The sequence below is a fragment of the Dromiciops gliroides genome, chromosome 4 (assembly GCF_019393635.1).
Source record: "Dromiciops gliroides isolate mDroGli1 chromosome 4, mDroGli1.pri, whole genome shotgun sequence".
Classification (NCBI taxonomy): Eukaryota; Metazoa; Chordata; class Mammalia; order Microbiotheria; family Microbiotheriidae; genus Dromiciops; species Dromiciops gliroides.
Window position 1 is genome coordinate 356,027,862 of NC_057864.1, and position 288,358 is coordinate 356,316,219.

The 288,358-nt window shown below is 37.7% G+C and overlaps 3 protein-coding genes and 1 non-coding gene across 6 annotated transcripts; all 4 read left to right on the forward strand.

Moving 5' to 3' along the window:
- Positions 1–28,568: 28,568 nt before the first annotated feature.
- Positions 28,569–151,704, forward strand: PKIB (cAMP-dependent protein kinase inhibitor beta). 3 transcript variants are annotated; one of them, XM_044001961.1, is made up of 4 exons: positions 28,569–28,773; positions 99,517–99,578; positions 142,534–142,708; positions 150,127–151,704. In XM_044001961.1, the coding sequence occupies exons 3-4, from the start codon at positions 142,561–142,563 to the stop codon at positions 150,198–150,200; spliced, it is 222 nt and encodes a 73-aa protein (XP_043857896.1). In that variant the 5' UTR covers positions 28,569–28,773; positions 99,517–99,578; positions 142,534–142,560; the 3' UTR covers positions 150,201–151,704. The 3 variants fall into 3 exon arrangements, with proteins under 3 accessions (XP_043857896.1, XP_043857897.1, XP_043857898.1); XM_044001962.1 differs by lacking the exon at positions 28,569–28,773 and adding an exon at positions 28,847–29,192; XM_044001963.1 differs by lacking the exons at positions 28,569–28,773; positions 99,517–99,578 and adding an exon at positions 142,272–142,423.
- On the forward strand, positions 29,843–29,935 carry TRNAI-UAU. The gene is given in 2 exon segments: positions 29,843–29,880; positions 29,900–29,935. It is a non-coding gene; the product is annotated as a tRNA-Ile (tRNA).
- Positions 151,705–190,272: 38,568 nt separating the features above from the next.
- FABP7 (fatty acid binding protein 7) lies at positions 190,273–194,990 on the forward strand. The gene is made up of 4 exons (XM_044001959.1): positions 190,273–190,588; positions 191,100–191,272; positions 192,328–192,429; positions 194,642–194,990. Exons 1-4 carry the CDS (start codon positions 190,516–190,518, stop codon positions 194,690–194,692), a joined length of 399 nt encoding a protein of 132 aa, XP_043857894.1. The 5' UTR covers positions 190,273–190,515; the 3' UTR covers positions 194,693–194,990.
- Positions 194,991–200,321: 5,331 nt separating this feature from the next.
- Positions 200,322–226,299, forward strand: SMPDL3A (sphingomyelin phosphodiesterase acid like 3A). Its single transcript, XM_044001958.1, has 8 exons — positions 200,322–200,525; positions 209,470–209,683; positions 211,270–211,414; positions 215,580–215,676; positions 219,223–219,401; positions 221,097–221,277; positions 223,063–223,187; positions 225,948–226,299. The coding sequence occupies exons 1-8, from the start codon at positions 200,402–200,404 to the stop codon at positions 226,263–226,265; spliced, it is 1,383 nt and encodes a 460-aa protein (XP_043857893.1). The 5' UTR covers positions 200,322–200,401; the 3' UTR covers positions 226,266–226,299.
- The last annotated feature ends 62,059 nt before the right edge of the window (positions 226,300–288,358 follow it).

Consider the following 288,358-nt stretch of genomic DNA (forward strand, 5'->3'; position numbering starts at 1 on the left):
GTTCACATTACACCTTCTGACAGCTCCCTCTTAGGATTTTTAGAGGCAGTTAGAGCACTGGATCTTGAGTCATGAAGTTGTTGTTGTTTACCCATTTTTAAATCGTGTCTCACTCTCCATGAACCCATTTGGGATTTTCTTGGCAAAGATGCTATAGTAGTCTTCCATTTCTTTCTCCAGCTCATTTTATAGATGAGGAACTGAGGCACACAGGGTTAAGTGACTTGTCCAGGGTCACACAGTTAGTAAGTATCTGAGGCCAGATATAAACTCAGGAAAATGAATCTTTCTGACTCCAAGCCTGGCACTCTATCCACTTTACCACCTAGCTATACAGGAAGATGAGTTCATATTTGGCTTCATATACTTTATAGCTATGTGACACTAGGCAAGTCTGCCTCAGTTTCTTCTTCTATAAAATTGATGTGATGTGAGGATAAAATGAAACCTTAAGCACTATTTAAATGCTGGCAATAATAATAATAATAACTACTACTACAATAACAATAACAGCAACAACAACAACAACAACAACAACAATAACAACAACAATTTTGTGCCCACTAGCTGTGGGTGTCACCAAGGTTCTGTTTTGTATTTCTTTTCTTCCCCCTATATCCTATTTCACTTGGGGATCCCATCAACTCCCATGGATTCTGTTACACAGTTTTCAGATCTACTTATCTAACCTTAACCTTTCTGCTGACCTACAGTTTCAGATCTCTAGCTGCCTATTAGACATATTGAACTGGATGACCTATAGACATCTTAAAATAAACATGTTCAAAACTATACTCATTATCTTTCCCCCAAAAGCCTCTCCTCTTGGCAATATCTCTATTCCTATTGACATCCTTTCATAGGAGGAGGTATATTCTTAGTCACCTAGACTCACCTACTTGGTGTCATTTTGACTATTTACTTTCTCTAACACCCCATATCCAATCTGTCAATTCTATCCTAATAACATCTCTCAAACATACCCTCATTTCTCCTCTAATACTGCCAGTTACCTCTGTGCAGGCCAAAAAAGTTAAAGAGAAGATAGATCCATAATTCCATACTTCCTTCAACATCATAAAAGTTGAACAATTTAGACAGTCACGATTTCATTCATCCTCTAAGGAAACAAACTTTCTCAAACAAACTTTATAGGTAAACTAAGCGAGGTTATACATTATAATGAATTTAAAGGATTTACAATAAGCTGATTGAGGAATATTTACATGTCTCCAAGGAGTTAAGGACCATTGAGATTCTTCCTTTGGTTTGTCATCCAAGTTATACTCCTAGAAGGGAGTGAGTCCTACACAAAGCAATTCAGGGCAGTAAAGTCATTTACAACTCCACCTGTCTATAGCCTATCAGGGTTAAACTTATGTGTATACAAGTTCTCTCCCATTTTAGAATGAAAGCTCACTGAGGGCTGGACAGTTTCATTTGTATCTATATCCTTAGGGTCTAACATAATTACCTGGAACATAATCAGTACATAGTAAATGTTTATTGACTAAATGCGTGGTTGATATATCTGGAAAACTTTCGGATTATAAATGCCTTCTACTGAAATGCAAATGTTCCTGAGAATTAAAAACTAAAAAACATTGTGGGGCCCAAATACACCCATCCCTTTGGTTCACAGTTTTGCCTAGGGCTCTCTCTGAACCTATGGCAGACATTGCAGGAAAAGCCCTTGGTGAGTTTTGCAAACTATATCCCTGATGATCCTATAGTACTGAAGAGGTTCCCTGGGCAGTATGTAGTTAAAGTGGGGATTGTATGTAAATAAAATATTTTGAGCCATAGAAATGCCTAACGACTTTATATGAAGCTATTGAATTTATTTGAGCAGAACTCATTGTATAAGCAATAATAACTCAATTTGTCTCTTCCAGGAAACCCAGAACTGTTCTTAAATGCCTTAATGAGATTAGAAAATCATCTAAGTTGCTAGTTGAGGTTTAAGGAGAAAGAATAAATGTGAGAGAAAGAAAAACAATTATTTTAACTGCTCCCTTTTCTTCTCTCAACTTCTTAAGCAGACCTTATTTTATATAAGGTATGGATATATACTTGTTTAACTACTAGAGATAGGTAAGATAATCCTTTCTGACATTTTTTTCTACTAGACATGTATGATCATAATTAAACCTTATGCCTAATGGAGAACTTATTTTGGAATTGCTTAAGTTTTAGTACTATTCCTTTACATCACCCTTAAATCACTTTTCTTCCTCAGACACACACACTGTTCTTTGGAAGAGCAAAGTGCCAAGATTTCCAGGAAATGTTGATCTTTTATCCTACTGAGAAAATTGAACAGGAACTGAAATAATCTCTTAGCTAGGTGTGTGCAAAAGGATGCCTGATCAATTTGAAAGTGACAAACCTGATGCTCCTGCTCCTTTGCTAAAAACACATGCTGGAGTGAATGGAGTTGTCGACCTGAATTGAAGAGAAGACTGCCAATATAGCAAAAGTTATTATGATCATTAATCAAGGAAAGCAGGTTAGTTGTGCCTCAGGTAGCTCAAAATAGCAAGTGCTGGGGTACCCAAGGAGGGGATTAAGTGCTGGGTTCTTATAGAGTATCAGGGCAGAGGGAGAGGAGTACAATTCTTGGAACAGCCCAGCTGCAGGTGCAAAGGGGTTGGGACATCCTATGGTTTTATGAAGTAAGTTGTTTTGCATATCAAAGGAAAGTCACTAGAGAAAGTTTTGGAATCCCAGTAAGGGAGAGTTAAGGTTTTTTGTTGTTTTTTTTTACAAACTAGTCAGAGAATAATGGGGTAATAGCATCTGATTAGCCTCAGGCTAATATGATGCATCAGGCAAGGGGGCTGACTTTTTTCAAGTGATGTGCCACAACAGACATATTTAACACTTGAACAACTTACTGAAAGATATAGAGAATTCAAGATCCCATTGAACTTATAATATGTTGGCTACTAAAAACCCACACACATTTAATTTGATAGAGCAAAACACCTCTTTTTTGACATTTTGTCTCCCATGCATGTCAAAAATCTTTAAAAGATATAACAGAGGGGCAGCTAGATGGCGCAGTGGATAGAGCACCGGCCCTGGAGTCAGGAGTACCTGAGTTCAAATCCGGCCTCAGACACTTAACACTTACTAGCTGTGTGACCCTGGGCAAGTCACTTAACCCCAATTGCCTCACTAAAAAAAAAAAAAAAAAAAGATATAACAGAGGTAACTTCATTTGATGACCCTCTGATCATTAATGTCAACTGAGGCTTAAAATAATTAGGCCAAAGGTGTCCAGCAGAGTCATAGAAGAGGTCTAAATCAGAGTACAAGTCAAAGAGGCATTCTTTATAAATGGAGAAGCCTTCTGGATATTCCTGTTTACAGATGACCTTGCACCGATTGTATAGAAACCTAGAATATTTCAGTTTCTCAAATGGGATCATAAAGAATCCACAAGATTTTGCCTAATCATCTGGGAAATCATAGGAAAAAACAAGTGTATGAAGAATGCCTATTATCCATACATCTGTGTGGACAAGCTATGGAATTCATCCATCAATATATAGCAAATATATTCTATTTTATTATGTAAAACATTACCATATTAGGCATTTTATATAAGAAAACTCAAAAGAAAAAAATCTTTTAAAAGAAAGTGATAAACAGCATGCTTCAGTCTGTATTCAATTAATATCAGTTCTTTCTTTGGAGGTGGATAGTATGCTTCATTATAAGTCTTTTGGGATTGTCATGGATCAGTGTATTTCTGGGAATAGTTGTCACTCATAGTTTTTCATAGAACAATATTGCTGTCACTGTGCACAACATTCTCCTGGTTCTGCTCACTTTACTATACATAAGTTCTTATGATTCTTTCTAGGCCTTTCTGAAATTGTCCTACTCATCATTTCTTATAGGACAATAATATTCCATCACATCATATACCACAGTTTGTTTAGCCATTCCCCGATTGATGGGCATTCCTTTGATTTCCTATTCTTAGCCACCACAAAAAGCTGCTATAAATATTTTTGTACAAATAGGTCTTTTACTCTTTTTTGGGATGTTGTAAATATCTTTTAGAAACTGCAAATGGCAGTGAGTTGTGTCCAGAAGGGACAGAGGAAAGATTCCCCGAACCTTGTACATAGTGAACACTTAATAACAGTTTGGTTGAATTGAATTAAATATCTAAATACCATCCTTAGTTTTCATTTGGTCATTGGTCTAGGACAGAGATTCTTTGGTGTTGTTACATTTTAAGTTCCAAACTGTCTCCCTACTTCCCCACTCCACACTAGAGAAAGCCACCTTTTCACATAATCACACACACATCAAATCTCTCTCTCTATATATATGTGTGTGTGTATATACATATATATGTGTGTATATATACATATATTGACAGAGAAATATAAAGATATATGTAAAACAATACTATGTATGCTTCTATTTATCAGTTCTTTTTTTGGAGGTGGATAGCATTTTCCCTCATAGGAAATACATAGTATTTGTAATACTCAGAATAATTTAACTATTCACAGTTATTAAGACAGGGGTTCTTAGGGGCAGCTAGGTGGTGCAGTGAATAAAACACTGGCCTTGGATTCAGGAGGACCTGAGTTCAAATCTGGCCTCAGACACTTTATACTTACTAGCTGTGTGACCCTGGGCAAGTCACTTAACCCTCATTGCCCTGGGGTGGGGGAGGGGAGACAGGGGTTCTTAACCTGGGGTTTGTGAGCTCATTTTTCTAAAGTATTTTGATAGCTATATTTCAACATAATTGATTTTTTTGTAATCCTGTATATTTTATTTTAAGCATTTAAAAGATTATTCTGTTAAGTTGTCCATCTGTTTCACTAGAATGCCAAAGGTGTCAAGGCACAAAAAAAAGTTTAAGAATCCCTGGTTAAGGTTCCTGTTTTTGCCTAGCCCAACCATATAGACATAGAGACTGGGTAGAATGGGGCAGGGTAGGGTTTAAGAGTTGATAATGCATCAATTGCTGAATCACAAAATTTTAAGATTGGAACAAACCTCAGAGGTCACTAGTCTAACACATCTGAACAAGAATTCTCCTTTATAATTGCTGACTAGTGGTCATTCAGTCTCCACTTGAAGGCCTCCAGTCATAGTGAGGTAATTCAAAGCACTTTTATACAGCTCTAGTTGTTAGTAAATTGTTCTTTATATCAAATCTAAGTTTGCTTCTCTGCTACTTCTATCCACTCCTATTTCTATCCTCTAGGACCAAAACAACTGGCTTTCACTTGATAGCCCTTGCAATACCAGAGAACAGGTATCATGTCCTCCTCAATGTCTTCTCTTCTTAGGGTCACATCCACAGTTCCTTCAACTGCCCATTGAATGGTATAGTCTCCTTTTAATAACTTCTGGGCATATTTCTAGCTTGTTTATGTCTTTCTTAAAATGATGCTGTGCTTCAGATGTGGTCTGTTCAGGACAGAATACCGCTGAATTATCAATTCCTTTGATTTGGATATTTATATCCTCTTAAAATAGCTCAGGATAGTATGAGTTCTTTTGTCTGCCATATCATAGTGTTGACTCATATTGAGCTTGTAGTACACTCAAACTTTAGCTCTTCTTCTCAGGAAATATTATCTAGACACATTTCCCTATCCTGTACTTAGAAAGTTTGTTTAAACCGAATAGAGAACTTAATACTTACCCCTTTGAAATTTCAACTTATTCAGTTTTGCCCATCCCAATCTATCAAGATTTGGGGAATCATGATTCTCTCATCCTACATGTTGATTGTGTTGTTCAGTTTCTTGTCATGTGCAAATTTGACAAGTATGTCTCCTTTGGCTTCATCTAAGTCTAAAAATTTTAACAGCATAGAACCAAGTAAAAATCAGTAGGACACTTCTTCTACATTAACTTTGGCCCATGTGTAACCAATGTAGTAAGTAATAATAATTAATATATGATAACCAGTATAATAATAATAATAACTAATATTGGGGTACAGGCACTGAACAAATCCCAGATACACATAACTATATAATTATCTATCTGATATCTCTCTACCTTACTAAAGAGGATAACAAAATAATCTTTAGATTTTTATTCTTGAGAAATTTTTCTAAGGAAATATTAGGTGGCTGATTCTGTCTACACTTTCACTGAACCTTTTGTTCTAAACAATAGATTACACCCAGCTTTCCTCTCCTTCCTTAACATACACTCTATGATAGAGTAGTCATTTGCTCCAAGGTTTCCATCATTTCTGTTTCCTTCTTTTTTCGTAAGAACCTGGTCCAGAACAGTAATTCCCCTGTCTCTTCCTCACCTTTTGAAGGATGAATGTTACTAAGACAAGTTACAAATTTATCAATTGCTCTTCTTTTGGCAAAGAGAGTTCCAGGAGACTGCAAAAAGCAGTTGTAAGTTAAGTTACTGAATTTTATTTTAAATCTTTCTGTCAACATATTTTATTTTTTTTTACTTTTACTTTTTTTTTTTTTTTTTAGTGAGGCAATTGGGGTTAAGTGACTTGCCCAGGGTCACACAGCTAGTAAGTGTTAAGTGTCTGAGGCCGGATTTGAACCCAGGTACTCCTGACTCCAGGGCCGGTGCTCTATCCACTGCGCCACCTAGCTGCCCCTTTGTGACTTTTAAAAAATAATTTCTTTTATGTGTAGGAAATTAAAACTGACCCCATAATTGATTTATATCATACATTGAGTACCTTTTTACTCTCTTTTTGGGGGAGACCTAGACATGAACCACAACCTAAATTTCCAATAATTTGTCATGGAGAAGAAGAATAATGGCAGAAACTGTCCCACTAAAGGAACTTCAGAATAACCAGAGGGGAGGTTAGTGGTACACAGCTAGCTTGATGAATACAGGATACTCCATGGACCTACAGGGCCAATGGGTAAATTGAGACAACCCTGTAACTCTGGTACCTTAGGTATTATCATCCCTTTTGTTTGTTTTGTTTTGTTTTTTGCAGGGCAGTGAGAGTTAAATGACTTGCCCAGGGTCACACAGGTAGTAAGTGTCAAGTGTCTGAGGTTGGATTTGAGCTCAGGTCCTCCTGAATTCAGGACTAGTGCTTTATCCACTGCACCACCTAGCTGCACCCTATCATCCCCTTTTTACAGAGGAGGAAACCGAGGATGTGAGAGGCTAAATAACTCATTCATAGTAACACAACTAATAAGTGTCTAAAACAGAATTTAAACTCAGGCCACTTTTGACTCCAAAGTCACGATCTCTGTCCACTGAACTGCATTAAGAATAGATAGCATGGGGCAGCTAGATGGCGCAGTGGATAAAGCACAGACCCTGGATTCAGGAGTACCTGAGTTCAAATCCAGCCTCAGACACTTAACACTTACTAGCTGTGTGACCCTGGGCAAGTCACTTAACCCCAATTGCTTCACCAAAAAAAAAAAAAAAGAATAGATAGCATGTACATAGTACCTTGAGATTTGTGAAGCATTTTACTCATGCTATCTTGTGTGGTCCTTACAACCAACCACCCAATGAAGTTACTATCCCCATTTTACAAATGAGAAAACTAAAACTCAGAAGTTATTGAATTGCCCAGGGTCACACAAGCAATATTACACACCTAGTAAATTCCATCTGAAGCAGGATTCAAACTCAGGTCTTCTTGATTCCCAGCCCAGTGCTGTATGACCTGTAACACCTAGTTTCCTCACTACACTAAAAAATGAAAACAATGAAGATAAGGAGCAGTGCTCTGCAAAAATGGTGAACAACAGTGATATTAAAGCTATCAAAAGAGTCAATGCAAGTTATAAATAAGTACATAAAATTTATCATTTCCAAATATAGCACTCTTCAAATCCTGGATGTATTGTGTTGTTGGGAAAGTATCTTTTGCATAGAATTTGGTAGCCCTTTATTGCTTTACCTTTAAAAAAAATTATCTCAGGGGCAGCTAGATGGCGCAGTGGTTAAAGCACTGGCCCTGAATTCAGGAGAACCTGAGTTCAAATCCGGCCTCAGACACTTGACACTTGCTGGCTGTGTGACCCTGGGCAAGTCACTTAACCCCCATTGCCTGCAAAAAACAAAAAACAAAACAAAACAAAATTCTCTCATTAGTCAATATGTATATTTTGGCATTTCAAAGGAGAATCACAAGAAATCAAATAAAATGAATGTCTGGAACAAAGGAGAAAACATAAACAGGTGTTCAATGGGAAATGGCAAAGTTTATAAAAATGCAAAACTGTTGTTAGGGAAGGGGAGAAACTGGTTAAAATAATTCTGTCGCTGAGCTATCTGGCTGCTGCTAGCAAACATGATGTCATCTTATATTAAAAATCACATTCAGGAAGAGTTCCATGAATAGCTATTTTAAATAGTCTTATTCACAGCCATTCTTTCTGAGAAATATTTCATCTTATGAATTTTCAAGATGTTGTGACAGGGGGATATATTACATGGTTTTGAAGTTCTTGAGAATCACTCTCCCCTCACTCTAATAGCAACCTTCCCCTCCCCCCCCCCACTTCCCCGTCTTATCACAGACTGTGGAAGAGGTTAGAAAGCTAAGAAAAAACAATCGAAGCCTAGCTTGCACCTGTACAATACAGAATTCAGTGATGATTATGCATCTTATTTAATGAAGTTAGAAAACTGAGGATATAATGATGTCTTCAGCTTGTACTTTTCAAAACTCAATCCTAGAATTTTCGTTTTTAGACCAGGAGAACCTCAGGGACCATCTAGCTCAACCCTCTCCTTTTGCAGATGAAGTGAAGCCTAGAGAGGGGGAAAAAGCTTACCTTGAGATCGCTTAGCTTTCAGCTACCAAATAAGTAGCAGAGCTAAAATAAGAACCCAGGTTTTCTGATACCAGACACAGTATATTTAGAAACTGTTGCTATTCATAATGGTATAATCCATCAAAATTGTAGATTAGACAATTATCTGGTTAATTTGATGAAGCTAAAAAGCCAAAGATATGATCATTCTATCCTCAGTATTTGGAGAAGAGAACAATCCTAACATTTTCCTTTCAAAACTCAGTTTCCTCCTCCTACATAAGACCTTTCTTGATGTGTCCAAGTGCTCATGCTTCCCAGTCTTGAAATTACCTTGTGTTTAACTTTGTATCTGTTTTGTTTTTATTTATGTGAACATGTTGTCTTCCTTAATAGAGAGTAAACTCCTTGAAGGCAGGGACTGCATAGTATATGGCACATGATAGCTATTTGTTTGTTTTTGTTTTTGTTTTTGTTTTTTGTGTTTTGTGTTTTTTGCAGGGCAATGAGGGTTAAGTTGACTTGCCCAGGGTCACACAGCTAGTAAGTGTCAAGTGTCTGAGGCTGGATTTGAACTGAGGTCCTCCTGAATCCAAGACCGGTGCTTTATCCACTGAGCCACCTAGCTGCCCACATGATAGCTATTTAATAAATGCTTTTTGACTAATTCATTATGGGGAAATAATTGCTGGTATTGCTACTATTTAGTATGCAGAGGATGCCAATTTTTAAAATAAAAGATTAACTGACTTTGAAAGAGGTAAGGGTTTATTGGTGGAGAAGAAGGGATAGGCAGGAAAAGAGAAAAGCTATGGAGATTATTTTTAAATTTTTATTTATTTATTTTTATTCTGAACTTAAATCAAACAAGCATTTCCATAACAGTAGAACAGAAAAAAAAGATGATTGTACATGAAACTGCAAATCAATTATTTACAACTTGCTATTCCTTTTAAATATATAATAAAGTAATCATATAACTTTCTCTTTTTTTTCCTTTTTTTCTTCCCTTCCCACCTCCTTCATGCCCCCAAGAGATGACTACAATTAGACATAAATATTATCTGGAAGGATAAGCATATTTATTGTCATCTCCAAATAGCTATTCCATGGTTGTAGGTTATCCTTACAACTTCTTCCTGACCATTAAGAAGTGTGGGGGGCAGCTAGGTGGAACAGTGCATAGAGTGCTGGGCCTAGAGTCAGGAAGACTTGAGTTCATATCTGGCCTCAGATATTTACTATCCATGTGACCCTGGACAAGTTACTTACCCTTGTTTGCACTGGTTTTCTCATCTGGAGAAGGAAATGGCAAACCATTTCAGTATCTTTTCCAAGAAAACCCCAAATGGGGTGATGAAGAGTTGGACATGACTGAAATGACTGAACAAACAAAAACAACAAAAACAACAACTAAGAGAAGATATTGATGTACGTTGGTAGAAGTTCCCTATACTGATGTAGACATAGTTCCAGCAAAAACAAAACAAACAAAATGGGATCTTTGATTCCAAATCATTCTTGCCAATAAATAGCTTCTCCTCCTTCTGATCCTACTTCCTTTAGAAAACAGAAGTCATTTGATTTAAAGAACTTAAGTCATGATGATTTCATTTATTTACAACCTTGGTGTTTCTTAAAGAGATAATAGATTATCAAAAAATCAATTTGCTTAAATTCCACATGCCTTTACTAGGTGTCCACAATATGCCAGTCACTTTTAGAGGCAATGGAGATTCAAAGGCAAAAAAGAGAGTTTCTGCAACTCTTCTCCTTGGGAACAGGAGAAGATAACATATACACAGGTAAGTAAAATAAAAATATGAAATCATTTCAGGGGTAGGAGGGTAAGGAAGAGCCAACAACTGGGAGGATCAGAGAATTCTTGTATGAGATGGTGCTGGACCTTAGTATGTAAAAGGACTAGGGAATCCAAATAGAAGTGAAGAAGGAAAGGATTTTGCACATAAGGGGCAGTGTGCTCAAAAGCTGAGAGATGAGGATATGCCATTTATAGTGAACATCAAGTTGGCTTTTTTATCTCTGACCTAATATAAAACAGATCTCTTCCAGTTCATTCATTAAAGGTGGAAACAATCTGGTCACTATCCTCTTTCCTCACCTTTCAGGGGCATGAATTTATTTTTAGGATCAATGGTTGAATTATGAAATATAGGACTCTAAGTAGGGAAACCAACACTCCTTTTCTGGGCTCATTGCCACTCCTGCTGGATGTTAATCCTATGTGATGCTTTAAAAAGTCCTTACCAAGGTACATGAGAAATTGGTCTAAAAGTCTTTTCACTGTAGGAAGGCTAGAAAATGAGAACTGAGTTAAAAACACAGGTACTCCATAAAATGAGTATTGTTCACAGGAAGCCCATCCACAGATGTCTGACTACCTAGCTAGTTCTAAAAACTCCAAATAATGGTATGAATCAAGACTATCCCCCAAAGTATATCTTCCTCCTAAACTAGTAAACTGGTTTAAGTCATTGCTCCTCTTATTTCATTGGATTTGGATTTGTATGAGAGACTTTGTTATGATCAGTTCATTATAAGCACTCTATGGAAGTTATCAATTATTAGCTATACCATGAGCTAAACTTATCATTTGCTGTAGAAGCAACACATTTCTGATAGAAACTTGGCTAAAATTCAATGTGTACAAAACAATTGCTGTGAAAGGAACAATGGCCACAAATGATTACTTCTTAATTAAAAAATATAATAGGTTAGGTGTTAGCAAAAGGGTTCTCATTCCAGTCCTGCCAAAAAAATAGCTGTAGGCCTTTGGGTAAATTAACTGATTTCCTTGTTCTTTTCTTTCTTTTTTAGAAGTTTTATTTATGTTACAAATATTTACCCCGTCCCCCCATGCCTACTCCTTGAGAGATCTCTAACAAAGTAAAACAATTAAGCAAAAAAAAAAATATCATCTGAGAATGTTTGCAATATAACCCATCTGTAGCACCCTACTCCTACCTCTCTGATTAAAAAAAAATTAATTAGTAGAATGCTATTTTCTTTCCCTCCCAACCTCCCATTAGAAGAGAGAGAGAGAGAAAGAGAGAGAGAAATTCCTTGTAATAAACATGCATAGTCAAGTAAAACAAACTCCCCCATTGATAGTATACAAAAATATGTATGTCTTATTCTACACCCTAAATCTGTAACCTCTCTGTTAGAGGTGGATGGTGTGTTTCATCATTGGTCCTCTAGAATTGTGGATAGTTATTATATTGATCATAGTTAGTGCAGCATCTGAAATTTGTCTTTATAGTGTTATTGTTATTGTATTTCTCCCCTAGTTCTGCTTTTCATTCTTCATCAATTTATAAAAGCTTTCAAAATTGTTGCTTCCCCCCACAATATGGATGTTACAGTAAAACATTATTCTGATTTTGCTTACTTCACCCTGCATCAGTTTATACATTTTTCTACGTCTCTGAAATCATCTATTTCCTCATTTCTTATAGCATAATTATATTCTATCATATCCATATGCCACAACTTATTTAGCCACTCCTCATCTATAAAATGAAGCGATCGGACTGAATCAGTGGATCTCAAACTTATCACATTGAAGGAACTCGACATAAAAGAAGACTCCTTAGGCACTCTTGAAATTAAATATTTTAAAAACTAATTTAGGGCCTAATACCAGAGGTGAAAGGTAGCGTAGAATATAGTGAACACAAAACTGGCATTTGGGATCAGTAAGACCTGCCTTTAAGTCTTGCCTTCAGCATACTTCCAACACATTTCTCACCTTTCCCCACCCTTGCTATTTCTGAGAAAATCATTTAACCTTTCAGAGTCCAAGGATATTACCCTAAGACTATATGCTGCAGAGTAGTTTTTGCTCCAAATAGGCAAAGGGAATTTCTTCATCTGGGAGTTTTCTATATTAATGAAATCACAATCTAAAATCCCATTAGAGGAAACAAATAATGTAAGACAATTTGTAACTGACTTAGAGCTCCAGTGACAAACTCCAAGAGTGAAAGCCATTCATTCTCTTTTAAACCTGCCTTTGTTCTTCAAACTCACTAAGAAAACCATACACAGGAAGTGGAATAGGGAGAGCAAGAGGGAGATGGAGAGGCAGAGGGAGAGGGAGAAGTATAAGAATCATAATTCTAGGTAGACTCTCCCCGTGGGACAAGTAGAAGAGTATGGGGGTATAGAGTTGGACTTCAAGGGAGGAAATTGAACAATCAACTTTCCTCTATCAATCAATATGAAATTGAAGGGAGAAAATTGAATAGTCTAGTTTCCTCTGGGGCAGAGATTCTTAACCAGAGGTGTCTACAGATCCTCAAGATATCCATCAGGGGCAGATTTCAGGGTGGGGTCCATGAATTTGATGGGAAGAAAATTACATTGTAATTTTTACTAACATCTAACTGAAATCTAGCATTTCCTTCAGTTTATAGGCTTCACCAGACTGACCAAAAGGATTGTAAACCAAAAAATGTTTATTCTTAGTATCTTAACTCTTATTCTAGCATTGGTTACAGGAAGAGAAAGACAATGTCCAAGAGTTCTCTTTTCCTCCAGATTGCACCCCTAGCTTTCAAAAGGTAGGCATGGTTATCACTGAGGCATAGAGTTGGAAAGAACCTAAGATGTGGTTCTAGTTTAAGTCTCATCTGCAGAAGAGCAGCCCCCTCTTCAACTTCATTTAGGTGTGACCATCTGGTCTCATTTTGAAGATCTCAAGTGATGAAGAATTCATTTTGTCCTGAGGCAGCCCTTCCATTTCAGGACAACTTTCACTACAAGAAGATTTTTAATTAAGATTTTAAAATGTTTCTCTATAACTTCTATCCATTGCTACAAGTTTTGCCCACCTGGGCTAAACTGAACAGCTCCTCATATGGTCACTTTGATCATGAGATAATCCCATGCCCAGTGAGCCATCCCTTAGAACAAAAAATTTTAAAAGAGAGAAAAATGAGCAGTTCAGCAAAAACAAGCAACACGATCAATCATGTCTGATAGATGTGCAATATTCTATACTCATATCTTCCCACCTCTATAAGAAAGGAAACTCACTTCACTATGCTTTTGCTGTTTTGCCTGGTTTCAACTCCACAGAATAAGATAACCCCTGGTGTTCATCGCCTCTCCCCCCCTCTACCTCCCATTTCCTCCATGCTCTTGCCTTCTTTGTTATGTCTTCTTTTCCTTTAGACTCTAAGCTCCTGGAGGGCAGAGACTGGCTTTCTTTTTATTAATTGCATCCCCAGCACTTACACAATGCCTGCCACATTATAGGTGCTTAATAAATTTAGTTCATTGGATTTTCTCAGCTTTTTTTCAGGGTCAAAATTTTTCATTGTAATCACACAGCATTGACTTTTATTCATCTTTCTGTTTTCATTGTTTTAATAATTATGTATACTTTATCTTTGGTTCTTTTTATTTAATCTCATATCAGTTTGTAGACGTCTTCAGATGCATGGTCATCACTTCCAGTCTTGTGCTATCCAAAAATTTGAGAAGAATGTCATCTATTTATTTATTAAAGTAAACTAAGGAAATGTTTAACAATGTAGGACCAAGGACAAAACTCTAAGGTACTCCACTAAATAACTCCCTCTAAGTTTACATAAACTAAATAACATATCCAATAAATGCTTATTTCCTTCCTTTTTCCTTTTTTCTTTCCTTCCTATAAAATTCTGAATCTAAGATTGTGAGGATAAGGGGCAGCTAGGTGGCACAGTGGATAGAGAATTGGCCCTGGAGTTAGGAGTACCTGAGTTCAAATCCGGCCTCAGACCCTTACTAGCTGTGTGACCCTGGGCAAATCACTTAACCCCAATTGCCTCACCAAAAAAAAAAAAAAGATTGTGAGGGTATGAATAAGATACATTCAGTCATTATATTAACTAAAAAGAAAATTATATTTTAAAATAGGAAATTGAATAATTCTGGGAAAGAAATCTATGATTTCAATAATGAATAAATAATTAAATTTTCTAAAGTCAAATGGCACAGCTTCTGGGTCTTAGAATTTGGATTATTTTTTTCTAGAGAAGAATGATAATTGCCTTAGGAACTGCTGAATATGAATGTTTTGCTTCTGTGGTACTGCAAATTGGAACTCTGCAAAATGTTGCATTTGTCAATGTGGACACTGGATTAAATAAACACTAGTTAGAGCCATAGTACAGTGACAGTAGGCATCCTTTAGAGTGAAAGATATGCACTTACATAAAGAAAACTCCATTATTTAACCATTGAATCACAAATTTTTAATAAGTTGCATAAGTTAGCAGTTAAGATCAGGTAAAATTCTTCCTGATTTGGAATTCCATGGAGCTGGTATGGCATTTTCTATGAAGCTGGGCATGTCTTAGAGTTGACTTTCCCTACTAATCTATTCTAGCTACTATTTGATGACCTCAATGGTGCACTGTGCTAGGTCTTTTTTCAAATATGATTTAGCCTGTTTAGTGTGGTAATTGATCCAGTTGAATGAAACTTCTCTTCCTATCACAGTGACACAATGTCTTTAAAGCTATCATGATCCTATGCCAATATAAGGATGTACATTTTCTGGTGAGCTATAGACTTTTCCAATGATCTGTTGTCTAAACACAGTTGTAGCAATCTGCACTATCTCTTATTTTGGTCCCAAGTAATTTCCTCAACATGTCACCAAACAGTTTTGAGCCAATGGATTTATCTTACAAACAAAATGAATCAACCTTTTAGGAAGTCTGATTTTATCTCAATAGAGGATTATACTCAGAAGTACAATGCAATGAAAAGTGACTCTTGGGTTAGAGGATTTGGGTCCAAATTCAGTCTCTGATGCTAACTCTATGACAGATAAGTCATTTCTTCCCTGTGCCTGAGTTTCTTCCTCTGTTAATGATAGGCTTGGTCATGATGGTTTCTAAGGTTCCTTTTAGATCCAGATCCACAATCCTCTGGACAGCTAGGTGGTGCAGTGGATTGAGGGCCAGGCCTAAAGTCAGGAAGTATCATCTTCATGAGTTCAAATCTGATCTCAGACACTACAGCCCTGGTCAAATCACTTAATCCTGTTTATCTCAGTTTCCTCAATTGTTAAACGAACTGGAGAAGGAAATGGCAACCCAAATGGGATCATGAAGAGTTGGATATGACTGAAGAACAACAACCATGATCTTCTGGCCAGAAACATACCTTTTTCCCCCTTTTTTTGGTTTATCTCTTTCAGGCACAGTTTCCGTATTTTCAAAGTAGGTATTGTCACTACCAGCTGTTTTTAGGAGCTCACTCAGCTGACTAGACTCCCTTATTGGCAATGAATAATTCGTAACAGCTTAGAATTTGTGATGTTTAAAATCTAATTGTGTGGTTGCCTTAAATTAGAAGCTTTAGCACCAGTCTTTTGGCATTAAGCATTTATTAAAGCATACTAAGTATTAGTAAAAGAGAACATATGGAGTTCAGAAAGTTAAGAAAAGGCCTATCCAACCTAGAGTTCCAGCCTGGTCTGGTTCCTCCTCAAGTCCTCCACCACAAGCCTGCTTCAGCCATGAACTGCTCCCACAAACTGAGTATGGAAGCTTTTGATAGGTCCGGAGCAGAGGCGGTCCTTACACACTGCTTCAAGCTGATTGGTAGGCATCATCCAAATCCATTGGTTCACTGGACTTGAAGTTGGTCTTCAAAGTTGAGTTCAAAGTCCTTAGCTTCTGAGAACAATACCTTCTTAAGGGAAAGCCAGGTGTGGTTACAATCTAATTAACTTGAAGTAGGCTAATCAGCAAAGTTAATGACTCTCACTTAATTCAATCAGTTTAGATTAAGCTCTAGGTGGGCCTTTGATTATCTGCCAAATCCCACTATTTTCTCACAAATTCATGAAGACTGAATTGTTTCAAAGGCAATATATGGAGATGGTCGGGATAATCCTACTTAAAAATGTAAACATTTTGGGGCAGCTAGGTGGCTCAGTGGATAGAGCACTGGCCCTGGATTCAGGAGGTCCTGAGTTCAAATTTGGCCTCAGACACTTGACACTTACTAGCTGTGTTATCCTAGGCAAGTCACTTAACCCCAATTGCCTCACCAAAACAAAAAAAAGAATGTAAACATTTTGTTTAAAGAAAGGAATGTCTTTTTTATACTTTATTGAAAAAAATCTCATTTTAGTTTGAAATAGAGTTAACAAGATCCTTTTATCTCTTCTCTTTACCCAGTGATCTGGTATGTACCTAGCTACCTCACTAGGGCATTCACTTGTTTGATTATTCCTTGTTGGATAAAACTCTGGGTTTTTCATGTATTGTTATTATTGTTATTGTTATTATTATTATTATTATTATTATTATTATTATTATTATTATTATTATTTTGGTGAGGCATTTGGGGTTAAGTAACTTGCCCAAGGTCACATAGCTACTATGTGTCAAGTGTTTGAGGTCGGATTTGAACTCAGGTCCTCCTGACTCCAGGGCCGGTGCTTTACCTACTGCACCACCTAGCTGCCCCTAATGTATTATATTTTTAACTAAGTAGCATAGATATGATGATTTACAAAGCAAAAGACAACTTCCGCAAATAAACATTTCAAGAAAATGTGAATAAATATCTCAAAACATATTCTTTACACATTTTAAGAACTATATTTGGACTAAGAATTTAATAGATTTACAAATATATCTTTGATAGCTTTGCCATAGAATTTTATTAAATTTTAAAAATTAAACACAATTAGATTTAGCACAATTTTTAAAAAGAGATGAAAGGTAAACAAAACTAGATTCAATATACAGGCATATCTTCAGAGATATTGCCCTTTTGGTACCAGACCACAATGAAAGTGTTGTAATGAAATGAATCACATGATTTTTTTTGTTTCCCAGCACATAAAAAGTTATGTTTATATTATACTATCATGTATTATATATATAAAATAATGTTATGTCTAAAAATGCACATACCTGAATTAAAATATTTTATTACAAAAAAATTGTTAATCATCATCTGAGCCTTCAGTGAGTCATAATCTTTTTTGCAGTGGCAGGGTCTTACCTTGATGTTGAAGGCTGGTGACTGATCAAGGCTGTGGTTGATGAAGGTTGGGGTAATGGTGGCAATTTCTTAAAGTTAAGACATCAATGAAGTTTGCCCCATGCATTGACTCTTCCTTTTACTTGAACACTTGGAGGCCATCACAGGGTTATCAATTGGCCTAATTTCAATATTGTTGTGTCTTAGGGAATAGGGAGGCTGGAAGAGAGGGAGAGAGATGGAGAATGGTCAGTTGGTAGAGCAGCCAATCAGAATACACACATTTATCAATTAAGTTGCTATCATAAATGGACACAGTTCATGGTGTCCCAAAATAATAACAATAGTAACATTAAAGATCATTGATCACAGATCACCATAACATATATAATAATAATGAAAGTTTTTGAAATGTTTTAAATTGGCAAAATATGAAACAGAGACATGATGCTGTTGGAAAAATGTTGCCAATAGACTTGCTTGATTGAGGTTTGCCACAAATGCAGTATCTGCAAAACACAATAAAACAAGGCATGCCTGTGTTAAAGAGGAAAATTTAAACCACTGTTTGTAGCAATATCTCTTTAGTACAGAGATTACTTTCTATGTATTTTTAAAATTTTAATTATGTATTTTGTTTTTATATGTTATTTTCTTTTGAAGAACATTCTCTCCATTGAACTCCTTTGTAACAATGAATAGTTAAAATCTCAAACAGAAACCTAATCTGATAGTGTGTGCTGCACTCTTCATTCTTGGTTCCCATCTTCTTTACTGAAAGGAAGAAGGAATATTTCATCATTTCTTCTGTAGGACTGAAATTGGTTGTTACAGTAACTCAGGTGATACAGTGCATAAAGTGCTGAACTGGAAGTCAGAAGACTCCCAGCTTCCAACATTTCTTCAAATCCAGCTTCAAACATTTACTATCTATTTGACCCTGGGTAAGTCAGCTGGGTGGGGCAGTGAACAGATTTCCAGGTCTGCAATCAGGAAGACTTACCTTCAGGAGTTCAAATCTATCCTCAGGCACTTAGTAGCTATGTTACCCTGGGCAAGTCACTTAACCCTGTTTGCCTCAGTTTCATTATCTGTAAAATGAGCTGGAGAAGGAAATGGCAAACCACTCTGATATCTGCCAAGAAAACCCTAAATGGGGTCAGGAAGAGTCAGACACAACTGAACAACAAATCTTTTAACCTCTCTATGCCTGTTTCCTAGCACATACTGCCCCACCAGAGTTGTTGTGAGGACAAAATGAGATAACATCTGTCAAGTGTTTTGTAAAACCAAGTGCTATAAATGCTAGCTATCAAATTTTCAAATCTGTTTATTGCACTCATTGTGTACAATGATCTTCTCGATTCTTTTTACTTTATTATGCATCCATTCATATGAATCTTCCCATGAATCACTCTTATTTTTTTAATGTTTGTTTTTTATAGTGCAATGATATAGTCTATTGATTTATATACAATTTGGTCATCCAGTCCCCAGTTAATGGGTACTTTTTTTTTCTTCAAAGAGCTTCTTTGAATATATTTGAGGACATATGGTGTCTTTCTGTCTTTACATTTCTTGGGGTAAATCCCCAGTAACAGGACTGGTGGGTCAGATAAAGGGTAGGAATAGTACAGGCACACTTCTTGCATAATTGCAAATTATTTTTCAAAAAAATTGAATCAATAATAATTCTATCAACAATGTATTAGTATGAATGTCTTGCCACTGCCCTATCAACTGTAAGTCCTTCCTAATCTTGTCATCAGTGTTACTTTGATGGATATGAGGTAAAGTCTCAGTTTAATTTTTTTTTAATATTGCTATTATTACTAGGTATTTGGAGCAACCTTTCATATGATTGTGGACAGTTTACAGTTTGTCTTTTGAAAACTTCTTCATCCCTTTTATGATTATTGAGGAATGAGTTTTGTCTTTGTCTATAAATTTTTTTTTGAAAGCAGAAAAAAATAATTTATTCCACAGGGAGATAGAAATTTAATTTTAAACTCTTTGGAAAATACAGCTCAATGCAGCTCCAACACCTTTAGGGTACATTTTCCCTCTGAACATGATCTCCTGGTGATTAACAAAACCATAGCCATTCATCTTGCTGTAGGGAGTCTTAAACACATAATTTATTTTTAATGTGGTTAATGGTAGAGGGAGGAGTTCTTCAAGTTTGTGGATGTGAACAGGAAAAAAAAAACCATCTCGCTAAAATCACATTCTGCATCATCAAAGTCCATATACCTTTGGTGTATTTGGCATGTACTTTTAGATAAAGTAGGCACACAGTTTGACATAAAGTAATTTAAAAGTATGTAATAGGAAAAAAAAAACCAACCCTGAACTTTAGAATAAGACAAAAATTCAAGTACAGTGTAAATATTTAAGACAGCTGGTCTCTAAACAGATGAGTTAAGGCAGTCTTTGGATTAAGAAGTGCTTTAATATGTAGAGGATTTATCTTCTTTACCTAGATGAAAAGAGAATCATACAGATCATCCTCTTCCTCAAGGTTAAGTGATACTTGAGATACCAGATGGTTTGATTTGTTAACTGTGGCCCAAAGAGAGGGTTGAGCTGAGCTAGAATAGCAATCAGCCAAAAGAGATAACAGCAAACTGCACAGGTTATTAGCATGGTGATGATAACCCATCGATTGGGTCCTTTGGGGATAAAGCACTGGAAGAAGAAACTGATGACCCCCCAGAACACGATCATCACAATGATGGGCACCATGAGGCCTGGGTACGCCAAGGCTGCCACGGACCTTCCAGCCAAATTCCCCTCACCATACTCGCTCCATACCCAACCCTATCTAAAAATTTTTGAGGGAAACTTGGGAGAGCTCAGGCAACTTCCTGGCTTCTTTCTGCCATCTTGGCTCTGCCTCTCCATCTTGTCCATAATTTTTTTTTTTTTTGGTGAGGCAGTTGGTGTCAAGTGACTTGCCCAGGGTCACACAGCTAGTAAGTGTCAAGTGTCTGAGGCTGGATTTGAACTCAGGTCCTCCTGAATCCAGGGCCAGTGCTCTATCCACCGAGCCATCTAGCTGCCCCTTGTCTATAAATTTTTAAAGGAATTTTGTTAGTAGTCTGATTTCTCTTACAATACTTATTATTTTAACCTGCTAAGAATAATTATTTTGGCTTAGTAACAGCTAATACTTCTGGTTGTTGACCAATCCAAATGAGATCTCCATTTCTATTTATCTATTGTTCTTTGAATTTTAAAATACTGATTTTCATCAAATTTAGCCAAAACTAAAATGGACTACAATGTACTTGAGGTTAAATTTATAATTTAGTCCATCATTTTGACACAAAAAGGAGGCAGATAGCAGTTTTTAAATATGTATATTTAATTTTTAATCCATTTTAATGAGATTTGGTGCTGTGTAAAGGTTATAGAGATAATGATTGAAATAAATGAAGTATGGAGTTGTCAGAAATGGTAGTAATAATACATTATTATATAGCAAGTTTCTTCTTAATAGCTTCAATTCAATATAATTCAGCAAGTATTTGGTAAGTACCTACTATGTGCCATGTACTGAGAACACAAAGATAAAAACAAAGTAGTGCAATTAAGCAACTTTTTTTTTCTACTGGGGGAAACAGACAAAAGTAAATACAAAACACTGAAAATTATTTTGGGGGGTAGGGTTTATTAGCAACTGGGAAGATCAGTATAAGCTTCCTATAAGAAATAGCATTTGATTTGTGCTTTGGGTAGCTAGAGATTCTGTGGAGTTGAGGTGAGGAGAGAGTGTACGGAGGGTATAGGAGACAGCCTGTTCAATAGCAATGAGATGACATGTTGGGCTAACTGCAAAGCAAGCAGACCAGTTTGACTGTAGCTTGGGGTGAGTGAAGAAGGGTAGCAATGAGGATGGAAAGGTAGGCTGAAGTCAGACTGTGAAGAGCTTTAAAGGTCAAGCAAAGAAGTTTTTATTTTGTCCTAGAAGAAGAGGGAAACATTAGAGCATTTGAGCAGGTGAATGGCATGTCTAGACCTGTCCTCCAGAAATATCAATTTCCCAACTGTGTCGAAGACAGATTAGACAGAGGAAAGACTGGAAGCAGGGAGACCTATTAGAAGGTCATTTTAGACCTATTAGAAGGTCCAGGCTAGAGATAATGAAGGCCTGAATTAGGGTGGTTTGAGTGGAGTGAAGAAGACAAGATTTGAAATGTAATTCAAAAATAGACTAGACAAGACTTGGCAATTAGATGTGAGTGGTGAATGAAAGTGAAAAGTTGAGGATTACTCCCAGGTAGCAAACTGGATGAGTAGAGGAAAATGACATCCTCTATAGAATAAAAAGAACATCAGAAAAGGTAAAGGTTTTGGGGAAAAGTAATCAATTTTGCTTAAGACATCAATCAAACTATCATTGAGAAAGATAAGAGAGGCAGCTAGGTGGCACAGTGGATTAAGCACCAGCCCTTGATTCAGGAGTACCTGAGTTCAAATCCAGCCTCAGACACTTGACACTTACTAGCTGTGTGACCCTGGGGCAAGTCACTTAACCCCCATTTCCCCACCAAAAAAAAAAAAAAAGAAAGATAAGGATCTGGGCAGCTAGGTGGTGAAGTGGATAAAGCAAGGGCCCTGGTTTCAGGAGTACCTGAGTTCAAATCCAGCCTCAGACACTTGATACTTACTAGCTGTGTGACCCTGGGCAAGTCACTTAACCCTCACTGCCCCAAAAAAACAAAAACAAAAACCACAAAAAAACCCACAAAACAAACAAAAACCAAAAACAAATAAGAAACAAGAAAGATAAGGATGGAGAAAAGCCATTAGGTTTAGCAATTGAAAAGTGATGAGAATAGAAGTCAGAGGGGGGCAGCTAGGTGGCACAGTGGATAAAGCACCAACCCTGGATTCAGGAGGACCTGAGTTCAAATTTGGCCTCAGACACTCGACACTTACTAGCTGTGTGACCCTGGGCAAGTCACTTAACCCTCATTGCCCCCCCCACCCTCACACAAAAAAAATCAGAGCAAAGGAAATGAAGGCAATGAATATAGACATTCTGTTGGAGATGTTTACCAGATCTCCAGATGGAACTATCCAATAGGTACTTGGTGATTTGGGATCAGAGGAAACAGTGGGCTAGTTATATAGAGATTGAAGTCTCTGTTTAGAGGTGATAGATGCATGAGAGCTCTCAAGAAAAGCCAGAAAGTACAAAGAGAGAAGAGAAAAGGGCTTAGGACAGACTTCTGAGGTGGTGGTGAGCTAAGTATAATACAAAAGAGACTGGGAAGAAGCAGTCAAATGGGTCAGAGAACAAAGAGTCCACTATCCTTAAAACTATGGAAAAGATGTGTTCTCTAAGTGTGTAGGGCAAAGGTCAGGTCAATCATGTGGAACAGATAAATGTGGAATGAGAAAAGTTCATGGGATTTGGCAATTAAGAGATCATAGGAGGGGGCAGCTAGGTGGCACAGTGGATAAAGCACTGGCCATGGATTCAGAAAGACCTGAGTTTTCATATGACATCAGACATTTGACACTTACTAGCTGTGTGACCCTGGGCAAGTCACTTAACCCTCATTGCCCCACAAAAACAAACAAACAAACAAAAAACAAAAACAAAAACAAGAGATCATAGGTAACTTTGGAAAGAAAAGCTTCAATTAAAAGATGAGGTTGGGGGGCAGCTAGGTGGCACAATGGATAAAGCAGTGGCCCTGGATTCAGGAGTACCTGAGTTCAAATGCTGCCTCAGACACTTGACACTTACTAGCTGTGTGACCCTGGACAAGTCACTTAACCCCCATTGCCCCGCCCCCCCCCCCCCCCAAAAAAAGATGAGGTTGGAAGTCAGATTACAAGGGGTACAAAAGTAACCAAAAGACTGGAAAATGGAAGAAATCACTTTAGACAGATTTTTCTAATAGTTTAGCTGTGAAAGGGAGTAGAAATATAGGACAGCAGATTTGAAGAGATGATAGGATCAAGTATAGTAACATACCTCTAGGAGTGTTTTTCTGCAATTCAGTATTCATTGGTTATAAACCGGGTTAGCAGGGTGCAACCTCTATCCCAGGTTCAAAAGTACTCTGTGGGTCTAAATTCCTAAATTCCTAAACTACAGTTCATGAACTCCTTCTGGTGTACTTACTTTTAATACTTACTAGAAATCACTTGAAGACATTTACTAAGATGGCCTAATAAAAACAGTAGTTACAAAAAAGCATTCCCCTTATAAAATATGGGACTCCTCACACAAATACATGACCAGTGATAAACACGAGTATGTAGGGGTCACCAGTAATAAAAGAAATATTTAGGGAACATATGGTGACCAAAGCAACTCTTGTCACTGGCACTGCAAAGTCCTGATGTACTTTATCTTCTTCTGGTGGCTCTTCTTTGCACTTTGACTTTCAGCTGCTGGGATAAAATTATTTCTTGAATTCATAATTGGCACTCTCTCTCCCCTCTCCTTTCAGGGCTAACACTCCTTCAAGATATTTCCATTGATTTTTTTTCTGCTCCCTGCAATGTGCAGTGTCTCCTCCTTCGAGAGTAACTCCACACCATAATTGATGAGGGGATAAGGAGGAGAAAGAAATTCCTTCCTTCATCCTCCTGACACTGCCCTTTGATTAAGGCTTAAGGAGAAACAAGAATTTTTTTTTGTTGTTGTTGTTATTTGGTTTTTTGTTTGTTTGTTTTGCAGGGCAATGGGGGTTAAGTGACTTGCTCAGGGTCACACAGCTAGTTAGTGTCAAGTGTCTGAGGCCAGATTTGAACTCAGGTCCTCCTGAATCCAGGGTCGGTGCTTTATCCACTGTGCCACCTAGCTGCCCCCACCCCTGAAACAAGAATTTTTTAAATAATATTTTTACCAATTACATGTAAAGATAACTTTTAACATTCATTTTACAAAATTGAGTTCCAAATTTTCTCCCTCCCCCTCCCTGAGACAGTAAGCACTTTGATATGTTACATATGTGCAATCATGCAAAATATATTTCCATATTAATTATGTTGTGAAAGAAGACAGAACAAAAGAAAAAAACACATACAAAAGTGAAAAATAGTATGTTTTGATCTGTATTCAGGCTCCATCAGTTCTTTTTTCTGAATGTGGATAGCATTTTTCATCAAGAGTCCTTATGGGGAAACACAAAGAGCACATACCTCTCAAGATCTGGGCTCACCATCCATAAAATGACTCTCTTTTCTGCTGCCAGGGATCCACTCCTTGAAGCTGCTTCTTGCCTAAACTGTCCCTCCCTAGTCAGTGTCCCCACCTTTTTTTAAGAGATCAGGAGAAGTGTGGCTTATCCTTTGCCAGCCAAGAGGTAACTATTTCTAACTCCATAAAAACAATTTCTTTTCACCTTGTAAACGGCTGGACACCTTTCTTTACATTTTCGTTGGGTCATAAATGTTTTATTGTCCCCGGTCCCTGTCCCTTCATGTGATTTCATCAAATGGGCTAGGGATAGAGTAGGAGTGGGGGATAAATTGTGATGGCCAAATCCCCACCTGCTGCTCAAAGACCAGCCAATCTTGCCACTTGCCATTTCCCTTTCTTCCCTGGTATCATTGTAGATCTATTACTCTGCTGATTGGTGTTCATAGTAAGTTTGTTTTTAATATGTAGAGTGAGTGTGGAGACCCAGGTTGGAATCAGAGCTGGTCAGAGTTCCTGGCAGATCAGAGCTCCACCAGCCTGGGTGTAGCCCATACATTTCCAGCCTGGTAGAGATAGCCTTTAAAAAATAATACTCAGGGGGAAGCTAGGTGGCGTAGTGGATAGAGCACCGGCCCTGGATTCAGGAGGACCTGAGTTCAAATCTGGCCTCAGACACTTAACACTTACTAGCTGTGTGACCCTGGGCAAGTCACTTAACCCCAATGGCCTCACCAAAAAAAAAAAATCTCAGCCTCTTCCTTACCTCTCTCTCCCACTCAAGGAAGGGAGTGAATCTTCTATTTTAAAGCATTTAGTTCATGCATCTCTCTAGTATCTAGCAGTGCTTTGCCCATAATACATATCAATTCAATTAACTTGGATTAACACACAAGGAACAACTGGAGAGACAGGTCATGTTCTTCAAAAACAAAATGCCTTTTGAGCCTTTAAGAAAGGGAAGAATTTGTGAAAGGCACAGTCTTTAGCAGCTATTGTTACCAAAAGTACTTGCTTGGCAACATTTTTAGCTTTCACACTTCAACTTTGACCCTCAAAAGGAATGATAGCTCCCATTTAGAGGAAGATTATAGTTTACAAAGTCCTTCTTCACAGCACTCTTGTAAGAGAGAGAAGGCAAGAATTATGATCAAATGGAGGTACAGAAAGTTAAAACACCTTATGCAAGACCTCACGGATCTGGAACATAACGTTGGAACTCAGACTAGGCTTCTGACTCCAAACCCAGTGCTCTTCCAACTACTTCATATATATGTTTTTGATCGCCTAGTTTATTGTTACATTGGTTCTGGAAAATTAATTCATACATTTGAAATACAAAAGGTGAGTTTACTATCCTGTAGTAAAATACTTCTACAAGTAGATGGCTAACTCAAATTGGATCTATTTACCCATGAATTTCTAGATGGATAGATGAAACGCTTTGGGTCCAACCAAGCTACTCCTGCTTTCACATTATGCCTGTAACCCTGCCAGATAAGTGAGTCTTCCTTGAGTGTGACCCTTGATACTTGCCAGAGACAACACAGGCTGTTCGTTCTCTTTATTTCCTCTTTACCTCACCTCCCTCTACCATCCTCCATCCCAGCCCTAAACCATGGAGAAAGCAACAGATGGCAATCTATTTTCCATAAAATTTGCACAGGAGCATAAGGCTTGAATTACTGACATACCTGGAAATACAGGAAAAAATCTGTTACTTTCATCATTCCTGCTTGGCACTACTATTAACAAACTCTTTAAACCTGGATTGTCAACAATGGATCTTTCTAAAGAAAAACTTTTTTTTTTAACAATTGATGTGAAGAAAAACTCCTAACAAATGGGATCCCTAAGGAAATACTGGGTTCCCTCATCCGGGAAGATCTTCAAGCAAAGGCTGCATCACATAGTTTTGTTCAGATGTGGTTTGAATTAGATAGCCTCTGAGGTCTCTTTCCTCTCTGAGATTACTTAATACTGTGAGGGCTGAGGCAGGAGTAGGGAGTAGAAGAGCACATAATTAAGGGACACCTTATTTCTCTATTATTTTATGGTTTATGCAACTTCTCTCATAACCATATGAGGTAGGAAACACAAGTATTTTAGGAATCAGGAAACAGACTCAGAACAGTTAAATGACTTATTCACAATCACATATAAATGTCTGTAGCAGGAACTGAAATTCAGGATCTTCTGATTTTAAGTCCAGAGCTCCCAGAGGCTATCTCCTGAAAAGGCTTGTGCTGAGAAGGAACTTAAGCCTTGACAATGTCTGTTCAGTGGAATTACTTGGAATCTCTAGGGAAAAAAAGAACAAGCATTTATTAAGCTGCCTACTATGTGCAGCTGGGTGGCACAGTAGATAAGAGTGCTGAGCCCCGAGTCAGGAAGACTCCTCTTCCTGAGTTCAAATTTGGCCTTAGACATTTACTAGCTGTGTGACCCTGTCACTTAACCCTGTTTACCTCAGTTTTCTTATCTGTAAAATGAACTGGAGAATGAAATGGCAAACCACTCTAGTATCTTTGCCAAGAAAACCCCAAAAGGTGTCAGGAAGAGTCTACAGGACTGAAAAACAACTAAACAATAGCAAAACTATGTGCCAAGTGCTTTACAAATATTATCTTATTTGAATATCTATCATGTCAGGGAGGAATGGACAGTCATACACTGTCCCTCTATGAGCAGCAAAAGTCAAATTTCCTCCCCACTTCTAACCCAGTTAAGGATAACCTTACCTATACAGATAGGATGGGTAGGTGGGGGCATCTTTCTCAAGAGGATTAAAGTTATATTGACCTCTTGGTCCAATGGACAAAACCTGTAGTCAAACTGTTATCTGTTCAATAAACATAATTTGCAAATAAAACAAGACCACCCTGATTGCTTGTATAGATGAGAGAGCTGCCCTGTAATGTAGCTTCCAGAGGGCTGGGTTAGACTGAAATAGAGCTCTTTTGATTCCTCAGCTTCCCCAAGCAACTGGATGCATGTTATTGCCAAATATTCTACATGTGCATACAGCTCTTTCTATCTATGTATCATCTATGTATCATCTATTTATTATACACCCACATATACATTACACACAGAGACTCAGGACACCTGATTCTCTCAGTGTCTCTGTGTCACTCTGTGTCTCTGTCTGTCTCTGTCTGTCTGTGTGTCTCTGTTTCTCTGTCTCTGTCTGTCTCTCTGTATGTATGTCTCTTTGTGTCTCTGTGTGTGTCTCTCTCTGTCTGTCTCTCTGTCTGTCTCTGTCTCTGTCTCTGTCTCTCTCTGTCTCTCTCTCTGTCTCAGTATCATAAGCCAGCATGAGGGGGAAAGACCTTCAAGCTGTCAAGTCACGTAGATAGGAATGAAAAACAGCGGGGTCTGGGCACCACACAGGTCTTTCGATGACCACCTGTAATTCAAGACGGTTTCTAATGTATTAAGCTGCAACGCTCTTCCCTGGAAGTTAGATCAAGCTGCTCCCTTCCATTTGGAACTCCACCTGGGGTGGCCGGGGTAGTAGTTGGATAAACGTGTTGGTGCTCTCCAAGGAAGCGTAGGCAGAAGAGGGAGGGGGAGTGGTCCAGCTCCTTCCCTCCCTCTCTTCCTCCTCCCCTTCTCCATCTTCCCTCCCTCCCGCTCTCCACCTCTCCTCCTTCTCTCGCCATTGCCGCCCTCCCGCCCAGCCTCTTCGCTGACAGCTAGCTGCATCCCTCCAGCTTGTGCGGAAGGGGACGAGCTGGAGAGTAGAGTGAGCAGCGCGAGGGCCACCGACGGACCCAGAGGCAGGAGAGCCAGAGCCAGCCGTGGGAGCTTCAGCTGGTAAGCATTTGGGTTGGATGGAGGGTACAAGGAACAGGTGCCTCCGGGGCAGAAACGTCCTCTGAGACAGGACTGGAGGAGATTGGAGAAGCGAAGATGTGCTAAAGAAAACTTTCTCATTTTCTGGTCTGGCAGTTTAAAACTTGCTTCTGGAGGAGAGAGCAAATCTCGTGACTTTTATTTTTCGTCTCTCTCCCTTCCCTTCCCCCGCTCCATAATTGACGTTTCTCTCCCCCCACGGTGTTCCCGGGGCCTGGGTCTCGGAGTGGTCCCGGCGCCGGCGTGCGGGTCCCAGATGTGTCCTTCTGTCCCTGGGCTCCGCACTCTCCGTTACGCTCGGAGCAGGCGGGAGGAGAACCGGGAGCCGAGAATCGGGAGCCGAGAGCCGAGACCCAGACAGGCGTGTCCTGGAGTTCTAGGTACCTGACTTCGTCAGAGAGGAGGGGGCAGCGGCGGCCGGGGGCTAGAGATGGAGCAGGAGAAGAGAGGGCCCCCGCGCTGGCGGAGCTTGCCCCGGACATCTCCCGCGATAGTGCTGCACCTGGCAGGCGGGCCGAAGGAGCTGGTACCGGGCTGCCGCAGCTGGTAACCCCGCTGCTAATCCTGGTGGTGACCCCGGCTGGTGCAAAGGGACGGTGCCAGTGGGATTGGGGGTGGGGTGGGGGCGGCGAGGACCCCAGCTTGGGTCAGAGCGGCATCAACCCCCTGCTACGTAGCCGCGGGACTCTCTGCTCCTTTAACCCTAGGAAAGAGTGCAGTATTTTTTATTCAACCTTTGAAAGAAAAAATGTCACCATTCTATAGCAAAGACAGGGACAATGATGGCAGAAACAGTTTTGAATCCAAACTCCTTTGTGAGATCACGATCAAGCGGTTTACTTCTCATTAAGGTTTCCCCCCTCCCTATATTGTGCTGAAATAATAGCTGGCGTTTATATAGCATTTTAAGATGCACAAAGCACTTTTTTCAGTCATCTTGTAAAAAACAAAACCAAAAATGCAACAAATTATTAGCCCCATTGTCGACTGGCTAAACCGAGATTTGGAGAGTTCAGAGTTCTTTACTAGGGCTCCAGTGGCGCAATCGGTTAGCGCGCGGTACTTATAAGACAGTGCGGGCGGAGCGATGCCGAGGTTGTGAGTTCGAGCCTCACCTGGAGCATGGCTTTTTGAATAGGCGGTGTTGGTTTCCTGGAGAGGTCCGGGGAATTTCTCATCTGTCGTTTGCTGCTGGGCAACTCGGTTAACCTCTCTCTACACTGCAGTAACCTCTCTACAGATACTTTGCTTTTCTGATAGAAGTAGTACGATGTTAAACAAAAGTCATATCCTTTATTAAAATAACGGATAAGGAGTATTAAAAAAAATCACTGGCGGTCCAAAAATAGGTATTGCCAATGTTCATTAAAAAAAAGAAAAAGAAAAATTGAGTGGACTTCAAATAAGATGCAAATAAGAACTCTAGTATGGGAGCCCCTCCCCAAAGGGGGGTGGTACAACAGTCATGGGTCGAAATTCTTTTTGATTCAAACTATCTATATGATCTTGGGCAAATCATTTAACCCTTCTTCATTTTTACTGGCAACTTTCTGAGACCACAGATAACAGACCTTATCCAGGCTGAGGGTGTTTACAAACTGAACCCTTCTCGAGGCCAGGTTCCTTATTTTAAACTGTTTTTAAGGTTCTAGTGTGTAAAATGGGATTATTAACACTGCGCTAATTACTTTTTGGGGTTATAATGAAAAAAGTTTTAAGTGGGCCAGGATTGTTATTAGAACATCATTTCAGAAAATTGAGTTAAGGATGTCCCTTCAGGCCCACTCCCATTGTTATTAAGGGCAGCTAGGTGGTGCAGTGGTTAGAGCTCAGCCACTGAAGTCTGGATGACTCATTTTCCTGAGTTCAAATGTGTGACCCTAGGAGAGGCGTTTAAACCCTGTTTGCCTCAGTTTCCTACTCTGTAAAATGAGCTGGAAAAGGAAATAACAATCCACTGCACTGTTTTTGCCAAGAAAACCCCAGAGGTGATCCCGAAGAATCAGACCGAAAATGACTGAACTACAACACTCATTAATGTCCCCCTAAGACCAGTGTTCTTATAACCTGTTTTTGTATCATGGACCTTTTTGGCAGTCTGGAGAAGGCTATGGACCCCCTACTTAGGATGTTTTTAAACGAGTAAAGTAAAATATATAAAATTACAAAGAAAAATTACATTGAAATAATTATCAAAATATTTTTTAAAAATCTCTTAGACACTGCCCTTGGGTAAGAGTTATATTGTACTTATCATTTGTCATGGTGTAGTGCACAGTGTGCTGAATTTCTCCTCAGGGAAGACCTGAGTTTGAATCCTGCCTCAGACACTTTCAAGCTTTGTGACTTTGGGCAACTCATTTAACACTGCTGAGCCCAGTTTCCTCTTCTGTAAAAGTGAGATTCAATTATATGGCCTCTCAAGGTCCCTTCCAGCCCCAAAGCTATCATCCCATGGATTTCCTTACTAATAAGTTCTGGTAGCTGAATAATTTCATTCCTTCTAAAGAAATGTGCCTCAGTAAACATCCTGTGATAAGACATTTATTACCAAAGGTATCAAAGGCAGCCAGGTCTTGGTAGAGTCCTGAATTTTAGAACTGGCAGGGATCTTAGAGGTGTAAAGAATTAATTGTTATTTGAGGATTTTATCTTTTTTTCTCTCCTGTCTAGTCAAGTTATTTAAAAAATCCTTAGATTGATGACTTAAAAATCATTTTCCTTCAGCATTCTTACATTGTTATTTAAACCTGCTGTTTTAAGTTTTGCTGTAGAATGCACTTTAGAAAATTATAAATTATTGAAAGAGAAAGTTGTTAAAGAAATATAATCCTAGACTCAGTGCATCATAAGTGATGCTATGTAAATATAAAGAATAACAAGGGAGGATCAGATTTTGCTGTGTGTAGAATAATAGAGTTCTGATGGAGCATGGGATTCTGGAAAGGCCTGGTAATGTTTCTTGGAAAGAAAATATCCTTTACTTTAAAGTTTTCTGTCGTGAATGAACCACCATCATGATTATATGAGAATGCCATTTTTCCAACATGGGATTCAATAGAGAGGAAATGTACTTTACAGTTGGTATTTTAAGATAGTTTGGGGACTTGCACTATTGCAATGAATAATTTAGAAATACATTCTAGAGCCTTTATTTCTCTATTGCAACATTTTTACACCTTTTTTCAGTGACAGCAAACTAAGAACTCTGTGATGAGAAAAAGTAAGCAAGAATATCTTTGATGTCACAATACTCATAAAAAAACCCCACAACAACAAACCATTGTTAATCCACTTTAGAATGAAAAACTAAGGGGCAAAATTACTTGATTTATACGTATATATTCCTAAACAGGGATAGCTGATAATTACTTAGGTAGATCTACTAATTGCCACCTCATTAACCTATTCCATTAACACAGGGTCTTAGATTTAGAGCTTGTTTCTTTCAATTCTTTTATTTTACAAATGAAGAAACAAACCTAGACTGGGATTTGATCTGTCCTTGGATTGCAGAGCTAGGCTTTGAGTCTAGATATATTGTTTTTTCTCCTACAGTACATTGGTTCTTCCAAAGTTTCTTGGCCTAAGAATTCACTGTAGAAAAATGTATGTGACTATAATCCTTACTATCAAATATAGCATTTCTTTCTTTTTTGCAAACTGAGGCCAGGTCAGATTTGAACTCAGTTCCTCCTGACTCCAGAGCTTGTGCTCTATGCACTCACTACACCAACTAGGTGCCCCTAAATATAATTTTTTTTTTAGGCTATTGGGGTTAAGTGTCTTGCCCAGGGTCACACAGCTAGTGTCAATTGTCTGAGACTGGATTTGAACTCAGGTCCTCCTGAGTCCAGGGTCAGTGCTTTATCTACTGAGCCACCTAGCTGCCCCCTAAATATAATATTTCTTAGGCACCTAGGTGACACCGTGGATAGACAGAGGACCTGACCAGGAGTCAGGAAGACTTCATCCTTCTGAGTTCAAATTTGGCCTCAGACGCTAGTTATGTGACCCTGGACAAATCACTTAAACCTGTTTGCCTCAGTTTCTTCATCTGCAAAATTATCTGGAGAAGGAAATGGCAAACCATTCCAGTATTTTTGCCAAGAAAATCCCAAATGGGGTCAAGAAGAGAGTTGGATTTGGCTGAACAACAGGCACCTATACTTATCTAGTTCTGTGATTGGGCTTTACAAAGGAAGTAAAATAGACTACCCCCAAACAGCTCAGATTCTGAAAAGTAATGATGACAATGAAGCATATGCATTCAACATTTTTATTCAGTAGACTGGTCTCTTGAAAGAGCAAGCTAAAAAAATGCTTTACTTTCCTCTAGCAGCTCATGTTCTGAGAGAGGAAATGATGACATGGGCCTGGGTCCCAAACATTTTATTTACTAGAACCACAAAAACAAAAACAAACAAATAAACAAAAAAACAAGCGAAAACAGATACCCAACCTTTAAGAACCCCAGGCTTTAGTGAATGTATTGTATGACTGCATAGAGAAGGGAGTTCAAGGAAAGTATAAATGAGACCATAAAAAATTCAGGTGATGTAGAAACAATAGCTGAACAGGACAGGGTTATCTCACCTAGGCTGAGGGAATGTTAGACCTGCTTCTGAAAATGGACAGAGGGGACATGGGATGAAAGTCCATTTAAGGTAAAGTTTGGGAGTTCTGGAGAGCTGTTTGGTAGTGGGAGTGGCCAACTACAGAAGAGCTTTCCTTTGTCTCCTGGTCTTTCCCCAAATTCTTCACCTGCCCCCCCCCCCAAGTCATAGCATCTTCTTTGTGGATACCTGTAAATTTATCTGTGAACCTTCTTTTCTTGGTAGAGAGGGGAAGGATGAGATGGACTATAGCACCTTCGAGTCTAAAAGCATTTGCAAATAAAGAGGTGTAGAGGAAACAGTAAGACAGTTTACTCAAGTGTATTTCTATTTTAACTATAAATTGGAACATTTCTTGTCTACTCTTTATAGATAATTTAGATGTCTCAGGAGTTAAAAATACTAATCTGTTTAGATGAAATTAGGATATTTTTCTCTGCACACAATAGAAATAACTAGTCTAGCATATATGTTTATTTTGAGAATTAGAATACTCCCATGCAAAACCTTAAGAGCCAGATATAACTTGAAAAATCAAAACACTTAAATTAGCCCCATGCATCTGCCTTTCTTTCCCAAAGAGGCTTTTAAATCTAATGGAAAGCCAAATTCAACATATGCCTTATTTTGCCATACTCTATAAGGGGAATGGCTATGGGATTAGAAGAGAAAGTTCTAAACCTTAAATTCTACATCAGGGGTTCTCAATCTTTTTTATATCATGGATTCTTTTGGCAGTCTGGTGAGATATAGAAACATCTTCCCAGAATAATTGAAAAAATAAAATATTTATAATGGAAAGAAATACTAAGTTTTAATTTGAGGTTAGTGAAAATAAAGGGTTTTTTTCCCCATCCAGATTCGTAGACCACCCTCCCACGATATCTATCCATGAGGTGGGAGTGGGAGGAGTGGTGTTTGAGGGCCCTAGATTAAGAAGCCCTGCCCTAGATAAAGACTTCCCTGACTCTTTTTATCTCACATTTACGCCACAGAAGAGACAAAAACCTCATAATTATGTGAAGATATAGAAGCAATCTCTGAGTACTCTCTTAAGGTCATAATGATAAAAAGTTTAATGTTATATTTTCCTGGAGGCAGCTAGGTGGTACAGTGGATAAAGCACCCGCCCTGAATTCAGGAGGACCTGAGTTCCAATCCAGCCTCAGACACTTGACACTAGCTGTGTGACCCTGGGCAAGTCACTTAACCCTCATTGCCCCTCCCCCCCCCCAATGTTATATTTTCCCCATCCTACATTTTAATTTCATTCAGTGAGAGGAGAAACTATTTTATAAGGTATGATTGAGAGTAAGGCTTACCCTATCCTTACATTTAAGCTTTTCATGCTTAAATGATCTGCATAGAATGTAAGCTTCTTGAGGGCAGGGACTATTTTATTCTTTGCACCTGCATCTGGACAGCCTGGCACAATACCTAGTACATATAAGGAGCTGGGAATAATTGCTTTAGTATTATTATTATTATTGAATTTTATTTTATATAGTGATATTTCAGGAAATATTTTGACCTATAATAAATCTGCCTCCATGTAATGATGAGCTGTTATATAACAATAGGATCTTGCTGCATTGTGGTGATAATGACTGAACTCTTAATAAGTATGTATATCAGAGACTTACACAGTTCAGTGGCCCTGTAGTTTGCCATAACAAATTACCTCAGTACCTAATAGTTTTAGTTTCTTCCTCTTGCTCCTTTTATGAGTTGTGGGAAGTGCCCTCCACCCTCCCCTACTCCACACACACAGCTTGGCTATGTCTGCCCTTGTGGAAAGAATTAAACAGAGTATAGTTGATCTACTTTGTCCAGCCATCTTAGCAATTATAGCACAAGTTCATGTGTAGGGATCAGCTAAAAAGAAAGGATTGTGAGGTCAAGGTTCAACTCAATAACAAATACAAAGCCATCAGTTATAAACTAGTTAATGAGTATTTGATTTATAGTCAGAATACCTGGATTTGAATTCTAGCTCTGCTACTTGATGGCTTGTGTGACCTTTGAAAAGTCACTTCACATTTCTTGGTCTCAATTTTCCTCACCTGTAAAATGAGGAAACTGGGCTATATAACATCTGAGGTCCTCTATAGCTGTACATTAAATCTATGGTCCTATGATTGTCAGGTATAGGGCCACAATTGGTCCCTCAGGCAAAACCCCAAAGGAATCTTCAAATGAATTTCTGAAGACAAATTCAGATTGCTGAAGAAACCACAGATCTCAGAAAACAAAGTTCTGGAGGAGGACAAGACACTCTTCCTCCTTCTTTCACTGACCTTGCCTTCCATGGTGTTTTTGTTTGTCCTTTGTTTTTGAAGAGGACCAATGACCCCACAGGTGATGTCTTGACTAGTATATGAATTGAATTTAAGTTAGGCCGAGTTGTATGAAGTCATCAGCTTCACTCTTTCTTTCAGAGTCATACAAGTCCAGTAGCAAGACAAAAGTTAGAAAGAGTGGCGCTGGCTTGGGTTCAGCAGATAATTTTTGTGTCTTTGATGTCTGACCAAGCTCTAAGGATCTTCACAGCTTCAAGTTTTTATGGCCATTGGAACAAATTGTTCTCACCTACCTATTCTACCTGGGGAAGTCTTTGCATGCCACAAGTAGACATCTCCCAAACTTACTGACAGGATTGAGGTCTGTTGGTTACCATCAACCTGGTTCAGCCCATCAGCTTAGACGATTTACCAGGGTGTGGCTACTACACATGCTACAGCTTCTTGAAGACACAGTCGAAACTTGGCTGAAAGGTGGACACCATGGTGAATGAGCAGCTCTGGAAAGGACTCAGGAAGCCCTCACACCAAAGTTTCTAGTCTTCCTGGAACATCCTATACACCCCTTAGGGGTAGGTAAGTTGTTTAGCACTGTGCCTGGAGTCAGGGACACCTGAGTTCAAATTTGACTTCAGACGAATACCAGCTGTGTGACTCTGGACAAGTCACACAATGTCTGCCTGCCTCAGTTTCCTCACCTGTAAAAAGAGGATAATATTAGCACCCATGTACCTGGATTGAAATCTCTTGTCTGATGCTTACTGACCTTAGGTGTCCTTGGCCCTGAGATTCTTCATCTGTATAATTGTGGGGTTGACCAATATATCCTCTATCTTTAGTGCTATGATCCTATGACCAGGCGGCCTTCAAAGTGTCTTTTGGCTTGAGATTTGTGATCTTATCATAGTAGATTATCATTGCCTATCTAAGAGAGGGATGGGATTTTCTGAAGAGATGCACTGTCCCTTTCATGAAACAGAATCAATACTGTGTTGGATGGTTATGAGGACCTCTGTTGTTGTTCAGTTTCAGTTGTGTCTAACTCTCCATGATCCCATTTGGGGTTTTCTTGGCAAAGATACTGCATTGGTTGGCCATTTCCTTCTCCATTTTATAGATGAGGAAACAGAGGCAAACAGGGTCAAGTGACTTAACCAGGGTTGCACAGCTGGTAAATATCTAGGGCTTCATTTGAGCTCAGGAAGCTGAGTCTTCCTGACTCCAGACCTAGCACTCTCTATTGAGTCAGTTAGCTGCCCTTCTGTCTAAATTCATCCATCTCCATATGTAAATGTGGATTCCAGGTTTGAGTGCTTGACATGAAAATAGATACCTCCCTTCTCTTTGCTATTACACTGTCTTGGGATGGAAAAGGCAAAAAAATTATTATATTTGTGATTTTACCATTAAAAAATTTTCCTAATTATTTCAGAAAACTTTTTATACTTTTCCAATCAGCTATGTCAAGCGACAATTGATTTCTCTCTTCACTTTGTCAGTATCTACTTGCAAATAGTCCATCATAGCCCTTTTAGGATCCATAGCCTGGGAACCGTTGATAAGGTTACTGCTAAGGAACAGCATGTTTTATTTGCTCTAAGTGTAATCTGAAATCATTGTTGACATTTGTTCATTAAGCAATAATTTTCTTCGTTTCCTATATTCATTAAAGAGTAGGGGAGGAAAAATACTCCTTAAAGCACAACTCCACATCCCAAGTTGATAATAAGTTTTTTATTAGGTATATTTAAAAATTATTCATATTTATAGATTCACATTTTCCAAGCATGGGTTGCTATTGGTGCTTGCTTTCAAGGTAAAACTTAAATGTTGGGACACTAATATGAAAATAGTCAACTACTTTTTTCTTCCAAATCCTCGTGCTTTTTTTGTATACAAATGCCTCATTTGTCCAGTATTGTTGGGAGAATGAAATGTCCCAAATGAGGGAATTTTCCAAGACAACTAACACTTCTTCCTTTAGGGAAATATTTTATTTTAATAATTTTATGGACATCTTTACAAATGTATTTCACACTTCTCTCCCTTATTTAACAGAAAATTCTGAACATAATTTAATCTTGTCTTGATTATTGAGATTTATCAGTTGTGACACCCTCTGAGGAACTGAAAGTATGAGTCTTGTTTCACCCTACATTGAATAACCCCAGACTGATGAGTATTTTGAATTCTGATGTCTTCTTTCTTTTTCCTTCCTTTCTTCCGTTTTATTTCTTTTCTTTCCTTTCTTTCTCTTTTTTCTTTCTTTTTCTTTCTCTCTCTTTTTCTCTCTCCCTCCCTCCCTTTTAAGCACCTACTATGTGCCACAAGCTATGCCAACAAGTATACTAAGAGCATTCAAACAATACTCTATAGTTTTAATAAGCAAAAAACAATTCTAAAATAATCTGTATTATATCAAGTTTTCTCCATTTGGATAATAGTGCCAGCTAGGGAAGTGCCAGAGAGGGTGTTGCAGGCCCATTATCTACCTGACCAGCTGCTTGGTAAACTGAATGAGTCAGTGTGTAGGAAAGCCAGCCCTCTCAGGACCTGAGGTTTCTAAAACAGCTACACAGTTTCTCTGGGTTGTGCAAAGATGAATGGACTGGGAATCTGCAAAGATACCTTGGTCCTGACACTTTCTAGCTCTGTCAACCTGGGCAGATCACTTAATATTTGAATCTCAATTTCTTCATCTACAAACCAGATGATAAGGCATAATAATTCTGCAATTCCTTCCTGTTATGAGGGCCAAATTAAATGATATGTGCAAAGTATTTTGCAAACCTCAAAGCACTATTGAATTGTTCTTTCTTTTCCTCATTTACTTCCTGCCCTTTCTGTCTTAGGCAATGTCTGCTATCTGGTTGTGCACTGGTAAACAAAATTTGAATATAAGACTCTCCACACTCTAAGTCTAGCACTCTTTCCATAGCACCATATGTTATAGTTAATTGTGCACCTAGCTTATATTCCCTATCTGTAAGTTCCACAAGGACAGGAACTATGTCTTATTCATCTTTGCATCTTCCACAGAGCTTAGAGTAATGGGTTGCAAACAATATGTGGTCAATAAATATTTTAGGGATTGAATTGAATCTTAATTCAGTAGGCATTTAGTCAATTTGATACCTAATAATTTTGTGGGTTTTGCTGGGGTGGGGTACAGGAATACATTTTGTATTTTTGTCTGTTTCATGGGTTGCTGTGGTCAGAGAATTCATTATGAAGAGGCCAACCTTGTGGTGATTAGACTATGCCTAGTCAGATATGTTCTTGCAGAACAAATTCATTCTGTTACTGGGAAGGTACTCAACAAAATAATTTATTTTCAGTTATGAAACGGGGCTATAACTACACTGAGGCATGTAAAGATGTTCGGGTCCCAGCTCAAAGCTTCCATCTCACTCACCAAGTTGCTGCCCTTTTTTTTGTGTCCCCTATGACCAGAAGTATTGTGGTAAACATTTAACAGTCAGGTCTTCAAAGGAGAGGTTGGGAATGGTGTGTTCAATGTGAAATGTTGCACTTTCAGATGAGGTTGCTGTATTGTTGATTATATTTAATTGTTTTACTTTGTTATAGGAGACCTCTCAAGGAGTGGGGATAATCTATAAATGTTTGTAATATAAAAACAAAACATATTCTCAATAAAACTTTTAATAAGGAGTTTAACTAGAAGAGGAATTTCTATAACCCTATAGATTATGGCCCTCTGATTTATGTTCCCAAGGATTTTGGCAAAATTAGTAGAAATAATTGACATGCAAAAAGTTTGATAAAAGCTGTCCTTAAAAAGAAAATGACTTCTTTGTTTTTTGATACTGAGTTTTTGATCTTAATAATGTTTTACCTCCACTCTATTCTTGCAATTCTGCTACCTGATACTTGGGAAGTGAGAGGGATAGGGATTAAAATCTAAATATAATTTGGGGACTAATATTTGTCTTGAGTCATCCTGGGCAAGTCACTATACCTTTTTTCCTCTGCAAAATAAAAATATTTGTGTAGATTCTCTCCAGGGTGGTTATAAGGAAAACTATTTATAAGCCTTAAAATGCTTTCTTAATATTATTATCAGATCTAGTTTTAAAGCCAATTTTAAAACAGCTAAAGAAATGTGCTTATTGTAGGAATATTAGCTCCTTATGACCCTTGGCCATAAGAATTAACCTGTCCCCTTGAGGATTCTGTGGGCTCACTGGGCACAAGGCTGTAGCTCTAGTTAGACACAGAAATGCTCAGTAATCCATGATGATGAGTCATAGTGGGATTTGGCTGCTGATACAAAGAGGATATCCATGGCTCATGACCTACTATAGAGCTTTGCAGTGGGTCATATTCTGTCCTTAGAAGAGGAGGAGTTTAGCAGAGTTTTTAGCCTTTTGCAAAGCCCTGGTGATTATTAGCAGTAAGTGGCTAAATTTATATTTGGAAAGGATATAAGGAAAGTAACTTAGCTTCTAAAAATATGAACGTAACAATAGTTACTCACAATGATATAGAACGACAACCCTTTGAAGTCAGTAGGACGTCTTATTGGGGAACAGAGGAAAAAAAGCAAGCGATTCAGAGCCAGAGGTCCAGGGTTCAAAGTTAGGATCTGTCACCCAATGCCTATGTGACTGGGCAAATCATTTAGTGACTTTGGGCCTCAGTTTCTTTATTTGTAAAATGAAGGGATTGGACTAAGAGGCCTAATAGATCCCTTACAGAACTATCTCTAAGACCCTATGTTAGGAAATGGCTGTTGGAGAGGGGCTTCTATTCTCTCCAGGTATTAAAAGCTTACCAGGTATATTTTCTTAGTGTGGGAAAGATTGTTTTCTTAATCTGGTCGGAATATGCAAAGGTTAAATGTAAATCAAATATTTACATTAAAAAAAAAAGGCAGAAAGTTAACTCTTCTGGTCAAGGAGTTAGGCCTGGTTTGTATTTCCCTTAGGATCAAAGAAGGGAATCTGCAGTACCAGACTATTTCTCCTCTTTATATAAAGAACAAACATTAACAATGCAGCAGCAGCACCTTTCATGTGCTTTAATTTTGCCACAGCCCACAAATGACTCCTCAGGGGAATTAGGGAAAATTTTGAAAGTTCGTGTTTAATGAAGCCTCTAGAGTAGAGACCTTGACTGTGTTTCAGATCAGATTTAAAGCTGCTTGTGTGCAAAGGCTGACTGATTGTGTCTCCTCTTAATCCTGCTACACTTTGTAAATGCTAAGGGATTACTCTTTTCAGAGTTGCAGAATAAAAGTGTCATCCAGAAGCCACAGAATGAAGTAATGAATTGTGTACATACACCTCAGCTTTGAGGAAGAGGAAAAAAACTAGTAAGAGAAAAAAACCCAAAACACCCTACTCATCTTTCTTATTTGCCTTCCACATCAGTTCCCTCATAATACTTCTTACTTTTAGCTATGACCATGTGTCTTTGGGGAGCGTAAATTGATCCTTCTTGGGATTCAGAAGTAAGGGTGTTCTGATGGGAAATGCTTCTTTTTGGTATTTGGGTGTTGTCCCCTGCTTTTTTTGTAAAGTTTGAGAATGGGGGCAATTTAAAAGTATAAAAGTCTTCTTAATTTTTTTTGCTAATATCTACAAAATGATCATTTTTTATAATGCTACTGAGATATTATATTGGTAGATTATAGCACAATTATCTTTTAAAAGATATTTTAAAAGATTATAGCACAATTATCTTTTAAAAGATATTTTGGGGCAGCTAGATGGCGCAGTGGATAGAGCACCGGCTCTGGAGTCAGGAGTACCGGAGTTCAAATCCAGCCTCAGACACTTAACACTTACTATCTGTGTGACCCTGGGCAAGTCACTTAACCCCAATTGCCTCACTTAAAAAAAAATTCTATTGTGGAAGGCTTTGAAAGTCAGGTAAAGTAGACTGAGCTTAACTCAGTGGACAACTAGAGACCACCTAAGATTTTTTGAATAGAAAAATGGTGTGGGTAGGTCAATACTATGAAAGTTTATTCTGAATTATGGAGGTATGAAGGGCTATCTCCAATTCCAGGAAAGACAATAAAATCATTTAGCAACATAATCAACTGATTCTTGTATACTATTATGTTTCTAGTCTACAGTCCAGTGGGAGATTGCTTAGAAAAAAAAATAAGTTTAACCTTAGGAAGTAGTGCCAAAGAAATACAATAGTCTTAAGGGAGGTTTTAAACTGTTTTGTATCACTCATATGGAAAATCACCCCCAATTTCAGGAAGTAAAAAACATTAGTGAAAGGGAGAAGATAGCAGATGCCTAGAGAGTAATCTTTTTTCTCTGAGTGACTCCTTCCTTCTGTCATTAAGTGGGGCTACTTCAGTGTACTCAGTACCTTACACATGATGGGTACTATGAAGAACAGAAGGAACTAAAACACTCATGCAGAGTCTCTCCCTGTCCACAAGGAGTTTATAATCTATTTGGAGAGAAAGATGAGACAGATTTTAGGGTGGGGATTCTCTCCTCCCTCCATGGGTGTAATCACAGAAGACCCAGTTACCTTTAATTGAATCAACCAACAGGGTAAACTAAGTGTTATAGAATTTTCCTACAACCTTACCATACTATGTAAATATAAGCTTTTAATCAATTAGAAAGATGTATAGGGGTTTGACTGTTGGGTGAAGGAATGACAGTGGCTTCCTATTGCCTCTGGGATAAACTATCATTTCCTCTGTTTAGCTTTTAAAAGCTACACAACCTGGGTCCAACCTACCTTTCCATTTCCATTGGATATCACTCACCATTTTGCACTCTGTGATCCAGCAGAATTGGCTTTCTTTGTTTCTCACAGAGGACATTCCATTCCTCATGCTGCCCCCTCCCCCATCTTGTTGCCTTTGTACTTACCATCCCCCCATGTCTTTAATGCACTCACTCCTTACCTCTGCCTCATAGAATCCCTCTTATTAAAATGGAGCTCATTCACTTTTTGGGGGTATGAGTCCTTTCTTGATTGTCTCAACCGCTAATGCCTACCCTCCCAAACTACCTTGTATTTAACAATAATTTTATAATTTATAATTTAATATTATTATTTATCCATGAAAATAATAAAATAATTTTACTATGTTGTATTTATTAAATTTATATTCATGCTCTCTATATTCTTATATGTATTTGTTGTATCTCCCTTTTGAATATAAGCTCATTTAGAGTAGGGATTGTTTTATTCTTTGTTCTTATATCCTCAGTGCCTAGCATAGTTCCTGGCTCTAGTAGGCACTTAATATACACTTTTTGCTTGATTGGCTGATAAAAACAGGTGATACCACGCAGGAAACATTTTGTGATTGGCTGAAATAGTCAGACAAACCTCTGGGCCTATGTAAAAATACAGTGGTTAGTCAAGTGGTGAATGATCCAGTGGTAGAGAGAGTCGAGGACTCCAGAGTTGGAGCAAGGCCTTTGAGAAGAAATAGCTGTTGCAGGAAGGAGGGAGTTTCTCTATCTCTCTTCCCACTCCTCATCCATTGACTTTGTCATCAGAGTGGACCAACAGAAGAGAACACATCTAGCCAGGAGCAGAATGACTCACTATGGACAAATAAATATGGAAAGACAGTCATCTAAGGAGGGAGGTAGCTTCAAAGAGCATAACACCTTGTTCCAGAGAGGAATGCTAGCTATGAAGTCAAGAAAGGATTTCTAGACCATAAAACACTAGTATCTATGAGTTACCCCATTGTCATATATGTATCTTTTCTTGGTTGATCTTCATACTCACACATCTACCTGCCTTTTCAGACATGAACTGGATTCCCAGAAAACATCTTAAGCTCAACATTCTCAAAACTGAATTCTATTTTTTCTCTTAAGCTCTCCTTACCTTCTACCTTCCTATGACTTCTGGTGAGTTAAAAGCGGGGTGTCTACCCCAGGCATGTGAAGACTTTCCCTTGCAGAATGGACAGATGAGAACAGTTTGTTCCAACAGCTTATGAATGGGGCTACAGGAGGCACTGTGGAGTGCTGAGAGTTTGGTCAGACACCATAGACACTAAGGTCAGCCACAGCATCCAGAGCCAGCTCCAGTCATCTTGACTTTTGTCTTGCCACTGGATTTTGATAACTCTAAAAGAGAGAGTGAGGTTGTTGATTTTATGCAATTCTTCCTCACTTAAATCCAATTCACACACTAATCAAGACATTCCACCATGATGTTATTGGTCCTCTGAAAATGAAGGACAAACAACAGTCTTATATGTAATAACATAATAATAGCTAGCATTTATTTACTATTTATTTACTATGTGCTAGACACTGAGCTAAGTGCTTTATAAATATTATTTCATTTGATCCTTACAACTCTAGGAGGTAGATATTATTCTTCCCATTTTACAGTTGACCAAACTGAGGCAATATCTAAAGTAGGATTTGAACTTGTCTTTCTGAACCCAGGACCAATGCTCTACCCACTTTTTCCATGGATCTGTGTATATTGGAAGGAGAATTTTGTCCAGGAAATTATGGATTTTTTTTAACCAACTATACTTATTATTCCACCTTAGTAAATAACAGCTAAAATAAATCAAATCAACTGATTGATTGCTACTGGAAAGCAAATGTATGGTGACTTTTGAGCTAGGCTAGAAACCTATCCCCTTATCATTAGAATCATCAAGTAATAGTTGGCCTCTTTCTTGGGACCCCAAGTGCCACTAGTGCCAGTTGCTAAGTTGGGGAAGTAGCCCAAGGTGGGGTGCTACACATATGTGAAAAATTAATCAACAGTATTAGGTGGTATATGATTAATTCCCAAATAAGTAGCACTGATAAATAAATCTAGGAATTCAGTGGAAGGAAAGAACACTTCTGACAAGCTGTCCTTGAATCAAAGAGTTCATGCAGGAGAGACTTGGGCTGAGCCTTGAAGGATGAGTAAAAATTGCATATTCGAGAAAAGGGAGGGAGTTCCATTTGGGAGTATTAGCATGAGAAAAAGCATAAACTTGAAGACATACACATTTAATAGACATTTAAAAGTGATTGCTACATGCAGAGCACTGTCTTTATGTGCTGGGGAAAATACAAAGTTTAGATAGGGCAGGATTCTTGTTCTCATGGAGCTTAGAAACTTACAGGGGAATAGACAGAGATAATTATTAGGACACTGGTGTATGCTTTGTACTTGGACAGTAAGTCCACATGATGGTTGGGAGCACCGTAGTAGTGCAAGTAGCCTATTCTGGTTGGTGTTTCGCCTTCTATAACTTTACAGAAAGGGTATAATTTTGTTAATTAACCAACAAAGAAGATGAATATATAATTTATCAAGAGATGGTGCTATATGTGAGTGCCCAGCCTGGTAGGCTCATCATAATCTCTGGTGCATGTGCAGACAATTCTGTCTCTTATGCATATATATGTGTCCCACCCCATCAAATGTTATAGCTTCAAATGGCAAGGCAAGAAAGAAACCCTCTCTGAACAGATTCTGGATCCTAGTCTAGGATTTGATATGAAATGCTGCTTGGGATTACTAAAATAAGAAAAGCTAAAGTTCCATAACCCTTACCCCACATTTGGGGAATTTCTTAGTTCAGTCTTGACCCTCTATATTTATATAACAGGTATGTAGGGTGGCCACCTACCTTGTAGCACTTCACATCTCTCATAGGGTATGTAGACACCTACTATGACTTTCAGGGCCAGCTCACATGCTCTCAAAATGGCAGGTCTAAATTCCTAGAGAAGGACCGCCATCTTGTGGTTATACTCAAATTTTCTCAGCATCTTTAGAGTGACCATGTTGTGGGCAAATGCGGTAGCTCTCAAGCCCCAACCAATGCGCTTCCATTTAACTATATTAGCCACTTACAGTGATGACACTTTTAGACCTTAAACATAACTCATTCCTTAGCAATAAGGAAAAAATATATATAATAGCATCACCAGAACTCATGTAATAAAGAAAATGCAGGTTAAATGTTAAAATTTATAGTCAGTAAACGACTGTCAGTAAGCAGCATTTATTAAATGTCTACCACGTACCATGTGCAATGCTAAGCACTGAGGATTTTTTAAAAAGGCAGAAGACAGTCCATATTTTCAAGGAGTTCATAATCCAGTGAAGGAGACAACATACATGTACAATAACTATGTACGAATGAGCTATCATACAGAGTAAATTGGAGATAATCAACAAGGAAGGCAGTATGATACACTGATGCGCTTAGAATCTGTGGAAGTAAAAGGGCAAACAAAAAATCTGTCAAGGAAGCACATGGGAGGAAAATCTATATACTCAGGGAAATTCAGGACTTCAGGTTTTGGATGTTATTGGTACATTCAGGAACATCTATATCATGTGAAGCTACCTGTCTATTAATTGTCCACTGGTCCTTACTGGACTCTAGCTGGGCAAATCCTTTCCCCCCTCAAATCAATAAAGCATTTACAAGTTCTTTCAACTTACAATCATTCTTTTAAAATTTTATTTATTTATTTGCAGGGCAATGACGGTTAAGTGACTTGCTCAACTAGTAAGTGTCAAGTGTCTGAGGTCACCTAGCTGCCCCCAACTTACAATCATTCTTAAAAGGGCTTTGTAAAAATTCTATACTATCGAATTGTGTATCTATTTCCTCCAAGCTAGAGAACTGTACAAATTCATTAGGTTGGCTCTCTCTGGGCCACACAGCTTGGCCAGCTATTTACTCATGAAGATATCTTATAACGAAATCAGACTGTAGCAAATAGAAATGACAGCAAAAACCACTCAGCTTGCCTCTCTGTGCAAGGCAAACAAGTGCAGTCAACTCTTCACTCAACAGGGCGCTGTCATCCCAATTAGATCGAAGCTTCTCTTCTTATACAGAAAAACAGTCTAAACCTTTCTGTTTTCTTCTTTTCCCTCTCAAGCCAGAGTGGGTAGCAAAGAGCAACAGGCACTTCTGAGAGGCTTTACCTCTCATAAACTCTCAGGAACACGAAAAGGCAACAGCAAGGACTCTTGTCTTTTTATTCAGCCAACCAGAAGTTAGCAGCTGAAGCCTTCTCCTTAGCTAACTGCTTCTGCTACTGATTTCTTTAAACAGCTGTGACAGAATAAAATATAAAATTTTTAAAATAAAAAATGAAACATTATATGATTATTTGGAGAATAAGGGATTATTAATTAAATAAGAAATGTTGATTTCATAGGGAGTAATGGGGTTAGGTTTTATTTTGTAAGTGAAAGACTAGTTACTGACTGCCAGGAGGCTCTGATTTAATCCATTGAGAATCAAGAGCCTGAGAAAGTATTGAAGAGATTGAAGGACTTGACAAAAGAGGAAAGAATTGGCAGGGGGATTGAGAAGCAGCTTTAAACAGAAATGATGGAGCCAGCTAGGTGGCACAGTGGATAGAGCATGAGCCCTGGATTTAGGAGGACCTGAGTTCAAATCCAGCCTCAGACACTTAACACTTACTAGCTGTGTGACCCTGGGCAAGTCACTTAACCCCAATTGCCTCACCAAAAACAAACCAAAAAACCCTAGAAGTGATGGTAATGAAAGTGCAAAGGAACTTTTCCTGATCCCCTAGTTGCTAGTGCCTTTCCTCCAAACCAACTTTGAATTCATTTGCAAAATACTTATATTGTTGCACATTGTCTTCCCCTATAGAATATACAAATCTAAAGGTCAGGAACCATTTCATTTTGTCCTAGTATCTCCAGCATCTAACAAAGTGCCTAGCACATAGTTGGTGCTTGATAAATGGCTTGTTGACTTATTTAATGCTAAACTCCCATTCCAGTGTTCTCTTCACATACTACAGGGCCACCCTCTAGCAGTAGACCCATGATCTAGTTCTAGCACTGCCACGAGAGCTTGGGCAAATCACTCAATTGAGTCACTTCTTTCTACAAGGAAGGGGCTCATAAATGTTTAGAGCCAGAAGAGAATGTGGAGGTCACCTAGTTTAATTCTTTTGTTTATGGATTATAAAACTAAGGACAGGAGCCATGCTGGTATAGGTGATTTCTAAGACTCATTCCAGCTCTGATTCTATTGATTCCTTTATTTCCTAGAATGTCAACCATATCCACATTCAAGTGTGTTTACCATATATATATATATAAGTAGAAAACACATTACCCCAAAGCCAAATATGATTATTCATCTGAATCACCATACTCCTTTACGAAAATAAAAGTTGATTGAGAATCATCAACAAATTCTAGAAATTCACCCCTAGACGGACCATTGACTATAATTGGTAGCAACAAATGATTTCCATGTTTTACTAACGTCAACCATTGGGGTATAACAAATATTTCTGGTTATACCCTAAGTTGCATAATGTCTTAGAGCTCCAACTAGGATGGGGGAAACAGTGTTTTGTTCAAGGAGTCATCATCTAGGGGAACATACTTTTTGCACATGAGTGGGGGAGATGCACTTCTTCCCTAAAGTGCTCTGGACAATGACATCCCCACATTTTGCAGTCCTCTGATGTCCTGGGCAGCTAGGTGGTGCAGTGGATAGAGTACTGGACTTGGAGTCAGGAAGACTAATCTTCCTGAGTTAAAATTTGGCCCCAGATACTTTCTTACTTAGTGTGACCCTGGACATGTCACTTATCCCTGTTTGCCTCAGTTTCTCATCCATAAAATGAGCTGGAGAAGGAAATGGCAAACCACTCCAGTATCTTTGCCAAGAAAACCCCGAGTGGGGTCACAAAAAGTCAGATGCAACTGAAACAACCGAACGATAAAAGCTGACTTGCAACCCCTTTAAGCCAGGGGTGAAGGAGGACTTTTGGAGAGGACCTCATAGGTCAGGTCAGAGGAGCAGGCAAAGTCCTTTCACCTTGTAAGACTGTGCTTATTATTGGACACTATCTCCTGGAGTGTGCCACTTGCCCTTGTCACACAACTGAAGATTCCTTAGGTGTTTGGAATGCTAATTACTTCTCAGATTACTTAGTAAGGCATTTAAAACTTCACAGAAGCATAGTCTTAAATCTGGAAGGGACCTTGAGGTCATAAAGTATAACTCCATTTTTAAAAGCAATGAAACTGAGCCCAGAGAGATGAAGTGATTTAACCCAGTCATACAGCTAGTTCGTGAGAAAACTAGAATAAAAACCCAGTATTTTGGTTCCCAGTCCAGTAGCATTTCTACCATAACCTCTCTGATTTACATTCCTTCTTGGAGCTATTTGCAGACGCTGCACCCACTCAATAGCTCTTTAAAGGCAGTTATTGTTTTCTAAATATTTACATCCTCCCTGGCACCTGATCTAGTGCTACTAGTAGGCTATTCAGGCAGTATTTGTTGAAGGAGCTGCGCAGCATATTTAGGATTACATGCATGTGAGCTAGGTGGGAGATCTGATGGACCAGTGTTCCTCTTATCAAAATCCTACCAGAAGTTTGTCACCTAGAGATAGGCACAGGTCAATGAATGTTTAAGGACAGAACCACAGTGTTAGTAGGTTAGAATATTGCCCTGGAAGTAGACATTGGCTTGCAAATTAAGGATGAATGCTCTCATCCCACTAGTTATATTGTCTCATACCCCTCCCTGTTATTTAGTGGTCACAGTGTCAGCCCAGGCCAAGTTATGGAAATGATGTAAGACCTTAGAAAAAAGCTAAAGGGGGGCAGCCAAGTGGCACAGTGAATAAAGCACCGGCCCTGGATTCAAGAGGACCTGAGTTCAAATCTGGCCTCAGACATTTGACACTGACTAGCTGTGTGACCCTGGGCAAGTCACTTAACCCTCAATGCCCCACAAAAACAAACAAAAACAAAAAGAAAAGAAAAAAGCTAAAGGAATAAAAGACTCCATACTTCCAATGAGCATTACCCCTAAAAGTCCTTTGAAAAACAATACAAAAGTTGCATATCAGAATATAAGAAAGCTTCTCTGAGTAACAAAGTTGTGAGCAGCTAGAGTTTGGGCCTAGGGTGGAAGGGAAGATCTAATATACCAGTATTTTTGGAGTTTGAAGTTAAAAATCACTTGATCCTCACAGTGGTAACTAAATACTGCTTGTTCTTTGGCTTCTAATTGTTTCATTTCTTTTTTGGAAAGGGGAAAATCACTCTAAAATTTCTCTTGTAGTGTTAAAAGGAAATAGGAGGACTCCAATGCAGCAATAGAGGAGTGACCTTCATTTCTGTAGCATGCTCCAGGGAGATGGGTCCTGTCAGGAAGTGTCTAGCAACATTTGGTGTTATTAGCTATTCACCCTGTAGAATAGAATAACACAAGCAGGACAAATAACAGCTGGGCTGTTATCAGTATGTGACAGGTACAGGCAATTAAAATTCGGAAGGTTGTATAGCTGTCCTGAGCCTTTTCTAAAAAAACTTTTGAATTTAGCCTGTCTGACATCCAAATATGATCGTGTATAGTTCCACTGGGATTTTCTTTCTTTGGAAGCATGCCGCAAAATTCTTTAAGACAACAATCTCAAAGGGAATTTGGGGAAACTGGGGTATTACAGTTACTGCATTTTGCATCCAAATTATAGTATGGTATAGTATTATAGCATAAAGGTACACTTTTAGGGCATAGCTAGTATGTACTACCTTATCTCCCTGACTTTTTGTCACCACAATATTTGTAAGCCATTGTTATTTAGGTAAATAATATGTCATTGTCACTCATGGTACAGAGCCCTCCCAAGGTTCTGGGTTCATATGGACTAGATTAGATATCAGAAGCCTGATCCTTGGGGTTTAGGTTCTTTCTTTGGCTTGTGATGCTCCCTCACACCTGAGATTTCTTAAGGAATACATTTAAAATACACTTTCGTTACAGCTTTTGTCTAGGCTTCCCTGGAGGGATAACAAGGTTCCCCAACTCCTACAAAGGTATTTAGTGAACAATATGGATATCAGGTGTGAAATAGCCTTTATTTTTTTTTTACCCATCTCAGATGTAATGGACGTTCAACTGAGCACCATTAGTGGTAATACACAAAGGAGTTTTTGGATAGCCAGTGGAAAAGAAGGACTTAAAGAATATGAATCCAAGTGAAAAGTGGGCAGTTGTACTAAAAAAAAGTGATCTCTCAAAAGTAGAAAAGTGATTGCAGTGTACCTGAAATATAGTTTTCTCAAATGAATAAACTGAATAGGACTAAATGACTTTTTGTTGTTGTTGTTTTGCAGGGCAATGAGGGTTAAGTGACTTGCCCAAGGTCAAGTATCTGAGGTCAGAATTGAACTCAGGTCCTCCTGAATCCAGGGCCAGTGCTTTATCCACTGTGCCACCTAGCGGCCCCTTCTAAATGACTTTTGAAGTTCATTCCAGCTGTGATGTAGAGATTGGACAAGAAGGCCTTAAGATCCTTTCCAATTATAAACATTTATACTGTGTTTATCTAGCATCTACCTTAAACTAAGTATTATGAAAATCAAAACTAAAAAGAGCCAAACCAAATTAAACAGTTTTAAAAAAAAAAGGCCATAACACCAGAGGCAGCAGTGGTGCAGTAGCTAAAGTACTGGACTTGAATTCAAATCCAACCTCAGACACTTACTAGTTATATGACATTGGGCAATTCACTTAATCTCTCTCAGCTTCAGTTTCATCATCTGTAAAATTGGATCATGAGGGGCAGCTAGGTGACACACCGGCCCTGGATTCAGGAGGACTAGATGAGTCCTAATGAGGGACTGCGGGGGAAAATGTGACTGATTATATCAGTTTTACTCCCAGACCGGGAGCTCCCAGCCCCCGGCAATCCAGATAAAAGATCTAGGCCCAGCCCCTCCAACCCCACCCCCACGCCCAAAACGGAATAGAACACAATAGGCTTTCTAACCTGGGTGGGGTCTGAACAAGATTGAGGAGAAAGTTAATCTATTCTCATTTTTAGCGATGTCCTTCAGATGCTGTTTTGACCTAGTAGAGAATGTTGTTGTTGTTGTTGTTTGTCCTTCTCTAGAAGAGGACCATGACTTTGGGGAAGTGATGTCATGACTTCCAGTGAATTGGATTTAAGTGAGGAAGGACTGTGCAAAGTGACTAGCCTCACTCCTCCAGAGCCATCTGGGTCCAGTGGCAAGACATATATCAGAAAAAAAATTTTTTAATTAAAAATTAAAAAAAAAACCAAGAAAGAAAAGAAAGGGGGGCAGCTAGGTGGTACAGTGGATAAAACACTGGCCCTGGATTCAGGAGGACCTGAGTTCAAATCCGGCCTCAGATACTTGATACTTATTAGCTGTGTGACCCTGGGCAAGTCACTTAACCCTCACTGCCCCACCAAAACCCCAAACCAAGCAAACAAATAAAGTTCTATTGTGGAAGGCTTTGAAAGTCAGGTAAGTCTGAACTTTACTCAATGGACAACTGGAGACCAATTAACGAATGGTAGAACCTTCATTTAAATGGTCTGGTTTCTCATGTATATTTTAATTAATAACTAATCTCACCTCAGGCACTTATTACCTGTGTGACCCTGGGCAAGTCACTTGACTCCAATTGCCTTAAATATTGGGGGCCATCTCCAGTTGTCCTAATATATATCTTTTTTTTGGGGGGGCAGTGTGATACAGGGCCTGATGTCTCTCTTTTTTCTTCCTTCTGACTGGTGGTTTTTAATTATCTTTTTACTCTTTTCCCCAATTCCAGATCTCTTCACCTCTTCTTTTGATAAGAAGATATTCATTTCTCTTTCTTCCCCTTTCTTTTTCTCTGCTCCTGATATGACCAGAATATGAAAATGAATTATTTGAATTTATTTTACTTGGGGAGGATTGAAAGTGAGAAGACCTAGGATCTTGCTCTTGTAGCTATTAGCAGTGTGTCCTTGAGTAATTTAACTCCATTTTTGAGCCCACTTTAATTATCTCCAATATTTCTTCCAGCTAAATTTCCATGATTCTCAGTAACAAATAAAAATTTCTGTTCACTATTAATAATTGCTTTAAAATGGTGAGTTGAATATTTATCTTGTCTCTTCATTTGACTTTAAGCTTCTTGAGTGTAAGACTCTCATTCACTGTTGTATCCCTAGAACTACCATGTCTTATAATTAGTAGACATGCATTATGTACATCCAAGGAATGCAATATCTATATAGTTTGTATGTGTTATGTGCATGGTGGGCACTCAGTAAATATCTGTAGAATTAACTCTCTCAACTACAAATTCTAAAAAAAAAAAAATTTAATTGATTTTTTGTTTCTTTATTTAAAAAATTAAGTCTTCTGTTCCACTTTTGACTTTGAAGGGATTTGGGCCACATTCAGATTTCAAAAGTTTGGTTTTGATGAATTAGAAAGTCAGAGATATAGAATGGGTGCTTACTATGTGCAACACATCATCCTAAGCACTATGAGACATATAAAAAAGTCCAAGACAATGTCCCTTACCTTCAGGAACTTGAAATCTAATTGGAGAGACAGAATTGCTCTCCACTTTGGGAAAGAGCTGTTGATGTTGCTGATTTAAAGTCAGAACCAGCTATCCTAATAGTTGTGAATGGTCCTGAATGTTTCTCACATTTGTGCTTAGCCATATTAAATTCAATTTTGATGTAACTTATATTTAACAAGCCTGATAAATGCAAGACATTTTTAAAATTTGAGGCCCCCTTAACATATATGTAGGGCCCGATCATGATATATAACATAAAGCTATATCTTATATCTCCTTGACCCAAAGGACTTTATTAACTAAAATGCAGCAGGTTTGTAAAATGTGAACAATTTATCTTCCCGTTTTCCCTGACACATTTATAAAAAGAGAACAGTGCTCCTAGAAAACCAAAGACTGAACAATTTTTCTACCATGAAATGTTGAGCATTTACTACATTCAAATATGGAAACTCCCAAAAATTGAATCCAAAAGGGAGACATGACTTACACTGATAAACTGCAAACACCTCTGTCAAATGTCCACTTAGAAAGGGAACACAATCATGGAGTATTACTTTGGCTTAAAATTCAAGTTTGTTTTTTAATTGAAATGTCCCTTGAGTGATATGGGGGAAGAGTGAGGAAATTATCAGATGGTGAGATGCTTGTGCAGAGGAAACAGTTTACCTCTTTTGTTAATGAGATCATATGTTGATCATTTCCTCTTCTAGAACTCAGTATATTCAGAAATGATGGGAGAAGTAGAGCAGCTACTTCATGACAAAGTTAAGAAAAACACTGAACATTCTTCTGTTTGTTGCTTGCAAACAGAGGAAATACTGTTGGGGTGGATTAAGTGTTGCTTTTGTAATTACACTTCAGAAGTCTGTCACTCGGCAGGTTGAACATATTTTCAATAGAAATTTAGCTTGTAGAAAAATACATATAGTGCCAAGTTGTTAGTTTTAACTGAATAAAAGGTAAAACAAATCTCTGACAGCTCAAATGATACTCTTTTGGGGAAAACTGCTTAGGTGACTTAGGCAGTTCTCAGAACACAGTTGACACATTTGAATCCTGAACAAAGCAATAAAAACCTAGTGTTTTATAAGGACCATTGCATCTGCTTACTCAAAGCAATTTATCCTGAACTTGTTATAGAGACCAAAAAGAAAAGAAAAGAAAGGGGGTGAGGAAACAATAATGAAAATTGTCTTTTTTAGATGGTGAAGCAATTTGTCAGTAAATTAAGAGCTATTTCATTAGGAACCATCTGTCCTTTTCTTTTTTTTTTCTTTTCTTTTTTTTTTTTTTTTTGGTGAGGCAATTGGGGTTAAGTGACTTGCCCAGGGTCACACAGCTAGTAAGTGTTAAGTGTCTGAGGCTGGATTTGAACTCAGGTACTCCTGACTCCAGGGCCGGTGCTCTATCCACTGTACCACCTAGCTGCCCCGACTATAAGCATCTTGAGGGCAAAACTTGTCTATGATTTTGTTTATGTATCCCCCAGGATCTAGCACACTGCCTTGTACTCAGCAGCTACTGAATAATTGCATTTTGGATTGCATTGAAAAGAAGATATGGAATAAATGTGAAGAAGGAACTTTTCCCTGCTATATATAAAGTACATTCTCCCCTTCAGAGTGTCTCAAACATCAAGATGCCAATAATATATTGGTACACTTCCTCTATAAAATGTATTGGAACTGAACTCTGATAACAGATCAACAAATTGTGGTCAACATATCGCTCTCCTGCTGCTGTTGAAAAACTTAATAAAACTGAATGAAGGACCAAGTACCCTGCTTTAGATATGCAAAAAAAATTCTTGGTGACTTAATAAATATTGTTAGAGGCCTTTAGGGCAGCTGGGTGGCACAGTGGATAGAGTGCTGGTTCAAATCTGGCCTGAGACACTTACTAGCTGTGTGACCCTGGGCAAGTCACTTAACCCTGTTTGCCTTAGTTTTCTCATCTACAAATTGAGCTGGAAAAAGAAATAGCAAACTTCTTCAGTATCTTTGCCAAACCAACCAACCAACCAACCCAAACTGGGTCAAAAAAAGTCAGACATAACTGCAAAACAACTGAGCAACAACAATGCTCTCCAGTGTACAGCATCACAGAAACATTCTGTGTTGTGCTTGTGTTCCCAGTAGAAGATATAAAAGTGAATGTAGAGTTTCCATAGGCTGTCTTGACATAGGGAATATTTCTTCATGCATTCATTAAGCACCTAAAGGAAATAGGTTTTCCTGGTACTCAGGTATCATTTCAGGTGGCTTTACTTCTGGAAAGTTAAGCTGTATTACATCAGAAGTAGTTGATTAGGGGCAGCTAGGTGGTGCAGTGGATAGAACACTGGCCCTGAATTCAGGAGGACCTGAGTTCAAATCCGGCCTCAGACACTTAACACTTACTAGCTGTGTGATCCTGGGCAAGTCACTTAACCCCAATTGCTTCACCAAAAAAACCCCAAACAAAACAGAAGTAGTTGGTTATAATGATGTATTGGTCCAGCCCCTAATTCCAGGCATATATGCCAGCTTTAACCCAGAGGCATGGTTAATTTGAAGTATGATCATTTACACATTAGAAATCAGCAATGTCTACAAATGAGGGCTTGAATTATTGTTTGATGGACTGTTTAGGCATAAGAAGGTGTTAGTAATACAGAGTAACCCTAAAAATGTGTCTGTGTATACATTCCCCCTGTGAGCCAGCACACCACTGTATTGCTGTTGAACCATTGCTTGTGCTTAGCAGGAAGCCCAGTGAATGAAGTCATCACCAGGCCTCAGATCTAGTGACTAAAGGCTAGTATTAACAAGAAAAATAATGATGCTGATGATTATTATGATAATAAAAATAATAATAACTGGCATTCATATGGACCTCTTAGATTTGAAAAGTACTTTACATTCAATATTTGTATTTGAGCCTCATAACACTCCTCACAACTAATTCTTGTTAATAGTTTACTCATCAGTAAGATAAGCTATTTTTTTTCCTCTAGGCAGAGAGTGAGTTATTTGAAGGAACTTTTGTAAGTTCAGTGCTCAGTGTGTTTACATATGTCTTGGGAGTAGAGTGGGGGCGGGGTGGGGGATGGACCAGGGGACAATACAGGAAACAGGTAGTAGACAAAAGAATATATTTCCCTTCAGCTCCCTCTAGATTTTTTTTTAATTGTTGAAACTCTGGGTATTAGTGTAGCAATGAATACAGAGTAATGGAAGTGTGAGTTGAGAGAGCATAAGTGGAAGTGCATGTAGGAAATTACTATAACTGCTTCCTTCTTTCTGTATTCTGGGCATATATGGAGCAGACTATATAAACAGAGCAAGTGCTAGTATATTATTGTTTCAGGGGGAAAGATGAGTACAAGAAAAGGAGCCTAGGTGAGACTCGTGAGAACTGTATAATAAGAAGGTCTGGAATTTCTAGGTACTTTTCTTCTCTTCTTGCATTTGTATATATTGGTCTGTCTGGGAAAAGTGGCTTGGACTATAAGGTGTGTGTGTGTGTGTGTGTGTGTGTGTGTGTGTGTGTGTGTGTACATTCCTTGTCTAATCACCAATGAGTGTATGTGTTGCTGGAGGAGGTGAATCATATCAAGATTGATATTCTTTCCATAAATGAAAACAGAAGAGAGAAGGAAGTTTCTGCTTATTGGAAGGATGCCTCACAGATCCTCTTTGGGAAGGCAAAGAAAGGAGTTGACAAGAATGGGTATTATCTACGTCCAAACTCAATATGAAGCATTATTTCACAAGCTACATGGTCATCTTATGAGAAGTACTTGTAAAGAGAACAACATGAAAATAGTTGCCCTTTATTCATCAATCACTTGAGGATGAAGTTATAAATTGACAGATTCTACAAAGAACTTGACAAAACCCTCCAAATTAAATATATTTTGAAACTTGGTGACTAACTTCATTGCAAATATAGGAAGAAGTGCGAGTGGGGAGGATGTATGGGAAAGTTTGATTCAAGAAAAAAAGATTGAGATAAGCCAAAGACACATAGTTTACACAGAAGCCTCATGGTTTGTTTGTGGTTTTTTTTTTTTAATCATGAATCTTTGGGAAAAAAAATTAATTGATGTTTACCCCAAATCTATGTGGACTTGTCTTTCACCAAAATAGTAGGTGCTTACTAGACATGGTGACCACCAAATAACATGATAAAAAAGAAATACATTATATTTTGACAGAAAATATTTGCTTTTGATGTAGCACTTATCCCTGAGTCAGTTCATTAGTTAAGATCAGAATTTGTAAAAAAAAAAACAAAGTGAAACAAAACCAAAAATTAATCATGGAAAAAATATAAGATAAACAATCGAAACTTAGCCCTAAACTATTTTAACAAGTAATTAACAACAACAAAAGAATGGGTGATGACAGATAGAAATGACATAGATGCCAAATATAATAATTTAATCCAAAATTTTAATTAATGCAAATTAGCTCACAACAGAACCCAAAGGAACCCAGAAAATGCCTTGGTCACCAAACATCTACCTTTCTTTGTTAAATGGAGAGAGATGCCTGTCAAAGACAACTGTAGATTAGAATTAGAATATAGATTCATTTGTCAGATTTTATGAAGGATCATGGACAGTTATGAGAAGTATTATTTCATAAAGCAGAGAGAAACAGTGGAAGGTAAACTCAATTCAAAGAAAATTTGGCAAGATGTCCAACTAAACAAAGCTTTCCCAAGGGCTTCAAGGATGAAAATAGGACAACATATGAAAGAAATGGGAAGAAAAGTCAAAAAAATTGTTATAACAAAATATTTCCTCCATCAAGAACAAGGAAGTACCACACTTGGACCCTAACATCACAGTTTCAGAGGTGCTTATAGGGGAAGTTGAAATGGCACTAAAGAGATTGGATTGGACCAACTATATATAGGAGAGATCCATTCTGGAAGCAACACAATTGTGAGGATATTGAGAAATCAATATGTGAAGAAAGGAAAGATACTAAAAGAATGGAAAAAAACCTCAGGTCTTTTTAATATCTCAAAAAGGTAACCATGAGAAAATAGACAATAACCAACCTATATGTCTGCTTTCACAAAATTTTAATGAAAATAATCTACACATAAATATGTATTGAGGAAATTCTCAATGAGGGCTTTAATAGTGTACAAGGTTTTGTTTCACAAGTTATATTCAATAATGAAGCACATCTCAACCATTTAACAATTAACAAAGGTCCATCTTTTCCATACTAACATATCATTATTGGCATGGCAGTGACATATAGAATACAACAGCATATGAAGAATTGAAAATGGATATCACAGATGTCAGAGGAGAGATGCATGGCAGGTAAGAGTAAAATGCAACATGGAACTCCAAAGAAGTAGTAAAAGAAAAAGGAATTGTATGATGGAAGAAAAGGTTGGCTAGTCACATGTGGAAGGTGAGGGATAAGAGATGGACAGACATGGTGCTCCACTGGTACCTTTGTAATGCTATGAGAAATTAAGTAAGTCTTCTAGCATGTGCAATGGACCACTTTTGTCAGAATAATGGACTAATGGACAAAAATTACAAAGGATAGTCAGGTTATAAGTTATGGTCTGTGTCCTTTAAAGGAACTTTGAAATAAATAATATACAATTGACATATTTGATTATTTATCAATTTTTAAAAAGGTCTCTGCTTTATTTTGGCACCACTATCTTCTTGATCCTTTAGACTAGAAAGAAAGAAAGAAAGAAAGAAAGCTTGGAGGATCTTTATAATTCAGAAGCACCACAAATCACTATAGCAAAAAATAAATTGGCTTCACATTTTAAAATCCCAAAATTTAGGGGCAGCTAGGTGGCGCAGTGGATAGAGTACCAGCCCTGGATTCAGGAGGACCTGAGTTCAAATCTGGCCTCAGACACTTAACACTTACTAGCTGTGTGACCCTGGGCTTAACCCCAATTGCCTCACAAAAAAAAAATCCCAAAATTTAGTCTTTTGGGGACAACAAAACAATGCTTCTCAAACTTTTTCATCTCAGTATACACTCTTTAAGAAACTTGCAGTCATCACCTCTCCAAACAAAATGTAGAAAAAAAAGATTTTCGTGAATTGGGTGAACAATGATATTGTCTTTACTTTGTTTCATTCTCAAAGAAATTAAGTATCATTCCCTGTATGGCTTATGATATCAAGTTAGTATTAGGTAGTATTGTTAATGGGAAGGAGAAGCATCATAAGTAGAGTAGAAAGAGGGACAAGAGAAACAGCCTGTTATAACAGATAGACAGTTGGTCTCATAGCCAGGAAGACATGGATTTAAGTGCTACTTCTTTTTTTTTTTTTTTTTTTTTTTTTTTAGTGAGGCAATTGGGGTTAAGTGACTTGCCCAGGGTCACACAGCTAGTAAGTGTTAAGTGTCTGAGGCCGGATTTGAACTCAGGTACTCCTGACTCCAGGGCTGGTGCTCTATCCACTGCGCCACCTAGCTGCCCCTTAAGTGCTACTTCTAATGAATACTGACTCTGACCATGGACAAGTCACTCAACCTCAGTGTCCTAGGAAACTCTGGGACTGTTGGTTGGTGAACAATTGATATCTATATTGGTAGAGGAAGCTTCATCACTAGGAACTCCCTATATCATTTAAATCACAGATATTGATCAGAAAAGAAATATAAACTGACAATTAGGGATGAGATACAGTTAACATACAGAAAAGTTGATAGCATCTGTAATAACCATGTTGTTTTTGACATTTCCCTTAGGCCTTGATATTCAACTTGAGAAAGAATGGCTTAAAGCACAAACAGTTAAAGCAATATTATTTAAAATTAAAAATTCCTCTCACTCTCTTCTGGGGATTTCCATATGGTCACAAAATCAGGTATGCTCTTTTCTAGAACAGAGACTGTGAAAACAATAATCATTCATAAGATCTCTTGTCTGTTTGTTGAACTTTAGCAAGCTTGTACTCTTGGATCAGATGTCTTTTTTTTTTTTTTAGTGAGGCAATTGGGGTTAAGTGACTTGCCCAGGGTCACACAGCTAGTAAGTGTTAAGTGTCTGAGGCCGGATTTGAACTCAGGTACTCCTGACTCCAGGGCCAGTGCTCTATTCACTGCGCCACCTAGCTGCCCCCCAGATGTCTTTTAATTTTATGAAAGCTTATTTAGTTATCCAAAAGATGATTTAGCTGGCTGTTCCTAGATGCTGGAAGAGTTTTGTCTTTTAGTTGAGTCTTTAGTTTATCATTCTGGATTATACTGAATGATTGAATTATATTGAGTTTGCTGTAAAGTAAAATCTGTTGCATTAAAAGCAATTTGGACAATATGTTGTGACTTTAAAAAGGACCTGCTGATATATGGTGCATTAGATTGTTCCTTTTTGAAAAGTGTTGAGACTTTATGTCCAAATAACATTTTGTAGTCAATTAATATTATTGTTTTTCTCCACTTGCATCCCTAGCCAATCCCCAAAGGAAAAACAAAAACAAAGAAAAATCAAGAGAATAACCTCAAATAACATAGTGAGGTTATGTTAATGTGGTTGAAATAAAAGACTATAAAGCAATGAGCTCAGTGGTGTGTAATTTTCTTAGTGGTACTCCAGATACCTTGGAGTGTTAATTTGCTTTCCCAAAATTTCTACCAGGCTCCAAAGCAATAGCTTATACACTGGGAGAATATGGTTAAATGGTTTTATTGTACTCAGTGATACATTATAAGATCACATGATGCTAAAATGAGGCTCTTAAGTTTATAAAAAATAGGAAGTTATGCCTTTCACTTTACGATGATGTTGACATTTAAAGATTGCTTCAGTGAGCAGCAAAAATAAAAGTTGCAAAGAAAAAAAAAAGATCTCATTTAATCATTCTACCGCCTTTCTTCCTCCTCTTCTCCCAACTCATTTACCCACTTATCAGTCAATCATATACAAGCAGACATCACTTCATCAAGCAGTAACACAGGCTGCTTTTGGATTGTTGGTTGTAACTGAAAGTGGTTTACTTCCATGTGGAAGTTATAAATAACCAAGATCCAAGGGTAAAATGAAAAAAAAATCCTTCCATGGATGACATCCTCATAGTCATATTTATAATAACACTGACTGTCCCATAAACCTGGAATGGACGGCCTCCTTATTTTTATCTGAGTCTTTTTCTTCCTTAAAGGTATAGTTGAAGTACCATCTTCTTTTCATAAAGGCAGTTGATAGAGTGCTTAGACTAAGGAGGATCTGACTCCAAAACCTACCTCAGACATTTTCTAGCTTTGTGACTCTAGGAAAGTCATGAGAGAAATAATTATTAATAACCGATAACTAATATGGAGGGAATCCAGGTTATTTTCCCTTCTATTTCCTCATTTAATTACTAGATCAAAGCAGCATCTAAAGGGCAGGACTAATGATGAGATTGAGTTCAATCTTGGGTGGTAACCCCACCCAATTGGGAAAGCTTAGTTCTGATTAAAGGGTAAAGGGTAAAGGGTAAAGACCATTTTTATCTAAATGGATTAAGAATTTAATGTAAGGGGCAGCTAGGTAGAGCAGTGGATAGAGCACTGGCCCTAGAGTCAGGAGTACCTGGGTTCAAATCCGGCCTCAGACACTTAACACTTACTAGCTGTGTGACCCTGGGCAAGTCACTTAACCCCAATTGCCTCGCCAAAAAAAATTAAAAAAAAAAAGAATTTAATGTAACCCCACCATTGTTATACTCACCTAGACCGGGTTGAAGAGATTCTTTTGTCTACATCACCTGAGGTGGGATGGTCTGGATAGAGATGAGTTTCTTCTTTGTCTAAGACTGACATAATCAGAGTCACATACCCAGCTCATCATTAGAATAGACCTACCTTTCATTATAATATTCATTCTGTCATTATTTGTTAACCATTTAGAGTTGATTTCTGCCTGTCAAGAACACCCACTCTCCTAAGAGTATATAAGCATTCAGCAGCCCCCAAGGTTAGTCTTTGGCTTCTAAGAGTGCCAGTGACTGCATTTTATTGATTATTTGGTATTCATAATTAAGAAATTGATTATTAATTACCTAGAAATTATGTCTCTTGGACTTTTCATTCTTCACAGTTATAATAATAATAATAATAATAATAATAATAATAATAATAATAATAATAGCACATACTCCTAGAGCTGTTGTGGGTAAAATGAGATACTATTTATAAAGTGCTTTGTAAACCTTAAAGTACTATATAAATACTAGTTGTTGTTGTTGTTATATCCTTGTTATAGGAGGTAAGCTTCAGTTCCTATGAAAATTCATGGATATTTTACTATATTGCAGTGGAAAGTGTCCTGAATTCCAGTGAAAGGACTTGGACTCATGTCACACCTCTTACACTTATCACTTATATGTCACTTGATGTCATTAGACCTCAGTTTTCTCATCTGTAAAAAAAGGGGATTGGGGACAGCTAGGTGGCCCAGTGGATAGAACACTGGCCCTGGATTCAGGAGGACCTGAGTTCAAATCCAGTCTCAGACCCTTGACACTTACTAGCTGTGTGACCCTGGGCAAGTCACTTAACCCCAATTGCCCCACCCCAGCCCCCCAAAAAATAGGGAGGTTGAAGTAAGAAGGTCTTTAAATTCCCTTTGAGTTTGAAATCTATGATTCTATGATCTCTCAGTTTCCTGTAAGCTCTTATGATGATACTAATAGGGTGAGGCAGATAAAACAGGGTAAAGAGTAATTCTAAATTTAAGAGTCTGTGATTCTTCATACTTCTATAACTGATTTGTGGTGATGGTAGTAATGATTGGCTATAAGAGATCAAAAAAGGTGGTAGAGTAGTGGAATATAACTTAAGGACTCTTTTGATCTCTTTCATTATGGGGGCACATCTCATTCTCCTCACTGACATGTAAATGCTTAATTAAACCAATTTTCTCCCCATATTAAGGACCACCTTCTTTCCATATTCTCTTTTTTTTAGCCATACTTGTTTTCATAAGATCATAAAAAGGGGTGGGGGGTTGACCATAAAATCACAAAACTAGAAAATAAATTAGAAAAAAAAATCTTAGCTCAATCCCCTTATTTTACACATCCCCAGAAGGGTTAAATGTCTTCAATTCAATTAAACTAATAATTTATTAAGCATTTGCTGTATTACACAAGGGAAAAGAACCCTGGATTTGGAGTCCAGTCTTGTGTGTTACTCACCACCTGTGTGGCCCTTTCTAGGTGTGTTCTTTTTTCTGTAAAATGGGGGGACTAGATTAGATAACCTCTGAGGTTTCTTCTAAGTACTCAGTCTATAATCCCTATGCTATATGCAATGAGTTTATAGGATTATACATGTACAGAAATAACAAATGCAAAGAAGTCCAAAAGGCTATGAAAGATTTGAGGAGGGAGAGCAAGATTTCTTCCATTTAGGAGTGAATTTGATCAAGCGTACACAATAAAAAACTCAGCCCAGTGCACTAGCCTTCTTTTTTTTAAATTTATTTTATTTACTTTATTTTTTAATTTTTTTTAGTGAGGCAATTGGGTTTAAGTGACTTGCCCAGGGTCACACAGCTAGTAAGTGTTAAGTGTCTGAGGCTGGATTTGAACCCAGGTACTCCTGACTCCAGGGCTGGTGCTCTATCCACTGCGCCACCTAGCTGCCCCTGCACTAGCCTTCTAACTCACTGGATTAGTGATTCAAGCCAAGGGACTTCTGATCATTGGAAGTTGGTTTTTCTGAGTCATTTATTTGTTTGTGGATTTCTGCATTGTAGTTTTGCTTTGCAATAATCCTTATCGCTGGCTGTCAACAGAATATGCTATTTCCCTAATAGTGGAAGGTTTTGTGTGTCAGGGTTGTGTTAGATATAGGTTTTAGTTCAATAACTAAGCCAGAGACCAGAAATCTAGGACTTTTCAATCTCATCTTGAACATGGAAGCCATGAACAGGGAAAGCTCCTTTAAATAAGTTTTCCTTTACTGTAAAGGTATGTCTTTTTATTTTATTATGTAAACATCTTTTCTGGACAAGTAATTTTCCACTTTATTTTAAATTTCAAAGAGTTTAAAAGAATAGTTTAATACAAGTAAGTATGAAAATTTAGCCATCCATAATTTTATTCTATCATCCTGTCCTTCCTAGATGTGTTACAAAACTAATAAAATAAATGCAATCAGTATTCTACATTACATTGCCTGAATGTCTTACTGACATTCTGCAAATATCAAGTCCTAGAGAAATGTTAAATAATCGTGAGATGAAGGCACCATAGTATAGTGGGAAAGGTATTGTATTTGTGGTAAAAGGATCTAGGTTCAAATCCCGGCTCTGCTACTTATTACCTTTGTGACTTGTAGATAAATCACTTAAATTTACCCTAATCAGTAAAATGAAGGAATTGGGGGAAGACTTACATGAAGTGAAACTAAGTGAAGTAGAACTGGAGGGACAATTTATATAATAACAACATTGTAAAGACAAAAAACATCCAAAGCCAAGAACTCTGATCAATGCAATAGTCAACCATAATTCCAGGAAACTGATGATGAAGCACTTTCTGAGAGAGATGCTGATGGACTCAGAATGAAAAATGAGCCATGTATCTTTATGGACATGACCAATGCATGAATTTGTGTTGCTTGATTAATCATATTTATTGCGAGGGTGTTATTTTTCCGTCTCTCTCTCATTTCCACTCCCTATACATACTAAAGAAAGGTAGGAAGGAGAAAAATGGATTTTTGTTCATTAAAAAAAATTACTTTTTTAAATTGAGAGAGAAGCTTAGACTAGATAAAATCTAAGGTCTTTTCTAGATCACAATTTCATGATTCTAAGTGGAATTTCTTCAAATTTCACCAAATTATTATCTATCTGTTAAATGTGGTTAACTTATGCATTGTTATCCTTTGTTTGGCATTCAAAGACCTTCATAACTTAGCCCTGCCTCACCTTTCCAGGTTTTTTACATCTTATACCCTCTACTTCGCTCTCACACTCTTTGATCCAGTGGCACTGGCCTCTTTGCAGTTCAATGAACAAGACACTTCCTCTCTTTCCTCTAGACATTTTCTATGACATCTTCCTTGATGTCTGGGAGTGCTTTTCTTCCTTAAATGCCAATTAAAATTCTACTTTGTACAGGAAGCCCCTCTGTTAAGGGCTAAAATTCTAGCTAAACTGTCTAAAATATCTAATGAGTGGTTGCCAATAAATTATAAGCTTTAGCAAGAGTTAGACTTCTAAGCATTTATTAAGGAGAATAAGAATTTGATAAAGAGAGAAGAAAGGCCTAGATTCCTATCTATTAAAGGGAGAGCACATTTCTAGCTCCGCTCTCCACCAGAGTCCTCAGGAAAGAGCGCGAGACTGAGCGCCAGTCTCTTCCTTCCTCCTCCCACTCGCCTGCGTCACTTCCTCAGGCCAAAGAAAAGACTCCTGGTCTTGCCCTCAAAGACCTTCGCTTCATGGGCGGAACTCTTCTACAGTAAGTCTCCAGCAGGTGGCGTCATTCCAATCGTTACACCTCCTAATCCTTCTTAACTCTAGTGCCTTCCATTAATTATTTCCTATTTATCTTGTACATGGTTTGTTTCCAAATATATGTTTGCTCATTGTGTCCCCCATTACATTGTGAACTTCTTGAGGGCAGGGACTGTCTTTTGCTTTCTTTGTGCCCCTAGCACTTAGCACAATGTCTGGCATATAGTAAGCACTTAATAAATGCTTATCGACTGGCAGACTGGCATAGAACTGAGTATATCCTGTGAAATCCAAAGTAAGAGAGCAAAGATGTACATGCTAATATGTTCAAGTATCTGTGGTTACTGCTTAAGGTTACTGCTTGTTCAGTGATGTCACTTCTCAAAAAGACAAACACAAGCACAAATTCTTTTCCTGTTGAAGTACAAAAGTTCACAGTTGCTATGGAAAGGTGACAATTCCCTAACATTCAGAGAGTCATTTTGGAGAAGCTTATAACAGAAAGGGCAATTTTCCCTTTGTGACATTCAGTAGCTCTTCAGATCTTGGCAAAAGAAGATGAAAATCTGAACTGCCTAAGATTCAAGTCTTCAGGGCATGACTCTCCTTTGTGTTTGAAGAAGCTCCTACTGACGTTACTGAAAAGAATAGTGTGTCTGCCAAGATCCAGTTGTGAATCCTAGTCTTTCCCACACATCACATGTGAAGGCTGTTCTTTGAGTAGCTGTGATCTGGTGTGTAGAGAGAGCTGCTGTTTGTGAAACCTGTATCCCTCTTCCTGCTCTGCCTTTTAGCTTTGTGGGCTGGCTGCAGTGTTTGCTCAAAATGAATCATTCTGTGGCTTTCTTGCCTTGCGTGAGGCTGTCCCTCTCCATACCCTCTTATCACATGATTTTTCTGCTCTCCCTCCCTTGTTTGTGGTTCCATTTCAGCTTACCATACCTCAATTCTTAAGTATCTATTTTTGTGTTTGTGTGCATGTGTTTGAGGACACAATTTTGATCACTTTGTCTTAGTTTTTTGTTTGTTTTTGTAAAATCTGTCATTTTTTTAAAACCAAGGGTAATACCTTCTGTGATTCTTAGAATCAGTATTTCATTCTGAAAGAACCTCAGGGTTCACTAATTCCAACGTATCTATATATAACCAAAAATACTCTCAGCAACATTGGTGAGAAGTGGTCATCTAGTTTCTACTTGAGAATGCCTCTCCAAGTGGATGGTAACTCAAGAAAGCCCATTCTATTTTGGGTTAGCTGTAACTGTTAGGGAGTTTTTCCTTACATCAAGGCTAAATCTTGTTCAGTTGTTTTCAGTTGTGTCTGACTCTTCATGACCTCATTTGGGGTTTTCTTCGCAAGGATAGTGTGGTTTGCCATTTCCTTCTCCATCTCATTTTACTAATGAAGAAGATACTGAGGCAAACAGGATTTGAAGAACTTAAAACTGCCAAGGGTAAGGCCAGGCCAGATTTTAACTCAGAAAGATGAGTCTTCCTGACTCCAGGCCCTGCACTCTCTCCACCACAATGCCTAGTTGCCCCAGCCTAAATCTGCCTCCCTGCAATTCTATCACTTGCTCCTGGCTTTGCTTGCTACAACTAAACAGAACAAGTCTAGAACCCCTTCTTCATGATAGCCCTTTAAATTCTTGACCATAGGATCATTTATTAAGAACTGGAAGGCACCTCAAGAGCTATGTGTCCAATCCTTTCATTTTACAAATGAGAAAACTGAATCCCAGAGGGCTTAAGTGAATTAATTGCTTAAGCCTACATAGGTAGGGAGTAGTAGCTCCTCTAATTCTAGATCCAGTTTTTTTTTTTCAAGTATACCACACTCCTTGAAAAGTCTTATCTTGAGCCCCAAGTCTATTTTCCTTTTCCAAGCTAAAATCTCTATTTCCTTTAACCATTTGCTCTATAACATGGTCACAAGACCCTCTCCCACATGGTTTTCCTTTGTTTCATGGACTCCAGTTTGTCTATAACCACCCCACCCCCTTCAGTGTGGCATCCAGAACTAAAAACAATGAAGTATCTAAAATGTGGTCTGATCAAGTGTTTGAATAACAGTGTAGCATCTGGCTGTTATCCTTTGTTCTGGGTACATGGCTAACTCACTTCTTTCATGCTTACACATGTTGTTGGTGATGCCTTTATTTCACTTTTCATGCATATATAATTGTTGGCAATATGTTGCATCCCACTTATTATCATACATTGCCCTTTGAGTTACCTGCAATTTTAGTTCTTCAGAGGATATAGTGTTTAATGATTTCTAGCCATGTTATGTCAGCTGGAGAATAATGGTATATAAAAAGATAGGCTTTTGCAGCATAGTCAGCAGCTTGGGAACATTGAATATAGGTTGATATAAATAATTTAGCTCAACTAGACCTGACTGTCATCAGATCTAGGTTCTGATACTGAATCCACTACTGAACTTCTGTGTGATATTGGGCAAATTATTCACCATACTGTGACTCAATTTCTTTTCCCTAATCTCATCTTTTTTTAAGGCATATTGGAAGTTTAACATTTTGGTAGAACCTCAGTAATCCAAATCCTTTTAAATGTGTCATTTTAGGATAGCTGAGTTTTCCCATTAGCTGAGGGTTGGCACTTTAAATACTGGGAACATGAGGGAATTGAAGGTTTAGAAACAAAAAAGATAGTAGGAGTTGAGTGAACCAGACTGACTCCAACTTGTGATTTAATTCTGGAGCTAGCTCAATTCCCTTTCTGTTAAATTATGAGTTGTCCAAATTCTATCCTGTAAGACAACTTTATTCAAGGACTTTGTTTAAACCTAGCCCTATGTGACTGGGGAGCTGGACCTCTACCTGCTACTTAGAGATCCTTAAATAAGGACCTAGGTTATACTGACCAGAAACCTGGTCAGATCCAAAGACTGATACAATGGGTTTTCTCACAATGATACATCTCAAGCAACTCATATGTCTTATCTGAAAACTGGCCCCATACTGATCAATCAGTTCTTGTTTCCATGTTCCTTTGATTGTATACAGGCACTTGGTGGGGAGTAGGACACCTCTTTTTTTCTGATTTCTGTTCACTCTCCCCCTCCCAACTTGGGAAAGTCCCTAATTGTTCATATCCACTCTTAAAAATTTTTTTAATAAGAAAGAATGAATGAAAAAGCATTTATTGGGGCAGCTAGGTGGCACAGTGGATAAAGCACCAGCCTTAGATTCAGGAGGACCTGAGTTCAAATCCAGCCTCACACACTTGACACTAGCTGAGTGACCCTGGGCAAGTCACTTAACCCCCATTGCCCCACAAAAACAAAACAAAACAAAAAAACATTTATTAAGTGCTTACTATGTGCTAAGAACTATGCTAAGTGTGGGGGTGAGATGGGTGGAAAATAAAGGCAGTTTCTGCCCTCAAGGAGCTAGTATTCTCTCTTTTTAAAAAATCAAATAGCATTTTATTTTAAATTTTTTAAAATAATAAACATTTTTATTTATAGTTTTGGGTTCCAATTTTTATCCCTCTTTCCCTCCCCTCCCTTATTCCCTTCCCTGAGGTGGCAAACAATCAGATATCGGTTATACATGTATGAATATGTAGAACATTACCATATTTGTCATTTTGTACAATAAAACTTGATTAAAAGAAAAAAAAAAGGAAAGAGTGAAAAATAGCATGCTCCAGTTTGTTCCATCAATATTTCTTTCTTTGGAGGTGGATAGTATGTTTCAAGGGAGCTGATATTCTAATGGGGGAGACTATACACATAGGAGAGTGGTGGCCAGGAAGGTATATTTTGATTTGAAGAGCCATAGGTCTTGTGAGTGAAGCCATAGAAGATTAATTGACCCATTCTTTCCAGTAGCAATGATAAGTACTGATAATATTGTGGATCCCTCCAATGCAAAGAGGTGGGGAAGGCAGGAACTTAATCTGCCAGATTAATTGGTCTATGATCCAATTTACAAGATGATGGGCAAGAAGATGGAGGACTTAGCTTCTCCCCTCCTCCTTCACTTCCAATTCTTGAATCATAATTACATCAATATTATCATTGCTAGTAGAAAGAACATAGTTCAGGTAGCATAGTGATTAACCAGAAGATGGCCAGGAGATAAGGTAAAACATGATTGAAGCTGGCCTAGATATAGCAGATCATGTGAAGCACTCACCAGACTGGACGGAGAGGGGAGGAATAAGGAGAGTCCCTTATTGTTTTATAGATTTGTGTGAATAGGTTTTGGTAAAGGCTTACCCTAAAGCCGGCACATACCTCATTAATCTCAATATCATGAGATAATAACATAGGGAGTGATATATATGTAAGTGGAACATAAAACTGTTGAAGTGGCTCTCTTTCTTTTCAGCTCACTCATAGTTTTCCTCCTTAATGTTTGGTCTTGAATAGGGTAAACTGTCTTATAAATTCCTTTCTGTAATAACATTTTATATTCTGAGTAGCTCTTTGGTCCATGGGCTAAATCACTAGAATAAAATTACAAACTAGAAAGATGGTAAACTGTTGCAGATTCACATCCTGCTTCCTGAATATGGACTTGTCTAGCAGTAGTTTAACTTTGAGATCTTTAAACAGGTTATGTTTCTGAAATGATCTTTGGTTGGCATTTGCTAGGACAGAAGATGTTGAACAGTTCTATCACTATTATAAAACCATTCAGGTGATAGACTTCATGTAAACTAGCTCTCTGGAAAAAGTGACAAAATTCTTCTGCAGCATTATTTGTTCAGAATTTTTCAGCAGCTGTAGTGAGACTTCTTATCCTTTGTCTCAGTTGGAAATGCTAGAACTACTCTTCTGAAAATATACATGAAACACTCAACTATTTTTAAAAATCAAATCTCTTGCTTTTTTTCAATTGAGTCAGAAATAGGATACTCTCAGATATTTTCCTTGAAGATACATGGTCTATAAGTGATCTAAATTGGGAGAGTATGTCCTATATCACTTTTTCTGGTTTTAATATAATGAAAATCTCTAAAGGATTTCAATAGCTTGCCTTTCTGAGCTTTGATGGTATTTAGGAGAGATGATAAATATTATATTTTTCCAACAACATGTTTTGGAACTCTCTCCTTAAAGTCATGTACAGATATCCATTTTCTCTTTTAAACTTTGCATAATATGTTTTTGCATTTCTTTGTTTGGCTTTCCACTAGAGAAAGTCAATAAACTTTTTTCTTTCAATATTTTGATTACTGTATTTGATTATAATTATTTTCTTTTTAAATTCTATATATTTTACTTTGTGCAGTTATAAACCTTATTCTGAGAACAGGTTCAAAGAACTGCCAAAGGGGTCCAGGAAACAAAGAAAGGTTAAGAACCCCATGTACTAGAGGAAGAGTAGAATCAATATTGTTTAATGGTTTGTAATATATACTGAGCTTTGTTGTGCTGTATATTCACTATTGAATAGGCTACAGTTCTCTACTGTACTATATCTGACTTGATATCACTGCAGTATACTAGAAATGGGGAATGCCTTTCTCTGTCACACTCCCTCTCCATCTTTGGCTCCTTGTATTTACATTTCTATGTTTCTCTTTATTTTTATGTATTCATTTCAAAGTATTTACCTATCTTTGGTCTTTTCATTAAGAATTCTTGGAAATCCTCTATTTCATAAGAAGCCTTTTTTTCCCCACTGTAGGATTATACTTAATTTTGCTAGGTAAGTTATTCTTGGTTGAAAACTTGTATATCGACCCTGGGCCGGTCACTTAACCCTCATTGCCCCACAAAAAAAAAAAAGGGGGGCATCTAGGTGGCACAGTGGATAGAGCACTAGCCCTGGAGTCAGGAGTACCTGAGTTCAAATCCGGTCTCAGACACTTAACACTTACTAGCTGTGTGACCCTGGGCAAGTCACTTAACCCCAATTGCCTAACTTAAAAAAAGAAAAGAAAAGAAAAGAAAACTTGTATATCTTTTTGTCTTTTATAATATATCCCATGTTCTCTGTTTCTTTATGGTAGTAGCTTCTAAAGTTTGCGTGATCCTGATTATGGTCCCTTGGTAGTTGTCCTCTTCTTTTTTGAATGTTCACAATCTTTTCTAGGTAATTAGTCCTAATTTGGGACTCTGCACACTGTATGTGCTTCCAGGCCTTCTGGAAGCCCCAGAGTTGCTGACCTGGGTAAAGGCTGACACTGATCAACTCAGGCTGTCTTTGTGCTATTGTCTTAGCTCAGAGCTCTGAACACCGAATTTGTTTTCCTGGCTTACTTTTTTCCACACTTCCTGCCCTAGTCACTTGCCTGTAGGTCAAATTTGTGATCTTGGTCTGGAAAGATTAGTTCATCTTTACCCATAATTAGTCCATGATGACCCAGTTTCTTCTTTGCTTTCTGGCATTCTTTCTGGATCATTGTTGGAGTGATTGTGGTGGGAGTTGGCTATATACTGCTTCCTCCTACTCTACTGTCTGGCTTAGGCTTTGTAGCATGATTTATGTGAACTGATGCAAAGCAAAATACGCAGAACCAGGAAAATAATATAGACAATGACTACAACAATTTAAATGGAAATTATAACAAAACATCCCGGAAAAAAATGGAATACTATATAATTATAATAGCCAAGTTTGACCCTGAAGAAATGAGAAAGCATACCATCATAATTCCTACACAGAGACTGGGGACAGTGGATGTGAAACATTTTATATACTATCAGACTGAGCTGACATGTTAGTTAGTTTTGTTGGATAGCTTTTAATTCCTCTTTATTTTGTATTCTTTGTCATAAGCAACAGCTTTCTGGGTAGGATGCTGAGAGGGATATATTTGGGAATTAAGGTGTTATAAAAATGACAGACTTTAAAATAAGACCTAAGCATGGCACTTGATATGTTATCCATTATTTATGAATACTCACTCATATGATGGATGAACCTTCTTTGGTTGTCTCTCTGACAATATTCTTTCTACCACTTTTCTTGTACAATACTACAATCTACTCCTGCCCAGCATTAGCTTCTCAATTGTGCTCTGTGTGACACACAATTTTAATTCTTTGGAGATTATAGTGTTTCATGACTGACATCAATATAGCATCACTAGAGAAAGACTTTCATGATGGTTCGTTCTTTAGGGAGAAGCTCGGTTTTCATTCAAAACACTGCAAATGAAATATACAATTTTTTTTTTCTCAATTCAATTCCAAGCCCAGTTCGTTGTCTATATAAGACAAGTGTTCTCAAACTTTTGGGTTTCAGGACCCCTTTACACACTTAAAAATTATCGAGGATCCCTCAAAGAGATTTTGTTTATGTGGGTGATATGTATATGTGTATGTATGTGTATACACGTGCACACACATATATGCGTTTTACATATTAGAAATTAATATTTTTAGCATTATTATAAAAATAGTTTTAACAATATGGACCCTCTGAAAATGTCTTTGGGACCCCCAGGTCACCAGACCAGATTTTGAGAACCATTGATCGAACATATAACCAGCTTTTTGAGTCCTCCATTCAAAAGCATTTTCTAGTATAAACTAATAGGGGTTCTTGATCCATTTGTTTTTTCCTTTGTGGATGAGTCATACTTTACTTTTTGAAGGATATAAATTTCATCCAGGATACTTCACAATGTTCTGAGGCTTAATTCAACCAGAATAATTTCATCTACAAGCAGAAGCCTTTCTAGAAAACTTCACTATCAAATGGAATCACACTTTGACACAGACTTTGTTCTGGACAGCTTCCATGATAGTGGCAAACTCTTTTGGCAAGTATCTGTCTTATACCTCATTTGATATTAATCGTCAGAAGGTCACTGAAAGGAGTTATGTCTGTCGTTATATCTTTTAAGAGCAGGGAACAGAGGAGAAAAAGCAAGGGTAGAGGTGGAGATAAGGATATTATTATATGGTGGGAGAAATATGAAGTACAAAAAATAGTGTATTTTGGGGACCAAATAACAACAGGAAATATTCATCAGTTCTGAGTCCGAGTACCATTTTGCTCATACTCTAGTAATTTATATATTATATGAAGATTAGCAAATTTTGCTAGAAAGTATTACACCTAAAATCAGTGTGGGTTTTTTTAAACCCCAAAACAAAAAACCAAAAGTAGTTCACTCAAACAATAAGGTAAACTAAATTGATCACTATTTTGATATGACAATAGTAAAGTCTGTAAGAGTGTAGTTGCACATTTGTTGATAGCCAGATTTCAGCCCAGGATATACACCTCTCCCCTACCCCATATTGTATGGTACCTCGACTTTTGCTACTTTTGCTTAATTATGGCCTTAGCAAGACTTCCCCTTAATCATTCCTACTGTTATTGTGTGCCTTCCTGTGCCTCCTAAAATGAAGATATCGTCAAGAGTCTGGAGCAAACTGTGGAATGGAATATCATTGTGTTATAAGAAGTGACAAGCAGGATGACTTCAGAAAAACCTGGAATTCATTGATACTAAGTGAAGTGAGCAGAACCAGGAGAACATTGTACACAGTAAGAGCAATACTGTATTATGGAGAATTGTGAATGACTAGACTGTTTTCAGCAATACAATGATCCAAGACAATCCCAAAGGACTCATGATAAAAAATGGTTTTTACCTCCAGAGGAAGAACAGATGTTATCTGAATACAAACTGAAGCATACTACTTTTCACTTTCTTTTCTTTTCTTTTTTTGGGTCAAGTCTTCTTGTATAAAATGTCTAATATGTAAATGTTTTACATGATTACACATGTATAAGCTATATCAGATCGCTTACTGTCTCAGGGACAAGGGAGAGGGAGGAGAGGAGGGATAGGATTTGGAACTCAAAACTTGAAAAAAATGATGTTTTTACATGTAATTGGGGGAGAAATAAAGTATTATTTAAAAAATTGAAATAGGGTGGGGGAAGAAAGGGTGGAGCAATCTGGACCTGATGGTAGATACTGTGATTTTCTTTGCCTTTAGTAATGATGATGCTGACAAATTTTTCCACCATGAGACATTGTCCGATAGTCTCCCCTGGTTGCTTTCTATCTCCTTGTCAATCATATCTCATATTTGGTCAACCATATTATCTCTATCATTATTGACATTTAAGAACTAAGAAAACAGAATGAGAAAGGTTAAATTATTTTTCCATCTAAAATAGTGCCTGAAACAGGATTTGAACTGATTAATGTCTTACAGATGTTAGATATGGCCTTCTATACATCATGACACCCAGCTGCCACTCAGCATTGTGTTGAAAGCTTTGAGGAGGTATAAGACTAGCAAAAGACTTATCTTGAGCTTACAGTTTATTAGCTTGCAGTAGTGGGGGCTATTGGAGCCAGAAGGGACTAACACATATGAAATTTAAAGTGATTAAATTAAAAATGATTAAATGTGATTAAATGATTAAAATGATTAAATATTAAATTGCTATCATCAATTTCTAAGTAAAATAGGAATCCAGAGAAAGATGGAATTCAATATCAGTATTTTTTCTTTCCATTGTACACTGAATGTAGAAATTTGTCCTGATCTCTCTGTTCTCTCTTGACTTCAATCCTTTGACATGTCATTGACCTCCAGAGTTCTGGAATCATTAATACCTAGACTAGTTCAAGTATATCCTCTTCTTTCCTGCAGGTCTTTCCCTAGCTGTCCAGTTATGTATTTTCTATGATTTTACAGAATATAACCATTTGAATGTCTTTTTATAACAAGCTGGTAAAGTAGGTACTACAGACACCTTCATTTTATAGATGAGCAATTGATGCCTTTTGTATACAATCACACAGCTAGCAAATATTTGAAGCAGGATTTGAATCCTGACTTGAGGTCTAACACCAGATAATAAGCCTCACTGCTAGTGGACTAACTGATTTTCTAATTATAATGCTTTTTAAAATTGTGTATTTATTCTTTTTATACTGATACTGTAAAACTTTTTTTTTCTAAAATATGCAGCATAATTTATTATGCACTTAATTCTTTCTTTCTTTTTTTTTTTTTGCTGGGCAGTAAGGGTTAAGTGACTTGCCCAGGGTCACATAGCTAGTAAGGGTCTAGTGTCTGAGGCTGGATTTGAACTCAGGTCCTCCTGAATCCAAGGTCAGTGCTTTATCTACTGTACCACCTAGCTGCCCCCATGCACTTAATTCTAAAAACAAAATTGATTGTATATTCACTTGAAATCAAATGCCATGTATAATTTCTTTTTAAAATAACTTTTTACATTGTTTTCATTTGCAAATAAGTCCTTCCTTTAACTCCCCTGAGAACCACCCCGTAACAGAGTAAAAAAGAGAGGAGAAAAAAAAAGCAATTCAGTCAAACTAATCAACATTTCAACCAAGTCTGATAGTATTTGTAAGGTTTCATACTCACAGTCCCCCATTTCTACAAAGAATGACTAGAGGTACATATAATCCTTACTCTAGAGTCAAGCTCGCTAATTATAGTTACACAATATTCAGTTTGGGGATTTCTTACTGTTCTTGTTATTCTTTCTATTATATTGTTGAGTACCTGTGGTATTGTTTTCCTGGTTCCATTTCCTTCACTTTACATCTGTTTATATACCTTCCCAGGCTTCTCCATATTTCTAATATTCATTATTTCTTATGTTATGGTAATTTTTCATTTTGCCTTTCATTATACATTCATATGCCACAGTTTGTTCAACCGGTCTGTGTGTGTACACACACACACACACACACACACACACACACACACACACACACACACATACATATACATATATAATTTCTAAGTAAATGCTCTTAAAATGACTCCTTCTGAATATATTCCTGTTCTCTGGTCATCTCTTTGTATTACATAAAATCTCAGCAATAGAAGGGACCTTAGAAGCCCTGTTGACAGAAATACTAACCAGTTTAGGCTAAACACTGATCCTGAACACATAGCCCTGGAGACCACTTTTCAATCCCACAGTCAACCTTTAATTACTATTCTTTGAGTTCAGCCCTAAATTCACTTAACATTCTATTATTTAGTTCACATCTCTTCACTTTTCCAAACAATGTGAGAAACTTTGTGAAATGTTTTGCAAAAATCTATAACATTTCTCTGACCTACCCGTATGGAAACCTTGTTGAAAATAGAAATGAGGCTAATTTGGTATGCCCTATTCTTGATGAAGCCACTGATTCTTTGTAATCACCATTTATTTTCCTTTTTAGCTGTTCGTTAACCAAACATTTAATAAAATGTCCAAGCATTTTTTTTTAAGGAATCAAAATCAAGCTCACTGGCCTATAGCTAGCAAGCTCCACTTTTTCTTCATTTTTGAGAATTGTAGAAATCCTTCACTTTCTTTAGTCCTTCAATATCTCTGCAACTTTCTAGTCTTTCAAAGAACACTGAAATTAGCGATTGATTACAGCTGCCAATTCTTTCAGTATCTTAGGATGTATTTATAGGAACATAGATATAGAGATGCAAGAGTTCTTAAAGATCATCTAGTCTAATTTCTTCATTTTACAGATTAAGAAATTAAAGCCTGAAGGCTTAAGAAACTCACTCAAATCACATAGGTAGGTAATCACTAACAACCAAGATTCAAACTTAGGTCCTTTGATTGCAAAGCCAATTAATTTCCCCCTGTTCCAGGAGATGTCTTGAAATCATTGAGGGCATCTAGGTGCTCTCTTATTATCTCTGTATTTATCTTAGATATAAACTCAATATTAACTATAAGATTTTTTTTTCAGCTCAAAGATTATTTTATTTGGTAGAGAAAAGGAAGAAAAATTCAATTCAGTAGCTTTCCCTTCTCTCTAATATCAGTTATTACAGTGCCATCCATATTTAGCTATGATTCTAGCTCTCCTTCGACCTTCCTCTTTCTCCTTAAATGTTTTTAAAAGTCTTTTTAAAAATTGTACTTAGTTTTCCCTACTGGTCTTACCCTATTCTGAGCTTTGGCATTTTTTGTCAGTATTCTTACTTTTATACACTTTTGTACATACATTTGCATTCATCTTCTGTCACTTGCCTTTTCTACCATCTTCTGTAGATGTCTTTTAAAAGTCTAAGTTGGTTGGTGTGTTCTCTGTACATCCATAATGTCTCTTTAGTCAGCATCCCCTTTTCCTCCTTAGGATAATTTCTGTGTGTGTAAAGAATTTTATTCAGGGCAGCTAGGTGGTGCAGTGGATAGAATACTGGCCATGGATTCAGGAGGACCTGAGTTCAAATCTGGTCTCAGACACTTGACACTTACTAGCTGTGTGACCCTGGGCAAGTCACTTAACCCCCATTGCCCTGCAAAAAAAAAAAAGAATTTTATTCTTGATTGCTATCTTTCTCTCCTAGGCTGACTTTGCCTATAGGATCCTTTCTTTTGTGTATATGGGTTTTTTAATATAAAACTGTGTTGAGGAACTTCATAAGTAGAAAAGAAATGTAGAGGATGACAGTTTATCTCTTTGTTTTCTTCACTTCTGTTAGAGGTACATATCTTAGAATATGAGAGTAGGTTTAAAAAAACCCTCAAAATTATACAACAGTCTAAACCAGATTAAAAATGTTTCTAAGTAAAATCTATGAATAAAAGGGGAAAAATTCTCCTTATATGTTTGTGGAAGAATAAGGTCTTTTAATATGAACAGGTTAGGAAATTCAGCATGTACTTAGACATGGATAATGGGTGTTACTTGTGAAATTCATTGAAAAGTAAGAGTAGTACAACTCCAAGAAATTTAAGGAAATTACCTTATCTTTACAACTAAATGAATCCCATCGATTTAATTCAACAAGACCATTATAGGAAGAATTTTGACTTTTAAATTACACATTTAAGTGGGAAAATGACATGATACCTTTCCACTATATTTGTCTTTGAAACCTTTAAATCATATTTGAAAAGATAGTCTACAGAATGATAGCTTTATTTATGCCTTCTGTACTTGCCCATTCATATTTTGTTTCTTTCCTATGGGAAACGAATCAGTTAAGGTTTGTCAGGAAAAACAAGAAAAAATAGACTTCAGGAAGCATTCTTTATCACAGCTACACAGAAATACAAATCTGTATTTCCCCCAGTCTTTTGTGCTGTGTGTGGGGCTTGGGGGAATCATAAGGAGGTAAAAACATAGGGAATGTGTGGCAGATGACATTTCATCTTCCCAGCCCAGCTGCAGCAATTCTGTTCAGGCTGAAATAGCTCCAGGCTGGTTAAAAACATTGGTGTGTTTCTAGCCCTCTCAGGGAGGAAAACACAGTAAGCAGAATGTTGGGCTTCATGTCAATCAATATATGAACAAGCCTTTATTAAATAGCTACTATATTCCAGGCCCTATGCTAAGTACTTAGGGTACACAGAAATGCAAAAATTGTCTTTGCCCTCCAGGAGCTGATGTCATACTGCATGTTGGTATAGACCAATGGAAGACCACAAGGTGAGGAATGGGGATACTAGTTGCTTTGGAGAGGAAGTTGTTCTCCAGATGCCTTGGCTTTACTAGTTTAAAGACTCTGACAAGTATATTTGAACAGAATGTATTGATAAGCTAAAGCAAAAAACAAAACAAAACATGAAAACCAGTAGCTTATTTTTCTTAGGCAGCTTGAATTCTAAATCCCAATATAGTCTCAGGATCCTCCCTCTCTATTCTTCCATATACCATCCTCTCTGGATTTTTGTGACATTGTTCTCTCCTGGTCCTCTTTCTACCTGTCTTTTCTAGAATCTTCATTCATGTTATATCCACCAACTGTAAGTCTCTGTCCTAGATCCTCTTTTTTTCTCTCTCTACTCTCTCACAAGTTGATTTCATCAGTTTCCATGGGTTTAATTATCATTTATATTCATTCCCGGATCTCTCTATCCAGCCCTATTCTCTCTCCTGAATTTTAGTTCTGTATCACCAATTGTCTGTTGGATATTGATATTTGGAAGTGAATGTCCCAAAGGCATCTCAAAATCAGAATGTTCAAAACAGAACTCACCTTTATCTCCAAATCAACCCCATTCTGAACTACCTATTACTGTTGAGGGTATTACCATCCTTTTCATCACCCAGATTCAAACCTGAGGGTCATTTTTGACTTCTCACATTCACTCAATCTCCATATCTAGTCATTTAACAAATCTTGTCATTTTGACTTTCACAGCGTCTCACACATAGGTCCACTTCTCTCCAGTCACATAGTTACCATCCTAATTCAGACCCTTATCATATCTTGCCTGTACTATTGCAGTAGCCTTCAGATTGGATGGTCTCTCTGCCTCAAGTTTCTCCTCACTTTAATCTATCCTCCACACAGCATCCAAAGTGATATTCCTAAAGCATAGGTTTGCCCATGTCACTCTCACTACTCAACAAACTCCCGTGGCTTCTTGTTATTGCCTGGTTATAAAATCAAAGATTTGGCATTTAAAGCTTTTCACAACCTTACCCCTTCTTATTTTTTCAGTTTTCTTACATTTTACTCCTCTCCCTGACATAAGGGGCAACTAGTTATCTTCAGTTGACCAGAAGTATATTTTTCCTAGTTAGAAAGACTGCTAATAGTTAATTTTATTGCTTTTCATTCTTTATTTCTTTGGAATGTAAAGTGATATGTCTGCTTTTAGTGACTCAACTGTTTTAATATCTATGGGGTTACATTTCAAAATCTTTTATAGACTCCCATAATCTCAGAATTGGAAAGGCCCTCCAGGGTCATCTAGTTCAACTTATATCTCTAAAGGAATCCTCTTTATTAAAACTTCCCCCAGAGAGTGTAGTCTCTGCTTGAAAAACTCCAGGAATGGAGAACCGTGTCATTTTGAAATTGCTAAAGGGAAGCACCAAGTCATTCATTCTCACAACTTCCCCAAGATTGTGAGTAGACTGGGTTTTTGCTCATAGGCAGATAATACCCAAAAATGAGACAGAAAAAATTGAAATGAAAGTGTGGGCTACACAGTCTTACATCGTCTATGTAAATAATCACTTGTTGGGGATGTTGTTGATGGGATTCATGAACATTATCTTCATTTTACAGATGAGGAAACTGAGACAAATAGAAGTTTATAATAGTTCTAGTACTTAATTTGCAGGGTGCTAAGGATCACATGAGGTCAAGCATATAAAGTGTTTTTCAAATATTCAGCTGTTCCATAAATGCCAAGTATTATTATTATTAGATGACCAAGACTTCCAGTTCCATTTTTCTATATGACATTCTTGGAAGGGTCTAGAGCAGGCAGAGTTGCTGTAGTTCTGAGGGACAAGAAAGACGTTTATACAGTTTAATTTGTGTATATTCAAACCTCAGTTTCAATGTCAGACTGTATTACTTGATTTAGAGAATAGCAACTTTAGATTTCTCTAACCTGACAAGGATTAACAAGGCTCTGATCCCTCATCTTTGCCTCCTATTTTCCCTGGCTTCCTTGAAGTCTCAGTCCAAATCCTTCCTTCTATAGGAAGCCTTTTCCAGTCTTCCCAGCTGCTAATGCCTTCTCCTTTTAGATAACCTTCTACTCTGCATATATCTTTTATGTAGCTAGATACCATGTTTTTGCTACCATTTAGATTATAAGCACCTTGAAGATAGAGATTATTTTTAATAGTATTTTATTTTATTTTTTCCAATTACATGTAAAGATAGTTTTCAAACTTCATTTTTGTAAGATTTTGCATTCCAAATTTTTCTCCTTCCCTCTCTCCCTTCCCTCCCCCTTCTCAAAGACTCCAAGCAATCTGATATAGGTTATAAAGTGCAATCCTGTTAAACATATTTCCACATTTGTCATGTGAGAGAAGAATCTGAACAAGAGGAAAAAAACCACAAGAAAGAGTCTTTTGGAATTGTCTTGGATCATTGTATTGTTGAGAAGAGCTAAGTCTGTCACAGCTGATCTTCACACAATGTTGCTGTCACTGTGTAAACTGTTCTCCTGGTTCGGCTCACTTCACTCAGCATTAGTTCATGTAAGTCCAGGTTTTTCTGAAATCTGCCAGCTCATCATTTCTTACAGCACAATAATATTCCATTACATTCATATACCACAACTTGTTTAGCCATTCCTTAATTGATGGGCATTCCCTCAATTTCCAATTCTTTGCCACCACAAAAAGAGCAACTAAAAGTATTTTTGTATATGTGGGCCCTTTTCCCTTTTTTGTGATCTCTTTGGGATATAGACCTAGTAGTGGTATTGCTGGGTCATAGGGTATGCATAGCTTTTAGCCCTTTGGGCATAGTTCCAAATTGCTCTCCAGAATGGTTGGATCAGTTCACAACTACACCAACAATGTATTAGTTCCAACTTTCCCACATCTTCTCCAACATTTATCATTTTTCTTTTTGTCATGTTAGCCAATCTGATAGGTGTGAGGTAGTACCTCAGAGTTGTTTTAATTTATATTTCAAGAGAGACTATTTTTAACTTTCTTTATATCTACTTTACTTAGCACAAAGCCTGGCACATTGTAAGTGCTTATTAAATACTTGTTACCTAACTGATTTACTGATTCTCATGCTTATCATGGGCAGAAGCTAAATGAAACAACTTGGAGTGCTAGCTCTTTCTTCTTCTTTTTTTTCCCCTCAGTTTTTGTTATAATACCGGGTAATCAGGTGTTTTGGTGACTCTGTCCATAAGTTAGGTCATGGAACAGCAGAGCCTAACATATAATTGTTGTAGGGGCCAAATTTTAATTGGAGAGTGTTAGTTAGGCGGCTTGCAGCAATATTGGGGCAAGGAAGGAGATTAACAGCCTCTTTCAAAAGCAGAACAGGGTTTATTAACAAGAATAAACTTAAAAACACAAGTAAGATTAGTAGAATTAAGGGAAAGGAAAAAATGGAATGGGGAAAGGAAAATAATATGACTCGAATCACACCACTTCCCGGAGCTCAGCAGAACACGCAGCTGCGTCCTGTCTCTTTCCAGCTCCAACACCAGGATGGCAAATCTCCTCCCTTCTCCTTTCCAGCAGACCCCAGGCTGTCCACACACAGCCCCAAGCTAATTGGCTGGCAGCCCTGACTGACAGTCACATGACTGCCCTCACTGGGCTTCCAGTAATTATAATTTTGCCAGGCCTATGTAGGCCTGTACGTGAGCTGGTAGCGCCATGGCTACTGCTATAGCCAATGGGTGGAGCACCACACCGTTGCAGAGGGGTGGCACCTGAGCCAGAGGCCAGTGTCCAAGCCTGGGTTTTTTAAAATTCTAGCCAAAAGATGGGGTCATAAAAACCTCAAATCACAATTAATTCTTTACATTGTGAATAACTGGAGGGAAGGAAAGCTATCTAAATAAGTGAAAACCTACTTAAAACAAACTAAACAGCTTCCAAATAGTTTGTTTTCTTAAGTAGGTTAAAGTTCTTCCTTTCATCCCCAATCTTTATTTACTATATTAATTTACTTAGCAAAGTATTTTTTAAATTGATAGTACAAAGATAATTTTCAGGTAAATTTGGTAATTATTAGGGTCTTATCCAAATCATAAATTGTCGAAATCAGTGGAATCTGACTCTATTAATTTTACTGGAAGAGAAATAGTTGTAAAACATTTTAAAATTATTGGACAAAAACAACCTGTGTATGTATTTGTGTACAGGTGTGTACACACAAACTTGTTTATGCCTGGCTTCCGTGTGTGGATGTGCTTGGGGTTAGGGAAAGAAAAGGAGGAGAATAAAAGTAAAATGATTACTATGAAATATAATAGAGTTGTAAAATGCCCTTGTAAGAACAGAAAGGCTTCCTGCTTACTGTAAATAGGTTGTTCCTTACCCAAATGAATGTCAACAGAATGCCTGCTGAGCATATTTCTTTAGAATGATATTTTCAGTATTGGTTGGCATCAGGTGCATCATCCCATGTGATTCAGGACTTGCCATGGTGACTGGTTTTCCAGGGAGTACAACAAAATACAGTGGCACTTAAAAAGATGGAAAAGATGGTAAAAATAATGGATGCATTATTTAGCTAAGTGTACTAGTCTATCAGGCTGTGCTTGCATGATGTCTCCGCTAGTGTCCTACATTTGCTTTTAGACGTTAATTAGCATGCTGATGGCAAGGAAAATCTTCTGTCTTTTTTGATATTGCTAAGAAGCATAGCAATTCTCTCCCACCCTCAAGCCCCAAAACAAGAAGTTTACTTTTTGAAGGCAAATATATTTTTCCTGTCTTCAAGCATTTAAAGAATGAATGCAATATATACTGTTAAGTTTAAATATTTCTCTGCAAATTGTCTGCCTTTTTGATGGTATGCTTATAAAACCTTATATTCTCTGAAAGAGGCTGATGAACACAAAATGGAAGCAGGCTTTTAGCCTGTTAGTGGAGCTGATAAGTTGCAGTAAGGCCACCTTAAGGGAAAATAAACTAAGGAAAACAAAATCCAAAAAGGAAAGTATGGGAAAAGCCTATGTATGGACAGACAATGAACATGACAGGCAACAATAGGATGAACTTCACGCAAGAAAAAAGGCATATGAAAACACTGATTCTCTGCACACTGATCCAGGTATATACTGACAGAGCAGGCAAATGAAACAGAAATGCCAAACCAACCTCTGGATGAACGAGAGGACAAACACTGAACCATCAGCAGACGTAGTCAGAAATAACGGGGCCAATGATTGCACAGATATAACCTATAGCAGATTGTTTTCTGTCTTGAGGACGGGAAGGGAGGGAGGAAGAAAAATTTGGAACTCAAAATCTTATAAAAACAAATGTTGAAAACTATATTCTCATGTAATTGGAAAATAATAAAATAGTTTTAAGATTTAAAAAAAAAGAAATAATGGGGCCAGGAGATTTTTGATTTGAGTAAGAAAACCTCCACACTTGCCAAAAATTCATACATCTGCTGCTTTTTCTTTCCTGTTGATGATGATGACCCAGTTATTGACTGATGAAAATAAAGGCTCCTGCACCTCTTAATAGGAACAGAGGCATGGTGGTGAGGGAGAATGCTGGGAATCAGAAGATCTGGGCTCCCATCACAGTTCTTGCACTACCTAGCTATATGATCCTGAACACTCTTAAAGTCCTAGCGTCTTCAAGCTGAGAAAAAAAAAGTCATTAGGCAGTCCAGCCCCTGCCTAAAGCATGATTCCTTACAATAATAACAGTTAACATTTCCATAGAACATTACATTTTGCAAAGCACTTAACATATATTCTCATTTGATTCTCTCTGGTAGGTGTAATTATTATCCTCATTTTCCAGGTGAGAAATTAAGGTCAATAGGGGTTAAATGATTTGTTCATAAGTAGTAAGTATCACAAACAGGATTTGAAGTCAGGTCTTCCTGTATCTAAGCCTAGCATTCTATCACCTATACCACTTGACCACCTCTAGGAGATAACAATTCTGGATATAAAGTTGATATGAGACTTTTCAGATTGAAATTTCCCTGATTGTATTTATTGATGTATTTATTTTGTGGGACAATGAGGGTTAAGTGACTTGCCCAGGGTCACACAGCTAGTAAGTGTCAAGTGTCTGAGGCTGGATTTGAACTCAGGTCCTCCTGAATCCAGGGATGGTGCTTTATCCACTGTGCCACCTCGTTGCCCCTCTCCCTGATTACATCTTAACAGAATCATAGAAAATGAGAGTTGGAAGGAACATCAGTTGCCATTAGTCCAACCTATGCACTAAAGGAATCTTCAGTGAGTGGTCTTCCAACCTCTGCTTGAAGACTTCCAAAGAGGGAGGAGCTCCCACCTCTTGAAGCAATCCATTCTGCTTTTGGACAGCTCTATTTGATAATAAACCTAATTACTCTTTGCAACTTCTATCCACTCAGTACTGCTGGGCCAAACAGAACACAGCTAAATCTTTCTTTCACAAACTGTCCTTCAAATACTTGAACATTGTTATCCTGCTTCCCCGTCTCTACCCTCATCTTTTCTCCATGTTAAACATGCTTAGTCCTTTAGTTTTCAGAGAAACTGGTATTTCTTTGCCAGAGCCCTGAGATTCATCACTTATGATGACCGTTGCTGAAAATAATATAAAAATGAAATGAAGAGCTAAGAACTAAGGGATCAAGTTGTAAGCTAGACTAAAAAAAGTGATATTCTTAGAGATAAAATGTTCCTCTTTCATTATGCGGATGTGCTTATTCAGAATTAAAGGCTATCTTTATTGCCCTTTTTCTTTTTTAACTTATTATCTAGTGAACTAAGGCAAACAAGGCTTCATTAGGTAAATAGTTGGTATCTTCAAGGTTATGATTATACAGCTAAGGAAGTCTTAAGTAGAAGAGGAGATTCTAATGATAAATATATTAAATTAATATGACAGGGGCAGCTAGGTGGCACAGTGGATAGAGCACCAGCTCTGGAGTAAGGAGTACTTGAGTTCAAATCCGGCCTCAGACACTTAACACTAGCTGTGTGACCCTGGGCAAGTCACTTAACCCCAATTGCCTCACTAAAAAAAAAAGAAAAAAATTAATATGACTTCCTCATTCAGTAATTCTTTCATTCAACAAGCAGTTATTACATACCTCCCCTGCTGCTAATTCATAAAGGGGGATGGAGAGGGCTATACAATATAAATGCGGCATTGTCCCTTCCCTCAAGGAGCTTGTAATTTAGAATGGTGATAGGATATGTGCACAGATAAATAGACTTACTATAATACAACACAGCTCACTTACATTTCAGTTTCTCACACCTGGAAAAATTTGGCTATTTTTACCATAGAAAGACAAGGAAAAAGCAGTATGGTTTCAAGGACGCTTCATAGGGAAGTCAATAAAAAGTCTTTTCAATTCAATTTCAATTTTCAGTTGGATAGATGGCTTGATAGAAATCCTACATTAACTAAATTCTCCCCCTCTTCACTATAGTTTTTTGTTTGTTTGTTTGTTTGTTTGTTTTTTTGGTGAGGCAGTTGAGGTTAAGTGACTTGCCCAGGGTCACACAGCTAGTAAGTGTTAAGTGTCTGAGGCTGGATTTGAACTCAGGTACTCCTGACTCCAGGGCCGGTGCTCTATCCACTGCACCACCTAGCTGCCCCTCTTCACTATAGTTTTATTGGAAAGAGCCAAATCACAATAAAAAGTTGTTATAAGAAGCATGTTTTAGAATGGGAAACAACTTTAAAAATATTCCTTATGTTAGTATATCTTCAGACTAATCTCCTATCCAGTTGATGCATTAATGTCAGATGGAAGAAGTCTTTAGTGGTCTGCCATAGAGCCCTGTCCTTCCTATTGTATTATTTTATATATTATCAATCACTTTGATGAAGAGATAGAAGACATACTTAAAATCTGCATATGACATAGAATTGACAACTAAAAAATTAGGTCACAGAATTAGGATTCAAAATTTTTAAGGGCTGGGATGATGGACTGAAACCTACAATATTTGTTAAGTACCTATTATGTACAAGACATTTCTGCTGGAGATGTGCAGATCCTGTTCTTAAGGAGTTTTCTTATTCTATTATAAACCGTGTCTGGGAAAGACATTTGCACAAAAATCAGGATTCTAGGGAAACTGAGTAAATGTAACAATGTCTGGGCCAAGTTCTATGAGAAATTTCTTAATAGGGAGAGATTGCTTTCAGTTGGGGTGGGGAATGGGGTCAGGGAAATGTTCATAGAAAGTTTTCATATGAGACAGCCAGGGCATAGTGAATAGATCACCAGACCTGGAAGCAAGAAGAACTGAATTCAAATCCAGCCTCAAATAATTACTAGCTTTGTGACCCTGGACAAGTCAATGAACTTCTCATCCTCAGTTTCCTCATCTGTAAAATAAGGATAATAATAGCACTTCCCTCCCAGGGTAATGGTGAGGATCAAATTATATATTTGTTTTTTAAATAATATTTTATTTTCCCCCAGTTATATGTAAAGACAATTTTTACCTTTTTTTTTTTTTTGCAGGGCAATGAGGGTTAAGTGACTTCCCCAGGGTCACACAGCTAGTAAGTGTAAAGTGTCTGAGGTCAGATTCAAACTCAGGTCTGGTGCTTTATCCACTGAGCCACCTAACTGCCTATTTAACATTTATTTAAAAACTTTTTTTGAGTTTTACATTTCCTCTCTCTTTCCCTCACTTCCCCCCTTCCTGTGATAAACAATGTGATATAATGTTTGTAAGGCACTTTATAAACCTTAAAGTTCTATTTAAATGTGATTTATTATTATAGAAGATTTGGGTGTTGAAGAAAGAAAGGGACTTTAACATGTAAAGGTTGGGAAAAAGTATCTGTTCTCAGCTTAGATAATAGCATGGCATGAACAAAGGCTGATAGCATCACATAAGCAAAGAAAGGTATGGAGATAAGACAGGAGAGTGAGAATGGAAAATTATGCATTTTTGCCAGAAGTAGATTATGTGAAGGGAAGTAATATGAGATAAAGCTAGAAAGGTGGCTTAGAAACAAAAGCTGGGATCAGTAGTTACCTCTTTTGTCATGAGCAGTGACTAGCCACTGGAGGTTTGTTGTTGTTGTTTTCAGTAGAACAGTGATATGGTCAGCTCTGTTCATTCACACTTGGGCAGTAGATAAGAGAATAATTATTACAGAAGTAGAATTCATAGGGCATGACAATAGATTAGATGTTTTGGGTGAGGGAAAGGGGACAATCAAAATGATTTCTAAAGTTTTGGGTGATTGAAAGAATGATGGTGCCTTTAACAGAAAGAAGTTAGCTTCAGAGGCAGGGGTTTTTTGTTTTGTTTTTCTTCTTAAAGGTAATAAATATGGTGGCACAGGAGATAGGGCACCTCGCCTAGAGTCAGGAAGACTTGAATTCAAAAGTAACCTCACATACTTATTAGCCGTGTGACCTTGGGCAAGTCTCCTATTCCCTGTTTGCCTTGGTTTTTCCATCTATATAATGGAGATAATGGGGCAGCTAGGTGGTGCAGTGGATAAAGCACTGTCCCTGGATTCAAATCCAGCCTCAGACACTTGACACTTACTAGCTGTGTGACGCTGGGCAAGTCACTTAACCCTCTTTGCCCTGCAAAAACAAAAAGATTAGATATAATGGAGATAATAATAACACTTTCCTCACAGCCTCGTTGTGAGGGTCAAATGAGACAATAATTATAAAGCAGTTATCAAAGTGTCTGGCACATATTAAGTGGCATAGAAATGTCAGATAGCAGCAGTAGCGGTAGTAATCTCTTTGTTGCTCTTCCCTATTGGCCTCCAATTCATTCATCCTCTCAGAATTGCAGAATTTCCGAGTTGGAAGTTGCTCTAGAGATCATCTAGTTCAATTCATGCCTGAACAACTTATTCAATAAGTGATTATCTGACTTTTAAATACCTCTCGCGAGGGAAAAGGAACAGCCAGATGGTTCAATGGGTAGAGTCTTGGGACTGGAGTCAGGAAGCCATAGGTTCAAATCTGGTCTATCTGTGTGACCTTGAGCAAGACACTTAATCTTTGCCTTAACCTACTGGAAAAGGAATGGTGAAGCACTTCGATATCTTTATCAAAAAAGACCTCATGGAGGCAGCGAGGTGGTGCAGTGGATAGAGCACCGGCCCTGGAGTCAGGAGTACCTGGGTTCAAATCCGGCCTCAGACACTTAACACTCACTAGCTGTGTGACCCTGGGCAAGTCACTTAACCCCAATTGCCTCACTTAAAAAAAAAAAAAGATACAAAAAAGACCTCATGGACAATATGATTCATGGAATCATGAAGAGTTGGACATGACTGAACAACAAGTGAGAGGAAAAACCCTCCCAAGATAGCTCATTCTACTCTTATATAATTAAAATTGCTAAGAAGTTGACATCAAACCTAAATTTTGACCTTTGAAATCTCTACTAATTATTTCTGATTCTGTCTCTTGAGTCCATGTCTGATTCCTGTTCTAAATGAAAGCCTTTTAAATACTCAAAGACAGTTATATACTTACCCTTAAGTCTTTTCTGATCCACAATTCCTTTCATTTCTTTTCTTATGGAATGCTTTTAAAGGCCTTTACCACCCCACTTTACCCTCCTTTGGATGATCTCTCCAGTTTACCAATGCTCTTGTTAAAAATGCCACCCAGAACCAAATACAGTACTCTTAGGAACATGGTATCATAGATTTATAATTGGAGACATGGTCTGACAAGAATATAGTACAGTGAGTTTATCATTTCCCTAATTTTGCATGACTTTTCTTACTGCAGTCTAAGATCATACTACCATTTGGGGGACAGCAGTGGAGGGGGAGGCGTGTGTGTGTGTTACAATATTGAACTGCTGGTTCCTATTGAGATATTATTATATTCCACTAAAATCCCAAGAAGTTTTTAAAACAAATCTACATGCTCTCATCTTGTTCTTGCAAAATTGATTATTTGAACCTGTGTACAACATTAATCCCTATTAAATTTCTTCTTGTTAGTTCACTCCAACATTGCTAAATTATTGGTGTCTGTTTTTGCATCCTGTCATATAATAAAGTAGTGATAACTACCATTTACAAATTTGACAAGCATGGCATAAATTCTTGTTGACTGAATGACCATTGCTTTTATCCAAGTCACTGTTGAAAATGTCAGCCAGCACAGGGCCAAGCATAGATCCTTTCCTTAGGAAGCTCAATATTTGACTCACAACCGTCTTCTCTACTCAAGTGCTTTCCCTCACTCTTAGGGACAGACTTCAGGGTTCATAGTTCCTTTGACTACCCTGGCCTCTGAATTCATCATCTTCCTTGCATTGGACATCTCCAGGAGGAATAAGATCCTAGACCTCAATATCATGACAGACGGTACCATCTTCATGATTCTGAAAATCCATTCTGTAATCATAATCTTCTGTCTTTCCATCTCTCTGTCTTCTTTACTCCTCCTAAATCTATTCTGTCTTCAGTTCAATCTTTAGTCCCTTCATTTCTTTAGCTATCCCTTCTCTCCAAGTTTCCTATATCAGTAGTCAGTTCTGGCCTTACTTTTCTCCCCATTTCAGTCTTAATCCTTTAAGAAATCAATTAACGATTGCATTTCACATAATTTACAGGTTCCTTTCCTTATACCTTCTCACACTATCAAGTCTGCCTGCTCTTTGAGAGGAAAAAAAGAACAAACTCAAAAACCTAAAGCAACTCTTCTTTTGATCATATCATCTCAAGTGCTCTCTTGCTTTTCCCTTCTTAAATTCTTCACAAGAACTCCTTATATTTCCTGTCTCTGCCTTCTAACTATTTTCTTGCTTCTCATCATCTGATAATCAGGATGCTAACCCTTATTTAAAAAACAAAACAAAAACAAAAACCCAAACTATTTTCTCAAAAGTTTCCAATGTTTTCGTGACTGCCAAATCCAATGGCCTCCTATCAGTCCTCATCCTCCTTTAACTGTTTGTTGATCAGCCCCTGGATACTATTCTCATTTTGTAAATGAGGAAACAGAAATGTTAACTGACCTGTGCAGGGCACTTAAACAGTGTTAGAGAAAGGATTCAAATGTAGGTCCTCTTTACTACAAATCTAGCCCTCATTCTGCCCCATTACAGTGCTTCTCTGTAACCTATTCCTTCTCATGATCCTCAGTGTCATCATTCACTTCCTGCCGTCTAAGCATGTACCCTTTCTAAGCCCTCTCCTGTTCTCTTTCTACAGTCTCTCTTAGTGATCTCATCTCCTAGCAGAAATTCAATCAATAATCACATCCAGGCAGAGGACTCCCAAATCTCTGTATCTAGATAAAACTTCTCCGGAACTCTTGTCCTGCATCTCCAGCGTCCTGCTTACAATTTTGTCAGCACCTCAAATATATGTTGAAAATGGAATTCATCATCTTCCCCATTAAACCTGTCCTTTTAAATGTCTCTTTCTCGCTGGCACCACTGTCATCCCAGCCACTGAGGTTCATAACATTTGAATCATCTATGATTCTTCTCCCCTACTCTACACTTATAATATTCTGTATTGCGATATGGTAGAATGAATGCTGGATTTGGAATCAGAGAGCATTGGTTCCATTCATCATCTGCTTCTTAATGCCTGTATGACCTTGGGAAAGTCCTTAACTTGTTGTGACTCATTTTCCTCAACCATAACATTAAGGGAGGGGATTAGACTGGATGAACAGATCAGTGTGGATGAGCCTATGATTCTAACTTTCACATGTAGTCCAGTTATCTTACCTTAGCAATGAGGAAACTGAAACTGAGAGGTTTTTTTTTTTTTTTTGTGAGGCAAAGTGACTTGCCCAGGGTCACACAGCTAGTAAGTGTTAAGTGTCTGAGGCCAGATTCAGGTACTCCTGAATCCAGGGCCGGTGCTCTATCCACTGCGCCACCTAGCTGCCCCTAAACTGAGAGATTTAAAATGACTTGTCTTCATTTGTACAATTAATAAAGACTTAGTTACTCTTGGATGTGTGAGACAAAGAAGTGAGAAGAGTAAAAAATGATCTTGAGGTTTTGAGCCTGGGTAACCAGGAAGATGGTGGTGGTGTAAATTGAAATGGGGAAGCTTGGAGGAGGAAGAAATGTTTTGAATGATGAAGAAATAGGTTTTTGATAAACTGAGGTTGTGATACCAACAGGGCACCCAATTAAGAGATATAGAATTGGAGCAGATATAAGCCTGAAGTCCATGAGATTAGTCATGGCTGGAGATGCAGCTTAGTGGCTAATGTGGCTAATGTTTTGTGTGACTTCATATGTATAATGGGTATCCTATCTCTTGCCTTCTCAATCGGTGGGGGAGGGGGAAGAAAGAACCAGACAATTTGAAACTGAAATAAAAATTAACAAAATAAATTAACAAAAAAGAAAACAAAAGAAACATATGGTAACAAATGAAGTCATGCATAGTAGTAATAATTGTAGAAGTGGGTGAAAGTATAGAGAAGAGGCAGCTAGGTGGTGCAGTGGATAAAGCACGGGCCCTGGATTCAAGAGGACCTGAGTTCAAATGCAACCTCAGACACTTGATACTTAGTAGCTGTGTGACCCTGAGCAAGTCACTTAACCCTCATTGCACCCCCCCCCCTCCAAAAAAAAAAGTATAGAGAAAAGAGGGCTGGGGAAGAACACAAAAAAAGATAGAGAATTAGGAGAACAACCTGAAAAGTAATTTATATAAGTCAAGAGAAGAAAGAGCATCAATAATGTGGTCAGTAATTTTGAATGTTTCAGGGAGGCAAATGCTAGTTGACTGGGTGAATAACTAAGAAAAAGATTTTAATTCGTCTGTAGTCTTTGAGTAAACACTTTATTCAATTCCCATTTATATAGTGCTTTAAGGTTTATATTTTCTTAGAAAAATTCTATAAATAGTATAGATGTTACCATCAAGTAAATTTTTATTAATATCTTTTGGTTTTATATCACCCATATTTCCCAGTGTTTTCTTCTTCCTCCCAGAGATCAATGCCTTATAATTCAGCATAAAAAGAGAAGACAAAAATAATAGTTCGGTAAAACTAACCAAAATATTCCAAAGGTCTGATATATGCTATATTCCACACTCATAGTCCCCCATCTCTGTAAAAAGACAACAACAAACAAAAGCAAAAACGGGGAGGAGATGCCTTCTCATGTGTCTTCTTAAGGCTAAAGCTAAATCATTATACTTTCATGGTACTGAAATGTGTTTGTCTTGCTCTTCCTCTTTCATTTTAAATTGATGAGTTTAGATGGCTAAATGGATAGAACTCTGGGCTTGGAATTAGGAAGGCCTGAGTTCAAATGTGACCTTGGGAGGCTTACTAGCTGTGTGACCCTGGGCAAATCACTTAACTTATTTCACCCACAGTTTCCTCATCTCTAAAAGGGAATAATAATAATAATAGCACCTATCTCATAGAATTGTGAGGAATTAGTATGTAGCCTTAAGGCATATATAAGTGTCATGGGCCCAGGGTACCTCAGAAGTTTTCTGGGGTAAATCAAAAGAACCTTCTCCTTGATAAACTAAACCAAAGGACAGACACACCTAAAGAGATAACCTGTACCAGATCAAGACTGAGTTAGTTCCGGGACCACCACCCTTCATTTCAGTCTCCCCCATCCCCTTGGGGAGATAAGATTAGGTGTGGCTGCTGCCTTTGTGGCTTGAGGGGGAGAGAGATGGCTTGAGAGAGCAGCCCCTCACCCAACTTCCCCCAGCCACCACCAGTGGGGGATGGTCCTCCCCCAATAAGGGAACTTGCCACAGTCAGATGATCACCCTATCAGACCACCAGCATGATCCTCTATAAAAGTATCTGCCTGTCTCCTGCTCAGAGAGCCACGCCTCTGTGCCATGCCTTCTCCCCATGAGAAGTTCAAGGACTTCTCTCTTGGTTTCCTTTCCCTAGCACCTAAATAAACTATTATTTTATTCTAACTGGATTTGTGTGCAAGAGGGTGGAATTCTTTAAAGAGGAATAACTAAGAATCTCTACCCTAAACCCCCATCAATTTCCCCATAACATAAGTATTAGCTATTATTATTCACAGTTACCCTAAAATCCAGGAATCCTGGGGAGGCAACACTGCCCAGATTACTATTATATCACACACCCTACTTAAGCATATATATATTGTGAGGGAAAAATCCATCCTCTTCTCAATAATTCTCAGGAACTCAGCAGCGAGGTGACAAAGGCTTTATTTTCTTCTCATGAGAAGGAGGCACCCTAGTGTGCAGCTAGTGGGTGCCCAGAAAGGGGGCTCGAAGGCCCTGTTTTATACCCTAGTCCCTAACGCAAATGGACCTTCCCCTTTTTCATCACTGGTCAGGGTTACAATCTACAAGCTAATCGGAATGCAGTATTCCCACCCCTCTTCCTTGTATGGGCATAACTCAGGAGTGGACCTTATACTTCCTTATATGGACAGAACTCTGGAGAGGACCTAATTGAGACCAGGGCTCCTTGAACCATGTGACCTTGCTAACCTGAGGGGGAGAAGGGGATCTGAGACCTTTGTCCTACAAACAGGTCAGGGGAGTATGACCGACTGTTATATCCACATTGAGAGGAGACAATTACCCATTTCTCACATATATCTGTGTGTGTGTGTGTGTGTGTGTGTGTGTATGTATATATATATATATATATATATATACATATGTATATATATATATAAAGACTGGAGAAAAGATACAAAGGAATGTATATAGATGGAAAGAGTTATAACATAACAGGTGGAAGATAGGGATAGAGACGGGACCTGTGTTTTTATTGGAACTCCCGGGTGAATTCTACTTACCAATGTAGATAGATAGTAGGAGCAATTTTTGAATTTCTCCTGTAGTCTTTACAATTCAAGTTTTTTTTTCCATGTAGTTCCTAAGCCTAGGTCATTGTATTGACCTAGGGAAAAACCCTATTTGATACTTTGACTTTGTTGATAAGAGATTCTTCCCTAACAGGGCCCCATAAATCTCTCTCCTCTTCAGATTTCAGGCCTTGAGGTCTATCACTTTTTTTTTCTCTTTTTTGTGGGGCAATGAGGGTTAAGTGACTTGCCCAGGGTCACACAGTTAGTGTCAAGTGTCTGAGGCTGGATTTGAACTCAGGTCCTCCTGAAACCAGGGCTGGTGATTTATCCACTGCACCACCTAGCTGCCCCCATCACTCTTTTTGTAATCTATACACACTAAAGATTTAGAGCTTCCCTGTATTCTGACTAGTGTATGTGAAATGGATTTTACTTGCTAGGTCTTCCTAGCTTACTTGGCCCTTGTTGATAAAAATGCTTTTTCTTTCTATTTTCACCTAGCCTGTCCTTGGGCCTTGTGGGTCTGACCCATACCAGCCAGGCTACTTTGGACCTGCTCTCATATTCTTGTAGTCTTGCCTCTGGTCCAAGTCTAAACTATTGTGGACCCCTTTGTGGCCCTACCCAAACTCCCACTCATTGGTTGAGTTATGCTGACAGATATATCCCAGAAGTGATAGATATTAGGTGCCTTCTCCAGCTCCAATCCAGCCCCTTTTCATAACTGAAGGTCATTTGTAGAGGACTGGGCTTCTCATCTTACACAGAGATAGATCCTAAATACTACGTTTGTTTATGCTTTTTGCCAAATACAGGTATGTAAGTGCTATCATTTGTTATTAGAGATGGGGCAGCTAGATGGTACAGTGGATAAAGTGCTGGGTCTGGAGCCAGGATGACCTGAATTCAAATCCAGCCTCAGACACTTACTAGCTATGTGACCTTGGGCAAGTCATTTATTCTTTTTGCCTCTATTTCCTTATCTGTAAAATGAGCTGGAGAAGGAAATGGCAAAACTTTCCAGTATCTTTGCCAAGAAAACCCCAAAAGGGGTCACAAAGAATAGTATATGACTGAAAAGTCACACAAGATGGAGGTAGATATAGCCCTTGGTAAAAACGTGTAAGGAAATTTATTACGGTAGAACAAAGATTCTAAATGGCAAAGAGAAGTAGAGTGAGCTTGGGAAAGATTGGGGTGAACTGGATAGGGATGAGATTATGGAAGGAGATAACAAGGGTTATGATTTTGTACTTGAGGGTAGGGGTGGTTAATTAGGGCAAAAAAGGGCAAATTTAATGTTTACTATGAAGTACATCTGCTACTCATGTTAACAATAGAGGGATGACTATGCATATGTATGTGTATGTGTGTGGGGGGGGTGGTGCTAAGTAGTCTGAGTAGTCATAATAGATGTTTGTAGAACAAACCAACCACAAAAGTCCATATGGAATGTTGATGAGTGGGTGTGGCCTATGCAAATGATCGCCTCATCCTTCTCTCCTATTAAGAAGTATAAGGCTAGAGGTGATTGGGAGCTGTATCTTCTCCATGAAGGGGTAGTAGGAAAGGGAAGGCAGGTAGACTAATACCAATGGAACAATGGGAAGCATTATGTCTCCATTCATCTGAATGAACCTACTCTTCTCTTAAGGTATAGTCCTGAAATAATCATTGCACAAAAGTTTGCTTCTTTCCAATGGATGACAAACTGCTATTGGGTCACGAGCAGCATTGCTGTTGATGTTTTCTATCAACTTCTATACTGATGCAGCACTAGGGAAGTAACTCTAGAGTTTAGACTCTGTAGGGACATGAAATTACAGTCTTACAGTGGACACAGATCATCTACTTTTTGTTTATTCATTGTTTTTCTGCAGGTAGAAATATAGAGGATTAAACGTTGATTGCTTCTAAGTCAGGAAGATCTTAGTTCTAGTCTTGTCTCAGATATGCACTGGCTTCTGTGACCTTGGTTAAATCACATCCTCTCAGTGCCCCCTAACAACTCTCTCTAAGAAAATGTGGAAGACTGGGAATTCCCTGTACCAATGAAATCATAGATCCATTAAAAATATAGATTAGTCCATGAATAATTAAAGCAACAATAGAGAACTTGTAGAGATAATTCAAATTCCAGCTATAATAGATAATAAACAGTACTGGGAATGGGGGAGGCATCTAACCATGAGGTGCTAGTCTAGGGGTCTGAAAAATCTCCCCTGCCCCAAATATCTTTCCCCATAGGCCCATTAAGATGCTTAGAATCACCATCATTAAAGTAACTCCTTTTAGTTAAGTCAAAGTTTCTTAGGGTAGAGAGATGAGAATCCTTTAACCATTAGCCACAATTCTCTTATGAGTTGATTTTTTTTTTTACGGGGCAATAGGGTTAAGTGACTTGCCCAGGGTCACACAGCTAGTAAGTGTTTGAGGCCGGATTTGAACTCAGGAACTCCTGAATCTAGGGCCGATGCTTTATCCACTGTGACACCTAGCCGCCCCCATGAGTTGATATTAAATCTATGAGATCATCTTGCTAACAGAATCTAGCTGGACCAAAGCTTCTTAAACTGTGGGGTTGTGTCACTGAATGTGGGGCTCATGAAAAATTTGGTTTGATTTGTATACATATTTTATATACCTATATACTCAGGGTCACGTACAAATTTCTTGGGTGAAAAGTGGTCTCGAGTCGAAAAAGTTTAAGAAGCCCTGAGTTAGACCTATTTAGTTGTGGATTGCAACTTCATTCTTGAGGAGGACCTAGGACATCAGGAGGGTGGGGTCTTGATTTGCAAATGAATTGGACTTAATGGAGAGAGGACTATGCAAATCATCAGCTGGACAATTACATTTTAATGAAGGGGCCTAGGGAAAAGGCAGCTTGTGGAGTGCCTGGCAAGACAGTTCTTCATAGAGCAAGTGGTTGGGGTGGGACTTGGCCACTCAGGAAACAGGATGATAAAGCACTCTGGTGCTTGGGAAAAGAAAATGCTCATATAAGTTTGGGGGAGGGAATATTAATATAAGTTTTGAGTAGGCTTGGCTCTGAAAACATCACATCTTCCTAGAACTCACAAATAGACCCTTGAATTTGATGTTTCCTAATATCATCAGTGATGCTGGTCCATCTTCAGAGAAGCAAATAGAATTGGACTGGCTCTGCTACCAAATCATGGCACAGCAGAAGGAACATAAGAGTAGTAGTCAAAAGACCTGGGCCTTGATTCTGTCTTTTACTCAAAATCTGATTAGCCAGGGTTGCAACTGAATTGAGGGAAACTGAGGAAACAAAGTTTTGTCTTTGTGATTTATTAGCAAGTCACAGTTACCAAAAATTGAGTTCAAAGATCCTCAGCAAAGACCCTCCATAGATCCCTTATCTTAAAGATGAGATAGGTTAAGAGATATGCTCAGGGCTCACATGGGTGGTAAGTTTCTAAAATAAAATTTGAACTCAGATTTTTTTGATTCTGAGTCTAGCACTCTATCCACTAAGCCACTTAGCTGCCTACGATGTTCTGGGTTTGGGCTATTGCTTCTTTTTCTTAGTTGTAATATTACTGCTCAGAACTGAGTGTTTTAAAGTAGCAAGGAACCACCATTGAGGATAGGCAGTACAGCATAGTAGAGTGGGCCCTAGCTTTGACAATCAGAAAACCTAGGGTTCAAATCCTAGCCCCAGCAGTCCTTAACTCCATAACTTCTCTGAGCCTTTCTTCATCTATAAATGATGATAACAATACTTGTGTTATTCCCATTGGAGGGCTGTTATGAAGATGCTTTGTAAACTACAAAATGGTATATGGCAAGTCTGATGATGACTTTTGGGAGAAAGACTCCTGGTAAGATTTCCTCCATTCTTATTATGGGGATACTAGAAATATGGATATTATACTGCAAGATCCCTGTCAAAGATGCAGTGTTCTCTCAAGCTGGATTCCCAGTCTGTCATTACATAAGAATCTCTCTGAAATTTTTCTCATTTCAACCATTCTGTGCTCTTTCTACTCCCTCCATGCCCCCCCCCCATATCATATTTTCTTCTAGCAAATGCATGCTGTGATTTCAAAGTCATTTTCAAGTTTTGATCAAATTTCCTCATGTTGACATGAGGACTGCTGTGTTATATAATTATCCTTTGGATTTATAGTTGAATGATTTAGTAAGCTTCTCCTAGAGACTGACATATGATGTTGGGTTAACTTTTAATGGAAGGATTTCTATTTTATCTCCACATTGACAATTGACCTAGGAAGGTTAGGAAGCTTGTACTAGTCACAGACACTGTGTTTAAATGGCTTGACTATTTTGGGGGGGGGGCCTGGGGGGGGCTTTCGACCTGGATCAGATCGGGGGGTGGCTCACCCAAAGAATTGGAGGCTCATCATAAATCTTGTAAAATAAAAAAAGATTTACTAGGAGAGAGAAATATGGCCAGGGAACAGATCACCTTGGTGACTGTCCCACTGGAGTAAAAGAAGACTGGTCTTTTGTATTTTTACTAGAAAAAAAGGGAGGGAAGGACATTACAAAGAACTGAAGAAACACAAAATAAACTGGGGTCAGATAACTAAGAGGGGGTCTTTGATAACAGAGGTATCGGTAGAGTATGCAGCATCCATCCAGATCTTGCATATCATCTTGCTCATCAGCATGCTGGGGCCATGACCTACCATACCTCATTCCTGAGATGGGAGAGAGCTATTTTCCCCTTGGCCTAGGGGGTTTGAATCTTTTGGATTTCTTGGGGTGCCACTACAAGACAATCCAATGAGGATAATCAAAGTTCTTATATTAGAACTAGGCAGACAGAATTCTCTTTGGTTCATCACCACTGTTTTTACTTACAGGAAAGGCCTGGTCCAGCAGAATCTGTCTTCAGGAGTACCTGCAGATCCTAATCAGGTGACCTGTAAGTGTGACTTACTTTTTCTTCTCCCTCCATTATTTTGGGAATTGAATATTGATCTCTCAATAGAAACAGGTTCTTTAGCAAAACACTTGATGGCACTGCACACAGAATTTCATTGGCGGTGACTGGTTTAAATGAGATTAAAATACATGGAAGAGCTGTAGGGTCTCTTCCAGGTACTGAAAAACATTGTCTTTGTTATTAATAATTCTCCTCTCTTGTATTTTCTTGATATTACCATTTTTTTTAATTTGAAAAGCAATTCTTTAGGCTTGTCTGCCAATGTGAAAATCCTTTTCTTAAAAAAAAAAAAGCTTTGTTTCCAAGTTCCCAGAAATCTGTAACTAAGAATAAAAAGACTTAGGACAGGTAGCAGAATGATCAGCTTATTGTGTGACTGCTCCGAGTTTTGATATGAGCACTACTCCATTTTTGTGCTGTCTCCTACTATTAGAATGTAAGTTCTTTGAGAGGAGACACTACCTCACTTTTGGATTTGTATTCCTGGTAATCAGCACATTGCCTGGTACATAGTAAGCCTTTAATAAATGCTTCACTCATTAATTTTTGTTACAAAGTATATGACCTAGGGAAAGATTTTTAAAAATTTTGATAAAAAACACAAACTAGGTATCATAAAATTAAAGCTCTATTTAATTAGTGCCTATTACATGTCTGGGTCTTTAGCTGTACCTGAAGACCAATCACCTCCTACCACTTGGAAGACTGACTGGAGCAATGGCAATACAGATTTCACTTTAGGTACATATCCTTCACTAGCCATACTTCCCTAATAAATACTAATAGCTTTTTTTTTTTTTTTGGTAGGGCAATGAGGGTTAAGTGACATGCCCAAGGTTGCTCAGCTAGTGTCAAGTGTCTGAGGCCAAATTTGAACTCAGGTCCTCCTGAATCCAGGGCCAGTGCTTTATCCACTACGCCACCTAGCTGCTGCCCCCCCCCAATAAATACTAAAAGGAAAGTAGAATACATTCCAAAGAATGTATTTTCAGTGAATAAAAAATATCATTACTCTAAGCCTGTAACTTTACTAATTATTTACGTTATTAGTATCAGCAAAGAAGGCATGCCAATGATAAACACCACCTACTTCACAATTTTTTTTCTTGGACCAGTCCTGATGAAGGGAAAGAATTAATTGTTCATGGTCAAGACAAAAATAATAGCAGATGTTCCAGAAGTAAGCTACATCTCTATTGTGAGAACAACATGGCATAATTTGTTTTTAAATGTCACATCTTTATTGTACCTGGTAATTGCACAAGACTTTCTTTTCTCAAATGCTGTTGAGAAGAGTCAGATGTCACTCTCTTTTATTCTTATAATAGGCTGTATCCCCTTCAAGTATTCTTTTCCAAGAATCCTTGAGAGTTTGCATTTATAAAAAATTCCACAAGATACTTGTACCTCTCAGCATTTTTTATGTCAGCCAAATTCTACTCAAGTCTTTGTTTGGCCATTCCAACTGGAGCACTCCACTATAGTTTTTCTGTGATGCCTTTTTATGGTGTTGAACTGACTCTGGTTTCTAGAAGGGCTTATAAAGCTGCAAAAGCTTCTAAGTATGGACCTGGTGACAGAATATATTTGTCATCCAAGATCCAGCTTGCTAAATTTGGAGACACTTATCACCAGATTGTCCACAAGGTGGTGAATTTATTAATTCCCTATTATTTGCAAGGTAAGAGGCAGTGTGGTATAATGGATAGAACACTAAGAATAGAATCAGGAAGATGTGTGTTTGAATTCTACCTTTGAGCCTTTATTTGTGTGACCATGGGCAAGTCACTTAAACTTTTAGGGTACTTGCTAAGACTTATTTACTAAGTTCTGAGATGTGGGATTCAATGAAAAGAGGCCAGATTTCTGTTTATCTTAAAGTAACATAATACTTCATGGAATGGAAATTCTGCGCATTTTATTGCATAAGACAAATATTAGCTAATTACTCAAAACACATATGGGTAGTTCTTGCTGGAGTCTGAATTAGATTGTTTATATTTGCTTATCCGTATGGGAAATGGTTCATTAAACATTTGTTTGGTTTGCTAGGACTCAGAGTTGGAAAACTAAAATTTTCACTAACTACTATTCCAGTTATCCAAACCAGTCTTCTGTAAAATGGTGCTTTTGAATACCTATTTGATTGGATTTCCCCCCCAGTGTTACATTGTAATTGGTTTCTTCTTTCTGCAGGCTTTCTGTTTCATATGAAAAATAAATGAAGCCTTCCTAGCAACTTGTAGGTTGAGGTAGTTACTGCATTGAATTTTTTTTTTTTTTGGATTAAACCTATAAAGGCAAAGCAATGAAAAAACTTCTTTGAAATGGCAAACATAAAAGGATAATAATTCATGTTCTACTTTGCTAAAGACTGAGGACAACATGGCATAATTTGTTTTTAAATGTCACATCTTTATTGCACTTAGTAATTGCACAAGACTTTCTTTTCTCAAATGCTGTTGAGAAGAGTCAGATGTCACTTTCTTTTATTCTTATAATAGGCTGTATCCCCTTCAATGTCTGTATACAGCATCTTGGAGAGTCATAGGCCTTGGAAATGATTCCTTTCTTTTCTAACTCCCTTAGTCATGTGATGCTACAGGAGGGGAGGGCACCTCCTTCCTTAGTATCTGATTGGTGTCTACTTCTGGGTTTGTAAATTGAACAGTTGATCTCAGACTACAGAATAGAACTAGGTATGCTTGACATCATTTATAGACTTCTTGCTAGGATCACGAAGAAGCCTTCAGAATTTAGAACTGAAGAGAGAACATGGTAACAGATCATGGTTTGGTGAAAAGAGGAATAAGAGTTACAGTACATTTGTAAAAGGATACTTGGGGTAGTTAGGACTGTTTCTGAAAGCTCATTTTGGGGAACTAAGCATTTTAACACTTTCTGTAAAGGCTACTCAAAATTTCCTCTATAATGCGGAGTTCCTTATTGTTTATATAACTGGGTTAGACCTTGGTCCGCAGTAGATCCTGACATTTTTCCCTCCTCACAAATGAAGCAGTTTTGTAGGACCAAACTGATAAACTGCTTATGGGTCTTACTTTACATATTCTGAAAAATTTTAGTTAAATAAAAGAACTAAAGAGTTTGTAACTTGAAGGGATCTGAAAGATTATTTCACAAATGAACAAATCAAGACCCAGAGAGGTTAATTGACTTGTCTAAGGTCATGTAGCTAGTCAGTGGCAGAATTAAAACCTATAACCCAGGTATTTTCCTTATAGTCCATTTTCAATTATGCTCTAGAAATTTGGCTTTAGGCCCCTACCATTGGTATTAATAACCTGTAGTTATCAATTTGGTGACAGGCAGTCAACAATTAATATTTTTAATATTTTAATTATTACTGTTAAGCACTTAGTATGTACTGGGGAATAGAAAGACAGCAAAAATGGAGGGCAGGGACCTCCAGGAGCAGGAGCTCACATTCTTTCTTTTTTTTTCAGGGCAATGAGGGTGAAGTGACTTGCCCAGGGTCACACAGCCATTAAGTGTCAAGTGTCTGAGGCTAGATTTGAACTCAGGTCCTCCTGAATCCAGGGCTGGTGCTTTATCCACTGTGCCACCTAGCTGCCCTGAGCTCACATTCTAATGGAGACAACATACAAAAGTTGCATAAACAAGATATATACAATGGAAATGGAAATTAGTCTCAGAAGGAAAATAGATTGTGTATAGGGGTGTGTGGAGCATATAGGACTGTGTTTTGGGAGTGTGTGGGGAAGACCAGGACCAGGAAACTTTTGCAGAAGGTGGATTTTGAGTTGGGTTTTGAAAGGAAGTCAGTGAGGCTAAGTAGTGGAGGTGAGGAGGCAGAGCATTCTAGGCATGGAGGATAGCCATTGAAAAGACACAGAGTGGGAGGCAGCTAGGTGGTTCAGTGGATAAAGCACTGGCCCTGGATTCAGGAGGATCTGAGTTCAAATTTGACCTCAGACACTTGACACTTACTAGCTGTGCGACCCTGGGCAAGTCACTTAACCCCCATTGCCTAGCAAAAAAACAAACAAACAAACAAACAAACAAAAAACAAAATTAAAAGACACAGAGTGTCATGTGGAAGGAACAGCAAAAAGGCCAGTGTCACTGTCACTGAATTATACAGTGTGTGGAGGGAGTAAAATGTAAGACTGGAAAAGTAAGAAATGGTTTTCAAAGCCAAATTTTATGGTTGTTCAGTCATTTTTAGTTTTGTCTGACTCTTTGTGACCTCATTTGAAGTTTTCTTGGCAAAAATATTGGAGTGGTTTGCATTTCCCTCTCCAGCTTATTTTACAGATGAGGAAACTGAGGCAAATAGGATTAAGTGACTTGCTCAGGGTCACACAGCTAGTAAGCGTCTGAGGCCAGGTTTGAACTCAGGAAAATGAGTTCCTGACTTCAGACCTGGCATTTTATCCACTGTGCCATCTAACTGATCCCATCAGAGTCAAATAAAAGAGTTTATATTTGATCCTGTAGGTAATAGAGGGCCACTGGGGTTTATTGAATGAATGCTCTTCTTTTTTTTTTTTTTAAGTGAGGCAATTGGGGTTAAGTGACTTGCCCAGGGTCACACAGCTAGTAAATGTTAAGTGTCTGAGGTCGAATTTGAACTCAGGTACTCCTGACTCCAGGGCCAGTGCTCTATCCACTGCACCACCTAGCTGCCCCAAATGAATGCTTTTCTGAGGATGACTTTGGTACCAGAGTAGAAAATGGTTTGGAGTGGTGAGAGACTTTTAAGCAAGGAGACCATAAACAACAATGATCATCCCAAGGTCTGGCCAGGCCAGTTATACCATAAAAACCTTAGTGTCTTGGAAGACATTTTGAGTAGAATTATACATATTAACCCTCTTATCTCAAAAACAAAGAAACAAGACCAACCTGTTAAAACATTCCTACCTATTTTAGGTTTTTCAGAGATCAACACAAACTCTAATTCATTAATTGTCATGGCACCTAGATAAGGGAGTTCACAGGTTATTAAAGTTCTGAGAAAAGAATAAGCTAACAACTTGCCTCTAGTCACTAAGTCAGTTGCATAATTAAGAAGCTGAATTCCATTTGTCCATCATGATGAATTTGGTGAATGGAGAAATGGGAGTCACTACTGTGAAGAATAAAATGAAGGGAAATTGTGCCAGAGAGCAAACAGATGGCCCAATAATGTTGAAAATCCCTAAAGACTTATGGCTACCTTAGCTTTAGAGATGAACAACTTTTACTTTCTGCTTGTAGAATTATACATTTAGTGCAGGTAGGGACCTTAGGGGCAGGTAGGTGTTGAAGTGGATAGAGTGCTGGGCCTCGAGTCAGGAAGACATGAGTTCAAATCCAGCCTCCTCTACTTACCAGCTATGTAATCCTAGGTGTCTATTTGCCCTAGTTACTCATCTATTAAATGAGCTGGAGGAGGAAATGGCAAACCATTCCAGTATCTCTGCCAAGAAAACCCCAAATGAGGTCCCAAAGACATGACTGAAGTCACTGAACAACAAGAGGGACCTTATGAGAGGTTGCATGGCCTAGTAAAAGGAGTCAGGAAGGTCTGAATTTGAATCCTACTGCAGACCTTTTCTAAATGTGAAGCTTGGACAGCTCATTTAACATCTCTTTGGACCTCAATTTCCTTATCTATCAACTGCAAATAGTAACAGCACCCATTTCTCAGGATATTTGTGAAGATGAAATGATATGTGAGCTATTATTATATGAAAGACAAGGAAACTGAGGCCTGGAAAAGTTAAGGAACTTGCCTCAAGTCATAGAGGTTGTCAGTTTCTAGTACAGGTACTCTGACTCATATCCATTAGATTGTAAACTCCTTGAGAGCAAAGACTATTTGCTGCCTCTTTTTGTATCCCAAGTACTTAGAACAGTGCCTGGCACATAGTAGGTGCTTTATAAATGTTTATTGTATTGAATGTTATCCAGCATTTTCCCCCACTATGTCATTTTGCTTCTCAGTGAAAAGAAGATATAAGAATGTTTTGGGGGACAGCTAGGTGGTGCAGTGGATAAAGCACCGGCCCTGGATTCAGGAAGACCTGAGTTCAAATCTGACCTCAGATACTTGGCACTTACTAGCTGTGTGACCTTGAGCAAGTCACTTAACCCTCATTGCCCCAGAAAACAAACAAAAAGAATATTTCGGCTGCAACTACATTTTGGATGAAACCAGTGGTTCTCCAAGTGTGGTCCATGGACATATAGGTCTTCTTGACCCCAGGAACAGGTTCCTTTGTGAACTTTTCAGGGTGTCCACAAGGTAAAAATTATTTTCAAAATAACACTAAGACATTATTTGCCTATTATAATTTTGTTGTTAGTTGTGTCTGACTTTTCTTGACCCTGTGGACCATAGCACAATGATACTGTCCATAGGGTTTTCTTGGCAAAGATACTGGAGTGGTTTGGCATTTCCAGTGGATTTAATATTCTCCAGTGGATTAAGGCAAACAGAGATTAAATGACTTGTCCAGGGTCATACAGCTAATAAGTGTCTAAGGCCAGATTTGAACTCAGGGCTTCCTGACTACAGGCCCAGCGCTTTAGCCTTTTAGCTGCCCTGCTTATTAAAATACTCATCATTTTCAACTACATATCTGTGTGAGGCCAGATTTAATTACTTAAAACAACGAACAGAACAATGACAACAAAACCATTACAACAAATTGAATGTAGAAGCATTTATTAAAGAGATTTGCAAAAATATGTGAAACAATGTCACTCTTTTCACTAATTTTTCTTTGTTTTGGACAATAATTATTTTTTATTAAAAAGTCATTTATGTTAAAATATGATGGGTTTATTATTGTTAATTTTAAATGAATTAATAAGTTTAAAATTTATGACTTTTAATTTCTAATATCGATAGATGTAATCCACATTTAAAAAGCTCTTTGGGGTCCTCAATTGTTCAGAATATAAAGAGGATCTGAGACCAAAAAGTTTGAGAACCTCTGGATTAAACCAATGTTGAGTGAATTTATTAGGAGCAAAATAAAACAAGTAGTTTAAATATTTTAACAGTCATTCCCATTTTACAAATTTTTAAGAAGTTAAGTGGCTTCCAGTATTCAAATGTCAGGATTGGCTGTGCAGGATTCAAAACCAGCTTGCCTCTCTAGGTCCAGCATTCTTTCCACAATGCCTTTCCTAAAATTGAAAAGGCACATATTTTTCAAAATATGTTTTATTGTGGGCAGCTAGGTGGCACAGTGGATAAAGCACCAGCCCTGGATTTAGGAGGGCCTGAGCTCAAATCTGGCCTCAGACACTTGACACTTACTAGCTGTGTGACTCTGGCAAGTCACTTAACCCTCATTACCCCACAAAAAAAAAAAAAAAAGAAAAAAGATTATACTATGTGCCAGGCACTGGTAATACAAGTACAGAGAATGAAATAATCCCTACTTGCAATGAACTTACATTCCAAAGGGAAAGACAAATACAAGTATATGATGTAATATAATATTATATGATATAATATAATAACACATAATATATCATAATATCACATACTTGGATAATATAAACATAGATTAGTTAAATCCAAGTGAATATTTGAGTTTTGAGCTGGGTAGTATGTAGGAGTACTTAAGGATATTTTAAAAGAATTTAAAAAGAATTTAAATTTGTGTACTTTATGTAGTCCATATCTTGGAGGTCATCAAAACATTAACAGAGGTTCCTAACCTGAGGACTGATAACTTGGTTTTTAAAAATATTTTGTTAACTGTTTGAACATATTTTCTTTTATAGTCCTACATATTTTATGTCTTTCATATTAATTATTTATATGAATTGCATTTGTAATTTATATTAATTAATATTTAATATTTGTATGTTTTAGTATTTAAAAACATAATTCTGAGTCCATTATACAAAAAAGGTTAGGAATTCCTCCGTAAAACAATCTTTTCTCTGGAAATTTTGCTGGTAATGTGGTTAGGATAGCAATATGCTGTATAGGGGTAGGGTCTTAAGGTCTGCTGTTATTTTTGTATTTTAGGGTCTAGTATCTTACTTATTCAGGTTTGGTACCCCCCAAAATCAACTCATCTTCCTGCTACTAAGGCTGTGAAACAACCTTTTATAGAAGGTGGGATTAGCAGTGAATCTTAAAGGAAGCCCAGGAAGCCAGAAGGTGGAAGGGAGGAGGTGACATGTGAAGGCATGAGGGACAGTGAAAAGGCACAGAATTGGGAGCTGTACCAATAAAGGTGTTTTAAAGAAGGAAATTGATCAGCATGAATACTGTCAATGGTTGATGTATAAGTTGTTACCATGGATGATAACAATGTTCTTACTACTGATGTTACCACATTTGTAAGTGAATAGATATAGCCATCATTCTGGGCCCAATGATCTGCGGAGAGAACACTAATTTTTGAAGAATCAAAATTGCTTATGGTAATAAAGGGTGTAAATTGATATTAAAAGGGTATAAATAAAATGGATGTATGGCAGATAGGAATATATCACTTTCAATGACCTGACCACAAGAATTGGCCCAAATAGAAAGGAATGATCAGAAAAGGAGATGGCCCCACCATGTAAGAGAGGGAGGGAGCCGGCCAGTCCAAATGCTGAATGTGATACCTCTGGAATGTGAAAAAATATATAAATAAAAATAAGACCTAGAGGAAAGCCTTCAGACCATTAGGCAAGTCTTCTTTGGAGGCTTTCTGGGTCACAGATCCAGAGAGGGAAAGGTCCATCGAGTAAATGAATATACAGGAAAGCTAAGTGACTTGCCCAAAGCAACAAAGGGAATAAGTGTCAGAGCCAGAATTTGAACCTAGGTCCTCTGACTATAGGGGTAAGACTCTTTTCCACTATACAATACACAAGCTTCAGCAACAAGTATTAGAAAGGATAAGATAGCATAGAAGGATTGCAAATGGTAGTTGTTGGTCCTTCTTTCTCAAAGAGGACCATGACAGATGTCATGACTTGCAATGAATTGGTTTTAAGTGAGGGAGGGCTGTGCAAAGTCACCAGCCTCACTCTTTCCTCCAGAACCATCTGCGTTCAGTAGCAAGATATGTTATCAGAACAACTGGAAATTGCACCGTATGTTTAAAGCAATTCCGGTTAAGTGACTTGCTCAGGATCACACAGCTAGTGTCTGAGGTCAAATTTGAACTCGGGTCCTCCCAACTTCAAGGCCAGTGATTTCTCCATTGTGCCACCCAGATGCCCCTATTGTGAATGGTACTCCTAGAAGGAATATATCCACATGATATGATCACAGACCTATTGAATTCAATTGCTTTGGATGGTGGCTTAGTAGTTCAGCTGTGTTTTATTTAAGCAGGTGTAATGTTTTAGGTGAGAAAGATGAGGAAGATGAATGTAATTGCTACTTAATGAGACAATACTAAAAAGAACTGACCTTATAATGCAAATTGAAAATAAACAGTGAAAAAGTTGACTGTTTCTTAACAAAGACCAAGGAAAAAATCTGTCAGACAAATTTGATCAATGTTGAACTTGTGATGACAAAGCATTCTATTTCCTACTTGCTGGAACTTGAAGATATCTGTGTAATGGCATGATCAGAGCTAGTCTTAAGAAGAGAGTGCAATTGCAGGGGAACAAAAAGGCCCCTACCCACTCCAATATAGCACCTATATCTTAAAGCTGAATGGGTCATGCATAGAGCTCTATCAGTCATTTATCACTCCCTGTGAATGACTTTAAAGCTTATATTCTTATACATTTAAACCTCCCCAAAACTCTGTGAAGAAAGTATTGTCATCATCACCACCATTTTATAGATAAAAGGCTCTGAATGGTTTGAAATGTTGACTGCAACTTTTTTGCTGAGACCCTAAGTCACTTACATAATCTCTTCCAAGTTTGAGTTCCTCATCAGTTAAATGCTAAGATAAGAATAGTAATGGTAGGGGCAGCTAGATGGCGCAGTGGATAGAGCACCAGCCCTGGAGTCAGGAGTACCTGAGTTCAAATCCAGGCTCTGACACTTAACACTTACTAGCTGTGTGACCCTGGGCAAGTCACTTAACCCCAATTGCCTCACTAAAAAACAAACAAACAAACAAAAAAGAACAGTAATGGTAGTAATTACCTTAAAGGATTTTTGTAAGGCTCCCACGAGAATAATATGTCAGGTGTGTCTTTCTGTATGTATGATGCCCAGTTAAGAAATGTGTGTCCACATAGGTTGTTCAAATGAGTCTCACTGGAGGCAGTGATAGATATCTCTGGACTTTTGTTTACTCTTCCCCCAGGGAGACTGAAATTGCTGCATAAGGGCCTCAAGGTTGACCACTCTGTTCTTAAAGTTTTGAGAAGGCTGCTGGAATTATCTGCCCCTCAAATATTACTGGACCAGGAGCATGATTTTGGTTCAAAACAAAAATTTTCTTCCCCGATTATTCTTTTTAAAAAATTAATTAACTAATTTTTTCTTCCTGATCATTCTTAAGATGAGTAGGGTTATCCCATGTATAACTCCTTCCTACTAAAAGCTGGGCATGAGAAAGACTGTCATAAATGGTGAATAGCAAGTAAATCCATCATCTAAATCTTCAGAGGGCTGTAATTTGTTTTTGTTGATTCAAGGTCTTGTCTCCATGTTTTTGGCTGCTAACTGAGCCCGGTGGTGTCATCTAAAATTATAGTGGCTGTGGCAATTTCTTAAAATAAGACAGCAATGCAGTTTGTCACATCAATTGACTCTTCCTTCCACTTAAAACAATTAAAGGTCATCTTCAGGTTATTAACTGGTCTAACCTCAGTATTGTTGCGTCTCAGGGACTAGGGAGGCCTAAGGAGAGGGAGTCAGGGAATGGCCAGACAGTGGAGCAGACACATAGCATTTATTGATTAAGTTACTTGTCTTATATGGGCGTGGTTTGTGGTGCCCCGAGGCAAAACAAAACACTAGAAACATCAAAGATCACTGATAACAGATCACCATAACATATATAATGATAATGAAAATTTGAAATATTGAAAGAATTGCCAAAATGAAACATAGAGACACAATGGGAGCATACGACGTTGAAAAATTGGCACTGGCAGACTTGCTTGATGCAGGGTTGCCACAAACCTTCAATTTGTAAAAAAAACTAAACATCTTCAAAGTTCAATAAAATGAGGTATGGCTATATATTCTCTCTCAAAGAAAGAATGTTTCTCCTTTCTCCAGCTCTCAAACCAACTCTGCCCTTCCCTCAGGCATACAGGATCACATCAGCATACTTTCCCTGTCACTTCTAAGCAGTAGCAAGCAAAGTATCCTAAGCTTAGAAGCCTGGGTTAGTTACAAATATATGTAAACTATTTTGTAAAGTGCTATACTGTATCAACTATTATCATCTCCCATCTTTAATTATCTATGCCTTCCTCATTTACCTCCATTTACATGGATAATTAATATATGACTACAGTTAAAGTAATTTGCAGATTATTGTCAGGCTAATAAGTAAATTTGGTTTTCCTCTTATAGTCTGAGTGTTCTGGATAGTTTTTTTTGGTTAATTAAAAATTCATTGTTATTAATTAAATGTCAAAGGATCGTGATATAAAACTCATTTCTGCCATGATGATGCCAAAGTAGCAAAAAAAATTTTAAAGGTCTTAAGAATTTTTAGAAGGTGTTAAGAATCATAATGTTTTTATACTTGTGTATACATTAACTTAGCTTTTAGTACTCAGAATGTTAATCTTTGTTTAGTGACTAATAAAAGGACATTCTATAAGAGGAATTGAATCATGTCAATCTTGATAGCCTAAATTGCACTTAGACTGAGAAGATGACTTGTCATTGGAGAGATTCTCCCTCCCCACCCCCCCAAATGAGTTGGGCTTTATCATCTGTCCAAAGGCAGCATCAAGTAAAATTTCATGGAGCATTTGGTCATCATATTGCAGTACTCCTGATAAACATTTGCTTTAAAAGACTACTGTGAAGACAATTACAGCTTATGTGCCAACAGATATTGCAGAAGATTGGGAAGTATCAAAAACTCTATGAAAAACTTGATAAGACCTTTCTATTTAAATTAACCCTTATTTTAATGCTCAGTGACTTCAATGCAAAGGTGGGCAAAGGGGAGAAAAGTTAAAAAGTGTGTGTGTGTTTAAAATGTGGCTCAGGAGTAGGAAATGAGAAAGGCAAAAAGTTTTATGTCTACATATCATTTGTACTTTCAAGGAATTAGAGAAAAGGCAATAGATTTGGTAAGCAATGAGTAAGCTCACAAAAAATGAAACTGATTATATTTTAACAGTAAAGGACTGGAAAGAAGGAAATAAGCATTTATTATGTGCCAGACATTTTTTTCTGAACACTTTACAAATATCTCATTTGACCTTCACAACAAACTTAGGAGGTAGGTGTTATTAATATTTCCATTTTACAGTTGAGGTTACTTAAGCAGACAGATTTTAAGTGACTTTCCCAGGGTTACCAAGCAAGTTAAATGTCTCTGGTAACATTTGAACTCATCTTCTTGAACCCAAGCCCAGCTCTCTATTCACTGTACCACTAGCTAATGATAGAGAAGCTATTTTTTAATCAAAGTCAGTCTATATTTAAACCATCAGCTTTTTAGAGAAAAGACCAAAATTTGTACCAAATTATTCAAAAGCATAAGAATAAGACAAGGGAGCAGCTAGGTAGCACAGTGGATAAAGCACTGACCCTGGATTCAGGAGGACCTGAGTTCAAATCCAGCCTCAGACACTTGACACTTACTAGCTGTGTGACCTTGGGTAAGTCACTTAACTCTCATTGCCCCCCCCCAAAACCCCCCCAATAAGACAAGCTACACATTTGAGCTCATTCTAACCATGACTACTCTTGCACTCATAGAAACCTGGCTTCCCTCAGAAAATACTGACATTAGCCAGTACTGAGTATACTTTCTCTCATGTTCATTGACATAAGAAAAAAACACTTCCAGACCATCCATTTTTTTTTTTTTTTGGTGAGGCAATTGGGGTTAAGTGACTTGCCTAGGGTCACACAGCTAGTAAGTTGTTAAGTGTCTGAGGCCTTATTTGAACTCAGGTCCTCCTGACTCCAGGGCCGGTGCTCTATCCACTGTGCCACCGAGCTGCCCCCAGTCCATCCATTTTTACCCATCACATTTTACTCAACCTTTCCTCTTTTGAGAAGTTCCCCTTCTCTCTATACCTTCCTCATCATATTCTCATCCCTACCTTTGACTGATTTGGATATTGACTACTCAGGAGGATCTGAGTTCAACAACATTTTGGAACTATGCTGTCTTTTCTACATTTCTATGTAGATTTCTAGGAGTAAAGGCTATGGTGGGGCTAAAATAATCAAATCTTTCCTATTACTGACTCTGTCTGCATTACCCTATACCCAGTCATCAGCATTCCTGCAGCTCCCAGCTCATTCTTCAATCTAGTACCTATCCCACAATCTTGTTCTACACCCTGGTCTCTGCCCTTGTACTTGAGAGTTTCCATATGCACGCTACTGGCCCAGTCAAATAACCTCAGTCTTCCAGTTTAACTTCCTCAGTTCCATGACCTGTGCTTTGATTCTACCTCAGCCACAGAAAGGGATGGTTATACTTTTGTTATTCCTCTCTTGGATCTCAGCCTCCTATATTCCCAGAACCTCTCCCTCTGACTCATCCCACCTGAATTTACTCTTTGTCTTTAAGTCATCCCTTCTTACTCCCCGGGTCTGGATCTGGCCACTGTTCTGGCTCTAAATCCCTCCTTTAGCATTTTTAATCTTATAGTTAACTATATGCTATTTTCTACCCTTGAATCTCTTGCCTTCTTATCTTATAACTTCTAACTCTTATCTTGGGCAAGTGATATAATCTGAGGCTTAGTTTCCTCATTTACTAAAAATAGGATATTTAAAAAAATACTTAATCTTAATAAACCTCAACCCTTAGTAACCTCTGTCTTCTGCCTTTTCTGTTCCTACTCAGTGCTATTGAAAACTGCTGGAAGAAGTCTTATAACTGCTGTATAATAGATTTATTTTATCTAATATCACCTTGCCCATAGCTTCATGGAAATCCTTATAATCTCTTCTGATTGACTGTTTTATGTACTCTCCAAAGCACCTATTCCAAAGAATCTCTTCTCTCCTCAATCTCACTTGTTTTTCCTCTTAGCAAAGGACCATACCTAATACTTTACTTATATATTATCCCTTTTTTTCTTTTTGGCTCACTTTTACTGGGAGTGGCCAATTTTGGGTTACTGATTAGAAGAGACTTTGAGGGAAGTGAAATATATATTGGCCAGGTAGAAGGAGAAAGGAAGAACGTTCAAAGACAGGGGGTAAGAGAGATGAGGCTCTTGCCTCAGGGCAGAGAGAGTCTCTTTTCATGTGTGATTTGTCTTTGCCTAAAACCTATCAGCATGGTAACAATGAATAAGCCAGGAAGAAAAGTCAGAGCTAGCCTATACTCTGAACAGTGAGATTGAAAATAGTTGTTTAGAGGATTTGTAACAGAAATAAGAGTTTTGGGTAGCATAGGTTTAGGAGAAGCCAAGGGCATACAGCTGTGCAGTAGATGTTCTATTGCATATTCACATATTACTTTTATTGGTTTTGTGTAAAGACTAAAAATACTCTCTATAGTCAAGCATGTCTGACTTTTTATCAGGGACTGACTAGATGCAAGGTAGGGGGAAGGTTTCTAGGTAGACTCAGGAGCTAATTATGACTAGGTAAATCTACACTAACTACAACCCTTAAACTAAAGAGACCCTAAAGCCACCCAGAGACAGGTGGAGCAGGATAGAGTTAGAAGATCATATCTTGTCTGAAAACTATAAAGCTTTCAACTTACCCCACTTAATTTCAGTAGGGTAGAGGACCTTAGCTCGTGAAGGTAAGCATGAGATTTCCCAGGGTCTGGTCCTTAATGGTAAATTGGATTAGGTCAATGGCTAACAATGCCTCCATGTAGTTTAGCATCTGTTTCCAATGCCTTCATCTTTTCTATTCTTCTCTTACAACCTCCTTCTTCTTTTTGATATTCTTTGAAAAAGAGATAACTCTTATCTTTGAGAAGCCATCCCCTGTACCTGTCCACTCATCTCCTTTCAGAGCCTGACTTTTAAATCATCCCTTTTATGCCTCTCATCTTCAGTCTGTATCATTGGAGAAAAATACCTACAGGTAGGATCAAAACATGTCCTGCCAGTCTCTGATGTAAGTTACATTTCTGCTGAATGGATTTGGAGCTGCTTTATTGACTTTATGGATTTAGAGTTCAAATTGAAACAGACAGGGGAAATCTGGGTATGGACTGAACTATATCACTAATCAACAGACAATTCAAATGAGAATTAATTGTGTTCTTATAATATGCCTAACACTATTCTAGTTGCTGTTCAAGATATAAGAAAAATATCTGTTGTAACCTGAAGGAGCTTATAATCTTTTGGGAGCAAAAGGAGACAGAAAAAAATTGGAGAACAATACAATAATGTCTATGTTATAAAAGAAAAATATAAGTAAAATACTTAGTCATTATGCTTTGAAAATTCAGTCAGGAGAACTAGGTAAGGTTGAAGGAGTTATGGATTTTCCTAAATGTAGAAGGTTCTTAATAAATGTTTGATGAATGGAATTGGGTTTGAAGCCCAGGATGGGAAATGTCATATGTCTGTATCTGTGGAATTTAATAAGAGAAAAATAATTCCAATATGTTGTCTGGTTATTTAGTAGTTTGGTTATTGATTTATATAGCCTGATCCTTTATCCTAAAGGAACTGGGAATTCTCTTTTGCAAATCTGTGGAGCATAAATCATAAATTAACTAAAAGATTTATAGGAAACATTTTCCTTTTTAAGAGACAGTTAAAAAAATAACCAATCTTTGTAAAGAAGTAATCTACTCTAAACCTAGTCTTATCTGTTTTAGACAGAAGTAAAGCACACTTTGTCCCTTAGGGAGGCATTTTTCTTTCTTTTTATTCTCCAGTTTAATAACCTTATAAAAAGAAAAATCTGGGTCCATCTGTGTGGAGTTGTGCATAAGAAAGAAGAGGAATTAATTCACACTGTCTGGTGTCAGAATGTAATATGATTATGCCGACAAAGCTAAAAAAAGAAAATACCCAGAGCTCATAAAAAAATTGGAAGAGGTCACAGCTACAACAGATGGAAAGAGAAGTGGGTCTCATCATTCAGCAGTTACTAAGCTAAGAGGACACATTAACCTAGGTATCCACAGTATATACAGCTGATCCAACCTGGTGAAGGTCGCTGAATCTTAATCTAGTATCAAATGGACAACTAAGAATTTTATCATGAACTCCTGACTTGTCACGTATATCTATCTACTTCATAGGGGACTGGTTAAAACTATTTAATGGATTAATGTTCTGAAATTTTGGAATCACATGCATTCAGCCCTAGGTTACCTCCATGTAGATTATTCATGCAAATTGTAATGTGATTATTATGAATATTAATAAAACATACCAGATCATAGATGGCATACCCAGAGAACTGACAGAATCTTAGTTGGAAGGAACCCCAGAGTTTATTTAGTTCAATTCATACTCCTGGTCATTTTTACTCTGAGATTAAACCTAAGGTAAGTAGGATTCTGTGTACTATAAGTTCTGGAACTCTCAACAATGAATATCCTGAATATATAAAAGGAAATAATTCTGATGAAAAGAAGACAAAGAAACTGATTTGGATGCATACAGAACTCCCCAAGCAGCTTAGATTTTTAGAAGTAGAGTAAATGGAAGCAGAGACAAGTAGCCGGGTGAATGCAAGAGAGTGGCAAGATCCTGTAAGAATAGCATTAGTAATGCTCAAGGGCAGAATGAGCTGAGGACAGCAAGGAAAACCAAAGGCAGCAGCCCTTCCCCCTTTATCTGAGCTATATAGAGGGAAAGGAGAAACAAAGAAAGGATGAGGACATTGACTGGACTTGATGAAATGATGATAAATGACAAGTGAAAGAAAGCAGAGCTCTTTTCTCTGTCTAGGTAAATGACCTTTTCATTAGAAAGGAGAGAATGAAAATAGTTAACAGTTGATTCCTAAAATAAATAAGAGGTTAGTATATAAAAAAAAGGCTAGGTGACCTTGAAAAATTCAATCTAACTGGCATCTTTTATTATTTGGTGACTTCAGTTCAAGGGTAGGGATAGGTGAGGATGGCAAAAAATATGTTGGAAAATATGTGGATCAGGAATAAGAAAGTAGAGAGACCAAAGATGCATAGACAGAAGCTTCACACCTATACATCCTGAATATTTTCTTTGAGGAAAACAAAACCTGGAAGGTTCTAGAGATAATTAGTACTAAATATCATCACAAAAATGAAATTGATTATATCTCAACAGATACAAAACAACTCATTACTGACCTGAGAGTTATTACTGAATCAATTGTTTGTATTAGAGTCAGAGCATTTACTTGTTAGAAGAAAAATTAAGGTTAGTACAAAAATTACATGAAAAAAATTTTAAATGAGAAAAAAAGATAGGATATACATTTAAAATGATTACAACGTGACCTGTTTAAATAATAAAAATGGGATTGGGATGGAAAAAGAACATAGACATCAAATATAATAATTTCAAACAAGGCAAAATAATGTAAATAAGTTGCCATAACAAGGAGACCAAAAGATCCTAAAAATTTCCTTAGTTAGCAAACATTTAACTTACTTGCCAAGTTGAGAGATAGCAGCCAAGAGTGACACCAGTTTAAAATATAAACTTGTTTGTAAAATCTTAGGAAGAAATATGTTGGAAGATTATGAGCAGTGATATTTCACAAAACAGAGAGACAAGTAGTGAGGAGTAAAACTAATTTAAATAAAGCTTGGTACTTTGACCCAGCAATACCACTACTAGGATTTAAGTTAGTGTGAGAGAGGGAGGCTGATGACAGAACAACTTTGCCTCACTTAACTCCAACTCATGCACAAGTCAAGACATCACAAATCATCCACTATTTTACCCACCTTGAAATTCTGTGGAGACAGACAGGTGAGTGATGAAGCAGCAGGTGTGGATACACTGGGAGCTATAGCCACAACTCTGCAAACAGGCAGCCCAGGGCACTGGATCATCTTCTCACCATACTGAAGCAGTGGGATTTGGCAGCCCCTAGGTGTCAGAACAGCCCTTTTAAGGACCATGCTGCTCACCTCCTGATGTGAAGTGGCCAGAAAAGGGGCCTGAACTGTGGTAGAGATTTCTGAACTCATATTGGTCTCATTAGCCATCTTCAAAAATTAAGGATGAAAAAAAAATGAAGGATGAACAACAACCACCATCATTACTAGGTATGGATCTCAGAGAGATCAAAGAAAAGGGAAAAGGACCTATATGTATAAAAACATCTATGGCAGCTCTTTCTGTGGTGGCAAGGAATTGGAAATTGGGGGGGAGGGTTGATGCCTATCAATTGGGTAATGGCTGAACAAGTTGTGGTATATGATTGCAAAGGAATACTGTTATGCTATAAGAAAAGATGAGGGGGCAGCTAGGTGGTGTATGGATAAAGCACCAGCCCTGGATTCAGTAGGACCTGAGTTCAAATGTGACTTCAGACACCTGACACTTACTAGTTGTATGACCCTGGGCAAGTCACTTAATCCTCATTAACCTGCAAAAAAAAAAAAAGAAACAGAAAAAAAGAAAAAGAAAAAAGAAAAAGAAATGATGAGCAGGATTCTCTCAGAAAATTCTGGGAAGACTAATATGAATTGATGCAAAGTCAAGTGAGTAGAACAAGGAGAACACAGTTGTATATGGTAACAGCAATACCATAAGGATGATCAACTGCAAAAGACTTAACTACTCTGATCAGTACAGTGATCCAATTCTAAAGGACCCCTGATGAAAAATGCTATCTACCTCCAGAGAGAAAGAAAAAGATATGATGAACTCAAGTGCAGACTAAAGCATACTTTTAAAAATTTTTCTTTCTTTCTTTTTATCTTTTTATTTTTTGTAATATAACTAATTTGGAACAATATTTTGCATGACTTCACATGTATATATCAAATTGCCTTTTCAAGGGGAGAAGGGAGGGAGAGAATTTGGAACTCAAAATTTAAAAAATGAATAGTAAAAATTGCACATAATTGGGAAAAATAGAATATTTTTTATGAAAAAGAAAAAAGAAAGCTCATCCAAGAGAAACCCAATTAGCTAAATCATCTCACAAGTATTTTGAAATGAAACTACTTAGGAGGATAGCAAATAGATTAAAGATAGAGAAGACCTGCAAAGATTTTAACAATAATTTTTTTCATTACCACAGAAGCATGTATGGACTCAACCCAGTCCTATATATACTTATGAAACATGCATTCTTAACTTTTTTCTGTCATGGACCCCTTTGGAAGTCTGGTGAACCCAGGTACCCCTTCTCAGAATATTTTGTTGCTTGCATTCATAATTGAAGGAAATGCTAAATTTCAATTCGAAATTAGTAAAAATGAAGGTGTCTTTTACCCCAACAAGTTAATGAATCTCCTTGGGGTACATAAACCTCAAGTTAATAACCTCTATTATAGAAAATGTAGAAATGGCTCTAAAGAGCAGCTAGATGAAACCAAATGAACCAAATAGAAGGGATCTGTGCTGGACATGACAGAATTGTAAGTACATTGATGGATCAATTCTGCAGGTATCTGAAGGATGGAAAGATACTAAAAGCATGGGAGGAAAAACTAAATTTTATTAATAATTTCTAGAAAAGTGGCCAAGAGAGCATCAACATCTACTGATTTGCATGCCTGTTTTCATATATAGTCATCTGTATATGCCTTGAGAACATCTTTGATGAAAGTATTAGCACAGAGGGGCAGCTAGGTAGCACAGTGGATAAAGCCCTGGCCCTGGATTCAAGAGGACTTGAGTTAAAATCTGGCCTCAGACACTTGACACTTACTAGCTGTGTGACCCTGGGCAAGTCACAACCATCACTGCCCCACAAATAACAACAAATCAAAACAAAAAAAAAAGAAAAAAGAAAGTATTAGTACAGAACAGATGCTAATATATAAGTGCAAATTTTAAGTGCTAATCTACGATAAATAACATCCTTACCATTACAGTAAGAATTGAAAGATAATAGAGGATACAAGATCCCTCTGTGCTTATTTCACTATAAAAAAAACCCTTGAGTGGAGCAAAACACTGCCTTCAGGGCTCTTCTACAAAGGTATCCCTTGCACATACATTAAAATTATACAAGATTTCTCAAAAGATATGACTAGAGATAACCTTGTTTGAAAAAAACCTCTCACCATTAAGATAAAGTTAGAAATAAAAAAGTGACATCTCACCTAGGATGTTTGCCATTGTCATGGAGAGACAGCTCAGAGTCCAACTCAAAGAGGGACTCCTTAAAAATGGCAAGGTCAGAGGGCAGCTAGGTGGCACAGTGGATAAAGCACCGGCCCTGGATTCAGGAGGACCTGAGTTCAAATCTGGCCTCAGACACTTGACACTTACTAGCTGTGTGACTCTGGCAAGTCACTTAACCCTCATTGCCCTGCAAAAAAAAAAAAAAATAGCAAAGTCATATAGAGAGATGATCTTATTTGGTAGTGACATTGTGTTGGTTTCATCAAGCCCCAGAACAGTACAAAGCCCCCTAGATGAGACTGATAGCCACTTAAAAGAGTATTCTTATCTATATGGAAACAGCTAAACGAATGAAAAATAACTTTTGTCTATATTATAGTGTGATGTTTAAAATCTTAATTGTGGTCGCCACTTTGTGGTACTGGCTTCAGTACCAGTCTTTGGGCATAATTCCTGTATATAGGAGGCAACAGAAGTATCACCTCCCACCAGTGATGTATAAACTGGGGAAAAAGTCGCCAGGTGAGTTGTTACACACTCCTTAGTGGATTCCGACTTCCATGGCCACCGTCCCGCTTTATTTCATCACATTCCACCCCTTTGTTTCTTCTAGGAACAGGTGTTCCTTGATGAAACAGTAAAAAAAAAAATAAATCTTTGGAAGTCTTTTCTCAGTTCTCTTATCTTCTTGGAGTGGTAAGATGTCATCAGGAGGAAGCTGGATTCTGGTCTGGAAAGCTGGATTCTTCTTTCTTAACTGTTTGAATTGCTGGATTTTTTACTAAACCTTAGCATAGCATTGTCACTGATCAAATTTAATACATTCCATTTCATTCCCTCCTTTATATAATAGAGGGTTGAGGTAGTTATGCAATCTATAACACTTCTTACCACCATGTGTCTGGATCAAAGCCAAATTTAGTAATGTATTCATGACACCTGAAAATGTTATGGAAAGGTTATCATACCACATCTCATGGTTTCAAGACATCCAGTAATTGTGCTAGGCCACAGGTGGATGGGTTCTGACCATGACATCAGACTTAGTGAAAGAAAAAGAAAACTTTTAGAAGGGAGAGAGGAAGAAACTGGACTGTGTCCAGCAATTGTGGTCTATATAGTTGCCATCATAAGCAAACCATAGACTTACATGTACCTGTCTCTCCTCCTGTTGTACATATATTCTCTACAGGGCCTATATCAAACTCATTGTAAGAGTAGTTAGTCTCTGAGATGATAAGTTTCCATAATTCATAAATCTCATATTAATTTCACCAAAGACAGTATGATGGTAAAAATGCATGTTATGCTGCATAACTGATGATGAACTTGTAATATATACAATAATTCCAAACCACAGTATACATAGTCACAATGACATGTAAATGATAAATGAATGTAAATGATTGATAATATTAGACATTATTACATAATCTTCTTTTGCTCTTTAGTGTCTACTTGAGTTTTATCTGAAATCTCTTTACCTATGAATGGTGCAGGCTTTACATGAGAACAATGAATCCAAGAGTCTTTTTCACCAATTTTAATGGCAGTAGGAGTTGTCAATAATACCTGAAAAGGTTCCTCCCAAGCAGGCTGTGTTCCACTGGTTCTCTGAAAATTCTTTACATATATTTTGTCTCCTGGATTTAAATCATGCAAAGAAAAATCTAACGGACCAGCCTGGACCACAGCTCCTGTAATTCCTGTATATAGGAGGCAACAGAAGTATCGGCTCCCACCAGTGATGTATAAACTGGGGAAAAAGTCGGCAGGTGAGTTGTTACACACTCCTTAGCGGATTCCAACTTCCATGGCCACCGTCATGCTATAGCATATGTAGTTAGACAATTAAGAAAGCTTGTCCATTAGTGTATGTGTATACACCCTTGGAATCTTCCTGAAACAAGGACTCATCTTTTTAATTTTAGTATTCTACCAGCACTGCTATATGTCTGTGAGGGCGGGCTAGGTAGAACAGTTAATAGAGCTCTAGCCCTGGAGTCAAGAGGACCTCAGTTCAAATCTCACCTCAGACACTTACTAGCTGTCTGACCCTGGGCAAGTCACTTAATACCCAGTTGCTTTAAACATCCAGGGCCATCTCCAGTCATCCTGATGTATCTCCAGTCCACTGGACCCAGATGATTCTGAAGGAGAGAGTGAGGTTGGTGACTTTGCACAGCCTTTCCTCACTTAAATTCAATTCTGTGCAAGTCATGGCATCACCCCGATGTCATAGTACTTTTTGAGAATGAAGGACAAACAGCAACATGTTGTTTGTGAATGAATATAAAAAACTATTTTCTCTGAAGAATTAAAAATGAATTTCAATCAGGAAAATGGAGAGCAGGCAGGCAACACATAACAAATAATGAACTATAAAAGAGGACTCAGGTAAAGGGTGTTGTCAAAGAATTGGTAGAAAATGGAGCATGGGGGCAGCTAGGTGGTGCAGTGGATAGAGCACTGGCCCTTGATTCAGGAGTGCCTGAGTTCAAATCCGGCCTCAGACACTTGACACTAGCTGTGTGACCCTGGGCAAGTCACTTAACCCCCATTGCCCCACCAAAAACCCAAACCAACCAACCAAACAAAAAGAAAATGGAACATGGCCTGGTCAGGTTGTGAGAGCAGGTGACAGACAGTCTTTTCCTCTCTTATGCCTTCCTTCATTTTTCTCTCATTGTGAACCAGCTCTCTCCTGCTGAAGGAATCTGTGGCCACCTTTTCCAGTACTGATTGTACTTTCTTTCATTCATGTCCCACAAATTTAGTTTAGGTGAGGGAATTGGAATCCTACTTGCTCCCTATTGCCACTTCCCTATTGCCTCCTGTTACCACCATCACTCAACAACCTCTTCTCCTTTGAGGTTCATGCTGTTCAAACTATTCAAATTTATCAACCAATCCATGTCTTGCTGGCCATTATTTATTAACCTCCAGGACATTCTCTCTTCCTCAATGAATTCAGTGCCTGGTTCATAGTCTTTCCTTACCAAGTCCTGCCCTCATATCAGAAGACTTCAACATACATATTAATTCTCCCTTATGGAACTTCTCAGTTCCTCAATCTACTTAATTCCTATAGACCAGTCCTCCAATTCACTTCATCAATATACAGAGATGGTCTTTACCTTGAATCTTGTCACTGTTATTTAACATATTAAGGATTTGGGTAAAGGCATAAATAGCAGGGGCAGGTAGGTGGTTCAATGGATATGCCAGGCCTGGAGTACAAAAGACTCATCTTAGTGAGTTTAGATCCGGCCTCAGACATTTGCTAGCTGTGTGACCCTGAGCAAGTGGCTTAACTGTTTGCCTCAGTTTCCCCATCTATAAAATGAGCTAGAGAAAGAAATGTCAAATCACTCCAGTATCTTTGCCAACTCTTCATTAAGAGTTGAATACGACTGAAATGACCGAACGACAACAACAACTAAATAGCATATTTATCAAATCTGCTAATCAATGAAGCTGGATGGATGACAGGACTAGAATCCAAAAAGGTTCTGACAGACTACAGCATTAGGCTAAATCTCTCCTGATTCTCCACCTACCTGTCTGATCACTCTTTCTCAGTCTCTTTTGCTGGATCTTCATCCAAATCATGCCTACTAACCACAAATATTCCCAAGTCTTTCCTGGGCCCTCAGTAGCAGATCTCATCTGCTCCCATAGATTCAATGATCTTTGCAGATGATTTTCAGATCTATATATCAGTCCTAAATTGTCTCTTAGTTAGTCTTCCATCATCAACTGTCTTTTTGGATAGCCTGAATTGAATTCCCCATAAGCATTTCAAAATCAACATGTTCAAAACAGAATTCACTATCTTCCCCCTACCCTAACCTTTCCCTCTTCCTCATTTCTTGATTTCTCTCAAGGGCACCACCATCTTCCCAGTGACCCAGGATCACAACCTTGCTATCATTCTTTACTCCTCATACTCTCTCCCCACCTCCACATATCCAATTGATTGTCAAGTTCTGCTGATTCCAGCATGATAGCATCTCTCATCCCCTTCTCTCCTCTGACACTATTGCCATTCAGTTACAGGCCTTTAATACCTCATTATTGAACTGTTGCAATAGTTTGCTCTCTCTGCTTCATATGTCTCTCCACTCCATTCCATTCGCTGCTATCAAAGTGATCTTTCTAAAGTACACTCTGACTTTGTAATTGTGATTACTCGAATTCCATTGGCTCTTTATTACCTTCAAGATCAAATGTAAACTGTTCAGTTTGGCACTTAAATCCTGTTGCAACCTTTCCTCCTCATTTCTTTCCTTTCTTTTTATACCTTACTGCCTTCTACATGCTTCAGAATCTAGTAAGACTAGTTGGCCTTCTTTCTATTCCTTACACCTGACACCCTATTGCCTGGTTCCATGCTTTTTTATTGTTTTATTTTGAGACAATGAGGGTTAAGCAACTTGCCCAGGGTCACACAGCTAGTAAATGTCAAGTGTATGAGGCCGGATTTGAACTCAGGCCCTCCTGAATCCAGGGCCAGTGCTCTATCCACTGTGCCACCTACCTGCCCCCGGTTCCATGCTTTTTCAATGTTTGTCCCACATGCCTAGGAAGTTCTCCTTCTTCACTGCAACCTATTTGCTTATGTGGCTTCCATTAAGATTCAGCTCTACTTTCTACCAGAGGCCTTCCTTTCCTAGTCTTTTTATTTCCCCCTCAATCCTCCCACCAGTGCTAGTTCCTTCCCTTTGAGATTACCTTCCATTTACTCTCTCTACATATATATCTTGAATGCACATAGTTTATATATTGTCTCCACTAGAATTCAGGTTTCTATTTCTGCCTTTCTTTGCATACCCAATGTTTAGCCCAGCGACTGGCACAAAGCATATTCTTTTTTTTTTTTTCTGTGGGGCAATGGGGGTTAAGTGACTTTCCTAAGGTCACACAGCTAGTAAGTGTCAAGTGTCTGAGGCCGCATTTGAACTCAGGTACTCCTGAATCCAGGGCCAGTGTTCGATACACTGTGCCACCTAGCTGCCCCACAAAGCATATTCTTAAAAAGTGTTTGTTGCCTGCTTGACTGAGGCATGAACAAATGTTCTTCGTTGATGATCTCACCATATCATCTCACAGTATCAATAGAAAGTGAGGAAAGTCCTTAGCATGTTAGACCTCCTGCATAAAACCTGTGGGTGAAAATGGATGGACAAGAGCCACATAGAATGGGCAAGTATATATAGTGTGCTGTCTGGGTCACAGGAGAGAAGATCCTCACTGATAAGACTGATGAGATTACAAATCTACTTATCATTTAAAAATGAACTGGAAGATCAGGAAAATGCTATTTAGGGATCTTAACATGGGGTTCCTGAACTTTATTTGCTAAAAAATGTTTTTGAAAAAATATTTTGATAACTCTATTTCAATATATTTGTTTTCCTTTGTGATGATGATAATGGTGATGGTGTTGCTGCTATTGTTGCTGAAGATAATAATAACATTTATATAGAGCTTCAAAGAAGCACTTGGAAGCACTTCAAAGGGGATCTCTGAACTTTTAAATTAGCTATGATTGGACCCAAAGAGCAGAACTAGCAGCACTAGATAAAAGTTTCAAAGACTAATTTTGTTTTAATATCAAGAAAAGCTTCCTGGGGGCAGCTAGGTGGTACAGTGGATAGAGCACTGACCCTGGATTCAGGAAGACCTGAGTTCAAATCTGGCCTCAGACACTTGACACTTACTAGCTGTGTGACCCTGGGCAAGTCACTTAACCCTCATTGCCCTGCAAAAGAAACCAAAAGAAACCCAAAACAAAACAAAACCAAAACAAACCAAAACAAAAAACCAAGAAAAGCTTCCTAAGAAATAGAGCTGGACAAAAAATCAAATTGACTCCCTTGGAAGTTAGTGAAGTCCCCCTCATAGGAACTCTTTATGCTAATTGTATAAGACCACCTCTTAGGTATGTTGTAAATGGAATTTTAAATGGATAAAAGATCTCTTTAAATGTAGAAGTTTTGTGATTCTGTGATATAACAGATACTGCCTCCTCCAAGATAAGAGAATAGTGCCAATTTATTGTTTTAAATGTGTCTGAGTCCAGCATCAGATGAATAATGTGCCAGGGTTTTAAAAGAATTTGCAGATGTGATCACTTACAAGAAAGATTCTTAACCTGGGATCCATAGATGATTTCAGAACTGTGAACTTAATATGGGAAAATAAAAGACATCTTCATTTTCATTACCACCTAACTGAAATTTAACATTTCTTTCAATGATAAAAATTTTTAAAGCATTATTCAGGGGGCAGCTAGGTGGTACAGTGTATAAAGCATTGTCCCTGGATTCAGGAGGACCTGAGTTCAAAACCAGACTCAAGACACTTGACATTTACTAGCTGTGTGACCCTGGACAAGTCACTTAACCCTCATTGCCCTGCAAAAAAACCAAAACCCAATAAAAGCATTATTCAGAGAAGGGTTCCATGGGCTTTGTCAGATTGCCAACAAATCCATCCATCCATCTCTCTCTGTCTCTCTCTCTGTCTCTCTCTGTCTCTCTTTCTCTAAGAACTCCTGACTTACTGAATGTTTTAGAATGATCTTTGAAGAGTCATAAAGAAGAGAGATAGGTCAAAAGTTTATATTGTCCTAATTTCTTAAAAGGTCCATAAAAGTAGAGAACCAGAGCCAGGATTCAAACTCAGGTCTCCTGATCTGAGGTCCAGTATCTTTTTCACTGTACTACTCTTACCTCTTGAATTCATGGATCAAGTAATCAAGTTTCTGAATACTTTCTATATGGCTTGCATTGAAGGATTGAAGGACTGAAAGAAATACTGGAATGAGAATAAAGAACCTTGGACAAGAAGGCAGATATTGGGTGCTGTAGGTCTAGTTTGGCTACTAATGTTCAGTGTGACTTTGGCCAAGTTACTTAACTCCTCTGGGCTCAGTGTACACATCTATATGCAACAGGGTTTTTACAGGTTATCAAAGCTGGCATTGTTACATGTAAAATAAGGGTATTGAATTAAATCATATCCATAGTTCTTTCCAACTCTATGACATTTTAATTAAAAGATAGGGCAATTGTTCCAAAGTCAGATGAATCATTTTCTTGTAAACAGTAAAATGCACTTAGAAAATGGTCAACGTTTGGATGAAGTAAGAAAGATATTCTTCCCAACTGAAATAGTTGAGAAATATTAGAAAGAAGCAAAAGTGTTCACAGTGAAGCTATTTTAGTATTTAGATTTCTTATGGACTTCTTATAGAATGCCTTCCATAAACCTCAAATGTATCATCTTAAGAATTAAGAGCCAGCATATTATCAGAAATCAAGTGATTAATATTCATTCAAGATTCAATTTAAATTAGCATATGCTGTCTCTTTCTTCACCTGAAATAGTTTAAAAACACAGCTGTTAGACACGATTCCCTAATATCATTCAGTCTAAAAATACTAATAAGGAACACCTCTGAGGTTACTTAGCCTAATAATTAAATCTGAAATTAAGCTTCATATGAGTCATCCTGACTTGGGAGAATTTCCTGACAATTTCTTAATTAAAACTATTAAATGGGCAAATCAAAACCTAACAAAGCCCTGGCTCCATCTCACCTGTTTGAAGCTCTGAAGTCTATCAGTATTGGTTGTTTGGAATAGCCATAAATCAGGAAGTAACCAAGGATGACTTTGAGCGTGATCATCCCTCAACTTTCTGCTTCTTCATCTCTGGACTTCTTGGCATCATCACCCATTCCCCTCTCCTTTTCTTCTGTTTCAGAGGAAGAAAAGTCAGTGATTATTCCCAAGGCTTATTGTTCCACCTGTGTTCTTGATCTCAGTTCTGCCCACCTTCTCCAAGAACTTGCTCTGTCATCCTGTGTCTTTCAGACATCTTCAGTCTCTTTTTCATAGACTCCTTTCCATTTTATAAACAAGTGCTCAGGTTTCTTCTATACTAAAAAAGCCCCATGGCAGCTAGGTGGCACAGTGGATAGAGCACCAGCCCTGGATTCAGAAGTACCTGAGTTCAAATACGGCCTCAGACATTTGACACTAGCCATGTGACCTTGGGTAAATCACTTAACTTCAATTGCCTCACTTAAAAAAAAATACTAAAAAAGCCCCTTTTTTCCATTCTCCAATTTCCCTAAGCTACTACCTTTTATCTCCTTTGTGATGAAACTCCTTGACAAAATAGAACCAGATGTGTCACCACCCACTTACTCAAGTGAGAAAAGTAACTTAGGAGAGGTCAAAAGAGATTTTTGATTAAGGTGGGGTGGGAATCGCTTTTAGTTGTGGGGAATCAGAAATAAACTCCAATGTTTCTCTATTGACTAGTACCAAATATTATCTAATATATCATTGTTTAATTTTATATTATTTTAAATGTTCTGTTTTTGTGGTTTTTAATGTATAACATAGAACAGTTGTATTTACACAGTGACAGACACTAGAAGGTGGGGGAGCCAAGAATCCAGAGAAATGAGAGGTTCCCAAAATGTATCTAGGTATTTTATGATAGGACTGGTGAGAACAGGACCTGTGGTACCTGTTGAAAGTAGAGGGAAGAATCAACAGAAACAGTGAAGCAGTGAAAGAAAGCATGGGTTGCAGTGACCATAGGGGAGTTGTCAAGGAAAGAACAATACAGCACCAAATAGCAATGTAGAGGAGTGAATCCTTGCTCCCACCTTGTGGAGACTCTGCAATGCCCTGGACTACAAGCCATGGGTACTGCTTAAATCCATGGGGAGAAGAGAATATGTGGAAGGGACTTATTTGAGTAAAGAGTCGACATATACATAATGTTGTCTCATATATCTATACCTATCTATCTTTTTATCTATCTACCTCTTGGAGGAAGAAGAATACAACAAGCTCTCAGTCATCAACAGGGTCAGAAGCTGGAGCTACCAATGCTATGGAGCCTTCAGTGTCAGGGTCTTGAGGCCTAGTCCAGGAGGAGAGGTGGGAATCAGCAATGGATCTTCTGAGAGGCCTCCCACAGACTTGGCAAATCAGTGTCTCCTAGCTATAGCTTCTTTCTCCTAGTTAATATGTGGGACATCTGGGTTCTGTCACCCTCACAAGCAGGGCAGCTTGGCACCTCTTTGGAATCTGGGACTTTTGACAAAGGCAGAGAGCCAGTCTTAACCCCACTCCACCTCTCTTTAGGCATGAGAAGCAGGGCAACTAACAAGGAGCCAATAAATATCTGGCACCCATCTTTGACTTTACAAACTGATTCAGTTTCCACTAGGTTAATACAAAAAGCAAAAGGATGAATATAAAAAAAATGTGGCATTCAAGGACCTTACACAGGGATATAGAGATAAAAAAAGTACAGAGGGGAAAAGAACTGTGAACTCCTTGAGAGCTAGGACTGGTTTTTGTTTTTTGTTTTGTTTTGTTTTGTTTTTGCTTTGCTTTATAGCCTTAGCATTTAGCTCAGTGCCTGGCACATTAGGAACTTTTTTGGTTGTTCAGTTTTGTCTGACTTCGTGAGCCCATTTGGGGTTTTCTTGGCAAAGATACTGGAGTGGTTTGCCATTTCCTTCACTAACTCATTTTATAGATGAGGAACTGAGGCAAACAGATTTAGAGTCACACAGCTAGTAAGTGTCTGAGGCTAGATTTGAACTCAGGAAGATGAATCTTCCTGAATTTAGGCCTGGAACTCTATCCACTGCACTACCTAGCTGCACTATTAGGCACTTAATAAATGATAGCTGACTGACTATGGCCAGATAAGTAGCATGGTGGATAGAGTGCTGGGCCTGGAATGAGAAAGACTCCTTTTCCTGAGTTCAAATCTGATCTCATACATTTATTAATTGTGTGACCCTGGGGCAAGTCACTTACCTCTGTTTGCCTCATTTTCCTCATCTGTATAATAAGCTGGAGAAAGAAATGCCAAGAAGGCCCCAGATGGGTCACAAAGAGTTGGACTTGACCGAACAATAGTTGACTGACAGAGGTCTTATTGTTGTGCAACGCCTGCTCTCTTGTGCTGCTGGAAAGTACATATACTGTAAAATAACAGCACCTTCCTTGCAGGGCTGTGGTAAGGATCAAATGAGATTTTATATATAAATATAAATATACACATATATGTATATATTGACATACATATGTATACACACACACACACACACACACACACACATATATATATATATATATATAAATTTTAAGTGCTTAGCACCCTGATCGGCACTTAGTAGGTGCTATATAAATGCTTATTCTCTTTTCCCCTTCCCCTTCATTTATATGCTTCAACAGATATGATCCCAAAGAGTATGTGGCCAAGGTTAGGAAACAACTCATATATGCTTATAGTTCTTTTCCAGCTACACATCTACCATGGTTCATCCCCCTCTGTGGCATCTTTTCTCTTCTTTTTAATCAACTCAGTAAGCTTCATTGCTGGTGACCACAAAGTCTTCAGGGACAGACTTTCTAGGTGGCGATTATTCATTGTTTAATGTTTATTGATGTCTTCCAGAAAGGGAGTTGGTCTGGAAAGTGAGGATTCCCAGATTCATTGAGCAGTGAGATTATCAGGGTTTTAAAACATTGACAGGCATTCTATGTATTATATAAACTGCTGGGACATTTTATTTCTTTTGATTCTGCAACCTGGCCAGCTCCCAAATTTCTCCCCCCCCCTTTTTTTTTTGTGGGGCAATGAGGGTTAAGTGACTCGCCCAGGGCCACACAACTAGTAAGTATCAAGTGTCTGAGGCTGAATTTGAACTCAGATCCTCTTGAATCCAGGGCTGGTGTTTTATCCACTGCACCACCTAGCTGCCCCCTCCCAAATTATTTTTTAACATGAATTCAACAAATCGATATAGAGAATCATGGATTGGGCTTTCTGTAGTACAATTCATAGTATTATGAATTTTAGGACAAAACAGACCTTAGAAAATGTCTGGTATAACTTCTTTATTTCATTGAGAAGTCATGCAACATTTCCAAGGTCACATAACTAGCTCCTGACAGAGCTGAGATTTGAATCCTGGTGTCCTATTTCCTCATCCTGTAGTCTTTCCACATATTTCATCACAGTGATAGCTTTTGTTAGTATATCATCTTACAGTTTATCAATGATATAATGCACATTTTCTTCATTTAATCCTTACACCAACCCTATAAGATAGGTGGGTATTTTTAGCTTGATTTACAGAGGAGGAAACAGAGGTTCACAGAAATTATTCCTTGCACAAGGTCACACAGCAAAGCTAGGAAGAAGCAGCACCAGGATAATAACCATCGCATTCTAGTTCCTAGACCAGAGGGCATTATAGTACCTCTCCTGAAAAGTTTTATTTTGGACAGCTAGTCTCAGTAATTTTGTATATTGGCCTAGGGTCACCATGATGATAGGAAGGCCTTATCCACATTCCAGGTTGTAAGCAAATTGTGCAAAAATCACTTCCACTTCTCCTTCTTGCCCACATCATCAAATGTCATTTGACATCTGTCTAAACCCCCCCCTTTTTTAATTAAAAAGGGAACTGGCCCCTGTGCAAGCAACTTGATGTGAGCAAACCAGCTGCCTTTTTAGACACTTTTTATTATACAGTTATCCATTCCACATAATGGAAGTTAGGGGCATGGCATACTTGTGATCTGGAAAATCCACGTAAAAATTTGTGGTATTAAATGATAAAATACATTGATATTCTATAATACTATAGGTAAATTTTATGCATTTCTGAGTTTCTAAACTATTTCTGTGTCATCTGTGGCTTCCACAAAACTCCTCCAAATTCCCCATTTAATTTCTTATGCTAACTGACAACATATCAAAATCACAATGGGGAAGATTGCCATATGGAAGGAATAGCTGTACAACTTTTAGTCATTCAGCAATTCACTTTGCAAATTAACCAGCTGTGCCTAAACAACATATACTACACAACTGTTATTTTCTTATTAAGGCAAATATGGATGGGAAGGAGGGGAAAGGAATAAGCATTTATGTAGCACCTGATGTTTGGCAGATACTGTGCTGAAGGCTTTTTTTTTTTTTTTACAAATTTCTCATTTGATCAGGTAGGTACTTTTATGATCCTCATTTTACGGTTGAGGAAACTGAGCAAATAGAATTTAAGTGACTTACCCAGGGTCACACAGCTAATAAGTGTATGAGGCCATATTTGAAATTTTCTTCCTGACTTTGGTCATAGTACTACTCTATCCCTTGTACCGTTAGCTGCTTTTAAGACCAGATCACTGGACTTTCTCCTCCGAGTTTCTTTGTGCTCCTTTTGAGATCTTTGAACATTTTGAATATAGTAGCAATTGACAAAAGGCAAAAGTGAGAATCAGGCTTTCTGAATTCAAGATTCTTCTCAAATGCTTCTAAGAAAGCTTTCCTTAACTACATAGGAAAACCTAATTTCTTAATGAAATCATGAGTTAAAAGGGGGAAATAGTCAAGATCTTAGCTTTTGAGCTGCAGGGGACCTTAGAAGTCATCAAGGTTAGCTCTATCATTTTATAGATGATGAAAATGAGGCCTAAGGAGGTTGTGATTCACCCAATGTCATACAGGTAATGTAAGGCTGAGATTTTTTTTTTGCACTTTTTTTGCACTTATTTATTTTTTGCATTTTAATATTTTATTTTCTCAAATTATATGTAAAAAATTAATCTTAATTTTTCACAAGTATGAGTTATAAATTCTCTCCCACTTTCCCTTCCCTTCCCCTCCTAGAGAAGGCAAGCAATTTGATAAAGGTTATAAATGTGCAGTCATACAAAACATATTTCTATACTACTCATGTTGTGAAAGAAAACAGACAAAAAACTCATGAAAAATAAATTTAAAAACTGTTTCAATCTGCATGTCAGTTCTTTCACTGGAGGTGAATAGTATTTTTCATCATAAGTCCTTCAGAAATGTCTTGAATCCTTTTAGTGCTGAGAATAGCTGTCATTCACAGTTGAACATTGTACAATATCACTGTTACTGTGTACACTGTTCTCCTGGTTCTGCTCACTTTACTTTGCATTATACTGTGTAAGTCTTTCCAGGCTTTTCTGAAACCATCCTGCTCATCATTTCTTGTAGTACAATAGTATTCCATCTCAGTCATATACAACAACACGTTCATCCATTCCTCAATTGATAGGGCTGAAATTTAAAGCCACATCCTCTGACTACAAATCCAACACGCTGAATGTTTTGAGTTGAAGAAAAAATAAATGAGAATGTTTCTTTTGCCCACCCCTCATCTCTTATTCTTCTTCGATCAACACCAACAGTTTTGCCTTTGGTATGGAAGTAAGAGAATGAAAAAGAGTGTAAGAGAAAAAGAGAATAGAAAAAAAGGAGGGGAAGTGTGGGGGGAAACATAGAACTCAGATACTCATACAATCATACTACATCAGGAGGAACCTTAGAAATCATCTTGTCCGGGAGCAGCTAGGTGCCACAGTGGATAGAGCACCAGCCCTGGAGTCAGGAGGACCTGAGTTCAAATCCGGCCTCAGACACTTAACACTTACTAGCTGTGTGACCCTGGGCAAGTCACTTAACCCCAATTGCCTCATCAAAAAAAAAAATCATCTGGTCCAATCCTATCAGTTGATAGATGAAAAAGGAATCATCTAGAATTGTTTTCATTTACCATTACTCACAAGTATTATAACAAAATAAAAACAACCGAAAAGACAACTGGAATTGCTCAACTCAGTCTTGCTCAGCTCCTTCTCTCCCATCATCCTCCCTTTCCCCCATCTAGATTGTGACCACTGTTAAATAATCATTGTGCTCAGTAGTTAAATACCTAGAAATAGTTAAGGATGGCTATATTTAATACAGAAGGGGAAAAATAAACAATTTGCTCTCACTCTGGATAGGAATTATCTTCAGGCCTAGAGAGTTGAAAGTCAGAGTAATGTAGAAAAACCAGTGGACTCAACCACAAAATTACAGTTTTGGTCGCAGCTCTGTCACTAATTTGTTGTGCAATCTTAAACAAGTCACTCCTGTCTGAATCTCAACTTTCTCATTGGGAAAATGAAGAGGTTAGACTAGAGAATCTCTAAGGTCCCTTCCAGTGTGATCTAGCAGCAACAAAGGTAGCAAGCATTTCTTAAGTATCTACTATGTGCTAGGTACTAGGCATTCAAAGACAAAAAAAAGAAAGCCACTGCCTTCAAGGAGCTTACTACATTCTACTAGAGAATATGCAAAAAAATTAAATACAAAGCATATTCAAAGTAGACATAAAATAATTTGGGAAGAAATGACATTAGCAATGGTGATGCCATTGGATTTAATGAGATCACCAATGTTTAAAATGAAAGTAGAGGAAGAAAAGAGGAAAGGAGGGTAGGGGAGCAAAGGAGAGGAGAGGGAACAGAGAGGGGAAAAGAGAGCAAATGAGGAAAGGGGAGAAAAGAGGAGTGGAAGGGAGAGGAGGGGAAAGGAGAGAAGGGAGAGGAGGGGAGGGGAAAGGACAAGGATAAGTACCCACTTTGAGGGTGTTCACCCTTAGAGGAAGCAGGAAGGAAAGGATAATCTAGCAAAGGAAAGCCAGAAAGAGCCATCAGATAGGTAGGAAGAGAGTCAGTTGAAAGAAGTGACACTGACACCAATAAAAGAGAGTGTCTTATCAGAGCTAAATACTGCAGAAAAATCAAGGAAGATGAGGACTGAGAAAAGTTACTTTGAGGAGAGCAGTTCGAATCAAATATTAGAGTTGGATGCTAAATTTAATAGGCCCAGGATTAAGGAGTATGTGAGGAAATGGAGTCTGGGAGTGTCGATTACTTTGACTAGTTCCTCAATAAAAGGGAGAAGTTATCAGATGAGAGTTTGAAGAGCTTCCAGGGTCAAAACAAAATATTCTTCAAATCATGGAGATACCTATATGTTTGCTGACAGTTGGGAAGGAGCCAATAGAAAAATAAAGATGGAAGATGAGAAAGGAAAAAAAAATAATATCAGTGACACAAGGTCCTAGAGGGGAGAGGAATGAAGTATGTGTAGGGGGAGGGGGTAAGGAGAAGACAGTATGATACTGTGTGGTTCAGTCCCTTATTGCTCCAGGGATTTCTATAAGGAGTTTGGGACATAATGAATTGTTAGTCATTTCAGCTGTGTCCAACTCTTCCTGACTCCATTTGAAGTTTTCTTGGCAAAGATACTGGAATGATTTACCAGTTCCTTCTTCAGCTCATTTTACAGGTGATGAAACTGAGGCAGACAGGGGGTAAGCTAGTAAGGTCAGATTTTAACTCAGGAAGATGAGTCTTCCTGACTCCAGTCTGTACATTTTATCCACTGTGCCACCTAGTTGCCCAAGACACTAAGAGGCTTTATCAAAATTTGGTGATTCTGATGAGGATTTTATATACAGCGGAACACCCTCTTCCTCAGATGTCAGTAAATCTGAAAACAAAAAATAAAATTGATTAACAATATTTATTGAATGTATGAGGAACAAAGATACTATGTTAGGCATTGTTAAAGAAACAAAGATCATCCTTGAATTTAAGGAGTTTATACAGTCTCTCATAGTAGATCTTGCCCATTATCCACATTAGTCAATGATAATAGATTGAGTACACAGTTGGCAAGTAGCACAATTCAAAGATGTTATGCTGTAATGAGACCCATTATTTCTGTTCCTGATTGTCATCAGGAAGATGACAAGCACAAGATTAGTTTGTGACTTTGCATTTTGAATACCATTTTGACCTTCTGAATATATTCTCTTGGCTGAAAATAGTTTCAATGTGCCTGCTGAATATGATTTGGAAATGTTGATTTTATGCCCCAGATGGACTTTGGAAAGTGAAACCATAAGTGGCACATGTTTGTTCAAACAGAAGGTGGGTTTCTCTCTTGATTGTTGTAAGTTTTACTTAATGAGTGCCATGATAAGGTTTTAAGTTATTTTGTTTTATTTTCCCCCCATTTATTTAGAATTTTTTTTTTTTTAGTGAGGCAATTGGGCTTAAGTGACTTGCCCAGGGTCACACAGCTAGTAAAGTGTTAAGTGTCTGAGGCCGGATTTGAACTCAGGTACTCCTGACTCCAGGGCCGGTGCTCTATCCACTGCGCCACCTAGCTGCCCCTAGAATATTATTTTTTCCAAATTACATGTAAAAAAATATTTAATGTCAATTTTTAAAACTTTTTGTTCCAAATTCTCTTCTTCCTTCTCTCCCTCCCCATCTTAAGAATGCAAGCGATTCAGTATGTTATTCATGTGTAGTCATGTAAAACATTTCTATATTAGGTTGTGAAAGAAAACAGACAAAAAAAATTCAAGAAAAAGGAACTATAGGAAATTATGCTTCAATCTGTATTCATTTACCATTAGTTCTTTTTCTGGAAATGGATTACATTTTTCATAAATCCTTCAGAGTTGTCTTGGATCATTGTATTGCTAGAAATAGCTAAGTCATTCACAGCTGATCATTTTCCCATAGTACTGTTACTTTGTATACAGTACTTCTCACTTTGCATCAGCTCATGTAAGTCTTTCCATGTTTTTCTGATAGTATACCGCTCATCATTTCTTATAGTTTTAGGTTATTTTAAAAAGAGGAGAGGGTTAATTTTTTTTAAAAAGTAAACTTGTGAGTAAATATAGCCAACCACATTTTGAGTCGACATTAAATAAAAGCTTTTTCAACATATGTGTGTGTTCCTGATAATCATATTTACCCTAAGAATACTTCTTGACACATGTATAAATAGAAGATTTCCATGATAAAAATAAAATAATATCATTATGATATCTTTTATTGGGATTCAAGATTTTGAAAGGGGAAGAAAATAACTGATATTAAAATGTGGCTGACTTTCTGTTGTCTGGTGACCTGGATAAGAAGATTGGCAGTTGACTAAATTATTATTATCTGGAGGCATACTTTGCCTTTTCAAACAGAGGAACACCTGCAATTCAAAATAAAACAGAGGGAATAATTAAGAATTCTGACCTAAGTTATTAATTTGCCTAGTTATTGATACCTCGGTTGTGCAGAAACAAACATGACATTTGATGTGCAATTAGCCTGCAATTCTTCCCCAACATCCCCTCTGAGCCTCCCTTCCCTCCCCCCCCAATCAAAGAAGTACCTTTTCATTTGGTATGAAGGGGTTGTGGTGATAACCATAACATAAACTTTCCCGAAAACATATTTGGTTTTCCCCTTTTGTTAGTTTCTTAAATAAATGATTGGACTCTGACACATTGCTTCAAAAGGCTGTTTTAGTGGGCATACAACTCCTTCTATGTCTAATGTACAGTACTAGCTAGTGGTTTCAGAAAGAGTTATTCCTTTTAATTTGGCTTTGTAGTCAGGAAATGTAAGTCACCAGATTTTTGATAGAGATGATATTAAAGTTGGACATTCTTCAAAGGTAAATGCTGTGGCAGATAGGGAAATGAACAAATAGGCAAAGAAGGTTGGATGGACTAGGGAGAGTGATAAATAATGTGCAATTAGATTCTGTATTCATTTGTTTCTAGATGGTGACTTTATATAGGATGTTGGCTGTTTTTATCCTATTGTGAACTGGCCAGAGAAATTTGTCCAGTGAACCATTCTGCTTCTTCAAACTGGTTATGCTGGTTTTGCATTTGTAACATCTGTGAGACTGCAGAAATGACCAGCACATATATATGTATCTTGGGGTGGTGAGTAGAGTACAGGGTTTTTGGTAGAGCAGTTTGTTATCAATTTACTTACAACAAACAGAAACACAAATGTGCCATAGGTGATGTGAAATGACATTGCCTTGCCTATAGTGATGGCAGTATCTTAGTTAATTGTCATAAAAGGTCACAATGGACCAAGGGTTCTTAACCTGGGGTCCATGGACAACCAAGTGGTACATAGATTTCAGGAGGTCCTTAAACTTGGGTGGAAAAGATCATCATTATTTTCACAAACCTCCAACTGAAATTTAGCATTTCCTTTAATTATGACTGTAAGCACTGAACATTTTTCTGAGAAAGGAATTCACTGACATCATCAGACTGCCTAAGAGGTCCAAGACACAAACAAGTTAATTAACCACTGCAATAGACAAAGCAGAAATGAGTCAGCTCCCCAGAGGAGGAAAGAGGAAAAGCTGCCGATCAGTGACTATTTTGGTTGACACAAATAGACTTAATCATTGTTATAAAATAGTAAAATGAAAAAAAAAAACATCTTAAAATGTCTTCCATTTTTCTGATTAAAGTACTCCTGTCTTTTCACCATTCTGACCTTTTCATTACAAACTTCTTGGGGACTAGAACTATATATTTTTTTTTAATCTTTCTCTTTACAAACACACTTACACACAAGTGCTCATATACACATTATGCCCTTGATTGTGATCATATAATGAAGGGCATAGGTTTGTAATCTGTTGACTTAAGTAAGACAACTGCAAAAGAAGCTATGATGATTGCTTTGCACCTGCATTCAAGGCTAGATCAACACCTTTCTCTTAGGGTTAGTTCTATACTAGAGAATCTGTAGATCACCCAATAAAAGGTCGGAGATAGTGGTTTTTTTCCAAATAAAAAGTTTCAATTAAACAATCAGATGAATATTTATTAATCACATACAATGTCCCAGATATTATGCTCTTGTTGTTTGTCTTTCATCATCAGGGTGATATCATGACTTGCAGTGAATTGGATTTAATTGAGGGAGGGCTGTGCCAGGTCACCAACCTCTTTCCTCCAGAGCCATGTGGGTCCAGTGGCAAGATATATATCGGGATGACAGGAGATGGCCCTGGATTTTTTTTTTAAGGTAATTGGAGTTAAGTGACTTCTTCAGGATTACACAGCTAATAAAGTATCTGAAGTGAGATTTTTAACTCTGGTCCTCCTGACTCCAGGGTTAGTCACCTAGCTGCCCCAAGGTAATATGCTGGAGCTAACAAAGATAACCCTGAGATAAAAAGATACCCCTAAGGAGTTCACAGTCTAATAGAAACATGATGATAAGTATACAATTTAACATGCTACAAAGTAGAATGAAATTGGGTCAGGGGAGAGATTGTTTTATCTAGAGAAAATCAACAAAAGCTTCATGGAAGAAGTAGCACCTGAACTGGACCTTAAATAATTTCAACAAATGTAAATGGAGGGATGGGAGGTGGCTCAGGGAAATGTGTGGAGGTGCAAGAGTGCAGAACAAAATCAGGGAGTAGACAGGTTAGTGGGAGTGTAAAGTATATGATTAGGAGTAGTGTGAAGTAAGGCTGAAGTGGAAGTAAGGCATAGTGGAAATGGAGGCCTTTAAATGTACATACTTACATCTATTTATCAGTTCTTTCTATGGATGCAGATAGTATCTTTCTTCATATGTCTTTCATTTTAAATTTGTATATAATAGTTAAAATGACAGTCACTCAAAGTCATTCTTAAAACAATATTGATGTTTCTATACCTTCTAACTCATCTCCCTGACTCCAATTTTCCCTCTCCTCTCCATTATATAACTGCCAAAGTAATATTTGTAAGGCATAGACTTGACCATTGACTTTTTTTTTTCATGACCCTCTTGCACCACTCATTTTTCTTTCCATTTATTCCTCTACCTCTCTTACTTTATATTCCAAGACCTTTTTTGAGTGCCTCTATGGCCTGAGACCAATTCATATTTTTCTTGGAAGCTTTGGATGTAGGAGCCCTGACACTGCTATCCTCTTCTGAGGATGTACCTTGATCTTCCTTGTCTCTAAAGAAACTTTCTATGGCCCATATCTTTCTCTGGCTGCTCATCTTACCCATCTTTTACTTGACTTTTAACTACTTCTTAAAGTGGGGTTCTGCTCCCAGCATGCACTGTCCCAAGCTTCAGGGGGGTCTAAGGTGGTAGGATTTAAGGAAGGGCAGGTTTTTCACTCACCTGGCCTGTCCTCTGGTCCATAGATAATCCCAGGCCAACTTGCTAACTAACCAGGCAGCAAAACTTTGTGTGCTGTGGTTGTTAGCTCCAATGAGCCTGCTCCCCTCCCCACCAGGGCCACTGCTACTCAAGCCTACTTCCTGGTTCCCAGCAGAGGTGAAACACCCAAATTCCACCTTAGTGTCAGCAGAGAATCCTGTAATCTCCCCCCAGCCAACTACTCAGCCCTCTCACCAGACTGGGAACTTAGTTCCATCAGATGCTGGTGCTGCAGTTGATTTAAAGGCTCCAGGGGTCTCTTTCTCTGGCTCTGCCTGACTAGGATTGGATCTGTGTCAGCATGACTGTGGGGTTGAGCTCCACTCCTGCCCTGGCACAGTGGTCCCCTCCTGCTAACCAGCTAAGCTATATTTGGCTGGAAAATTATCTCATCTCGTTCTTTTGTGGGTTCTGCTGCTCCAGGAATTGTCCTATGGCATTATTTGGAGTTTTGTTTTTTTTTTTTTTGGAGTGATCGGGTCATGAGTTTTGAGAGCTTACTGCCTTTCCTCCACCTGGGAATAGTTGTTAATAGCAGATTTGCAGTTTCATATGCAATCACCTTTTTCATTGTACTGTTATGCTTTTTTATTCCATGAATTAAAAATAAAATATATTTTTTTAAAAAGAAGACTATTACAATAGTACACATAAGAAACAATAAAGGTCTGAAGTAGAGTGGTAGTACCAGGAGTTGAGAATAAGAGTTCAATACAGAAGTAGAAATGATAGGATTTAGATCATTGATTGTATACGGAAGTTGAAGGAGACAGGAAATCAAAGGTAACTGTTAGATTTTAAGCCAGAAGGATAATAGTTGGAGGTATAGGGAGGAAGGTGATGTTTTGTTTTGAATATGTTAAATTTTTGAGGTTGCAGTGGATTATTGAAGTAAAAGTGTTGAGCAGATAGCTGAAGATTTCTGAATGGAGCCCAGAGAAGAGACTGGGGAGATCTATCTATCTATATCTATACATCATCTATCTTTCTATGTTTGAGAGCCATTTGCATAGAAGTGATCATTTAGGTCATGGTTTTAGATAAGATTGCCAAGAGAGAATTTATAGAGAGAGAAGAAAAGAGGGCTGAAGACAGAGTCTTGGATGATACCTACATAGGAGGAAGATGAATTAAGGAAGATAAGACTGGTCTAGAAAGACTATGCTTAAAATACCAACTTAACAAAGACAACAACATGAGCTTCAAAAGAAGCATCCAGGAGCTGACCATGGTGATACATGCCTGTAGTCGTTATTGGGGAAAACTTGAGTTGACTAGATTGTATGAGTACTGGGGTTATAAACTTCAGGAATACTAATGCCAATCAGGTGTCTGCAATAAGTCCTGTACCAATATGGTGAGCCCATGTAAGATAGGAAGACCCAGGAGAGAGGACAGGGAGAGAAAGTGGGAGCAAAGAAATCTAGATAAGAGCAATTTTTGGAAAGGATGTCAATCATCTAAATAATTAAATTGGACCAACAAGCCTCTATTACGTGCCCACTGTGTGCTAGACACTGTGCCAAGAGCTGGATGAGACTTTTCGACAAGTTATTTTGTTCCATGAGGTCATACACAAGGCATATTATTGATTCTCTCTAACATGCATCTCCCACCCACTTTTTCTTTGACCCTCACTAATGTAATATACTTACCCTTTTCTTGGATAGAATAGAATTACTTTATTTAAGTATTTTAAAGGATCTCTTCTTAATATTTTAATAATTAGGATGATGATAACAAAATATTCAGTGCTGGCTTTGTCCAAAGCTAAACTGGAAGGGATTGAAAAAGGCTTGGTAAAATTTTAGAAATGAATATACTTTTTATTTTCAATTCTTTTTGATGATGACAGTATAGCTTTTGATTCTAGCATTATTAAAAGAATGAACTAGCAGAAAGCAAAGGAGAGTGGTCAGCAAAAAGTGACCTTCTACTGACTTCCATGTATTGTAAAGATAGTTTCTTTAGACTTCCTTCTCAGGCACAGAAAATTGCTAGGCTCCTCAGAGATGCAAAGGGAAGCAAACCCAAAGGGAAACAGCTCTTACAGGCATTTAAAGAAAAACACAAATTGTGTGCCTTTGTCCTACAATCACTGGAGAGTAGTTTGTAGAACACATTTAAATAAAAGTCTCAGCTCTCACTGGGTAAAAGAGACTGAAATTAAAATTTTAACTTGGCTTTGCTAAAACTTAGGGACAAAATGTTTTGTCTGGTATTCTCAAATTCTGATAGGGTTTTGGCCAAAGATCCCACCAAAGACCAGCAGTTGGATTGGGCTTATGAGTAGCCAAACAGATTCATTTTCATTTCCCTTTCAATTCTCATTCTGGTGGAACCATCCTCAGAAAAAGAGAACAAAATGAAAGGGATCTGTTCCCCTCAAAGCATACAGATGATTCATAGGAAGTCTGAGGCAGTCTCTATTTAGAGAACGCTAGTTAACACTACTGAGGACTCTCCACCGAGTTCAGGATATTTCCAGTGCACAGATAGGAGCTCTGAGAGCCAAATGACCGGCATACATGAGAAGGATATATTAGTATCATGTAGCCCTTGGTAGGTGGTGGTTCCAATATTTCTTTTACTAAACTGGGATTTTCTAGACCTTTTAAACTTTTTTTTTTAATTGAGTTATTCTCTCCCTCACTTGGACATTCTATTTTCAGATGTTGCTATGAAGAAAGGAATCAGAAATGACTGATGTACAGCCCGTGGTCACAGATTTTTCGTCTTCAGGAAGGGCAGGTCGTCGGAATGCCTTACCGGACATCAGGGGATCTCCTGGTAGTCCTGGATCATCAGAACTGCCTAAAAAGCTAGAAAACCTCAACTTGTCACAAGGTAATGCTGAAAATACTGTTGATTGTAAGCAAGTCTTTTGCTTTATTATCCTTGAGGCTCATTTCCTTCATGATTACCTAGTTTTATGTACCAGGGGTACTTTCCTCTGTAGCTCCATTTGATGGTCGGTAGCATACTCTATATAGTGGAAGGGGCACACTGGATTTGAAGTCATGGATTCCATTCTTGGTTCTGTACTTGCCTATTTGGCCTTGGACAAACCTCCTCTGGGTCTCAGTTTCCTCATTTGTTAAATATTGGGGTAGGACTAGATGACCTCTAAGATATCTTTCAGCCCTACACCATATGACAATTTTATTTTTGTGTTGTAATTGTTGTTGATAAGTTGTTTTCAGTTGAGTTCAACTCTTTGTGACTCCATTTAGGGTTTTGTTGGCAAAGATACTATAGTGGTTTGCCATTTCCTTTTCCAGCTCATTTTACAGATGAAGAAACTGAGGCAAACAGGGGTAAGTGACTTGCCCAGGGTCACACAGCTGGTAAGTATATGAGGTCAGATTTGAACTCAGGAAGATGAGTCTTCTTGACTTTAGGTCCAGTGTTTTGTCCACTGTAGCACCTAGCTGCTTGAGGACTAAACTGAGTAAAGTTTTATTCTTGACTGAATTTAAATTTTTTCCCTTTGGAAAATAAAAAGTACTATTTTTTCAGTTAAATATATCCTGACTTTAATGGTCAATATCTTTTTACAGATGTTTGTAAATTGTATATTTGTGGGCAAATAGATGGTGCAGTGAATAGAGTGCTGGGCCTAGAACCAGGAAGATGAGTTCAAATTTGGCTTTACACACTTACAAGCTGTGTGACTGTGGGCAAGGCACTTAACCCTGTTTTCCTCAGTTTTCTCATTTGTAAAATGAGCTGGAGAAGGAAACGGCTATAGTGTCTTCGCCACGGAAACCCCAAATGGGATCATGAAGAGTCAGACACGCCTTGAAAATGACTGAACAACAACATATTTATGTGGCTGGACTTTTAAGAGGAATGGTAATCTGGAGAGAACTCTGGCTTTGGAAGCAGAAGATTTAGGTGTAACCTTGACTCTAACTTGTGAGTTCTGTGACATAGGGAAAGTCACTAAGCCTCATTTTCCTCATCTGTAAAAATGAAGGAGGGAAGGGTGGGTGGTTTAAATGAAATTATCTCTAGAGGACTCTAAATCTATGATCACATAAGGTTTTGAAATTAATTCTCCAAATAGTCATCCACTAACAATGATTTCTAGAAGGACTCTGTTTATCTGTACTTTGTGTCTGGACCTGCAGTGATTGACACTGATTATTCAATAAAGGTGCTAAGGATAAAGTGTATCATTGCATAACCATCATCATCCTGTAAACAACTTCAAAATAGGAAAAGGAAATGATCTATAAAATCTAGAAGTGAAAAATGCAGTTCTATGAAAACTATATTGTTTTTTCCAGAAGAATTTCACTATTCTGAAATAAATATATTGGTAATTTAAGTAACATTTCAAAAGAGATATTTCCATTTTAAACAAAATGATACAGGAGCAAATTCTAAGGGCATAAATAGGTGCATTTCCCCTTCTGTATAATGAGGGAATTTTACTAGATCAGGGGTTCTTAACCTGAGGCTTAAACATACCAATGCATCTGTGGCTATAGATTTCAGGGGGTCTATAAATTTGTTTTTATATACATATATACATACAAACATACATATATGTATACACACACACACACACATATATATATATATATATATATATATATATATATATATATATTCAGTTTCATTGGTTTGCTTTGTAATCTTGTATCTTTTATGCCTTTACAACGTTACTCTGAAAAGGGGTCCATAAGCTTCACCAGAAGTCTATGACACATAAAAAAGTAGTGAAACGTTGTATTAGATAAATAATCCCTCAGGTCTCTTTCAGTTACTGAACCCAGGGCAGCTAGGTGGTACAGTGGATAAAGCACTGGCCTTGGATTCAGGAATACCTGAGTTCAAATCCAGCCTCAGAAAGTTACTAGCTTTGTGACCCTGGGCAAGTCACTTAACCCTCATTGCCCCTCCAAAACAAAACAAAAGAGGGGGAGGGGGAGGTGGGGGGGGTGGAATCACAACTGGAGGTATTGTAAGTGGATATTCAGGATTGAGGCTAATAATGAGTTTTGGCGAACAGAACCTTAGCTTGGACCCTTTAAGATCACTCTCCACATTATTTCAAGTGAGCCAGTAGCACAATTTTGGGAGCAGTGAGAATAAAGGCTGATAAATCAAATCCAATCTGTTCCACATAAAGAACATAGAACAGGACTCTAACTTAGTTTCTTTCTTGTCCTAAGTGCCAAGTATACCTGCTTTTGTTCCATCTCCTACCAAATGCTCCAACATGCTCCCAGATACCCCTAGGCAGTGTGTGTGTGTGTGTGTGTGAGAGAGAGAGAGAGACAGAGAGAGAGAGAGAGAGAGACAGAGAGAGAGAGAGAGACAGAGAGAGAGACAGAGACAGAGAGAGGCAGAGACAGATAGGCAGAGACAGAGAGACAGAGGCAGAGAGAGATATGAAAGAGAGGGCAAGGAGGGAAGGGAAGGAGAATAAACAGAAAGGAGAAAGGAAAAGAAGTGAAAAAAGGAAGATGGAAAGAAAGAAAGTGGAGATGGAAGAGTGAAGAAAGAATGGGAGGGATGAAAGGGGAGAGAGAAAAAAGTTAGATGGCTAAAGGAAGATAAAATTTCATAGAGTTCAAAAAGTTGACTTCATAAATTCAGGATTGAGGAAGTAGTTTGTCTGAAAAAGATCTAAGAGTATAAGTAGAATGTAATTTTGACATGGCTCAAACGTGTGACTTGTACTTCAGTGATCTGAGATCATATCAGTAGTGTAATCTCTCCACTGATGAAAATTGTACCCTTTGTATGATTTAGTATAGAAGGTCTTTAAGAGTTGCTATAGCTGAAAATGTCATCAGCTAAGATGTAGCTTGGTTGCATCTTTCTAGACTTAGGCTGATACTCTGATGACAGACACCCACTCTGTCCATAATCAAACTGTGTGATATGGCAATCAAAAAATGTAATGGCTTGCATTAGGAAAGACTGCATGGGGGCTGGGGAGGAGAATCTTCTATATTCTGACTAAGGGCTCAGACCACACATTGTATTCATGTCTGGGCATGAATTGAAACAAGAGTCCTAATACTAAAACCAAGAAATGATAAAGCAAAGAATGACATTAGGCCAATATCATTAATGAATATTGTTTCAAAATTTTTTTTAATAAATCCTGTCCATAAATAATAGCAATTTATCCAAGAAAATTTAATTGTTCAGTCGTTTTTCAGTCATGTCCAGCTCTTTGTGACCCCACTTGGGATATTCCTGGCAAAGATACTAGAGTGATTTGCCATATCCTTCTCTAGCTCATTTTATAGATGAGGAAACTGAGATAAGCAGGGTTAAGTGACCTGTTCAGGATCACACAGGTAGTATCTGAGGACAGATTTGAACTCAGTTCGATTAGTCTTCCTGACTTTAGACATTAGTATTCCTATATCCATTGTACCACCAGCTGCCCAATATAAGAAAATACTGGGAAACAAAACTGGAACAAATCAGAATGGGAGAGAAACAATGAAGACAAAGTAAAGAAAAACTTTTGTCAAAAGGATGTTCTAAAAAACAAAAACAAAAGGATGTTCTAAAAGAATATTAAACTCAAAGGTTGAAGAGGTGGGGGACCAGGTAGCAAAGATTTTGAATGATATAGCTAGCTAAGTAGGGAAAGCAGAATTTCAAAAGACAGAAAAATGGACAAATACATTTTTTAAAAAAGAGAGAAATTAACAACTTTGAAATTGGGAAATTGGAATTTAATTTTTATTTAATTGGAAAATAATTAAAAATAAAATCAGGTTATTGGACTAGAAGAGAAAACAAAGAATCACAATTATGGGGAGAGAGGGTAGCTCTTAGGATGGACCAATTATGGCTAAGATTAATTAGAATATGTCTCAGGAATATTTTAGCTCTGCCACTAGTAGCTGTGTGAACTTGAAGAAATTACTTTAACTCTCTAGGCTTCAGTTGGTCTCATCTACAAAACAAAATAAAGGTAAAATGAGTGATCCGTTGGAACTCATGACTACTACTCTCTATGCCAGGCATGGGAAATGTCAGGCTGGAAGTTATTCTAAATGGATATTCAGAAAAGAGGATAAAATTTTGGTCTAGTGCCTGAATACTGAATATCAGGGGCCTGAGGAAGCTGATAGTGGGAAGTCTTAGCTTACGAGGAGCCGCTCCCAAGAAATGTAACATCTATCTCAGATTTCAGTGCCTAGGTACCTAGTAAAGCAGAAGGCCTCCTACATAAAGAGAAGTTAATACAGAAAACTGTGATCAAGAACCAATCTCACCTATCTCAGGACTTAGCCTTCAGGTATCTGAAATAGTAAAGATGCCAGTGAAAAGCCCCCATGATCCCCCTCAGGCTTCAGTCTTCTGATCAGTATACGGATGCTGAGCTGCAAGTGTACCATAGACACTGAGAGTGGTTGAAAGATATCAAAGCATCAGAAGGGAGTAGAGGGGGGTGCTTGCTTTTAGAGACTTAGGGATCAGGACCGAAGTGATTGAGCTGTGTCGAAGACAGCTTCTGGGTGTGCTTTCTGCCCTGACATATTTTCCTATGAGGCTCAGAGCTCACAACCAACCCCCAAGGATCTAATCCTTTTGTCATTCTTCCTCTGCTCGAATGACTAGTTACAAAAATTTTCGGTCTTTAGAAGCCAGAGGAAGTAGGTCTGGAGGAGTTTCATATCCACCCCCAATTTCAGTTTTCAGGTACCTGGAGCAGCTGAAGGCTTCCTCCTCAGGAGACACTAAGTCATTACAGAGCTTAGCCTCCAGGTACCTAGGGCAGTGCCTGGCAACTCCCTAAAGAGACTTACTTACTTAAAAATACATTTTGTTAGCCATTCAGCATAGCCCGGCACCTCCCCCATGTACTCCATTCTCCAGGGACACCAGCTTCCTTGCTCTTCCTCAAACAAGACATTCCATCTCCTCAGTGGGCATTTTCTCTGGCAGCTCCCATGCTTGGAATGCTCTCCTTCTGTCTCTTCCTTCCTGGCTTCAAGTCCTAGCTAAAGCCCCACCTTCTACAAGAAGCCTTCTCCAATCCCTCAGTTCTAGTGCCTTCCCTCCATTGATTATCCACAATGTATCCTGTATATATCTTGTTTGTATATAGTTTTTTACATGTTTTCTCCCCCTTTAGACTGTGTGCTCCTTGAGGGCAGGAGCTTTCCTTTGCCTTTCTTTGTATCCCTAGCACTTAGCCAGGTGCTTGGCACACAATAGTCACTTAATAAATATTTATTGACCGAAAAAAATACATTTTGTTAATTGTATTTCAATTGAATTGGGTATGAAAGACCTGAGTTACAATGTGGCCTCAGACTTACTACCTCTGTAAGTCACTAAACCTTCTTCAGTCTCAGTTTCCTCATTTGTAAAAATGGTGATATTAATAGCATCTATGTCCCAGTGTGGTGAGGATAAAATGAGATAAAATTTATAAAGAACTTTGCAAACTTTAAAGTACTATAGAAATGCTAGCTATTATTTAGTATGAGAAAAAATTAGATACTCACATAAGAAAGTATAATTAAGGGGAAGCTAGGTGGCGCTGTGGATAAAGCACCAGTCCTGGATTCAGAAGGACCTGAGTTCAAATCCAGCCTCAGATACTTGACTCTTACTAGCTGTGTGACCCTAGGCAAGTCACTTAACCCCAATTGCCTCACCCAGAAAGAAAGAAAGAAAGAAAGAAAGAAAGAAAGAAAGAAAGAAAGAAAGAAAGAAAGAAAGAAAGAAAGAAAGAAAGAAAGAAAGAAGAAGGAAGGAAGAAGGAAGGAAGAAAGAAAGAAAGGACTCACAGTGATCAAACTAAGCAGCTTTCTCTTAAGGTCCATAACATAGCAGGGAAGATGACTTTTTGCCTCGATGGTCCTTTCCCTCACATTGGCATGGCAATTAATTGACAACAAAGGATCTCTAAAGGACCCCTTAAGAATCAATGAAAATAATCAACATATGGCAAGCCAAAAGAATGAATGCTATACTAGGCTCCATGAAGAAAGGCATAGCATCCTGCACACAGGTGACAGTACCATTATATGACACTGTGGTATGCTGGACTATTTCCGCAGTTTGGGATATTTCCCCAAAAGAGTCAGGCAGGGCAGTAATGCTTAAGGTTATGACCTTTATTGTGTCCCAATGGGGCAGCTAGGGGGTATAGTGTCCTGAAGTCAAGAGGATCTGAGTTCAAATCTCACCTCAGACACTTACTAGCTATGTTAACCCCAATTGTCTTAAACATCCAGGGCTATCTCCAGTTGCCGCTGGACCCAGATGATTCTGGAGGAGAGAGTGAGCTGATGAATCTGCACAGCCCTCTCTCACTTAAATTTGATTCAGTGCAAGTCTTGACATCACACTGAGTTCATGGTTCTCTTCCAGAACAAAGGATCAACAACAAACATTTTCACTCACAAAAGGGAAGGCTGAAACAATATGCTAGAGCATGGACAAAGAAAGAATACAAGGTCATGAATTCTGACTAAAGACAGTATGAAGAGACTCAGAACAGATTCAAATTTTTAGATGTAAGGGTGAATTTTTTGGTTTTTTGCTAATCTATAGAGCTATAATTAGCAAAGTTTTCTGGATGAGAAGCTCAGGAGGCTTCTCCACATTGGTGTGGTAAAGTAGAGGTGGGTCAGATAGCAGTGTGGCACTGGGGAGGGGGAAGTAAACTCACTTGAACTTGGTTGGGGGCATGTTTTGAGCAGGTGGAGGAAACTTTTGATTTTAAATATTTTTAACTAGTCACTGAATTGTTTTTTCTACATCATAAAGATATGCAAGTGTCATCAGCACATCACCTTGGTGCAAAGCCCCAGTTTCCAAATCCTAGTTATGACTCTGCTAAATTGTCATTGTAAACTCTAGCTATTATGAATCTGACACCCTCTAGTTTCTAGATCCCTTGCACTGAAAAAAAAAAGTATTCTCACTTAAATACTCATGCAGGCGTAGAACATTAATCTGCAAAGACACTGGGGACCACTTATATTCAAAATCCATCTTGTGGAGTAGATTCCATAAATCTAATTGCTTAATCTTCATGTGGTATCTGCATGTTCATGAAGGTACAATTTATCCTCAATAAATCAGTAAAAAAAGAGGGAGAAAAAATCCCAAACAATAGGGAAATACTGGGGGAAACTGAAGAGATGAAACATTTGTATCTATTTAGCAGGAAATAGCTAAATGCCTCTCATTGAGAGCTACTAATCAGAGAGATGAATGGGAATGATCTGTTATATATATATATATATTTTTTTTTTTTCTTTCAGATGATCCAACAACAGGTGAAGCGGGCAAAAGCAATGCGGAAAATACACCAGATGTGAAAAAGGGAAGCTCGTAAACACTAGGAAGTTCTAGATTTGTATATGCAGAGGGAGATACTAATGGCCTTCTGGTTCTGCTTTACCTAAATCCCAAGATCTGGTAGTAACTATAGTGACAACTGCAGGTCTGTGCAACATATCTGTGTTTGGAAAACTATGATGTGAATCTACTTCCTTAGATTTCTGCACCAATTTCTACTGTAGGTCATGCAAAAAGCTAGCAATCTTCAACTGGCAACCAGTAAAGATGGGGAAAGAATATGAGACTTTTAACATCTGTAATTAGGTATGATGCCTGAGATGAACCCAATTAAATTGACTTTCATGTTCTAAAATAATGAAAACAAAATGCACTAATTAAAATCACTGAGTAATTTATTTTTTTTCTCATTTAATATGTAGCAAGAAAACAATGACAACATGGAGTGGGGAGAGGGACAGATCATTAGGACCACTGTATTTGAAAACCCATCTCTGCAAACTTTATACAGACATCAACAATTTAGCAGCCTACAGCTCTCTCTGATGGCATGGTGTAGTGGCTAGAGCAGCCTTGAAAGTAACATGACCTAGGTTCAATTTTACCTCTGACACACACTGACTATGGGACCTTGATAAAATTACTTAACCTCTCAGTACTACTAGGCAACTGTCAAAAGTATAGATAAATTTTCAATCTGAATTGGTACAGGCAGTTTCCACACCAGGATTTCCACTACACCAATGAAACTAAAGGTTCCAAGTCTTCCCTCCTTCCTTCTCCCCCGCCCCCCAAAGAAAGAACTATGTAAAAGGAATAGGAGGAAGAAAGTAAAAATTTACAGTAAAGAAAAATTTCCCCCAAGAATGGACCAGATCTTTTTCTTAACTGTGAAAATGTTTTGAAAAGTTGTAAACATTTCAGCAATTTGCAAATCTCTGAGCTCTCTTTTAATCATCTTCTGCTTAATATTATTTTGTGCAATTTCTGGGTTGGGTTTTTTTCCATGTATCCTTGAAAGTCAAAATTTGTAACCAACTTACTTCATTTGAACATGCAAATTAAAATCATTGCATCTCCTTTGTCTAGTTCTGTATTTTCTGTCCCTCTTTGATATCCCAAGGTATAGCCATCTGATGCTCCTGAGGCCAGCACTCATGGGACTATTTATTTCCTCCTAAGTGCTTTGCCTAGAATTAAGTTAAACTAACACTATGATAGTAGTAGGGCTTTGGTTGGGGCATTTAATTGGAACATTCAAGTGTGGTTAAAAAATGGCAAGTCATAACCCTAGAATTATTAAGGGGGTTTGGGGAAAAGTATTAGCATGCTTTTCCATTCAATTATACTTTAAAAAATAAAAACAGTTTTAATTAAAATCACTAATTATAAACATAAAGCTTGAAGTACATAGTCCTAAAGTATGATTTATTCTGGAAACCAACCCCTTACCTTTCTCATTATCTCACTGTTATTTGTTTTCATTCATTGCTTGGTCTAATCCTGGTTTTGATCTGACCCTTCTTTGATCCTCAGATGTGAGTAAGATATATATAATTTTCTTTTGATTCTTCCTTAATAAAAATAAAAAAGAATTAATTACAAATGTTTAGTTTTAATTAAAAAAAACCTTTCTAGGTTGAATTTATGGTCATGAATGCTTTTAGTCTTCAGTTTACCATCAGAAGGCTTAGTTTGTTTTCTTTCTAGGAAAGACATATTTGCCTGCGTTTAGCATTTTGCTTTTGTATACTCTCCTAACCAGTGCAAAGGAGAACCTGCCAAGGCTAAAGAAAAAGGTAGCAGCTTCTCTCCAGTGACCTACTCAGTTTTTCCTACCTTTCCAGTCACATGACTGTCCAAAGAGGGCAGGTAACTCTGCAGTAGCATGATGCTATGTTTCTATGTGAAAAGCTGAGATTGGCTCTTCCCAATGAGATTTCCCATCCTTTGAATGAACTTACACACATACACACACACACACACACACTCGTCAGAAATCTCATTTCTGTATCTCCTCCAAGACAAATGCAAGTTTATACCAGAACATAACCTCTAAGTAGATTTAAAAAAAGATATAAGTAGTTTCTCTACACTGTTGCCATCTGTTCATTTGTGTTATTCAGATTGGGGGTTTTAGTGAACACAGTACAACCACACTTACCTAAAAGTAACTACAGCGCTCACTGAAATCTTCAAACCACCAACAGATAGACTGACAGGCATGCATGCACACAAACACAGATAAGATACAAGAAAATGTATATTTGTTGATTTATCTCACAGCTACTCCACTGCAATTGTGTTTTGGTTAGCCTGCATCAAGGGTATACACATAACTACATACAAAAGTGCCTTTGTTCTATTTAAACAATAATATAATAACAGCGCAACTTCCTTCTAGCCCACAAATGGGAGAGAGGCTATGTGGTTTTATACTGAGGTTGACAAAGGGAGCTGAGCTTCTCCATTCTGAAAGTATTTAGATGAAGCTAAACATGGAGGGTAGTAGAATTTCTTTGGAATTATGGGCTATTTTCATGGAGTTCCATCAGTTATTATAGATTTCTTTCTCTGCACGTTCTTATTTAGGTGATTATCTGCATATACTTCTCTGTTGGGTGAAGAGACCTGATCATCTTGTAGGCATCATTACAATTTTCCCAGTCTCCCATGCTCAAAATTTTGGGACTCAGTTGGACTATTTCCTCTCCTTTCCCTCTTACATCCAATAATTATTAATTACTTTTGATTTTACCTGCACAGCATCCCTCACATCTTCTCCAATTCTATTGCCACTATCCCTTTATGGGCCTTCCTTATTGCCTTACTGGACAATTGAAATAACTTTCTAAAAGTTCTTCCTGGAGGGCAGCTAGGTGGTATAGTGGATAAAGTACTGGCCCTGAATTCAGGAGGACCTGAGTTCAAATCCGGCCTCCAACACTTGACACTAGCTGTGTGACCCTGGGCAAGTCATTTAACCCCCATTGCCCCACCAAAATAAATAAATAAATAAATTTAATTTAATTTTTAAAAAAGTTCTTCCTGCCTCTATTTTCTTCCCACATCAACTTACCCTTCCTTCCATTACCAGAATAATAGTTCTTTTGCACAGATCTGATCATGCTACTTCTGTGTTTGAAATTGTCATTGGCTCCCTATTGCAAACTAAGTAAAATTCAAACTCATTTACCTTGGAATTCAAGACCCCGTATAACCTAGCATTACTCTTACACCAAACAAACTGTCCTGTTCTCCTTGCTACAAACACATGATGGACTTTGTTCATGGTGTTCCCTATGTTTAAGAATATCCTTTTCCTTCTTCTTGGCCTATTGAATTCCTATTACTTCAAGTGGGCTGCTATCTTCTTCATGAAGTTTCTCTGATTCCTCTTGCTGCTAATAATCTCTCAGGGCATTTTGTTATAAGCTTTTCTAATGTACTTATGTAATATTGTATATTAGGGCAGTTTGGTGGTACAGTTGATAGGGGAATGCTGGTGTCTAAAGTCAGGAAGACTCATCTTACTGAGTTCAAATCTAGCCTCAGACACTCTGGGTGACCCTGGGCAAGTCACTTAACCCTGTTTATCTCAGTTCCTCATCTGTAAAATGAGCTGGAGAAGGTAATGGCAAATCACTCCAGTATCTTTGCCAAGAAAACTCCAAATGGGGTTTCTGAAATGAGTGAACAACAACTACAGGAACTTGTTCTGTAATTGTCTTAGAGAGTTGCCTGGAAGCACTAAGGGTTGAGAAGAGCTTAGTGTTAAGTAGTTATTATGTATAAAAGGTAGGCTTGAACTACCCGTTAGGCCATGCTACCTCTTCCTGTCTAACTTTGTCTTAAAATTTCCCAACAGGACCCCAATACGCCACTGTTTTTTTCTCTTCACCGTCTTCATCTACCATTCTAACTCCCACTTTTAAGCCTTTATTTGTGCTGTTCTATCTTCCTTGAATATAATCTTTTATTCACTAATCCAAGGCCATGAAGACCCAGTTCAAGTCCCTCCTCCTTTCCTGACTATCCATCTCAAAATGATGTCTTCTTTAAAACTCCACTGTTTATACTATACTACATCATCCTGAGTTTTGTCTCATTCCCTAGTTCGTATTTATCTTGTTTCCCCACCTAAATTAGAAGATCTTCCCTGTATGTTCTAAAGTACATATAACCAATAGCATGCTACTAGGTCCTTAAATATAATGGTTTTCTATAAAAATAACAAAACACATGCTTTTCCAAGTTTTATTTAAAAAGGCATTAAAGTTTTGATGAAAGAAGTTATTTTAGAATAAAGAAGAAAAAAATTGAATTTCATTAAAAATAATGCCTTCATAAACAGAGCCAGGAGATCATTATACACAGTAATAGCAACATTGTTCAATGATGATCGGCTATGATAGGCTTAGCTCTTCTCAGCAATACAATGATCTAAGACAATTCCAAATGACAAATGATGGAGGATGCTATACACATCCAGAGAAAGAACTGATGGAGTCTGAATGTAGATTGAGGCATACCATTTTCACCTTTTTTTGTTTTTTTTTCTCTCATGGTTTTTTCCTTTTGTTCTGATTATTCTTTCATGACTTGACTAATGAAAATATGTTTAACACAATTGTACTGTAAAAAAGAAAAAATAATGCCTTTGCCTAGTAAGTATTTAATTTGCATAAAAATGCAATTATTATTTCTTATATTTGTGACTTTGCCTATACTGTTTCTCCTTCAGTAAAAATGCTATGTGGCTACTGAATGCATGGGATAACTGCCGGTATACTCTTTTAGAGGCAGTGAAGTAGCATAGTGCATAGAGCACTGGACTTGAGTTTGAATCCTGCTTTAGATACTAGCTATGTGACCCTGAATGAGGGAAATAGCTTTTCAGCCTCAGCTTCTTTATCTGTAAAATGGGGGTAATAATGGTACCTTGTTTATAGGATTGTTATAAGGATCAAATGGGGTAATATATGTCAAGTGCTTTGCAAATCTTAATGTGTTTAACTATTTTACCTCATCCTATTTACACAGAGTAATCTCGTCTAAGCATGTAAAGCAGTTGCAACCATGAACTAAACAGATCATTAGCATTACAGATTGAGAATTGAAAGAGACATGTGAGTTTGTCATGTCCATTCCCTCATTTTACATTTGAGAAAACTGAGGTTCAGAGGTATGATAAAGGTCAAACAAGAAGGGACTTGTAAGCTATAGCCTCAGACTCCAAGACCAGCATTCTTTCCACAACACTATAATGACAAATCATGCCATGAGGCGGCATGCTTCGAAGGAGAAAGGGAATCCAACACTTGTGATAACAGAAGGCGTTGGCTATCTACCCAGCATAACCACCTATCAAAAGGATGGGTCACTGCCTTTGGCAAGCTGTGGGGACAGGTGCTCTTCCAGGATGCTTCTTCCCCCACCCCCAACAGCACCACCTGTGCTAGACAGAGCAGTTGTTGTGGATGGTGAACTGTATCACATGGATTTAATTCACGTTAATAAATCTCAAATGATGAATTCAAATTAGTTCTAACCTATTTGGCTTCACTGTGAATCTCAATATTTCTCTGACAGATACTTTTACAAAACAAAACCCATCTTAGTTTTATTCAGTCAAGTACCTTTGCCATATGGATGACATTTAGCTTGTTTCAAAATTAAGATACAGAAAGCATAGAGAATTTCTATTGTGAGACATAGTAGGTGAATTCTAGATTTGCCTGAGGCACAGAGGAAATGTCTTGCCCAGGGTCACACAGCTAGTAAGGTTTAGAGGTGTGATTTGAAAACAGATTTTTATGACTCCAAGGCCAACACCATTTCCAATATAACTGGCTACATCTCATGCTAAAGTTTTGTCTCAAACTGAGAATAGTAGCATGTAAGGAGACCACCAGTTATGTTATTGTCAACAAGAATGTAGGCCCCAAATTTGTTATCAGGCATAATATAATCACAGAAATATGATTCTATTACATCAAATATTACATAGATTAACAGCTAGGTGGTATAGTGGATAGAGTGCTGGGCCTAGAGTCAGGAAGACCTGAGTTCAAATCCTGCCTAAGAAAATTACTTAAGCTCTTTCAGTTTCCTTGTGTGTAAAATGGGAACAATAGTAATAATAATAGCACCTATCTCACAGGATTGTAATGAGGCTCAAATTATATGTAGGTAAAAAAGCACTTTGCAAAACTTTAATCACTATGTAAATGTCATGTCCTATTGTTCGTTTGCAAATGGTGCCAGATATGCGACCTAGGAATATCTAGCAGCAAAATAAGAGTCAGTGTGACCAGGTCTCCCTATTCAATAGTCTCCAGTTGCTCCCTATTATCTACAGGATCAAACTTAAAGTTCTCTATTTTTAAAAATACTCATAAACTAGGCTCTTCCTACTTTTCCATTCTTATAAATCCATTAAGAATTGATTTGGGGATCTTCTATTCATGAACACTTGTCATTAAACCATATGCTGGAATCTATTGTATTCTGTCATATAAATGGGATATTCTCAGCTAGACTTCTTAATTAGTTTTCCATGAAAGAGGCAGAATGGTCTGCATATAGTCTTGCCATTTTATCTTTGTCTCTGAATAGGTCAGTAGCAACAGAAAATCTTAACTCAAAGATAAATGTAAAAAGATGAAAGTAAAGATGACAATATAGCTCCAGTCTGGAAAGGTCTGTTCTAAGCAAAGGAGAAGAAAAAGAAATCATTTAATTTCCTTTACCCAATAAGCATCTTTTTGTGATTTGAGGTAAGAAGTTGTGAATACTTAGTATGTGAGTGGTGATAAATCATTGCCAAAGGAAATAAATGGATAATTGAATGAGTGAATGAATACTACCTTGGCTTCAGTTTTTCTAGCTCTGACTGCCTGCTGAAGCATTAAGATGGCAATAGAGACAGGTAATAGAGGAATGGAAGATAGATTTGAAAAAGTAAAATAACTTTAGGAATGAACCAGCATAGTTACCTTTGGAGTTGAAAAACTCATCTGCTAACATGTACTACAGTAAGTTCTAAGTCAGTTAATCAATAAACACTTATTAAGCATCTATATGTTCTAGTCGTTGTATTAAGTGTTAGTGTTACAAAGAGCAAAAGATAGTCTCTTCTGTCAAGGAGCTCACAACCCAATAGAGGAAAACAACACATAAAAAAAGATGAATATTCAAATCTAAACAGTCATACCATGTTCTTAAATGGAGAGAAATGGATGAGGGTATTTTTTTTTAACCAGTTATGGCTAGAAGGAGAATCCTTTTTTTAAATTTATTTTTTTTAAGTCAGTTGCCCAGGGTCACTGTCAAGTGTCAGGTGTCTGAGGCTGGATTTGAACATAGGTCCTCCTGAATCCAGGGCCAGTACTTTATCCACTGTGCCACCTAGCTGCCCTCATAGAAGGAGAATTCTTAAGAAGAGATCACAAGAGGTAAAATACATCATTTTGAAGAAATTATATGAAATTGAAAACCTTCGGGGGGAAAAATCAATGCCATTAGGATAAGAAGGGAAAACGTTGATTGGGAAAAGGTTTTTTTGTATATACAAATATATGAGTGAGAGTCATTCTTCAATAGATAAGTGGTCCAAAGACATGAACAGAGATCCAAGGAAGGTCCAACTCTTAACAACCATATGAAAGACAATGTCAAATCATATTTTAAAAATACATTTTAAAGCTTCAGCCAAAATATTAGCAAAGATGATGAAGGATAGACATAGTAAATTTTTTATGTATATGTAATTTTTTTTACAAGTTTACATATTTGTTTGTAAGTTTACATTATAAAATCCACATTTTTACAAATGTATGTATATGAATATATCTAAAGTTGAACCTGGTGATTTGAAGTTTGTTAAAATCCTTGACGGTAATGGGGAAGTTAGGAAGAAGGGGAGCAGTTTGGGGGAGAGATAATCAGTACAGTTTTGGACATAATGAATTTAAAGTGCCTATGAGATATCCATATTCAGATGTATAATACAGTTATCCCTTCTACATTGTGACTTTCCTCATCACAGTTTCAATATATCATGGGTCAGCATAAAAAATTGGAATTTGGGGGGAGTTTTGTAGAAGCCACAGACAACTCAAGAAGGCCAGCAGACAACACAGAACCTATGGCCAAATATTTTACCCACATTTTACAAAAAAGCACTATAAATACTCCATAAAAGAAAAAGAAAAAACTCTGACTTCTCTGGTATGAAAGGAGGACCAAAAAGTTTTACTTAGATTTTCCAGATCATGGGGGAGTCCCTAACCCCATGATGTGGAAGAGGTAACTGTAGTGAGTTGGAGATGCAAGACTAGAAGGCAAGAGGGAGATAAATAGACTGGAGAATCATCTTTATAGAGATGATAATTGAATCCATGAGAGTTGATGAGATCATCAAGTGAAATGGTCCAGAGGAGAGTCTTGGTTAACTCCCAAAGTTAACAGGAATAACCTGGGTGAAGAGCCAGCAAAGGGGAGAGAGAAGAAGTGGTCAGACAGGAAAATCATAAAAGAGCAATGCCTTGGGTTACTAGAGAGAAGATATTATTAAGGAATAAAAAGTGATTTATAATGGTGTAAAGGTCTGCAGAAATATCAAGATTGAAAAAATCATAAATAGATCATGAGTAACTTTGGAGAGAGCAGTTTCAGTAGAATGATGAACTCAGAAGCCAGATCACAGAGTTAAGGAAAGAGTGAGAGCAAAGTAGAGGCACCTATTGTAGATGATCATTTCAAGGTTTTAGGCACAAAGGGAAGAGAGAGATGGAAAGGTAGCTAGCAGGGATGGATGGGTCAAGAGAGGGTTTTCTGAGGATGAGGAAGGCATGAGCAAGTTTGTAGATAGTGGAGAAACACCCAATTGACAGGAAGAGATTGAAGATTAGTGAGAGGGTGAAGAGGAAGGGACAATTTGATAGTGAAGATGGGATGGGATCATTTGTATGTAGAGGGGTTTGCTTTGACAAAGAAAAGGAATTTCCTCTTCCTGTGACAGCTGAATCAGGAGAAAGTGGTTAAAGGTATCTGAATGATGTGAGATGAAAAGGTCCCTGGGAGAAGAGGGAGTGCTTAGAAAATGGCCTCACTTTTTTTCTTTAGTGAAATATGAATCATAGTTCTTAGATGAGATGAAGGAAAAAGGAACCATGGGAGGTTTAAAGAGGGATGAAAAGGTTTGGAAAAGCAACTGTAGTGGGTATAATAGTGAATCAATTAGGGATTTGTAAAATGATTGCCTTGCTGCAGTGAAGACCCAGTTGAGATTATATAACATAAATTTGTAGTGACCCAGTCAGGCTGGTTTCATGATTTTCTATAGTTCAATTCAGCAGCATGTGAAAGGAACAAAGGCAGTGGATTGTGGCAATTATCCAGTGCTGAAGCTTGGGAGGGCAAGGTTGACAATAGGATAAAGAGTCAAGGGACTCAAGAGGAAAGTTTAGAGCTGACCTACTTCATGAAGGGATCAAGATGAAGAAGGGAGGAGAGTGTAGCAAATGTACTGGTGATGGCTTAGGAAAGAAATAATAGACTAAAGGTGCCAGTGAAGAGGATGAACAAGGTTAGGAGATACAAGGTAGAGGAAAAGGTAAAGTAGCAACCAATTGTGATCAGATGTTATAATTTCAGAGTTCACAAACACAGAAGTAGAACACAAAGGTTTTATCAAGATAGAATATAATCATCTCTGTGTAACTGAGGTGGGGTAGAGGAATAGGTTATGGGAAATGAATAAGTTGAAAAACTTGGGAGTTAGAATGTTTGAGGGCATATCAAGTTCTCTATTATGAGGGTAGGAATTGGGGAGGAAAGACTGTGAGCCAGGCACTAAACTCATTGAGGAAAAAAGTGCAGTGTCCTAATGGTCATAGATAATAGCTCAGAATCTTGATGGGTAATAAATATTGATTGAGTGAACCTCAAAAGAGAAGCAGTTACTGAGAGATGGTGGTGGAGGGAGAGTCTGGAAGTGGCCTTGGGGAACAAAGAGCATTCTGACTCTCATACTACAACCAATAAGTCAAGGGGTATGAATGAAAATGCAACAAGTGCAGGAAAGGATGGCCAGGGAAGAAGGATCTAGGTCTCAGCTAGTACAAGAAATAGAGGAGAAAGAAAAAGGTTCAAGGTGAAAGGAAGTTTGTTTCCTACGGATCAGGCATTTCAGAGAGCACAGTGATGGGGATGGGTAGATTTTGAGTAGGCCATTGGGTGGATAAGATCGAGGGGGATGAGCATAAGGGAGCAGGAATAAGGACTAGGGTTTGCACAATGACAGCTGAGGTTCAGAATCACTGAGAAGGGAAGGTATAATAATGTAGGAACATACTAGTCATTGAGAAATCAGTTCAGTCAGGTTATCATTATTCCGAAAAGGCCAAACAGTAGGGATGGGGGTCAAGAATTGAAAAAAGGGACACCTACACATATATACATACACAGGTATGTATGTATGCATGCATGTATGTATGTAAATGCACACAAGAATATTCATAGAAACATTTTGCATGGTGATAACTGGAAATCAAGTTGATGCCCACTGACTGAGGAATAGCTAAACAAATCATGGCACAAGAATATAATGAAGTATTTCAGTATAAGAATTTATGACTGGGCAATTCATAGAAGCATGAGAAGACATGAATTGATGCAGAATGAAGTAAGCAGAACCAAGAAGATTGTAATATTCATGATGTCTACAACATTATAAAAAGAAGTGGCTAATAAAACAAAATAGAAGGTTATTTAATTATTGTAACCAAGTTTGGCTTCAGTTTCATCTAGTTGGATAAGTGAAGAGTTGAGAGAGATGGCAGCTACCTCATTTTATTGAATGGGTAGGGTACTGTTGGTGTGGTAAATTTTATCAGAAGTGGTTGATGTGTCGGTTTTTCTGGATTATATTTTTAAATCATTGTTGCTGGAAGGTGGAAAGATGTGGTTATAGATAAATGTGATACAAAAACAGAAAGGTTCAACACAACCAAGAAAAAAAGTTCTATCTCTCTATCCTCTACTTATCTCCTCAATTGTCCTTGAAACTCCCACATTAGGTATTCATTTGGGTTTAAAGATCTAGAGTATTTATTAAAATATAAACATGTTTTCTATAAAAATTAATGCATCATGATAATTCATCATTAATATCTTTACATAATTAGTTTTACAGAGATTAGTTATCCAGTCTTCTAGTAATGGTCTGGGAGAATAGAGAATAGGACAGGTAGGATATGAAAGGTTAATGAAGCTGGGTTTTGGGCCTTCTGGACAACTGTATAAAACTGATGGGTTATGGGCAGAGGTGTGTGAACAAGTAATAAAAGAGAGCTAGAGGTACAATACCCAATTACACAACTTTTCCTAAGGCCAGCTTTGGCTGCTACTGGCCTACCACATTCCTATAATGTATACAAAGGAGAAACAGTATGCTTAAATCAGTGGACCAGACCTGTTGACCTAAAAATAAAGTCATCCAAGTTGGCATTTTTCATTGATCCATTTCTTGTGTTCCATGTAGAGGCATCTTGTGTTCCATGTAGAGGCCAAAAAAATGGCCAAGGATAGTTGGGATACGTGCCATCTGAAAAGTTCAACCTACCTACACCTCTATTAAAAAGTTCACAAGTTTCAGTAGAATAACCCGTTTTTCCCCACCTGATCAATCTGTAATTAATTTTGATGACTGGCTACCTTGTACCCAGTAGAAATTTAAGAAATGTATTGATTTATAACAGCCTTCACATGACATGGATGTTTTCCAGTAGTGGAAGAATTTGTTTTAATTAATTTTCCCAGTGTATTTGGACATCACCATTACAAATTGTGTAGTTATTTGAACTACTTTCATAAGAAAAGTCACTAGGTGGTGCTCTCAGCTCACTTCCTACAAACTTGAAATGTGGCTTTCCTAGATTTTGACTTTGTTCAATTTGTCAACGTAAGGCACTTTCAAAATTATTACAAAGCGCCAAGCACTCTTTAATATAAAGATCTGCCCAGAAATAGAGTGGAATGGAAAATATCCAGCTCGAAATCAATGATCTTATGTTATGAAAGAATCGAGTCTCGTTGTGTCTTGCTCAGAGCTATTTTTTGGATTAGGTTATGTCCTTTAATAGCCAGCAGAGGGGGCCAGATCACACCTCAACTACATTCAAAACAGTCCTGGCTACAGATAAAAACTTTAACGGAGCCTGCTGGACTTTTAAATTTTAGGAAGTATGTGTTCACAAATAATCTATTCACTAAGATCAAAGAATTTCTGAAAGCTCAGATCTACAGTAAGATCTCAGAGCCTAATGGTTCTTTGATGTGGTTTGTTTCAAATTTTCAACTTTGACTCACACCTGTTTGCCCTAGCCTGAATAAGGCTGTGTTTGAATGTGTAGAGATAGCTTTTGTTTTATTTCAAAACTATCCTTCATTATTGTTTACATGTTTAACAATCATTCCCCTTATGTGGAAAAAAAAGAGGGTTTTCAGAAAACTGCATAGAGGTTTACCTTCGGTGACTCTCCTTGGAAAGGAGGGGAATGAATAAAGACCTTTTACATACATTGCATTGCAGGCAATATGAAGTGAAGACTGGCAGCTGTGTACACTGGGAAGCCCAACAATAGGGTACTGTAATGAAACACATCTGGATATAAGTGGTTAATGAATATATTTGTTTCTTTGTATTTGGAATGTACTCTCTGGTTTTTTTGTTTGTTGTTGTTTGTTTGTTTTGGGGTTTTTTTTGTTTTGTTTTTGTTTTGTTTGTATTTGGAGTATACTCTCTGGTTTTCCTGAAGAAAATTTTCCCTTTACAGTTTTGGTGAATATATATGAGAAGATGTGGGAAGGGTGGGTTTAGAGACTAGTAGAGACTTTAACAGGCACTAAATAATGTTTTGGTATTGCAAATGCAACAATCATTTAACAGTTATGGCAGAAAATCAAAGAGGAGAGTAAAGGGATAGGGAGCTTTGTCTTGTCCCCTCTTGGAAAGATATTCTGATATGCCTCCTAAATCCATCCCAGGAAAACTGAAGATTTGATTTGATTTAATAAACACTTATGATGCAACTACTATGTGCAAGGCACTATGCTAGGAACCGGGGATATAAATGGGCATGACACAGACCTTGCTCTCAAGAAGCTTGTAATCTAATAGGAGAGTCCAAGATAGTGACTGAATAAAAACAAACAAACATTTATTAAGTGCTCCCTATTTGTCAGTCACAGTGGCAAACAATGGGATACAAATACAAAAAGAGTCCCTGCCCTCAAGGAGTTTACATTCTAGTAGAAAAAAACAACACATATAGGGCATTGGTGACCAGGGGTGTGTTTGAATCTGTGAAGTCAAAGAGATGGTGAATGGAGCAAGAGGACAATTCATTGGCACATCTTTTCCAGGAATGATAGCATTGATTTGATTACTAAGCTCAGAGTAAGAGGTAGAAAACTTCGAGGGGACAAGGTATGCATGAAGATCTCATAGCAGAAGCTAGAGATTCAGGTGGAAGGTGAGGAAGTTTGTCATGAATATGGGATAAATGAAGGATAACTTTCTTATAAACACATATGAAAATTGTCTCAGTTCTCCTTAACCGTTGAACAGTCAGATCCCAAGACCCATCAAGATCACCACACCCAACCAGGAGCTAAGTGCTTATTCAATGTATAGATAATCTTCTTACTATATCACTTCCAGCCCTCTTCATGTAACACAAGAAATGAAGCCCACTGTGTGTTCAATCATGGCCTTGTGCACACAATCATCTGATTTTTATGGACCCAGACAATCTCCCTTCCTGCCTCACCTCTTTCTTGAGAGATAATCATTTGATGCTGACTTCTGTTATCAAAGGCCTTGATGGGGAAGGAGAGAGGGAATAGCATTTATATAGCACTTTTCTTTGTGTGCTAAGCTTTTCTTACAAACATGACTCCTAAGCTTTAGTCCTATATTACCTACATTGCTCCGTCTTCCTTATATGCCCAACTGCCTTCTAAACTCAATATCTCAAATAGAATTCATAATTTTTTTCCCCTATCCCACCCCACTTCAAACTTCTTTATCTCTCTTGAAGTTAGCACTATCCTTCAATTCACTCCGGTGCAAAATCTTAGAATCATCCTTGACTCTTCTCTGTCTTTCATCTCCTTTAACTAACTGATTGCTAAATACTGTCAATTCTATCTTCACACATCTCACATTCTTCCCTTCTCTTTACTCATATGGATTCTATCCTAGTTCAGGCCTTTCTTCACAAATGACTGCAACAGCCTTCTCATTGTTCTCCCAACTTCCAAGTTTTCCTCTCTCTAAAATATCCTCACAAAGCTGGCACTAACCAAGCTCAGGATGCTTCAGGTACTCCCTACTGCTCTAGAATAACATAGAAATCCCTCAGGTTAGCATTTAAAGCTGTCTAGTCTATAGTTTCAGCCTACCCTTCCAAACTTATCTCACATGGCTTGCCCTCTGAATTCTAGGTTCTAATTAAATAGGCCTACTGGCTGTTTTCCAAACTTAGTATTCCAATCTCCTACAGGCCTGTACATAGTATGTCTTGCATATTTACTTCCTCCTCCCCTCCATCTCATAGAACATTTTATTTCTTTCAAGGCTCAACTTTCCTTATTTCTCTAGCTATCAATACCCTTTCCTCAAATTGTCTTGCATTTACATATCTGTGTACATGCTCTATCATCCTAGTAAAGTGTCAGTTTCTTGAAGGTAGGGACAATTTAATTTTTCATCTTTGAAAAGTGTCTGGCATATGCTTAATAAATGATTATTGGTTGATGGAAGGAAAAGTGCACAAACATAATATAAGACCATAATATAAATGTAAACAAAATGTTCAGGCAATGTTATGAGAAATCCAAGAATGGAGACATCAGTCCAGTAAAGGCCTCAAGTATCTCACCTCTTGAATCTTTTCTGTATTCGACTAAGTTATTTTCCTAACTAATCATATCATTCCACTGCTCAATAAACTTCAGTGGTTCCTCATTATCTCTACAATCAAATAGAAACCTCTCTATTTAGCTTTTAAAGACCTTCACAATCTGGCTCTAATATTTCCAGGATTATTTTGTACTGGGATATTTCCAGGATTATTAATATCATTGAAGCACCTTAAGGTTTAGCCAAACTGGACTTTTTCTTTTCCTGATATAAAACATCCTATCTCCTGCCTTAATGTTTTTTCACCGGTTATTTTCCCATGCTTGGAATGTACTCCCTTCCAAATCCATGCTTCTTAGAATCTCTATTTCCCTGAAAAACTGAGTTCAAATGCCATTTCCCATGTGAGACATTCCTAAGCCCCCCAATTCCCAGTGTCTCCTTTCCCCAAGTTGATTTTAATAGTAAAGACTGCGACTACCTTCCCAAACCCTATTTGTACTGACATGTCAGGTCCCCTGAAGACAACTGGCTAGAGCACTACTCCAAATTCTACGGGTAATCAAAAAGACCTGGAGGGTGTTTTTTTTCTAACGATTTAGCTCATGAGCCCTCACCAGTATGGTTTCTCCATTGATTATCAATCTACATCAATTAACAGGCCAACTTTATTTAGGTAGGTGTTATATTGCCAAGGGATGTGACTCTTCTATATGTTCCATACAAAGAGTGAACTGAAGGCTCAAAGTCTGGTATAGTATGCCATGTATGCTATATTCTAAGAACAGATTTCAGGAGGTTCACAGTAAATTAATGTTGGATCACAATAGTTCTCACTCTTCATTAACATGGCCACCACCTAAATTCGGACCTTCATCACCTTTTGGGACCATTGCAATAATGAGGCAAATTTGGATCTGATGTCAGGAAAAATATTCTAACAATTAAAGATATCCCAAAGTGGAAAAGATTACCTTAAGAGATGATGTGTTCTTTTTCATTAGAAATTTTTGAACAGAGGCTCGATGACAACTTGTTGGATGGTACTAGTGGGGATTCTCTTTCAAGCATTAGTTGAATTAGATGGCTGGTTAGGTCCCTTCTGACTGATATTCTGTGATTCTGTGAAATGGAACAAAAATAATCATTAAGCATTCAAAAATTGTCAATTAATACTTTTCTGCCTCTTAATTGACAGCCTTATTCTGATGCACCTTCCATTCAGCCACCAATGTGGTTTTCCCAAAATGCAGGCCTGACCATGTCAACCTTCTGCTCAATAAACTGGTAGCTCACTAATAACTTTATGACCAAATATAAGCTTTTCCATTTGACATGTAATATGCTTAACAACATTGTTTCAGCCTACCTTTCCTGTCTTATCATATGTTGCTCCCCTCTTTTTCCCATTCCTCACATATCTCTTGTTTCTACTCCTTTCAACTGGCTGTCCCCTTTGGCTAGAATGTTCTGTCCCCTCATCTCTGGTTCTTGGAATCCTTGGTTTCCTTTAAGACTTAACTCAAGCCTTACCTTTGGCCTTAGGGCTTTACTTATTTCCCAGATGCAAGTATTCTCCCCATTCCCTTACCTCAACATTATCTTTCTCATCCCAAAGTTATCTTATATCAGCTTTGGTATATGATTTGTATATGCCTATATATATATATATATATATATATATATATATACACACACACACACATATACACATGTGGGTATCTCTGTGTATGTATGTATATGTGTGTGTGTGTGTGTGTGTATTGTTTCCACTATTCTAACGTTCTAATGTAATCTCCTTAAGGATAGGGATTATTTTTCTGGTATCTTTGAATCCTCAGGACCTAACTAGTGCTTAATAATTATTTGGTGATTGAGTAATACAAATATTACTGGTACATTTGGCATTTTCTGAATGATAGATTGCCACAAACAAATAAGCACATATTATTTCCTTAGACTTTTTTTTTGGGGGGGCGGGGCAGTGGGGGTTAAGTGACTTGCCCAGGGTCACACAGCTAGTAAGTGTCAAGTGTCTGAGGCTGGATTTGAACTCAGGTACTCCTGAATCCAGGGCTGGTGCTTTATCCACTGTGACACCTAGCTGCCCCCTCCCTAGACTTTTAAAGCTCTTTGCTTTAGGTCTATCCTTTTGGATTTATGTTTTTCTTTTAGTTATTGATAACAAACCATCATCTCTCTCGAGTTCTAGTGTTACATTATCAACTGGCCCATTAGACATATTTGTTTCACAGACACCTTAACCCCCAAGTGGTACTTATTATATTCCTCCAAAAACTAACTACTCTTCCTATGTACAATCTTGGAGTCATCCTTGACTTTTTACTTTCCCTTATTGCTGTGACACTGACCACGATTCCTCTGCATGGTTTCTCTCCCCTATTAGAATGTAAAGTCCTAAATGGCATGACCATTTTGCTTTTAAATTTATATCCCCAGGACTTGCCATATTGCTTAATAAATGCTTTTTATTAATTGATTCATTAGCCAATCAGTTGGCAAGTCCTCACTAGTTTCCTTCATGACATCTCTTCACATCTATTCTCATCACTCCATTCACATGGAACTCTTTTTTTTTTTTAATTGTTTTTTTTCTTTTCTTAGTGAGGCAATTGGGGTTAAGTGACTTGCCCAGGGTCACACAGCTAGTAAGTGTTAAGTGTCTGAGGCTGGATTTGAACTCAGATACTCCTGAATCCAGGGCCAGTGCTTTACCACTGCGCCATCTAGCTGCCCCTCACATGGAACTCTTAATTGGTCTTCCCTACTTTCAGTCTCTCTCCTCTCCAGTTTACCCATCTAGTGGCAGCTAGATGGTATAGTGGAGAGAGTGCTAGATTTGGAGTCAGGAAGATAATCTTACCTTAAACACCTCTTAGCTATGTGACCCTAGGTAAATCAATTAACCTCTCTTACTTTCAGTTTTTTCATCTATAAAAATGGGGATAATAGCAGCACATGTATCCCATAATTGCTGCAAGGATCAAATGAGATATTTCTAAAGTACTTTACAAACTTTAAAGCACTATATAAATGTTACCTAGTAGTAGTAGTAGTAGTAGTAGTAGTAGTAGTATTGCACAGCTACCAAGTTGATATTTCTGAAACTTATTTGACCATATCACTTTCTTGCTCAAGAAGTTTGAGTGACTTCCAATCATTAGGAAGAATCGAAATGATTTTTTTGTCCACTTCTTCCTAATAACTGTTCAAGGAATATATTTCAAATTCCCTCCTGAGAAGGTAGAAAAAAGTAAAAATTGGACTTTTCCACCATTTTCTCTTTTATAGCTGGGACTTTTGGTCATCTTATATGTCCAGAAAAATGATTCAAAAGTGGAAGAAACAAGAGCTTTGACATAACATGAAAATCTACTGTTGATTTGCCAGGGAAAATAGAATAATATCTAGATTGGAGTTGAAATATTTATTCTGAAGGATACATTTTAGGTTTTATTCTTTTATCAAGGGGGAAAAGGGAGGGAAGGAATAACAGAGGCAAAAGGGAATGAGGCAGAGGAGTAAAGGAATGAGTGAAGAGAAAGTAGAGAATAAAGATAAAATTATAACATAAAATAAAGGGAGAAAAGAGTTGAAAAAAAGGAAAGACCTTTCCTTAGCACATACTAGTAAGAGGATAATAGAAAAACCGGAAACAGGGAGACTAAGCCATATAAAGGCAGCTGTCTTTCCCTTCTTTTTGCCTCAGTCGATCAGAGTACCAAATGAGTGCCGTTTCCAAGGAAACAGCATCCTAGCACTGGGTCTCTAAGTTATTGCTAAAGGACTCATTGTATTTCCAACTTTCTTGGACTTGGTAATGTCAACTGAAGAATAAGGTTATTTTGGGGGCATATCAGTTGTAAGAGTCCCACTGTCTCTCATGTTCCTCCCCAAGCCATTTTGCTTTTGGCACCAGCAGCAGTAGTCAGACAGAAGCGTTGGGGAATAAACATGAGAGGAATTACCAATCCTGGCAGTAAAGTATCACTGTGGAAACAGCATGAGCTAAGAAAGGAAAATCAGAGCAATCTAGGGAACCACATTAGCATGAGTAGCATCAAATAATAAAAGCCTGAAGAATTAAAAAAATTTAAGAAGAAGCCAGGGGACTTCAGGCAATGTGGAGTGGATGTTTGCCAAGGTTTCTGCTGAAAAACATTTTTTTCCACATAAAGAGCTTGGAAGGACACTTAAGGCCATGAAGAAAAAAAGAGGTTTTGGGGGGAAAGATTTACATTAATCACAAAGCAGGCCTTTATCCTCCAAGGAACCATTCAGCATACATCCCCTACTGTTTTCCTTTTAATCAACTACTCATGAAAAACAAAGGCCTGTAATTTTTTTTAAAGCACTATAAATCTACTCCAATTTAGTACTAGATTTCCAGTTAGACAGTCCAAAATATAAATCATATTATAAATCATATAAGTCAGTGAAAGTTTTTCTCTTATGGTATTCTTGGACTGGGCTATCAAATTGAAGGGGAAAAAATTACACACCACACACTATTATCTATTTAAAGGAAATACTACTTACTTAGTACATGAGAGTTTTTACTATGGCCACTGGACTCCTCTTATTTTTCATCTATATGATTATATACACACATATGTGTGTATTTGTATATACATATATGTGTGTGTATATATATATAGATTAATGAAATAATTTGACTTTAAAGGTACTTTATAGCTGAAAACTAAAATTTAAATATAACTTTCATCCCTTAAACTAAAAAAAACTTGTGTTGGTGCTTTTAAAAACATCTGTATCTGGTTTTTGGTACTTTTAAAATTTCTCACCTTTCAGAAGTTTCTCTGTCAATCAGAATCCTTGTTTAGAGATATCATTAATCTGTGGCCAGATATATGACTTTCTGGGAAATTTAATCCAGGAAAATTCTCCCAATGTGTAATATTCTTGGTATCTAAGATCATGGGAGATAAAAGCCTCAAGTCTTTATTTGTCAAGCATGCCAATTATACCTATAAAATAATTGTTGCATTTTTTAGCTACTTGTAAACTTATAATGAGACTTCCTACTCTTCAAAAAGTGAAGCACTCCCAGACATAAATCACATTTTACAAAATATAACTGAGAAAAACATTCTTTCCACTTGATGAATTGTTTGCTGTCAGATAAATCAAATACATGACATTAGAGAACATCTGCCTAGAGCTAGTTTTCACCCATATAACACACTGATATATCACATAACTTTTAGTGGAAAGTTCTGACAGTACCTTCAAAATGAAAGAGTAATACACTGCATCAAACCCACTAAGTCTAGGCTTTTTTACATTTTTAACTGTTTGATCCAGGTGACAGCACAAATCTTTTTTTAAAATCTGTTTTAATATTGTCATATGTGAAGTATAGTTATCTTAAGGTAATTAAATTTTGTTGGCATTTAGGACTGGTGATTTTATTGGTGCATATACTTCCCAGTGAAACTCCCTTAACAACGTGGAATTGCAAGTGTTCTACACATCTGGTCTTAGAGAGTTTCTCTGGAGTCTGAGATATTACGACTTACCCAGGGTCATACAGCCAGTATGTATTGAAGGTTATACTTGAACTTAGTTCTGACTTTGAGGCTAGCCCTTTATGTATATAACATTGAGAGCTATAAAATAAGTATATCCATAAAAACCAACAACCAAAGTTGTGATAAGATTGATTTGTGAATCATTAGTAATAATTGTCTAATTTAACTCTATAGTAGTATCAGGTTGGTTTGTTTTTTAAAGTTTGTATTTGTAGCCAAGGTACCATTGAGAAGATTAGGTAATGATTTAGGTAATGTTTAATTCAGTGTAAGGTTGAAGATCAGGCAATGTTTAGCCCACTGTAGATATCATTCTGTTTCTAAAATATATATAAATAGTGGTGAGCCCCAATTTCTCATTTCATATTATTTTGCATAGTTTTGATTGTTTATATACATTTTATTTATGTAGTCATAAATTACTGATTCACCAAGTAAAAAATGTAATGAACTAATTGGATTAGCATAATCTATAGTCATTGTATTCTAGCTCAGTACTGTAATACAATAGGAGTCAACAATGTAGGATTTTTCTCCTGAGAATAATCAGTGATGCCAGATACCCTTCTGGCAATTTCATGAAGTCAGAACAGAAATACTAAAATGGAGACTGTCCTACAAATGAGAATAACTATTCACAAATTTACCCTCGTCTTCTCTATTTTGTATACTAAGCTAATGTGTCTTTACTTGATAATGAATTTGCAGCTATTAAACAGGCAACAGGAGATCTAGGACCTGACTGGGTATATTTTCAATGTACCGTAAAGCCACCAAACTGATTTTTCTCCCCTTTGGAGGAAAATGGGGTTAGCGGAAGGGGTTTGAACAAAAGGGAGTGGAAAGGTGATGGTGGGCAGCTCCTAAGTATTAAGAAATACTTAACTTCCTTCAAGGATGCAAACTCATAGATGAAAATTTGTCTGATGCAACCAAGCAGAGGAGTATCAAGTTACTGATCCTTGTTTTTCTGGTATTCTACCTCAGTGGCTTGCTTCCTGATTTCCAGATTTTGATTCTTGCATAGCAGGTAAAAAGTAGTAGCATCTAATCTAGTCCAAACCCTGAGGTAATTTAATTGTCTTTATGATTTGTTACTGCCATTCCAGGATCATAAAATGTCTTTAAAAATCAGTTGGAACTATGCTCTAGCAGGTAATATACTATTTTTTTTTTTTTTGCAGGCAATGGGGGTTAAGTGACTTGCCCAGGGTCACACAGCTAGTAAGTGTCAAGTGTCTCAGGCCGGATTTGAACTCAGGTACTCCTGAAGTCAGGGCCGGTGCTTTAACCACTGCGCCATCTAGCTGCCCCCTAGCAGGTAATATACTATTACCATAAAAAGGGCATAATCCTAGAAAAGTTTTCTGAGTTAAAAACTCTTTAGTTTATATGGCAATCATAGTTTAGGAAAAAGAACTTTGAATTTGGATTTAGAAGATCTGTATTCGATTTTTGACTCTTCCATAGACTAGTTTGTCTGACCACAAAGCAAATCTTTTAACCTTTGGGGCTCAGTATCCTCATATATAAAATGGGATTAATAATAACAGTGGTACCTCTCTCATGGGGTTGTGAAAATTTGTTTAACTGGAAATGTTATACAGATCTGAGTTATTACTTGTCTATCTGTGTTGCTGTAAGGATCCAACAATAAAGATAACCAAATAATGAGAATAATACCTTAGTTTTACCAGATGTAAGATTTTATTCTTGTAAGGAGCTCCTTGTGAAGAATATGCTCCTCTAATGAAGATGGGCACTTCTCGATGACTTATATTTTTAGCAAATTACGTGGGTCATCAAGAGGATAAATTACTTGTGGGGGATCAAAACTTAAATGCAAGTCTGCTGATTCCAAGACCTGATTTCTAGTCAATATACCATATTGCCCTCTGACATATTTAGATAACATTTAAAGGTTTATAGATCACTTCCCTCATAATAACTCTGCAAGACGCATAGTAGAGTTAAATGGATACAAAGCATTTTGTAAACCCAAAAGTTCCATATCAATAATAACAACAATAATAACTGGTATCTATATAATGTTTTCAGGCTTATAAAATGTTTTCAAATATTATCTCATTTAATCCTCATAACAACCTTGGGAAGTTATTATCCCCATTTTGCAGAAGAGGAAACTGAGGCAAACAGAATTTAAGGAATTTATGTAGTAAGTGGCCAAGGCTGGATTTGAACTGAAGACTTTCTGACTCCAGATCCAGTTCTCTATCCACTGTGGTACCTAGCTGCCTGTATTAAATTAGATATGTATTGTTTATGACATATAAATTCTGATTTTTATTTTTTAATTCTAAATATATATTAATATCACACCTAATTATGAATATCTTTCAAATGAGAACCAGGTCCTTTAACTACATAGACCAACAAGGGACAAGTCACCACTATGACCCTCAGTTTTTTCATCTATAAAAAGCAGCTTGGCTAAATTATAGGCAGCTAGGTGGCACAGTGGGTAGAGTGCCAGGCTTGGAGTCAGAAAAGTTCCTCTTCCTGAGTTTTAAATCTGGCCTCAAACACTTCCTAGCTGCGTGACCCTGGACATGTCACTTAACCTTCTTTGTCTCAGTTTCCTCATCTGTAAAATGAACTGGATCAGAAAATGGCAAACCACTCCAGTATCTCTGCCAAGAAAACCCTCAAAAGTGTTGTGAAGAGTCAGTCACTACTGAAATGACTGAGCGACAGGCTAGAAAATTTCTAAAGTTCAATTCTAAATCTTATGATTCCTTTTTGTAGTATGTACATGAAAGTACTAATGGTAACTTATAAGTAATTGACAAGGGGCAGCTAGATGGCGCAGTGGATAGAGCACCGGCCCTGGAGTCAGGAGTACCTGAGTTCAAATCCGGCCTCAGACACTTAATACTTACTAGCTGTGTGACCCTGGGCAAGTCACTTAACCCCAATTGCCTCACTAAAAAAAAAAAAGTGATTGACAGGACGCTGTCACAGGAAGTAATGAGGAAGTGGTCACATGCATGGTCAAGCTCTAAAGTTTCTTAAATACTAGGAGCAGGGTGATGACTGAACATCCTTCAACTCTGAGCATTCATTCCCTGTGATTGACTTTAATTCCAATCTACCAATCACATGAACTCGGCTGCAGTTGTTTCAGAGACTGAGGTTCCATTTGTAGTATATACATATGGTGGATGTAATAAGAGCAGCTTTGGTGACTGCTTCTTTTGGCTACAATGGTGTCAACTTGCTCTTGCTCCAGGTTTATCAAAAGAGGCTCCTGGTTCCTATGGAGGCTCCTATGCCTCTGCTAAGCTACTTTGGGGTGCTTCACTCATCATTCTGTGGCCAATATAGAGCTATGAATCAAGCTATTGCTGTGTTTGAGCTCAGGTCTTCTGACTTCAGAGTCAGTGTTACTTTCCTTACACCGTGTCTGCCTCTCTAAATATTCATTAATTCATTCACAAAACATTTATGAAACATTTATGATGTGCATGGCATAGTGCTAGGCACCATGAGAGGTACAGGGTTTAGATAAAACAAGATTTCATACTCCACACCTGACCATTACGTCAGGTAGGGGATGTGACATAAATATAGACGACTATATTCTCCTCCAGCATAGAGCATTATGCTTTGTACATAGCAGGTTTTTAATAGGTGTCAGCTGGATGAAAGACTGTACAGTACAATATTACATATGTGTTTTAGAAAATTGCAAAACAAAGTGCTAGGAGAGGTCAAAACCCTAAAATTGCCTAGGGAAGCAAACCATGACTGCATATCATATGACACTCTTTGCTTGCTTTACATTCATTTTAACTGTGCAGAAGGAGAGCCACTAATTTCCCCCAAATTGTATGTGTTTTCATGCTTCCCTAAGGCACCCTTCTTTTCATTCACTTACTCATCCTTTATACATTCAATAAATACTGAATACATAATAAATGTTGAAATCATTCTTTTCTGGCAAGGTCTAAACTCAGTTTTATAGGGAATGTGGCAATGATCCCCAATACTTTACATGTTTTGTTTTGTTTTGTTTTGAATTTGGTGAGGCAATTGGGGTTAAGTGACTTGCCCAGGGTCACACAGCTAGTAAGTGTTAAGTGTCTGAGGCCGGATTTGAACTCAGGTACTCCTGACTCCAGGGCCAGTGCTCTATCCACTGTGCCACCTAGCTGCCGCCATGTATTTACTTTCTAAATATTTTGCATTCAGTCAGTCAATAAACATTTATTAAGCAACAAGTATGTGTCAGGCACTGTGATAAGCAATGGAATATCAAAAGAGGCATTTACTTGCTACGATGGATAGAAAACTAGTTTCAGACCTTAGAACCCTGGATTCAAGTACCACTTCTGACACATCCTGGCTGCATGACCCTGGGCAAGTGATTTATGCTCTCTGTTCTAAACAACTCTCCAAGACTATAAGTTACAGAGAAGATGCCAACATGCACTGGTAGAGGAAGTTTCCTCACCAAGGAGTTCCCTATATCAAAAAAATTACAGATCCTGTCTCTACTCATGTCCCATTCTATATCTGTATTGTTCCTCAGAAATTTTACAGAATACTTGTCATTAATTGTCAAACCATGTTAGATACAACATTCTTTGTTCATTTTCACAGGAGGCATCAAACTAATTAGAAAGCTTGCAAAATATTTTACGTAATTATTTCATGTGACCCACAACAACCAAGTGAGGTTGATAATCTCAGTATTTTTATCCCAATTTTTAGATAAGGAAACTGAATTTGAGAGATTGAATGGTTCATCCAGTCATAAAAAATACCTGTTGACTTATTTTTATCATCAGTATTGTTCTGGAGGTGAATGGTTACTACACTGGAACACTAAACAGTCTGAAGAGTTAAGGACATCAAGAGATGCATAGTGGATGCTGAAAAGAAGAAACATCATCAGTATAATCTATGACCAAAGAAGGATTTGAGCTAATCATATATCAAGAGTGAGGCATAACTACTGGGAAGCATGCAGGCTCTATTGGTATCCATACAATATCAAGCAATTCCTAGGAAGAACCCTGCCTCACCCCAAGCAAATCCAGATTTCTTGTGGAAGATCTATGGGAAAATGGAAACAAGAAACTGGATAAGAAGGTATAGATGGATTAGATCTGCACCAGTGGAAGACATACTATATTGACAAGATCACAGATCTATTTGATTATTAAAGAATCAATCTAATTTTACATGGAGTTTACTAAGGATTGGCTCAATTGTCAAAATACCTTATCAGGTGACAAGGAATTATTTTCTCCATTTCATAACAGAAGAAATCAAGGAACAGAAATTGTAACCAACTTTTTCAAATGGATTTAGCTGAATACAGTGACCCCAAATATTCAGACAAAAACTGAAACATGTAATTCAATATTTGGATAACTTGACTACCTGGTACCAAATGTCTGCATATTGGCAAATATATGAATACATTTTTGCTTTAATTATGATATTTAGCATTTAGGTAGAGCCCCTGGAAGCCTCCATGTGTAAACACAAAACAAGGTTGAGACAATTACCTAGATGATTGCAATTTAAAAAAAAAATCATTTCAATTAGTTTACCTCAGATAAAAGTTGTGTGAAGGTTTGAGAGCTCCAGTTATTCATATCATAGTCTGCTCCTGGGTATTAGTAGTTCTTCTAGTGAGTTCACAAAGTCCTTTAGAACTTGTTCCTTCGATAAAACTTGGGGACTCTTTTCTTTCCTAAAACCTCCAGATCTTTGACTTCACTTTGCCCTTAGCTAAGAAACATAACTTGGAAAATAATTTCCTCTAATAATTCAGATTGTTAATTTGATTAGTTACTCTTTTCCTGACCTGGTTACTTTTCCTAACTTCTATGTTTTACATGATTGAAATATGTTTTTCATTTGTCATCCTATTTATTATATGAGAGTGTTTTATTAAACTATTGTTAAAATGCCAAAGTATGGTATTCATCAGATATAGGATGAAAAACACAATATAGAGAAAATTACAAAACATTGGTCTGCTTTTGTCTTTGAAAAATACAAGGGGTAATGTGTTGAAGTGAAGAGAACACCTGTGCTCAAATCCCTTTCATTTTACCAATGACCCAAATAGCAAGCAGTAGAACTAGGATTAGATGTGTTGCTTTCTCATTACATTACTTGCCCCCAAATCAAGGGGAAATGGGTGATACAAAATTATACCAAATGCAGTCTTGAATAATGGAATGGATAGGATATTGGATTTTGGAGTTAGGAAAACCTGAGCTCAAAATCTATCCTCTGATGCTAACCATGGGGAAGTCATTATAATCTCAGTGAGCCTCAGGCAACTCTCCAAGATTGTAAATTATAACTGAGGTTGTAGCTATAGAAGGAATGGACACTAGTTAAATTACAGGTCCTTGAAGCATTTTTTTTTAAATAAGGGGAACATGCTTTATTGGAAAGAACAGAAATACTGGAATTAGGTAGAATTGGGGTCAAAAGATCTAAGTTAAAGGTTTAGTTCTGCTACTCATTTGCTGAGTGCCTATGGAACCTAGGTGACTCATTTTTCCCAGCCTCAATTTTCTCCACTGTAAAATAGGCTATTAGTGTAGAAGTTGATACCATTCTTCCCTCTGGCTCATAGCCTAGGTATCATCCTCTAATTTTTTCTGTGTCTTCTCCTCCCTTCCCTTTATCCAATATAATGCCAAAGCCTATAGATTTTTCCTTTGTAACATCTCTGGAATACTTCCTTTTCTCTTACACTGCCTCCATTGTGATACAAAACTTAATAACACTAGGGAGTCTTAGACAGAATTCAGGGTTTAGGTAGAGAATGTGCTAGATCAGAAGTATGAAACTCTGGCCCCTGAAATCCATTTCTGTTTGAGTTTGAGACTACTATGCTAGATGGCTTCTATGATTCTTTGAAACACTAAGATTCAATTATTTTATGTTCTTTTCATTCTATATACCATGTTCTGATACTATTATAGTCTGATTTATATGTGTAGTGTCTCCTCTAGACAGGAAAAAGAAAGGAAATATTGCATGGTTTAGAGACTGAGTATCGTCCGTTCCCCCCGTGCCCCCCACCTCGCCCCACAAAGAATCCTCCAAAGGAGGAAAAAGGACACTTGGAGAAAAGGAGAGGGGCTTCTCCTAGTATCCCAGGGATACAGCAGATCAACAGAGACAGAGACTGATGAGTGTGTCGGGGGGCAGTAGCCCACCCTGCCTGTGGAGAAGGATCTGGTATGGCAGTTTGAACATAAGATAAAAATGGATTTTTTTCTCTTCCCAGGCACCAGGAAAGGAAAAAAATAATAAGTTTGTGGTTGGACATCATTGATCAGAGTATTCAATACCTGGTTCACCATCTTACCTCCTCTTCTCCCCCTCCCCCTCCTACCCCTTTCCTTTCCTTTTATTTTATTTTATTTTATTGCCCAGGGGTTTGGGGGAAAGCAAAAACTAACAAAAAACCTTGTTTCTGACTCAAATTGCCCCACCAGCCTCAAATCCTCTCTCTCCAAGAATCTGCCATTCAGTTATGATCCTGGACCACTAAAGGAAGCATCATGTCCCCTTTGTGCCCTTTCTTCTTTTGAGGGTTCTTTTTTGATCCTTCCACAGTTACACAACATGTGATTTTTTTTTTTGTTTGTTTTTGTTTAAGAGTTAAGCATAATAATCTCAAAATCTTAGCTGATAATGAGATCAGGCCATTGCTACCCCAGAGGCATTACTATGACTGTGGCCAATTCAAAGAAGTAATAAATAGCATCAAGCAGAAAAAAGGTTTTTAGTTTGATGATGGTGTAAGCCATTTCATCTCAATTAATATATTAAATGTTAATGGTTCAGTAAGTGCATGGTCTTAAACTTGTATTTTCTGTCTTGATCTCTTCACTTTTTTGTAATATTAGCAGCCACATTCAGATAAGATAGAAAATAAGGTAAGGTATTTGGTAAAAATTTGAAGGAAATGTGCAATTAAGGAGGAAATTAAGTCAACAAAGCCATTAGAAAAACTAAATTTATGAAGCTATCTATAGTCATATAAAAATGCTCTAGATCACTATTGATCTGAGAAATGCAAATGAAAACAACTCTGAGGTATCACCTCATACCTATCAGAGTGGCAAATATAACAAAAATGGAAAATATTGGATGTTGGAGGGGATGTGGGACAGCTGGGACACTAATCCACTATAGGTAGAGTTCTGAAAAGATCCAACTATTCTGGGGAGCAATTTGAACTATGCCCAAGGGGCTATAGAACTGTGCATACCCTTTGATCTAGCAATACCACAGCTAGGTTTATATCCCAAAGACATCCAAAAAAAGAAAAAAAGACCTATTTTTACAAAAAATATTTAGAGCAGCTCTTTTGATGGTGGCTAAGAATTGGAAATCAAATGTATGTCCATCAATTGGGGAATAGCTAAACAAATTGTGGTATAAGACGGTGACAGAATATTATTGTGCTATAAGAAATGACAAGCAGGATTTCAGAAAGTTCTGGAAAGACTAGTATGAACTGATGTATAGTGAAGTGAGAAGAACCAAGACAATGTTTTGCACAGAGAGAGCAATCCTGTTTGATGAAAGACTGTGAATGACTTAACTATTCTCAATAATATAACGATCTAAGACAATCCCAAAGGACTACTGATGAAACATACTATCCACCTCCAAAGAAAGAACTGGTATTGATGGAACACGGACTGAAGCATGCCATTTTTCACTTTATTTCATTTTCCCCTCTTTTATTCAAGTTTTCTTGTACAAAATGACTAATATGGTAATGTTTTACATAATTGCACATACATAACCTATATCTGATTGCTTACCACCTCAGGGAGAGGGATAAAAATTGGAACTCAAAACTATAAATAAAAATATTTATTACTTAAAAAAAAGAAAAACTGAATTTACAACAAAATTAGAACTTTAGAAGTTTGTGTTTACTTAGAAGAAAGTCAGCAATGTGATTATTACAGATGGTTTTTTTCCTATGAAGACTGCTTTCAGAGAGATTTTTTTTTTAAGGCAACTGGATGTCTTGTAGAGATGATATTTATAAAAGCTGCTTTTGGTAAGATTTTTTAGAATGTGAATTTCAGTTTTTGTCTCTTTGGTACATATTACCATCTGCTTTGCTGTTGTACCCTAAGCGCCATGGGGGTCTTTCCATCTGCCCTCAGCTGAAATTTCCTTTGTGTATTATCTCACCCTAATAGAATGTGAGCTGCCTGAGAGAATGGACTATCTTACTTTTGTACTAATACCCCTATCATGGTGCTTTGTACATAGTAAGTGCTTATTAGGCAGTTTTTCATTCATTCATTCATTCATGTTATTTAGATGAACTGGATAATGCATGACTGAAGTTCCAGTCTCCCATTTTCTCTATTTCTGTTTAGTGCACCTCCCCCCTCCTGAAACACACATCAACCCCAATTTACAAAGTGGGTTGGGTGGTTGGTTTGAATTTATTTTTGATTCACATACAGAAGACAGAATGAAGATAAAATAAAATACAACTCTGGACTGACGCCTTGAGAATTTGAGAAGCACTGTTCACACGTTGTATCCTACACCCACACCCCATATTGTTACAAATATAATGGAGGACAAAAAGCCTCCAGAAGTTTTTTAATAGATGTGGGGAAGAATGTAGGATATGCAAGAATCTAGTTTCATTTAATCAATAAGGGAGAGGATCAGGTTTGAATTCTGGACACAGTATTGTGATCTAGAATGATCTCAGTTTCACTCCAAAGCCTATAAACTTTAACTTCTGTATGATAGATTTTGTTGTAGGGAAATATGTGGGGGGTTTGAGATAGGGGTAGGGGTTTGGGATCCTTAGGGATTCTTCTTTAAAGAATTATACCTTCTTGCACACAAATCCAATTATAATAAAATAATAGTTTATTTAGGGTGCTACGGAAAGGAAACCAAGAAAGAAATCCTTGGATTTCTCATGGGGAGAAGCCACAGCACATAGGTGTGGCCCTGATATACCTATCTCCAGGAGCAGGAGACAGGCAGATAGATACTTTTATAGAGGACTGATGGGGGTGATCATCTGACTGTGGAAAGTTCCCTTATTGGGGGAGGGACCATCCCCCACTGGTAGTGGCTGGGGGAATTGGGTGAGGGGTGGCTGTGGATCTCTCAAGCCATCTCTCTCATCCTCACAACACAAAAGCAGCAGCCACACCTAATCTTATCTCCCCAGGGGTGGGGGGAGACTGGAATGAAGGGTGATGGTTCTGGAACTAGCTCAGTCCCCAGGTGCCACTTATCTCTTTAGGTGTGTCTGTCCTTTGGTTTAGTTTCTCAAGGACAAGGTTCTTTGATGTACTAGGCCCATAACAGATTTCATCATCAAGTTCCGCAAAGACCTCCCCTACTGATGATCACAATGCAATTTGATATGACAATACATGCTCTGATTATATTCCTTTATTAGAATTGAATGTTTTTCAAATGAGGTAAAACATGTTGGAAATATTAAAGTGCTATTATACTCATCATTTTGATTGACAGAGTCAGGAGCTAGCAGTATGGACAGTAATGAAAAACACTTCATCTCTCTCAATGGATTATAGAACTTTCTACGTTACTCTCCTGAGACTTAATAGTCAAACGTAAGAGGTCTTCTAGAAGGTACATATAAAGCATTTATCAATTTGTTCAACTAAGAGACAGCATTAAAATGATTCTAGATGCATGGGACTTTATTCTAGGTCCTTTGTTTTAAAACAAATTTGTTTTCACTCAGAAGAAAGGTTAAAAAATTTCTCATAAAGTTGTTGCCAGAATTATGTATGCAATCTACCCAAACCTGATAAAGATATTTTATATCTTCTCTTTAAAATATGTCTACTCACTACCTCTTAACTTCCTAAGACTGATAATCATTATTCAAAACTCACTTCTGTCTTTGGTTTGCAGAACAAATGGCATAGTTCTACAAAGATTGGGATAACAAACAAATCTGTCCAGCTCTCCAATTCACAAATGCTAATTAACTACTGTAAGCAAACCAGAAGTCTCCTTGGAAAGAAAATTTCTATGAATTCATTCTGGCAGTGGGAACATTCCTACAGATGGCATAGTAAGAATCTGTCATACTCTTGTTCTTAATAAAACCCTCATATTTGAATTGACATCAAATTGTCCATTCTTTGCTTTTATTTTAAATAGAAAAATAAGAATGATTTTTGAGAAAAGTCTAACTTCCGCCACAACCTAGGGAAGGAGAGGCCTAGATACTACAATGAAGGTAATATGAATATGAATTCAATTCAATTTAATAAGTCTTATTTAGCACTTGCTAGGCACAGTACTATATGGTAAGGATTAAAGATATAAAAAAATGTATCAGACTATGTCTTGATCAGGAATTCCAAGGAAAAATTATGAATCATTTTCCAGCTCATGTTTGCATCCAGAGACAGTGGTTGGCATACATGGGACAGGGTCAGACCAGAAGGGTGCTATGAGGAGCCTTCCAGCTCAGAGACTGAAATAGGGCCTGGGGCTGTGTACCAGGACAAGAAGAGGTGTGGGATCTAGCACAGAGGAGCATAACACTGTGAAGGTTGCAGAAACAGGTGCCAACTGAGAGCTCTGTTACTTACATCACAGTGCTCTATCACATATTGAGTATGGACTGAGGAGGGGACTAGTTAGAAATGTTAGACCAAGGTAAAAAGAGGTCACAGGCCTAAGGTTGTGTACTGGGCAAGGATCAGAAACAGAAGCAAGCAACAACTGTAGCTCGGATCCCAGAAGTAGAAGTCTCAGATCTAGCCTTTGGTTTGGTCTGAATTCTAAAGCAGAGTAGCTGGCATAGGTTGCTTCTGATGTGGGATGGAATTTTGGGGTCAAATTGATTGGTGAGTTGTCCCAAAAGAATTACAAGACTCAGTGAATCTGTTTCCCAAGTTTTATTGCAATACTGTGGGTGACCACAGGGAGAGAAACACAATAGTGGAAAGGTATCTCTCAAATAAGGAAAGGAAAGACAGTTATATTTATAGTATGGGTAAATTGATTATCAGTCTCATTATAATAATTTCCACCTACTGGTGTTTCAGGGGAGGGCTTATCCTGATTTGGAGTTCCTGGGGTTCTAAGCCAACCCCCGAGGAGGGTACCTTTTTCAGTGGAGGTGTGTTTTGGGGGTTTACATGTCATAAAGTGAATGTGGAGACAAATTTGGCCTTTTCTGCTCATGTCTCTTTCTGAATCCCATGGCTGGTTTCAAAACATCTCCATTTTTCATTAGAATTTCTATAGGTTGTCTTTTTCCTTTATTGTTATTTTGACCTGACCCACTCTGGTCCGTTATGGATGTTGATCACTATGGGTATGAGAACCTAACCTAACTCCCTTTTAGAGCTAATATCTGTATTAGAGCTTGGTTCTTAGGTTTTTCTATTAACCCTTTTTTGCCTCCTACATCACTTCTACTGAAGGAGGATCTGTAATTCTGTCCATCTTATCCTTCAGAACCTTCCAACTAGTTTGTGGCAGTTGGGTTCAGTAGCACTCTATCAGAAATTTAACCAGGGGTAAACCCATAATTGTATTGTTCAGACCCAAACCCAGGACACGCTCTTGCAAAACTCAGATCAAGAGGGTAATATTCAAACTTTGCCCTGTACAATGAAAGCTTTCAAGTCTCCAAATGGAGCTACTCCTAAAATACTTAAAGAACACAGAACTCAATATCCAATGAAAGAAGGAGTAGAACCTAAAAGATTAAAAAACAAGACCAAGCAGTACGCAGATGTTTACTTCAAAAATGCACAGAATTTGCCCCAAATGTAAAGTCCAAAGTCAAGAATTCAAGCTGAAAAAAATGTATAACAAAGAAAAAAAAGAATCTCACCATTAAAAATGATTATGTTGACAGGGAGATCAAAGACTCAAACTCAGAAGAGAATGACTCTCTAACATCTACAACTAAAGCCTCATAGAAAAACTGAGCTTGAGCACAAATTCAGCTAGAATTCTTGGACAAAATGAAGCAAGAGTTTAAAAATGAATGTATAAGTGAAATGAAAGCACCGTAGGGGAGAAGTTTAACAGAAATGAGAGCGATGACTGGTATAGAAAATTAACAACTTAGCACAAGTAGTACTCTTGTACCATTCCAGTGGCTCCTTATCATCTCCAGGATCAACTACTCTGACATTCAATGCCCCTTATAACCTATTCCCTCCTATATTTCCAGTCTTTGCCCCTTACTCACTGCCATGTACTCTTCCATTCAAGAACACTGGCCTCCTGGCTGCTCTACAGATAAGACACTCCATCTTTTGGTTCAAGGCATTTTCTCTGGCTGTCCCTCATACCTGAAATGCTTTCCCTCCTCAGCTTTAACTACTGACTTCTCTGGCTTCCTTTAAATCCCAACTAAAATTCCATCTTTTAGGGGAGGAAATCTTTTCCGACCTCTCTTAATACTAGCATCTTTTCTCTGTTCTTTCTTATTTATCATACTTAGCTTGCTGTGTGTGTGTGTGTGTGTGTGTGTGTGTGTGTGTGTATGTATATATGTATGCATGCATACACCCATATGGGCAGCTAGGTGGCACAGTGGATACAGCACTGGCCCTGGAATCAGGAGGACCTGGGTTCAAATCTCACCACAGATACTTACTAGCTGTGTGACCCTGGGTGAATCACTTAACCCCAATTGCCTTAAAAAAAAAAATCCAAGGTCATCTCCATTCGTCCTGATATAGACCTTGCCACTGGACCCAGATGGCTCTGGAGGAGAGAGTGAGGATGGTGACGTTGCACAGCCCTACTTTACTTAAATCCAATTTACTGCAAGTCATGATATTACCTTGATATCACTCTTCAAGAACAAATGACAAGGGGCAGCTAGATGGTGCAGAGGATAGAGCACCGGCCCTGGAGTCAGGAGTACCTGAGTTCAAATCTGGCCTCAGACACTTAACACTTACTAGCTGTGTGACTCTGGGCAAGTCACTTAACCCCAATTGCCTCACTAAAAAAAAAAAAAAGAAAAAGAAGAACAAAGGACAAGGGGCAGCTAGGTGGCCCAGTGGATAAAGCACCGGCCCTGGATTCAGGAGGACCTGAGTTCAAATATGACCTCAGATACTTGACAACTTACTAGTTGTGTAACCCTGGGCAAGTCACTTATCCTTCATTGCCTCGCAAAAAAAAATCAATAAATCCATAATGAATGAATGAATAAATAAATAAGAACAAAGGACAAACAACAACTACTACAAGCTCCTTGAGGGCAGGAATTATCTTTTGCTTATTTTTTATATGCCCAGCACTTAGTACAGTGCCTGGTACATAGAAAGTGCTAAATAAATGTTCATTGATTACTCATCAGTTGAGGAATGGGTGAACAAATTATGGCATGTGAATGTAATAGGATACTTTTATGGTGTAAGGAATTTTGAAGGCAGTGGTTTCACAAAAACCTGTGAAGACTTGTATAAAATGATAGAGTGTGAAAACAGTAGAACAAGTTATAAAATGTGTTAAATGAATATATGGATCACCTGGATTTGATGGAGGTACCTTATTATCCAAAAGTATTTTTTATGAAACCCTGGGTTAATAGGAGCAAAATGTCCTTCAACTGAACTCCAAACCTGAACCTACATAGCTAGCAGATAAAGGACCCTACTTAGTGACTTCTTTTCCCTCAGGATAGTATGTCCCTATCTTATGGTAATATCTGGGCATCCTCATCCTTGCCAAACCCTTTTTTGGAATCCTGTAGTCTTATCATGATGCTTCTGTATTTCCTCTATACTTGTTATAACTGAAGTTGTTAAACTGTTTTTTGCTTCTGGGTTGATTTCCATATCATGCTATTGAAACTGACAATGCCCTGTAATAAGTGGACTAAAACCATATATACCCTCAGAAATGGGAAGTCCCCCGAGCTTCTCTCTTAGGAGGGAAGTCTCCACATGATCACGTTGTGTTATCTTTCTTCTTGGGACAAAATATTAAATTGATATTATGTTTTTCTGTCTGTCTCTGATCTGTTTCATAGTAGGACAGGTATCACGTTCTCTGATCTGGTTCGTTTTGTAGGAGATATTATAAGATTATAATTTCTCTGATCTGTTTATAATTTTGTAGGAGGGATTAAAGATTATTTCTATGATCTGTTTGTAGGAGACAGGCAGATTCAAAAACTATATTTTAATATTCGACAAATGACACTGTAAAATCAAACAACCTTGAAAGACTAAAGAACTCTGATCAATACAGAAACACCTACACACTTCTTATACTTGGTAGAAATTGAGACAATATTTTTGGACATGGTCAATTAAGGAATGTGTTTTATTTCACTATGCATATTTATTACAAGGATTTTATTTTTCTTCCTTTTTTGAATGAATAATGTAAGGCAGGAGAATGAGAAAGCAATTTTTTAATTGAAAAACTAAATTAAAAAATTTAAAGATGTATAGAAAAAAATTAAAAACAACCTTGGCAAAGTTTGAACCTACTCTCTCCAGAAACTGAAGTGGGATGAGGAAGAGTGTTCCCCCTGAGATTATCTGGAGAGATCTTTGTACTACTGTTTTAGTTATATCTTAAAGTAAACATTCCTTTGCAAAAGCTAATTGATGTGAGTGGTTAGAGGGAACTGATATATGATATACACTATTATCTAATAGTGGTCATGGGTGGAGGCTTGAGCCAATAGTTTAGAAACATTTCCAAACCACAAAGGATATCCTTAGAACCCTGAGGGAAGATAGCCAACTTAGCTCTGGGAGAATGGGCCAAAACACACTTGCCACATTGTTGTCGTTGAAGCCAAATTTGACCTCAGGACCTCCTGATTCCAGTCCTGGAACTCTATCTACTATGCCACCTAGCTGCCCCAGGGTATAGAATTAAGGAGTGCAAATAAGAAGAGGAAAGTGAAGGTTAAAAAGAGATATAAAGGGAGGCTGAAGGAGAGTGGACTTAGGGATAGCAGCCTGCATTGCATTAAAATATATATTCTTAATCAACCTTTTAAGGATCTTATATGTGGAACTCTGAGGTCATCTAATCATAATTCCTCATTTTATAAAAGAGGAAATTGAGATCTAAAGAGGTTAAGTGACTTGCACAAAGTCATTCCAATAACAAATATCAGAGGCATGATTTGAACAGAGGTCCTCCAGAGCCAATCCTATTTCCACTACAACACGAACTCTTCTAATAGGAAAAACAAAAACAAAAACAAAGAATAATGCTTTTCTTCCTAGGCTGTTTAATTCTTCAATTAAAAATAAATGTTTATGTGTATACTATTAGTTCATTAAACCAAACATTAATTAAACATTAGAACTGAAAAGGAAGATAGAAATTTTTTAAATTCAATCTTTTCATTTTATAGATAAGGAAATTGAGACCTGGAGAGGCTTAGTGACTTGCATGAGGTTACATTGCTAATTTATAGTGGAGTTGGCAACTAATTCCATGTCTTCTTCTTCTTCTTTTTGTTTCTGTTTTTGGTGAGGCAATTGGGAATAAGTGACTTGCTCAGGGTCACACAGCTAGTAAGTGTTAAGTGTCTGAGGCCGAATTTGAACTCAGGTCCTCCTGACTCCAGGGCTGGTGCTCTATCCACTGCATCACCTAGCTGCTCCTTCATGTCTTCTAAACCTTAGTCCAGGGTTGTTTCAATTATACTGTGCTGCTTTTCCAATTAACACTAAATAAAAGATGTGTCTATCTCCAGTTGTCGTTGCATATAGTTGCATAATGTCATAGTGTAATCAACAAATTGTTCCAAAATCCTTAGAATAATTTATTTTCATGTAATCAGTCTTCATTATTCCTATCTTCTCCCCCATCCTTTCATTTACATCCTCGTCTGTTAAATTTCTAAGTAAATTTGACAGACATTTATTTGAAACTATCAAATGCAATGGTTTTCATTCTTTTTTTTTTTTTTTGGTGAGGCAATTGTTGTTAAGTGACTTGCCCAGGGTCACACAGCTAGTAAGTGTCAAGGGTCTGAGGCTGTATTTGAACTCAGGTCCTTCTGAATCTAGGGCCAGTGCTCTATCCACTGCGCCACCTAGCTGCCCCGGTTTTCATTCTTAGAATGAACTTTTTGTTTGAAGCATTTTAACAGCACAGGAGAGGATTAAACACATCAACTCAAGTAACTATGGTATGTTCTATTGTCTTTCCCCTATAATTTTCCTGTAAGTTTCATGTACAAGTCAAAATTCCTCATCTACCTCTAAATCCTTAAGCAGCCATCCAAGCACTGGCAAACTTGTATGTGTTGCCAAAGGGGTTGGTGGGGGGGGGACACAGAAGGAAGGGTGGTCACCATATTCGGAGTTCATCAATAGTTATTTTAGTATTAGTGAATCATTCTTTCACATTTCTTTTATCTATGAAAAACCCTGTCCTAAAAGAAGATTTACAAAAGGGATAAAAATTAAATCCTAATGTGTGAAAGGAAAATAGTGCCTCTTAAAATAATCCTCCTAGATCGCATTTTACCATTTCAATCCTGTATTATTGTGGAATGGAACATGAAAAGTATTTAAATCTACTAGTGTCAGATATCTGAGAGCTGCTTACCTACAGAATTGTTTTGTAGCAATTTGTGCTTTCTTTGGCTACAGCAAAATAATCACCCTCACATCTTCAGAGACATCTGGAAAATGTAATCCAAAAGACAGTATTCAATATTTTTCAGTAGCTATAATGTATCTGGATTTTAGTAAGGCCTTGATATTGCTATGATGTCCTTCCAGGCAGGCTGACTGTAAGTCAGTCCAGTGGTTTGATATTTATTGAATAACTGATTTGGAGTGTGGTTTATTCATGGTGTGTCCCAGGGCTCCATTCTCAATCCTGTTCTGTTCTACATTTTCAATCTTTTAATCTTTAAACATCATGTATAAAGACAAAGACAGTTCTTTGTATTTAATTGCTGACATGGAGCTGGGAAAGGTAGCTAATAATTTGAATGGCATCAGAATCTCAATTTAAACATCTCAAATAGTTGGAACAATAGACTGAATCTTTTGTCCATTAATAGAGAGTAATGCAAAGTTCTCTTAACCGAGGTTTAAAAAAATTACAAAATTCTAGAATATGGAAGACATGCCTTAAGAATAGTTAAGATCTGGGAGACTCAGTGTGTGACATGATCCATTCTGGGTCCCTGCAAAAAGATGAGAATTCACTACTTCTGGCTTATCTCAGCCACCAGAAGAAAGCCACATAAAATCTTCCTCTTATCATACCCTGCCTCTCCTGTCCCCACCTCCCATCTTTCCTTCAGAGTGCAATAATCAAATATATACCATTGCTTCTGGAAAGAAGACGTTATTCCTTTGCCATATGGTTCTACTCAGTATCCCTTTGACTTTGCCTTTTCTGAGAAACCATCACTCTCTTATGTGTCTTGCCTCCCCTTATTATAAATTCCTTGAGAACAGGGGCTGCCTTTTTAAAAATTTTATGTTTTTATTTGTATCTCCAGCTTTTAGCATTGCTTCAAACACAGTAAGGGCTTAATAAATACCTTTTCATTCATTTATGGTGATTTGGGGGCCTCCCAGGGAATTCTAATAGCTCCTTAAAATTCTCAAGTAGTCTTAGAAATATTTTGTTTTAACATAAGTCAGCATGACTTATAAGCACACGTCAATTTCAGCTATACTCTATATGAGTAAGAGCCTGTGGAGAGCTACTGTTGGAAGCAGACGCCCCTGCAACAGCTAGTTTCTTTAACTTTTGCTCTCCTCCCTATGCTGCCTTAGATTGGTAGCCCTGGAGAAACCATAGGGTCCTATGGTGCAGGCATGTGAGGACTCTGTCTTTGAAAATGCTAATCATTCAGATATCCTGTCCTGCTTTTTCTAGACAGTTTCTACTGTATAATCTGGGCAAAGAAGGAAAAGTAGCACACTTTTCTCTACCTAGACAATTCCTATTTCCTCCCCAACCCCCATAATGAACCCTCTTACCCTTTCTTGGATGCTTTCTCATTGCATTCTAAGTCTCCTATTCTTGCTAAGGACAACGAGGGCTCTAAAATCTGCTTGTTTTCTGTTGGCAGGCAGGGCAACACACATCATATATGGGGAAAGGCCCTTTTTCCCCTCCTGGTTTAACTTTATCTCATATTTGACACTCTCTCTCTCTCTCTCTCTCTCTCTCTCTCTCTCTCTCTCTCTCTCTCTCTCCACTTACTCTGAGCAAAATAAAATTAAAATTAAACCAGGAGTGGATGAAGGCCCTTTTCCCCCTAGGGGGGGAGTCTTCAACATCCTTTGGTTTAAAAAACTTGGCATTACTGTAATTTTCTTCATGGGGCTTTCATTTGTCACCATCTTCATGTTCAACGGAAATCAATCTGAATGTCCTATTGAGTTTTTCTTTTTCCTTTTCACAGCCTTGTGTTAGTATTGCCAAAATTTCAAGCTAAACTTGAAAGACCCTCTCTCATTTTTTTTTTTTTGCTTCTTTCCCCTCCCCCCAGCCCTAAGAAGGCCTCCCTTTGCATAGTCCCATCAGGGATAAGGGCTGTAGTGTGCAGGGTGGGTGGTGCCTGCCCTACTCTGCTGACCCAGTGGCCTGAGCCAATCACAAAGAGGATTGGGCCCCTTGCTCCTCGATTCCATTCCCCCTCCCCATCTCCAGGCTCCTAGAAAGAGGGACAGGGGAGGGGTGGGGATTTCAGCTCTAATCCTTGCTCTTTGCCCACCTCTACTTCAAATAAGAAGCTGGAGCTGAAGTGCACGGCCAGGAAAATCAAGCAGATCTTCTAAGTTGTCTCAAGCTAGAGAGGGGAAAAAAAAAGAATGGTGGAGGCTTTCTGTGCTACCTGGAAACTGACCGACAGTCATAACTTTGATGAATACATGAAGGCACTGGGTAAGTAAAAGATAAGACAACTCTTTCTGAAAACCACAATATGTATGTGTGTGGGGTTTTCTGAATCCTTTTTCAACTGTCATGTGTGGAAGACTAAAAAGAAAGGCAGAGCCCAGGTCTCCAATTCTGAGATTGCTTTTTCCAGCAGATGTAAATGTAGCCTTTGTTATCTGTCCTCTCTAGACCTAAACCTGGATTCTTCTGACTGGTTTGTGTTTACAATTTGAGGCTAAAAAGAGCTTGCAGATGTTTTGATTTTATCTTCTTTTCATCAGTGTCAGTTATTTTGGCAGATAAAATCATGTTACATGACTAAATATCTGATTGTGCCTTAGGATGCCTTGATTTCCCAGACAGCGTTTTGGTGTGGGGTGGGGAGTGTGAGTGTGAGGAAACAGGAAAAACGAGGAAAGGTTTTGAAAGTTGTCTACTAGTTGCAAGTTCTCACTGCAAGTCCAGCAACTTTTGGAGGTCCGAGAGTGACAAGTATTGTTTCTCCTTGGTGCTGTAGGAGTGGGTTTTGCCACAAGGCAGGTGGGAAATGTGACTAAACCAACAGTGATAATCAGTCAAGAAGGGGACAAAGTGGTGATCAGGACTCAGAGCACCTTCAAGAACACAGAAATCAGCTTCCATTTGGGAGAAGAATTTGATGAAACAACTCCAGATGATAGAAACTGCAAAGTAAGTAATTCAACTTCTCCCCAGAAGGGACAGAACCCGAGTGAGGTTGTTAAGGAAGGAAATTTAAGCTTTAGGATGGAAGGAAAATAACTTTATCACAAGGAGAGCTATCTAAAAGTGGAATGGGTGGGCTACCTTGGGAAGGGGGACTCTGATCAGTTGTTAGATATTGATATATCTAGTTGTTGGATATGCAATAACTATTTGTATGTATCTATATCTGTTTGTCTATCTGCCTAGCTATCTATATCTTTATATCTATCTCCATCATCTATCTATCCGTCTGAGATTCTTTTCAAGGTATGGGTTGGATTAGATGCCCACTGAACTCTCAAATTTGAAATTCTGTGTTTAAACTCTCCCCATCAATTTCTTTCTGTGGGGGATTTCAATTCAGTGGTGGGGAGCCCTGGAAGGAATCATTTTCTACTGGGAAGACTTTTATCTCATTATTGGTACTTGGGGTATCAGATCAACCTCCCTGATCCACGATCTATTTTGAGTTCTTTCTCTAGTTCAAATTTTCCCTTTTCATTGAGGCTATGTCCTATCTTTCTCCTCATTTTCTACTTGAACTATATTTCTTAAACAGTGCAAACTGAAGTATACATTCAAAAGAAGCGAACATGCATTCCTCCTAACTTCTTTGAGAAGATTGGATGAAAATAACATAAAATTTGTTTCATTTCAATGCTTCATATAGGTACAAATGGTATAGAAATGAATAATTATTTGTTTTGATATGAAATTTTAATTTCTTATACATGAAGGCATTGAACTTTTAACTAAGCTATGCACTCTAATAAAATAATTAATAACAGAAGTTGTGTAATCCAAGTTTTATTATAGTTAATTATAGTATAGCAATTGTGTGTGATGCCAACCATAGATTGAGCTCTTACCATAACACCAATCAGTTGTTCCAGTTGTTTCACAAATTTCCTTTGAAGAGAAGTTAAGAACTGTGTTGCTTCCTTTTGGGCTTAAGCACCTTATGAGAAATCTTAACTATTTCTATTGTTGTCTTTGTTCTGTTGTGTTTTTGTTCTCTATAGTCTGTTGTGAGCCTGGATGGTGACAAGCTAGTTCATGTTCAGAAATGGGATGGCAAAGAGACAAACTTTGTAAGAGAAATTAAGGATGGTAAAATGGTCATGGTGAGTAAGAACAATGCATTCTGTCTAGAATTTATTTAGTTTATAATGTGCAATATGAGTAGTAAAAACCTATTAATATGTGTAAAAATAATTTTTTTCCCCACAACTCTGCTGTTTGAAATGCAGAACATATGGCAGATAGTATATGAGAGGTCAGTCAATTGCATATTAAGTATATAGCAAATTTTCTCTTGGTAATGGTTACAATGTGTAAGAAAAAGGACTTTGGTAGAACGGAATTGGTAGAACGGAATGTCTAAACCTCAAATGAAATAAAATTCTGCATATAAATAATGAATTCTGAAAATATGAAAGAATGGCAATCATTTTATAATTAGAAGAATAATTTAAAAGTTTACACATATAATTGATGAGCAGCAAGAAAATGTTAGCACCAATATATATTTGAAATACTGGCATAGTTTAAAAGTATAGATATTCAATATTTTCAATAATAAAAAGATAAAAGTATATGCTAGAAAATAAAAAAAGAAAATTAATTTTTGAATTTATTTTCCTAAACCAATTAAGGTGAACAGAAGTGGCTTTACATGTGTAAAAAATTATGTAATACTTTGATCCACCTACTTTGGACAACTTATTGTATAATGTAGGGCAATGGCATTTTGATGACACATATTTGAGGGAACTCATTTATTCTTTACAGGTTTTTTTACATATTTAAAAATAATCAGAAGAGTTAATTATGTAAAAGTATTTACTATTTGAATAATAGGCTCTGAACACTTGAACAACCATTATTTTGTAATGAAATGCAAAAATTCAGTGGATTGCTGAGTGTAGAAGGTAAAGGAAAGGGAAAAGAAAAAAAATGTACTAAGAACTAAATTTTCTTTCCTTATCTGAGTGCATTTACATAGAAAACATTAACTGTAGATAGATAATATCTTTCAGATGCCAACTCCCCAACCCCTATCATAGTAGCCTAGATTTATATGATGCTGTGTGTGCAAATTAGAAAACACTTTATATACACTGGCAGGCATTGCAATATTTTCAGGCCCAATTTACACATGAGGCAATCAAAGTGGTTTCTTGAACTGATTCTGTGACTTGCCCAATATGACTTGGGTGACTTGCCTCTTTTGACTTCAGTTCCAATGCATTTTCACTTCATGACTGTTTTAAGTGAAGGTTCAACTGTGGTCAGTGATGAATTACAAACCAAATTTCAATAAAAGTCATCAAATAAAAAAATTCCAGAAGACAATGACACACTGAACTCATGCAGATAATGTCACCTGTATTTGTACTAGTACATGAAATGATAAAACCTAAAGGAAACTTGAATTTGGCAAAACACATAAACACCATTTCCCTCTGTTTTGTTTGACATTCATATGCTAGAAAATACAGGTCAATAATTTGGACTACTTTAACCATATTTGTAGTCCTATCCCTGGATTCCAACCATAAAACACAAAGGATCACACAATCCCCTGGTGAATTTGTGTCCAGCTATTCCAAAGACTGCATTTTTGTCCAGATAATTTTTGACAAGTTGTGTTCAAAATCTGCCAAAAATTTAGTGATACCAAACTTAGGAAACTATGCTTTGCAAACCAGTACAAGAGAATTATACACACACACACACACACACACACACACACACACACACACACACACACGTATATGTATCTCTCTCTCTATATATATATATATTTTTTTTTTTCCTTTATGAAGAATGACTCCTGAATTACCATTAATTTTCCTTTAGACAGTTGAAAAAAATCATCTAGATACATCAGGCCCAAAGCTTGGGTCACTTTAGGTTCCCTCAGTTAGACCGTATGATAAATGGGATGGAACAACAGAGTTGTCATCAGGATGACCTAGTTTCAAATCCTGCCTTCAAAGATATTTTCTAGCTGTAATATTCAATATAAGCTATTGTTGCTACTATGATCATTTAAGGTATAATTACGTTTTCTCATTTGACCTGATTCCTCTGCCAATATTTATTTCACTTTGTCCATAAAGACTTACAATATGTATATAAATGAAATATTTAGAACTATATATAATCTTAAAGAAAAAAGTGGAAGAATTAAAAAATGTTCAGACAAATTTTTAAGCATATGAGTTTTAAAATTCCATGTAGTTTAAATAACAATTAAAATATTTTTTAAAATGCCACCACTGACATGGTTTTTCCTGTATTTAAAGTGTTATTTATATTTTAATATTTCAGACTCTCACCTTTGGAGATGTTGTGGCTGTTCGTCACTATGAGAAGGCATAAACAGCATCATGATGGTCCCCTATGCAGATGAACATTTAAGGAGAAGGTTTTTTTTTCCTTTCCTGTCACTCTGATGAGTGCCACTATACTACTGTTGTGAATGCCACTGATGTTGAGCTGGAAGGTGATGAGCCTTTAAAAAAAGTAGCTTAAGTCAATTATCCCACTTATAAATTGAATACCTACAAAAGCTTTGCATGGTCTTGGAACTACATTTTTTTACAAAAGAAAAATAAATAATTTTTTATGATTTGTGGGGGAAATTCAAGTCAAATAAAGATAAAATGTTAGAACTATATGCAACTTTGTGAATTAATGGAAGTATTTTGGCTGGGAAGTAAGCATCAGGGCAGTTTGTAACAAATTAGTCTTTTATAAAGGCTTAGAGTTCTAAGAGTCTTTTTGTGCCAAATGCCAAAAAAAAAAAAAAAGTCCAACTAAATACACTGATGCCTTGTTGTAACACTATTCTTAGAGTCAATGCCAAATTATACATGAGAATATAATAAGGTACTTCTGAAAATTAGACCCACTTATACAGGGGCCAAGGTACCTACTATCCTGGGCTGTTAAAACTGGGCTTTAATACAGTCTAAAGAAGCAAAATAAATTTTCAAATTTTATTATTTAAAATGAAACTATACAAAAAATAACCTGGAATGGAGGGGAAAGCTTTCAGTTAAGATTTAAATTTGAAAACCCTTTTTTGTGTCATGGACTCCTTTGGCACCATAACAACACCTATGGATGCTTTCTCAGAAAAATGTTTTTTTAAATGTATAAAATAAAATACATAGGGTTACAGAGGAAATCAATTCTACTGAAAAAACATATCAAAAATATATAGAAAAAAAGCACACACATACAAGTTCACAGATCCCAGCTTAGGAAGCTGTTTTAAGGTTGGAGCCTTTAGAAGAATCAACACTTTGACCTGATTTCTTTTTTTTTTTTAATTTTTTTTTTTAAGTGAGGCAATTGGGGTTAAGTGACTTGCCCAGGGTCACACAGCTAGTAAGTGTTAAGTGTCTGAGGCCGGATTTGAACTCAGGTACTTCTGACTTCAGGGCCGGTGCTCTATCCACTGCGCCACCTAGCTGCCCCCTTGACCTGATTTCTAGAGCAAAAAATGCATGATTTTAATTTACTGCTCTTTTGATTTCTTAGGAAACCCTTTCTGTGTGATCTGAAAAAAAAAATGGGTAAACATTCTTTTTCTGGGAAAAATATAGTTCCATTTCAATGAACATAGCTACTCAATCCATTTCAATTGTATATTTAAAAATATTTGAAAACTTTTATCTCAAAGTATTGTGGATAGTCTTAGCAGGGTGCTGAATTACTTTAGTGACAATGATGTCTAGTGGGATAATTTTAAAATCCAGATAGTTATCTGGAATTAACATATGAATGAAAACAACTACATACAATCAATTTACTGACTGGTAAGACAGAGACCTTTCTGGGTAAGGAATTCCTACAGTTTTCCAAATACTATCAGGACTCTCTTATGATAAGGCTTGAAATGGGCCAGTGAGATGATGTTTTCGAATACCACATCCTGACATCTGTTATTTCTAAATCCTGTCTGAAAAATGATCAACCCAGATCTGTTTTATGAAGTGCTTATGTGTAATATTTGTTTCCCATCTCCATTCCTAGGGATGCAAAGTTGGCATTTGGGCTTCTTGAAATGGAGCTGGATTTTATAATAGTGGCAATAATTTCCATAACAATGGATTTACTTTTCCCTGATGGGGGGACTGATAAATGGGATGGAAAGAAAAGCTAAGCTAGAAAGAGTAGCATTGGGGACAGGATTTGAATGCAAAATAGTTAACATTGGCAATTTTCCTGCCCTTTCCTTGGATGCATTCATGCTAATTCTAAGTACTTTCTTCCTCAAATCTTACCCTGTTTACATAGAAACAATGGCACACAGTTATATAGCCCTTAACAATTTACAAAGCACTTTCTCATAGCATCCCTGTGTATTTAGTAGTACACATATTATTATCCCCAACAGCTGGAGTCCTGAGACCCTTCTTCGCCTGGGCAGATGGGCAGTGGAGAAGTTAGAGCAGCTATAGCAGTGACTGTCACATCAGATTTATCAGAAATGTTGGTCATGACAAGATGACTTGGGGCATTGTGTGTAATTTTCCTTGGGCAATCCTTGGGTCAGAGGGTTGGGGGCTTAGCTGTGCAAGGAGGTCATTTCCTGTGCCCTGTGGCACTGCCTCATTTTAGGTAGACTATAGGAGTAAAGTAATAGAGGAAGAAGGGACTGCTAATTTGGGACCACTCTGGTCAGGCCTTGCTTCTTACTATAGAAACAGAGAGAAGCCACTCCTTGTATCCCTGTAAACTTATCATAAAGAACTTTAAGGAAATTGGATCCCAACACCTTGACAAGTTTAGTCAATTATCTTTAGAGGAACATAAATCCATAATGAAGAAATAATTTAAAGTTGGGAGGTAATAAGCTCGGTTAGCCCACATGTACTTTTTTATGGTATGGAGGGTAAGATTCAGTTTGATTCATCTAACATTAAGCCCCTACTGTATGCAAAGCATACAGTGTAAAACAAAGTGAATAAAGGACTAGTTTAGGAGTAAGGGTGAGCTGGTTTTAAGTGTTGCCTTTGACATATGTTGACTGTGTTTTTGGGAAATTCTTTTAACTTCTCAGTGCTCCTGGCATTTCTTTCAGAGTGTAAATTAAAGAGGACTTGCTGATCTAGATTGGTGAGGAGAGTTTTCCACACTGGGAATTGTCCACATGTATTCAATGATAGGTCTGGCCTGAAAAAACAACAAACTATGTTCAAGGCCCTGTGCCTTGTTTTAATTCCATTGCAATTGGCATATTCGTTGTCCTAGGAATAATATAGTTTTCACAAGATGCTGAGTGTTTTATAGCATATCACTAGCACATTATGATTTTCCTTCAGGCCATATGTTTCTGGTATTTTCCCCATCTCATATCAACGACTTGTTCTTGGATCTCTTTTATGAAAGAATCTCTTAATAGGGTTTGCTCAGTTGAGGTAAACATTACCAGGACTCTCTGACATTCTTTGTAGACTTTTTGAAGTTGTTCTGTTAAGTCCAAGCTCTGTGTTTTGTTCTTCTTTCAGAGATTTGCCTTTGGAAGTCCATCTTTTCTTTCCCCCTCTTCTCTGATTAATGACTGAAAAGTTGTCTTCTCAAACATTGCAATCTCTGTTACCAAAATTTTCTTTTTCTGTCTGATGTCTGATGTTGCTAATGTTACACTTAGTGTTCCTACCTGCAATTATTTTGGTTTACTTTTCTGTTTCTTTTAGGTCTTTTTTTTTTTTTTGGCTAGGAATCCATTTTGTGCAAAAGTAATGTTTTTCTTTTAGTACTTGTTTCCTTTATCAAACATATTGAGGAGCAGGATAAACTATGTGTATTCCCTTTTCCCTAAGATGATTCCTTGAGGCCAAGGTCACTCACTGCATCCTGGGCTGTTACTAGTCATCTTGATTTTTGTCTTGCAGTTGGACTTCGAGGACTTTGGAGGAGAGAGTGAGGCTAACAACTTTGCCCAGCTCTGCCTCACTTAAATCCAATTCCAAATCAAGACATCACCCATGTGATGTCATCGGTCCCCTTCAAGAATGAAGGATGAACAACAATATTATTACCCCCATTTTAGACATGAGAAAACTGATTATCAGAGAGGATGACTTAGTACCCTACTCACAAACCTAGTAAATGGGACAGAGGTAAGGAAAGAGACTCAGGACTTTAATCTAGTTGTTCTACTTTTACTGAACTTTTTACCATACCACATTGCCTCTAAGGACTGTCAAGAAGCTAATTTCTTTGTATGTTATTGATGTCAGTATTTACTGTAAGAACAGCAGTGACAAAGTCCAAATACTACACACAATGTGACCTAGAAGTAATTTCTGAGATACCTAGGTCTAAAAAATAAAAAGACTATACTAAAAAAAGATGTGTTGCAACAGAGCAGTCGTGTTCCAATCACAGGCTACTGGAAGATAGGATACCATCTCATATTTATTTTCACCAAAACTTGCGCCACTATCTCTCCAAACCTCAGGGGAGAAATATAGATCTACAAACAATTTATAAATGTGTGTACCGTGGGCACAGTTAAGTTAGATTAGACAAGGGTTTTAGACTGGTGGATATGAAAAAGATAGGTAGAAAAGAAGCCACAGGATATTCTATACTATTTTAATTGTGCCTTTATGGATGAATATATGTTCATACATACTGGGTCTTATAGATTGTAGGCAGTATTATATTGGTTTATCTATTTCACAAAGGAACAAACTGGAGAATTTCACAGGGAACAATATTCCTGATTTATTTAAAAATGACATTAATGGTTCAAAAAGACTTGCCCTTTTCTTCCCTATTTGTTTAATCTTTGGATTAGAATTCCAGTTATCAATCAATTTGTACTCTCTTATTTTGCTATCCTAAAAGCTGTCATTTAATTCTTTTCTCTCTCCTAGCCTTTATTGCTCAGATGTTTTCCCCCACACCTTTAATCGCAAAGCTTCTTTCGTGAGCTGAGAGTTTCCAAGTCCCATTTTTATCCCTACAGTGAGAAAGCAGTTTGTTAGTTTTTACAGTTTTGAATGTTGTTTCAGCATGTCCCTGGCTGGACTTGAAACAGGATTGAGAAGCTTTGGTTTCCCATTCAAAGACCCATTCACTGGTCACAACAACCATTAGATTACACAGGGGAGAAAAGGTTTTCCGTGATGGGAAATGAAATGCACTTTCCCAAGAGTTTTCTGTGGGTAAGAAAAGAGGAAGATGTTTTCTTCCCTAAAGCATTTCCACATTCTGATAATTAAATGTAGGGGCTTGTCATCTTTAGGACTTTCCAGTCTCACGAAAGCACAAGACTAAGCAATGGGAGATTCACACCCCTATTAAACTAGGCAGTTAACTTTTCTCAAAAAGGTTTTTAGGGAGAAAGAAAGCCCACTACCTCCAGTATGAATTCCCTTACAACTCTCTTAAATACAGAACAGCAAAGATCCAAGACACTTTCCACCCCAACACTATATTTTAGCCAGTTTTCAAAGGCCTGGAGGTGTTCAAGGGTTTTTCAAGTTTTTTGTTTGTTTGTTTGTTTGTTTGTTTTTAAAGAAGTTCAAACAATTAATAGAAAAGAGGCATGTAGAGGGATGTATCTTGGAAAATAGTGGGGTTTTTTGTTTGGTTTTGCACGTTGTCTCATTAGAATGGAGCCCTTTGAGAGCAAGGACCGTGTTTCCCCCTTTCATTGTTACCCCAGATTTTAACACAGTGCCCGGCAGTGTAAAATCAAAACACTTGTGTGGAAAGACCATGATAGTGATTATGAAGAGATTCGCATGGCCCACTCTCCCTTAAGCAGGAGCCTCAATACTCACTAATGGAGAACACGAGCGCGGCGCAGAGGACTAGGGGTTAGGACACACAAGGCAGACGGGAGCTCCCGGGGCTAAGCTGCTCAGCTTCGAATGTAGCCGACTCAGACCACACGTGACAGGCTCACCCAGAGCTTCCAGCAAACGCCTCCTTTTCTCACCCCACCCCACCCCACCCCACCCCACCCCACCCCACCCCCAAGGGCCTGACCTGGGCCCCAGGCTTTACCGCCCCAGACGCCGCGAGCTTTCCGAGCAGGCTGTGGAGCGCCTGGCCTGGGCTATGGAGCTGAGGGGCCCGCTCTCCTGGGCATGCTGCCTGGTGAGCAGCTTGTATTTCTGCTCTGCCTTTGTTCTCCCAGGCGGGGACTCTGCCCCTGCGTCCCCAATTCAGGATCCTGCTGTAGGTAAGTGTTCTGCCATCCCTCCCTCGTGACAGGCCACGGAGAACTGACTGCAAGGAATGGGAACGGAGGTGCTGCAAGTCTCCGGATAAATTATTAATATAAATATTGTTAAAAGAACCTTCTTCATTCCCCTGAAGGGGGCGGGGAAGCACTTTTGAGTTGTCTAAACCTTGGGCTAAGAGAGAAGACAGGAAGGAAAGACTAAAGGAGGGGGAAGGATAAAAGTTTATGGGGGAAGGGGGAGTGTGAAAACCTTATGGGGGAGGAGGAGAAGGGAAGGGAGGGTGCCTCCGCCAGCTTGCTTACCCGAAGGGCCAGGAGAGAGACTGAGGTGGCAGCGGCTGCGTTGGGATCCGGTCTCCCAAATCCAGCCCATAGGAAGCTGTCAGTCTAATAAAACTGCCAGCGGCAAGAGTGAGCAACATACTCCTATCATTCTTTATTTTTGGATAGGCAACCACCCATTTTTGTTACCTTGGGCTGCTTGGAATCAGAGGTGGCCAGGAACCTTTTAGGAAAACAGAAAGCAAGAGAACTTTCTTCCTCTTACTCATCAAGTTTCAGAGGGAAGGAGGAAAAAAATGGTGAAAACGCACACCTCCTAGTGATCTTGGGATGGCTCCCTACTCGGTCAAGTTTTGTTGTTAAATCTGGAGGAGTCCTGCCAGACTTTAAGTAGGTGTTCTTGATTAATTATAATGCATTTCAGGAATGCATTGAATGCTGCGGTTTGTTATGTTATCTCCGTCTGAAGACTCAAAATCTAGGTTTTTCTCCACCTTCCCTTCCCCAATGCATCCAGGAAATCTTCCAAAAGTGAAACTCCCCCTGAATGACTTTGCTTTTTCGTGGAAGTAGCATGTGCAATAGTTAGCTTAGAAGTAAACACTGCTGTCTCTGAGCAAGTGATTACTCTTCTGTAATGTGCTGGGGCACATACCTGTCCCTGGCTGCCAAGCTCCCACGATTGCTACTTTCTATGTAAAGCAAGTCGGTTTCCTAAGTTCAGTGAAAGACAGACAACAACAAAATGTCTGTTGATTTTCCAGATGTTAGATACTGCTTTTGTTTCCTTGCCACACCATGCTATAAAAGTGTACTGAGCCAACTGTTCTGTGCCAACCCCGGAAGATAATTGGGATTCTCCACCCTCTGAAATTTCCATTCTAGACCTAGTTGAAGTGCCACTCCTCTTTGGAATTTAAAGATGCAAATTCTTAGTATAAAAGAGCTAATCGCTCTCGTTCATTTTAGGGATTCAGTTGAACCATGGCTTCTAGGGAACTATGCTCAAGGTCAACAGTTCCTCTTTTGGGGAAAGGAAAGATAAAGTTTACTTAGGCTTGCAGGGAGTGAAGTGTAGCTAGCAGCAAGGTGTTTGAAAGCCTAAAGTGCAAATGTAGCTGTTGAAGATTTCTATGTGATTATTACTGAAGGTGAACATTTACAGAAAAAAAAGCCAAAAACAAAACAAGTCTTCAGTATTTAAAAAAAAAATTTCTTTGGGGGCATTGAGAGTTAAGTGACTTGTCCAGGGTCATACAGCTAGTGTCAAGTGTCTGAGGTCGGATTTGAACTCAGGTCCTCCTGAATCCAGGGCTGGTGCTTTATCCATTGTGCCACCTAGCTACCCCTTCAGTATTTCTTATTGCTTACTCTGTTACCCCATTTCCTTATTCCCTACTTCCTAGTCTGTCAAGTTTTATTGGTAGATCTAGAGGAGTGCTGCCAGACTTTATGTAGGTGTGCTTGATTAATTATAATGTATATCACTATCTGATATATCTGGCACCTATATCATGTGCCAGTCACTGTTCTAGGTGAGGGTTATAAAAAAACCTGACCTCTTGGAATTTATTCCCCTAGGAATACCAAGCATTCATAGGTAGGCAAATGAAGGATATAAAGAAAATACAAAATGCTGCGGCATACTAAAAAGTGAGGAGATCATAAAAGGCCTTTTGAAGGAGGTAGCAGGTCCACTGAGCTTTGAAGGGAACCAGGAGTCTCAATATTTACAGGTGAGGAGGGAGAACATTCTAGCTATAGGGGACAGCCCTATACCAACCAAGATTTAAGGATGGGAGTCGGAATATCATGTGTAATGAAAGGCAAGAAAACCAGTTTGGCTAGCAAGTCACCAGTTTATGAGGGGAAGCAATGTGCAATCAAACCTGGAAAAGGAGGCTAGGACCAGATTATGAAGGGTCATAAAAGAGTTTGTGTTTTATCCAAAAGGTAATGAGGAGTGGCTGAAGTTTCTTGAGCAGGGGTGAAATCTATGTTTGTCCATAGTCTTAAAAGTAAAAAAAAAAAAAGTGTCAGGGTCAAAATTCATAGCTGAGTTGGAATTAGAAATAATTTAAGAAGTCTTTCTGGGGGCAGTTAGGTGGTGCAGTGGATAAAACACTGGCCCTGGAGTCAGGAGGTCCTGAGTTCAAATGTAGCCTCAAACACTTGACACTTACTAGCTGTGTGACCCTGGGCAGGTCACTTAACCTTCATTGCCCCACAAAAAAAAAAGAAGTCTTTCTAGCAGAAGTCCTTAATTTTACAGATGAAGAAATTATGACCTAGAGATATTGTGACTTGGCTAAGGTCACACAGAATTTGAACTCAAGTTCTTTGACTTGAAATCCAGGACTTTTTCTATCATAAAAATTAAATTTCAGAGCCAGGATTTGAACCCAAGTCTCCTGACTCTTCAGGTATCTAGGCAACACAGTGGATAGAATGCCAGGTCTGGAATCAAGAAGACTCATCTTTGTGAGTTCAAATCCAGCCTCAGACTTACTCTGTGACCCAGGATAAGTCACTTAATCCTGTTTGCTTCAGTTCCTCATCTGTACAATGAGCTGGAGAAGGAAATGGCAAATCACTCCAGTATCTTTGTCAAGGAAACCACATTGGGGTCACAAAGAGTCAGATGTGACTGAACAACAATACCATCTCCTGACTCTAGATCATAAGACTTATGAACTGGAGAGGATTAGTAGGGAAAGAGTTGGATAGGGTCTTGTCTTTCTCCTTCAAAAATCTTTGCTGGCCCACTTTTGTCTGCTAAAATAATCTTGATGACACCTTGCCTTTGCAGCATAATCTTATATTAATACTCTCCGTACATTCAATGGATGGCAAAGGAGTGTAGTAAGGAGAAGCCTTGGTGTCAAGTAGATCAGTATACAAAGCCTGGCTCTGAGGTAGTAACTGTGTGACCAGCACTGGGCCTGCTTAAAAAATACTTGGTGACTGACCTTGGGTTAGTCATTTTATGAATCAATGACCCAGGCAACTTTCTAAAACTAAATTACAAAGCAGCTTCTAATTCAAATTGGTAGGGGGAATTCTTCTCTGAAGTCTCTCCCTCCCACCTCCTTTAATCTGTCTTTCTAACTGTTCTCACTCTCCCATTCATTTCTTCTTCTCCCTTCCCTTTTCACATTCCTACTTTGTTAATTTACTATAAATCTTTTTTTTTTTTTGGTGAGGCAGTTGGGGTTAAATGACTTGCCCAGGGTCACACAGCTAGTAAGTGTTAAGTGTCTGAGGCCAGATTTGAACTCAGGTCCTCCTGAATCCAGGGCTATTGCTTTATCCACTGTGCCATCTAGCTGCCCCACTATAAATCTTTTAAGGCCAAGTTAGATGTCCTCTCTGAAGCCTTCCTCATTTAATTTCTCCAGTCTTTAGTTACCATACCCCACCTCATCTTCACACTACTACTTTTCATATTATCAAGTATTATTTTGTATTATTGAAGCATGTAGTGTATTTCTATCAGGGTAAGTTTGTTGTGCCACCTACACTTTGTATTTTCTTAAGAGCTTTCTTCCTACTCAAATCTTAATTTTATAGTTAACCAATTCAGTTTGACACTTTCTTCTGTTCTTGAACAGCGAGCCATTTCTAGCCCCAGCCACAAATTAGCCCCATCAGTCTCCGCTGTTCATATTTTGGCTGCTGAAAGGTCCTGCAGGAAGCTGCCAAAACCTTGCTTACTAGATCCGCTACCAATTGACATTGTCTCATCCCCGTTGTATGTGCTCACTGCTGTTTGGCGATACTTTGTTCTCCCCCCTCCTCCTTCCTTAATGCAATCTCTATTTCATTCCCTACAGAGATTTTTCCAAATCTTCTCTTTTCTCTTCTAAACTCCCATGACATTTTCCCCACCTCTCTCTTGGTAGAGAAACTTTCATACTTTACTGGCAAAATAGACACCATTCTCTGTGAGTTCCCTCTTCTACTCTTTTTTCCCCCTGGGGCAATGGTGGTTAAGTGACTTGCCCAGGGTCACACAGCTAGTAAGTGTCAAGTGTCTGAGGTGGGATTTGAACTCAGGTCCTCCTGAATCCAGGGCCAGTGCTTTATCCACTGTACCACCTATCTGCTCCGCCCCCCACCCCCCCCCCTCTCTTGGCCTCTTCACTCATTCTTCTTTTATTCCAGTTCCCAATGCACTGCTCACCAAGGCTAACCTTTCTGCTTATGCCTTGATCTCATTCCCTCCTCTGACAGATTATTCCTTCTGTGTGGGCTGCCTACAAACATACCAGGGCTCTCTCATCTTTAAAACAAAATTGGGGAAGCTAGGTGGCACAGTGGATAGAGCACAGGCCCTGGATTCAGGAGGACCTGAGTTCAAATCCGGCCTCAGGCATTTGACACTTACTGGCTGTGTGACCCTGGGCAAGTCACTTAACCCCAATTGCCTCACCAAAAACAAAACAAAAAAACCCAAATCAAACAAAAACCAACTCTCACTTGATTCAACCATCCACTCAAAATATCATTCTTTCTCTCCTTTTCACAGTCAAACTCTTAGGAAAAGATGCTTACACTTCTTGCCTCTTCAGCTTATTACAGTTTGGCTTCCAGCTTCTTTAACTCAACTGAAACTTTTTCCAAGTTGACCACTGGCCTCAATTACTAATTCTGAAGGCCTTTCTACAGTCCATATCCTTCTTGACCTCTGCAGCATCTGACACTGTTGACCAGCCTCTTCATCTGAATACTTTCACCTGTCTGAATGTTCATGACATTGTTTTCTTAGTTTTTCTCTTATGTCTAGCTACTTTTCAGACTTTTGCTATATGATCATCCATATATTAACTTCAATTGTGGGTGTATCCCAGGGCTCCATCCTAATTCCTCTTCTTCTTTCCTCCTATATTTCTTCTTAGCAACTTGGATGTATGTAGTTATTATCTCTAAGCAGATGACTCAGATCTCTCTCTCTCTCTCTCTCTCTCTCTCTCTCTCTCTCTCTGTGTCTCTGTCTCTCACCAGACTTAGTCTTCTCAAACCCAGAAAGTCAATGATCAAAGTGTCACAAGTTATGCAACCACTATTAACTCTGAAAAATACTCAAGAGATCACAGAAGTAATACCCCAACTGTTAACTCTGAAAAAGAAAATAAAACAAACCCAAAAATCTAATAGTGGTTATAAGCAAAAAAAAAATTCTATATTTTGTTAGATGGGGGGATATCAGAAAAATGTGCTGAGGTCTGCTCTAGGACCAAACAGACCCACAGTGGTGAGGCTGAGCCTTGATACATGTAGTAGTGACTTGATAAACAAAAAAACAGTCAGCTGTAGCCATGGCAATTCTGGGGTAGCAGCAACAATGAGGCAAGTTTGATTCATAGCAGGGCTTCATGACCGCATGGTTCCTGGGTTCCTGCAGGAACTCGTCTGAGGTCAGGGACAACCTGGGGCAGGTGTGAAACAGTTCTGTGATTTTGCTGCAGCAGAGTTCATACAGAGGATGAGCACAAAGGATTGTTGTTATACCTAGGTCAGAGCAGGCTTACTTGCTATACCTTAGCTCTGGAAAACAGTGTCTTTTAAGAGTAAAAAGAGGAATGAAAAGAGAGGGGTGACAGACTCTCTCCTGATTTCTCTCTAACTTCATAATATGTGTCCCCTTCTCTTTTCACTTACTCAGTTATCACCCTAGTTCAGGCCTTTTTCATGTCTCCCTAGACTATTTAGTTGGTTTCCCTTCCCCTCTGTCCTTTCTCCCTTCCTCTATACGTAAAGTTGTCAAAAAGTAAAGTGAATTTAAGTCTATATTAAAAATTCTTTGAGAAATATGGACAACAAAGTTGCTAACTTTGTTATAGTATACTAAGTAATCATATATAGTATTGAAAGTACTTTATTTAGTAAGACATAGGTAAAATAATGATTGAAAATTCACTTTAGTTATTGATTCCTTCCTCAACCCCTGGAACCCTCTTATAAATTATTATACCTACTATTCCAAGGATAGGCTATCTTCAAGGTAATACTGGACTGTTTTCAAATTTCAATGTCCGTGTTGGGTAGAGTTTGTGTCAACTTAAAAACAAAAGTTAATGTGTCGTATAGATTTGGAGTAGAGCACAGTATTTTAGATCAACATTTTCAAAGTTGTAGGTAGGAGATCATTAATTGACCAGTAAAGGTTTCTGGTGATTGTTGGTGACCAAAGTCTTTGGCGTTGTCAGATAGTTCAACATCAAAAACTAACAGCATTTTTTATAAAGCAGACATGACATTAAAGAAACAGGCATTAACATCTGCTTTGCCACTGTACCCTAAGGACCATGGGAGATTTTCATTTGACTTGAAGTTAAAATCTTCCATGTGAATTGTCTCCCCCAATAGAATGGGAGCTCTTTGGGAGCAGGGACTGTCTTTTATAATTGTATCCCTAGAGCTTAGAACAGTGCTTTATTAATTTATTCACTCTTATTAGAGTCACCCATGCTATGCCATTTTCTTTGTAATGGTGTAAAAGGGCACTGCTTCGACTAGATGCCAAGAGATCTGGGTTCTAACGCCAATCTTGCCATGAACTAGCTCCATTATGCTGACTCCTAGACTTCTTTTTTTCCCCTCGTCTGTAAAATTAGAAGTTGACCTAGTGTGATTGCTAATCTTTCTTTCAGCTCTAAAATTCTATGGTTCTAAGGACATAACAATGGCTAGCATTTATAGAGTGCTTTAAAGTTTGCAAAGCACTCCACATGTTGTCTCATTTGATCTTCACAACAAGCCTGCCAGGTAGGTGCTATTTTTACAGATGGGGAGACTGAGACTGAGAGAGAAGTTCAGTGACTTGCCCAGGGTTACACAGCTAATAGGTATCTGGGGTTGGATTTAAATGAGTCTTCTTGACTCCAGATCAGGATCCCTATTCACTGTTCCACCTACTGAACTGGGAATAAGTCAGTGATAGTGATAGAGATAAACTCAGAGGTCAAGTCAAGAAGTATTTATTATATCTGCAACTTGCCAAGGCTTATGCTAAGAGCTGGAAATGACAGTGTTCAGAGTAACAGTGATAAAATTCTATTTTCAAAAGTGTCTGACTATACAGTCTGTTTTTTAAATTATTTGTTGGCTAGGCTGGGTTTACTAAATTATTATTTGCTACATATATATTAATGGCTATTTGTATAATAATGACCGTTGCCCTGCTTTTTGGCAATAAATATTTATTATTAATTAATATTATATATTAATAAAATATCGAGCATGTGGCAGGTAACACAAGCAGAAAAACCCCGGTGTCATGTTGTCTCTTGGAGAGAGAGCACATGGCCTACAAACTTACAGTCCTAAGAAGCTGCACCAAGTGACAGCAGGTCCAGGAAGACAAGAACATCTCCACTCTCAAGTGGTCTCAGCTTTTATCCTCTTTTCATAGAGGTGGGTCACTATACATTGATCAAAGCTGATTGGTTAGCATCATTCAATTCCATTGGTAGACATGACTTGAGGGTGGTCCATATTAAAATGGTCTCTACCTGATAACATAATGGTATAATGGGAGAGACCCCTTGAGGGGCAAAGGTGAAGTCCAGATAGGTGTGGTATAATCAGTTTACTGAGCTAGACAAAAGAGTCTGTCTTCATTCCTTTTGTTGTCTTGGGCTCCCTCTGAACAGAATTAAAACTTCATCCTAAGAATTGAACTTTCTGGGGTGAGGGGGAGAGAAAGGGACTAAAATTGGGTCCCTGGGTTCCCAAGAAATTCATTATTAATAACTATTTTCTCAGAAGTCTCTGTATGTATACACACATTATACACTAATGCACTTGAAACTGTTGTGTTTCATACAATTGGATGTGGCTGTCCTGAGTGCAGTCCCTTACTACATCCCTAAATATAATAACTTTGCTCTTAGAGTAATTCCCAGGCAGGGGTAGTATCAGATGTTGTTTAATGTGAGCATTCTGCACCAGTTCTCAGCTGCTTCATTGAAGCAGCATTGGACTATCCTTCCTTGCAACTGTTTTTACTTGCTAAGTAAAATAGAAGGAAAGCTGTGCATAATGGGCAGCCATTAGGTAGCTTTTAAGGATCCTAAATGGAAATTCCTACATTTAGGCTAAAAGCTTTTGCTTTAAAAAATTGTATTCACTTTTTATTAATCTCAAATATGTCTACAGATGAGAAACTGGGAGACAAAGTATTCTATCCAGGCTTTACCATTAACTTAGCATATAACACTGGGAAAACCATATAACCTTTCCATATGAGTTTTTCTGCTTGGAAAAATGCAAATAGATATACCCAGAGAATAATTCTCAACTCACAAATCATTCAAGGAAACATGCTAGTAAGGCACAAAATAATATTACTACCCTCCCACAAGGGTGTCTTCATATATTTCATTATGCAAATTAGCTCTTGCATTTTCACACTATCTCTGAACTCATCAACTGTGGCTCAATATGAGTCCATCGAGTCAAGTCATTCCAACTGTCCTTTGTTTCTTCATCTACTCACATGGAAAGATTGCATTTTACTGCAGGGCACAGGAGCACGTCACTGACTCAGAATTTTCCCCACCATCATGTGGAAAACTGCTTCCAGTTTCTTGTAAAATTGTGTAACATTGAGCTTAGGGGCAGAAGAGTTTCAACAATATTTCCTTTCAATCCATAGGACAGTTTTGGCATGTGACTGACTTACATCTAGACCCTACATATCACATCACTGAGGATCATACAAAAGTATGCTCATCATCCAAGGGTGCGAATGCTTCCAATCCTGGCCCCTTTGGAGATTTTCTATGTGATTCTCCATACCAACTCATTTTATCAGCATTTAATTTCATTAAAAGTTCTGGACAACAAGCATCTTTCATGATATGGACTGGGTAAGTGATCAAGCAAATAGCATCTAGAATTTATCCGGTGTCTACTTTATGAATAGCCTCAATAGAATGGCAAATGACTTATGGAGATAAATTATATAAAACATATTTCTTCAAGTGCTTTACATTAATTTGGTTCAACGAAACTAAAATTAAAATATTTTCTTAGAAATGATAAGAGATATTGAGGATGCTACTCTTATGTATAAAATGAGTTAATTTACTATGGACTCTCACATAATTAAAATGGAACACTGTGAAACACTAAAGATTTCACAAGTGGAATGCCTTTGAAAAATGTGTCTTATAGAAAGTACTGAATACCCTATATCATTGTGTTGATAGCCTTTATAAAAAGTCATGGAATATGTTTTAGGAGTTTTTAAAGAATTTTTAAAAATTGTCTTTCTATATTGCTCCTGTCATGAATGTACTGCTGCTTATGTACCTCCTCTCCCCTCCAAACCCCCCAAATCAGAAGGTGGCATGTTTTCAGAATTCCAGAGTTGGAAAGGACCTCAGAGGTTACCTAGAACAAATGGGGCCTGAATAAGATTTCCTTCTACAGCATACCCCCAAAGCATTCATTCATTCTTTTCTCAGATCTCTATTCAAGCATTGCCATCGGGGCAGCTAGGTGGCGCAGTGGATAAAGCACCAGCCCTGGATTCAGGAGTACCTGAGTTCAAATCCAGCCTCAGACACTTGACACTTACTAGCTGTGTGACCCTGGGCAAGTCACTTAACCCCCATAGCCCTGCAAAAAAACCAAAACCAAAACCAAAAACCAAAAAACAAGCATTGCCTTCTAAGGCGGTCCATTTCTCTTTTGGATAGTTCTAGTGTTTAGGAATCTTTTTTTTTTAACAAGGCCATATCTTCTTATATGCCACTTCTACACTTTGATTGCTTAGTTATGCCCTTTGGGATTAATCAAAACAAAGCATGACATGTCTACATGACAGCCTTTCAAATACATAAAGAAAATTATTATTCCTTCCCTAGGTTTTTTCTCTTTCTTCTTCAACTGATCCTTTTAAGTCGTTGACTTTACATTTTTACCCCATGCCTCTGTCATATATATACACATACACACATATATGTGCATATGTGTGTGTATATATACATACATACATATGCACACCTATTTGTTTTTTACATTTAAATGTTTTCCTTTGGTTTCTGTTTCCCTGGTCCCTCTGGATTTACTTTCTTTGTTGATTCTCTGAAAGACTCATTAACAACTACTCACTTTCTAAACTGCTTTAAGATTATCAAAGTACATCACATACATTATTTCATTTAATTCTTACAAAAACACTGTAAAATAGATGCTATTAGTATTATTCCCGTTTTACAGATAAGGGAATTTAGTATTGCAGAGAAAGAAGGGCAAAAAGAACTCTTGAGTGTGCTGGTGAAGTAGTGAAAAATATAGATGGTACGTTTTGGAATATTATTTGCCACAGCTTTTCATGTCATGATTTGTAAACATTGTATGTCTAAGATGATCAGAAAAACTTTTATAAAACTCCCATTTTCCCTTAATTACCATATATTTTATCAATTAATTATTCTCTTCTCTTCAGGGATAGCCCTCCTCATGTTCCAGTAAAGGAACTCTCTACAGATGTTGTCATAAATGTTATTGGCAATATGACAACCACCATCCAAAGCCTCTTTCCCAATTTGCAGGTTTTCCCTGCTTTGGGCAATCATGACTACTGGCCTCAGGTAATTATCTTCCAGAAACCTTAAAATAATTGTGATCTTTAGGGGATAAAGGTAGAACTCTTAGGATCTATTATTGACTATTTGATGGGAAAGGGGGTAAGGATAGGGTAAATAAAAATAATTTAACTAATCCCTTTGTATAAAAATGTAGAGTCAGTTTCTTGATTCTTCAGGGATTGATTATCCATTTTGGAATGACCCTTTTGTTACTTTTACTCTCATCATCTAATTCCATGCTTTTGAGTCATTTTCCTTTTTTTTTTTTTTTTTAATTGCTCATACCTGGGGGAGGGATAGAGGGAAAGGAAAGGTGATAAAACTAAACTTTTAGGTTTTTACTTTGTTAGTAAGATTGGTAGTGGATTTGAAATTCTTGGTCAAAGTTAGGTTTAGAAATTATCTAAGGATTCCAGTTATTCTATCTAATAAAGCCTTCTATTGCTACAGATTAAAATAATTATAGCTGCATAGGCTGCTGCAATATATGTTTAGAATTACTCCTGAATTCTAGAATGAAATTTAAGTTTCAGATTACCTGTAGATACTAAGATTTAGTAGCTTGAAAGATGTTCAGGGGAATGTGTGTCAGGAAATGTAGACAATTGTTTAAGTTAAAGCAATGTCCAAAGTCCAAAGATACGTTTTATATCCAGTGTATTTTTTGTTTGTGATTAAATGTGATACGGGCCAATTTCTTTGAAAATATGTACTTGTTTCTATAAGGCATCTTTGTCCCTTCTGATTAGAGTCAGTAGTACCAACTTTTCATTAATTATGCTAACTACTAATAACATTTTGTTCAAAGTGGTACATATTACATGCTACCTAATAGTTGTCAAGGCAACAAGCACTTATTAGGCATTAGAGAATACGAGGAAAGACAAAAATGGTCCCTGGCTTTAAGAAGCTCACAGACGAATGGAAGAAACAACACGCAAAGGGATTATGTATGAATAAGATATAGACAGAATTGTTTAGAAAGAATCTCAGAGGAAAGGCACTAAGATTATGGAGATCTGGGAAAGGCTTCTTGTAGAAGGTGGGACTTCAGCTAAGACTTGAAGGAAGCAAGGAGGAAGATATGAGGAGGGGCAGAGTTCCCAGTGTGGGACAGGTAGAGATGTTCTAAAGGCATCTGGAGCTCATATGGGTCTAAAGCTCAGAAGAGAGGTGAATGCTAGAGATAAAAATTTGGTAGCTGAAGAGAAGACAAGGAAGATCCACAGACAAAACCTTAAGAAGCACACAGCATAAAGACTCATGATTATACAAGGAGCCACAGAAACAGACAGAGATGTACTTAGTTATATAGGAAAAGAAGCAACGTTATATTGTGTCTCTGAAATTCAAGGAGGAGAGAAGATTTTGAAGAATACGGTGGCCTACCAGTGTTCAGTAAATAGACTGAATACAACTTAAGCCATTCTAGCTTCATTTGCCTTACCATGTAAAACTCCACATATCTTCTCAGCTCATGAATCTCTTTGGTAAAAGAGCTTTAATTTCTCAGTTTGAGAAACAACAATATTATTTTTAAAAATATTGTTGTCTTTTGTTTTTATATTGCCTTAATATGCAAATATAGTCAGATTTCCCTTCTCTGTAAGCTAGGCTTCATTACAAAGAATTTTTTTTTTAAAAAGGAAAAACCAATTAAAAACTGATATGCAATGTGCGTGCGTGTGTGTGTGTGTGTGTGTGTGTGTGTGTGTGTGTGTGTGGTTGTATTGTAGTTCTTTCATTCACATTGTTATAGTCATTGCATATTTATTGTTTTCTGGCTTTTGCTTACCCTCTGCATCAGTTCTTAGAAGTCTTCTTATATTTTTCTGAATTGATCACATTAATTTCTTTTAAAAAAAACAGTTTTTATTTATCTTATGTTTTTATGTTACCTTTGTTTCTGAATATACCTCTCTTTCCATTTAACAGAGAATAGGAAAGACAAGAAAAGAACAATAAAAATAACCAACCTATTGCCTTTCTTTGATGACATGGGGAATGTTCCATACTCATAGACCCCTCCTTCATTTCCTAATATTACTAAAATTATTTTTGTCCTCCCATCATTAACAGAAATACAAATTGCGCCATGAAAAGCACAGAGACAACTTCTTTCAGAGTTATCTGCAAATAATTATAGCAGATATTGGGCAATAATGACCGAGAAAAATGCTATTGAATTAGAAGCATAATGTCTAATGAAGGCATGCAAATATTTACCATAGATACACAAACACATATGCACATATTCATATCTCCACCTATTACAACAGAAGAGGTAGGTATTTGCTTGGCAGACTTTGAGATTCCTTTTGGCTCCCACCCAAGGAAGCAGTCTGGGTGAGGGTCCCTAATTAATCTTTAGGTTTTTCCCACACACTTGTGCTAGTAAAGCTGGATGAGCCTAGTGCTTATCCTTTTAAACCTCTTTTTCTTGGCTGTGGATGTGACACACGCAGAAGACAGTGTGGTGGACTGCATGGAATATGGTACAGGAGGAGATCTTCATTCTGTTTATAGCCTTCCTAATGTGGTGACCTTGAGCAAGTCTTTACACCATTATCTATAAAATAATAGGGTTGAATTATAGGATATCTAAGTTCCCATTAATCTGTAAAAATTTATGATTCTATAATTCTCAATGCTATAATATTTTTGACTTATTATATTGGAATTTTTACTTAATTGAAGTAAATAAAACCTGACCAAGGATGGTTTAGGGTTCTTACACTGTCGGTTGTTATTGAAGTCTTATTTGACATAAGTCATTGTAAAACAATCTATCAAGTGACCCTGACCTTTGATACAGAACAGAACAAAATGAGGTAATTAGTTCCAATTAGAACAAGCTATTTGGTTATTACTTAACCTGAAAGTACTTAAGTTTTACCATCATATATTTGGGATTAAGAACTAATCTTGAACTAATGACTTGAGTCATATTGGGCAATGACTAGGATGTTGTATTGATTCTGGCATGTGGAGCTATATCTTGGAGGAGTTTCCATCAGTAATGTATGGGTGTCAGTCATGGAGAAAACTTTTGATTTTTAAGTATAATGCCTCAAAATATGAATATATTACAATGATTTTCTGATTCAAATCAATTTTCTGGTTAAAACCTGTAGGGTTTTAATTTACATCTCCATTCTTTAAAATTAAGGATTTTAAAAAATTATTATTTATACTACTGTAACAACAGCTGTATTTTCTCCATGAATATTAAAGTAATAACTTGCAATTTTCAATTCTTTGACAAGCTCAAGCCATATTGAAAGGTAAAATGAAAGAATCTTCAGATGAAGAGACAATGTTGGAATAATAATAATAATAATAACAACTACTACTAACATTTAAATAGTGCTTACAATATGTTGGGCACTGTGCTCAGCACTTTACAGTTACTTCGTTTGGTCCTCACAATAACTCTGAGAAGTAGGTGCTTTTATCTCCATTTTACACACGAATACACAAGGGTCTGTGATTTCTTCAACATAGAGAACTCGAAGTATGGGTATTGCCTCCCTCAATAAAGATCCTTCACAATCCAGCTAAAACATTATAGATAAGTTCTGGAAAATTTTATTCTAGAATGTTCATCTGTGGCAATGTGACAGTGGAAGGAACACAGGCTATAGAGTCAGAGGATCTACCTGAGTTCAATCCTTATATCTGATGCTTGCTACCTGTATGATTCAGGCAAGTCATTTAATTTCCCTTGGTCCCAGTTTCCTCATTTGCAAAATGAGACTAAGTTTGGGTTAGGTTGCCTCTCAGGTCCCTTCTAGCTCTAGATTTTTTGACCTGGGGCATATAGAAGATATGTGACTTTCTCTGGATCACGTAAGAAGTAGTATTTGAACCCATGTCTTCCTGACTTCAAGTCCAGCTCTCTGTTCTCTCTATCCACACTGTCTCAGATAGAGTTGGCTAGAGTAAATTGTGGGTAAATAATAGGAGCTAAGGGAATCAAATTAGCATCTGTAATTATAGTATATTAAATTTTCAGAAGATTTCATGTCCTTTAGAGTTCTTATGGTCATAAGAATATGATCATTATATTTGGGTTATTTATTTTTAAAATAGTTCTACTGTCATTCTTTTTCATCCATGTACCTTAATCAAACTTTAAATGGTGCCTTATGGTGTTATATTTGGTCAGGATCAACTGCCTATATCTACCAGCAAAGTATATGAGGCTGTAGCGAACTTCTGGAAACCTTGGTTAACTGAGGAAGCCATCCATACTTTGAGGAAAGGTAAATTTTAAGAGCTATAGATGCCTTCTTTGCCATGATTTGAAAACATGTGTTTTAAACTTGGTCCTTAATTAGTTGTATTTGGTTGGGTGTGCCATACCAGCCCCAGAGAGCTCCAGCATCCTGTTTTACTGGAAGTCTGTCAGTTGTTAACATTGCTTTAATACAGCTGCTATGAACCTGTTTGTCTTGTAGGTAGTTCTGTCCCCTGCCTCTTTTCGTCCCTTCCTGAATTTATGACTGACTGAAGAAAAATGAGCATGTGACACATGAAACAAAAGTTGACATACGGATTTGAATATGAATTTTTAAAAAATAGCTCTGAAACCAGTGCTGTAGCCAAGTCAATTAAAAAGTGTGAACATGGGCAAGTGCCAACTTTATCCAATTAGCCACTACTTTGCAAGACTAACAGCCACGTAAAATATAAATGAGCTTTTCCAGTGTAGAATGGAATGATAAGATGTTACATTTTTGAAAATGGGTATACAGGATATATATTACTACACCTACGAGGAAGAGTATAAACACCCAGATATATATTATACGTCTTGAAAGAACTCAAGGAAGCTAGAAGTCTGAGATATCAGAGAGCTTGTGAAAGTAGTTAAAAGATAGAATGCTCTGTTTGAGGAGTAGCAAGGCACTAGAGAGCAGCTAGGTAGCACGATGGATAGAGTGCTGGGCCTGGAGTCAGGAAGCCTCATCTTTATGAATTCACATCTGACCTTAGACACTAGCCGTGTGATGCTGGGTAAGCTATTTAATCCTGTTTGCCTCAGCTTCCTCATTTGTAAAATGAGCTGGAGAAAGAAATAGCAAAGCACTCCATGTCTTTAAGAAGAAAACCCTAAATGGGGTCATGAAGAGTTGGACACGACTGAAGTGACTTGATAATGATGACAACATAAAAGGCCAGTGAGTTGGATCATAGAGTATGTGGAGGGAAGTAAAGGAACTAGAAAGATAGAAAAAGGTCAGCTTGTGAAGGGCTTTAAATGCCAAACATGTGAATTTATATTTGCTCTTGGCGATAATAGGGAGTTACCAGAAATTATTGAATAGAGGGGTGACATTATCAGACCTATGCTTTAAGAAAATCACTTTGGTAGCTGAGTGGAGGTTGGCTTAGAATAGGGAGAGATTTGAGAAAGGGAAACCAGTTAGAAGACTATAGTACACATGTGACAAGTATGCATACACACATGAAAAATATTAATACCGTATTTTATATTTTAAGCTCAAGTCTGCCAAAACCAATTTTATTAATCATTAATCTTTATCCTAGCATTTCTAACTTGGGGAGATGTTCAGAGCTTTGTACAGATTAAAGTACTATATAAATGCACATTATTAGTAGTCATCTTTGGGCTTCTTAGCACCTTTACTTGACCTCAGCCACACCCAGAAATGGCAATATTTGTGATTTTGTTGTCACTCCAACAATCCTTAACAATCCTGAACTCAGGCCTCCTTGTGGCCATAACCATGTGTCTTTTTTTTTTTTTTCTTCTCCACCTACTGCTTACTTCCCCTTCTAGTTGCTCCATTTCTTTGTTTTCCTTCCTAAGTTGTCATACAGGGGCTGAGCCTCACTTTTCTTCTTTCAAAGTCTCATCCCTTTACCTGTTCAACTTTATGCTGTTCTTGACCTTTGCATCCCTTGCTTTATTGTCCTTTGGAAGCTTTTCACTTTTTAGGTCCCAACTTTCTCTGCTTCTCAAATGATATAAAACTCTGGTAATGGGAAGTGACAGAACCTTGGTGACAGTCTACTAAAAATTTATGTCACCCAGTCTCAACAGGGCCCTTACAACTGCATGCCAGTTCTTTTTCTTAATTGACCATCATGACCCCCATATTGTGTTCCCAGTGGTTATTCTCTTTTCAAGCTACCTACACTTTCATCTTCCCCTTTTCTTTCGGCAGAGAACCTTGATTCATCTTTCACTGAACCATTTGAGTCTATCTCTTATTAATTCCCTATCTTGCCCAGTTTCAAATGATCTCATGATCATTTCCTACTTTTCCTCCTTTGCTTGAGTATTAGGGGATAAGGCGGGTCTTTCAATGATTCCAGTCCCTCTGTACTCATAATCTCTTTTCCTCTCATCCTTTGACATCCCTTGGTCATCTCCTCTTTCTCTTTAATTTTCCACATTTCCTCAACTACCAGCTCCTTTTCTTCTGCCTTCAAACATGTCCAGATCTCTCCCATTAGCATCATTAACAGCCTGCAGATATAAGTAGCTCAATGCAAAGGTATTTACTAAGATGGCATAGTAGGGGCAGCTAGGTGGCGCAGTGGATAAAGCACCAGCCCTGGATTCAGGAGTTCCTGAGTTCAAATCCGGCCTCGGACACTTGACACTTACTAGCTGTGTGACCCTGGGCAAGTCACTTAACCCCCATTGCCTCACAAAAAAAATAAATTAAAAAAATTAAAAAAAAAAAAGATGGCATAGTTAAGAATGGCAGCTACAAAGCACCCTTTTCTCTCATAAATGTGAGGCTTGTGCTCTCATTAATACAGTAACCATCGGAAGATTAGACAGCAATTTACTGTATTAATACAGTATCCATGGAAGATTAGACACAAACTTACTGTATAGTAGTAATGAAACAAGTTTTGGGGGAGCATAAGGCTAAGGAAACTCACACCTCATTGTCTCCTGTGAAGCCCTCGTGTAACTCATCTCTTGATGACCAGAGCTAGTTTTTCTTTAAGTCCATGCCCTAATCTCTTCTCTACTGCAAAGTATTAATGCTCCTTGAAACTACCTCTTTGTGTTCATATCTGCCTCTGCTCCCTCTCCTATGCCTTAAAGTGACAAACTCTCTCTCTTTTTTTTTTTTTTTGGCAGGGCAATGGGGGTTAAGTGACTTGCCCAGGGTCACACAGCTAGTAAGTGTCAAGTGTCTGAGGTCAGATTTGAACTCAGGTACTCCTGAATCCAGGGCCGGTGCTTTATCCACTGCGCCAACTGCTGGATGGAGTATTTGGTACTGGGACAGAAGCTCTGGGGCTAGATGCCATGGCTGGTAGAGAGTCAGGAGGAGAGAAATTACCTCTCTCTTCTTATGCTATAGGCACAAGGGTGATTTCATTGGTCCAGTGAACTCCCAGTGAAGAAATACCATCTGCAATGCAGGTCAGCATCTGATCTGCTACTTTTTGTCTCGAGGGTTCCACTTAATTCATTTTAGAGATTTTATTTTATTTTTTTTGGGCGGGGCAATGAAGGTTAGGTGACTTGCTCAGAGTTACACAGCTAGTAAGTGAGAGATTTTCAATAAAATTAATCTAATTTTGATTACTGTTATGTTATGTAAGTCTCCCTTTCCTGTATCTTTTTAATGGCAACCCATGACTGTGCTTGATGGTCAAATAGAAGGATCAAGCCTCCCTTTCTGACTTGAGATGCTGCATCTCAGTTAAGGATTTGCTCTGTGTGCGTGTGTGTGTGTGTGTGCGTGCATGCGTGCGCACGCGTGCTTGTGTGTATGTGTATTTTCCTGTAATGTGTCTTGAATTTGTTTTCACAGGGGGCTTTTATTCACAGACCGTTCCATCCCATCTGAGCAGTCAGTCCCTCCGGATCATCAGTCTAAACACAAACTTGTACTATAGCCCCAATGCTGTCACTTTCAACCAGACAGACCCAGCAAATCAGTTTGAGTGGCTAGAGAACACACTGAACAGCTCTCGGCAAAATAAAGAAAAGGTGAGAGACCCTACCGTTCTAAAGCCCTGAGGGGTAATTGAGGGATTTAAGCAATTGGGCTATTGGGTGATGGGTTAGGTAGAAAAGAAAGGGAAGCTCAGGAATAGGATAAGTATCCCAACATACCTTAAGGACATAACATAGAGAACTGGGTCTGAATGGGTGCTAACTGGGGCAGAAACAACAACAGGGAAAAGGGGTGAATTTATTCAGGGAGTGTGAACAAATAGTTTTACTATCTCCTACTGTGGGGCTTGCCCTTCTCAAATGGCAGGTGTAATGATAATGCTTAATTAAATATGTTCAGCAGAGAGGGTGGCAGTGGTTTTTTTGTTTGTTTGAGGGTTTTTCCTTTTGCTTTTTTTTTTGTTTGTTTTGTTTTTTATTTACCTTAACAAGGAGGTATCACAGAGGGGTAGAGGCTGTAAAGTATAACAGTTTCTCTGTATCTCTAGGACCAAAGGCATAGCATGAGGTCTAATAGGAAGTACTAGATTTTTTCATTGTATTGGCAGTAACTACCCTAGGCAATATCTGTAACTCTGACAATCCTATTACATATGATGGCAATTTTTAACTTGTTTTGGACCATAGACACAAAACTGATTTTAAAAATTATTTTCATAAAGAACTCACACACAAGCTGAATGTTAGAGGGAAGAACATTTGTCTCGAGAGTCAGACAGCCTGAGTTCCAGTCTCCCCTCTTATGCTTCCTATCTTTGAAATCTTGGGGCAGGTCACTCTGTGCATCTGTTTGCTTATGTTTAAAATGAATTGGTTGAACTAGATTGCCTTTGAGGCCCCTTCACAGTTTTAGATTTATAATTCTATGATCCTATGAAGAATTTGTAGTACTACCATACCTAAGTATTTATGTACTTTATTTTATTTTATTTTATTTTTTAGTGAGGCAATTGGGGTTAAGTGACTTGTCCAGGGTCACACAGCTAGTAAGTGTTAAGTGTCTGAGGCCCGATTTGAACTCAGGTACTCCTGACTCCAGGGCTGGTGCTCTATCCACTGCGCCACCTAGCTGCCCCTATTTATGTACTTTAAATGGAAAAATAGCTTAAAATAGTGTTAACATAATTATTTAAGGATAAGTTCAAGGGAATGGCTTATTATCTCCTTCCCTTTTTTCCCCAAAATGTGGTTATGGTACCGAGGATCCTAGATATTTTATTTTATTTTTTTAGTGAGGCAATTGGGGTTAAGTGACTTGCTCAGGGTCACACAGCTAGTAAGTGTTAAGTGTCTGAGTCCGGATTTGAACTCAGGTCCTCCTGACTCCAGGGCCTGTGCTCTTTCCACTGTGCCACCTAGCTGCCCCTGATCCTAGATATTTTAAATGACTTTTTGGGGGGACAGGGTGGGGCAATGAGGGTTAAGTGACTTGCCCAGGGTCACACAGCTACTAAGTGTCAAGTGTCTGAGGCTGGATTTGAATTCAGGTCCTTCTGAATCCAGGGCTGGTGCTTTATCCACTGTGCCACCTAGCTGCCCCTTTAAATCACTTTCTAATTAGACATTTTATAATGAATGCAATTTACTTAACATGTTTCAAATACAAAATATAATACCATTGGTTGGTGATCTTACCATGTAAGGTTGATCAGAAAGATTGAGGTTATAACTTAGAAATGTGCTACTATGCCTTATTGTATTTGGTTTTTTTCTTTTTCTTCTTTTTAGGTGTATGTGATAGCACATGTACCAGTGGGATATTTACCATGTTCAAGAAATACAACTGCTATGAGAGAATATTACAATGAGAAACTGATTGGTATTTTCCACAAATACAGTGATATTATTGCAGGACAATTTTATGGACACACTCACAGGGATAGCATTATGGTCCTTTCAGATAGAAAAGGTAATGTTGGATGGTATATTTCCAAATTGAACTTTACTTCAACATAGTGTCTGCCTAAACAGCTAACTTAATACATAAAACTACCTAATATATATATTATATATATATGCATATATATATATACACATATCTATATGTGTGTGTATATATATATATATATATATATATATATATATATATGTATATATATGTATATAAGCAATGATTCAGATTCCCAAATCCCACTTTTTGCCTGCAGCCTTTTGGGTTTTACCCTAGAAGTAGAAATTATCCTATCCACTCTAACATTTTATGATAGTGTGATTTTAAGCTTGTATACAGTACTTTTCCTTGGCTGTATAAGCTCACATTACTTGATTGCCCTCAGTGAGAGAGCCTCTTAAACTCCAGCTAAGTTAATTTTGTTTTAGAATAAATATTATCCTTGAATTTAGAGATAATCTGCTGGTAGTTATTTCCATTGCTCTTAGCTTGACTTATTTTAAAGTCCAAGGAACTTAGAGGGCAAAGCTTTTTTGCTTTTTTAACAGTTGTTTAAAATTTAATATATTCAGCATTTGATTATCAGTGGGTAATATGCAATGAATTTCTCATTTAAGTACTTTCTGATATTGTCACCTCTTCTGCTTAAGTCAAAACCTTTCTTGATACAAAACAAGGTCTTGCTTCATCTAGCCTAAGAGAAGCAGGAAACAAAAACAACTTGAGGCAAAATGTACTATTATACCCAGCAACTTTGTTTTGAGAAGTCAACTGTACACCCAGCTAGTGCTTTGTATTAGTCCAAGGGGTGATGCCCTTTTCCTTGGCAGTGTCATGAAGAGGGGTAGGTAAAGGAAAAATAAGGTAACTTTCTTTGTAAGTCATCTTGAGTCATATCATCAGACTGAATACATTAAAGTATTTGCGATTCCCAGAATATCTGACATATCCATATTATATATAAGAACAAAATATCCATTCTTAAGTCAATTAGGATGTAGATTCTCTGCATTTTGATTATGTGTACATCTGCTCCCCTTCATTTTGCAGATAGATAAGAACTGAATCAACATATATACTGGTTTCCAATCACATAGTAATTTGTTTTATATTTATGTGTGTGTGTATAGTGTGTGTATATACACACACACACACATATATATACACACACATATATACAAAATTAAATATGTATAGATACAATACATACATATATTAACAAACAATGAAAACAGTGTGTGTGTGTGTATATATATATATATATATACACACACACACACGCATACACATATACTATTGAAATTGGAAGAAATTTTGCTTATGGAAAAATAAAGTATTATTCTCCCCCTTTTCAAGTAAGTCTTTGATTTAATTTGTGTGTGTGTTTTTGTTGTGTTCTCTTGCTAATTAAAAAACTTGAGGAAAACAGCCATTTTCTCAAGGATATTGTGACCTGTTTCCCTTTAGAAAGAGATTCAGAACCATAAAAAGTGCCACCTACTACTACTACTACTACTACTACTACTACTACATTTGAATAAAATGCTTACTGTGTATCCATTGGGAACAGATTAAGGAAGTAAGGCAGAATAAACTACATGTACTTTCTTTTTTTTTATATAAGAAACATTTTTATTTACATTTTTAGTTCCAAATTCTATCCCTCCTTCCCCTTCCCCTTCCCCCTCCTGAGGCAGCAAGCAACTAGATATGTTATACAAATGCAGTTATGTAAAACATTACCACATGTACCTTCAAAACATTTGTTTAATATAATTTGCACGTGTATGTGTGTTTAACTAGGAAATCCAGTCAGTTCCTTGTTTGTGGCTCCTGCTGTGACACCAGTGAAGAATGTTCTAGAAAAGCAAACCAACAACCCTGGAGTCAGACTGTTTCAATATGATCCTCATGATTATCGATTGCTGGTAAGTTGACATTATTCTAATAGGGACATTAACATATGTTTCAATAGGTTTCTTTAGCTTAATTAGGATTTTTAAAAATTCTGAATCTGTGTTTTCATTGGCGTAAGGAGTTATTGTTAAATCTCATTCAACAACTATCTCTAATTTATAGTGTTAGAGAGTTGCCAGGGACACTGAGAGATTAAGTGACTTGTCTAGGATCAAACATCTAGTATGAATCAGAGGCAGATTCTCAACTCATTTCTTTCTAAGTCCAAGGCAGCCCTTTTATTGGCTCTACCATTTTGTCTCTTTAGTATATCCATACAACACAAAATAATGCAGTGTGGATGTTCCAGAATTAAAATATCTCTCTCTCCTTAGGTATCCCCAGTATTCTGCTTATGTAGGTGATATTTATAACTTTTAGTTTGCAAAAACTAGGCCATGGGAGTTTACTTATTTCTCAGTTCAGCAAACATTTATTAAATGTGTTCTTGGGCAAGATCCTGTGCTATGCATTAGGGATTCAAAGATAAAATGGAAAACAGTTCTTGCCCTCAAGAAGCTTATATTCTCTTGAGGGATATCGCATCTAAAAAAATAGATAAGTATAAGATAATTTGAAGAGGAAAAGAATACTAATAAGTAGAGTCATTAGGAGAGGTTTCCCCTAAGAAGTGGCACCAGATCTGAGCTTTTTAGGAAACTATAGACTGTAAGAAATGGAGAAAGACATAGTGTTTCCAGCCTGATCAAAGATATGAAGGTGGGAAATGGGATGTTCACTCTAGGGAAAAAGCCTGTGCATAAGGAAGATTATTTTGTCAGCTACTATTTTGAAGCATAGATTGGAGGGGGGAAGGGGACTAAGAGAAAAATTAGGATCTTACAATTATAGATTTTGAACTGAAAGGAATTTTAGAGGTCCTTTAGTCCAGAGGTGTCAACCATTCCTACAGGCTAGTGTAAAGGGACTCTGCATGCTGAAATCAGATTAAAGTGCAACTGGAAAATATTCAACAAAAATGAATAAAAATATAACACATCAGAGATAATGTTCATTTGGAGTTTTCTAAGTCAATACGCACCTGCAGAGATCCATTTCTATTTGATTTTGACAGCTCTTATCATATCCAATTTGGTCATTTTACAAATGCTCATTCAGGTTAAGTGATTCACCCAAGATCATACAGGTAGTAAAAGTAGCATATTCTTCTTTCTTGTGATGAATCATTGCCTTATCAAAACCTTCTCCTTTTCACTCACTGTCTCCTAAAGCCAAATTAGATATTTCCTTATAACTCATACTATTCTATTAGAATCAGAAGCACTATGGGAATATGAATGCTATATTTGGTAGCAATTTCATTTCCTCACCCTCCATAACATTGAGTGTGGTAAAGGGCCTTTTTCTGACATTTCTATTGGCAAAATATATTTTCAAACAAGAAAGCCTGGAGTATGAGACCCTATCTGGATCTATCCCACAAAGTGAAGTGGAGAATTAAAATAACTGGTTAGCAATCTGGGCCTGTGTGACCTTTTTTTGGCCTGAATTATCTGACTTTTTCTAATAAAAGTATTTTTTGGGGGGCCTGAATCATCCGGTAAATGTTATCAATTCTACAGCTTACTTTTCCCATAAAGATTCAGCATTTGTGAATAGAAAACTAATAATGCAATTTCTCAGACTGAAACAAACCAATAACTAAGGAAGAAAATACTTAGAGAATTTTTGGAATGATATTCCTTTATAAAAATATCATATCTCTTCCATTAGAATGAAAGCTCATTGTAAGTAAGGATAGTTTTATTTCTTTTGAATGAACTGACATATTTATTATTCTTTGTTTTTATACCTTAAAGTGCTGTATAAATGCTAATTGTTGTTATTATTAAGGTATGCATCCCTAGTACCTAGCACAGTTCCTGGCAGACCTTAGGCTTTAAGTAATGCTTTTTTATTGATTGCTTGATAATACTTAAACCTTTGGTTGGTAGAAAAGAGAAGAAAGGGGTTTTAATGGTGCAATTCTTTTAAAATAAAAAACAGGTTCCTTCTGATTTCCCCTTTCTTTGTACCGATGTGAGCTACAATCTTCCAATTTAATCTTATCAGCTGGCAATAACTTATACAACTCTTAATTGGTATTCTCATTGTATAATAATAATAGCTCACATCCAAGTTACATCTCACACTTTACAAAATGCTTTCTTCCCAGTTCTGTAAGGTAGTTGGCATAAATATTATTATCCCCATTTAGGCACAGATAGGTGGCGCAATGGATAGAGCATTAGCCTTGAAGTCAAGAAGACCTGAGTTCAAATCTCATCTCAAATACTTACTAGCTGTGTGACCCTGGGCAAGTCACTTAACCCCAATTGCCTTAAAACATCTGGGCCATCTTCAGTCATCCTGGTATATATCTTGCCATTGGACCCAGATGGCTCTGGAGAACGAAATGAGGTTGGTGACCTTGCACAACCCTTCCTCACTTAAATCCAATTCAGTTCAAGTCATGACATTACCCTGATGTCATGGTCCTCTTCAAGAATGAAGGACAAAAAAACAATCCCCATTTAACAGGTGAGGAAAATGGAGATCAGAAACATTGTGTCTTACCCATGGTTCTTTGGAGTTAACAGAGCAGAGACTCAAATTCAGGTCTTTTGAAACCAAATCTAGTTTTCCTTTCATTTTTATCTCAGTGTTCTTCCCCTAACCCATGGTAATATTAATATTATTAGAAATATTAATATATATTTTTTTAATTGCAGGATACTTGGCAGTATTATTTAAATCTCACAGAGGCTAACATGAAAGAAGAACCCAGCTGGAAATTGGAGTACATCATGACAAAGGCTTATGGAATTGAAGACTTGCAGCCAAAAAATTTATATGAGTTAGCTAAGCAATTTGCAGTCTTAGATAGTAAACCATTCTTAACATACTACAAGTATTTCTTTGTCAGTTATGACAGTGATATAATTTGCAGTAGAAAATGTAAGATTTATCAGATTTGTGCAATTATGAGTCTTGACCAGGCATCCTATACAGACTGCCTCAAGCAATATGGCCTCCAGCATAGGCAGTAGTTAATTCTCCATTAAAATAAAAAAAAAAAGAAAACATTCTATTTCTCCTTGGTCTATTTATGGAAATTTATGTAAATCCTTTTGTGAATTACTGTCTCAGTTAAATGGAGGTCTTTTCTGCCTTAATTATCCCTTGTTTTATATATTTGTTTAACATTTAGATTTTTCAATATTGTTGAACAATGTTTATACAGGCCATTATTCAGAAACTTTGGGATGTGAATTTTGATTTCCTTGGCTGTGTAATTATTTCCAAAATAGAAGAACTTGTTATTTACACAGAAAAGCAAATCACCACTTCTTGAGTGAAGCCACATGACCTATTTTAGTGTCTTTCAAGTGTTATAAATAATCATCATACAAAATATTAAATAACTAGATAATGCAGGATTTGCTTTTGATAAAGTCGCATAAGCCATATTCTAGAGCACAAGCCTGCAAAATGGAAATGTGAAATCTATTTTCATCTTTACATGGAGTTGGCCTTAGGTAAAGCCACTAGATCTATTTGTGCCAATTTCTGTATCTGCAACTATGTCTTATGATAATTGGATATGTAATTCAATTCACCTAACCCTGTATGGGAAGTAGAGCCTTATGTAGCATTTTTTGTGTTTGAGGATTGGAGGAAAAGAATTTCATCCATACTTCTTCTACCCCCACGGTACCCCTAGTATATCAACTTTATACATGCTAGAATTTAGGGGAAAGAAAGGCTCTCAAAGGGATTATGTTAGGAACATAAATGGGATCTCATATGAGAAGAAATAAAATGTGTTCTTATTGTGGGTGGGGGTTATCTTTACCTTTTTTTTTGGTCTGCATTCTCTTAACTAGACTGCAGGTTACTCCCTCATTTAATATTCTCTTCTCCTGCTGGGTATAGTTGTATCTGGAAGGGAATGAGGGTAGGGAAGATTGGTCTAATTTCTTTGAAGGGCCATGAAAAAACCAAACCAGTACCTTTATAACAACCAAAGAGAAGAATTATGTTCAAGCATCTTTAAAGTCTTGACTTGATGGCTTAAGAAGTTCTATAAATACAAGATGTTCTTACAGTAAAACAAAGTTGTCATGATTTCTATAGGACTGAGAAATTAAAGGAACTAAGCTAGATACAATGAATATAGAAAGTAATGCATTTGCTACTCACTAGGTAACATGTGTTTGTTTAGCTGTGTTTTTTAAGAGTGAAATTTATTGTGTTTTGAAATGAGAATGTTTGAAAAATATTTCTTTGCAATAATCTGTATGTATATCATAGGTAAATCACTTTATGCATGCCTACAACTATAAAAAGCGGCATTCAGTTGTTGTGCAATATTGCTTTTATTACTGAATGATGGTATTCTGATATTATGAATGTACCTAACTGCTTATAAACTATTTTTATTTCTACTAGGAAAATTGGAACATGCAATTTAAACAAATTGTTGTACCAGATCTGGGACCATTTTGATTAGTACTTAGATAATTTTTGCATTCTTCAGAAGCAGTTGGCAATTATAGTTCCTATTTTTATTGTCCATTTCACGTGTGTCCAAATATACAATAAATTATATGTCCGCAATAATTCATCTGTCTTAACTTTGCCCTATTTATTTATAGATATTTGAGATTTTATTAGCTTAATTCTTTTTTTTGGGGGGGGGGCAGGGCAATGAGGGTTAAGTGACTTGCCCAGGGTCACACAGCTAGTAAGTGTCAAGTGTCTGAGGCTGGATTTGAACTCAGGTCCTCCTGAATCCAAGGACAGTGCATAATTCTTTATTTGGGTTTAAAGTCACACATTTAACTTCACAGACCTCAAATGATCAATTCAATTTAACACCCAGTTTGAAAGATACTTATTTTCACTGATTAACCATTGCTTGAATTGACTTGTCTAGGTGGTTATAGAGATAAACATCCATGCCATAGTATCCCTGGCTGTAACTACATAATACTAATGTCATTGTTCAATTTTTAAAAAGTGATTAAAACTATTTGGGCATGTTATGGATGCAAGTATCAAGTGACTTTGGTCACTTGCATAAATCTCGAGCCCACTGGGTACACTGGATTAGCTGGAGTTTACATTTTGATAAGGTTACTAGTTACTCTTCTAAATTACTACAGTGATACTTCATCATAGGATAGGGGTAACCCTAAGTTCTTAAAGGGTGAAGCAATGGAGCAAAATGACTGCTCAAACTGAAAAGGTTTCAGTTATGGGACAAGATAATAGACTGTGTATATCTATATCTATTTCTGTCTCTCTCGAACTCTATCACTATATCTACTATCTCTACCTCTACTTTTATTTCTATCTCTATCCCTATATATGTGTATATATATATATATACATACACATACATACAAGCATACATACACATATGGAAAGAGTTTGAGAACCAGCTTCACTAAGTTTTTAAAATAAAAATTTATTTTTATTCTTAAATACTAAATAAAATGGACACCTTCATCTGCATAGTAGAACAGAAAAAGAGGACTATACATGAAAATGGTGATCTCTTATATAGAGATTGCTTTTCTTTTTAAATAGAAAATAAATTCAGTCTGTAGCCTTCAAAGTTGTCCTACTTGTTTGGTTTATGCTTTTTTTTCCTGATCTTCCTTCTGTTCTCTTTTATGCATTAAAAATTGTCTCAAAGATCCTTCCTTCCCTCATCCCCAACATTAGAGAAAAGGAAAAAAAAGCCCTTGTAACAAATGTGTCAAATAAAGCAAAAGAAATTCCCACTGACTCTGTCTAAAAATGTATATCTTATTTCCTATCTTAAATTCCTCACCTCTCTCAAGAGGTGGGTGACATGTGTTATCACAAGTTCTCTGGAATTTTAGTGGTCACTGCATTGGTCAAAGTTCTCAACTTTTTCAAAGTTTTTTTTCTTTTAACTCTGTTATTCTATAAAGTGCTCTCCTGGTTATGTTCACTTTACCTTAGTTTATATAGATCTCATGTTTCTCTGAAACTTTCTATTTTGTCATTTCTTTTGGTGCAATAATATTCCATTATATTTATATAACAAATTTGTTTATTTACCTAGCAATAAGTGGGTACTTCATTAATTCCTAATTATTTTTTATTTTAAAAAGAGTTGTTATAAATATTTTTGTACATGTTGTACATACATTCTTTCCCTTTAAAAAATATAAAAAAAAATTTTGTGGCCATATTTTGTTTTTATACTACCTACATTTCCCCCAAAAAATTGCTCCCCAAGATCCATTCAACAAAGAAAAAAATTTTTAAAGAGAAAAAGGGAAAAGTGAGCAAAACTTGTGAATGTATTAAAAACAAACTGAAAACACAAAATGTTCCATGCCTATTGACCTCAGGTTTCATTATCCTTTGACTCTGCTGTCTTTGGGGGTAGAGACTTCATAATGGTATATGTGAGTCAAAATGTATACACAGTATAGTGATTTTTTTTAGGGCATAGTCCTAAACTACTTTCCAGAATGGCTGGACCAATTCACATATGCACCAAAAGTGAGTTAATGTGACTTTCCCATGCCTACATTTATCATTTTCCTTTTTTATTATTTTTGCCAATCTGATGAGTGTGAAGTAGATCCTCAGGGGTTCTTTAATTTGCATTTCCCTAATTATTAGTGATTGGAACATTTTAAAAATAAGGATATTGATAGCTTAGATTTCTTTGAAAACTGTTTATATCATTTGATGACATCAATCTAGGAATGCTCATATAAATTTTGATCCATTATTCAACAATCAACCAATATTTATTAAATACTTTCTAGGAATCAGGCACTCTGAGGTTCTGAGTATTGAGTACAAGTAATCAATCTCTATTCTCATTGAGCTTTCTAATGGAGACAAGTACATATGTATGAGATATAAAATTAATAAATACAAATATATACAAAGTAATTAAATACAAGGCTGTTTGGGGAGGGAAAGCACCAGCAATGGGGGGGGGGTGATGTGGTTATCAAGAAAGGCTTCATGCATAAGACATTGCTTAAAAGTTGCCTCTTTTTGTGCTTTTTGGTTTTTGGTTTTTTTTCGGGGCAATGGGGGTTAAGTGACTTGCCCAGGGTCACACAGCTAGTAAGTGTCAAGTGTCTGAGGCCGGATCTGAACTCAGGTACTCCTGAATCCAAGTCCAGTGCTTTAACCACTGCGCCACCTAGCTGCCCCAAAAGTTGCCTCTTAAAAGAAGAGAGGGACTCTGAGGCAGAGGTAAGGAAGGAGTGAGTATATTCCAGGCAAAGTGGATAGATGTCCAATGCAAAGACACAGAGACTGGAGGTAGAATATTGTGAGAACAGAAAGGTCAGTTTGGACATAACAGTAGGGGGGTAATTTCGAATGAGACTAGAAAAGTAGACTGAGGTCAATTGTGTAAGGTTTAAAAATCTAAATATAGGAATTTATAGTTTATCTTAGAGGTACAAGGAAGGAACTAGAGTAGGTTGTGTAAAAGAGTCACACGGTCATATCTATGCTTAAGAAAAACTACTTTGTCAGCAATGTATTGGATGGACTGGATTGGGGAGAAACCTGAGAAGATGAATTAGGAAGTTATTGTCATAATCTTGGAGAGATATAAAAGCATGAACAAAAGTGGTAGCTGTATGAGTGGAAGAAGGGGATACAAGAGATGTTGTGAAAGTAGAAATGGGAAGATGTGGATTGGAGATGTGGATGTACTGGTGAGGGAAAGTGAAGAGTTAAAGATAATGCCAAGAGGGGGCAGCTAGATGGCACAGTGGATAGAGCACTGGCCCTGGATTCAGGAGGACCTGAGTTCAAGTCCAGCCTCAGACCCATGACACTTTCTAGCTGTGTGACCCTGAGCAAGTCACTTAACCCTCATTGCCCCACCAAAAAAAAAAAAAAGATGATGCCAAGATTCTGAGCCTAAGACACTAGAAAGATGGTGGTGCCTTCATCAGATATAAAGAAGCTTAGGAAAAGAGAGGGCTTATAGGAACATAAAATGATTCAGTTTTAGACATGTGTTTAAGATGTCTCTGGAATGCCTAGTTTGTAATGTCTAATAGGGAATTGGTGATCTGGGGTTGAAACTTAGTGGAGAGATGGGCTGGATGTTTTGATCTGGAAGTCATCTGCATAGAGGTGATAGTTAAACCCAGAGCTGTTAGGGTTACTGAGTAGAGAGGAAGTAGAGAAAAGGGCCCAGGATAAAATCGTAGGGAACAAAGGTAACAGGTGTGAGGTAGATGATAAGACAGTAAAAGAAACAAGGAATATTCAGACAAGTAGAACTTGAACCAGGAGAGAATAGTGTCACAAAAACCCAGAGGAAAAAGTTTACAGGCATTCAGAGGAGGGGGAGGAGAAAAAAGAGGAGGAGGAAGAAACAAAAACACAAACATAAAAGATAACTGAAAAGCTGAAAGTCTTAGAGAGGAGTTATTACAAGGCACATTAATGGTTATGGATTGATCCAGGTATGAAGTGAACACAATAGATGTGGATAATTGTTCATATTGAGGTTCCGGGCAGAGGACAGAGGTTAAGAAGTAGTCTGGGGAGTTAAGCTAAGCCAATTTTAAAATGAGCTTGGCTTGTGTGAGTATCGTAGTATAAGGTCAGGAGTTGGGGAGGTGAGGAAGATGGCAATCCAATGGCTGAAGTGCCTTAAGAAAGGAAGAAGAATACACTGGCACATTAAAATTACCCTAGTTTTGATTAGATGGATAATTTGAATTGTGTGGACTTCAAAAGAGGAAAGGGTATTGAGTGAAGGAGGAAGAAAGTCCAGAGGGAACAAATAGTATTTGGATTCCCAATTGAGGACCAGAGTGTGGTGTGTGTGTGTGCGAGAGAGAGAGACAGACAGAGAGAGAGAGAGAGAGACAGACAGAGACAGAGACAGAGAGAGAGAGACAGAGACAGAGAGACAGAGACAGAGAGACAGAGACAGAGAGAGACAGAGAGAGAGAGAAAGAGAAGGTACAATTAGGGCTGGAGAGAATACCTAGCTGTGCAATGTCATCAGAGTTTAGCTAGGTCTTGGTGATGACTATGGAAAGAGTGTTAAAGAAAGAAGAAGTTCTGGGGGGCAGTTAGGTGGTGCAGTAGATAAAGCACTGGCCCTGGATTCAGGAAGACCTGAGTTCAAATCCGACATCAGACACTTGACACTTACTAGCTGTGTGACCCTGGGCAAGTCACTTAACCCTCATTGTGCCACAAAAAAAGAAGAGGTTCTATGAAATAGAAATTCTAGGGAGCACAGTAAAAGGAGTGAACCAAGTTGGATTGGGGAATGGATAGGGTTGGGTTGAGAAGGATGGAGATAAGAGTCATGAGGGGGAGAAAGGGGACAATTTTCTTCTAAATGGCTGCTAATTATTACAAAGATACGGAGACAAATAGGAGAAGCCATTGGGGTAACATGTGGCATAAGAGGATAGAAGCTCACAGTATTCAAGTGGTGTTGCAGAGAGAGCCAGGCCAGGCCTGAATCAGTTCTTTATATGTTGGATCTGAGACCTTTATCAGAGAAACTTTCTGCCAAGAATTTTTTCTTTACTTACCTATTCCCCTTCTCATTTAAACTGCACTGATTTTGTTTCTCCTGGCTAAATTTAGAGAACCTTCTCATTCCTTTATTCTGGGACTAGAAGGAAAAGAGAGAAATTAAGGACTAAGAAAGTTTTTGAGGGGTGGATAGTGGGAGATAGTGAAGTTCACCATGGATGACCTTAATTTCGATGAACTAGGAAGTATGAGCATCTGCTAATAGGGTAGGGTAGAGTTGGGGGCTTCTGGAATATCTATTATGGGAACTGTGATAGTTAAATGAATAAAAGAATTACAGTGCAGCAGTTAGGTCATGAACTTTCAGTGGACCCAGTCATCATGACTGTTGAAATTTCTTCTGCATCCTTCAGATGCTTGAGCAGTACCTTAGAAAACAGATAGTGAGTGCATTACCCACCTGGCAAGCAGCAGAGAGGAAAAAGTGGGCCAACTTATTCAAGAATAGTAGAAAGTGGGGGCAGCTAGGTGGCACAGTGGATAAATCATGGGCCCTGGATTCAGGAGGACTGGCATTCAAATCCAGCCTGAGGCATCTGACACTAGCTGTATGACCCTGGGCAAGTCACTTAACCCTCATTGCCCTGCAAAAAAAAAAAAAAACAAACAAAACCCAAATCCCACAAAAAACAAAACAGAACAAAGCCAAAAAAGAATAGTAGAAAGTGACTTGTTAAACTGACTATAAGTCAAAGATTAAGGGCAAAGTGCAGCTTTCAGAGGAGTGAGACGCTGCAGGAGGTGGAAAGGCAAAGATTGTGATCAGAGCCAGAGTTCAGAATCTTTAATTTGGAACAGTTTCCAGTGGTGCCGAGGTCTAAAGTATGACCACCCTATGCTTGGGTGAGTTAGAGTAAAGGTTGAGGTCACAGAAATTATAGAGGTTGGTAAACTGGAAATCAGGGTATTAGAAGAGCCATCACAGTGAATATTGAAGTCACCAAAGATAACTTCTTGGGGTAGAAAGAAAGATTGTGAGTCATATGCTAAAGTCATTGAGGAAGGTGGGAGAAATTTTGACATAGTATCACCTATATGGGTGGAGGTTTTTCAAATTGATAAGAAAGTATTCTTGAGCTCTCGGCAAGGTCACTCCAGAGAAGAAATAATAAAATACAATAGGCTATACATATATTGTTGCATATCTGTCCATCATTTATCTATCTATCTATCATCTATCATCTATGTATGTATCATTTATCTATCTATTATCTATCTATCATCTATCTCTACATATATACACATACATTTAGAAAAGAGGTAAATTGATTTACAATATTTTGTACAAAACAGTGTCCTCTCTCCCCACCAAAAAAAAAAAAAATCTGTGATATTCTGCCACAAGTACATCAAGTATACATAATTCAGGGGAAAGTGAACACAAATTTAGAGAATAAGTATGGCCAAAGGGGAGCTTGCAGTTCCTGGTTACTATAAGTACTTATCTCCCATTCATGGAGTACTAAAGAGATTCCCCTACATATAGTCTTAGAATAGACAACTTGTGGCTTAATAAAATACTCATGAATTGGTAAAATTTAAGTACACAATAGGCAAGACCCACAGCAACACAATTTATTTTGTAATCTAATTTGGATGCGGAAATCTAAAATGATGCTGTAACCAAAAACAATAAAAGAAGAGAGATAAATTACTCCACCTAGTGGATTCTCAAAGAGCTCTGAAAATGTTTTTCTTTAGGTGCACACTAAACAGAATGGGTGTTTTTGATATAATGAATTAGGAGGAATAGTATATTTTAGTCCTTGTCTCTTTCTGATGTAGCTTCATTTGCCCTTTTGGCCTCCTAAGCTGACATGGACTAGGGGTGGAGCAACTTGAACATCAAATGCAGGACTTGCATATAGATTTTGAAGATAAAATGGACAGGAAGGAAGTAAGACTGCCAGCTGAGGCTTGTTTATCCCCCTGCCACTGTCAGATCTGCCACAGATGTCACCACATGAGCTTTAGATATTTCTGCAAAATACTGTTTCAAAAAAAAAAAAAAAGCAATTTGGGGCAGCTAGGTGGCGCAGTGGATAGAGCACCAGCCTTGGATTCAGGAGGACCTGAGTTCAAATCCGAACTCGGACACTTAATATTTACTAGCTGTGTGACCCTGGGCAAGTCACTTAACCCCAATTGCCTTAAAAAATACTGTTTCAATATTGTGGTTGCGGGGGCAAATAGACATAGGCAACTTCTGGAATGAAATTATGAGATACCTTCACTTGTGTCCCTGAAAAAGCAATTCTGTGCTTTTGATCATGCATGCATTTATGACTAAGAGAATCACCAAAGTTTCTATGGTGTTTTCTAACTTAGACTCTAAACTGTTAACTGTCTGTATCTAGCTTTCATTGCATAGGGAAATAGAAAGTTTGATATGTGATCCTGACTTCTAATTGTCCTGTAATCCAGACTTCAACTGGGGTTGGGGGAAGGTAAAGAGTTATGAATGGTTGCAAAACTGGTGACTAGGGATTTTTACTGCCTCAAGAGAATCAAACCTAGGATAAATATGGAAAGTTGAGCTTTATAATACATAGTCTGTAGCTTTGCATTTTGTTAGTTTTATTTAATCTAATTGAACTGCTTGCTAAGAATAAAATTTTATAAAGATTTTATTAAAGCAGCATGATGGGAAAGGAACAAAGGAGCATCACAGTGGTATGGGGGCATGAATTGTAAACAGAATGAATCACTACTCCTCCATAAATAGATACCTGGGGGTGATGTGGCAGGATTTGGCAGGGTTTTGGTTTATTTACAGGCACCTCTGTCCTTGGTCCTGACTGCTCATAGAGAATCACACTTAGAATTTACCCTGGTATATTTATTACCTCTGGGTATATTATCTGAGAAAGATTTCTTTTCTTTGTGGGAGTTTTGTGATTTATTTTATGAACTATTTAGCTATTTGGCAGAGTATGCATTCTCTTACTTCTCACTTCATACAGACCTGCCCATGTCTTTTATATTCTTAAAGAAAACTTTCATTTGACCTTGGCATCTTTTCAAAGTATTCTCTTTTGTCTTTCCTTCCTTTCACTGCAAAACAAGAATTAATTTTCCATTCACTAGTATTTCATTTAATCACTACTCATATAATTCTCAACACTTGCAATTTGACTCCCGTTTCGATCTTTCTATTGAAATTTGCTTCTCAAAAGTTAACAATTATCTCTTTAAAAAAAGACTTAACAATTTTTGTTTTACATGCCTGTCAGTTTCCAGTGATTCTCCTCACCACCAATAAAACCCTCTTTTGTAATAAAGAAGTACTGCTTACAAAAACAAACTTATTCTTTGTCATCACAAAAAATGTTTTTTCAAACAGTAACTCTTTTTTTTTTAAAGAAAGGAAATTTCTATTGGTGTGGGTGGTGGGCAATCATTGAGAAGTAACAGCAATGCAAAATTATGGTATTTTCCTTGAGATCCTTGATCTTTCACTTATCCAGATTAATTCTGGTATTTGGTCTGGTTCTATAGAGTTACCTCTTTATAGGTTTTAGTAATTTCTTAACTGTTAAATTCAATGACCCTTTCTCTGTCTTCCTATCATGCTTTCTTGCTCTACTCTCAGCCTCCTGCCAGATATTCCTGCTCCTGCTCCAAGGCCCTGAGGTTCTAACAGCTGAGAGTTTCTGCATCTAGCTTGATCCATACTTAACATGAAACAATCTGAGTATCTTCATGCTGTGCCACCTCATTTTGCCTTTGGTCTACCATGAAGCACTCCATCTTCTGCTCTGAAGTCCTACCCCTCCTTCCCTTTCTGCTTTTAGCCCTGTATATAGTAATAAAATAAACACTATCATTCACGGAATGGATGTATCATTAAATTACTCTATTGCTATACTTACTATTTTCATGACTTCCTAGTCATAAAACAATCTACCTGGTCAACCCCTATATGTTATCTTCTATTATCAGACTGCAAGTTCTTGGCAAATATCTTGCTTTTTGTATTTATGTCCCTAGGATTCAGCACAATGTCTGGCACATAGAGAATACTTTATAAATGTTCATTCATTCATTCTAATATTGCTTGATCTCTCTGTAGCTTTGATACAATTCAGTAAACTACCCTTCAAGCTAGTTTCTCCTTTCTTGACACTACTTTCTCCTACTTCTACTTCCAATATGACCACTTCTCAATCTCCTTTGCTAAATAAAATCATCATGTGTCTCTTTCTCATTGGATCCCTAGTGTCAGGCACAGAGCCAGGTACAAGTTAGAAACTTAATATATGGATATTCATTGATTGACCTTTCACCTCTAAGTGTGGGTATCTTTTAGCATTCTGTCCAAGGTCCTTTACTCTCTGTAAGGGGCTAAAATTCTAGCTATACTGTTTAAAAATATCTGAGTGGTTGCCAATAAATTATAAGCTTTAGCAAGAGTTTAGACTTTTAAATATTTATTAAAGAGCATTAGGATCTAATGATCAGAGAGAAAGGTAAAAATCTAACTATTTCTAAGAGACCCCATCATCCTACCTGCCACGGCAAGGTCAGGAACCAAAAGGACTCAATGCTTCCTTCTTTGTCCCACAAACCTCCTGTGGAATGAGGAACATCACATCCACCCACACACACTGCTCCAAGCTAATTGGCTGGTAGCTTCGATAGACAGTACCCATGAGTAAACGTCACTTCCTGACACTAAGGAAAAGCCACATGGCTTGCCCTCAGATGCCTTCTCCTCATGACAGAGCTTTCCTACAGTAACTCTCCAGCACGTGGTGTCACTCCAATCATTATATCTCCCTACACTTTGTTCTGTGGAAAACTTAACTGCCCTCATGTATTAAATAGTCATTCTATGAAAATATCACACAAATTAGTTTTCTAGCCCAACTTTCTATCTTGATCTTAAGTGGACTGTCTGCTAGATATTTTTACATTTAGCATCTCAATTTCAATCTCAAAATTTTTTCTACACTTAAAAATTTTCCTGTTTCTATTGAGGCTACCACTATTTTCCCCAGTAGCTTCTAGTCACCAAGGATAATAGCCTCAGAATCACCCTTGACTCTTCTGTCTTCATAATCTTGACACTTTATATCTAATCAGTTCAAAAGTTCCATAGATTCCAGTCTAAGAGTTCATAAGAGTTTTACATTCTTCTTATTTTCTCCACTCTTATGGCTATAACCCTAGTACAGAACTTTATCCCCTCTTATTTGAATTATGCATTCTAGTTTGCTTCCCTTCCTCTACTTTCTCCTATCCAATCCACCTTCCACATAGCTGACAAAATAATCTTAAGGCATAGATCAGACTATGTCCCTTCCTTAATGGGAGGAAGTGGGAAATAAAGAAGGGACTACTCTTGAAGGTGGAACTTGAACTGAGTCTTAAACTTAGATAAGGATTTTAAGATGTGAAGATGAGATATGCATCGGGCAGTTTGTGCAAAGTGCAAGGGGAAACCCCTGAAGATTTTTGAACAGGAAAGTAACATGGTCAGACCTTCATTCTAGGAATATGAATGTGAGGGCTATGTGGAATATTAAATTGGAGAAGTAAGATACCTGAAAAAGGGAGTCTAGAAGGCTATTTTCAAAGTCTAGGTAAGACATGATGAGGGTTCTTATTAGGATAGTAGTCATCTAAGAATGAATAGATCAAGATGAAAGGTCTTGTGGAAGTATAATCACAAGACTTTTCATGGATATGCAATTTGAAGGAGAAAGAAGAGTCAAGAATGGGTTCAAGCTGGTGAACTTGGGTGACCAGAAGATCATGGTGTCCTCAACAGAAATAAGGAGGTCTGAAAGGATGGTTAGATTTAGAATAAAGATCACTATTTCAGTTCTGGAGGTGCTGACTTTGATGTGTCCAGCAAGTAGTTGACATGTGGGATAGGATGAAAATGTAGACTAGAGATACAAATTTAGAAAACATCTATGTAAGACATGATGATTGAACTTATGTGAATAGATGAAATAAGGAGAATGTAGCTAGAAAAAGGGCCATCAAGTCAAAGCCTTGGCGGGTATTCAAACTCAAGGGGTTTTTGTTTTAAAATTTAATGCTTTTCTTTACCAAAAACCTATTTACTCTTTCTTTACCTCCAATTTGAAAATGTGACAAGCATAATCAAAGCAAAAAAATTTCTACATTGGCCATGACCAAAAAACCCCATCTCAATCTGCATTCTCAGTCCATCAACTATCAAGATATTTATTTCATCATGAATCCTCTGAACTCACTGTTGGTCATTATGTTGATGACAGCTTTTAAGTCTTTCAAAGCTTTTGTATTTACAATGTTATTGTGTGTGTGTGTGTGTGTGTGTATCCTCCTGATTCTGCTCATGTCACTTTGCATCAGTTCACAGAGGTTTTCCTAGGTTTCTATGAAGCTGTCCCCTTCATCCTTTCTTATAGCACAATAGTATTCTATTACAATTACAAACAAACTCTTAGGGTAAGAGATGAATAATGACAAAGCAAAGGATTTTAAGAAAAAAAGTCATCCAATAGGAGTAGAACCACAAAAAACAGTATGATGGAAGGAAAAGAGTAGAGTATCTGGAAGGAGGGAGCAGGAATGTCAGGAATGTCAGAAGCTGAAGCAAAGTCAAGGAGGATAAGAAATGAAAAAAGACTTTTGGATCATCATTAAAAGATAAGTTACAAGCTTTGAGAGAGAAGTTTCAATCAAATACTGAGGTTAGAAATAAGATTGCAAGGGACTGAAAAGCAAATGAGAGACAAAACCATGGAGTCTGAATATGGACAACTATTTAAAAGAGTTTGGTCGTGAAAAGCAAAAATGTATTGGATGATAACTTGAAGATATGGAAGGATCAAAAGAAAAAGTTTTCAATTATGGAAGATGGGATGATTTTTGTAGTCAGTGGGAAAAGAACCAGTGGTTAAAGAACAATTGAAAACGAGAGAGAAAATGATTAGAGTTGAGAGTTACTAGAGATTGATTGCAAGGGGATATGCAACCAAGAGTATATTAATTAATTAATTTGTTTGTTTGTTTGTTTGTTTGTTTATTTATCTTGGCAAAGAGAAAAGTCACTTCTTCAGCAAAGACTGGAGTAAAAGAGGAAAGAATGGAATATGATGTAGAAGGATTTTAAGATAAGATAAAGTTCACCTTAGATGTCCTTTAAATTCTCAATAAAGTAGGGCATTACTTCTGAGATCACATTCTATCTGAGATCACATTCTATCAGGCATAAAAGGACCTTTTTTTTTTTTGTATGGGATGGGTGAAGAAGATGAGTTCTACATGTTCTCTGAGGTCTCTTCCTATTTGGATTTTCCGATGCGGTAGAATTCTAGCACTTAAATATTTTCATACCTTTATTTATGTTGTGCTCAGGGGGTTTCCCACATATACAACACTCAGTATAAGCCACCAACTAGATTTCCAGACAAAACTATTAATTGGTTGTCAGTATTATTACCCCCTCTTATTTTAAATTCCCATAACATTTGTTTAAAGGAAAACTTTTGAAGAGAAGATATTTTACATTCAAAAGCAAAGAACAATAAGCAAACATGGTCCCTAAATAAACAAGCCTTTAGCTGATAGAACCATATTTTAAGTGAAAGTTCGAGTTCACTATAGTCATATGAAAAAATGTTCTAAATCATTATTGATTAAGGAAATCAAAATTAAAACAACTTTGAGATATCATTTTAAATGACCAGATTGGCTAAAATGATTGAAGGGGAAAGCCACAAATGTTGGAAGGTATGTCAAAACACTAAGACACTAATTCATTGCTGGTGGAATTGTGAACTGATCCAACCATTTTGGGGAGCAATCTGGCATTATGCCTAACCCTTAAATACCTATACCTATACCTTTAATTACCTATATCCTTAAATTACCTATACTCTTTGACCCAGCTATTAGGTTTATTTCCACAGATGATCAGAAAAAAAGGAAATGAACCTATATGCTCTAAAATATTTTATAGCAGCTCTCTTTGTTGTGACAAAGAACTGGAAATTGTAAGGGTGCCTGTAAATTGGGGAATGACTGAACAAGTTTTGGTATATGATTGTAATGGAATATTAGTATGCTACAAGAAATGATGAGCTCAATGACCTTAGAAAAACGTGGTTAGACTTGCATGAAATAATGAAGGGCGAAATGAGCAGAATCAAGAGAACATTGTATACAGTTACAAGAATATTGTTTTAAGAATGACTTTGAGTGAATAAGTTATTTTGACTATTATAAATACCCAAATTAACTATAAAGGACATATGAAGAAAGATGCTATCCACATCCAGAGAAAGAACTGATAAACAGAAGTCTATATAGAATAAATCTACATCTATCTATCTATCTATCTATCTATCTATCTATCTATCTATCTATCTATCTATCTATCTGTCTGTCTGTCTGTCTGTCTGTCTGTCTGTCTGTCTGTCTGTCTATCTATCTATCTATCTATCTATCTATCTATCTATCTATCTATCTATCTATCTATAATGATAGTCACCTGTAAGGTGGGGGAGGGAAGAACAAAAGGAAAAAAGGGAAATCATCATAATTTAGTTGTATATTTGAAAGCAATTGCAACTTGTGCATAGTAGATTTGCAGTCTTATGTGCAACCATCTTTTGTATTTTGCTATGTTATAGAAATGTTTGTTGTATTCCATAAATTTATAAAATAAATTTGGAAATCCTCAAGTATAAGATATCGGAATATAAATGATGATTTGGTAATATCTATTTTTCTTTATAACTTGTTTCTTAATTAACTTGATGAAAATTTTGTTTTCTGTAGCTTCCTACTCTAATGCTTCATTATTCTGTAGAAGTGACTGAATTCTTCAAGTCTATGCCAATGAAGTGTAAGATTTAGCTGCTTTTACTCTGTTTGAAAAATTTTCATTCTAGTATGGTACCAGCAACAAAGTTCACCTCCCTTCTAAGGATCAGTCTAGCTAAGAGAAATATCACCAGTACAATGCTTATATCTTAACATATAGAAAATGGCTCTTAAGTGGTATGAAAGTTATTTCCATATCAATTTTGTGTATGTGTAGTCTGATCATTAACCCATTGGATCAAAGATAAAAATCAATATGGAATTAGAAGAATGAAGAATAAAAATGAGATATAGTACGCAACAAATAATTCCAACATGACCTATTTAAGCAAGCTATTTACACTAAAAATCGAGTCAAACCAACAAGCATTTATTAAGTGCCAAACACTATATTTTCCCCACTTTGTGGGAAAAGACAAAAAAGAGCCCCTTCCCTCAAGGAGTTTATAGTCTAATGGGGGAGACAACATGCAAATAACTATTTATGAACTAGATAAATAAATGATAAATTGTATATATTCTTAGTAGTAATTGGAGATCTCAGTGGGATGGCACTTAGAGGTATGAAAAAAGATTATTTGTAACCAATATCTTGGGGAGATTCAGAGCTTCCCCCTCCTTCCAAACCCCTGACTTTTAGAGGTGCAGTTTCTCCTTAATAAGATTTCCTTGAATCTCTTCATCTTGGTCAGACCTGTCCAAAGCTTGTAAGGAATTTAATCTAGGGTGGAGAAGCTCATTGTGTTCTACTCAAGCTTGGGTAAAAAAAGATCCTTCTGTCTAGATAGGAAAGCCTCTCCTGAGGGGAGGGGTCACTCAGCCCACCCATTAAAAAGGGTTTACATTCTTTGAATTGATAGTTCAAGGCTGTGGGTGGTCTGGTATAGCTCTTCATTTTAATACGGCCTACCTCCAAACTATGTTAACCAATTAGATTTGGTTGCTGTTTGATGCATTACCTACTGTTTCAAGGGTATATAAGATATGAGGCCCAGTATCATGATTGTCTTTGGTCTGAGAGAGAAAGCCAAATGACCATGCTTTTGTTAATAATCTGTCAACCTTATTAATAAGATTATTAAATTACCCAGAAATGATGTCTCTCAAATTTTAATTCGTCACAGAGGGAAGGTACTGAGGAGGACTAGGAAAGGTTTTTTTTTTTTTTCTTTTTTTTCTTTTGTGAGGCAAGGAAGGTTAAGTGACTTGCCCAAGGTCAAACAGCTAGCAAGTGTCAATTGTCTGAAACCAGATTTAAACTCGGGTCCTCCTGAATCCAGGGACAGTGCTTTATCCACTGCACCACCTAGCTGCCCCTTCAGGAAAGGCTTCTTACAGAAGGTGGGAATATAGCTGAATCCTGAAAGAAGCCAGGGAAGTCAGGAGATGGAGATGAGGGCAGGGGGATAGTTCTAGTCATGGGGGACAGCCAATGAAAATGTCTAGAATCAGGATATAGAGTGTCTTGTGTGAGGAACAGCAAGGAAGCTAGTTTAACTGAATCGCAGAGTATATTGGTGGGGAATGGAATAAGGTGTAAGAAGAGGATTGGAAAGGTATAAGAAGGGGATTTTGTGAAGTGCTTTAAAAGACAAACAGAGTATTTTACATTTGATTCAAGAAGTACCACTGGAGTCTATTGTATAGGGGAGACAATATAGTCAGATCTGTGTTTTAGAAGAACAATTTAACAGCAGGCTATTGCCATATATGTCCATGAATGAAGTGATGAAGATCATCAGGATAGTGGCAGTATCAAGGAGGGAAGGGGGTCATATATGAAAAAGGTCACAGAGATAAAATGACAGTTCTTGGCAAATAATTGGATATATGGGGTGAGAGAAAGAGTATAGGATAACATTTCAGCTGTCAGCATGGTGACTGGGAAGATCACGGTACCCTTGACAATAAGAGGAGAGTTACAAAGAGGGAAGGTTTTATTTTTTTAAAGGGGGCAGTAGAAATGATTCAAAGAATAGATATCAATATATCCTATGACAATTTACTAAGGAAATTTAACTGAAGAAATTGTCATGATGAAGAGACAAAAGAACCACTTCAATCAGAAAGGTTGAAGCCATGCCAAGCAAAGGGATAGGACATTCAAGTACAATCTAGTTTTGAAGAAATCCTTTCTAAAATTTTATAGTACAAAATGATTTTAAAAAATGATTGGAACATAATAAATGGTAATATCTCATGAAATGTACATTGGGAAAACAAGTTTATGGAAAGCTTGGAAAGCTCCAATTTAGCTAGATTATCTCAATAGCATTTTAGTATGAAGTTGGAAGATAATGAACATGAACAATGGAAATGATACCGTAACAAATTATTCTATCAATGATAGCAGAGACACTATGTTTGGACTCTAAGTAGAAATGACACTGAAAAAAACCCCAAAGTTGCAAGAGCTACTAGACCAAGAATGTATATGGAGTAAGCCCATTCTTAGAGGCAATATAATTTTAAGGTGTTGAGGTATTTGTTCTAAAGACATCTTAAAGAGGAAAGGATGTCCAAAAATCGGACAAAAATTATAGACCTAATTATTGCTAAAAAATAAAAGTGATTGAGAAAATATCAATAACTGCCAATCAATATACCTACTTAGCTATCTTTAAATTATTAATGAGGAGAATATGCACTTGTATTCAGTATATCCTTGCTGAAGATATGAGCAAGGAATAATTAACTTTTATAAAAGTCTTTCTTATCTTTATAGTTGAATGAAAATTACAGACAATGTAAAGTCCCATCATGTTTATTGCTTGTTAGGTATAAAAAAGTGACCAACTTAGACTTTTTTTTTTGTGGGGCAATGAGGGTTAAGTGACTTGCCCAGGGTCACACAGCTTGTAAGTGTCCCAACTTAGACTTTTAAAAGATATACACAGTTGAAGAAGGAAGGGTGGTTAATGGAGGGTGAATACAAAAAGCCTGTTATGGTTTGTAAAACTAGTTTCAAGGGTGCTGAAGATCTAAATGAACTAAGATTATAAAGGAAATATAAAGACAATAGTAAAAAAAGGTTATTTTATATATATTGTGAAGAGGAGGTAAGAAGGAAGGAGGGAAGGAAAGAAAGAAAAAGGAAGGAAAAAGGAAAGAAGGGAGGAAGAAAGGAAGAGAAGGAAACAAATATTTATCAAATGTCTTATATATTTCAGGCACTATCCTAAGAACTCTACAAATATTATGTCATTTGGTCCTTACAAAAATCCTGGGAGGTAAATGCTAGAAGAAAGCTGGTGGTATAATGGATAGAGTTCTGGACCTTAAGTCAGGGTGATCTGAGTTCAAGTTTCACCTCATCTATAAATGGGGAGACTCCATTAAATTTTTTCCCTTTGGGCTAATGTTGAGTCATTAACTGCCATTTAAGTTGCAACCACCTACTCACTTAAATTGAAACCTTGATGTCCCCACATCTTGTTCTATCAAAGGCCATTCTTTCTCTCATTTTACAGAGCCAATTCCAGTGACAATTCCAGTCACCACCATCTCTCCATTATCCAATTAAATTTAATTCATCAAATAGTAGAGAATTTGTTTATGCAGAACACATAATATTTAAAATTTTGAAGTCCATGCAATCTGTTTATATAATCGTTTCTATTTTTCCCCTTTGGAATCTACTGACCAGCAGGTTATTCTTCTAAATTACTAAATGACTAATATTTAGCTAATGGTTTTCTTTTCCAACTCACCTCCTATCATAGTTCTTGAGGACTCTTCATTCTGTTGACCCCTCTAACACTCTGACCACACAATTACAATTCCTCAATCTGTGTTTCCTGGATCTTCTTTTCCACTTCAGTTAAGTCACACACTGGCATGTTTAAACTAGTCCCCTCACCATCTCTCAGAATTACTCATTTCCACTTATATGGAAATTTGAAGTGCTATTTTCCAACAACAATCTCTTATCCTACCTCTTATTCTATCCAATATTCTTATTCTACCTGTGCCATTCTCTTCCTACATCACACTAATTCTAGTCTGCACTCATATCATGATTAGGTCCCTTGACCTTCAACTATTGTCTTTATACTGAGGACTCACAAATCTACCTGTCCATCGTTGGCTTCTCTTCTGAGCCTCAGATCTACACACAGGACTTCATTTGGCTGTCAAACAGGCCACTCAAACATGGACAAAATTAAGCTAATTATCTTCCCCTGTATTCTTTTTATCCTATTCCTCACTTTACTATTTCTATTTGGCAACATCATTTACTTAGTTTCACATGTTTGAAATTTTGGAGTACTTTTCTTCTATTTTTCCTTATTTTCCTGTGTAATCAATTACCAATTCTTTATCTCTCAAATCTTTTCTCACATCTGTTCTGTCATTTATTATTACCTATATGGACTATTGGAATATATTACTGATAGGTCATCTTGCCTCTAAACTTTCTCCTTTCTTCAGCCCATCTTTCATATTAATGCCAGTATAATCTTCCTTATGCATCTGAGTATATCATCCCTTTTCACAAAAATCACCAGCAGCTACATTTTGTAAAATTTATATATGTATATATATATACATATATATATGCATTTACATACACACACACACACACACACACACACACACACACACACACATATATATATATATATATATATATATATATATATATATATATATATATTTGCTTTTCATATTATCTTCCACACTTTAGTAGAAGCCTACATTTTGGACTTTAAATTTTGCTATTACATAATCTCAGAAGCTAAGGACTTTGAACTCAACACAAGACCACCTTCAAGTCCAGTGAACCAATGATTTTGGATGATGCCTACCAATCAGCTTGAAGCAGTGTAAAAGGACCGCCTCTGCTCCAGACCTATAAAAAGCTTTCACACTCAGTTTGTTTGGTGTAAGGGCCTAAAATTCTAGCTATGGTGTCTAAAATCTAGTGAGTGGTTGCCTTAAATTAGAAACTTTAGCAAGAGTTTAGACTTTTAAGTATTTATTAAAGTGCATCAGAAATTGGTGAATAAAGAGAGAGAGGTAAAAATCAAACTTCATCTAACTATCTCTAAGAGACCCCACATCTCACCCACCAAAGCCCAGGTCAGGAACCAAAAGGCCTTGCTTCAGCGGCTTCTTACAGAACCTCTTGTGAAACAAGAAACAGGGCCATCCACAAACACACAGCTCCAAGCTAATTGGCTGATAACTTTGATTGACACAACTAACAGGTGGTAACTTCTGGACAGAAAAGTCACATGGTTTCCAAGTCACATGCTTTCTCCTCATGGTGGAGCTTCCCTGCAATATCTTTCTCAACAGGTTGGTAGAGCTCTAAATCTTACATTGGGCAGTTTGTGGTTAAAGCAGGCCCGTGGTGGAAGACTTGAGGAAGAACCAGACCAGGCTGGAACTCTAGGTTAGATAGGCCTTTTCTTAACTTTCTGAACTCCATATGTTTTCCTTTTTACTAATACCGAGTATGCTTTAATAAATGCTTACTGCCCAAAGACTGGTGCTAAAGCTTCTAGTTTAAAGTGGCCACATATTTAGATTTTAAACATCACAAGATATATACAATTGAGTTTCAAAGATCTGTGGATATAATGGTGATGAAAAGCTATTTGAGAAATTGAAACCAGGTAAGACTTTATAACTATGGAAACAGCTACCATAGTTACATAAATGTGTCAAGGACCTGTGATTTCATCAGGGTAGGAACTCCTTCCACCCACATAGATTTTTTTTTTAACATTGGACACTTTATTTTGTGTAGTTTAACTTAAGAATTTGTGTGTGTGTGTATGTGTGTGTGTGGGGACAATGAGGATTAAGTGACATGCCCAGGGTCACATAGCTAGTAAGTGTCAAGTGTCTGAGGCTGGATCTGAACTCAGGTCTTCCTGAATCCAGGGCTGGTGCTTCATCCACTGCATCACCTAGCTGCCCTCACCCACATAGATTGTAAGCTGTCTGTGACTTAGAGTTTTAGAGAATTACCTTACGCTCAGAGAGGTAAGTGAATTGTCCATGGTCACAAAGCATAGTAAATATCAGAGACAGGACTTGAACCTAGATCTTTCTGATATTCATAAGTCCAGTGTCTTATCCACTACTCTGTGCTGCCTCCTTACCATAGTTCATTGTTAAACAGATAAAATTTGAAATACTTTTCTGTCCTTAAAATCTTTCATGTGTGTTAAATTCATTGAAAAAAAATATTCTCAACATGACTTTCCAGCCCACATCAGAATTGTTCTGGGAACAATCCTTAGTGTTCCATGGAAATCTTTTCTCTGGTATTCATTTGTCTTTTCTCTTGTTAATCTAGCAAATTGCTGTCAAGAGGTGTCAGACTGCCATAGTAACAGACCTATGCAGCTTCAGTTCAGCTGAGGCTCCATTAATCACTCTTCCCCCTGAAATCTAGCATGTTTCTTTGCCAGACTCTGCTACTAAGCATGTGTGCTCTCATAATATGGCTTTTTGTTTGGGAAGGTCAACATAATTGCTAAAGAACATATTACACCTTAGAAAGCTTTGAAGTCTTTGAAAGAAGGTTATGCTATAAATCAAGGGCATTATTATGCTCCTTATTCTTTAGATTTTTATGGTTTATGCTTTTTTTCTCTTCAGATGGAAGTGCAATCTTTCTGGAGGAATGAATGATAGTAAAGGACAATTCCTTTAATGAAAGGGTTTTTAACGTGTGTGTGTGTGTGTGTGTGTGTGTGTGTGTGTGTGTGTGTGTGTGTTTTAGGCAGTCTGGAAAAACAATGCTATTGTGATTTGTTATCTACTTCCATAAATGAAAGCAAAGCTAAATTTTAATTAGAGGTTAGTGAAAATAAGAATGTGATTTTTTCCATCCCCCCTGAAATCTATCCATAGAATGCTCTGGTGGTTGGAGGAGGGGGGGGCAAGCTAGGTCCATGCATTCCAGTTTAGGAATCCCTTCATTAGTGAGACCACATTCAAGATACTACTTCTAGCTGTGAAAATAGTTTATCTCCATTTGAATGGGGACACTAACTTCTCTTAATTTTGATTGTATTGCTGCATAGTAAATGAAAATTTGCTTAGTGTAGACCACAGGTTCTCAATCTTTTTTTTTTTCTTTTTTGCAGGGCAATGGGGGTTAAGTGACTTGCCCAGGGTATCACAACTAGTCAGCATCAACTGTCTGAGGCCAGATTTGAACTCAGGTACTCCTAAATCCAGGGCCGGTGCTTTATCCACTGCACCACCTAACTGCCCCCTGGTTCTCAATCTTTTTGATCTTAGACCCCTTTAAACTTTAAAAAAAAATTACTGGGACACCTTAAAGAGATTTTGTTTATTCTAGGCTAGATCTATCAAGATATTGGAAATTAAAATATCTTATGAAAATTATGCTGAAACTTTTATTCAAATAGTTTTGGCCTCAGGGTTCCCTTAAAGGGAATTTTTGAGACTCAAAGTGTTTTTCAGACCTTTTTTTTTTTTTTCGGGGCAATGAGGGTTAAGTGACTTGTCCAGGGTGACACAGCTAGTAAGTATCAAGTGTCTGAGCTGGATTTGAACTCAAGTCTTCCTGAATCCTGGGCCAGTGCTCTATTTACTGCGCCACCTAACTGCCCTTCCACCTAGCTCCCCCTAGCATGGGGTTATTGTAAGGAAAGTGTTTTGTTAACCTGAAGTATTAATAGAGATGTGAATTATTATTTCTTTGATTTAATTGTAATAGTCTGTGGAGTCTTGAGACTCCCAGTTCACATTGTTTGGCAGCAGTAATCATGACTATAATTTGTTAATGGCTATGGTGGGAAAGGTATTCGTGTGCTGTGGCAACTGAACAAAGTAGATAATGAATTTGGTCCATTTTCTTTTTTTTTTTTAAATTTTGCTGGGCATTTGGGATTAAGTGACTTGCCCAGGGTCACACGGTTAGTAATTATTAAGTGTTCCAGGCTGGATTTGAACTCAGGTCCTCCTGAATCCAGGGCCAGTGCTCTATCCACTGTGCCATCTAGCTGCCCCTGGTCCATTTTCATATGAAAGAAACAAAGAAACAAAAAGGGACAAAGGACAATGAAAAATTAATTTCCAGATAACAGTGACACGGAGGTGTTTTGTTTTTTTGGTTTCATCCCAACACTGTTTTTGTTCATCCTTCATTTTCCAAGAGGATCAATGACATCATGGGTGATGTATTGACTTTGCACAACTTTGCCTCACTTAAAGCCCATTCATGCGCTCTTACATTAAACTTTGTTGCCAGATATAAACTTATTTCTGCCCAAGCCTGGGATGATTTGTCAACCTACTTCACCTTTGTGCCTTTCTTTACATAGGCTATCCCCTATGCCTTGAACAACATTACTTCCCCTTTGCCTTTCTTTTAGGTTTAATTCAAGTGACACTCCCTGTAGGAACCTGATCCTGATCTCCCCTCACCTACACTGCAATTACTAGTGTCCTCCCCTGGAAATTATATCATATGTATTTTGTATTTTAGGGGGATTTCCCTATCACCTCAGGTGATATATTCACACCTGATGAGGTTTTTAATGTATAAACAGGATGCATTTATGCCCTGATTCCTTTATAATATGTGAACATCCTTCTCTGGCAGAATGAAAGGAATCATGTCATTGCTTGAGAAAACAAATTAGCCACACACCTGGATACTTTAAAGAGCTAAGCCCTGGAGAAGGGAAAACAGTTAAAGCTCAATGAAGCTTAAGTATGAGAAATGGAGGCAGTTGTGGGAGAAATGCTTCCTCCTGTATAACAGGGCAGCAATGGCAGCAGAGGTTTTTCTCTCTTCTTCCACCATTTGATCATGTGATCAGTTACTGACCAGTAGGAAGTACTACATCCAGTAGAGAACAGAATCATAGAAATCCAGACAGACACTGATGCAAAGAGACTGTCACCCAAGGGAGGAAGCAGCTTTAAAGAGCTTGATTACCCTGGCAATCAAGAGTAAGGCTATGGAGAACAGCAGACCCTGGAAACTCATAGTTAAGACTTTGTGATAAGGCAAATACTTCTAAGCCCTAATGCAAATGGAGTTGTAAGTTATCTTTACCGCACAGACTACCATTTTTTCCCTTGAGTTTGAGTCTACTTTGTCCATGGACCCTATGTATTTGTGGGAGAGTATGCTTCAGGCTTATTAGGAAATTTTTGTAACAACTATTCTTATCATGCCTCTGTAGAAAATATCTTTGCCAAGAGTTAATTGTGTCTGCCATGACTTTTTGTGGGAAACATACTAGTGAAGGTTCATGAACTAATGTATCAGCAGTGTAGTCCCAAAAGATTACCCCTAAAATAAAAGGTAAAAGTTGTTCCTCTTGGGACCTAACCACAACTCTGTCAATTTGGGAGAGTAGTCTAAAGTTTATATTTTAAAATAATTATGTGCTTGTTGCTATACCAGTAGAATGTAAGCTCCTTGAGGGCAGGTTCTGGTTTATTTTTACCTATATATTCTCAATTAAAATAATGCCTGGTGCATAGTTGGTGAATAGATAGAGAACAAGCCTAGACTAGTTTCCTGAATTGGTGCTTAATGATGGCTTGTTGAATCAAATCTCACAAATTTTCTGTGTGATTGGTTCTGTTTATCTTTATTTGTATAAAGACACAAGCAGGAGCAGGGCAGAGTGTGAGGCTTTCCTGGTTCTCCCCTGCTTCCAACCTTTTCTCTATGAGCTCTCCTTCCATTTACATTTTATACATCTTATAAGTACAGTTATTTCCATGTTGTCTCCCCCTTTAAAATGTGAGCTCTTTGAGAGCAGGGACTGTGGTTTTTCTTTCTTCTTCCTTCCTTCCTTCCTTCCTTCCTTCCTTCCTTCCTTCCTTCCTTCCTTCCTTCCTTCCTTCCTTCCTTCCTTCCTTCCTTCCTTCCTTCCTTCCTTCCTTCCTTCCTTCCTTCCTTTCTTTCTTTCTTTCTTTCTTTCTTTCTTTCTTTCTTTCTTTCTTTCTTTCTTTCTTTCTTTCTTTCTTTCTTTCTTTCTTCTTCTTTTTTTTTGTATCTGTAATGCTTAGTACAGTGCCTAAGTGATTGACCAGAGTCAATAAAACTTGCCTCTACCACTTCTGAACTGGGTAACCATGGGAAAGTCACTGAATCTTTAAGCCTCCATTTCCTCATCTACAAAATTAGAGTAATATTACTTGTAGCACTTATCTCATAGTATTGTTGTGAGGCCCAAATGAGATAATGTGTGTAAAGAGGTTTATATAACATTAAATTCTCTATACCTTTAAAAATTCCACTTAATATTATTAATAGGAGAAACACTGAGTACTTGATGAAAAAAAAATTTTTCCCTATGTGAATTTTTAATATATGACAAGTGCATTACCCTAATCCCTAGGATGACTTTTGACAACCTTTTTTTTTTTTTTAAAGTTAATATCACCTGAGTCTATGGCATTATTCTGACCTCCTATATTGAGAATAGATTGCTTTCAGTATTTCCCAGAAGCATTTAAAAATACAATGTTTGGATATTGAAAAATCTTGCTATTTTCCATAACCCGTGAAAATTTCCTACCCAGAATTTCAGAAGACTGTCTTTTCCTTAATCCACATCTACATATCTTTTCAGCAGTCTTCTGAGGCCACTCTACTAGCCCCTTTTGTAAAATTATAAAAAAGAGACATTCAAGCTGGACCATATACCTTTTAGTATACCTCCTTTAAATTTCAAATCCCTTTGTTCTCTCCTGACCAAGAAGAAATTTAGAACCAATGAAGGGAGAGTCTTGGCCTCTGGCTGGGAGATAAGAGTGTGTAAAATATAAGAACAAGAAATTCAGGAAACCAGTCTAGGCTTGTTCTCTGTGTATTCAGGTATTTTTAAGATCAATAGAAGCCAAACATCTGACTGCCGTGTTTTTTTCTGAGATCCTTATTCTTTCAAATGGAATATTTATCTTCAGTTATCTTCACTTCTAGAGATAACTTCATCCAAGAGATAAACAATGAACACAGATTCCATGCAAATATGATGGTTCCATATCTCTATATCTCTGATCACTTTAGGGTATAGTTGGAGTATTTTTATGGGGAGTCAATTTCTTCTTCTTGTTTCATTCATTCATCAATCTATCTCAACAATATGTTCATTCATTCATGCAGTTCTTTGCTTATTTATTTTGGGTCTGGATCATTTATTTCAGCAGTATAGTGAATTCTTGTAATGGAAAACCTCCCCACTGAAAAAGATCAACCCCTCTTTTGTAACTTAGTTAATTCCTAGTTTTTTAGAGAACTGAGGAGCAAAATGAATTGAACATGGTTACATAGCTAGTGTCTATCAGAGACAGGAAGTGACTATAGGTCTTCCTCACTCCAGGGCTGAATCTAAGTCAATTCATTTAAATTAAATAAATATTTAGTGTAAAAGGCAGTGTGCTAGATGCTGGGTACACATGAGTTGTTGATCCCATTTTTTGCTGTCTTCTCCAGTAGATTGCATCTTCAATCATCTCTCTGTCTCTCTCTGTCTCTCTCTGTCTCTCTGTCTCTCTCTCTCTCTCTCTCTCTCTCACACACACACACACACACACACACACACACTCTTTAAATCTCTCCTTACTTAGTGGTTCCTTCCCTACTGCCTTCAAATATTTTATTCTTTAAAAAAACATTTCAAATTCCTATTTAAGACCATTGTTTTAGGAAGTTCTCCAGACTATCCACGATCATTTTACTTCAGGCTTTCTTCCTTACTCTCTGAACTTTTCCAACTTTCCCTCCATGCCTCCCAGATCTTTTAAAAAAATTAAATTCTATTTTTTTTAACAAAAGAAATCCACCTTTCCTCCCTCCCATTCCTTTCTACCCATTTATAAAATAAGAAAAACAAAAATTCCCCATTACACATATGTATAGGCAAGCAAAACAAATTCTTGCATTGGTAATAAATGAATAAACAAAAAAAATATGACTCAACTTGAATCAATTATCGCTCTACCAGGAGGTGAGTAGCCTATTACATAATGAGTGCTCTGAAATCATGGTTGATAATTGTATTGATCAGAGTTCCTAAGCCTTTTAAAGTCCATTGGCTTTACAATATGATTAGTATTGTTTTCCCAATTTTGTTCGCAGATCTCTGCATCAGTTCATGCACATCTTTCCAAGTTTCTTTAATAATTTCTTACAATATAATAGTATTCCACTGCATTCACATGCTATAACTTGTTCAGCTATTACTCAGTTGATGGGCTTCCCCTTAGTTTCTAATTCTTTACCAATGCAAAAAGAGCTGCTATAAATATTTTCATATTTATGAGTCCTTTTCTCTTTTTGTGATCTCTTTGGGGTATAGACCTAGTTAGTATTGGTTTCACAGGGTAAAGGGATATGTACAACTTAATAGATTTTTTTTTTTTTGGTGAGGCAATTGGGGTTAAGTGGCTTGCCCAGGGTCACACAGCTAGTAAGGGTCAAGTGTCTGAGGCCAGATTTGAACTCAGGTCCTCCTGAGTCCAGGGCTGGTGCTCTATTCACTGCACCATCTAGCTGCCCCAACTTAATAGATTTTTGAGAATAGTTCCAAATTGCTTTCCAGAATGAATGGATCATTTCATAATTTCACCAATGATGATTTGATTTACTAGTTTTTCTACAACCCCTTAAACATTTGCCATTTTTCTTTTTATTTTTTTGGGGGGGTCATTTTTGCCATTTGGGTGAGTGTGAGATGGAACCTCAGAGTTGTGTTAACTTGCATTTCTCTGTTAGTGAATTAGAACATTTCCTACCATATTGATATTGTTAGCTTGGATTTCTTTCTCTGAAAACTGCCTGTTCATATTCTTTGACTATTTATCAATTGGATCATGATTTTTATTCTCATAAATTTGAATAGACTCATATATCTTAGAAATGAGGCCTTTCTCAGAGAAACTTGCTGTAGATGTACCCACTTCTCATCTAATTTTAGCCTCATTGGATTTGTTTATATAAAACCTTGTTGATTTCAGCTCCTTTTTATGTGTGCTGTCTTCTCCCATTGGAATATAAGCTCCTTGAAGGTAAGGACTAGCTTTTCTTTTACTTGTTTCTTATTCTATTCTTATTGCTTATTCCAGTGTCTCACACATAATAAGTGTCCAATAAAGCTTAACTTTTAACCATATCATTTATCTAAAACTGTTCTCTCCAAATTTACAAATGATCTCTTAATTGCCAAATTTGATTTTCTTTTTTCAGTCTTCTGCCTTCTTGATCTTTAATTTTATTATTATTATTTTTTAAACTGTATTTGATCCTGTTGATCACTCTTTCCTCTTGAAAGGGTTTTGTTTGTTTGTTTGTGATGCTAACCCTTTATCTCTTGGGTTTTGTGACATTTATACCTCCTGTTTTGTTTCCAACTTGTCTGACCATTCCTTTTCAGTCTTCTTTACTGGTTTATTATCTATATTATGCCCCTAATTGTGGGTGTTTCTCAAGGTTCTGTCGTGGATTCTTTCTCTCTCTGTTTCTCTCTATGTCTCTTTCTCATCTCTATGTAAATTATTCAGTTCTATAAATCTAGCCTCAGTCTCTTCCTTGAGCTAGTATCACTAGTTGCATACAGGACATTTCAAACTTGATATCTTGGAGAGTTCTCAAACTCAGCATGTTCCAAACAGAACCCATTATCATTTCCCCAGTGTCCCTTTCCACACTTCCTTATTTGATTGGTAAAAATATAAAATTTCAACTGTATCTGCTCTCAAGATATAGTGGGACCCCAAGAAATCCAAAAGATCCCAACCCCCAAAGATTCCTTAAAATTTTCCTAAAGGAAAAGCAGCTATGTCTCCCACCTCAAGAATAAGGTGTGGTCAAGAATGATCCTGGTATGCTGATAAGCAATATCAAGGTTTTAAAGATGATATATAGGATATAGATGGATGCTACATATCCTACTGATACCCCATTATTCAAAGATCACCTCACAGTTATCTTGCCCTTCCCTCCCCTTTGTTTTGTAAAGATACAAAAGACAAGGTCTTCTCTTACTCCAATGGGACCGATTTTCTATAGTGATTATGTCTCCTGGACATATATTCCTCTCCTAATAAATCTCTTTTTATTTTACAAGATTCATGATGAGTCTCCAATTCTTTGGGTGAGCTAGCCCCTTGATCTAGGTCGCAAGTCCTCCCAGCCAAGAGATTTATGGTCTACAGGGGGAGAAAAAGAGGATAAAAAAAGTAACTGCAAAGTTTATACAAAGTAACTTAGTAGTTTCAAGAGGGATAGAGTACTAGTAACTGGGTGGGCTGGAATCAGCAAAGGCCTCTTGTAGAGGGTAATATTTAAAGGTAGACAGTATATGAATAGTAGGTAAGGAGGGAGTGCACTCCAGATATGGATGCACTATGTGTACAAAGGTCAGGAGGCAAGAGGAGGAAGAGGTGGAATATGTGTACACAGGTAAGGGGGCAGGAGATGGAATGTCATGTACAAACAGACAAGTTTGATTAGAATGGTAATTTCATGAAGGACATTAATTCAGACTGGAAAGGTAATTGGAAACAAGATTGTCATGGGTTTTAAATGCTATGCTGAGAATTTAGTATTCTATTTGGGAAGAAATAAGGAGCTGCTGAAGATTTGTGAATAGGGCATTAATATGGTCTCTGTTTTAGAAATATCAATTTGGCAGCTGCATGGTAGATGGATTAGATTTTAAAAAGACACAGAAAAAAGCAAAAGAGTTCAGAGGGAGACACAAACAAATGGCAGTTTTATTACTTACAGTGCCATGGTAAATATAAAAAACATTTTTAAAAAGGACACAGAAGTTCACAATTTCACATACAATCCTCTTCTTTCTTCTTCATTGAATATTGAAGTGTTTGTTCATATTTGTTGAAGTTTTTTATATCTGTAAAAAATAAATTTTTTTTAGTGAGGCATTTGGGGTTAAGTGACTTGCCCAGGGTCGCACAGCTAGTAAGTGTCAAGTGTCTGAGTCCAAATTTGAACTCAGGTCTTCCTGAATCCAGGGCTGTTGCTTTATGCACTGCACCACCTTGCTGTCCTTCATGAGGTCTTGAATTATGGTAGAGTGCAAAAATCAAGAGAAGGGAATGGATATGAGAAATGCTAAAGGGAATGGATATGAGAAATGCTAAAGGGAATGGATATGAAGTAGGATCAATAACATTTATTAACTGATTAGATATGGGGATTGAGGAACAGTCAGTGAGGACCACAAGTTTGTGAACCTCATTGAATGGAAGAATTGCAGTACCATCAAAAGAAATAGGGAAACTTGGAGGAAGTATGAGATTTTTTTGAAAATATGAGTTCTATTTATTATGTTTTAAGTTTGAGGCGTTTTAGGGAAGTCTGGGTGGAGCTATCTAGCAGAAAGTAATATATGAGTGAAGTTCAGGAGAAGAAAGATTACAGTTGTATATAAACAGTTTAGAATCATTTGCATACAGATGGTAATTGAATACATGCTGACCTCATGAGGAGGGTATAGAGAGAGATGAGAAAAGGGCCCGGAATAGAATCTTGAGGGAAACTTGAATGTAGAGAAGAGGGCCCAGAACAGAAGCCTGCACTTAGTGGGTGGGAAGACGAGAATGAGCCAATAAGAGGCTGAAAAAGATTGGTAAGACAGCTAGGGGGAGATCTTGGAGGAAGCCATAACCCAGAAGTCAAGAAAGGAGAAAGCCTCTCAGAGGAGGGTATGAGCAACAGTATCAAAAGCTTCCTCTAGTGTAAGAAGGATGAAGACAAGGGGCGGCTAGGTGGTGCAGTGGATAGAGCACCGGCCCTGGAGTCAGGAGTACCTGAGTTCAAATCTGGCCTCAGACACTTAACACTTACTAGCTGTGTGACCCTGGGCAAGTCACTTAACCCCAATTGCCTCACTAAAAAAAAAAAAGAAGGATGAAGACAGAAAAGGCAACTAGTTTTAACAATTATGCTATGCTGCCTCTCTGTGAGCTTGTCATTTCTTATACAACTTGTTCTAATGGTACTTAAACATGTCATCATATTTTTTTTTCCTGAGAGCAGAAAATTCCCTACCAACTTTATATCATGTCCTTAAAAATAGCATATTTAAAGGGAAGTAGTGCATAATAACTACTACACAAGCAAATAGATTTAAAAATAGCAGAAATGGCTGAAATGCCTTCCCAGCTGACTGCCACATTAAACTAAAGTGAAAGATAGAAAGCTTTTTCTGTCCAGAGTATGTGGGAAGGAAAAGAATGTGCTAAGGATGATTTAAAAAACACAACCCAATTCAATATTATATCAAATGAGATAGGGGATTTTGATTCTTTGAATCATGAGCATGATAAATAATTTCATGACCCATTGTTGCTTTTTCTAAATTCTCTCATTATTTTCTCCCCTCAATTTCTCACACAACTGTTGTTTTGCATCTTCTTAGTGACTAGGGAAATCACAGAATATCTGAAACAAATGGCAACAATCCAGGGACAGGGTCATGGCATCTAAACATACTTTTTCAGGCTCCATCACAAGTGCAGAGCACAATTTCTATAAATTTGCTTTGATTTCATAATTTCTTTTGTTTTAGATTGCTTTATGAATTAATTATTGAAAAGCTCTGCTTTATCAAAATATGCATCTTCATGTATAAGCCATCCTTGTTCTGCTCTTGATGGATTCAAATCTTTAAAAAACTTTTTTTTTCACCCTGCTATGGCCTAACCTAACAATTGGATTGAGTCTAGCAGCCATCCCTGGTGCTTTTATGTAATCTCTATTCAGCCCTCTTATGTTTAGCATTTCTTATAATGAGGCTGCCTGAACTATGGTAACCCCTTGTCACTTGGTAAACAATGAGAATTAGATGGATCTTTCTTTCTAATGGTGTGTTATGAGGTAATCGGCTTTCATTACAGGATTTGTTTTAGAGGTGGGGGGGGGGGAGATTAGATGCTGAGAGCACAGGGTAGAACCTATCTTTTTCTCCCTCCCCACCCTGAAAAAAAGGCCAAGTTCAAGATTTGTATGAATAGTTTCTCTTGCTTTCCCACAGCCATGATCAGTTTCTGCCCAAGTTTTTTTTTATATAACCCTCAGTACGCTTGACTACCTCCCACCCTCTCTTTCTCATTTTGGCCCCCAGGAGAAAATAGCTCCCCCTCCATCCTTACACTGATTCCACAAAGGAGTGACCCAGAGAGAAGTTTGAAAACAAGCATTTCCCTGGAGAAGAAGAGGTTCTGGCCATTCCTATAAATGACCTTGGTTTTGAAACCTTAGAGAGGGGGGAGGAAATGGAATGTGAAGGTTCAAAAGTAGCATCTTTCAATGCAGGGGTCAGGGTAGGGGGAGTTGGGGTGTGTGTGGGGGGGTGTGGGAAGGTATGAAGGTGGGAGTGGGGGATGTGTGGAGTGACTTAACATCTTAAATAAAATCAAACCAAACACTCATTTTCCTGCCTTTGGGCAGCATCTAGATTCCTTTGCCTTTGTCTTTGGAGGTTCATCATAGGCTGGATTACAAGTTTGCTACCAAATATTTATAAGCTTCATTGCAAACCTTTCAGCGCTATTGCAAGTAGTGTTTATATCATATTATCAGGGCCCTAGTATTTTCATCTTCTCCGGATGCTGCTACTGCTGTGAAGTCATTATCGCTGATTGAAATGTGTCCTTTAGCCACAGGAAATATTGTTACACCTGCTTTCTAATGCCAAGTCAAAAGCCAGGCTGATAGGTCCCACTGCGTCTCTTTCAAGGTTGCAGAATTTTTCTCTATGATCTGTTTCTCTTTGAAACATCTGCCATGGTAGGTAATGAGTTTCTTTTACTGAATGCAGGTATGTTTGGAAGGAGAGGTTTAAAAAACCATCAACTTCTTTTTGGTTTGCAGATGCATACCACCCCTCAGTCTTCTTTGCTGACAACATAAATATTATTCTCCTCAACGAGGTGTATTCTCGAAAATTCTATCCTCCGGTCTCTTCTCTTTTCTCTCTACAATCTACATTTTCTTTTGGTAACCTCATCAGTGCTCATGGGTTTAACTATAATAGTCCTACTAATAGCTGACAGAACTACATATCTCTTTATACCTAGTTCTAGTCTCTTCCTTGGGTTTTAGTCCCACACCCCCAATTTCCTATTGGCCATTTCAAACTCAATGTTACAAAGACATATCAAAATTAGCATGATCCAGACTGAACCCGTTATCCTTCTCCCTCAGACTATCCCTGCTTCCAGAATTCTTTATTTCTTGTGAAGACCTAGATCTGTAACCTCAATTTATCCTTGTCCCTTCCCTCTTCCTTGCTTTTCCTTGAACAAGATACTCCATGTCCAGACTGCATTTATTTTCAAGGCCTGCCTTCCATGCCTAGAATTCTCTCTCTCCTCATCTCAGCTTCCTTGACTTTCTTCAAATCCTAGCTAAAATTGTACTTTCTAGAGGAACAGTTTTTCTCATCCCCTTAATGCTAGTTCCTTCCCACTGTTGATTCTCTCCAATTTATTCTTTATATATCTTGTTGGATTGTAGTTTCTGTGTGTTGTCTCTCCCATTTGAATATGAGTTTCTTGAGAGCAAGGACCATCTTTTGCCTTGTTTTGCATTCCCAGCCCTTAGTATAATATTAATAAGTACCTGTTTCATACAGAAGGGGGGTGGTTTAAGGATCCGAGGATTGCCTTTATTATTAATAAGAAGAGTAAAGGAGCCTCTAAGGGCACAGGGCCAAAGAAATTGTCTTCCAACTTTGCATTTATCTGTGAAGATTTTGTTGTGGTCCGTTTTTTGAGGGAGTAAAAGGATTAGAATGTCATCCCTTTATGTTCTTTCCCTATTCCCTGACCTCTGTCAAATTCTATGATTCAATGGACTATAAAGAGATAATTCAAGATTGAAGCATATAGTTGTATGACAAAGCTGTAGAGGTTTAAAAGGGAAGATATTAAACAATTAACATTTTAAGAAGGGGCTTGTGAAAGAGAACCTATTTAATATTTAAAGCACAATAGAAGAACCAACCTATTTCTAAACTTCTAATACTTGAATTGAGGCCTGGGGTATGGGGAGCAGGGTTTGAGTGGGTAGTGGTGGTGATTTTAGAGAACTACCAGAGTGGAAACTCTTTCTACCATTGTAGATTGGGAATTTATATGTAAATTATAGTCTCAGAGAGTTGTTTGGGAGACTGAGAAGTTAAATGCTTTGCTCAGAATCACATACATAGCTGGGAAGAGTCAGTGGCAAGCCTGACAGTCCTTCTAGACTCCAATCCTCCACCCACACCCACCATCCCCCCCTCCCACTGAAAGAAGATTCTAAGTTTATACTTAAATATTCCATGTTTCCCTTTAAGAAACAAACAAAACAAAACATCTCTTTGTTGACTTTGCCATTTTGCCTCTCAACATCCTTGCTCAGGGCTCTCAACATTCTCTTAAGCATTAAGGAACCTCATATAATATATAGTAGAAGACAGTAGAAGAAACTCTAGATATGACTCAGAACTCAAATTTTAAAATAATGTGTCCCTAGAGTTCTGGGGTAGGGATTTAAGGAGTTGAGGAGTATGAGTCAATACTTAAAGAAATTAATTCAAACTAATCACTGGAAGGTCAAATACTGAAACTGAAGTTTAAATACTTTGGCCTCATAATAAAAAGATGGAACTCATTGGAAAAGACCTTGATGTTGAGAGAGCTTGAAGGTAAAAAGAGGAGATGGTAGAAGATGAGATGGATAGATAGTATCATGGAAACAACAAATATGAACTTGGACAGACTTTGAGAGATAGTGAAAGAAAAGGACCTGGCATGCCATGGTCCATGGGGGTCACAAAAAGTTGGACACAACTGAACATCGACAAAACAGTCCCCCTCTCATTAGAGGCTATGCAGAATGAGCCCATTCTAGATAGTCCCTCTATTTTCTCTTCCCCCGCTATTGTTTTTTGTATTTGTTTTTTGGTTGTGTGTGTGTGTGTGGCAATGAGAGTTAAGTGACTTGCCCAGGGTTACACAGCTAGTAAGTGTCAAGTTTCTAAGATCAGACTTGAACTCAGGTCCTCCTGAATCCAGGGCTGGTGCTTTATCCACTCTGCCACCTAGCTGCCCCCTAGCTATTGTTATCTTTTTACAATCTGGCTTCAACTTTATTATTCCACTGAAACTTGTTTCTCAAGTGAGCAATGATCTCTTAGTTGCCAAATCAAATGACCTTTTTTCAATCCTCATTCTTTTTAACCTCTCTGCAATGTTGTGAAAATTTCTAAGTCTCCAAGCTGAAGAAAATAGGTTATTGAGAGAGGGCCAGTCTCACAATAAAGCTGGTCTCAAGCAGGGGTAGGTCCTGAGAGACCTTGAGCAGTACCAGGAAATAGTATTTATACCCCATAGACTCCTCCCAGACTCCTCCCATTGCACCCTTAGAGAATTGCAAATGGTACAGAAGAGTATACATTGAAACTTGAACATTATCTTTAGTGACAAAGGCTATCTAACCAGCAAATCACAAGAGGGAAACAGTCCTGCAGCATATTTCTAAAGCAACATGGTTAGGTCTTTCATCCTGAAGCACACTTCCAAAGCAATAGGCCATATATCTCAATGTTGATTGGTTCCTTCCACTCAGTAGATACTGTTTTCAGTGTTGTGGTTAACCACAATGCACCTTTTGAAAAGGGACATCACTGCAAAGCTGATACATGACCCTTAGTTGAACATATGGTCAAGAGTCAAGTTTTACAAGTACCACATTGGATCAAACCATGAAAAGAATATTCAGAGGACATAAAAAGAACAAGTTACACAATACCTATGCTCTGTGCTAGATTATTAAATTCCAAGGAACTAGAGAACACTTGAGATTAAGTAAATCTCATTTTGTAGTCAATGATACTGATTACTATCATAGTTAAAGCACTCATATCTAAGGTGTGGGGAAAATCTCACTCACAGCAGACTTTGACACTGTTGGTCACCTTCTCCTACTTGATATTTTCTTCTTTCTGGGTTTTTTGGGGACACCACTCCCTTGTGGTTCACCTTCTAGCTGTCAGACCACTCTTCATCTCCTTGACTGGATCCTCATCCATATCATGTCCTCTAATCATAAGTATTCCTCTGGGTTCTGTCCTGGGGTTCTTTTTCTTCTTTCTCTACACTCCTTCACTTGGTGATCTCATCACCTCCCATTGATTTAATTACCCTCTCTATGCTGATGATTCTCAAATCAATTTATCCTACTTCATCCTCTCTGCTGACCTCTAATCTCTAATCTCCAACTGTCTTTCACACATCTCAAACTGCATGTCCAGTAGACATCTTAAATTCAACAAATTATCTTTCCCCTTAAATGTTCTCCCTCTCCTACTATCTCTATTACTGTAATGGGCAACAACATTTTCCTAATCTCACAGACCTACAACTTAGTAGATGTCCTTGACTCTTCAGTATCTCTCATCTTCCATATCCAGTTGGTTGTCAAAGCCTACCAATTCCTCCTTTTCAACATTTCTCAAATAATCCCCCTTCACTCCTCTGACACTACCACAGCTTTAGTACAGGCCCTTATCACCCCAATTCTGGAATGAATGAATGGATGGATGGATGGATGAATAATCATTTGTTAATTGTTACTATATGAAGAGTACTTTGCTGAATGCTGGGGATACAAATAGAAAAGCAAGACAATTCTGCTCTCTAGGTAGAACTCACATTATGACAGGGGGAGACAATACAAATGGGAAGATGAAAAAGTAAGTAAAGTAGCTTGTAATCTTTTTAGTTTTACATACAAACATGGAGCTTATAATATAAAGTAATTTCACTGAGTTTGTTTTGGTGAATATGAACATGACTGACAATAACCAATTTGTAATGAGAGATGATTTTTCATACCACCTCCACATTGGTTGCTTGGTCAGGATAACTTGATTAGAAAGCAGTGATTAGAGACAAAGTTCGGGGATTCAATCACTTTGTGGGATAGTTAATCTTGCTCTGTGTCTTATTATAGATTATACAGTTAACATTTGTTAGTCATTTGTAAATACACAAAATTGTTCCCAAGGGGGACTGGCCCAGAAATGGAACAGCACAAATCCATACTCTCTCATAGGGAAAGGACTGTGTAATGCACATGGATCTTGAAGGTGGGTTTACAATATCAGCTTTGTATAGGAAATACTGGACTCATATTAGACATCATGGTATGTGTTCATTATTGATATAGTTTTTAGGATTCTGGAATAGAGATTGCTATGGGCCTGGTTGCAGGAAGCATATATTATTTGAGATGAAAAATAACAGTGCATCTTTAAGTGTACTTTTCATTACCTAGAGTGAATCTTTTTCTCCTTTACTAGATTACAAGCTTCTGGAGGGCTGGAACTACACCTTAAACAAATAGAATTATATGTGTAAAGCAGAAGTGTCAAATACTTGGCCTATAACAATCCAAAGTATGGCCTGAATCAGATTAAAAAGTCATTGTGAAACATTTTATAAAAAATGAATAAAATATAATTAAACATAGATAATATTACATTTAAAAATGAAGTCCCAATATGCTGCCCACAGGGATCATTATCTATGGGTTAATGGTTCTTTTTTCTATTTGAATTTGACAACACTGGTGTACAGCACTTAGCACAATGCTTGACACATAGTAGGTGCTTCATAACTGCTTTTTCCCTTCTCCCACTGCCCCCTTAAACATGTAGAGAAGAGGTAAAACTTGAGCTGGGCCTTGAAGAAAGATTTCAGTGAGAAAGAGTTTTGGGACAGCAACACAAAGGTATAGAGGCAGAAGAAAGGAGGGCAAAACAAAAATAGCAATTAGTCTAATTGATATGGGTTCAATGCAAGTGCTGAACAGTGCCAAGTCCAGTGCTTTATATATGGAAGGCAAGATATCAATACTTATTGATGGTAATGTTACTAAAATTAAAGAATCACAAAAGAAACCATCAGGAAGAGAGAGAGACACACAGATACAGACACACACACACACACACATACACACACAGACAGAGACAAAGAGACAGAGACACACAGAGAAAGAGATGAAGACAGAGAATTAGAGACAGCGAGACACACAGAGACAGAGAGAAGGACAAAGGGCAAGAGAAGGAACGAGAATTAAAAAAATAAAATCAATCAAGCTGTATTTAATTTGGCTACTGTGTCTACCCATCATCTCTAGAATCAACCAGGATTGGGTTCACTGGTGTCTGTGCCCCTTTCCTCCCTCAGAGATCCTATAAGGAATTCATATTTCTAGCCTACCTCTGTCTTTGTGGTCTCATTTGATAATCTAGCCTGCAGGCACACAGCTGTTGTAGCATGATATCAAATGACCATTTTTCTCTTAGACATATATTGTGAGGCCAAACTGCCCCATCCACTAGTCATAGGTAGGACAACATTAAATATTGCATACATTGTCATACAGGGTTGCTAGGTCACATGGCTTTGCTTAAGTGTTTTTCTTTGTGACAATGGAAGGTTTAGTGTAAGACAGGATAAGGGCTGAAACTATGGTTTCATTGAAAGAGGGCATGCCTGGTTAAGAAAACTTCCTCTACCAGTACAATTAATCTGTAAACATTTAAGTGCCTATTATGTGCCAGGCACTATTCTAGGTGCTAGGGCTTTTAAAACAATGAATGAATCAATTCCTACTCACAAAAAGCTTATATTCTAATGGAAGAAACAAACAAACATATTAAAAATACATATAAAGAGAATAAGGACAAAATAGTTAAATGCAAGGTGGTTTGAGAGGGAGAGAACTAGCAGTTGAGGGGATAAGGAAAGGCTTGAGGAGAATCTTAAGAAATGGATTCTATATAGTGGAGTTAGAGAGGATGCACATTCCACACATGGGAGACAAACAGTATAAGGACATGGAGATGGGGGATAGAGTATTGTATGCAAGGAAAAGAGAGACTAGTTTGACAGGGTTTCAGAATGTAGGAGGGAAAGTAATGTCCAAAAAGTCTGGAAAGATAAGTTGGGAGGAGGTTTTGAAAGACTTTAAAAGTTAAACCCAGAAATTGTTAGTTGATTCTAGAGGCAATAGGAAGCTAGCAGAGTTTATTGAGTTAGGGAGTGACATGGTCAAAGCTACACTTTGAAATCTGGAAAATTTGGCATCTGTGTGGAGGAAAGGCTGGAGTGGAGAGAGACTTGAGGCAGGCAGACCAATTCAAAGACTGTTGTAATAATGTAGGTGAAAAGTAATGAGAGCCTGAAATATGGTAGTAGATTTGTGGCTAGCAGTGTTGCTAGGTGGTACAATGGATAGAGCACCCGGCGTGGAGTTAGGAAGACTCATCTTCCTGAGTTTAAATCTAGACTCAGATGTACTAGCTGTGTGACCCTGGGCAAGTTACTTATCCCTGTTTGCCTCTCTTTTCTCATCTGTTAAATGAGCTGGAGAAAGAAATGACAAACCACTCCTGTATCTTTGCCAAGAAAACCCAAATGGGGTCAGGAAAACTTGGACACAACTCAAATGACTAGACAACAAATGTGAGTAGAGAGAAGGGGTAGGATGCAAGAGATATTGTGGAGGTAGAGATGTTGAAATTTGGCGGTTGATTAGAGAGTGAGAAAGAGTGAGTAGTCGAGGATTATGCCAAGGTTACAAACTTGAGATACTAGAAAGATGGTGGCATTTTTGATAGAAATAAGGAAGTTGAGAAAAGAAGAAAGTTTTGAAGGAAAGATGAGTTCAGATTTGGGTATGTTTGAATCTCCAGGACATACTGTTTAAAATGTCCAATAGACAACAAGGAATCTGGGACTGAAGCTTAGTGGAAATATGGATTGGATGTATAGACCCGTGAATCATCTGCATAGAGATAATTGTTATATTCATGGGAATTTATGAGGGCACTAAGAGAGAGAAAGTGCATTAAGGGCTTAGGATGGAGTCTTGGGGAATGCCCACAGTTCAATTGGCACCTTTTCTGCAACTGACAGGCTCAGAGAGTTGTCTAGAACCCTGAAAGATTAAGTGATTTGCTTAGGGTCAGACAGCCAATATGTCTCAGAGGTGGGACTTTAGTTTTCTTGACTCTGACACCAGTTCTCTATTCACTTCCTTATTCTGCCTATCAGGGATAATAATAATGGTGGTGGTTATGGTGATACCATATATTTTGAAATGACTGTGGGGCTAGCTTGGTGGTATAATAGATAGTACACCCCCCCAACCCCCAGTCAGGAGGACCTGAGTTCAGTTTCTTTTCTTTCTTTCTTTCTTTCTTTCTTTCTTTCTTTCTTTCTTTCTTTCTTTCTTTCTTTCTTTCTTTCTTTCTTTCTTTCTTCTTTTGTGGGGCAATGAGGGTTAAGTGACTTTCTCAGGGTCACACAGCTAGTAAGTGTCAAGTGTCTGAGGCTGGATTTGAACCCACGTCCTCCTGAATTCAGGGCTGGTGCTTTATCCACTGCACAACCTAGCTGCCCTCAGGACCTGAGTTCAAACTCGACCTCAAACACTGGGCCAATCACTTAACCCTGATTGCTTCGCTGCCCGCCCCGCCCCCCATGACTGTGCCATTAAAACAATAGGTAGCAGGTAGCAATGCAAGTAAAAAAGAGAGAAAGATTTGATTCTATTAAGCCCAGCCAAGTACTTGCTTTTCCTATATTCTGCTGTCCCTTCTCATGTCTTGATGACGTTGTATATGCTCTTCCCCATCCATCTCTGCTTTACTGAAAGGCCTAAACTCAAGTGTTTCTTCTTTTATCATACCTTCCCTGATGCAACCCAAATCACCCACCTGGAAGTGGTTTCTCTATTATCAAATCTCTAAGGCCATTCTGACCTCTCCTGTGCATTTCTTATATTCCAACTCATATTACACCTATTTGTATGTAGTTCACTCCTCTATCAATTTATTCCTGGATTTCAAACTATAGAGATGAATCACACACTAAATTGACTGATCTGTAAAGATGCTGAGTAGTGGGCATAAATCAATTTGCTAAGGTTACTGCGTGTCAAACTTTATCTGAAGGGCATCTTTTATGGAGGTAGATATGCCTCTAGCACTTTTATGAGAGGACACAGGGAACTTCTCCAACTGGTTCCCAGCAAATGATCCTCATTTGGCCCCATGCCAATCCTCAGCCCTAATCATCCTTTTGTTACTTTCTCCTAGGTCCCAGTGATCAGACCACCACATCTCAAGCATATTTTTATATCCCAGGATCAAGGAGATGATGGCTCACTGCCTTCTCCTTCCCGTAAAGCTATAACACCAGATGGGGATGGACTTAATTTTGTGCCCGGACCACAAAGAAAGTAAAAGCCAGACCCACATGTTGGCTAAAGTTGGATCTCATGACTTTTGCATATTACAGAAGTCTTTCCTGGTCCAGTTTCAACCTACTTCCTGTCCTTGTAGTGTTCTCCCCTGTAGCAGCTTTGGGGCATTTCAGTATCTCTGTTCTCTGCACAGGGTAATGTCCCAGAATTTCTCTCCTCCAAGGGGCTTTGCATCTTTAGGAGTTTCCCCCCAAGATTTTTCCCCAAGAACCCTTCTCCATCCCCACCCCACCTCCCCTACATTTGCCCCTGGCACCAGAATGCTTGGCTATGGCTTTGTGCCATTAGTATTCTGGGTTTCAATGTTTGTTTTGGTTCTAGGAGACAGCAGAATATGGAACAGTCCTGAGCAACTGGAATTATTCATTTATTTTTATTTATTTAATTTTTTTTTTTGGCGGGCCAATGAGGGTTAAGTGACTTGCCCAGGGTCTCACAGCTAGTAAGTGTCAAGCATCTGAGGCTGGATTTGGACTCAGGTTCTCCTGAATCCAGGGCTGGTGCTTTATCCACTACACCACCTAGCTACCCCCCACAACTGGAATTATTCAGAAGTCTACAAAGTAATACTACATGGTCTGGGGAAGTTGGGTCAGAGGTGAACAAAGGAATCTGGCTCCTTTTCCAAGTGCAGTAATTCAGGATAAACAGATGCCAGTATCTTTTGCACAAATTGTTTCAGATAAACCAGATGAGGATAGACACAAGGACTGGTAGAATTCCTTTTGTGTCAGTGTCTGTATTTAATAGAGTCCTCAGTAATTCTAACTATTTATTTTAAAATTCTAACTATTTATGCTGTCATGTTCCCTCTCCTATCTCTGTGGGAATGAACCCTGCTTAAAACTATATTCCCTCATCTCCCTTTGAGATTCTAAACACCTTGAGGACAAAGACCATAAGTGGCCTTGAATTGTAGACATTTAATAAATATTTGCTGAATTGAATTAAAATTAGTTTTCTTGTTTTTTGATGTATCCAATGCTTTAATTTGGTTTGGGGATTTCAAATCATTCTTGTCAAATTAAAATGCTCATGGATCTATCCATGTTTTGAAATCAGTTTGGGTTTTGGATATATGGCATTCTCAGTAAACAAAGGCATCCAATTTTCCTGATTGTTCTGAAACAGGCTAACTTCTGTTTGTCAAATTGACCATACTTTATTATGCTTCTCAATTTAAGACAGGAATTTGAGTCTGAGTCACCCTAGTAACTTAGTTGTCTGAGCCTCAATTTGTGTTGTAGGAGCTGAGGTAAAGAATGCATATGCTACAGATTGTTTCTTCTAAGAAACACTCCGTGTTCCCTCCGGTTCCCACAAAGGAGGGAAATAATGGAATTTGGTAGACACCCAGGGGTTAGACTTGATTGACTTAGTAGTGTTTGAATTGGGTGTGAATGAAAAACCACTAAGTACCCACTTAAGGTGGTTAGATCTTGAGCCACACCCTGTCAGACCTTAGTCTAAATTTAGCCAACCCTGAGAAGGAGTGTCCTCAGAGACTGTGGACTGCATCATCAACAGGGAACCAGTCTCAGCACAACTACTTGAAGGACCTCCCCTTTGGGGGAGAGAGAAATAGGTAGAAAAGAGGACCCCAACAGGAAGTAACACATACTTGCACACTTTCTCTCCCTCTGGCTTCAGAGCTGACTAGAGACTGGCTGCTGACTCCCATAAAAACTACGGACCCCTGGTGGTGAGTTAAATCCAGCCCTTTGAATTAGCTGAGCTGGAAGTGAGATTGGGGATTGTATAGGTTTTTGTTAGAGCCAGGGAGATTATCCATTTTTCTTTTTCTCTATTCCCTTGTCCTTAACTTTATTAATTTCACCTTTGCTGTGTATTTTATTCCCATTAATAAAACCTGATTCATTTGTGGAAAAGAGGCTGTTAAGCTCCTTTCTTATTGGCCTGGAAGAAATAAATAAAAAGGCAGTTCAGAGGGGAGGAAGTTTTGTACCTAGAGGTCCCTCATTATTTTCTGAACCCCAATATTATGGCAAGCCACACAATTAACTCTCCACATATTAAATTTGGCCCCTATAAGATGATCCTGATTGTTTATCCTTAGGCTAATCACTCAGAAAGATTTGGCCAAGCTATGCACATAGGAAAAGAAACAAAAACCAAATAGATGAAGAATGTGGATCATATGATTATTGCAGATTATGTAACTGAATGGACAAAAAATATCTAGTTGGTTCAATGGTATACATTGCAGGTGGACAGTGAACTGTGTCCAAAATTCAATGGGAGATTGCCTTTGGGAATTTGCCTCTATTCTTTTCTCTCTCTCTCTCTCTCTCTCTCTCTCTCTCTCTCTCTCTCTCTCTCTCTCTCTCTCTCTCCCGGGGCAATGAGGGTTAAGTGACTTGTCCAGGGTCACACAACTAGTAAATGTCAAGTGTCTGAGGCCAGATTTGAACTCAGGTCCTCCTGAATCCAGGGCCAGTGCTTTATCCACTGCACCACCTAGCTGCACCCTTGCCTGTACTCTTAATGACCCCAAGCTTTTTCCTGATACAAAGATCTATTTTTTTTTTTTGTAACATCAGTATTCTTCCAGGGAAGCTATATGGTTGGAAATCATGGAATACTAACATTTCTGAAGAATTAAAATTGTGTGACACTAAAAGAATAATGAGCAGGTAGGTGGCAACAGTGGATAGAGCACTAGACTTGGAATCAGGAAGAATCATCTTCATAAGTTCAAATTCAGCCGCAGACACTTACTAGCTGTGTGACCCTGGGCAAGTCATTTACCCCTATTTGCCTTAGTTCCTCATTTGTAAAATAAGCTGGAGAAGGAAATGGCAAATCACTTCTGCATCTCTGCCAAGAAAACCCAAATGGGGTCACGATGAGTCAGACACAAAATGAAAGGACTAAACAACATCAAAAGAACAGTGATGAAGTGGGTGTGAGTAGGCTGCAAAATATCACCAATAAGAACTGCTTGGGAAGATGAACATAACAAATATCATTAGAGAAGGTCAATGGTGTGAAACCAGCCATCTTGCTGTCCCTCATATACAACACTTTTTCTCCTGTCTGCTTTTTGTACAGGTTGTTCCTCATATCTGGAATGCACTCCCTTCTCTTCTCTTCTTAGAATCCCAAGTTTCCTTGAATGCTCAGCTTAAGTACTACCTCCTATATGAACTCTTTCCTGATTCTTTTTCTTTTTTCTTTCTTTCCTTTTTTTTTTTGCAGGGCAATGAGGGTTAAGTGACTTGCCAGGGTCACACAGCTAGTAAGTGTCAAGTGTCTGAGGTTGGATGATTTGAACTCAGGTCTTCCTGAATCCAGGGCTGGTGCTTTATCCAATGCGCCACCTAGCTGTCCTTCTTTCCTGATTCTATGGGGCTAATACTTTCCTCTCACAAATGATCTAGCATTTATTTTGCATATATTTACATATATATATTATTCCCTCAAAAAGCAAATATAAGCTCCTTGAGGTCAGAGAATGATTTGTTTGATTTTTTAAAAAAATCTTCGTATTGCTACGGCTTAACACAGTGTCTGGTAGCAGAGTAGGCACTTAAATATTTATCTAATTGATTTCTATCCCTAGTACCTAGCACAGTAGCCTTATACAAAATTTAGCACTTGATAGACACTTACTGGTTGATTGATTGATGTTCCTTTTTGACTCTAATACGATACTTCTCCCATTTCAAGAGATCTAGAGGAAAGACCAGAGTAAATTGAATAAATTCCCTGGGCTAAAGGAGGGGAGGAGGAGGAGAGTTATGAAAGGATATAGAAAAGAGTCACAAAGGATGACAAAGCATTGGCTGGCCATGGTCTTTACCATTGGAAAGAGTGCCCACATCAATGAGATCAGAGATTCACAGAAGTATTGAAATAAATTCTTGATCAATATGATAAAAATATTTTCAATAACAAGCCTATCTCATCACTCTCTGGATTTGTATATCTAGCTACATTTAATACTTCTGAAAATGTGCTTGGGGGCAGCTAGGTGGCACAGTGGATAAAGCACCAGCCCTGGATTCAGGAGGACCTGAGTTCAAATCCATCTTCAGACACTTGACACTTACTAGCTGTATGACCCTGGGCAAGTCACTTAAACCTCATTGCCCCACCAAACAAACAAACAAAAAAGAAAATGTGCTTGACTATCACAAAGCAAACTAAACCCACACCAACTTTCCAGAAAAGTCCATTTTCTATATTGTTATAGAAATTGTACTTTATTATGTGCTTGTGGATTTACTTTTTAAAAAAATTATTATTCTCGGGGCAGCTAGGTGGTGCAGTGGATACAGTACTGGCCCTGGATTCAGGAGGACCTGGGTTCAAATCCAGCCTCAGATACTTAACACTTACTAGCTGTGTGACCCTGGGCAAGTCACTTAACCCCAATTGCCTCACCAAAAAAAGAGCTTTAATTATTATTCTTTTTATCTGCTTCTCATCTTGCTGCTCACCTGGACTACACTGTTGTCTCCAGATACCCATCTTCTTGCAAGATCAAATCAACTCTGAGACTCATACCTCCTGAGTAATCTCTGCCCCTTGGGCCCCTCCCTTTCTCTGATTGGAGATGGTGGAGTGTGGCTATTCAGAAAACTCCTTCCAGGTCCTGTATTTAAGGCAGGATCTCAGGAAGACACTTCATCATTTCCCACTTGGATGCAGGGCTTTAGCCATCTATCTATGTTCCCTCAACTCCCACTCCCATCCCCTTTTGGGTTCTTTTCAGATGTTTTCTACCCCCATTGGACTCTGAGCTCCTTGAGGGCAAGGACTGTTTTTTGCCTTTCTTTGTATCCCAGCACTTAGCCCAGTGCCTGCACACAGTAGGCACTTAATAAATGTTCATTGACTGACTGGTTGACCTCCTTTAGTTTGTACCATATGTTAGCATGATGGATCCAGTTTTCCACATATCCAGTCCAGCACATTTGAATTTCAGCAAAGAGAGATTAAATGCTGGTAGACTAGTTACATCTTAGAGACCAACTCTGTTTTAAGATTATATTGTTAATGATATTCCTGCCCCTCACTCCTATTTTATGATAAATTTGGTAGTAGAAAATTTGTATAGAAAAAAGGGTGCTGAGATTGCTTTTTAGGAACCTTGGCTTAAAATCTTGGATTCACCATTTACTAGGTATTTGACTTTGAACAATTCACATGATTAATTACTCAATCAACAAGTATTTATTAAGTGCTCACTATATACTAAGATTTATGATAAGGGTTAAGGATACAAATACAAAGAATAAAACAATCCCAGATCACAAGTAGCTTAGCAGGGGGAGACAACAAATACACACATGTATCTAAACATATGTAAATATATGTGTGTATGTATACATATATCTCTATAAAATACTATATTTACACAAAGTGAATAAAACAGATTAAACATACATTAAGTACCTACTATGTTCCAAGCACTGTGCTAAGTTCTTAACAAATATTTTTTCTTTGTATAAATACAGATATATACAAAATAGCTAAAATGAAGTTACTCCATGACAGGAATTGTATGTGTTGATGGTCCAAGCAAACTAGCCGTCTTGTTATTCTTCATTTGTCCCTATGTGCCTTTGCATTGGCTATCCCCCATGTCTGGAATTCATTCCCTTTCTCTCTTTCTCTCTCTCTGTCATCTATCATCTATCATTGATGTCTGTCTCTCTGTTTCTTTCCCTATACATGGAATATAAACCTAAAATGAATAAATGAAAATATATAAAGTAGTTAAATCAAAGGTAGCTTTGGAGGGAAGACACTAAAATGGAAATTAGGAAAAGCTTCATGCAGATGCTTTAAATGCATACTAAAATGAACTTCTCTGAACTTTATATTTGTCATCTGAAAATTGGGATGATAACTTCCTCACAATCCTTGTAGTTGTGATCAAATGGGATCATGTATGTAGGAGTGCTATGTAAACTGTAATGCATTATAATTTTTTTTTGGGGGGGGAACAGGGATAGAAGAAGGAAGAGGTCAAGACCTGTGATTTCACTAGTATAAGGAATTCCTGTTAAGGAAATTCCCTAAATTAATGCATATCAGTAAGTGCTCAGCAACTCATAGACTTAGAGAATTACCTGGCTCATTGAGTGGTTAAATGATTGACCTAGTGTCACATAGTCTCTATATGTCAATTGTAGAACTTGAACTCAGGTTTCTACAAATGTAACAAATTTATTATATATTCACAGACAAGAATTCATAGACATGAATGGATAAATTGATTATACAGATAGGTTTGAAATTTGTGGAGGGTTTAAATATAATTGCCATATTGCAGCTTGGCCATTATTTTTTCCAACAAACATTTATTTTATTTTTTCCAGTTACATGTAAAGGTAGTTTTCAACATTCATTTTCATAAGATTTAGAGTTCCAAAATTTTTTTCCCTTCCTCTTTCCCTTTTCTCCCCCCTCCACAAGACAGTAACTAATCTGACATAGGTTATAGGTACAATCCACAAGTGCTCTCTTGATGTGGGATGGAATTTTGGGTCAAATTGATTGTGAGTTGTTTCAAAAGGATTACAAGAATCAGTGACTCAGTTTCCCAAGTTTTATTGCAATACTGTGGGTGACGCCAGGTAGAGAACCAGAAAAGTGGAAAGGTATCTCTCAAATAAGGAAAGGAAAGACAGTTATATTTATAGTATGGATAAATTGATGATCAGTTTCATTATAACAATCTCCACTTTAGGGAGGTAGAGGGGAGGGCTCTATAACATACATATATACAAGTTTAAGAACTCTTGATCTTAATCAACATTCTACATAGCTCAAATATAATTTCTACTACATTCATTGTTTTGTTGTTGTTGTTGTTGTTGTTGTTGTTGTTGTTGTTGTTGTTGTTGTTGTTGTTTTCTGATTAGCTTAGGACAAAGTCTACTCAACTTTTGCTTTACTATCAACTTGGAAATAGGCAGGTTCCCACATATGGACTTTCACAATTGTCTGATTGAAGAAGTCAGTCATAAAGAGAAGTACCTCTAGTATGGTAGAAGCCTTCAAAAGGAGAAGTAAGGAAAGAATAAACTTATCCTACCCTCATGACTGATTTGCAGCAGAGAATATTGAGTAGGTTGAAGTAAAAATAGCTAGATTCATGTGGTAGCCTTTAATGTGAAGTGGTCTGAGACATTTAATAAAACCTTTTCTCTTGGGAATGGCTGCCAAGGTCAGGCTGAAGCATTGTGAAAGCCATACATTTCTTTCCATGGTAACCTATTTATAAGAGAGCACTGATAGTGGAATTCTAAATAATTGATAAAGTAATAATGAAAAATCCCTTCCTAGGAAATGACTGAGTCGGTGAAAAGGTAAATTTTAGACCAGATTTGTAGATATCTACACATATGAAATATTTTAGATAACATTTCATAAAGACTGAATAATTGTTATGATTTGAAATGCTTGCAAGCAAATGTCACAGCGGCAGCTTAAAAGGGCTTTGATCTTCCTAAGCTGTTTCTTTGTTTTTCTTTTCCTTGTATCAGATCTTTGAAAGAAAACACTATTTAGATTGTAAATATAGGTATTATGTTAGAAAAGAAAGACGTGTAAAGATGTCTGCAACCCACAACTAAAATACTCTATGTGGATATTTAATTGTGAGTTAACTGACAACCTGAGATATGTAATAGACAAGATAAAATTCAAGGGCTACTGCAGTGGAATTAATGTTTTGTCCTGTTTATTCTTTTATCCTACTATCACTTCTTATCACATTCCAGACTTTGGAACTCTCTTTCCTATTCTCTTTTTCAAAATTAATAATGTCTTCAAAGTACAAACGTGAACAATCCATGCAGATGTTGTTATATAGTCCACAAAATTCCCTGAGCAGTCTTGAGTGTAGATGTTGGAAGACTGTTTCCTTCAGCAGGCAAAGGATCTCCTTTAGTTTCATGCTTCACTGATGCTTTGTTAGACTCTGAATACTCCCCCGTTAGTTGTCTTTGTGAGGTCAGCTTGTGCTCAGATGTGATTTACTTGTAAGCCGATTGCTGCTCCATGTGTGAACAGAGCATGACCAGTTTGGAGGCAGCCAGTCACCGAGCACTGGTCCATTACATCACCATCGTATGATGGTAAAGGCAGACAGCACCACACAGCCTCTTGTTGTTGCCTCCCCCACCCCTATCCCCCTTTCTTTTCAGTGGCTGGGAAGAAAGCCTGGGAAAAGAGCAAAGATCTCTGGGCTTTCCTTGAGAACAGCTATATGGTAGTATAAAGAAGAGAACAAAACCACCCCCCCCAAAAAAAAGGGAAAGAAAAAACAACCTCATTCAGATTCCATAATAGAGTATAGAATATTGTGGGGGTAAAAGGAAACTGGGAACAGAAGTTTGGTGAAGGAATAATAATACAGAACTCATTCAGTCTTGGATGCAGCAATTAGTCCTTCAGCCTTACCTGCCCTGGTTATTAATGAATTATTTTTTTAAATAGTGATGTATACATTTACAAAAAAAAATTGACATTTGATTTAATAGAACTGAAAGTGTCATGATTATCCAAGTCATTTTCAAATTACGTAGCTACTTCTGGGCTAGTCTTTATAAAAAGGAGTTACTGGATGCAGAACATATCAGGGATGAATTTTTAAAGAAAAAAATCGCTACATAAAATTCTCCTATGTATTAGAGGGCAGGTTTCAAGTCCTATATTTGACAAGTTGTATGACCAGGAGTGACCTGTGGCATAGGACCTCCCAAAGACATAAGTCTCATGAAGAGATCTGCAGGATAATTTCAAGTGGGCTACCATCTCTTTTTGGTTCATTGTTTATACCTGAAGTACTAAGGGAGCATCTCTAAGTATACTTAGGGTAAAACTCATGTCTTCCCCAAATGTGGGTAAAAGGCTCCCCAACTCCTGAATGAAGATTCAAGGTACTAAATAAATATCAAGCAAAGGTTAGCTTTTATTTCATACCTGCAGAAAATGCAAAAGACTCAAGGGAACCACAGTAGCCTAAGAGCAGATATAAAAACACAGTGAGCCCTCAAATAGTTCAACCTCCTCCCTCAAGAAAGAAAAACCTTTGTATTTACTACTGGGGCAACTCCCTGAGATACCAATGAAATTCCCTTTTCCCACAGTATCATACATAATCCTTTCCAGACTCTAGTGCCACCCTGTGGTTTATACTCCCCCTAGAAGATAAACGCACTTTAGGAGCTAATTGAATAAGCAATTCCCGTTCCTTTTGAGTGACACTCTGAGTAACTCATTGGTTTTTATTTCCAAGTAGAATTCTACAAAGGAACCATGTGAATTATCTTCTTCTTTTTCCAAAGAGCACCCTGTAATCACGAAATCTTCTCTTATTAGAAGGTCTAACATCTGAACTATTGAACTCCAGTTATCTACAAGGCAACTCCTAAAGCTGGGAGTTCCCTCTCAGACTAAGTAGGCATGCAGATCTAATTTTGCCATAAATCTACATAAAATCTCTCAGTTTGCCTGTTGATACCATAACTCAAGCCAGGAAAGTTCCCTGTCAGTACCTATCCTCTCAGGCCTCATGAAAACACATTTACTATTATCAAATGTTTCTGACACACTGATATAAACTGCCACAAATCACTTTCTACTCCTCTTGGAGGTGGGGTGGGGTGGAGTGGGTACAGAGAAAAAATCCTTCCTTCCACTCCTCTATACTTTGGAAGAAGGCACAAGCAGAAAAAGCAAAGAAGTCTTAGAGAGGGTGAGAGAGACAGACTAGCTGGACTTTATAGACCATGGTGAGGCAGTGGGTAGGGGATGATGGTCAGGAGGGAGTGAGCTAGAATGGCCAGCTTACTTTTACAGACCACGAGGAGCCAATGATCAAAAAATCTTCATATCAAATTAGTATGACAGTGGGCATGCTTATAGTTGTTTGTAAAAAGTCACTAAGTCTCTGTTAGGTGCACACTATATTCAAAGCACTATAAGTATTAGGCATACAAAGAAAGGTTGAAAAAATGGTCTCTGTCCTCAAGGCAAACAATGGTATCAGGTTGATTGGGGAATTTTCCAGATTGATTGGTAAATTCTCTGATCAACACCCTTTTGCAAATAAGACAAGAATTATAATAAGTGCTCTATCTATTAGTCCAGTGATTTCATCAGTACTTACCATATCTATTTCATGGGGTTGTTGGGAGGAAATTATCTTTTAAATTTCAAAGTTAACAGCTATAATAACAATAAGCACTCAGTAAATTCTCACTATCTAGGCATAAGGGCAGGTGATGTTGCAAAAGGCAAAAACCAAATCCTGCCCTTAAGGAGCACACATTTTACATTCTAATGAAGGAGACAAAATATAAAGTGTTTTGCTAAGTGTGAGTTGCTATTTTGTTATTTTCATCATTAATTGACCTCCACCAATGAGTAGTGGTTAATAGACCCTGCTTATTAGATTAAGGGATAACTGTTTCTTCATTTATAAAATAGGAACAAAAATACTTCTACTATCTATTTCTTTTTTTAGACTAACAAATATAATTTTAAAATTTCTTTCTTTCCCAAATTACATGTAAAAACAATTTTAATGTCAATTTAAACAACTTTATATTCTGGGGGCAGCTAGGTGGCACAGTGGATAAAGCACCAGCCCTGGATTCAGGAGGATCCGAGTTCAAATTTGACCTCAGACACTTGAGACTTACTAGCTGTGTGACCCTGGACAAGTCACTTAACCCCAATTGCCCCACAAACCCCCCAAGCCCCCCAAAACAAAAACAACCCCCCCAAAAACCCTTTATATTGCAAATTCTCTTCCTTCATCCTCCCCCTTCCTTAAGAACACAAGCAATTCAATATATGTTATATATGTGTAGTCATGCAAAGCATTTCTATATTAGTCAGGTTGTGAAAGAAAACAAACCAAAAAAAACTTAAGAAAAAGGAACTAAAAAAAATTATGCTTCAATTTGTATTCAGACACCATCAGTTCTTTCTCTAGAGATGGATTGTATTTTTCATAAGTCCTTCAGAATTTTCTTGGATCATTGTACTGCTGAAAATAGCTAATTCATTTACAGCTGATCATCTTACAATATTGCTGTTACTTTGCATACAATGCATTTCACTTTGTATCAGCTCATGCAAGTCTTTCCAGGTTTTTCTGATGAACACCCTGCTCATCATTTTTCATAGCACACTAGTGCTTCATCATAATATCATCCCATCATTTGTTCAGCTATTCCCCAGCTGATGGGCATCTTCTCAATTTTGAATTCAACATTTTTTAAAATTTCTTTTTATATACCAACCTAGTGGTGGTATTACTAGGTTAAAGAGTATGCATTGTCATATAGCCCTTTGGTCATAGTTCCAAATTGCTCTACAGAATGTTTGAATCAGTTTAGAACTTTACTAAGAGTGTATTAATGTCTCATTTTCCCTATATTTCCTACATTCGTAATTTTCCTCTGGTGTCCTATTATCCAATCCAATAAGTATAAGGTAGTGCCCCTGAATTGTTTTGACCTACATTTCTCCAATCAATAGTGAGTTAGAGCATTTTTTTTCAATGTGGCTATAGGTAGCTTTGATTATTTCATCTGAAAACTTCATATCTTTTGATCATCTATCAATTGGGGGAATGGCTCTTATTTTAATAGATTTGACCCAGTTCTCTATGTGTTTGAGAAATGAGACCTGTCAGACAAACTTGCTTCAAATTTTTTTCATAGTTACTATTGCTAACTGTATTTCCCCCCATCCTAATCCCTCCCCATGACATTTACTCTATTTTCTATCTTCTTTCACCCGATTCCTCTTCAGAAGTGTTTAGCTTCTGTCTGCCCCTCCCCTAATCTGCCCTCCCTTCTATCACACACCCCCTTATCCCCTTCCCTTCCTACTTTCCAGCAAGATAAGATATACTATACCCAATTGAGTGTTTATATTATTCCCTCTTTGTGCCAATTCTGAGGAGAGTAAAGTTCACTCACTACCCAGCACCTCCCCCATCTTCTCTTCCACTGTATAAGCTTTTTCTTGTTTCTTTTATATGAGATACTTTACCCATTCCACCTCTCCCTTTCCCTTTCTCCCAGTGCATTCCTTTTACCCCTTTATTTTATTTTTAAAAGATATCTTCCCTTCATTTTCAACACCTGTACCCTCTGTCTAAATATACTCCATCCACCTGCCCTAATAATGAGTAAGTTCTTATGAGTTACAAGTATCATCTTTTCATGTAGGAATGTAAACAGTTTAACGTTTTAATATCCCTTATGATTTCTTTTTCCTGTTTACCTTTTTATGCTTCTCTAGAGTCTTGTATTTGAAAGTCAAATTTTCTATTCAGCTCAGGTCTTTTCATCATGAATGCCTGAGAGTTCTCTCTTTCATTGAATACCCATTTTTCCCCTGAAAGATTATATTTAGTTTTGATGGCTAGGTGATTCTTGATTGTAATCCCAGTTCCTTTGTCTTCTGGAATATCACATTCCATGCCTCTGATCTTTTAAAGTAGAATCTTCTAGATCTTCTGTTATACTGACTGTGGCTCCACAATACTAGAATTTTTTCTTTCTGGCTGCTTGCAATATTTTTTCTTTGACCTGAGAGCTCTGGAATTTGGCTATAATATTCCTGGAAGTTTTCATTTTGGGATCTCTTTCAGGAGGTCATCAGTGAATTCGTTCAATGTCTATTTTACCTTCTGCTTCTAGAAGATCAGGGCAATTTTCCCTGACAATTTCTTGGAAGATGATGTCTAGGGTCTTTTTTTGATCATGCTTTCAGTCCAATAATTTTCATGGCTGCTGCTTTCAGTCCAATAATTTTCAAAGTATCTTTCCTGGATCTATTTTCCAAGTCAGTTGTTTTTTTCCAATGAGATATTTCACATTGCGTTCTAATTTTTTATTCTTTTGGTTTTACTTCATTGTTTCTTGATTTCTCATAAAGTCATTAGCTTCCATTTGTTCAATCCTATTTTTTAAGAAATTATTTTCTTCAGAGAGTTTTTGTATCTCCTTTTCCATTTAGCCAATTCAGCTTTTCAAGGCATTCTTTTCCTCATTGGCTTTTTGTACCTCTTTTTACCTTTTGTCCCAGTCTGGTTTTAAGGTATTATTTTCTTCAGTATTTTTTTGTGTCTCCTTTACCAAGCTGTTGAGTTTTCTTTCTTTCTCTCCCTCTTTCTTTCTTTCTTTTTTTTTTGTGGGGGGTTGACTTTTTTTTTTATGATTTTCTTGCATCACTCTCATTTCTCTTTCCATTTTTTTCTCTAACGTCTCTTACTTTATTTTCATAGTCCCCTTTGAGCCCTTCTATGGTCTGAGACCAATTCATATTTTTCTAGCCTTGTATGTAGGAGTTTTGACTTTGTTATTTTCTTCTGAGGGTTTATTTTGATCTTCCTTTTTCACCATAGAAACTTTCTAGGGTCAGAATTTTTTTCTTTTTGTTCATTTTCCCAGCATATTTCTTGACTTTTAACTCTTTGTTAAAGTGGGGCACTGCCTACATGGTGGAGGGTACACTGTCACAAGCTTCAAGAGGTTTGAGCAGTTGTTCTCCAAGATGCTTCTAGGAATGTGTATGTCCTTAGTTCTTTCCAGGTGGTATGATTTAAGGAGAGGTATGTTCACCACTCTCCTGGTCTGTGCTCTAGTCTGCAAGCAACCACAGGCTTGCTTTTCTGCCCTGGAACTATGAACAGAATCCTGCTCCACTGTGGCTGCAAGCTCTTGTGTGCTTGTGCTCCTCCCCAACCTGGGATGCCACCAAAGTCCATGACCTGGATCAGAGTATGGGTAAAACAACAGAGTCCTGCATCAGTGCTAGCAAAGAGACACCTGTAATCCCCTTCTGGCCAATTGTTCAACCCCCTTATTGTCTGTGGACTGAGTTCCAAAAGCAGTTACTGCTGCACCTGATTCAGAGGCTCTCAATGCCTACTCCTGTTTTGCTGTGGTTGGATCTGCACTGGGGCTGGGTCTGCATTGGGGTGGCCTGTGCTGGGCTGTGCTCCACTCCTACATTGGTATAATAGACCTTTCCTGCCAACTTTCTAAATTGTCTTTGGCTGGAAAATGATTTCACCCTGTCCTTTTGTGGGTTCTGCTGCTTGAGGAATTGTCTTATGGCATTATTTGAAGGTATTTGGAGGGGTCTTGGGGAGAGCTCAGGCCTTTTCTCTGCCATCTTGGCTCTGTCCCCTATACTATCAATTTCAAATGGGTGTTCCTAGGAATGACTTTTGTAAATGTAAAATTGCTATCAAAATATGTTATGACTATTGTTATTGTTCAAAATTATTTTGATCTAATTTTCTTTTTTATGAGTAGCAATGTCATTATTTTAAGTTTGCAGCAGTTGAGTCTCCTTTTTTTTCCAATAAGATAGGGGAACATGAAGAATTCGAAATCCCTTTTAATTATGCTTTTCAAGACTACAGACTGACCTGAGTGGATACTAAACTACTGGGTTTACATTGGTCTTTAATCATTAAGTCAAAAGAAGCTATGATCTTATTAAAACAACAGAACCACCCATTACATACATACATACATAGTTCAGCAAAACAAATTCTTAGAGTGGCCATAATAAAAAAATCTACATCTTGGATTTGTCACTGTATCAATCAGAATTCTAAAATCTTTCAGTTTTTTCTTTATAATCTTGTTTTACCATTGTAAAAATTGTTCTAGTTCTACTCATTTCACTCTGCATAAGTTCATGGAAGTCTTCCCAGTTTCCTCCCAAACGGTTTATTTTGTTATTTCTTATGGTATAATAATATTTTATTATATTACTATACTATAATTTGTTTAGCAATTTCCCAATATATGGTCATTCTCTTAGTTGCTAGTTTTGTTTTATTTTGCTATTATTAAAAGATTTGCTATATACTTTTTCAATTATGAGTCCATTTCCTTTTTTGGGGGGTAGTAGTTCACTTTATTACAAGAATACATCACAAATTTATTCCCCAAAGTCAAGAATACCAGAGCTCCTTCCAAATGTAGGCCATTTACATGTCTATGTATGTATTCAAAGCATTCACAGCTTGTATCACTAAAGACATCAATTAACACTTAGAAGAATCCATTATATTGGTTGAAGAAAAAGTGTATACTAATGTCAGAGGGGTGTTTAAAAGAATTTATTATCAATCCATAATTTAACAATCTGTTCAAAAGCACCATGATATACTATTTTTGCTGATTGTTGCAAAGACTGACTCATTTACATTCTCCTGGCTTTTTTTACGTCTAAGAAAATGACCCTTGACAGTTAACTTATTTGGAAAATAAGTCTGCTTCTGAGAAAAGCAATTGATGAGTTAAGTTCGCCTTGACAATTTATTTGTCTGGGAAAATAGACTGTTCAGAGTTATAAGAAAGCTGTTACTCTAAGTACTGAGATGGCAGCTGCTCATTTTGAATATGATAAGCTATAAAATACTGGATTGATTGGAAAACACAGTATGCTTCAGTGATTCAGATATGAAGAAGTTTTAGGTTGATAACTGGGAAAAGATAATAAGAAAGATAGAATAAACAGAAAGATAAACAGAATTTTTTTATGACTATGGATCATAGACAGAAGCTGGATATTTAGTTACTATTCATAAACTAAGGTGAGGTCCTTTTGACCTCCTCCTCCTCCTCCTCCTCCTCCTCCTCCTCCTCCTCCTCCTCCTCCCAGAATCTGAATCCAGAAAGGTCAGAGAGGTAAAAGGCAAGTCTTCAGAACTGCATGAGATAAACCTGAAGTTGGAAGTGATGGATACTATAATTGCTGTTGAGTTGTTGTTGTTGTTGTTGTTGTTAATTTAGCTTAGACATGGTAGCAAGTGAGGTGTCAGTTAAGCAGAGTGGATGAATTCATTTTAACAGTGGAAGCATCTGTTCATCATAGGAGCTACATTTGTTAAGGAACTGTTATGCATGATTTCTTGAACAGAAAGAAGTTTAAAATTCTAGAGTTGGGGATTACTCAAAGCAGGTGGGTTTTCCTCACTCATGTGCCTCCTTAACAGCTTTCCATAAGTGAGTGTTCACTATCTCCCACATATACTATATTTTACTGTGATTTTTAAAAATTTCCTTTGTCTTGTTAAATAAATGTGTGCTTAAGATCTAATGTGTAATCATTGTGTGCTTTGTATAAATGGAAACATATCAGTGAGGGCTCTAGAGATAAAATGGTTAGTAGAGGAAGTGTATTTTCTTATAATATCATTGTCTGTGGGACAGCATCTTCAAAAGGAAGAAAGGTGCCATGTATGGGGAAGAGCAAGTCAAATACTTTTACTGCATCTAGGGTGAGTATGGAGGGGAGTGTGAAAGGGAATGCAATTAGCCTGGATAGATAGGATGAAACCAGATTCTAAAGGGCTTTAAATACCAAAACACTAAAAACAAAGAGGAATCACTTCTTGAGCAATGGAATGATGTAGTTAGATCTGTACTTTAGGAATACCATTTAGCAACTATGTCAGAGATGGAGGGGAGAGGAGTGACTGGAGGCAGGGAGACCAGCTATAAGGCTATTATATTAGTTCAGATGAGAGATAATGACAGTCTGGACTAGGGTTGTCATTGTGTCTATAGAGAGAAGGGGACAGATGTAAAAGATGCTGATGAGATGGAATTGACAAGATGGGAATCGATTGGATGTGGGTGCTGAGAGTAAAGAGTTGAGGATGACTCATGGGTTATAAATGTGTGTAATTAGAAGAATTTTTGCTCAATCAAACAATTATTTATTTACTATCCAACAGGAGCATTTACTGTATTAGAAACCTATTATATCTGTTTATTCCTTAATTACTAAGAAAAGATGTGAGAAGATAGGGCCTTGGTTTAGACATTCTTGGACAGACCTCAATGAAGAATGATACATATAGGTGGCCAGAGGAAATAGAAAATATAGTTCTCAATTCTGTTAATAAGAAAGACAAACAAAAACTGATTTCCCAAAGCAGTTCCATGTTCAGTTCTTTGGAGAGACAATTAGATATGATAATACATGTCACAATACTGACTTTTCAAGCATTCATTTCAAATTATGAGAGAAACAAACCTCAAAGTCTAAAAAGTGTGTACATGTTCGTGTTTGTATATGAACAAGGCATGAATAAATCACTGTGATAATCTTTTGCCTCACACATCTTCAGAAAGTTGACCTTTTATGCAACGGTAGACTAATATTAGTTCCCTTAAAAATTTATTTAAACAAACTCTTATTAAGGAATTCATATGTGCAAAGTACATGGTCTTGGAAAAAATACAATGTTTAGCTAAGGAATGGTACCTCCCTTCATGTAGCTTACTATATAGTAGGCAGATACAATACTTTTAAACTAAAATGCACAAATTTGGATTTTCTATTCAATGATGTAGGTTACAAGCCAATGATAGCTTAGGCTATGACAGCTACTCATCCTGTATGACTCAAATCCATGTCTTCCTATATAATGAGCATAGGAGGTCTGTTAAATATACTACAGGTTATATCTATCGTCATCTGATGTGGCAAAAATACCAGTGGTACATATAGAATTTAGACCTGTCATTCCTTGCCCATACCCTTTCTTTTCATTATACACTTCCTTGATGACATCTTTTACCCTTATTCTTCAAATTTACTTTTTTTTTTTTGCTGGGCAATGAGGATTAAGTGGGTTGCCCAGGGTCACATACCTAGTAAATGTCAAGTGTTTGAGGCTGGATTTAAACTCAAGTCCTCCTGAATTCAGGGCTGGTGCTTTATCCACTGTGCCACCTAGCTTCCCCTTTCAAATAAAGTTACTTTTTGGTTATATGTTGCAATCTGCTTCATACTGTGTGCATCTCCATTGACCTCTGAATGATATTGATTTTCAGTGTCTCAGAGATGGTTGTGTTTCATGTCTTGTTGACAGATAACACACCAATGGAATATTGGCATTAAAAAGATGGGCCTTTGTTTCTGAGACAAGCATGGAAATCCATTGCAGAATCTGTATTTAAGAGGGATTTTTAGATACTGTATGGGTCTAAAATTCTAGCTATACTGTCTAAAATATCTAATGAGTGGTCACCAATAAATTATAAGCTTTAGCAAGAGTTAGACTTTTAAGCATTTATTAAGGAGAATAAGAATTTTGTAAAGAGAGAGAGAAAGGCCTAGATTCCTCTATCTATTAAATGGAGAGAGAATTCCTAGCTCTGCTCTCTGCCAGAGTCCACAGGAAAGAGAGAGAGTCAGAGCACCAGGCCCCCCCTCTTCTTCCTCCCACGAGCAAACGTCACTTCCTGACGCCAAAGAAAAGATACATGGTCTTGCCCTCAGAGACCTTCACCTCTTGGCAGAGCTTTTCTAGAGTAAGTCTCCAGCAGGTGGCGTCATTCCAATTGTTACAATACTCTGTCTGCAGATGACATTATACTGATTATATCAAGCTCTGGAGCATACCGGAAGAGATCCACAGCCACTCAAAGAGTTTGGCCTGACCACCCACACAGGAAAGACCTGACCCAGTGGATGAAGAATGCCCATTACACAAATTATGATAAACAGTTGAAGGGATAATATGTAGAGCTAAGAGTCCTAGTATCCTTGTTGAATAGTGTGAGAATCAGAGTGCCACCCCCCTGCTGAGAAAGACATTGAGAGAAGCAGGGCAACCCCACCCTGAGGAGAAAGCTTGTGACTAGAGTCTGAAAGTTACATATATTCATAGAACTGCCTGTAAGTCATGTCAATCAATGCTACCAGTCAATTAGCTTGGAGCTGTGTGTGGGGACCACGCCTGGGCTGGCCCACAGGGAGCTTCCACTCAAGAGAACAGGGATCTGTCCTTTCCACTGGAGGTCGTGGTAGGGACAGCCGCAGGGCGAGGGGGAGCTAGGCTCTTTCTTTCTGAACTCCATGTGTTCTCTTTACTAACCCCTAATATACTTTTTTTTTTTTTTTAGTGAGGCAATTGGGGTTAAGTGACTTGCCCAGGGTCACACAGCTAGTAAGTGTCAAATGTCTGAGGCCGGACTTGAACCCAGGTACCCCGAACTCCAGGGCCTGTGCTCTATCCACTGCGCCACCTAGCTGCCCCCAAGATGTTACATTTTTTTTTTTTTTACGGGGCAATGGGGTCAAGTGACTTGCCCAGGGTCACACAGCTAGTAAGTGTCAAGTGTCTGAGGCCGGATTTGAAATCAGGAACTCCTGAATCCAGGGCCGGTGCTTTATCCACTGTGCCACCTAGCCGCCCCCCCTAATATACTTTAATAAATGCTTAATGCCCCAAATACTGATGCTATGAGTTTCTAATTTAAGGCTACTACTACAAATTAGATTTTTAGACACCACAGATTTTATACTTCACAATATCTTTGCTGGATTAGGGTAGTGTATAATCTTTTTCAAACCCTTCAGTGACTTGCAAAGTGCCTCATTTCATCCCAACACCAAACATGAACTAAGAGAGTGCTAGCAATAGAGGGGCCTACAATATTTGGTCAGGACCCCATTGGAGTACTATGTTTGCTTATGGGTGTAACATTTTAGGAAAGGCATTGAGAAACTTGGAGTATGTCCAGGTGATATTGACCAGGTTTGTGAAGGGAATAGAAACTTGACGTACAAAAATAAATGGAAAGGCGCAGGCATATTTAACCTGGATAAGAGAAGACTTGGTGGAGGGGAGCATGATAATTATCTTCAAGTATTTAAAGGACTAGCATCTGGAGCAATAAACATTATAATAACTCACATTTATATAATACTGTACCACCCCTCACTACCAATCAAGTTCAGGATAGCTTTCATGAGTAATGAATCAAATAGCTCATGGCTCAAGGCCCAGTCCAATCCAATATCTATTGCCATGCCATGAAAGAGGCACATAAAAATTAATTGACATGAAACGATGTAAATAACAAAGTAGGGAATTGAGTTGTAAAAGCATTATTGGTATCCATAAACAAATGGGCATAATCTCTTTTACCTTTAGGGAAGTCACAACCTGATTCTATAGTATAGAGGGAGGGTAGAGATATTTTAGGACTCACAACCCCAATGGGAAACACAACTTACAATAATCATCTGTTTCTTAGTTGTTTTTCTTTATTCACTTGGGAGTAGTTGATGAATGTTTCCTTTTGCCTTGGCTCTGGAGTCACCCGGGTGCAGCTGTGATTTTTGAATTGAGGATGCCATAGTCATACCACAGCATAGGAATTTGTTTCTCCCCCTTGATCACAGCTTGGCTCATTGTATCTCCTGTGTCTGCTAAGGTCATTCCCTCATGGCTATGATTGCAAAACTTTTAAAATTTCTCCTATTGTAGAGTAGCACCAATCATAATTATTCCTTGGTAAAATCACTCTGTTATATTCAGCCCAAGCACTGTGAGCAACATCTGGAAGTATGACTGGACTGCGAGCTTCTTATGTC

What these genes read in the sequence shown, in the direction of transcription:
- PKIB (XM_044001961.1), top strand. Translation starts at nt 142,561, where the DNA reads ATGACTGATGTACAGCCCGTGGTCACAGATTTTTCGTCTTCAGGAAGG. An exon ending in AAACCTCAACTTGTCACAAG is followed by an intron (nt 142,709 to 150,126) that starts GTAATGCTGAAA and finishes TTTTTCTTTCAG; the next exon opens with ATGATCCAACAACAGGTGAA.
- FABP7 (XM_044001959.1), top strand. Translation starts at nt 190,516, where the DNA reads ATGGTGGAGGCTTTCTGTGCTACCTGGAAACTGACCGACAGTCATAAC. An exon ending in CAGATGATAGAAACTGCAAA is followed by an intron (nt 191,273 to 192,327) that starts GTAAGTAATTCA and finishes TGTTCTCTATAG; the next exon opens with TCTGTTGTGAGCCTGGATGG. An exon ending in AGGATGGTAAAATGGTCATG is followed by an intron (nt 192,430 to 194,641) that starts GTGAGTAAGAAC and finishes TTAATATTTCAG; the next exon opens with ACTCTCACCTTTGGAGATGT.
- SMPDL3A (XM_044001958.1), top strand. Translation starts at nt 200,402, where the DNA reads ATGGAGCTGAGGGGCCCGCTCTCCTGGGCATGCTGCCTGGTGAGCAGC. An exon ending in AATTCAGGATCCTGCTGTAG is followed by an intron (nt 200,526 to 209,469) that starts GTAAGTGTTCTG and finishes TTCAATCCATAG; the next exon opens with GACAGTTTTGGCATGTGACT. An exon ending in CATCCATACTTTGAGGAAAG is followed by an intron (nt 215,677 to 219,222) that starts GTAAATTTTAAG and finishes TTGTTTTCACAG; the next exon opens with GGGGCTTTTATTCACAGACC.